We start from the raw sequence: 264,474 nt of genomic DNA, 5'->3' as shown, positions 1-264,474 counted from the left end.
CATTACATAGTGTTAAAGAAAAAAAAAAATCAACTGAGTAAATTTCAAGATCTAATTGTTTTATTCAACAGTTCACAAGTTATCAATTTCCCATCTAGCAGATAGAAAGGAGTTCCAAGGAGTTGTACAAAATTCCTATAGACTTTTATATGCAGAAGAAGACAGGGCAAGGAAGTTACTGTAGCAAACAGTGGATTATTTCAGGCAAGGTCACCTTCCTTTGGGGGGAAGAAAGCAGTCTATCAGGTAAATTACTTCACCAGTGCTGACCAGGTAATTCCAGGTTAAGATTATTCCTAGGAGAGGCTGAAACTGCAATTAGGTTAGATATTAAGTCTTGGTTTGTTGATGGGGCGGGCTTAGCACCAGTGACTCCATTTTGGACCTGTTGTCTTTTTTAAAATAATTACTCCCTTTTCATCAGACTCTCAGCTTAATTGAGAGATGTGATCAAAATTTAAGGCATCAGCACTACTCCCAGCTACCACTCTGAAGTTTTTGCAGTTTTTGCTGATACTCTGTGTGGTGTTCACAGGTCATGACTTCACATTCACTTTTTTTTTTTTTTTTTTTTTTTTAAGTCAGGGGTTCTCTTCATTTCTTTTCTGATGTTCCAGTCTTAGGGAGATCATTTGCTTGGTGGTTAGCAGCTGCAAACATACATTTAAAACTTCTGAGAAAATACAGCTTACCAGAGGATCTACTATGATTATTATAAGCAGGATAATTCACAATGTCTAGAGGATACTTCAAGGTCATGGTCCCAAGACTCAAATCAATCAAAACTCAAATGAGTCAGGGATTCCTGGCTGGCTCAGTCAGTGAAGCATGAGACTCTCGATCTCAGGGTTGTAAGTTTGAGCCCCACATTGGGTGTAGAGATTACTTAAAAATAAAAATAATCTTTAAAGAAAAATCAAATAGGTCAAAGAAAGACCTTGTTGGAAGAGTCACCTTTTTAAGCCATGTGGCTTGCTCAGTGATCTTATACAACTGAAGCTCAACTTCCCCAGAAGTGTTAATCCAGCAGTAGAAAGTAGTGCTGATCACATCACAGACACCCTCTGCTTGGCTAAAAGACAATCAAGGCTTATCCTATCATCCAGAACAACTTTGGGCAGAGAGTCTGAGGATTTTTATCGGGCAGCTATTACTTTAGTAGCAGATTCTGCGCTATCTTCAAAAGTTAAGGAGGGGGTCCTGATCATTGCCTCATATACATTTGTTCTTAACAAAAGATATAGGGCCCTGGCAAAGGAGATAAATCCTGAATCATGAGGGTTTCCTGCTAGGTCTTTTCTAACCTGACAGTGTCAATTCAGGGGACTTGACAAAAGAACTGTCTTTGTGTGTGAATAGTTAGGAGCACAGTTAGGTTACCTAGGAGGCATTGCCCACTTATGCACCAGCCATCTAGTCATTTACAGGCCCAAGGAGAATGATAACCACCACAGGCAAAGATAAATCCTGTCAGGGCACAAATCACTCCCACTAAGGTGACATTGTTAATGGAAAGATCAGAGTTTCTGAAGACAAATCTAGCAGTCTGGGGGTTACCTCCCTTAGCAATGGTCTGGGAGATACAGATGATGGTATTATCTTTCCAGGCCAATGCCAGAGTAAAGGGAGGAAAGAGAAGAAGAGACGGTTTATGTTTAGTTAGGGTATAAAGTCTTGCCCCAGCACCCTGTGTAGAAGCGGGCTACATTGATGTCACTTACTTCTCTTCCTAGTCAATGTGATTCAGAGTTCTCCAGTGTCTGCACAGGACTAGATGTTGGGTGGAGCTTTTTTTAGCTGTGAGATGTGTACCCAAGGTTCAAGTCCCTGAAGTTGGCTGCTATCTGGCTAGTGAAGACACCTGATACAGTCCTGTCCCAGGAGATTCAAAGGCCGTCATTGTTTGTAGTAATTCCAAATTGGAAGGATAGGGGAAAATTGCAAACAGTTTGGAGAAATGTAGCTAGATATTTGAGGAAACTAAAAGTTAGGATCCAGTCCATTTTACATGCAGAAAACAAAACCTCAAAGACAATTAACAGAACTAAAATCTGATATCCACAAGTATATATTATAGTTTCTACTGAAACACAATTAGTCCCTCTAAAACCACCCTCATTTCTACCAGAGATAGCCAAATTAGGACAAATTTGTTTACAAAATAAACTTGTCCTGGTTATTTAAGTAAGTGCAACAAGAATAGTGATTGGCCGTATAGACTTATTTGTTTATTTGTTTTTAAGTAGTCTCTATACCCAACATGGGGCTTGAACTCACAACCCTAAGATCAAGAATCACATGCTCTACCAACTAAGCCAGCCAGGCACTCCCATGTAGATTCTTTTAAATATGCTTTGCTGGAACTTTGTATAGGAATCTCAAAATTGGTCTTTTAAAAGCCTCTTGAGGCTAGGAAGCCAAGCCACAGACTTGTTATCAGATTTTGCCTGCAATACCTATAGTTTGAGTGAATTCCTCTCTTGCCAAGATCTCCTAAATATCCTGGGGTTCTTGTATCTGTCAGGAAGTGACCTTCCTTTTCTTTTCTTTTTTTTTTTTTAATTAATTTGTTTATTTTGAGAGAGAGATAACATGAGTGGGGGAGGGGCAGAGAGAGAGGGAGAGAGAAAGAGAGAATCCCAAGCAGACTTTGCACTGTTAGCTCAGATCTCCTTGCAGGGCTCAAGCTCATGAACTGTGAGATCATTACCTGAGCTGAAATCAAGAGTTGGACACTTAATTGACTGAGCCACCCAGGTGCCCCAGGAAGTGACCTTTCTTACTCACCTGGTAAAGCTGTCAGGAACCCTCTAAGCAAGATACCAGGATGTTTTACCAAGAGGCTTTATTGACTCCATAAAGTCAACCTTAGTTTATTTAAATCGTTTGGTCATATCTGATTTTATGTACATCATTTTCAAATATGACATTCCATCCAAAGCCTTAGTAATATAACCAATGTTTCCAACTGTGTCCCATTACAAGAAGAACAGATTCTTATTGATTTATGCAAATAACTATATTGACATGAAAAATAGGAATACTCATTAAGACCTTAGTTTCCAAATTCTGGAGGGATCAGGTGTGGAGAAAAAGTAAATGTTTCATTTTTGTTCACAAAGGTATACTTTATCAAATTGCTGTAGGTCACAGACAGGTTAAGAGAAAGAGAAAAACGTTTCCTGAAATCTGGAAAAACAAAACATTAAAGGACCAGTGGTGTGTCAAACAAAAAGTCATAACAAATTACAATCATCCTCATCAGTTCATTCAATCCCATGTTATTAACTCTTGTTCTCCGTTGGCAGTTTTATGAATCAAGTTTTCCCTTAGAGTTCTATAACTTCTTATTCAGCTCAGTGGTATGATCTTAAAATTATAAGAAGTGTGTAATTTGTCAGAGTCCTTTCTATGAATCTATCTGAAGATGAAACACATCTGCAAAAACATCACACTAAAACAAGTAGCTTCTGTAAATGACAAAGATTTAAAAATGGTCACAGTTAAAGATCTGATTAGAGTTCATTATAACACAATTGACAGAGGCATTTGGTTATTTCTGTGTCATAAAACATTACAAGATACTACTAAAATTATGGCTAAAAACATTATACCAGGACATATCAGATTTCTAGAGTTTCATACAATTTCTGGGACACTTATATATCTACACAAATATAATCTAAAGGTTAGCATTACTTAATTGACAGTGCTTTTTATGTAATTTAACATATCAACTAGGCCAGTTTGTTTAGCACCTCTCTCTCTTTTTGCTTTTGGAGAGAGAAACTGCATTCATGAGCAGGAGAGATGTAAGGGCAAAGGGCAAGAGAGAGAGAATCTTAAGTAGGCTACACACTCAGCATAGAGCACAGAGCCCAACACAGGGCTCAATCTCATGACCATGAGATCATCACCTGAGCCGAAATCAAGAGTCTGGCACTTAATCGACTGAGCCACCCAGGCACCCAAACACCTCTCTTTTATAAAGAGGGAGAACACATCTTTTGAGATGTTCCAGGACCCTCTTTAAAATCCCATTTAGTTTGAAGTCAAAAAGACTTCATTTAGAATTTGAATTTGGGAACTTTGTCCAAAATATCAAAAGGTTTTGGACATATGACTAATTAGGATTGCAAATCATTATGGAACAATATTTAATCATCTATTTGACCAAAGTGACAATAAAAGGTTTCAAAGGCAAATAAAGAAGGTTACATAGTTGTGAGCAAAACACATCGGACCTGATAAAGTATAGGAAATTATTTGACAAAACACAAAATCTTTGTTTTCTAGGCAAATTACTTAAAAGGTAAAGAAAAACCTTTCACAATCTCTTATTAGGAACAGCTCAGTAGTCAGAAAAACAAAAAACAAAAAAAACAAAACAGAAAAAACCCCCAATCCTTTTAGCAGATTAAAGAAAATCAAGTTTTAGGGGGATCTGGCTGGCTCAGTTGGAGCAGCATGCAATTCTTGATCTGAGGGCTGTGAGTTCAAGCCCCACATTGGGCATAGAGATTACTTAAAAATAAAATCTAGAAAGAAAGAAGAAAGAAAGAGGGAGGTAGGAAGGGAGGGAGGGAGGAAGAAAGAAAGAGGGAGGGAGGGAGGGAGGAAGAAAGAAAATCAAGTGTTAGTTTTGTATAAGTACACTATTAATATTAAAGCTTATATTTTAAGCCCTTATAATAAAAATTCCAGTTTTATCCAACTTGGCTACACAAGGTAAAATTCTCTCTCTTCCCAATTTTCTATACCATTTTGTATTTTATTCTTCTCTTTCCTGTTCTGAAATAATCAGTTTTACTTTAGGACAAATTTACATTTTTCCCCTTGGCAAAACACGTCTCCGTTTCTCATCCCTTCATTTACTGAAAACACACATCCTTGCACATATAGAGATGTTTACCCTAATATTTCCAGTAGCCTTAATTGCATATCCTAGAATTTTTAACCCCAAAAACTTTATTTTCTAGTGGAAATTAAGAAGAAAACAACTGTGAGCTAGCTTTTACATTAGCTGTCTGTGGATTGGCAGACTTGTACATTCTTTTTATAATTTTAAAAATGCATACTTTCTCATAGTACCTTTTCCAGTATTCATATATTAGACATGTTTCCTAATACACATTATTTTTAGTTTTCTCTGTGGAAGAAAACCAAAATAGAAAACCTATGTTCAGTAATTAAGGTTTCAGTATTTTATCTTATTTGGAAATTATGTAGATATTTAATAGCTCTCTGTCATTTAATTTAACTTAGAAAACTTTAAAGTTTTAGGTTACAAAAAGATTTGGGAACTTTTTAAAAGTACACCTATCATAAAGACCAAGTTGTTTTTCTTGCTGTCAAATTTCGTAAAAGGGATAACATGAACTTATTTGACTTATAAATTCCAGGTAGGATAAACATTGTATGTCTGCATTACATTCAATGTTAGTGATTCTAAAGACATTTCTATTTTAATTAAACCAACAAATTAAAAACAAAATTTTTTAACTTTATTTATTCACTTTGAGAGAAAGAGAGAGCAATCAGGGGAGGGGCAAATACAGAAGAAGAGAGAGAATCCCAAGCAGGCTCTGCCCTGCCAGCACAGAGCCTGATGCAGGGTTCGAACCCACGAACCTCAAGATCATGACCTGAGCCAAAACCAAGAGTCGGACACTGAACCAGCTAAACCACCCAGGCACCCCCCAACAAATTTAAATTAGCCTTAATGCCAAATATTTCCAATATCACATGAACCTGAAAAGCATTTGGGTGACTTTCTATTATATTTTTGAGAATTTTATGAATATTCAATTATTTAAGTGCTTAGTTTTCTTTAAGCCAATTAAATAGAACTCTTTTACAAATTAATTTTAACAATACAATCCCTAGTAGAAAATCCCACATACTTACAACACTTATATAGAGATACATGTAAACACACACATAAAAACAGAGACCTTATAGTTTTCATTTTGAAGTTCTAGCCATAAGACATGTATGATCATGCAAAACTCATTAGCTTAAAAAAAGAACAGTTAGGGGGCGCCTGGGTGGCTCAGTCAGTTGGGCGTCCGACTTCAGCTCAGGTCATGATCTCACAGCTGGTGGATTCGAGCCCCACATGGGGCTCTGTGCTGACAGCTCAGAGCCTGGAGCCTGCTTAGGATTCTGTATCTCCCTCTCTTTCTCTGCCCTTTCCCCACTCACTCTCTGTCTCTCCATCTCTTAAAGATCAATAAACATTAAAGAAATTAAAAAAAAAAAAAAAGAACAGTGAGAATAAATTAACCTGCTCTGATGGCTAAAACTTTTTCTATTAGATGAAGAATCTTCAGATTCTTCATTTATATAACCTTCCCCTGTTGTTTTTCTTCTAATAAGAATTCTCTCTCTGAAGTTGGCATTTCAAAGAGATGACCTAGATAACAGTTACTGGAGAAGACCAGGCAGAACATTCACATCTCAAAGGCACAGGGAAAGAAAGCCAGTTCCTTGAGGAAGGATTTTTGTTTCCTAAGGCCAGAATTTTTACCATACTCGCAAGCCTTTTGAGATAAGTGGCGGCGGTTTTGGCATTGGTAAAGAAGATAGGTAGACTTTAAATTATGTCTGCAGGTGAACTGTTGGTTTTGCAAAGATTTGTAAGTTGAGGATAGTTGCTTTCTGTTCCTCCAGGAATTGGGTTTCGATTTATTTTTTTTTTTTTCAACGTTTATTTATTTTTGGGACAGAGAGAGACAGAGCATGAACGGGGGAGGGGCAGAGAGAGAGGGAGACACAGAATCGGAAACAGGCTCCAGGCTCTGAGCCATCAGCCCAGAGCCTGACGCGGGGCTCGAACTCCCGGACCGCGAGATCGTGACCTGGCTGAAGTCGGACGCTTAACCGACTGCGCCACCCAGGCGCCCCTGGGTTTCGATTTAAATCACATCACAGGTTGATCCACCCATCTGATTACATTATCCTCAATTTGCTTCTTTGTATCAGAGAGACAATTTCCAACTAAGATGGAAATCAAAAGACGTCTGTGCTCTGTATTTAGAGCTATTTGTCTTTGAAATGTTTTAGCAAATTCTTCCAAAAAGGCTTCAGGTTTTCTCTCTCTCTGGGTACATGATTTCAATTTAGCTTATGGGAGAAAACCTTAAAAAAAATTCCTATCTGGCTCTGATATTTTTGATATTTAACTATTTTAAATATTTTTTCCTTTGCCAATTGACACAATATCAAGGTTTCACAGCAGGGACTGCTGGAGAGACACTGCAGGAAAAAGTTGTTTTCCCTCCTAGTCCCTCTGTGCCTTGCAGCAGGCTCCTGGAGTATATATAGGTGGTAACTCTGGCAACCAGCAATATGGGAGTTTTCTCCAGAACTAGATCACTGCAGGGTCAGGTGTCAGCAATACCCCACCCCACTCATGTGGTTCTGTAGTGGAATGCTTCCAGCGAGATACCTCTTCCTTTACAGCTTATGTTAGCAGGGTGTATTTCCAGGAAGTTGCGCTAACATAGCACTACAGAGACTTCTCTGCCTTCCAGTGAGCTGCCTGTCCCTCCCACTCCAACGAGGTCTGGCTCTAAACCTAGAAAGACTGGGAGATGCTTCCACAGTTACTCTATTTCAGCCGTAGGGTAGGGGCTGCTCCATTGTAGCTGCTATTCCTGTATTACTTAGAGCTCCCTTTACTTCTTACTATCCATTCCCTCATTATTCTGATTCTCTGTTATGGTTAATATTTCTTTATGTTAAACTTCCTCTGTTCAAATTACTATTTGGCATCTACCTCCTGATTGAATCTTGACGGATACAGTTTCTCTATTGTACAATGGATCCTCCTCAACTGTAGTTTAGCTAACTATACTTTAGGTAATTAAAGACTCTGTTTAATCAGGACTCTTCTTGTTGCAGTTAAGAGAAATCTAATTCAAATTAGCTTAAACAAAAAAGAATTCATTGGTTCAAATCACCAAGTCTTAAAAGGGGCAGAAATGAGGGGTTCAAGGAATTAAATGCTACTATATATCTGTCTCTGTCCTTTCTTTCTCCCTTTCTCCATTCCATATCTTGCTTCTGTTTTGTTTTTGTTTTTTTTTTTCCTTTTTCTTCTGCATATTCTCTCATTGTTTCAGGCCAGCTACAACTATGCATCCAGAATTATGGCTGCATTTGTGTGTAGGCTTTATAATTCTGTTTGAATCCTACCCCAACTCTCAAAAAATGATTATCTTCTTTCATCTCCAGTTAGATAAGTCTTTAGAAGGACACTTGACCTAGTCTGGGCCATGCGCCCATCACAGACCAATCACTGTGGCCAGAGAGATGAATATATTTGACCATCCTGAATCAGATGCTCAGCTCTATGGTTAGGGAAGGAGGTATAGTGATTAGCAATGCAAAAGATTCACTTGTTTGGAGTGGTGAAAATTTTGATTTTCAAAAAAAAAGATGTGGGGATGCTTTTTGAGCAGAAAAAACTAAATACTATTTTAATATATAGGCTCAAGCTTCATGAACTAAAAAAGATAAAATATTTGTGGCCAAAACCAAAATGTCATTCATAGCACTTTGGTAGTTAAATAGTGATACTCCTCCTCCTTCAAACAACTGACCAAGCTAATAATTGTTAGCACATTTCTCTTGTCTAACAGGACTTAAGTGTTACAAATACTGTCAGTTGCCTATCAACAGCCAGTTCATCCCATATTACTTACCAACAGAACCGTGATTTGGTTCACCCTTATCATGGCCATGTGCTCAGTGAAGGAGCCCTTCTCTAGCTCCAAAGAGTAAGTCACCATTAGGAAAATTCATTGTGGAAATTCCACTTTTCTTGCCATTGATTGTTCAGGAATGAATGTATGAGGTAATACTAGCAAACAAGACTTGAAAGAAACTTTTCTGTGACAGCGTCTGGGAGAGACTTTTCTGTGATTATGAGGGAAAACTGCCACTTTTGATCTCTCAACATTGCTGTATGAGGGAAAGATGTCTGGAAATGAGGCAGCCATCTTGGAACCATGATAAGAAAAACACGAGGGCAAAACCGAACACATTGGAGATGGGAACAAGAAAACATGGAAAGAGCCATGTTTTTCATGGGAAAAGTCTGTGATGGCACTACTGGACTCTTAAATTAACGAACCACTCTATCTCCAGAATACCTACATGGAAAAATTAAATCCTTACTGTTCAAGCCACTTTTAGTTGGGTTTTCTATTATATACAGCCAAAAACCATTAGAATTAAAATCCAGGACATCATTTATCATCAACTTTACATCAGGAAATATCATATTTACTTGCAAAATCATATCCCTTTGTCTTATGAAGAAATAAGAATGAGAATATTAGGGGTAATCAGCTAGAGTATCTCTGCTTTCAGAATCACCCACTATCATTGGGTTAACTGCCACACACAATTTGATATCTACACAGATCCAATCAATATAAGGCAGATGTGCTTCTCTTTAAAAATGGACATAGGCTTCAAAAGACAAAGAAAAAAATGCACCTTTCAAAGCAATGTCATTTGCCAGAGAGACAGTCATAGATGTTGGAAAACCATTATGCCTTCACAGTCCACATGGGCATTCTCTCATTTGGAATGCCATCTAGTGAACTCGTCCAAACATACTCAACAGGTAAATCTATCTGTGAGGAATGCATTCAACTGGCATGCAGCTATTTGGTTTCTCTCAAAAGGAATAAATATATATGTATGTAAATAATATATAAATAAATATATAGATATATAAATATTTATTATATTTAATGTATAAATATATAAATATTTAATATATAATATATAAATATATAAATTATATATATATATATATATATACATACACACACCCCGCACTGATATCTTCCTTTTATAGTTTTCTCTATTCTACACGTTTTAGCCCTTAAATGTATTCTGATTCTTTAGTTTTTACCTTTTAAACATGTCTCTTCCTGTTATAAAGATTACAATTTCCTAGGAAGTAGCATAGTAGGGAAAGTAGGTGCTTTGGTCTCAGAATCGTAACTTAAAATCTCACTTCTTTCAATTATAGTCTTTGTAATTTTGGGCAAGTTACTTAACTTCTTTTACTTTTTTAAGATTTTATTTTTAGTTTTAGTTTTTAAAGGTAATTTATTTTGAGAGAGAGAGAGAGCACACACACACACACACACACACACACACACGTGAGTGGGGGAGGGGTAGAGAGAGAGGAAGAGAGAGAATCCCAAGCAGGCTCTGCACTGTCAGCACAGAGCCTGTTGCAGAGCTCAAACTCATGAACCGTGAGATCATAACCTGAGCCAAAATCAAGAGTCAGACACTTAACTGACTGAGCCACCCAGGCACCCCAAGATTTTATTTAAAATTTTTTTTAATGTTTATTTATTTTTGACAGAGACAGAGACAGAATGTTAGTGGGTTAGGGGCAGAGTGAGAGGGAGACACAGAATCTGAAGCAGGCTCCAGGCCTGCTGTCAGCACAGAGCCCGACACGGGGCTCGAACTCATGAGCTGTGAGATCATGACCGGAGCCGAAGTCGGACGCTCAACCGACTGAGCCACCCAGGTGCTCCCCAAGATTTTTTTTTAAATAATCTCTGCACCCAGTGTGGGACTCAGACTCAGGATCAAGAGTCACACATTCTACCAAATGAGCCAGCCAGGTACCCCAAGTTACTTAACTTCTGAGCCTCAGTTCCTTCTCTGTAAATGTGAATAATAACATGTCCTTTCACAATAGCATTACTTACTTTTATGCATTTTTGTCTATATTTTTAAATTACAGTGATATTAAGTCAGATGGGGATTTTGTGTGAAAGAGAATACTATTTCTTGATTCTCAATGCCAAGTTCTCAGTGGAAAGCAGCTGACTCTTCATTGCTTCTTCATGATCTCACATAAGAGTAAAGATGATTCCAGATTCATCAATATTGACAACAGCTGATGAGGCACCTCTTTCCACTAGAAACACATAGAAATGCTGGAGAGAAATATTACTAAGTTGTCTTTTAATGGAAGAAATGAATAAAGAAAAAAGTGTGAGAAAATGAACTACTGGGACCTCATCAAGATAAAAAGCTTCTGCACAGCGAAGGAAACAATCAGAAAAACTAAAAGGCAGCTGACAGAATGGGAGAAGATATTTGCAAATGACATATCAGATAAAGGGTTACTATCCAAAATCTATAAAGAACTTATCAAACTCAACACCCAAAAAACAAATAATCCAGTGAAGAAATGGGCAAAAGACATGATGTCTCCAAAGAAGACATCCAGATGGCCAACCGACACATGAAAAAATGCTCAACATCACTCATCATCAGGGAAATACAAATCAAAACCTTACACCTGTCAGAATGGCTAACATTAACAGCTCAGGCAACAACAGATGTTGGCGAGGATGCAGAGAAAGAGGATCTCTTGCACTGCTGGTGGGAATGCAAACTGGTGCAGACACTCTGGAAAACAGTATGGAGGTTCCTCAAAAAATTAAAAATAGAACTACCCTATGACCTACTAGGTATTTATCTAAGGGATACAGCTGTGCTGTTCTGAAGGGACACATGCACCCCATGTTTATAGTAGCAATATCAACAATAGCCAAAGTATGGAAAGAGCCCAAAACTCTATCGATGGATGAATGGATAAAGAAGATGTGGTATATATATATGTACAATGGAGTATCACTCAGCAATCAAAAAGAATGAAATTTTGCCATTTGCAACTACGTGGATGGAACTAGAGGGTATTATACTAAGCAAAATTAGTCAGAGAAAGACAAATATCATATGACTTCACTCATATGAGGACTTTTAAGATGCAGAACGGATGAACATAAGGGAAGGGAAGCAAAAATAATATAAAAACAGGGAGGGGGACAAAACATAAGAGACTCATAAATATGGAGAACAGAGGGTTACTGGAGAGATTATGGGAGGGGGGATGGGCTAAATGGGTAAGGGGCATTAAGGAATCTTAGCGTGCACTACACGCTAATTTGGATGTAAATTAAAAAAATAAAATTTAAAAAAAAAGTGTGAGAAGAAAACAATTAAGTCTGGAAATGAAGCAAAAACTTAAAGCTAGAGTAGTAAGATCCAAAAGTTGCCAGTTGCTCAGGGTAAGACCAAACCGGGATATTGGCCCTAGGGTATAAGTGCTGAGTGACCTTGGGACCCTATAAGATTTCCAAATAGGAATCTACCTAGAAACATCATGATGGAATATTAGAACATTAAAGACAAGGGGAAACATCTTTAAAAACAAGGAGGATGGAAAGACAGGTTGCTGACACTGAATCAGCAATTGGATAGACAACACAATAGAGGTCAGAGGCAAAAGCAATGAATGTTGTAAAAGCACTAAGAGAAAGTAACTACCATTTTCACATATACCTAATAACCAAGCCAAAATATAAGTAGCAAAAACGAACAGGATCACAAGAAAATTTTACAAATCTGAAATCATAGTGGCAAATTTAAATACATCTATCCAAAACTAATAAGTCAAATAGTCAAAAAAATCAGTAAGCCTCTAGAAGACTTGAACCACAAAATTATCAGCTTCATACAAAAACAGTACTCTATCATCAAAATTATAATATGCCCATTGTTTTCAAACACATATAAACTCTTTCAAAAACAAATCATATATTAGGCCATAAAAGAAGAGAAATCCCCCAAAATGGATATATTTTCCATGAAAAAAAGTAATAAAATTCAAAGTGAATTGTTAAAAAGATGGTAAATTATGAATGAACAAAAGCCTCATGTATTATAGTAAATAAAAGGTACATTTTAAAATAACTTACTTTTCGGGGCGCCTGGGTGGCGCAGTCGGTTAAGCGTCCGACTTCAGCCAGGTCACGATCTCGCGGTCCGTGAGTTCGAGCCCCGCGTCGGGCTCTGGGCTGATGGCTCAGAGCCTGGAGCCTGTTTCCGATTCTGTGTCTCCCTCTCTCTCTGCCCCTCCCCCGTTCATGCTCTGTCTCTCTCTGTCCCAGAAGTGAATAAACGTTGAAAAAAAAAAAAAAAGTTTAAAAAAAAAAATAATAACTTACTTTTCAACAAAAAAATTAAGATAGAAATAAAAAAATATGTAGAACTAAATGACAATGAAACTATTACTTATTAAAATCTGGGTACACCTGGGAGAGTATAGCCTTAAATATATGTGTATAAGATAACAGAAATATTAAAATCTATGACTCCATGTTCAGTTCAATAAGTTGGAAAAAGAGAAGCAGAGTAAATTCAAAGGTATCAAGAAGAAATTTTTTAAAAAGTAGAATTCATAAAATAAAAAATGAAAAAATTGTATTTTGAAAGACTAATAAAATAAAGAAATGTTTAGTGATAACACTAAAAATATCCAAGTGTACAATAATGTTATTAAGAGTGAATAGAGCTTATAATTGCAGAGAAAGAAGAAAATTTTAAAGCCACAAGAAATTAGTCAAGTCATATAAAATTGCCAATATTCAAACTTTTGACCTTATAAAACCACAATTTCAAGTTGTTATAAACAACCTTAAGGCCAAATATTTGAAATCATAAATTGGATAATTTTCTAGACAAATGTAAATGACTGAAGTCAACTAAAAAAGGAAATTTAAAAATTTTAGCATACTTATAATCATTAAAGAAATTGAACTATAGTGAAAAAAAAATCTATCCCCCAAACAGAATGAGGCCCAGACACTTTATAACCTAATGTTAGCAAACCTTTAAGAAACAACACTTAATACTTACCTATTCTCTTCAGGGGAATAGAAATATAAATGGGGGGGGGAACTATTGGTTCCACTTCAGGGTATTCACCCTAAAAAAAAATTCTCACACAGGTATATATATAAATATAAGGGTAGGAAAAGGGGCGCCTGGATAGCTCAGTCAGTTAAACATCCGATTTTGGCTCAGGTCATGATCTCACAGTTTGTGGGTTTAAGCCCCACATAGGACTTTGTGCTGACAGCTCAGAACCTGGAGCCTGCATCAGATTCTGTGTCTCCCTCTCTCTCTGCCCCTCCCCTGCTCATTCTCTGTCTCAAAAATAAATAAACGTTAAAAAGAAAAAAATTTTTTGAAGGATAGGAAGATACATCCTGGGATGATCATGGCCATAAAGTTTATAATACCCCAAATCATAAAAGACTAAATCTCTTTGAACTGAAGACTGGATAAATAAATTGTGGGATATTCATACCATAGTCAAAATAGATAAATCAAACTACATGTATCAGCATAAATAAATCTTAAAATATTAAGGTTCAGTGAAAAAAACAAGTTGCAAAAGAAAATGTACTGTGTGATATCATTTACAGAAATCTTTTAGTCTAATAAAGGTAGTGTCTATATAAACAACTGCATAGTCTTCGTGCATACAAAGGTAGTAAAAATACTAGAATGTACATGGCAGTGATGCTTAGGATAGCTGTTACATCTGAGGATGAAGCAAAATAGATAGAAGGATTTTGGGGAGGGAATTTCAATGATATCTGCACCTTTTAATATGTAAGGGTTAAAATAAATAGTTGTACTGGGTTGAATGGTGGCCTCCATAAGAATATGTTCCATCAAAAGCCTGTGAATATCACCCTATTTGGTAAAAGAGTCTTTGCAGATGTAATTAAGTTAAGGATCTACAGATGAGATCATCCTGAATCAGGGTGGGTCCTAAATCAATGACAACTATCCTTCCAAAGAGGAGAGAAGGGGAAAAAATACACAGAGGAATGCCAAGCATTGCTGGCAGCCACCAGAAGCTATGAGAGAGGGATGGAGACGATTCTTCCTCAAAACCTCCAGAAGGAATCAATCATGGTGACATCTTGATTTTGGACTTCTGGCAATTAGAACTTTGACAGAATAAATTTTTGTTGTTTTAAGCCATCAAGTTTGTGGTAATGTGTTATGGCAGCCCTAGGAAATTAATGTACTAGTGCAAAAAGTCAAAATATGTCACTTGAAGGTTTATGGGTATTATTCTCTGTATTTTTCTATATAGTACAAATAACTCATCATTTAAAAGTGTATATTTGCTATATATATATAGGAAGGGGAGGTCCACTGAGCCTATGATAAAATGCTCTTTCATGTCTCTCAGCTGCTTCTGACTCCAGATATACTTGCAGACTTGATAGTGAAGAATAAAGTCAGTCCTCTGCTTCATTTCTCCTTTGCCTGATTCCGGCCATTTGACCAAAAAAGTTTTTATAGTCCTTGATTTTGGTGTTCTCCATAGAATAATTTAAAAATTCTTGCATCAAGCCCAGAACCAACATTTTTGAGAATGATTACACAAAGTCTTTTATTATTTCTCTATTATGTATGCAAATCAATGAAGTGCTAATGTGTTTTGTGTCAGTTAATGGATAAAGAGTTGGATGGTGAGCTTTTGGAAGCATATATTAATTTTTCATATTAATTATTATAAAAACAATCAGCCTTTATCAGCCTTTAGTACTGTTAAGTTGCATTTTCCTAGAACACAAATTTGACCTGCAACATGAACTACTAAACAGAGGTGGCACTTTACTAACATGGGTGGAACCTAAGGAAAGGCAAGAAGAACATCAAAGCCTTTTGCACTGTAGAATGGACAGCTTTATGTATAGTCAGAAAGCCTCTTTCTCTCTCTAGCTCATCAATCGACTTCCTCCACTAGCTAACTCATCATGCTTCTGATCCAAGATGGCACCGGATACCTGTTGAGGTACAATTTTAGAAAACATTTAGAGTTGTCTGTATTCTCAGGTGGAAACAACTGAACCAGGAGCAGTTTCATTACTATGAAAGTAATTCTTTTAATGCTGCCCCCTCCAACTTAGTTATGCAAACAACTAAGGGCAGAAACAGGACTAATACTAGCAGTGATATAATCAGATTTCAAGTTCATTATTTTTGAGGTTTGATGGGTGGATCCTTTTGTACCAAGAAAGCCCCTAAGAGTCTTGGGGGAAGTCCCCACAGAGGGGATGTTGGGAAAGAACATGTGAGAATTTAAGTAGCTCTTTGGAAAAATGAAAGATTTAAGACCATATTTTTCCTTAAGCTGGAAAAGTGTGTCTTACAAGTAACACATATGCTATTTCAGCTCAAAAATCTACCACTGAGTAGAACTTCCTTCTGTGTCTCATATTTAAATTCTCAAGGGAGTAGATATAATTACCTTGCCCAGGTCAGGTGTCTGTTTCTGGCCTATACAGCTAGGACCTCAGAAGGATGAAGGCCAGTCAAAAGGGGTAAGAAGGGAGGTATTGAGACAAAGGTCAATATAGACATAAGAAAAGACACAAGCAATGTTTCTTAGAAGAGCACAGACTTTGGGTCAGAAAGATACGAGCTTAAATGCAGGAGAGGTCACTTATAAGCTAAATCACCTGAGGATTTCAACTCCCTCATCTATAATTTGGGCATAATAAATATGTAAATAATAAATATCACAACTAATAAAATAGTTGTTAATATTAAATAAGGTAAAGTTACAAAATGGCTTGTGCAGTTTTTGGTGTATACTATTCTCAGGAAAAGGTCAATGTTATTCATAACTCTACTAACAAGAGTTACGTGTTCTTCCAAGGTGCCTTGTTTACTCCAGGGTATTATTCTCCAAGGTTTGTAAATGGCTTTGAGATTCTTTGGGAAAATGTACTATATTGGGGAGAAATTTTATTTGAAATTTTATTATTTGTTTTGTGTTTCTGGTTCAATGACTAGGTCATAGAGATAAGACCAAGGAAGACTATAGTATTTTTTTCTGGCTCTTTGTCCTGTGATAGTGAGAGCATTAGTCAAAACTCTTATGGTGGCAAATGAAAAAAAAAATCCACTGGCTTAAACCATAAAAGGAAATTTACTGACTCATGTAAATGAAACAGTCTAAGGCATGGTGGCTTCAAGATTATTTGGATCCATGTACACAAAAAATGAAGCCAGGAATCTCTTGGTTCTGCTTTCCTCAGTAGGTCTGCATTGTCTGACAGGCTCTCCTGAAGTGGCAGCCAAGATTCCAAAAACAACTTCAGGCTTGCATTCTATCTTAAGAGTTCTAGCACAAAACTGGAATAAGACTCTCATTGGTCCAAGCTGGATCACATGTCCATCTCAATGAATTATGAGGGCAAGAGATATAGTATTCTGACTGGCCAGGTTTGGGTCATACACTCATCACTTAGAGCCTGGGGATGGGAGTGGGGATCAGCTCTACCTGAAGCACATGGAGGGTTGGTAGGGACCCTCAAAGTATTGTACATTTTTACTAAAAGAAAGAGGATGGGGATGGTATGTGGGAGAAGAAAACAAACAGTCCTTTACAGAAGGATCTGCAGGTGTAGAGGAAAATTAGGACAAAATGACTACCCTCTGGTTTTCTGCTGCTACAAAATAATTATAGGGGCACCTGACTGGCTTAGTCAGTTGAGCATCCGAATCTTGTTTTTGGCTCAGGTCATGATCTCACGGTTCATGAGTTCAAGTTCCGCATCGGGATCTGAGCTGACAGTGCAAGGCCTGCTTGGGGTTCTCTCTCTTTCTCTCTCTGTGCCCCTCCCCTGCTTGCTCTCTCTGGCTTTCTCAAAATAAATAAATTAATTTTTAAAAAATTTTAAAAAACAAACAAAATCCCTAAGTAATTATAGATCTATGTCACCATGTCGACTGAAATATATTTTCTAACCTATTTGAGAGAAATTCTGTAAGTATGACCAATAATGTATTCCTGGATGAGAAAAATGAGGCCAACTTTATGAAGATTGACTTATCGGAAGTTGCAGGTAAATTACTTTACATAAGAGTCGTTCACTCTTATCTAGATGACTTGTGTGTGACCACTATCCTAACCAGCTCATCCTATAACAAAGGAAATTGCCATCTGTCACTTTGCTTCTATGAAATATTTCTGGAGGTGGCTTGCCAACTTCAGCCAGAATTATAGAACTAATGAGTTTTTAGCTACCATATGCACAGAGTGTAATAATAGCAGGTTCTAGGCAAATGTTGTCTACTTGCTTCTGGGAGTGCTTTCCCTCCATGATAGGAGCAGATGCCCAAGGCTCTATTAAGAATTCTGTTTTCTTCATAAATCTGTACAGTGACATGGAGTCCTCATATTCTAGTGAAGTGACTTTTATATGGAAAACATACCCTTGTTACTCTGTTTCTCTTGGGGTTTTAACCTCTGTTGTATAGAGACTGACCCTCATTGTATCCGAATCAAATACCAGATGACTTCTAGAAAATTTGGCCAGTTTTAAATCTCTAATAGGTCTTCTGCTCTGTTGATATCTTACAGATTTATGTGAAAGCGAACAAGATATTAATATTCTAGGATTTCTTGCCACTTATATGAAAATGACTGTTTGTACCTAGCCCAGTGCCTTGTGCATAATTACTATAACAGATTAGGTTAGATTCTGTGGTTGCAACAAATGACCCCAAATTTCAATGGCCTATAATAACAAAAGCTTATTTCTTATTCTCACTGTATGTTCCAACATGCTCTATAGATTACCAGACAATTTATTTCCTTGGGGCTCCAGGATGTGGGACCCCACCAAGGGAAATCCATAAGTACTCACAGGAGACTACTGGGGAAGGGGAAGTGTGAATGAGTGGGTGAGTGTCTTGTAAGTTTATAAATTAGGATGCTTTATTTTTAAAAACTACCAGAAAACCCAGCTTTTTCCACTGACAGTGCCTAGAAACAGCGATACCCTGTATGTACATAAGCAGTTTTATACATGCATAGATACATAGGGATTTTTGTCATTGTTTTATAAAAATGAGACCATATTACATATACTTTTCTTTTGCTCTCAACATCTTTAATAAATTTACTTTCAGAAAAATCATTTCATTCTTTGTCTTTGGACAAACCTTTTTTAAAGTACCTTTATAAGCTTTCGTTAGATATTAATGTCTAAAACGTGTTCAGAGGGCTTTTTCTACAGTCTGACAGTGGTGTCCTCTCAATTATCCAAGCCCTCATGATCAAGTTTGGGGTTGTACTTCTCCCTCCTGCTGTCTGCTTTTCATACCTTTCTCCGTTTATTAGCACGTCCACCAGAGGGGGGCAAGAAAATGGAAAAGAGGTGAAGCATTGCTCAAAAATAGATCAGTGGAACAAGAGGGCCCAGAAACAAAATCTTAACACAGACATTTTTACTTGTGTTGGGCATGGTTGGAAGACACTTTGGTGGCTAATGTTTATTAAGTCATCAGTGGATTTGAAAGGAGGAATGGAATTCACTGCCTATTCTTGATTTTTAAAACTTGGTGTGCCATTTCTAGGTAATTGTGGCAAAGAGTGGTCCTTTAGTAAATGTTAGAAGAATTCAATCAACAAACATTTATTAAGCACCTACAATGCACTGGGAATCATGCCAGGCAGGCTCTGAATGAATGAACAACTCAGATGTTTGCCTTTTGTCCTACCGAGTGGATCTGCTCTTCTGTAACATTCCTGTGAAAGTTAGGAGGGAGACATGGGAAAAATGGAGAAAACAAATGCATCCATTCTGGATTAGTTTCCTAGGGCTGCCATAACAAGCTACCCAAAGCTGGGTGTCTTAAAATAATAAATGTTTGTCTCCATAGTTCTGGAGTTTAGATGTTAAAAATCCGGGTGTCGGGGCAAGACCACATTCCCTCGGAACTCTAAAGGAGAATCCTGTCTTGCCTCTTCCTGGCTTCTGATGGTTTGTGATAGTCTTTGGCATTCCTTGGCTTGTAACTGCCTAACCCCACTATCCACCTCTGTAGTCGCTTGGTGTTATCTCTGTGTGTCTCTGTCTTGACATGGCCTTCTTAAAAGGACACTACTCATATTGGATTAAGGGCCCACTCTACTTCAGTATGAAGGAACTAATTATATCTGCCATTACCCTATTTCTAAACAAGTTCACATCCTGGAATACCGAGGGTTAAGACTTCAACATATCTTTTTGGCGGGGGTGGGGCGGGGCACAATTCAACCCATAACAGATTCTTATTATCAAATGGTTCAATAAAACATTTGAACTATGGATTTAATTATTTTAGAAGGTTGTTGTTCCCTGTTTGAAAAAAAAAAAAGGCAGCATAGAATGCAACTCTGAGGCCAGAGTTGGTTTTAATTCGATTTTTACTTCTTACTAACATGTGACCTTGGACAAATGAATTAATTCCTTGTGACTTAGTTTATTTGTCTGAAAAATGGAAATAGTAATAGTATTTATGGGACTATTGTAAGGATTAGATGAATTAATGCAAGGCAAGTCCTTATGATAACTTGATACATATTAGCTTTTTGTATTAAAAATAAGCAACCATACATTGACTATTCTTATTTTTTTGAAGGTTTTATCTTTTCTTTTCTTTTCTTTTCTTTTCTTTTCTTTTCTTTTCTTTTCTTATATTTATTTGAGAGAGAATGCATCAGAGTTGGGGGAGGGACAGAGAGAGAGGGAGAGAGAGACTCTTAAGCAGACTCCACTCCCAATGCAGAGCCCGAGTGGGGTTTGATCCCAAGGCCATGGGACCATGACCCGAGCTGAAATCTAGAGTCAGACACTCAATCAACTGAGTCACCCAGGCGCCCCTGAAGATTTTATTTTTAAGTAATCTCTACACCCAGCATGGGGCTCAAATTTATAACCCCAGGATCAACAGTCCCATGCTCTACTGACTGAGCCAGTCAGGTACACCGAACTGACTATTCTTATCATTAATTCCCACTAGAAAGGTGTGGTGTTGGGTATGTTGTAAAAAGGCCTAGGAGAATAAAGCATTCCACTGTATGAATGCACCTATCAGAGCTTCCTTCTAAGAGAAACTGGACCTGGAGTGAGGGGCAGGGACCCAATGTACTCCTCACTCCCAATGCTGCCAAGTGATCATTCCTGACTGCTTGCAGACCATAAAGCCGATAGACTTCTGACAGTCCTGGAGAAGCATTTCTCCTTTCTTTTGGACAGTCAGCCTCTGAAGAACAATTGATTGAAATGTTTCCACAGAAAATACATCACTGTTAGGAAAGCCTACATACATATAATTTAAATTTTCTTCGTTTCCTTTGGGATTCCTTTGTTTCCTTTAAGATGACCTGAGGGCAATACCTCACTGTGGTACCTGTCTTGGACATTCTTAAAAGCAAATTGCAACATTTGCTGGGCCTGGAATGACCTCCCTCCAGCCCCAGAAAAGTCAGAATGTAGATCTGATCTCCTTCAAGAGATGCCTGAGGTGAATAAAAGATTCTCATCACGACTGACAAGACTTGTAGGAGAGCACACTGTTCTGTATTCATGCAGGAAACTAAACCACACTGTGCCACCCCTGGTCCCTAGGACACTGAGTGCTAGAGTCTTCAGGTGGGTGGGGTGGAGGGGATCCTGGGAAGAATTGAAAGAGGATATGATTGTAGCAGGAGCCAGGCATCAATTATTGAACTCATTGTCTTGCTTCACTTAAACATCATAAAATTTTTTAGATGGAAGGTCCTTGAGAGGTCGCTAACTCAGCAGTTGAGCCAAAAATGTAGAAAGTAATATATTATAAGTGAGCACAGTTTGTGAATGACTGACTTGGTGGATTACTATATTCTTGTGGATTCAAAGTTCTTCTCCTACATTCGTTCTTTTTTTTTTTTAATGTTTATTTATTTTTGAAAGAGAGAGCACAATCAGGAGAGGAGCAGAGAGAGGGAGACAGAGAATCTGAAGCAGGCAACTGAGCCACCCAGGCACCCTTCCCATGATAGTTCTTTAAGTATGGTTCCAGGACCACCAGCAGCAGCTGCATTTGATCATTTGCATTTAACAGAAATGCAAATTTTCAAGTCCAATCCCAGACCTACCGAATCAGGGGCAATGTGTGATCACAAAGTGCTGGAGTTTATTCTGATGCCCACTCCAGTGTGAGAACCATTGTTAAAGCAGCATTAATTTCATTCACCTGGCACCCAGATGTGCTCTATCAAGGGAGAGCGAAAGGGATGAAGAAATATGCTACACCTACTGTCTAGGGAATGGGGCATAGAGAGATATGCATGTGCACATGTAATGCCCATGTTAAATATATTCATGACACTTGCTAAAAGGAAGATTTTACTCCAGGAGACTACCACAATGGGGTTTATAACAGGGAATAAAAATCTGGCTCAACTCTGAATACAAGGACAAGTGGAGATTTATAGCCAAAGAGCAGAGTGGGGATCAGCATATGGAAAATTACTAAGATAAAACATCAAAGCTAATGGGATTCTTGCTAGACTGACTGAACAAGATTCTTGCTGAAGGCAGGCCAGAGCGATAAGATATGGAAGGAGGGAAATGAAGAATTTGATCAGATATCAAGGTGGGGGGGGGGGGGGGGAGGATTTTCCATTAAATTGACCCAACAGGATTCTTGCTAAAACTGGACTAATGGCTCAAGGACAGAGCCCAAGGTCAGGGCCTTGAGAGTTTAGAGGAGCCAGAATAGAATTAGGTCAAGGAGAAAGTCTTTGTCACTCATTAGGATAAAAAGTGACCACTACAGGGAAGCAAAATTTACCACCCCAAAAATATATCTCTTTGGCATATGGCTTATTTTAGGCTGATTATTTTTAAGAAAAACAAGGCTCAAGAAGAACCTTTAACCTTCCCGTAGCTGCCTAAAAGGTTTAGAGGGAGGCTCTGCTCCCAGAAGGAAGCTATCACCATACATGCGACAGTATAATATGAACTAGGTGTGGTAGAGAGGAATTTAACAAAATTTTTTCATACAAATTCCTGTGTCCTCTTGTGTCCATATAGTCCAGCGAACGTTTACCAATTATTTACTTTTTCCTCTTCCTGTGAATTGCATTTCTTCCTTTTGAAGTTCCAGACCCCTACCCCCTTCTCCTTAGTTCGAGATGACTTACATACCTTGTTTTGCCTGTCTTTGGGATCTCTCATGTTTATGTGGATTCTTGGGAAGTATGTAATTAAATTTGCTTTACTCCTGCTAGTCTGTCTTATGTCATTTTAATTATTCAACAGCCAAAAGAACTAAGAGGGAAGGAAGAAATTTTTCCCTCCCCAACACCTCTCTTGACCCCATTTTACAGATAAGGAGCCTGAGGCGCAAAAGGATTAAAGGACTTACCCATACCACATGGACACTACAGTGCTGACATGAGGCCCTGGTTTGCTCACAGACCACCAGCTTAGAATGTTCTAAAACCACAACCACAGAGTCTGGAAGAGGATGATGGCTGCTAGAGGCAGGATGCAAACCCTTTCTCAAGAGGGATATGGTCCAGTCCAGAGCTTAGACTTGGAATTCAACCATTAGCAAAATCTTTTGGAGTAAAAAAATTTTTTTAAGTGAAAATTTTTCATTTCGCTGAGTACAATTTTAGAAAGTAGCATCTGCTATGACCATAATTTCATAAAAGAAGTGTCATTTTTACACCAAAATAAAATATTAGGTATAATCTTTTTTCAAGTTTATTGATTTATTTTTGAGAGAGAGAGAGAATGAACCTGAGTGGGGCAGAGGCAGGGAGAGAAGGAGAGAGAGAATCTAAAGCGGGCTCCATGCCGTCAGCACAGAGCCCGATGTGGGGCTCAATTTCATGAACGATGAGATCATGACCTGAGCTGAAATCATGAGTCAGATGTTTAACCAACTGAGCCACCCAGGCACACCTGTGTATCTTAAAATAAAAGATAGATCTTTTAAAACACTAAATAAATTTGGCTATTTTTTCTGGAAAAAATGGTTTTTTACTATGTGTTTTTCTCTTATTCCCCCCAAAAGCAGGAAAACTCTGTGAACAAATGCTCATAGGAGGCTCAAATGCTCTGCCTTAGAAACTAACAGGGGCCTTGACTACCTGCCTCACCATGCAAGGTGCCATCACCAAGTGGGCATTTGATAAATGTTTTTTGATGATAAAAGTGATGAGGACAGAATGGATTTATAATATTTATTACAGTTGGGAAACTACATGCTAGAAGAACAGAGGACTTAAATTGCTTTTCCAAGGTCACATAACCAGTTATAAAAAGAGCTGGTGCTGGAATTGAAATCGTCTATCTCCTGGTTCCAAATCCTTCACCTTTAGACCACACTGATGTTGATAAAGGAAGTCTAATAGGATGTCTCTTATGTGCTTGAGGCAACATATTAACTTACCCAGGCAAGAACGATATGATAAAATCAAACGTCAGGACTTATTACAAGATATAAAGATAATATCAACCCAAGAGATCTCAGGAAATTTGGGGATTCTAGGTTCAAGTGGCAAAAAGGCAGCATAAGGAAAGGAGGACTGGAGTTTGCGGGAGGGAACCAGAAATGTTTTGCATGATAAAATGCAACCTCTGGCGTGGCCAGGCTGCACTTATGCAGATACCAATCAATTTCTGGAGTTCCAAACTGGCAAGTCTTGTTAGACAGGCTTTAAAACAAGAGGAAAGGGGGAAGGAGCATCCATTTAACTCATATATCACCAGATATATTTGTGATGTGGAATATTGGACTAAGAGTGGTCAGTGGATAACAGTATTGAAAATTTAAACTTCGGTGTGCACATCAGCAAAATATCTTTATTTGTTATACATCTGTGTTAAAATATGGGGTAACCACACTGTGGCATCTTAAATGAGTTTAACTATGTGAAAAAAGGAAGAGGAAGTGAATTTGCCATGACAAACAGTTTGAAATAATCTGTGGTGAACACCAAAAGGCTTCTTACAACCAAAATCTGTTACAGAAAATGAGCCAGGTAAGAAATAAAACAATACTTTAAATTTCTTTTGCACAAAAGGTTCTGTGACAGTATGTGCCGTGTTGCAGGCGCTGACAATTGTGTAAGATTTGAGTTCTCTGGATTGTTGAACATCTGTCTTCAGAGCACTTTTTGGTTTCTAAGAATGTAACATGGGGCAGGAAGTAGAGAAATCAACCAGAAGTAAGGTTTTCATGAGCCCAAAGGAGGTCACCGCAAAGATCTTATGAGATAGACTTGTCTTTAGAAGTGCCTTTGGGACTGTCTGGTCATAACTGCTCTCCCGGGTATGCGCAGTTGTATATATCTGCTGGGTGAAGTTACTCAACAGCCTCTGGGATGCATTCAGGTTCAAATGCAGCTTCCTTTCTCCTGCTGGTAAGTCAGAAAAACTATTTCCTGTTAGCAGGTCCTAGCTTCCCTCTTTACATCTCACAGCATTGTCAGTGAATTAACCTTGCCCTCGCTTAATTAGCCAGCAAGTTCTTCCTTGTAAAGCATCCTAGGTTTAGTCACTAGATGGTTCTGATATAAGGATGTTGCAATACAATGGAAGAAATTTGAAAGTCCAAACTATCCCTGAGCTTTAACACTGCCCTTTCAGTTTCGTTTGTTTTGTTTTGCTTTGCTCTTTTTGCATAGGGAGACTGTCTTTGCTGATGTGGTGCTCAGACCATTAGACAGGCTCATTATGGAGATTTTTCTGATTATTTCTGGGATTGAAATATCTGCCTGTCCCACATACTTTCCTAGGTGTGGTCTCTGGGAGAACTGGTGTTAAAGCTGGAAAAACAGCAGTCACAATGAGGTCTGGGAGGTGGCGAGAGGGATGGAGTGGAGCAGCCCAGCCAGGACTGTTCCACACAAAGGGAACAATATTGACCATGAAGGTATGGGTGGCGTTATAACCGAATTCCTTCTTCAGGGGAGCACTATAAATATACCACACTCAAGCACAGCTTTATTCATCTAAGAATAATCAATTGGTTCACAGATCATGGCAGTGGAAAGATATTCAAATTCAGAAGAGCCATAATAGAACTATTTAATACAAAGAAAATGAAAAGAAATGCAAATTAGGGCACAATATCATATTTTGACTTACTTAAGTAGCTAGTAGAAGGCACGAAACAGGCATCATCATACATCACCAATGGGTACAAGCTCCTAAACCTTTTGAGAATGTGGATCACAGTGTATTAGTTTGCTAGGGCTGCTATAGCAAAGTACCACAGACCAGGTATCTTAAACCAACAGAAATTTATTTTTTCATAATTGTGGAGGCTAGAAGTCTAAGATCAAGGTGTATGTAGGTAAGGTTGGTTTCTTCTGAGGCCTCTCGCCTTGGCTTATAGATGCTCATCTTGTCTGTCTTCACATGGTCTTCCCTTTGTATATATCTGTGTCCAAATGTTCTCTTCTTGTCAGGGCATCAGGCATATTGGATTAGGGCCCACTCTAACGACCTCATTTTAACTTAGCTCTTTGAAGAGCCTGCCTCCAAATACAGTCACATTCTGAGGTCCTGGGGGTTAGGACTTCAACAAATGGACTTAAAAAGGGACACTTGGGGCGCCTGGGTGGCGCAGTCGGTTAAGCGTCCGACTTCAGCCAGGTCACGATCTCGCGGTCCGTGAGTTCGAGCCCCGCGTCAGGCTCTGGGCTGATGGCTCAGAGCCTGGAGCCTGTTTCCGATTCTGTGTCTCCCTCTCTCTCTGCCCCTCCCCCGTTCATGCTCTGTCTCTCTCTGTCCCAAAAATAAATAAACGTTGAAAAAAAATTTAAAAAAAAAAAAAAGGGACACTTGACTGACTTTTTAGGAAGCTATACTAAAGAAGTAAGTATAATTCCTCAAATTATAGGATATATATTACTTTCTTATAACCTGCATTTCTTACTCATTACATATTTTTAATACTTCTCTACGTATTGAAACACCTATAACATCAATTTTATTTTATTTTTTTTATAATTTTTTTTTAACATTTATTTATTTTTGAGACAGAGAGAGACAGAGCATGAACGGGGGAGGGTCAGAGAGAGAGAGGGAGACACAGAATCCGAAGCAGGCTCCAGGCTCTGAGCTGTCAGCACAGAGCCTGACACAGGGCTTGAACTCAGGAACCCCGAGATCATGACCTGAGCCGAAGTCGGACGCCCAACCGACTGAGCCACCCAGGCGCCCCTATAACATCAATTTTAAATCATTATCTAGTATTCTGTCATACAAACACATTGTAATTTAGTTAACAATTCTTCTATTTTTAATTTAATTTTTTGAATAAGAAATGCATGCATACAGTTGCAAATCAAAACAGTATAGAAAGGGTAAACACTAAGAAGTCTCACTCCCATCCTATCCCTCTTTCCTCATAAATAACTCCTTTTATTGGTTTCTTGTGTCTCCTTCCAGTGTTTTCTTATGCAAATAAAAAAGCAAATGCAAATATACATTCGTATTTCCCCTGCTTTCTTACACAACAGAGAACACACTGTTTACACTTCTCTGCACCTTTTTTTTTTTTTTTTTTTTTTTACTTAATGTATTTCTAGACCGTGTCCATTATCAGTACTGCAAGAGCATCCTCATTCTCTCCTACAGCCACAAAACATACAATTGTGTGAATGAACCATAGTTTATTTAACCAGTGTCCTCTGCGGAAGGTTATTTCTCATCTTTTTCTATTACATGCAGAGGGACAAAGAATAAACTTATACATATGTCATTTCCTACAATTACAGGTGTATTGCTAAGATAAATCCCTAGGAGCGGGATTGCTGAGTCAAAATGCCTTTGTAGTTTTGATAGACACCGCCTTGTTGCCCTGCATAGGGGCTGCGCCATTTTGTGAGCAGCGACTAATTTTTCACAGCCTCCCTAGTAGGATGAGCTACAAACTTTTGGATGTTGATCAATATCAAATGCCTCATTTTTGAACATTTAAGTTGCTTCCACTTTCACTACACTTAACAACACTATGATTAATATCCTTATAGCTTTACCTTGGCTCATGTTTTAATTATTCCCTTAAAATAAATTTCTCAAAGTTGATTATGTTGTTCCAGGAGTATCTGCATTTTTAGAGCTTTTTAACTGTACTTACTTGGGGGAATTCTTGAAGTCTCCTGGGCTTTCAAGCATGGAGAGGAGCACTCTCCCCTCCTGCAATGTAATTAATGCGCTAAGCTTATATAGCTAATAAACAAAACTTAGAAAATCAGTTTTCTTTAAGCATTTAAACATGATTTCAAATTTAATTAATCAAAATCTCTTGAATGGTTTAAAATTTAATTACAAATTTAATATAAAGAATTGTTTAGAATATTTCAAATGCTTTAAACAGCAGTGATAAAACTTACATTTACAATTTTAAAACAGCAATACCCTGAATTCAGTTTGTTTTTATTTTATTATTATTATTTTTGTTTGTTTAAACTTTTTTTTAATGTTTATTTATTTTTGAGACAGAGAGAGAACATAGGAGCAGGGAAGGGGCAGAGAGGGGCAGGGGAGGGAGACAGAGAATCTGAAGCAGGCTCTGCACCGTATGCTGTGGGGCCTGAACCCATGAACCATGAGATCATGGCTTCAGTCAAAGTCCAACACTCAACCGTCTGAGCTACCCAGGTGCCCCTTTATTATTATTTTTTAAAAGATTTTATTTTTAAGTAATCTCTACACCCAGTGTGGAGCTCAAACTCAACAACCCCGAGATCAAGAGTCATATGATCTACTGACTGAGCCAGCCAGGTGTCCTCAATTCATTTAAAAAAATTATTTGTATACTTGTTTTTACACCTTCCTAAGGTTGCAACAGTACCAATTTCTATACTTTCCTGGGATTATACTTTTCTGGTAATTTCATGAGAGACAAAATTTTTAAAAAGACAGACAGAAAGAAAATAGACTGCTTCAGACCAGGTTAGAGAGCCTGAATTGTCAATTTCATTGACTTGTAGTTTTATCTTCTAAGGTAATTCAAACCTAAATCATCTGTCATCTGAATACTCCTCCTCCCTCTGCCCTTTTTTTTTTTTTAATAGGCTTTCTTTTTTAGAGCAGTTTTAAATTCACAGCAAAATTGGGTGGTAAGTACAGAGAATTCCTATATTCTCCCTGCCCTCACTCACGCACAGCCTCCCCCACTATCAACATCCCCCACCAGACAGGTGCATTTGTTGCAACTGAACCCACACTGACACATCGTTATGACCTAAAGTCCATAGTTTACCTTAACTCACCAAAAGTTCACTTTTGGAGTTGTACATTCTGTGGGTTTGGACAAATGAATGGCATGTATCCATCATTATAGTATCATACAGAGTAGTTTCACTGCTCTAAAAATCCTCTATGTTCTGATTGTTCATCCTCCCGTCCCACCTAAGCCCTGACAAACACTGATCTTTTTTTTTTTTTTTAATTTTTTTTTTCAACGTTTATTTATTTTGGGACAGAGAGAGACAGAGCATGAACGGGGGAGGGGCAGAGAGAGAGGGAGACACAGAATCGGAAACAGGCTCCAGGCTCTGAGCCATCAGCCCAGAGCCTGACGCGGGGCTCGAACTCACGGACCGCGAGATCGTGACCTGGCTGAAGTCGGACGCTTAACCGACTGCGCCACCCAGGCGCCCCTGATCTTTTCTTACTATCTCCACAGTTTTGTCTTTCCCAGAGTGACATATGGTTGAAATCATACAATATGTAGCATTTTCAGACTTGCTTCCTTTAATAATTTGCACTTAAAGTTCCTCAGTGTCTTTTATGGTCTGAGCTCACTTCTTTTTGGTGCTGAATAATATTCCATTGTTTGGATGGACCACAGCTTATTGTCTGTTCAGCTACTAAAAGACATCTTGGTTGCTTCCAAGTTTTGGCAACTCTAACTAAAGCTACTGTGATATCAGTGTGCAGATTTTTGTGCAGACAGACATTTTCAGTTCATTTGGATAAATACCAAGGGGCATGTAAGAGTATGTTTAATTTTGTAAAAAACCTATAACTGTCTTTCAAAGTGGCTGTATCATTTTGCATTTCCACCAGCAATGGATGAGGGTTCCTATTCTCCACATCCTCACCAATATTCAATGTTGTCAGTGTTTTGGATTCGGGCCATTCTCATGGGTGTGTAGTAATATCTCATTGTTGTTTTAATTTGCAATTCCCTAATGAAATATGATGTTGAACATTTTTTCATATGATTATTTGCCATCTGTATGTCTTCTTTGGTAAGATAAGCCCCTTTTTAATAGTTAGATTTTACTCATATCAAGGGAACTTTTCATGTCCACACTTTCATATAGATTTTAGTTTCTTGTAAGATGATCTCTTTTCCTGAAATAATGTGTTCTTTTTTGTTTGCTTGGTCAGCATTATATAAACCAATAACATGTCCCTGTTAAGTATTAAGTCCTGGTCTTCTAGCACTATAGGGAAACTTACTAGGCCTTGGAAGTAATAAGCCCTTTATAGGTTCATCTCCATGGGGACAAGGATAGAGATTATACTGCCTCCCTCTGTCTTCAGAGCATGTAGCTAATCCATCATCTTTCCACCCTCTCGTGGACCCCCTTCTCCTACTTCTTCCTATCTTTGGTAGAGTTTCTACTTTTTTCATTTTATTTGGCTATCTCACAGCTCCATGACTTTCCTTTTTCCTTCTTAATCAAATAGAGAAAATATGTACCATATTTTATCAAATATAAGATGGTATCATCAGCTGTGTCATTATTTTATATTCCTCTAAGAAAGAAAAATCTTATTAAACTATACACAATGCCTTAACAATAGTCTGGGATGGCTTAGGAACTAGTTAAACTACCCTCTCAACACTCTGAAATTCTTTTATTTCTTACAAGGGATTTGGCAATATTTCCTGCCTTCAGTTTTATTTCTTGGTGTGTGATAAGAATCTTTTTGTATGTATCTTAGTAACAAAATATAACCAGCTCCATCTATTTGTGGGCATTTTTCTTTCTCAGTTTCCATAAAGTACTTGGTTGTTTCATTGAACAAAAATATGAAAAATATGTTGCCATTCCTCTGAAGATGAAGTCCTCACTAATATCAAATGCACATTCCATTGCTCTGTTTCACTGCCTTTCTATGTACACGATACCTCACTTCAACAAAAGCCAAAATTACAGAAGAAACTTTTTTTAGACATTTCAAATGACAGTTAAATTCAACCTGTAAAATACCAACAATGTACGTTACTTAGTGAAAGTGAAAACATCATGAACAGCTGTGACCAAGTATGAGCACGCAGCTCTTCACCAACAGCAATTTATAAAGCCATTCACAGTAGAAGCAGTTTTAGAGATGTTAAAAATGTAAAAAAAATAAAGGGGGGGGAGGGGCATCCGGGTAGCTCAGCTGATTGAACATCTGACTCTTGCTTTTGGCTCAGGTCACCATCCCAGAGTTATGGGATTGAGCCCCACGTCAGGCTCTGTGCTTGAGCATGAAGCCTGCTTAAGATTCTTTCTCTCTTAGGGTGCCTGGGTGGCTTAGTAGGTTAAACATCTGACTTCGGCTTGGGTCATGATCTCACAGTTCATGGGTTCAAACCCCGTGTTGGCCTCTGTGCTGACAGCTCAGAGCCTGGATCCTGCTTAAGATTCTGTGTCTCCCTCTCCCTCTCTCTCTCTCTCTGCCTCTTCCCTGCTTCTGCTTTCTCTCTCTCTCTCAAAAATGAATAAATATTTTTTAAAAAAAAGGATTTTCTCTCTCCCTCTGCCCCTCTCCCCTGCACACTCTCTGTCTAAAAAAAAAAAAAGTTATCTTAGAATCAATAACTATGTATCTATAACTCATTAATTGTCATTTTCCATTAGAAAACATAACACCCATAAATGTCAACATTCCCCTATTTATTAAAAATACACTTTAGGGGCGGCTCAGTGGGTTAAGCATCTGACTCTTAATTTTGCCTCAGGTCATGATCTCATGGTTCGTGAGTTGGAGCCCCACATCGGGCTCTGTGCTGACAGCTCAGAGCCTGGAGCCTGCTTTGGATTCTGTCTCCCTCTCTCTCTGCCCTTCCCCCACTTGGGTTCTCTCTCTCTCTCTCTCTCTCTCTCAAAAATAAATTATCAGTAAAAAAAACTTTTTTTAAAATACACTTTAGAAAATTAAGCATAGGGGCTCCTGGGTGGCTCAGTTGGTTGAGCATCTGACTCTTAATTTTGCCTTGGGTCATGATCCCAGGGTTGTAGGATCAGGCCCCACATCAGGCTCCATGCTGAACTCAGCGTGGAACCTGCCTTGGGTTCTCTCCCCACCTCTGCCCCTCTCCCCTGCTCATGCTCACTTGCTCTCTCTCTCTCTCTCTCTCCCAAAAATTAAGCATATTCTACTGCATTTGCCTTATTTAGGTTACAACTTTCATTTTATATAATATATGTAGACTTTTCCTTTTTTGTGTATCATTAAAGATTCATGGGTTTTCACAGATGAAACTCATTTAGTTGCCTGTATCTTGTTTTCTTTAGGTTGGCTTCATCATCCTTTTGACATTGCCCTGATATTTTATAAACATCCTTGCTTTCTGAAAACATTAAGATATATTAAGCCTATCTTGATTTTTCTCTCTATTGTAGGATGTGAAATTAGATACTTTTAATGGCTGCTAGAATTAAAGACCAAAATCTGGGCATAACCTAGGGGTAACAAATTAGATTCCATGCCTCGTGTATCCAGGACATTGACTATGCCAGGCCCCTTTGATAGCAGAGCTGGAAAAAATTATTTCTCTTTGATAATCTTGAGTTGACATTTATTTCTCCACTTTAACAGTAACATTCCAATCTAACTTTAAGTCCTCTAAGTTCTGACCCAATAAAGAATTTTTTTAAGTTTATGTATTTATTTTTGTTTGAGAGAGAGAGAGAGTACGCTTGTGTATGAGTTCGGGAAGAGCAGAGAGAGAGGGACAGAGAGAATCCCAAGCAGGCTCAGCATGGAGTCTGATGTGGGCCTTGATCTCACAACTGTGAGATCATGACATGAGCCAATATCAAGAGTTGGTTGTTTAATCGACTGAGCTACCCAGGCACCCTGCCCGCCCATATAGAAATTTTGAATTTGTTTTCTATACAACATACTAAAGTATTTAACCCCTCACTTAACCATAGTTTTATCATCCCCTCTCTTATTGTTGTTTTTTTCTAAGATTTTTTTTAAAAGAGATCTCTCCACCCAACATGGGACTCGAATCCACAACCTCTGACCAAAAGTCACATGCTTCACTGACTGAGCCAGCCAAGCACCCCTCATATCCTTTCTTATAATCCTTATATATTTCATCATTCACCAATCTGTAGTACCTCATTTGACACTGCTAAATTTCCTTCAAGAAATTTCTACACTCATGCTCATACCGGCATTACTCACAATAGCCAAAAGGTGGAAGTAACCCAAATGTCTGTTGACTGATGATTGGCTAAACAAAATGTGGTACATACATAACATAATAGATTATTCTAATTTGAAAGGTAGGAAATTCTGAAAACATCTGTGCTGCAACATAGATGAAATAAGCTAGTTGCACAAAAGACAAATGCTGTATTATTCAACTTATATGAGTTACCTAGAGTAGTCAAATTCATAGAGACAGAAAGTAGAACGGTGGTTGCCAGGGCTGGGCATGGGGGAATGCGGAGTTGTTTAATGGGTATAGAGTTTCAGTTTTGGAAGATGGAAAGCGTCTGGAGATTGGTTACACAGCAATGTGAATGTACTTAACCCTACTTAACTCTGGTTAAGATAGCAAATCTTATGTAGAGTGTATTTTACCACAGGTAAAAACAAAATTTTATTCCTACTTTCATCAGTAGGGTATAGGAGTATTTGTTTCTCCTAAAATTACTTCTATAATGAAAACAGCAACTAGTTTTATTTTTCAAAGTTTAATGAAGTTGATTGGAAGAATTAACCATCCTTAACAATATATGAATATTGTTAAGCACTTTTTGTAAATTTTGCGATGGAGAGTGAAAACACCCTCTAAGAATGGGTTCTTAACTTGAGGGCCCATGGATTTTCAGATCTATCACCAGGTTGCAGAACCCCTGAGCTTGTGTGCCAAATCACATGGGTGTTCATATGTGTTTCCCACCCCCTGAGAGAGAATCTATCGTTTACATCAAATTCACAAAAATCTATGTGACTCTAAAAGGAGCTTAATCCTATTGTTCTACAGAAATAGAAATCTTCAAAAGTGCCAGAATTGAGATTTGAAAATAATTTAAAATGCTACCAAAATAGACCAGATGTAGCAATCTAACAGGTAAATACAAAATTCTGCTTTTATGTTCAAAAAATTAATTTCTCAAGTGGAACCCCAGCTTAATCGCACTTCACGTGAAAACATCTGGGGAAGTAAGAGCAATCCTCTCTATCTCAGCCGCACATCAGAATTATCCACAGCTCTATCCAAACATATAGATGCCTGGGCTACTGCGCTGAAGACTTTAATTCAGTAGGTCTGTGATAGGCCTTAGCATCTGTATTTTTCTGAAGTTCAACAGTTGTTGCTAATGAACCCTTGTCCTGGGTTAAGCACTGTGGTTTTAGACAGCTTAAAATTGAATCCCCACTCCCATGTCACTAGCTGGGGGACTCTGCTAGCATTAGATGATTCATCTATAAAATGGGAGTAAAACTGTCCCCGATTTCATCATGTTATGATGAAGGTAAAATGAGTTAATGTCTTAATGGGGTTTCCACATTTAGCAAATAAATCTAGAAGACACACAGTTAAATTTAAATTTTATTTTATGTTTTCATTGAAATTTTAGATAATTTTTTCATATAATCATGTAATATTTAGGACATACACTAAAAAAATAGTTCATTGTTTATTTGACCTCAAATTTAACTGAGTATTTTATATTTTGTCTGGCAATCCTATGTCTTAGGCATGGTGGGAACCCAAAAAATGTTAACGAAACCCAGTAACAGTCCCAAACTGTAGCTTCTACATGAGCCCTGAGTGTGAGGCAAGTTGTTTAAATGCTTGAATAGTTGGCTAACTAGCTGGCTATAAGTAGTTTTAGGCTAAATTAATGGTGAAGTCCAGCCAAGGGAACTGAGTTTCATCTCCCTTTCCTGTGGTTTGAGTAAGCTGGAGTAAAATTCGGGAAGACTTGAGCAGAAAAGATGAGTTCAGGGTGATGGAAAAACTCCCTTTAAGAACGACTTAGATTTCTTCAGAGTTGTACCAAGGTAAAGATGAGAACCAAAGTAGAAGATTGACCTCGAAGCGGCTGTTAGGCAACTGTGAGGAAAATTCTCAAGAGCTAGATCAGTCTATACATCCAGTAAGCTAAAACCTAAAGAGCAGTTGAGTTTCTCACCAACTGTAGCTGGGTGACTCCTGTCAAAAGTGTCACAAAGGTCAGGGCGCCTGGGTGGCTCAGTTGGTAAAGCTTCCGACTTCAGCTCAGGTCATGACCTCACTCTCTGGAAGTTTGAACCCCATTGGGCTCTGTGCTGACAGCTCAGAGCCTGGAGCCTGCTTTGGATCTGTGTCCCCCTCTCTCTCTGCCCCTCCCCCACTCATGCTCTGTCTCTCTCTGTCTCAGAAATAAATAAACATAAAAAAAAATTTTTAATAAAAAAATAAAAATAAATAAAATGAATCACAAACTTACTCTATAAATGTGCAGGCTTTTGTGATGAAATTAGGATGAGGAACACAGATAATATAAGACGGGTCTTAGTCAAGTGCCTTATGTGACTTAGAAGCAATTTTCAAATTTCAAATAAAAAACAATATAAACTGAAACTGATTGATCCTACTGTATTTCTGATACTAATCAGTACCCGATATGAATCTCCCAAATAGTTTCGATTTTGTCCAATTTAGCTCGACTGAATTTTAAAATTTCTAAGATCAAGCCTACCTTTATGGATCCCAATACATCATACCAGGATTGTAAAATGTGGGCTATGTAAGTCATCCTAACGGAATGCAGAGAAAAGAATCATGGCTTCCACGTAGTCATGTGATAAAGGTATGTTCAAATCATTATTGTTGCACAGACCAAAATTTAAAACTCCTTTATGTGATAGTATCACTCAGTTGAAATTTAACTACCCAGCATGCATGATGGCAAAAGAAACAGCTGAAGGATGCATTGAAGCATTTTAAGTAATATAATGTTACTGTGCAATGCTGAGAAATAGCAACTCTGATGGGAGGGGAAGTGAAAACTTCACTATTTCTATTTCTATTGTGTTTTCCAAAGAAGGGGTATGCTTATTTGCCTATTTCAATGGGGTTTTATTTTCTAATAGCACTGGTCCTCTCAATGAGGAGAAAAGCTCTTGCCACATTGGCCCTCTTTCCAGTCTTTCACATTTATATTAGTGGCTCCCATGCTTTTAGGAAAAGGGAGTCCATGAGCCACTATTGTAAGCTGTGTCAAAGGTGTTCCATCTACTCGGCAGTTACTAATTATTCACTGTGCAATAGTGTTCTTCCCCCTTAGACTTTTTCTATTTAGAATATCAACAAGGGGTGCCTGGGTTGCTCTGTTGGTTAAATGTCCGACTCTTGATTTCGGCTCAGGTCATGATCCCACGCTTCGTGAGATCGAGCCCTGCATTGGGCTCTGCGCTGACAGCAAGGAGCCTGCTTAGGATTCTCTCTCTCCCTCTCTCTCTTTGCCCTTTCCCCACATGTTCTCTCTCTCTCTCTCTCTCTCTCTCTCTCTCTCAAAATAAATAAATGAACTTAAAAAAAAAAGAAAATGTTTTAGGAAGATAAAATATCAACAGAATTGCAGGTTACTTGTTCACTGTAGTCTGTACATGAAGACACAAAAATATGAAACCTCAAATTCCATGATTTCTACTGTGTAGAACATTTTCGAGAGATTAGGCTCTAAAATTTACAGGTTCTGTTTTGAATTTGCAAGATAATCCTTCCTCATGACTGAAAAATACTTCCCCAACAAAGAGGACCACTAGATCTGCTGTTTTAGCTATGCCCCACTCCCAAAACAAACATATAGGAAAACCCACTGGCTGAGTGATCCTTTGAATTTCCAAGGGACTCTGGGCTTTAGATATCAAGGCTCAGAAAGACTCAATATTCCTGGGGCTTTTAGATTTCAGAGTGACCCTGGCATGATTTTGTGGGCTAGCCTAGAAAACTAACCTAAAAGACACACATACACATTGCTAATAAAATACTACTTCTAAGATAAACAAATAATAGTTACAGATGCCCTTTTAGAAAATAATCTTTTCATTATTTTGGAAAAAGAATTTAGGGACATGGCCCTTTCATTAGAAATTTACTGGGTGAACAGGACTTGAGGTTTATTTTTTAGTAACTTGTGTTACGTATTACCAAAAATGTTGATTCTGGCGATATCAGAGCCATGCTTTATTCATTTTAATCTATTAAAACAAAGCACTGAAATATGGAAATGTACTATAAATTTGTGTTAACATTGATCAGTAGGTAAATAGAGAGGAAAGACTTTAAGTTAAAATCAGTAAAGAACAGGGGTGCCTGGGTGGCTCAGTCAGTTAAGTGTCCAACTCTGGCTCAGGTCATGATCTCACAGTTTGTGAGTTCAAGCCCCGTGTCAGGCTCTGTGCTGACAGCTTGGAGCCTGCTTCCAATTCTGTGTCTCCTTCTCTCTCTGCCCCTCCCCCACTTGTGCTCTGTCTCTATCAAAAATAAGTTAATGTAAAAAAATTTTTAAAAAATCCGTAAAGAACTGAAATAAGCAAACATTTGCTTTTTTTGGATTGAAGAATAAATTTACTATGGTCAGATTTTTCTGATCATGCACGGTTTTGAAGGCCATTTGTAATCACTTGTCATTTCTATCCCTCAGTCAATCAGACCTACTTCTGATGCATCTTTGGATACTGGTCTAACTTCCCATTTTCATCACCGCCAACCCAACCACCAACTCTATCCAGCCCAGCTGCTCTCACAACCTGCTCATTCAATAGTTATAATGGCCCTTTTATACATCCTATCCAAACCCACTCCACTCCTCTACTTTGGCACATTCATTCTAGGATTTTTCCACTGTAGTTTTAAATGTGCACACTTTTATATTGAAAATTATTCTTCTCATCCATAAGATGCAAATATTTTGCATATTTTTTGCAGTTGAGATATTGGGGCTCTATGGATCCATTGTTGTCTTAACTGGTGCCTGTGAGTAGAAAAGTTTCATGCTTTAATTAATTGAACTAACACATTTGTAGCACATTAATTGAGCCTGTGCATTTATATCACACGTTAGATATGCACATCAAATACATTCATAATGTATTTCCAGTTGGCTAGCCTACATCCTTTGCCTTTCTCTCTGTCTCTCTTTTTTTCTTTTTGTTCCTGTTTATCCCTGGTAACTATAGAACATAGATGAATACTTTCTTTAGGTAAACTTTTGGACATGAGCTGTGATTTAAGAGGGGAAAGACCATCTCCCCTATATAAGTTGCGTATGTAAACATTTATTGACCATCTGCTCTGGGCCAGGTGGCATGCTAAGTATTAAGGATACCTAGCCCTAACAGGCACATAATGTCTATTCTATCTACAAGAAACTTTGCGCAGTGGGTCCATATCTTAGCATTCTTAGGAGTCATGCGAGGGTTATTAGTTGAAATGCGGATTCTGGATTTCTCACCTACCCCTATTTTTAAACTTTGGGGTGGGGCCCAGGAATCTGTATTTTATTTTATTTTTTTTATTTTTTTTATTTTTTTTTTAGGAATCTATATTTTAGTAAGTGATTCTGATGTGCACAGTCCATTGCTAACACTTAAAAAAATTTTTTTTAATGTCTGTTTATTTTTGAGAGAGAGCTAAAGAGCATGAATGGGGGAGGGGCAGAGGGAGAGGGAGACACAGAATCGGAAACAGGCTCCAGGCTCCAAGCTGTCAGCACAGAGCCTGATGAGGGCCCAAACCCATGAACTGTGAGATTATGACCTGTGCCGAAGTCGGACGTTCAACCGACTGAGCCACCCAGGCACCCCTGCATTGAAAACACTTTTAAAACACAACACTAAATTCTATTGAATGTTTAAGAAAAATGCGATTTCAAGGAAGATGTTATTTAACCAGTTTCCTTTTCCACAATTTTTTTTCATCATTTTTTAAAAATAAGAAATCTCATATTCTGAGATTACCAGTTAAGAATAAGAAGATTTAGGGGCTGTGCTGACAGCTCAGAGCCTGGAGCCTGCTTCAGATTCTGTGTCTCCCTCTCTCTCTGCTCCTCCCTTACTCATGCTCTGTCCCTCAAAAATAAACATTAAAAAAATATATATTTAAAGTATAAATACTTTACTAGAAGCCTAGAAATTTATCCTGTATTTTTCCCCCCAGCATTAACCCATAAAATTAAATACCTTGTAACACTGTTACAACAATGTTATCACTCTGTAAAAGTTTAGCTTTCAAAGTTTACTACTCTGAGTCTGCTTTTTCTTTGTAGACACTTTTCCTGCAAGTAGGGTCTCCTGCTTCAAGGAGAGGAACATTTAGTGTTTCTAGTCCAACTAAAGGCCTAAATTATGATTTGCTTGAGATGTGGCTGCTAGCCATATGTGCTCTACTTGGAAAGAGATTGTTTTTAGGGGCCTACTTATTTATTTTTTTAATGCTTCAGGAGTTTATTTCAGTTTGTCTCACCAAAACCAGAAAATCTGGAGAAAGTAGAATTCGGTAATTCAAAATTTCCTTAATGATTTAAGAAAGTAGAGAAGCAATGACATTTACATATATTATGCAATTTAGGGTGGAAAATGTTGATATGACTACGTCCTGACATTAAAAAAATACTTTTGACAGTGTTTTCTAATTACCAACAGTGATGGCTGTGTAGAATTTGGTAGTTTTCTTTTAAAATTTGGTATTTTGAGTTTGATCAGGCAAAGGCCCCACTCCCAGCCGGACCCCCACTCACCCCCCCCCCCCCCCCATCTTAAACCTTCTTTTCCAAATCACTGTCAAGTCTCTCCTACAGCCAGGCTGACATCAGCCTCCAGACTACTTTCGTACCTTTTTTGCATTTCAACTGCAAGTTATTTAGGCTTTTAGAGCTGCTTAAAGGGATGCCCTTGCTCACCCTACTGAGAGGAAATCCATTGTCCTAACTTCTCTACCAACTGTATCCATGCAGCTAAGGATGTATATATACCTACATATAAATTGACAGTTACTTGGCTGCCATGTATATGATTATATATGATATTGGTGTATATATGTCAATTTTTGACAGCATTAAAAAAAATCTGTGTGATTTTTTAAATTTACATCCAAGTTAGTTAGCAAATAATGCAACAATGATTTCAAGAGTATATTCCTTAATGCCCTTTACCCATTTAGCCCACCCCCCCCCACAACCCCTCCAGTAACCCTCTGTTTGTTCTCCATATTTAAGAGTCTCTTAGGTTTTTGTCCCCCTCCCTGTTTTTAAATTATTTTTGCTTCCCTTCCCTTATGTTCATCTGTTTTGACTCTTTAAAATTTTTTTTTTTCAACGTTTATTTATTTTTGGGACAGAGAGAGACAGAGCATGAACGGGGGAGGGGCAGAGAGAGAGGGAGACACAGAATTGGAAACAGGCTCCAGGCTCCGAGCCATCAGCCCAGAGCCTGACGCGGGGCTCGAACTCCCGGACCGCGAGATCGTGACCTGGCTGAAGTCGGACGCTTAACCGACTGCGCCACCCAGGCGCCCCTCATCTGTTTTGACTCTTAAAGTCCTCATATGAGTGAAGTCATATGATATTTGTCTTTGTGTGATATTTTTTAATAAGCAGGAGACAATTACCCACATTACATTTAAATAAAATAAAACAGGGGCGCCTGGGTGGCTCAGTCGGTTAAATGACTGACTTTGGCTCAGGTCATGATATCGCATTTTGAGAGTTCCAGCCCCGTATCAGGTTCTGCGCTGACAGCTCAGATCCTGGAGCCTTCTTTGGGTTCTGTGTCTCCCTCTCTCTGCCCCTCCCCCACCTCCACTTGTGCTCTGTCTCTCTCTCTCTCTCTGTCTCTCTCTCTCAAAATTAAAAAAATGTAAATAAAATAAACAATCCCACCATGTCTCTCTTAAAATAGCTACAATGCCTTTGATCTAATTGGAATCTTAACAGAAAATCTTATAACAGCAATCATTTTGTTTATTTAAAAAAATTTTTTTATGTTTTTATTTTATTTTGAGAGACAGAGACAGAGTGTGAGCGGGGGAGGGGCAGAAAGAGAGGGAGACAGAATCCAAAGCAGGCTCCCGGCTTCTGGCTTCTGGCTCTGAGCTATCAGCACAGAGCCTGATGCAGGGCTCCAACTCAAGAACCTCGAGATCATGACCTGAGCCAAAGTCTGATGGTTAACTGACTGAGTCACCTAGGCATCCCCCTCCCTGCCCCCACCACTTCTAATTTTTATTCACATTTTACTGAACTTTTCTTTCATCTACAAAAATTACTCCATAATAAAGACTGTGAAACTCAAATAAGTTATCAACTTTGCTTCATGTGTGAAAAAAAAAATTACAGGATTTCATAAGATTTCTTTACATACTCCTCTTCTTCAGTTAACTTACTTCTGCAAGTATGGATGATTACAGCACAGGTCCCCATGAAAGATTGCAGCACTAGGCTGCCATATATAGCTGTGCAGGTTGTACAGTCCACAACCTGCACAATCGTATGGGACAGCTCTGATTGCAGAGGCTTATCTTCCTACATTTCCTGGGCTTTGTGTTTGCAGTCTAATAAGAATAGAAGCCAAAGAGGGGCGCCTGGGTGGCTCAGTCGGTTAAGCGTCCGACTTTGGCTCAGGTCACGATCTCTCGGTCCGTGAGTTCGAGCCCCGCATCGGGCTCTGGGCTGATGGCTCAGAGCCTGGAGCCTGCTTCCGATTTTATGTCTCCCCCTCTCTCTGCCCCTCCCCCGTTCATGCACTGTCTCTCACTGTCTCAAAAATAAATAAACTTAAAAAAAAAAAAAAAGCTGCTGAGGATTCAACTCAGTTTAAAAAAAAAAAAAAAAAGAATAGAAACCAAAGAAATATATTTCATCAATAGAAAGCTCCAGTTATGCCCTCCATGCAGTGGCATATAAGCCATTTGCTTTCAACACAAGAGGTTAAAAAAAAGATCCAAATATGTCAAGACCAGGACAATTGCATTATTAAAGCAATAAATAAATAATAAAAGCAAATAGAAAGCTCAAAGTCTTTGAGCTCGGAGTCATGGAGATGTATCTTGTGTCATTTAAGATACAAGGTTTATGAAGTCATGATGGTAGTGATTCCACTCCTCCTAAAATAGGCCTTTCATTCTCCCTTAGGATTTATATATATTTTTAAAGAGTATTTTTTAAGTTTATTTATTTATTTTGAGAGAGACAGAGACAGAGACAGAGAGCATGCATGTGTGCACATGGGAAGGGCAGAGAGAGAGGGAGAGAGAGAATCCTAAGCAGGTTCTGTGCTGTCAGTGTGGAGCCCTACACAAGGCTTGAACTCAAAAACGATGAAATCACGAACTGAGCCAAAATTAAGAGTCAGTCTCTTGGGGTGCCTAGGTGGCTCAATCCAGTTAAGCATCTGACTATTGATTTGGACTGGGGTCATGATCTCGGGTTTGTGGGTTCATGCCCCACCTCAGGCTCTGCACTGACAGCATGGAGCCTGCTTGGGATTTTCTCTCTCTGTCTCTCCTCTCTCTCCCTCTCTTTCCCTCAAAATAAAAAAATGCACTAAAAAAAAAGAGTTGGTCACTTAACCAACTGAGGCACCCAGGCGCCCCTCCGATTGATATTTCTAAGCATGGCTGCTAACTTCAGGCACTTGATTTATCTTAGCACATTGATGAGGTCACAAATTCCCTTCTTTGATCAAATGCTTGTTGTCAGTACTGTACAAATTTATACCTGAGCAGAATGTTTTGAAATGTAAACGTAAATAAGATTTCTTATAGCAATCCAAAACAACCCAAACTGGCTTTATTAGTAACCAAGGAAAATTAGCAGGCTTTTATACCGTAATCATTACACGGATTCTGTAACTAAAAACTATCAAGTGCATGTGTTTAAGTATTATTGATGCAATAGGTGACTGATTCCAAATCTGAGAATAATAATATGGAAACATAATCAAGTAACAACATCCTCCATTACAATCTTCTCTTTTGTGAACAGGTTCAAGACCTGCCTTATGAATGGCTAGAAAAACAGTCGGCATCATGTTGGAATTTGAAACGTGTACAGATGGTCCTCTAACATTGTCTTAAACTATTTCTGCCCTTTGGGCCATGGCACCCTAAAGTCCATTATTACAAGATTGGTTTCTTTTGTTATCAAGAGCTCTTCAAAGTCCAAATGCCCTTTGGAGACTTGCCATTTGTGGTATGAACATAACAATAATATGAATTAAATATTTGTACATCCACTTTGAACAAAAATTCTGAAGATGTATTCTAGGGTAAATAGGATCCTGTGATTAAATTAGATTGGGAAAATGTGGAATCAAAGTCAGTCCCCTTGCACTTTTCAAAGCTCTGAAGATGCTAACGCATTGGGAATCTTCAGAGAACATTCTAATGGGCAGCATTCCTACAATGTATTTTACCAAAGAAGGAGAAATTTGTGAGATTGATGTTTTACTGGACATCCTTAGAGAGGGGTGTTGACCTTGCCGGGTAAACCCCTTCTAACATCCAAGCAGAAAGAATGTTAATATGGGTACATGATAAATGGAGTTCTTAAGGATACAGTGGGAGGAGTAAGGGAATTAACAGCTCAATTTCCTTTTGCTTCGTCCTGTGGCCCTCTCTTGGCTGCTGTGGGATACCTGACAGTGACCTTCACCTAAGAAGACCAAGTGAATTCAGGGTACAGCTCAGGCGAAAGGACACTTCACATGGGCATCTGCAGCCAGCTTTGATTTTGACTTGACGGTAGATTGTTACCTTTACACGTAAAGGTGAATCTGGAAGGCCTTCAAGATTACTTCTCACTGGGGGACTCACAGGGTTCCTGAGGCTCAAGGGCAGATCCAGGTTCCATGAGGCTTGAAAGTTACTCAGTTTGTAGTAACTTGTTAAAGGAAACTTGTTCATAGAAAGAATACAAAATTAGGGACAAAAGTGACTATTTAAAATGAGGAAAGAAATTAAAACAAATTGGATTTTTTAAACTGACAAACTCCATGAATATCACAATATCTAGGGAAAACAACACAAATTTGATTTCCTGCCTGACACACTTCTATTTTTAATATATAATTTGTAAATTTTTAAAATTTTATTTATTTACTTATTTATTTATTTTTGCTGCAAGCTTGTTGTTTGCCTCTTCATAGGAAGGTTTCAAAGATTTTATGTAGACTAGAAAGATAATAGAGGCTTTCCTCTAGCAAGCTTGAAATGTGTTACTGAAAATTTAGAAAAGTTTCTCTCTTTTTTTTGACACTTTAAAATTTATTTTTGAGAGAGAGAGAGAGCGCGCGCGTGCACACGCGAGTAGGGGAGGGGCAGAAGGAGAGAGACAGAATGTGAAGCAGGCTCCAGGCTCTGAGCTGTCAGTGCAGAGCCCAATGCGGTGCTCTAACCCATGAACTGAGAGATCATGACCCGAGCCGAAGTCAGACGCTTAACCGACTGAGCCACCCAGGTGCCCCTAAAAAGTTTCTTTCAGCAGCATATCTTATCAGAAATGTCATGTAAAATTTTAAGACTATTGTCAAATTTGGGGAACTTTTACCTAGTTTCTTTCATATATGAGAGCATCTCAAGTCTTCTTGTCAGTAGTCACTGACTAATTGACTACTCTTCGGTTGAAGACACTCACTGGCAATTTGTCCCCAATGTCCTTTTGTAGTGGCTTATTAACGAGCTTTATGTTGAGCCCTGTACCTTCACATCATGGTGCCAGGTGAATTAGCACAGTGGGCAGCAGGAGTATTCCTGGAAACAATTCCTATGCTGGCAATGACTCAACTATACACAGAACCTACTTAATGTGTGAGTCTCCTTGATATATCCCATTAAATTCAAATGGAATGTGTCCTCAATTTAGCTCTGACTTAGCTCGTTCCCCAAATGCCCGTGGCCATTCCAACAACACTCACCTGTCACAAGGGTGGGAAAGTCGGAGTGGGAAGAACATAGATATTAATTAATTGCCATTAAAATATCTTAAGGTGAAAAATCTACCAAAATATATGACATTGTGAACACATGTTTCCCAGGGCCTTGGAGGGGGTCCATATAAGTGAAGGAACTGAAGTATCAGCTTCATCAGCATCAGGGGCAATTTCCTTGTGAAGTTCATACCCTTTCAAGATCAAGTGCCTCTGAATTGGATCTTCAATACGGCACTAACTTGAACAGTCTACTATGCATATATCCTATAGAAACCAAGAGTATGGCAATGTTCCAGGAAACAAAACAGTTCACAACTTGCCTTACAGCTTGAGGTGGCCATGTGAGACAAGCTCTGGTCAAGGAGGCATTAGTGAAATGTCACTAAATGGAGGTTTCTGAAAAATCTCTTCCAGGTTTTAGTGAGCACATGCCTTTTGCCCTTTGTTTGGAATTCAGCTGCAATGCCAGCGGTGGAGCAGCCATATTGTGACCACAAAATGACATGAGGGCAAAAAACCATATGCGAAGATAGAGATGCAGGGGCTCCTGGGTGGCTCACTTGGTTAAGCATCTGACTTTTGGTCTCGGCTCAGGTCATGATCTCATGGTTTGTAAGTTCAAGCCCCAAGTCCAGCTCCACAGCTGGCAATGTGGAGCCTGCTTGGGATACTCTCACAGTCTCTCTCTGCCTCTCCCCTGCTTGTGCTGTCTTTGTCTCTCTCAAAATAAATAAATAAACTAAAAAAAAAAAAAAAGAGAGAGAGAGAGAGAGATACAGAAAGATAGAAGGGAAGGCTTCTGACCTGATGTCACTGTCAACCCTCACACTCCTTGTTACCTGAAAAAAACTTGTTATGTTTTTCTGTTTTTTGCTGCTGAAAACAATTGTAAATTGAAACACTTCCCATGGTAGTGATTTTGAATTAAGGATCCAGGAGACAGAATTTCTTTTGCAACTCTCTGTGGGACTCTGAACATTTAAAAAATTTGTCAGCCTATGCAATGAATAATGCACATTGTTTTCACAAGTCTTTCCCATATTTCTCATTGACATTTTAAAATCAAGAAATATTTGAAGTCTTAAAATTATGGTACTGTCAATGTTTGAGTTGATTTTTAAATTTTATTTAAATTCCCTTACTATTTTCTGGTTGCATGGAAATTTCACTTAGGACGTGGTATATTGATTTAAAATGGTTTTCATGATCCCTGGTTGACTTATGTATTTCATATATCTTTATTTTGTCCTTTTGGAAAATGGAAATAATTACTTGTTCTTATGAAACTCAAATGATATAAATGAGTTGTAATTTCTCTGTATGCCTTTGGTAGTTATTCAACATTACTCCTATGAGATATTTTGCTTGGTTCCTAATGTGCATATGAGGATCCTGTAAAATAAGATTTTAAGTATGTCCAGGATTATTGCTTAAGCTAATGGACTTTGGATTTTCCAGGGTAGCACTTGAGAACTGATCTTATTTTTGCTGAGAGCCTATCAGATATTCTTCACCCAGATCAGACTTGAGGGATAAACGAATTTCATTTGACCTTTGTACCAGGCTTAAGTGCTCCTTATAATTCAGTGATATCTGCTTTTATATTTCATGTCATGTTCATGGGTTCCTGTTTCTCGTCCCTCCCATGACTTTGCAATTCAGTACAGAGTTTATAATCTGTCACACAGTTGCCCCTCAACGTGAAGTTTCCTTTTGTTGTAGATATGCTACTCTATTCTTTTATTCATAAATGATTAAATCTCTACTTATAGTAAATTACTTATTCATCCATTCATTTATTCAACAAATATTTAAAGAGTGCCATGATATAACAGATATAGTTCTAGGTGTCGGGAATACAGTTCAAATAAAGCTGACAAGGATATTGCTCTTATGAAGTTGACATTCTAGCAAAAGCAGACAATAAACCATGCTGTTTTACGGCAAGGAATGGACCTAGGGAATGGTGGAAACAGGTTTCCTAAAAATCATAATCAGAAAAACCCAGAATCCAGCAGCCCGGAAAATATCTCCCTTGACTGAAATGGTCTTGTGCCCCCTTCTCCTTAAAACTCTCTCTTGCCCTTCAACTTATGGCACTGGCACAAACCATAAGTGCTCACTAATGGCTTAGAGTCATGAATAAATTTAGGAAGGACTTGTGAAACACTGTAGATTTAAAAAAAATTTTTTTAATGTTTATTTCTGAGACAGAGCATGAGTGGGGGAGGGGCAGAGAGAGAGGGAGACAACAGAATCTGAAGCAGGCTCCAGGCTCTGAGCTGTCAGCATAGAGCCTGACATGGGGCTCCAACCCACGAACCATGAGATATGACCTGAGCCAAAGTCAGATGCTTAACTGACTGAGCCACCTAGGCGCCCCAAAGCTGGAAGGGAATTTAGAGGTAATATGGAAGCCATATTATCTGGGATCCACCTGGATTATCAGTTTAAACAATTCGCCCTTGGACCCTGATGGAATGGAATATCAGGTGTACATAGCCAGGCCAGGATGTCTTTCTTTGGTGGTGCCAAATTGAGAAGGTTTCTACAGATGGATGCCAAAATATGAAGGAGACGCCTTGACATGGGTGGGTTGATGGAACAAAATACTAAAGATGAACTTTCATTTATTATTGTTATTTTATTATTTCATTTATTTATTTATTTATTTATTTATTTATTTATTTTGCTATTTTGCTATTTTGCTATTTCTATTAGAAAAGTTTACTTGGACCAAAACGAGAAAAAGAAATATCTGGATTTAATGACCTTACTCTCTTATCATTTGTCTTTCAACAATTATATAATACAGAAATATAGAAGTAACTATGAGTGGTGATTACAAAGTAATCTGATTATTTAAACCCATATAACCTACACATTATGACAAGGTGTTCTGTGCCCATTACTTTGTAGTTTCCGTTCAGAGTGACTTTTAGTGCTGGGTTTCTCCTAGCCAATGATAAATCAGAGATAAATAAAGTCAGTTTCTTAATGGGGTCAGGATAATTCTTTGTGGTACAAGACCGTCCTGCACAATGTAGGATAGTCAGCATCTCTGGCTTGTAGACACTAAATGACAGGGGCATCTCTCTCCCGTCATTATGACAATCAAAAATTTTCCCAAACACCCCTGCCAGGGAAGGGGGCTGCATTGTCCTCCTGATTGAAAACCACTGGTAATGGGGAAAAAAATAAGTAAACACATCACTTCCACATGACACGATATGTGCTTGGCTAAATGTTTGTGTTCATTGCTATGGGAGCACAGAGTGGGGGCACCTAACCAAGTCTGGTGGTTCTCACAGGCATTTAAATCAGGGTTCTTCCTATCAAAATAATCCAGTAATACCATTCCTATTCAAAATATTTTAGAAATTCTTTTCTGGATTACTTTTAGAGCCTGAGTCATGTTCTTTTGAATTTGTTCAACATAGGAAACTTTCTTCCTTTGGAAACATCCCAAAGTTGCTTGTAGCCAAGTCTTGTGAATAAGACAAGCGAACAAGCTGGACAATATTATTTTTAGTTAAAAACAGTTTCACGGAACACAAAATTATGAGCTGACACTTAGTGGTTATTGAATAATGAAGAGCACTTAGCCCAGGTTTTAATAAGAGGTACCCCTGACTTCACTATTTTTCATATTCTTATTATTACAAGATTTTAGCACTCTGTTAAGCATTGGGGATACATAAATGAAAGACAATTCCTGCCTTTAAGGAGTTCACTATCTAGTGAGGGAGGTAGACAAGCAAACCAACAAGTGCAATTGCAAAATGTGTAAGTGCAGGCTAGAAGAGATATATTTGTGCTGCTCTGGGAGGGTAAAGGAGGGGCACTAGCTCAGTCTACCAGTGAAGAACGCAGAAAGTTTGCCGAGGGAATTTGATGCTCTAGCTGAGTTTTGAATGTACAGTGCTAATTAGCTTGGAGGAGGAATGGAAGGTATTCTATGAAGAAGCAGCAACATATCCAAAGATACAAAGTTTTCAATTAGCAATAATCGTGCCTCAGATAAACCTCATTGGCTACGATACTGCCACTGTGCAAAGCTCCAAAGACGCAAAGTGTGGTGCACTCTGTGAGCTTCACGTTCTTTGATGTCTGGAGCAGAGGGGTTGGGATGACCCTGTGAGATGGGCAACATCCTTCATCATACCATTTTTTTGTACCTTATCAAAGAATTTGGACTTCGGTTGAAGATGAAGGATGGCCATGAAGGACCTGAAGGGTAGAAATCTGATGATATTTGCATTAAAAAAATTTTTTTTTAAATATTTACTGTTGAGAAAGAGACAGCATGAGCAGGGGAGGGGCAGAGAGAGGGGGAGACACAGAATCTGAAGCAGGCTCCAGGCTCCGAGCTATCAGCATGGAGCCCAGTGAGGGGCTCGAACTCACAAACCATGAGGTCATGACCTGAGCTGAAGTTGGCCACTTAATCAACTGAGCCACCCAGGTGCCCTAATACTTGCATTTTAAATCATGCTAGTAATATAATGGAAAATGAACTGGAGGAGGGTGAAACTGGAGATAGAGTGTTATTAAGATTTGAGGAAAGAGGAATGATGAGGTCTTAAATAAAGAGATAGGAGTGGGGATTAAAAGGAGAGGAAGGATTCAAGACATTAAAAAAATTATAAAGTAACAGTAACTAAAACAATATGGTTCTGGATCAGGAAAAAAGATTCATTCTGACCAGTTGATCAGAATAGAGAGTACAGAAACCAACACGTGCATGGGAATTATTTATGCAGTAAATCTGTCATTTTAATTTAGTAAGAACAGGATGGAATATTTCATAAAAGGTGTTGGTGAGAGGGGTATATTAAGTTTCTAATTAATAAGTTACCAAAAACCTGGTCCCTCAAACAATAAGAATTCATTATCTTACAGTTCTATAGGTCAGAAGTCCGACATAGGTGTCAGTGAGCTAAAATCGGTGTCAGCAGGACTGCTTTCCTTTCTGGAAGGCTATAGCTAAGAATTTATTTCCTTGCCTTTTCCAGTCCTAAGTGCCACCCTTATTCCTTGATTCTTGGCCTCCTCTTCCATCTCCAAAGCCAGCAGCATTGTACTTCTGTAAGCATTCTTCTATAGTCATGTTTCCCTCTGACCATAGCCATGAAAAATTCTGCTTTTAAGTATTCCTGTTATTAGATTGGGCCCATCCAGATAATTCAGGGTAATCTCCTCATTCCAAATTCCATAACCTTAATCACATCTGTAAAATCTCTTTTGCCATGTAAGGTAACATTTAAAGGTGCTGGGGTTTAGGGTGTCACCCTCTTTTATGGACCATTATTCTGCCTATCACAGGTGAAGAAGATGCCAATTTAGATCCCTACCTTACGCCATAAACAAAGAATAAATTATTTATGGATTGAAGATCTAAACATAAAAACAAACAAAACTACCAAAACTATATAGAAGACTATATAGGAGGATATCTTTAAGCAGAAGACCTTCCTGGATAGGATAAGAAACCCAGTGGTCATAAATAAATTTATGAAACAGACTTGATCCAATAAATATTCAAAAACATTTGTATGATAAAAATCACAAAACCTACAAAGTTAAGAGACAAGCATCAGACTGGAAAAAATACTTGCAACATATATAACAGACAAAGATAATATTCATATAGTATGTAAAGATTACTTCCAAACCAATAAGGATAAAGCCCAACCTTACAGAAAAATGAGCAAAGGATAAAACAGATGATTTAAAGAAGAAATAAAAGTAATCAATAAACAAAGAAGGAAGGGAAAGCAAAACTCCTGTAGTTATTAGAAAATATTATTTAGGAATTTCTATATATGCACTAAATCTTTAAAGAAAGCGAGAAATAATAAAATACATTCAGGATAGTGCTTCCTGGACAGAGGGGTGAGGTAGAGAGGAACATGCTGGGAACTTTAATATTATTGATGTTCTATTTCGCAAATTGAGTGGTAAATTCATAGACACTCATTTTTATTTTTAATGTCATAACTTATATATGCTTTAAACTCATTTTTTATGTATATGTATCCAATGGTTCGTGATTTTAAAAATGGAAAATCAGGTTGTTTGTTTTGTTTACTTTTATTTTGAAACAATTTCAAACTTACAGAAAAGTTGTAAGAATTGTGCAAAGAATTCCCATATATCTTTTGCTCAGAGAATCTATTCAAGTTTGGCAATGTCTCAATGATATTCTTTATAGCAAAAGGATCGACTCCAGGTTTATGTGTTTGTGATATTAGGATTTATAATAAAAAATGTATATCTAGTCTTCACCCCATTTTTTTTTTTTTTTTTTGGCCCAGAGATCCTAAAACCCTTGGAATTTCCTAAGTCATAAGAGTGACAAAGGTGTATTGGTATTCATTACAAACCGCTTTCAACCGCAGGTGACTTGGAAAGCCCCTAAGGATGGGGGCTGGTTGCCAAGGGGAACCAACCAGGCAATTAGGAGGTTGGAAATTTCAGTCCCACCCTTCTGACCTCTTGCTGGGAGAGGGGCAGGAGGTTGAATCAATTGCCAATGGCCAATGATTTCATTAATCATGCCCAGATAATGAAACCTCCATAAAAACCTCAAGGATGGAGTTCAGTTGGTGAATGCATGGAGTTGAGGGGATAGTAGTACACCTAGAGAGCATGGAAGCTTCTCACCTCTTACCACATACCTTGCATATGCATCTCTTCCATGTGGCTGTTATCCTTTTATAATAAACTAGTAAACACAAGTAAATGTTCCTATGAGTTCTGTGAACTGCTCTAGGAAAGTAATTGTTCCTAGGGGGGGTTATCGGAACCGCTGATTTATAGCCAGTTGGTCAGAAGTACAGGTAACAACCCCGACTTGTGATTGGCATTTGAATTGGGTAGACGAGATGGATGGGGTGCCTGGGTGGCTCAGTCGGTTAAGTGTCTGACTCTTGATTTCAGCTCAGGTCATGATCTCACGGTTCATGAATTCCAGCCCCACGTTGGGCTCTGTGCTGACAGTGTAGAGCCTTCTTGGGATTGTCTCTCTCCCTCTTTCTCTGTCCCTCCCTATTTCTTTCTCTCTATTTCTCTCAAAATAAATAAAAATAAACTTAAAAAGAGTGAAATTTCCCCATAGCCCTATCCCCAGATATATCCATTAGTAACATTAATCTTTGATAGTCTGAGGATTTTTTTCTCTAGATTTTAGGTGTATGAGGGAGAAGACAATGGTTGGATTGATCCAGAATGGGTTCTGTGAATAATCTTTCAAAAAAATTATGAAGTTGCTTGTCTTGGCAAGAGTGGAGTTGAAGGGATGGATTGTGGGATCTGGCTGGACAACGTAGGAAGTGAAGCCAGAGGCAGCTGACTGATCAGGAAGAAATGGAAAGAGGTGAGGACCTAGAACCTTGAAGTTAACCATGTTGCTAACATGGTGGAGGATCAGCTCTGGAGACATATGAAGACTTTAGAGCACTTGGGTTCAAGCGTTGGCTCAGCTTTTGACTTTGGATTTCTCAGCTGCTCATTAATTTTTCAGAGCCTTTATATTTACACCTCATTGCTTAAGCACACAGAATGATTCATACTAGTTGAAGTCAAGAAACAAATCAACATTGCCTTCACTTGTGAGTCTGACAATTTAGGGGTCTTGGTGACGTTACAGTTTTACACCACCAACTTTGATGTTTTATTTCCAGTTCATAAAAGAAACACCATATTTTGTTTCAGCTACTATTTTCCTTAATGAGACAGTAATTTTTCTGGCTTCTGTTGAAAGATCAGAACAAATGGCAGACCTTTACTGTTTTTGTTCGCAATCCAAACAAAAACTCTCTTGTGCTCCAGGTTTCTTACAGAATGAATCTATTCCTTGATCTAAATATAATTTCTCAGTCATCATTATCAGAGTTAATCATCCCTGAACTTTTCAACGTTTTCATTAGGCCTATAGTTTTATATATGTCATGAGAGGCATCTTCTCTAGCTTTGGACTTTGGGTTAAAGTCAAAAATACTTCTTCTTACCATTGTTTTTATGCCCACATAGTCTTTCTAATATGTCAAGTGACTCATTTGCAAAATTTACATGACGGAAAACTGGGTTTCAAGTCTTTGTCTAAAAAGCAGTCACTCATCTTCAAGCCAGTGTAGAACAGCCTTGTGTACTACTGAAGCAACAAGTTAAAACATGTTGCAATCTTCTCAGCCCACACAGTTCCTCCTCTGTTTCCAGGAATCATAAGAGAAAACAATTGGTCTCCTTAGTTTGCAGCACTACTATGTTGCTAATCTGTGATTTCAATTATCCATGCTCAAGACGAAAGGTATTAATATGGATACAACGGCTAATAATGCGCTGGGGCTTTCTTTCTCATCAGCTCAGCATTTTAATTTCTACGACAAACACCACTTACTAACACACTGGGACCTGGAAGGTGGATGCGTTTTCCTGCCTTCTCAGATGACTGTTCTTTAATGGCTCCTTAAAAAATTCCTCGTTTGTGAATAATGAAGTTGATGTATAAAGCAAACACTGTGTGCTTGATTGTCAAACCAAAAACTACTTCATCGTCTCCTCCTCCTCCTTTTTTTTCTTGTAAAAGGAATAGAAGGGGCTAGCTGCTTAAATGTCAGACTCACGGCCGCAGAGCCTGGCCATGTTTCAAAGCCTCTGAAAGACGTCTAGAGGACGAGTTGGGGGCAGTGGAGGAAACCACACCTTCTCTAACCTTTTCTCCCTCTTAGCTAGGATTCCAACTCATGTCTGTCTGATTCTCTTAACTGCTAGATTATGAAAAATTAGGTCTTTGAAATGAGAGCGAGGAAGAAAAAAAATGCCATCATGTATATTCATTTGGTTTGGGAATAAAAGGGTGCCCTATAATTTAGAATAAGAGACAGGGATGACTCATTACAACTCTGAAGGTTATTAAGGAAATGAATAAATCGGTCACACCACTACAACTCTGCTTGTCATCACAGCAGCATTGCCAATTTCCCTATACAGTTGGTAATTGCTATTCCATATCTTCTTACATGGAATATAAGACCCATTCTGGTGTAACGATAAATATTAGAATAGTCTCAAATCCATCTTTAGACGAAGCTATAAAAAGCTGTAACTAGAGCAGGTGCAAACTACCTCAGAACCTTGGAAGGAGTCATTCAATATTACAGCACTGAAAATCCATGGAATTATCCAATGTAATAAAAAGTATATATAAAATTTGATAATCATCAGTGTAAAAAGTCCCTAATACTTGAAAATTAAGACTGTTTTGATAATGTTTAGTTAAACCCATACCCCAAACCAGGCAAGTGATACAAAGCTGAAACCCACTTGATATTTCTTCAGCTTAATAAGTCTATACATGTTTAACAAAAAGAATAAAAGCAATGTGCAATACAACAGCTTTGTTTGACTCCATTTGGACAAGTAAGATCTTTGGTTTCTTGGTAGTTTTCCTTATAAAGCTGACTGATTCTCAATCCATTTCAGCTAATGGTTTACTTAAAATTTTTTTTTTCAACGTTTATTTATTTTTGGGACAGAGAGAGACAGAGCATGAACGGGGGAGGGGCAGAGAGAGAGGGAGACACAGAATCGGAAACAGGCTCCAGGCTCTGAGCCATCAGCCCAGGGCCTGACGCGGGGCTCGAACTCACGGACCGCGAGATCGTGACCTGGCTGAAGTTGGACGCCCAACCGACTGCACCACCCAGGCGCCCCGCTAATGGTTTACTTAAATATGTTCTGGTTACTATGATTGTCAGCCTTGGAGTTCACTGTTTTTTGTCTAGAGCTTCTGTTACCGCTGTTGTCACAAAGTTTGCCTGTACCCAAGCCTTCTCTTATGTTTCTTCTTTAAAGAAGAAGAAAGATGGTCACGAAGTAAAAAAAGGGTGAGAAGCTAAAGAGCACACGCCCCTTCAGCTCCTGTCTGTAATCGAAAGCTCCATCCCATTTCATCCAGAAATTAAGAAGCATAGTCTTTGGAAATGGAAATAAATAAAAGTCAGTGTGCAGAACAGTTGAGAGCAAGGACCTTGGCCTCAAGGAAGACCTGGGTCCCTATTCTGGTTTCTTTTCTTTTTCTTTTTTAAACACATTTTAAAAAATGTTTATTTATTTATTTTGAGAGACAGAGAGAGAGAGAGAAAGTGCTAGCAGGGGAGGGGCAGAGACAGAGGGAGCAAGAGAGAATCCCAAGCAGGCTCCACGCCGAGCATAGAGTCCGATGCAGTACTCGATCTTACGACCTTGAGATCATGACCCCAGCCAAATCAAGAGTCAGTCGGGGACACTTACCTGACGGAGCTGCCCCTCTGGTTTCTTCCCTTATCCCTGCATGACTTTTGACAAGTTCTGCAATCCCTCCAAGCCTCTGTTTTCTCATTTGTAAAATAAGGATTACAATAGTACCTATCACGTAGAGTTTATTGATAGGATCCAATTAGATAATGCATGTAAACACTACATGGTGCCTGGCATATGGTAAGCATTAAAACATGCTAGCTAATAAAACATTGGTGCTATTAATATAAAAATATTTTTGGTTTAAAAATGCCCTATACCCTTGGGAGGAGATGCTCCCGTATCCTTTTGGGGATATCTTTATTCAGAAATGACGTGGAGCCCAAAAAGTGCTGTACTTACATCACTTTATTAGTTGAGAAGAGACAGGTTTTGGACACAACTTTCTCCAGTATCTTTGATACTTCTTTTTCTTTGATGACCAGTTCTGTTTCAAATTTGAGGTCTCTCTCTAGTGACTCTCCCTCTACCCTCAAGACCACCTAGGGTCTGCCTGCCAAGGGATCCCACAATAGTGTTTGAGGTAAACCCAGGGCTTTTTGTCCCCTTCACACCAACAAAAATCTCCTTTTTCTATGGTACATTTCTTCTATGTATATGGGAACCCGGGTATAATTTTTGGGGCCCAGGCATATTAAGGCTCGAACCCACAAACTGTGAGATCATGACCTGAGCTGAAATCAAGAGTCAGACACTTACCCTACTGAGACACCCAGGCACCCCATATTTATTCTAATTGTTTATATGTTTATTCAGTGTTCCCAACCCATTATGTTATTTATTGAGTGCCTACCACCATATTCCATTGAGCCTAAAATGCATTGACTCTTGGTGGACGTGGGGGAGTTGGATGAAGGGGGGCACAAGTGCAAACTTTGAGTTATAAGATAAATAAGTACTGAAGATGTACTAAGAGCATGGTGACCTAGTAACACTGCTGTATCGTATGTACGAGAGTTGCTAACAGGGCAGATCCTAAAGTTCTCATCACACGGAAAAACTTTTTTTTTCCTTTCCTTTCCTTTCCTCTCTTTCCTTTCCTTCTTTATTTCTTTCTTTTTCTTTGTAGGTATATGGAGTGATGTAAGTTAACTAAACTTACTGTGGTAATCCTTTCACAATATATGTAATTCACTATGCAGTACATCTTAAACTTATACAGTGCTACATGTCAATTATATCACAATAAAATTAAAAGGGAAAAAAGTAAAATATGTTGACTATAACATACACTTTTATTTTCTATTATACAAACAAAGAAAAAGAAACACAGCTAATTTCGCTATATCGTGCCATTAATTGTAAGAGGCATCCCAGTTTCAGATATGTTAAATGTAACAACAGATATTCATTTAGATGCTGGGAAACCAGATGTAAACAAATAAAAGTCAGCCCTCTGGGACCTTGCATTCTAGAGTGAAAAATACAGAATATTCACAAAGAAAGAATATCTATATGTAATATAATTTCAGGTGGTGAAGAAGAACTCTGAAGAAAAATACAGCTGGTCAGAGGGAGAACTGTACTATAGATAGAGTGGTTGAGGGAGGCTTTACTGAGGAGGGAGCATTTGTGCATAGACCTGAATGAAGTGAGGAAATAGGCCATGTTAAGTTTTGGTGGAGGAGCTTTCCGGGCAGAGGAAACAAAGGGCAAAGTCCTGAAGTGAGGGACGCCTGGCTGTCTCGGTTGGCAAAGCATGCACTCTTGATCAGACCCCACACTGAAGGGTAGAATTTATTTAAACAAAACAAAAACAAAAACAAAAAAAAACCTCCTGAGTTGGGAGTGTGCTTGCTCTGTTTAAGGAAGAACTTTGAGAAGGCCAATGTCATGTGCAGCAGAGTAAGCAAGGCACAGGGGGGCAAGAGGAGGGCTGGAGATCTAGACAGGGCCAGGTCATTTGTAGACTAAATTTGGAAGCATGAAGATAGCTACTGAAGGGTTTTAAGCAAGGGTTTAAGCATGATTGGGGCACCTAGGTGGCTCAGTCGGTTGAGCATCCGACTTTAGCTCAGGTCATGATGTCACCGCTCATGAGTTCAAGCCCCACATTGGACTCTGTGCTGACAGCTCGGAGCCTGGAGCCTGCTTCGGATTCTGTGTCTTTCTTTGTCTCTGCCCCTCCCCAACTCCTGTTGTGTCTCTGTCTCTCTCTCTCTCAAAAGTAAATAAACATTAAAAATTTTTAAATAGAATGATATGATCAACTTTATAATTGTTGAGATCTCTCTGGCTGCTGTGTGGGAAATGAAAGGTAGGAATCCAGGAGTGGAAGGAAGGATGATTACCCGTGAGAGATGATGATAGCCTAGGTTAGGGCAGTAGCTTTGGAGGAGAGGAGGAATGTTAAAATTTAGAAGATACTTTCCATGTGCAGCAGATCAGGACTGAATTATATGGAAAGTGAAGAGAGTGTGGAATTAAAAATTATTCCCAGAGTTTTGGTGTGAGCCACTACTAAGTTGTGGGAACATTTATAGAATGTGAAGATTTGGGGGGCAAAAATCAAGAGTTTAGTTTTGGATATGCTAATTATTAGGCCAAAAGAAGTTGATGAGAGTTAGTTGGATATTTGAGGTTGAAGTTCAAAGAAAGGTCATGGCTGGGGACATATATTTTCAACTAATCTGCATGAAGATGGTATTTAAACACACCCAATATGATCCTCAACACTGGATTTGATATGCTTTAAAAAGTTTCTCTTGGGGTGCTTGGTGGCTCAGTTGGTTAAGTGCCTGACTCTTGATTTCGGCTCAGGTCAAGATCTCACAGTTGTGAGATCCAGCCCGGCCATGGGCTCTGCCCTGGGTGTGGATCTTGTTTAAGATTTTCTCGTTCTGCCCCCCTCTCACTTTCACTCTCTCTCTCTCTCTCTCTCTCTCTCTCTCAAAAACAAAAAAACAAACAAACAAAATGGTTCTCTGGTGACTCAAATGTATAGCCAGGCTCAAGAACCAAGACCAAAGGAAAGGAGGTAGCTGACAGTAGGAAGAGAAGGGATGAGACAAGAAGAGAAGGGAATCAAGGAACTAAGCGTTGGTGGACTCCAACATTTAGTGGATCAGAAGAGGAGGCAGAGAGTTCAGCTACAGGATTGACAGATCAAAAGAAGCCCTTGAGGCAGGAAGGAAACTAGGATGGTGTCCTAGAGGTCAAATAAAGACAGAGGTTCAAGGAGGAGGGAGTAATCAGCTGAGTCAAATACTGCTAGAAGTACTAGTAAGATAAGGACTGAGAGTTAACTGTTAATTAGTCATGATGATTGTATTACAAACAGAAAGGAGATAATGAATGCTCTTCCAGTCTTTCTTCATTGTATATATACATATTAGACAGAATTGGGAATCATGAGATGTTTGATAAATCAAAAACAATTGAAGACGGTAAAGATCACATTACTGAAAATTATATTCTAAATATACTCCTTTTTTCTTTAAGATGGCGAATCTAAATAAATAAATAGCCACAAAAAGTATGAGTATTTGAGAAAAAGCAAAAAACTATTACTCACATTCTATTGGACTAACACAGCCACCATTAATTGGTCGTTCACTTTCATTCAGTGAATTCCTACTCGGCAGCAGACTCTGCTGGGGACATAGAAATAAACACAACAAAAATCTTTGCCCTCAAGTAATTCAGGGGCTAGTAGAAGAGGTGAATACTTTACAAAAACATTACAAAACTAGGGGAGGCTGGATGGCTCAGTCGGTTGAGCATTCGACTTCGGCTCAGGTCATGATATTGAGGTTCATGAGTTTGAGCCCCACATCGGGCTCTGTGCTGACAGCTCAGAGTCTGGAGCCTGTTTCAGATTCTGTGTCTTCCTCTCTCTCTGCCCCTCCCCTGCTCTCGCTGTCTCTCTCTCTCTCTCTCAAAACTAAACAAACATTTAAAAAAAGAATTTAAAAAAGCAATAAGTGATATGATAAGGGTTATATTCGGTATACTGAGGGAGCAGAGAAGCTAGAGAACTTAACACTCGGTATTAAATGATAATTATGAAGAGTACCGTGGCAAACTGGAAAATTGCTCACGTTTTAATTTTAGTGAGAAAAACAAGATGGAAAATTGGGCATAGCCCATGATTCCAACCACGTAAAAATGTGATTCCTAAAGGTTTCCCAGTCAAGGTAAGTTTTGAATTGAGTCTTAGATGATGGGCCAGGCAAATGAGGTCAGGAAAAGTTGGGGGGGAGGGTGGCGGGAAGACAGTTCTGAGCTGGGAAAAGGCGAGAGAAGGGAAACACAGTATAACTTGTTTGGCCACTGTAATAACTTTGGTGTGGCTGGAGTGTGGGCTTCTCATGAGGGAGTAACCAGGAATAAAACTGGAAAGACAGGCAGATGATGACAAGATAAAAAAGATAAAAAGAATCACATTGACTATATTAGCGAGTTTGAGCTTTATCCAATCACTTAGGAGTAGCCACAGAAGAATTTTAAAGTGGAAAAGCAGACTCAGAGTTGGTATTACAAATAGAACCACGGCAGCTGGACTGAAAAGGGCTGAAACTCATGATGGGAAGACTAGTTTGAAAGCTTTTGCAATCATTTAGGTGGGAAATGATAAAGGCAATGGCAGAAGGTTGGATGGATGGATAGATGGATGGATGGGATGAATTCAAAGGGCTATTGAGGAGACAGTGTGGACTTAGGGAATGGTAAAAGGATGGGGATATGGGGCGGGAGGAGTAGGGCAAACAAGGTTGACTCTCAGATCTTTCGTTTGGATAAGTGAATCCCTGTCCCTGTTCTTACTCCTGGCTGCCTTTCTTCCCAAGATAACAAACATAGGACAAAGAAATTGAGGGACTCATGGAACTCCAATCCTAGAGCTTAAGAGAGATGTGTGAGCTGGAGATACAGACTGAAGAGTTATCATTACATATGTGATTCTTGGAGTTACACGAGTGGATGACACTAGGCAGGGAAGTTGTACATGTATCATTTGTGTGCTTTCCTTTCTAGTTATTTTCTTCTAACATATCTTCAGTTATAATAATTGGGTATATACAATTTTCACTTTCCTTTTTTCACCTGACATTATACCAAAAGCTTTTGTCATGTTTCACGGGAGTTTTCAAAGCAGTCATAACTGTGGCTGAATAAAAATATAGCAAGAGGGTATGCTATATAGTTGACTTTAGCTCTGTGATAGACATTTTTATTCATAGTTTCCCCTCCCGTCCCCCCCCCCCCCCACATTTTGGATTTTTTTTCTTAGGAAAGATTCTCAGAAATGAGAATATATTTGTGTGTTATATAGTTAATGTGTGTTGTATATGTATATCCAAATTACTTTCCAAAATGGTTGTACCAGTTTATCCTTGATTCCAACAATGTATAAAAATAAAAGTTTAGGGAAGCCTGGATGGCTCAGTCAGTGGAGCATGTGATCTCGGAGTTGTAGGTTCAAGACCCACGTTGGGTGTAGAGATCACTTAAAAATAAAATCTCCCCTCTCCCCAAATAATGCAAGTTTAACTAGGTACTTGCCATAATTTGGTATTATACATTTGTGGCATGCATATATTGTTATTATATAGGTTTTACATTTTATTGAAGTAAAATATATGTGCACCAAAATATACAAATCCAAGTGCACAGTTTGATGAGTTTTCAAAGTGAACACACTATGTAACCTGACCCTAAATCAAGAAACAGAACATTACCAGTATCTCAGAAATCTCCCTCACACACCCCCAAGGTAAACCACTGTCTTGAATTTTAACACCATAGAAGGGTTTACCAGTTTTTGAACTTTACATGAATGGAATCATGTAGTATGTAATTTTTCTTGTCTATCTTCTTTTGTTCAGCATTATGTTTATACAGTTCATCCATGTTCCTGTCGGTAGTTGTTCGTTAATTCTCATTTCTGTGGTAGAGCATTCCATTGTGTGAGTGTTCTATAATATATTTACTCTGGTGGACATTTGGGTAGTTTCTGGTCTGGGGCTACTATCAGCAGTGCTGCTTTATGAAATTCTTGTAGATGTCTTTTGATGCATCTATGTATGCATTTCTGTTGGGAGTATACCTAGGAATAGAACTGATGGATAATGTTTAGCTTTGGTAGTTATACTGCCCTCAGTTTTCTAAGGGTATCACTTTTCACTCCCACCAGTGTATGGGAGTTCCCAACGCTCCACGTACTAGCTGACATTTTGTCTTTTTCACTCTAGCCTTTCTGGTGAGTGGTATTTCATTTGGCTTTAATTTGCATTTCTTCATTAACTAAACATGTTTAGCATCTTTTCATATGTTTTTTGGCTGTTTGGATGTTCTCTTTTGTGAAGTAATTGTTCAAGTTTTTTGGTCCACTTTTCTACTATATTATTTGTCTTTTCCTTATTGATTTGTAGGACACTTTTGTTGTTGTTGTTTTACATATTCTGAATCTAAGTCCTTTATAGATATATGTATTGTGAGTATATTTTCCTACTCTATGTTTGCTTTCATTATCTTAAATTGAGTCTTTTGGTGATCAAGAGTCTTTGGGTGATTATATTAATATAGTTTAATCTGTCAAATTTGTTCATTATGGTCAGCACATGTTATGTCCTATTTAAGAAACCTTTGCCTACCTGTAGGTCATAAAGAGATTTCCCTATGTTCTTTTTTTAAAGATTTATTTTTTATTCTCATATTTAGATCTACAATCCATCTGGAATATATTTCTCATGTGGGTATCTATTTGACAGCCTAATTTATTGAAAAGATTGTCTTTTCCCCCAATGCACTGGGTATTAGTACTTAAAGTTGTTTGTTGTTGTTGTTGTTTCCAGTTTAACATATGGAAAGTGGTACCTCATCGTTTAATTTGAATTTCTTTTTTTTTAAATTTTTTATTTATTTAAAAAAATTTTTTTAATGTTTTATTTATTTTTGAGACAGAGAGAGACAAAGCATAAACAGGGGAGGGGCAGAGAGAGAGGGAGACACAGAATCCAAAGCAGGCTCCAGGCTCTGAGCTGTCAGCACAGAGCCGGACGCAGGGCTTGAACTCACAAACTGTGAGATCGTGACCTGAGCTGAAGTCGGAGGCTTAACCGAACGAGCCACCCAAGCACCCCATAATTGCAATTTCTTGATTATTTGGGCCATTTGCCATTTCTCTATTGTATTAATTAAGACAGGACAGGCTATAAATAACAAATAAAGCACCCAATTTCAGAGGGTTAAAAAAAATCGGATTTTTTTTTCTGCATGCAAAGTCCAGTGCCAGTGTACCTACCACCTTATAAGGCAGCTGGGCTCCTTGTAGCGACTGGGAGACCCAGGTTACTCGCATCTTGTGGCTTCACATTATTGTGTGGCATTTGTAATCCCTGTTAAAGGAGGGGAGTGTGCCGGTGGCACACAGACTCTCAGATCCCTGGCCTGGATGGGACACGCCTGATTTTTGCTCCAGTTCTATTGTCTATACCTGGTAACATGGCCGCCTCTCACTGCAAGTAACCTGGGAATGGTTTTCCCTTGTGCTCAGGGTGTAGAGGAAAACCAGATACCAGAGAGGTGGTGTTTCGACTACATTCCCATAATTAACTAATCCTATTTTCCACTTTGTGAATTGCTTGTGTCTATTGCAAGCACAAGGGGTATCTAATGTTTGTATTAAATCAAAATAACCTTTAAAATTTCTTGCCTTGAATTCTATTTTAACTTACTAATGCTATCTCTAATATAGTGCAAGCTTGCTTACTACATTTGTACCCATCCTGTCTTTTCTAGTCTTTTTGTGTTATTTCATTTAGATGTATTTTTTATAAGCAGCAAAGTATTGGATTTTAATTTTTAACACAATCTGAGAATCTTTTTCTATTAACAGAGAAACTAAATTTAATAACTAAACTTACAGGGCTTAGTCTCACTATTGCCATGTTTCTGTGCCTCTGTTTTCATGTATGCATGCTATTTCTTTTCCGTTTTGTCATTTGCTCTGTGGACCTGGTTTTGTTTGCTTTTATTTTCTTCTGTGATTATAGAAGGTCGGCATTCCTCTGGTTCTGCTGGTGGGTTCCTTAGAGGTTTACACAAATTCTTTTAAAATCTACATTTGTTTAATTGTATCCACGAAAAGTCAAACAATAGTCTTTGGAAGCTCTATGGAGAAGGAGGTACCAAACATTTTTTCCCCCATCTCCTGGTAATACTTCCTTTCGTTGCTCTTTATTAATCTAATCTGGGTTAGTAAATCCAATCATTTGAAAATATACAGGTTTTTTTTACCATAAAGTAATTGTTATTCCTGCAAAACATTTGGATAATATCCAATAGTACAAAGGCCAGCAACAAGATCTGCCATCATTTTACACATTGAGAAAAACCCTGTTAATATTTTAGTATATTTCCTTTCAATTTTTTTTACCATACACATTTTATATGATTGAGACTATATTGTATGTATAATTTTTATATTCTGTGCTAGTCACTGTAATGCTCTTATAAGCAAATCAGTTGTTTTTGGTTATTGTAAAATCTTCACAATCGTTTTAATGACCTTACTATATTCTATAAAGTAGATGAGCCTTAAGTTATTACCCTACCCTTATTATTGTCCATTTAGGATATTTTCAATTTTTTATTGTTATAAATAATGTTGAAAGATTATCTTTGTGAGAAAGAGAAAAAAATCACATTGTTTTTCTAATTTAGGATTATTTTCTTAGAATACATTCCCAAGATGAAATCAGTGGGTCAAAGGAATAATTTTTTTAAAAAGATTTTTTTTAATGTTTATTTATTTTTGAGAGAGAGAGACAGCGCAAGTGGGGTGGCAGAGAGAGAGGGAGACCCTGACGCAGGGCTAGAACCCACAAACTGAGATCATGACCTGAGCTGAAGTCGGACGCTTAACCAACTGAGCCATCCAGGAACCCCAAAAAGAATCTTGATGCATATAGCTAAATTGCTTCCCAGAAGAAATCCCTTCATTATAAAGAAAATCTCAATGTAATTACATTTTACATAGTTCAATTAGGCTTAGCACCACCAATTCTTCTCTCATTATTAGTGTTTATATTAACTATGTCTGCAGCTAAAGTCTGTTTTAGATATCTCTGCCAATTATTTCCAACCCTTATCTTCCAAATCATGAGTTCTTTTTATGATGCAGTGATTCATGATTTTATGATTCATCAAATTGTGTCAATTTATGGGAGAATGTTCCTGTATGCTTTTTTGTTGATTACCAATAAAAATAATGCTTTGACTTAATTAGAAGGTTTCTCTTCTGCATGTTGAGTAATAGATGACTTAGTTTCAGTGGAGAAAATTACTTTTGTTACCAGTGTCCCTTTTCTCTCCCAACCCATCTCAACCCATAGAGCAAAGAGAATGCTAAATTAAAGATGCAGTTCTAGGAGGGATTGGAAAGTGTGTTGTGGCCTCTAAATAAAGCAAAAAGGGGCGCCTGGGTGGCGCAGTCGGTTAAGCGTCCGACTTCAGCCAGGTCACGATCGTGAGTTCGAGCCCCGCGTCGGGCTCTGGGCTGATGGCTCAGAGCCTGGAGCCTGTTTCCGATTCTGTGTCTCCCTCTCTCTCTGCCCCTCCCCCGTTCATGCTCTGCCTCTCTCTGTCCCAAAAATAAATAAACGTTGAAAAAAAAAATTTAAAAAAAATAATAATAAATAAAAATAAATAAATAAAGCAAAAAAAAAAAAGGGGGGGGGAGGGGGATAAAAGCAAAGATTGAACTAAAAGTTTAAGACTGTATGAAACTGAAAATATCTTCAGTTTGTTTATGGAATAGATCTGGGTTCTGATGGTTAAATTTTGAATCTTGAAAAGGAAAGAATAATTAGATCACTTTTTGATACACTTCAAGGCCCAGCTAGAATTGCTCCTTTTTTAGGGAGCCTCAAATGTGATCTCTCCTGCCTCTAAATTCTCCCACTTACCTATACTTTACCCTTGGTATGAATCATTTTTACTTGGGATGGTAGTCATTTGCCTGACTATTCTTTGCTGTCGCCACCAAGCTCCATGTCTGATTCACCTCTATACTCCCACAGCACCTGACAAATTGCTTTACCCAGGGTAGGTGCTCGATAAGTATTTCCTGAAACAAATGTTTATCAGTCCATAACTATTTTTACCAGTGAATATACAGGTCATCAAGTGTTCCCAAACAACTTTCTTTACAAAGTGCCCAAGATGAACAACAGTGAAGTAGCAGATATTTCCTTGAGGATTTTCTCATAGTGGCTCTTTTAGGAATTTCATTGTATGTTTGTTGATTTTAACATATTGTTTTCTTATCTTCTTCTCATGAGAAACCACCATTCATTTTCCTTTATATTAACGTTTTCCTTAAAAAAAAAAAAAAATAAATAAATAAAAAACCTTCTGGGGTACCTGGGTGGCTCAGTCAGTTGAGCACCTGACTCTTTTTTAAAAAAAAATTTTTTTTTAATGTTTTATTTATTCTTGAGAGAAAGAGAGACAGAGCATGAATGAGGGAGGGGCACAGCGAGAGAGGGAGACACAGAATCCAAAGCAGACTGCAGGCTCTGAACTGTCAGCACAGAGCCCAACATGGGGCTTGAACTCACGAGCCGTGAGATCATGACCCGAGCCGAAGTCAGACGCTTAACCAACTGAGCCACCCAGGTGCCCCATTGAGTACCTGACTCTTGATTTTGCTCAGGTCACCATCCCAGGGTCGTGGGATGGAGCCCTATATCAGTTTCTGTGCTGAACTTGGAGCCTGCTTGGGATTCTCTCTCTCTCCTTCTCCCCCTCTCCCACTCACACACTCTGTCTCTCTCAAGATAAATAAACTTGAAAAACAAAACAAAAAAACCCTCCTTTTCATTTTCTCATTAAACAACAATTTATTTGCCCTTAAATGTGTGTTTATATGCGTTGTGTATATTCACTTACAATTACAAGTGCCAGGGTTTTGGGGTTTTTTCATTTTTTCCTAATTTTTTATTGTTTATTTATTTTTAATGTTTATTTATTTTTGATTATTTGTTATTTATTTTTTATTTTTCATTATTTATTTTTGTGTGTTTGTGAGCAGGGGAGGGGCAGAGAGAGTGAGACAGAGAAACCCGAGCAGGCTTCATGCTGTCAGCATAGAGCCTGATGTGGGGTTTGAACTCATGAACTGTGAGCTCATGACCTGAGCTGAAATCTAGTCAGACACTTAATGGGGTGCCTGGGTAGCTCTGTCAGTTAAGTGTCTGACTTTGGCTCAGGTCGTGATCTCATGGTTTTTATGTTCCAGCTCCACGTTGGGCTCCGTGCTGACAGCTCAGAGCCAGGATTCTGCTTCGGATTCTGTGTCTCCCTCTCTCAACCCCTCCCCAGCTGGCACTCTCTCTCTCTCTCTCAAAAATAAATATACATTTTAAAAAATGTAAAAAAAAAAAAAAAGAGTCAGATGCTTAATCGACTGAGCCACCTAGGTGTCCCTCTAACTTTTTATTATAAGTGTACTGTTTGATGACTTTTCACAAACTGTTTAACACATGCTTCTAAACAGCACCTGGCTTAAGGAACAGAATATTACTTGCATCTCAGAAAGCCTCTATTTGCTTTATGGTGGCATTTTTTACTTCTTTTTGGAGGGGAAAGAAATTCTCATCAATATTTGACATTTCTATAGGGGTACTTGACTGGCTTACTCAGAAGAGCATGTGACTCTTGATCTTGGAGTGGTGAGTTTGAGCCCCACGTTAGGGGTAGAGATTACTTAAATAAATTAAAAAAAAAAACCTTGACATTTCTATAAGTGTTTCAAAGTTTCTAAATATGTATGAGGTTATAGACATCTCTACTTATTTTTGTCATGTATCTAATTAAGAAAGATTTAGCACTTTATATTCCTTGGAAAAGCATTAAGTGATTTTGTAAATCTGGTTTTTAAAAAATCTTCATTAGTATATTTTTTGAGAGAGAGAGAGAGAGCAGGGGAGAGGCAGAGAAAGGGGGAGAGAGAGAATCCCAAGCAGGCTCCACACTGTCAGGGCAGAAGCCCGATGTGGGGCTCAAACTCACGAACAGTGAGATCATGACCTGAGCCAAAATCAAAAGTCAGATGATTAACTGACTGAGCCACCCAGGCACCTGATTTTGTAAATCTTAAACCTGTGTATTTGGAAAGATGCTGTCAAAAAGTCAAGAGTGTTTGATGTTAATTTTTATAAAAACCACCGTCACTTTCTGTGCCTACAAAAAATTTCATATTGCAGAAACAAAGTTCAGTGTAAGGTGGTGAAAATCTTATGTGATAAATTTATATTTCAATTTAATCAGTAAAACAGAATGAGTGAAGTAGAACACTAGATTACTTGGTTTTATATGTTTTCTTAATCACTTTTCTAAGTAGACTTAGTTAAGAGATACACTGTTGATTTTAAATCTGTTGTTTGAGTACTGTTTGCTTGTTGTACTTTGTTTTTGTAAACATGTTGTAATACTCATGTCCTTGGCGACAGCCTCTAGCGCACTCTGGGGAGGTAATATTGTTCTGAAGTTGATTATGGTTTTTTAACCTCAGGCAACATGAATCAGTTTTGAAAATCCAGTAATTCCAGTTTTGTTACATATAGATCAATCCCTCTCCCCCCATAAGTTGATAAACCTGAAGGAAGCCGTTTCCAATGCTGGAGAGAGCAGAGGAAGTGTGACCTAGCATATAATGCACAAAACCCTGGAACAATCTCTACAGGGATGTGGAAACCAAAATATTCAAGCAGGCTTTGTGAATTGTGCAGGGCAGTTAGGACACAGCAAAATGAGAATTCTTCATAATCCAATGTGATGGAGTCATCTGTCTAAGCATCTACCAAAAAGACTATGGAGGTGGCATATTGCAATGGTAGGACAGGCATCTTTAGAGCTCCTGTCTGTGTGCCTACGTTTGGACAAAGAAGGAAATCAAATCTGGGGATGAGTCCAAGCAGAGGAGACAGGGTGGGCATCTAAGTTCAGTCTGATGAGAAGGCAAAGCTTTCTTCATTTCTTAAACATTTGTAAGATAATATTTCGTACATATAAGAGTAGATCAATGTGTAGCTTAAATAAAAAGAATAAGACAAACATACCTCTGTACCTCCACCCAACTTAACACGTAGCACATTTATTGATGCTTATCTATCAAGCCCCTGTCTGTTCTCCATGAGTACATCACCCCTTTTCCTTGGCAGAAGTAACCACTCTGATTTTGGCTTTTCATTCCCTTTTCTTTTCTCTTCCTAGTTTTGCCATATATACATTCCTAAACAATATATCATTTAGTTGGAATGTTTATACATGGAGTCAAACTGACTTCATCATTCTTTAATTTGTTCTTTTAAATCAGCATTATACTTGTGAGCATTTTATTTTTTTATTTTTTTTTAATGTTTATTTGTTTTTGAGAGAGAGAGACAGACAGAACACAAGCATGGGAGGGGCAGAGAGAGAGGGAGACACAGAATCCAAAACAGTCTGCAGGCTCTGAGCTGTTAGCACAGAGCCCAACGTGGGGCTTGAACCCACAAACTGTGCGATCATGACCTGAGCCAAAGTCGGATGCCTTAACCGACTGAGCCACCCAGGCGCCTTGCTTGTGAGCATTTTAATTGTTGAATAATCTCCTATTGTGTGAAGATACATATTTCTATTTATTTATCCATTCTGTTGATGGACATCTGGGTGGTTTCCAGTTTTGGGCTGCCATGGACATTCTTGTTCTTATGTCCTATTGCACACAAGCAAGAATTCCTCTAGGATATATTCTTTGGAATGGAATTTTCAGGTCATGGAATTCAACTTTACTAGGAAGTACTCATTACTCTCTGCTTAGTTCAAAAGGGCCAGATTTAATAAATAAAAATACAGCATGCTCAGTTTGATTTGAATTTCACATGAACAACCAATACTTTTTTAATGTTAGTATGGTCCATGAAAAAATTATATTTCATCTGGCAACCCTAACAAGGTCAGTAAACTTTACCGAATCACAAACATTGGCCAATGAAACATGGTGGAATATTTGGTCCTTTTTCCCTCTGCCAGAGCAGCCAACCCAGTTGTTAGCTCAGGGGGCTCAAATGCTTGCTAACCAACTATATGGGTAACTAATTGGCTCAATCAATGTGCATACGGCATCAACTCAATGCCAGGCAGGTGCTAGATGCTGGGACTATAACTGTAAACATGAAAGACAAGGTCCTTGTCCTCTCTAGGCTTTTAGCCAAGGTGGGGAAACAGAGAACAGTAAAGAAATGATGTATGCACTATGGGAGCAGCGGTATGCTGGTGAGGAAGCCCTGATTTGTAGCCTTTGATGCCTTTGGGGTTGTAAATACTCTTACCATGGCTGACTTCAAGCTACCAGTGTGACATCACTGAACTCTGAGTTGGGGAGAGATGTACCCAATCTGTTCTCTGGGCAATATGAACGGGCTCCGACACCACACTGTATGGGGAATACTCAGGGCACTTTTTCCATTCTGTAGGCTCTTTTCTGGTTGGTTTGGGGAAAAGGAACTTGGGCATTAAGTATTTCCTCAACTTCGGAAGGAATCAAATAATAAATATAAAATGCATTTATTATATCTATAGTCTTGTCTGCTTTGTAACTATTTTTACTATGGCATATACAGAGTCTAATAAATGTAGTTCTAAATTATGATTAGTATATAGATGGGAGCTAAGATATCCCCTTTGGTATATGACCTATCAGGAGACCCTCCTGCATTGCTCTCTCACTTGTATCCTGGCTAATCCTCATCATTCATTTATCCCATAAATGTTGACAGAGTGTCTGTGCCAGGCACTGTACTAAAGCTTTGAGTCTGGCTTCATGGAGCACTCAATTCACAGAAAGAACACTTTCCCCAGCTCATCCTGATTCTTTCTAGGCAGGTTTACTGCCTTCTCACTTATTCAGTTCACTCCTGTGTTCTCATGCTGGCTTTCCCTCTGGGCATATTTTCCCAAGGAAGCTTGCCAAAACTCCCCTTTCAATGATCCTTTCTTGCTTTTCCAGAGATTTCTCCATCCCCAGAGTGGCAGGTGTTCCTTTCTGTCCAAATCTGGACTCTCCTGACTTTTCTGTACCTTTTCCTATTGTGTAAATTGTCACTCTAGCCATCCTATCTATCTCTATCAAATAATTTTTGAATGCCTCTGTACTAGCTGATGTGCAAGATGCAGGGGAGCCTCTACTCACCCTCTACGTTTTCATTATCATAATCATTTTATAAAACCATCTATTTGTATAATTTTTATGCTTTACTTAAAAAAATAAAATGATTTATTGTACCAAATTTGGAAATCATAAAGGAGAAAGAATAATTATCTAATGTCACAATCTGAGGCTAGCAATTAGGAACTATTTGGAGTGCACCCTTGCAGTCATTTGTTATGCATACTTACAAACTGGAATCATACCCACCTTTTCACTTACTACAGTGTGAAAATGTTATCATCTTTTTCAGTATTCTTTCAAAATCTGATTTTAAATGATGACATGATATTCCATTTTCAGGCTATGCCACGGTTTATTTAGTTAACTCTACTGCTGGCAGCAGCCTCTTTACAAGTTAGCGTTGATGATCTTTAATGTAAACTACAGGAATGCAGGAATCAATCATTTTATTGTCCTTCCTAGGCAGCACTTGTAACAACATATCTACATTGAATTATGTATATGCTGTGATCCTCTATTTACCATTTAAAATAAAAGGAGCAGGTCAGCATAAAATGTAACCTAGGTTGGTATAAAGATAACTGGAAGCTGTGGAGAAGGTTGGAAGATAACCCACCATCAAATCTCTTTGGTTGGGTTGTGTTTACTACAGGAGAGGAGCTAAGCTCTGTAAGAAGTCTTGGCATTGGTAGGAGATTTAGAGACCACCTAGTGGTGCTAACCTTTTTCACAGGTGAGGAAATTAAATCAAGAGGGATTGTTATCTGCTGAGACTAATACCCAAGTATCTTGACTTCCTCTGTCCTATTCTCTTTTCATCATACTCAGCTGACTAAGCTTACTTTTTTTTTTTTTTTTTTTGAGAGAGAGAGAGAGAGAGAGAGAGAGCAAGCATGAGCTGGGGGGGAGAGGGAGGGGAAGAGGAAGAGAGAGAATCTTAAGCAGCCTCCACACCTAGTGCAGAGCCCCATGTGGGGCTCAATCTCACGATCCTGTCATCATGACTTAAGCCAAAATCAAGAGTCAGGCACTTACCCGACTGAGTCACCCTAGTGCCCCAAGCTTACTCTTAAAATACAGAAAGAGCATATATTTACCTACATGTCCTTACAGGAACTCTGTTTCCCCCTTAGAGTGCATGTACTTTGGTATAAAAGTCTAATAATGGTAAGGTCCTAGATACATATCCAAGAAAAAGGAAAACATATGTCCACACAGACTTCTACACAAACCAATGATCATAGTAGCATTATTTGTAATGGTCTCAATGTGGAAACAATCCCAATGTTCATTAACAGGTTAATGGATAAACAGGGTTCTATTCATACCATGGGCTACTCTGGCCCATTAATTATTAAGTGCAACAATGTAGAGCAAACTCAATTATGTTGAGAAAAAGAAGCTGGATGAGTACAAACTATATGATTCCATTTATCCAAAATTGTGGAAAATGCAAACTAAGTGACAGCAGATCTGTGGTGACTTGGGGATGCAGTTGGGAGTACAAAAGGAGTATCAAAGGTAGAGGAAACTTTGGAGACTGATGGATATATTCATTATCTTGATTATAGAAATGGTTTCACGGTTGTATACACATCAAAACCTATACTGTATACTTTAAATATGTGCAGTTTATTGTACATCAGCTATACTTCAAAAAGTTGTTTAATTTGTGAGATCCACCTCTTAAGTCTGAAATGCAGAACATGACTAAGAACTCACTGAAGAATCTGAAATATAAGAAAACTAAAATTACTTCTGGTGATAACTGACAACCAAGGCTCTATTCTAGTATGATAGTTTATCTGAACATAACATTACTATGAGAAATGCAAAGTCATAAAAATAAAAAATAGAAATGACATTTTTGTCCCCCTGGTAATCATACCATTTCCTCATGCCTGTACAGTTGCTCTATATCATAATCTTTTTAGTGTTCTAGTCAATTTGGTTTCTTAAAGGGAGCAATAACCTTGTTGTTTTTCCTGAGCTATTACACAGCTACTTTATGTACAAGATGCCCAATCCGTGGTGTGTCTTCTGTGTGTGTGGGTGTGAAGGTATGGAGAAGGCTACACTGTATCTATACGTTTTGGCAAATGCTGTAACTTGCTTTGTGATTTTCTAGCCGTAACTCAGCGGCGGCATGAAAACAAGTTGGAACTTTCTAGAAACCATACTCTCCTACAAGATGAACACTGGATAGTTTCCCTAAATATGTGAATTCATTAATCAAGTTTTTTTCTATCCAGATTATCCACTTACTGTCTTAAAACAAAGACCTGTACACCACACATAGAGTGCACAACACCGGTAAAGATTCTTTTTAGAAAACATTCATAAAGTTTTATTTTCGCCCTCCCCCGCCCCCAACTTATTTTCGTAGCTCTTCTATTCGGTAATCACTACAATTCTGCAGACGGGGAGACGCACGCAGGTTTTTTCGCACACTACAAAGGGGAAAGAAGCAACTCTTAACTTTTCAGTTCCATTTTGAGAAATGATCACATCGAACTCCTGAGAAGGACAGCCCAGCGAGAGCAGAAGCATTTCTCCCCAGGCTGGGTGTGGGTCGGGAGCCAGGCGCGCTTCCGCGGGAGGGAGGGGGAGTCAGGTGGCAACGGAGCGGCAGCCAGTGCCGGCGGGGGAGCGTGCGGGGTGCGCCTCCCTCCGGCCGGCGCGGGGAGGCCGCCCCCGCGCTCTCGAGTCAGCCGGCCCGGGGCTCCCGCGCCGCGCTGAGATCCGCGGGTGCGCCAGGGGCGCCCGGCACCCGCGTCTCCTCCCTCACGCGCTCGCTCCCTCTCCACCCCCCCCCGCCCCCAACCCCTGGCAGGTCCCTCCCCCATGCCTGCTCCCGCGGCCGCCGCCGCCGCCGCCGCTACCGGAGGCACAGGAGCCTCGCGATAGTGTTTGCACAGGCGGCGCGTGACGCCGCCGCCGCCTGTAACTGATGCAGAGGTTACCCCGCCGCCTCAGCCGCCACCCACCGCCCGCCGCCGCCGCCACCCAGGCGACGCCGGGGGCCGACGCACTGCAGAGGTGCCGGCAGGTTCCGCTCGCGGAAGTCTCCTCGGCCGGCGCAGCCCGCGCTCCGCCTGCACTCCGCCGGGCGCCCCCTCGACGCCTCCGCCGCCGCGCTCCTTCCCTCCGCCTCTTCCCCGGCGCGCCCGCCTGCTCCCTCGCTTCTCCCCCTTTTCCTCCTCCCCGTCCCCTCTCCTCCCCTCACCTCTTCCTTTCCTACCTCCCCCCTTCTCGGTTTCCTCCCCCATCCCCTTGACTCTCCCCTCCCTGCCCTCGCTCCCTCGCTCGCCCTCAGCGCGGCCCCCGCCATGACGGAGGCGGGTGCCGGTGCCGTTGCCGCCGCTGCCGTCGCAGGGGGGGAGTCGGGTTCCCAGAAAGTAGCTTGATGAGTGTCCAAAGTAGCAGTGGAAGTTTGGAGGGGCCGCCATCTTGGTCCCAGCTCTCCACGTCTCCAACCCCGGGCTCGGCGGCGGCGGCCAGGTCCCTGCTGAATCACACGCCGCCATCCGGGAGGCCCAGGGAAGGTAAGCGCCGTCGCGCCCGCGCCCGCTCGCGGGCCTCGTCTCTCGCGCCGCGGCCCCCGCGCCCCCCGGGTCTCCTCCGCCGACCCCGGGGTGGGGGATGGTGACGAGGTGGACGCGAGGCCGCCCGGCTCCGGGGAGGTAGTGCTTTGGCTGTGGGTGGTGGTTCGCGGGTGGCGGCGGAGACGGACGAGGGGGTGCGCGCTGGAGGGGACGGGGCGAGGCGCGCAGACTCGCATGGGGTTCCTAAGAGCCCGTGCTGCTAGGGTGGGAAGCCTCCCCCCGGACGCCAGCCCCTTTCTGCTCCATTTGCTAGTACACTCAGTACTCTTAACCTCCTGGCCTCCGGTCTCTGGTGGGTTTTCCCTCCCGTTGAAGCATTCATCCTCGAGCCCCCTCCCCTTCCCTCGCGCACTCCTCCCATAGAGGCGGTCCCCGCTCTGCGAGCTTTGCAGCCCGGGACCTGGAGGATGCCCCTCGCTAGCAGGGTCCCTGCCCTTTGGGGGAGAGTCGCTTAAATTATCAGAGCCGACTTTGATCCCCTGCCTGGCCCCTTAGAGCAATTTAAACGGCAGACTGACTCGTGGGCAGGCTTTTGAAACCACCCTCTCCAGATGGTTGCAACTTTCTCTCCTTCGCCATCACCCACTGCGTGTTGGTGCGTTATCTCTCTTGTGCAAGTAGGCTACTGTTCCCTGACAGGGTCGTGGGTTTTGTGGGAAATATCGGCGTAAAGGTTACTGCAAACACGCACCAAATCGGTTACAATTGTTTTCTAAGTTTTCTGGTTTCTTGCATGCAAGTGTGCTGCCACCAGATGTAGCAGTTACACAGCTAGTAAAGACACAGGAGTGCTTTTGACCAAGATTTCAACTTGCTGTATTTAACTTTAAGTATACGACATAAAATGAAATTTGGAAGAAGAGGCATTTATGGGGGAGGAAGAAATGCGCATGGAATCACGTTTAACGCTCTTTTGTCTGGGAAAACGTTTAGCGGTATTCATCAGCAGTTGGTAAATGGGTTGTTCACTCCCAGTTGTGTCACACAAGGAGACTGTAACCACATTTTCAATAAATGTCTGGAAGTCCAATAGTCTTGTGAATCCTTAAAGGAAACCAGGAGCTTTGGTTTATGTAGGTATTGGTGGGGTTAATTTATTTTGAAAATATCTGTCAATATTTACTACCCAGCCTTGACAATTGTTAATCAAGTGTTTTGTGCCCTGAATCTAGTGGTTCAGGCATAGCATTCTTTGTCATCTTGTTCCTGTGAGCATGTGTGAAAGTGACAATAGGCTCAAAGATTGGCATGAATTTGCTCCAGAAAATTCATGGAAAGGTTTGATTTATGGCATCCATTAAGCATGCTGAGTACATTGAGAGACATTTTCCCCTTTTCCATCTTACCCCCAACACTGAGTTCTGATTATTAGAAGATAAAAGTTTATTTATTGACTAATTCAAATTTAGTGCATCTGGCGATTTTTCTTTTTGCACTTGAAAATTTGTAAATGAATGTTCCAAATTCTATTTTGTAAATAGAGCAGTTGGTGCTTTTAGTATGCTTTTATTTTTATCTGTAGTTTCATTAAGATACTTAATGATAGTGTTATCAGTAATAGTGTAATGAGTGATAGTAAATGATGGTCTTGGGAAAGACCGTCTTTTTAAAAGGCTATACCTTTTCATCATTCATTTCTCAAGTATGTATTGAGCCATTTCACTGAGCCAAGACGTAGTGTTGAATTGTTCATCTGTAACATCAGTTATCAGTATTAGTAATTTAGGGGCTACAAAGTCTAGATTGTGAGTTTCTGAGGTTACTTTAACTCTAGTTAAAAAACTTCTATGTCATTCTGCAATTTTCCTGATGTTTGAAAATCCTGAGGGGTTAGAATAATTTAGCTTGAGCTTCCAAATAACTAGAATTCTTTGTAGCAGTTTGGATTACAGTAGGCTTTTATGTAAACCAAATTAGTGAATCTTTTGTTTATTAATAAAATAACAAGACATGCTTTTGTGAACATTTATATTTCATCAAGTACTTCTGTGGCCACAGTGGTATATTTCTTTTTGACCAACCAGCATGTAAGTTAAAACTGTGTTAGTTTTCTCTAGGGTTCTATGTATTTATTCTGAAGCTATTGTCTTTCGGATATCATTAATGCTAATAGGAATTGCATATATGAAACCTTAGACATAATGATGGAGGCATTTACTTTTGAGTGAGATTCCAGTGTTCATTTTAACAAGTGTTTAACATCTTTTGTGGATATACACGTTAGTATATTGTATAAGTTGATGTAAGTTGAGGGAGTTTTGGACTTAGGGTGACTGTTAGTAAGAACCGTTAATATTAGTAGAACTTAAATATATGCATCTGGGGCACCTGGGTGGCTCAGTCGGTTAAGTGGCTGACTTCGGTTCACATCATGACCTCACGGTTTGTGGGTTCGAGCCCCACGTAAGGCTCTTGCTGTCAGCACAGAGCCTGCTTGGGATCCTCTGTCTCCCTCCCTCTCTGCCCCTCCCCTGTTCTTGCTCTCTCTCTTTCTCTGTCTCTAAAAAGTAAACATTTAAAAAAGAAAAGGATGTATGGATCAAGGTGAAAACAAACTTTGTTTCTGAAGAATTGAAGCAATTTCATGCAACATAATAGAAAAATTTAAACTCAAAAGATACATGGATGTATGTGTACAAAGTTACGTGAGGAACTCCTTCATGGAGTTCAAAAACATGGGCTGTTTTTGAAGATGGGTCAGAACTGTAAAAAATTGATTATTTTGAAGTTTTGATATATTTGAAACCAAAAATTTAATATTATACTGTGATTATTTTCAATGCTCTATATTTTGGCTTTCTTCTTTCCTTTTTCACTCTATTCTCATATTAATATAGTTTTACTTGATTACAAATAAAATACACCTTTAAATATTATAAGAATTAGGGATTTGTTGGAATTTAGTAATTTGTGTGATAGAGGATAGACCACTTCTATTCCTAAGAGTCCCAAGGCTTTTCCTTTATCAGTCTTGAAGTTCCCTGAGAGGTGTCAGCAGTTTTCACTCTGGATTTCATGTTGGATCTTATAAACCTGTGGTCTCTATTCCATTTTTTAAAAGTTTATTGATGTATTTTGAGAGAGAGAGAATGAGCTGGGGAGGGGTGGGGGTAGGAGGACAGGGAATCCGAAGCAGGCTCTGTGCTGACAGCAAAGAGTCCAGTGCGGGGCTCGAACTCATGAACCGTGAGATCATGACCTGAGCCAAAGTCAGAGGCTTAATTGACTGAGCCACCCAGGTGCCCCAATCTTTATCCCATTTTATCTTCTAATAATCCTGTGGTTAAGGAAATGAGAAGAAATTAAGTGCATTTTCAAATAAAGGTTAGTTTTGCTTTACTGAGGCCTAGGAACCTAGTGTCATATTGGCTAGAAGAACAGATGGAGTTTTTCTTGCCTATCAGTACATGGGTACTTTTGAATAAGTTATTGCTAAGAATCAAATGATTATACAGAAGACTTGGATTTTCTTTCTGTTCCATCTTACTAGATATGAATAATTTGCTTTATTTTTATGTAAACAGTGAAAGTAGTTTGGTTAAAAAGATAATACCACAGTGTAATTAAACTGTTGCTCATTTTATTTTCATATTTACAGACTGCATCCCTTAGAAAGAAGAATTAAAGTATTTGACTCTGGATGATTAATACCTGTAGGGAGATGTTAAAAATAAAGGTGTACCAGATGGCCATTTAATTGCTTATAGTCACTAGCTGGAGGACAGGGTTGTATGTTTAAGGGTTTTAGCTTAGGAATAGATATGTAGTTGGTGCCTTCTTTACAGAGGCACATTTATGAATTAGAGGAGAGAGAAAAGAGAGCATCCCAGGATAGTTAGAGGTCTGGGAATCTGCCCTTGGGAAATACTTTCTTTGGTTTCAGGAACCCTTTGCTGTCTTAAAAATTACTGAGAACTCTAAGGAGATTTTATGTGGGATATGCCTATCAATATTTACTGTTTTAGAAACAATTTCAAAAGTACTAACTTATCTAAAAATAGTAAACTGATTACTTGGTAACGTTTTTAAATGAAGAAAAAGTATTGTAAAACAAAAACTTGAGTGAGAGTGGTGGCATTGTTTCATAGTTTTACATCACTTTAATTTCTGGCTTATTAGGAGACAGCTGCATTTTGGTTCTGCTTTCAGTCTGTTATGATTTATTTTGATTGAGGTATTGTGAAGAAAATCCAGCTTCATATAGATAGGTAATTAGAAAAGATGATGTATTTTAATAGTCTTTTTAAAGAAATTGTGTTTATTCTTCTTTGATATTACACCAAAATTTGACAAGTGGCAGGTTTTTTTAAAACGTTACTTCAGTATGGAAGTACACCGTATTTCCGAAATGTCTCCAGAACCCACAAGAAATCTGTGGACTATACATTTATAGCCCAAAGAAGAGACCACTGAAATGGTGGGAAGCATGATAGCTGTCTTGTATTTCAAAAATGTAAATAGCAGAGTAGATTCATTCTGCTATTCTAGAATGTAGACCAGCAGGTGAAAGTTAGGCATAGATTGAATTCAGTATAATTTTTTGGCAAGGATGTTAGTAAGAACTGTATAGCAGCTAGACTTGTCCAACAGTGGAAAAAACTGCTCTTGGAAGTATTTAGCAATAAGAATTTAAAGCAGTCTACAGGGACATTTTTGGGCGAGGCAGAGATAAATTCTGTTGATTCTTATTTTGAGTGCTATTGGATTAAGTGACTTCAGGTCCCATCCAATTTAAAAATATAAACATTCTGTGATTCTTTGAAAATCACTTAATTCTATAGTTACACTGTACTTATATGTGTGTGAATGATTTGAATATTCTCTTCAGTCACTGGTATGAAACTCTTGTTGACTTTATTTTGTGTTTTTATTGTGCTTTTCCTCTGAGTATTTTCTTGTATTTTCTGGAATCAACGCTATTAGTCTTCCTGAAATCTTGCTAAATTCCCTGTGAAATATAATAAGCTTTGAGGGCATTTTAGGGAATCAGATGCTGCTTATGATACAGTTTAGTAGAGTTTGTAATATATTCAGGCACAGAATTTTAGAATACTGTGGGGGCTGATTTTCAATTTTGAAAGAGAAACTCTCACCGGTCTTTATAGTCTTATTTGTAATTGTTTATGTGATTTCAGAAGGAATATGCTTAATCTGTTCTAATGGTTTTAAAGCTAGAGAGTCTGAAAAGAAGATACATGAAAGAAAAGTGTTGAAATTGATTACTCTTGAATTTAAAAATGCCTATTAAATATAACCAGGACATAAAGTAAAATGAAGAATTTTAATTCTCCTCGTATTCAGAGAATTATGCATGTAATACTTACCATTACCTGTAACAATTCATATTTTAATTTTATAAGGAACATAATCTCTTTTATGAGTTGGATTGAAAAGTTAGATTTTAGGGAACTTAAGCATAAATTCCCATAACTTCGTTGAAGTTCAGCTGAAGTGTAGTAAGTGACACACAGCTCGAGACTTCATGAACTTGCTGCAGTTGGATTTAGAGCTGTTTTTATAGAAGAGCCATAGGAATAAATCGTTTAGTTTCATAAAATGCTTCATGCTTGTTAATCATTTCCAAAAATCTAAGAAAAATTTAGAAGAATAGTGTTACGAAGTAAGAGAAGCAGTATGGTACAGATGAGAAAGTACATTGACCGTAATTGAAATCCAAGTGTAGTCCCTGCTTTGCCGTTAACTAGCTGTGTAACCTTGGGCAAGTTGCTTATCTCTCTGCTTCAGTTTCATAAAATGAGAATTGTAGAGCTGAAAGGGACCTTGGAAGCAATTGAGTCCAAACCTCTCATTTTACAGATGAGGAAACTTAGATAATTTACCCAGGCTTTTATTGTGAGAGACCTGGGACCAAAATTCACTCTTCTGACTTTCAACTTAGTGCTTTTTCCATTATACTTTGTGGCTTCTTTTCATCTGTAAAATGAGGGGGTTTGGATTCGAGGCTCTCAGAGGTCTTGACCAGCTCAAAAATATTACTCTTTTGACATTTGTCCTAATATAACTTATTGGAGGAAAGTTTGGTAGCTTTTATTTATTGGTGAAAGAGATGTTTCTTGAAGAAGCAGTGTGACTTTTTCAAGGTTATGTTTGGGTTTGTTAAGGGAAGATATCACCTTCATTATTATGGAAAAAATTTTCAAGTTTATGAGCTTGGTAAGTAGTGTGCTGAGTGATCTTGTTTTTAATGATCTACTTTCTAAAACACTGTTATGAATATATTAAAAACAATGTTAGTTACATAAATAACAGTGTGGTACTCTGAAGTGAAGTAGCTAGGTTCTGGAGTGTTTCCCCCCTGAGTTAGGATTGTCATTATTTAACAGCACGTCCGTTGTGCTGCCTTTTATCACAGTTTTATTTGTGTTGCCTGCTAGATGGAGAGGTCTTGAATTCAGAGATTGTGTTTTGTTCATTTCTGTATTCTTAGTGCATACCAGGATGTCCTCTGTATTGGCACCCAACACAAAGTTTTGTTGAAAGACTGTTAAGTCTTCTTAAAAATTGAGTGATTATGTATCTTAAGGTGCACATATTTTCAGACCCAGGAAGATGCTTATGTTAGTAATTCTTAGGTTATATTTTAGAGAGTGATATTGTGGATAACACCAACAATAATAGCCACAATTTATTGTTTGCATATATTCATTTAATTCTCGTAACTTTGTGAGGTGTACCCAACTTTCATTCTCATTTTACAGATGAGGAAACTGAAGCACAAGAGAAGTGAAGAAACTTGTGTGATGCAGCAGTGAATGCTAGGGCTGAAATTTGAGCAAAGTCTGCATTTTAATGTAGTGTCTACATTTTAGGTAACATATCACGAGGATATGTTACCTAAGATACAGAAATTTGGTTTTGGTTACTTTCTTAGTTATTTTTCCTTCACAGATTTTAATTTACTAATCTTTTAGGCCCATTCAGTTTACCTATAAACTTGTGTTACTTTTTTTTTTTTTTGCATGAGTTTTTTTTTAATGTTTTATTTATTTTTGAAAAAAAAGATAGAGTGTGAGTGGGGGAGGGGCAGAGAGAGAGAGAGAGAGAGAGAGAGAGAGAGAGAGAATCTGAAGCAGGCTCCAGGCTCTGAGCTGTCAGCACAGAGCCCGAAGCGGGGCTCAGACTCACAAACCGCGAGATCATGACCTGAGCTGAAGTTGGACGCTCAACCAACTGAGCCACCCAGTGCCCCTTTGCATGAGTTTTTATACATGTATGAAGATAAGATTAAAAAATGACACATATAATAAATCCCAAACCAAACAACCCAATTTAGAAAGTTATGCCAGCTGTGCAAATCTTACATTTCGTTTTTTCAGATATGTTTAGTTCTTTCATGGGAAATGTTAGAGGTACACTAGTGAAAAACCTTATTTTTATGTTTAATAATCTAAATTGGAATGCCATTTATCTTCCCATTTGGCCTCATAAGCCCACCACAGCCGTAATAAATAAACATTAGGGTTGGAACAAAGAATTTCCTACTGAGTACAGGAGGCTTTATAACCTGGTACATAAGGTTCTGAACAAAGTTGAGGTGCTTTGAGGCTTGAAGCAAGAGGCTTGAAGCTATGGCTTGTCTATAAGAAGCATTTTTTAAAGTGTTTAGTTTTAATTACTTTATTGCTTACAAAAAAAAAATCTCTTGATAATATGTATTATTTAGTAAATCTAACGAGAGACAGAGAATTTGACTAGGTTAATAGGAATTCAAAGCATGATGAGGAAAGACAGAGCTGATCCAGTGGGTAGGTTATGAAGCTTAAATCTTTTTTTTTTTTTTTTTTTTTTAACTTTTAAAGTTTCTTTTTTGGGGGGAGAGGGGAGGGACAGAGAAAGAGGGAGAAAGAGTATCCCATACAGGCTCCATGCCCTCAGCGTAGAGCCTGATACAGGGCTTGAGCTCACAAACTGGGTGATCATGACATGAGCCGAAATCGAGTTGGATGCTTAACCACTGAGCAGCCCAGGCGCCCTGAAACTTAAATCTTCTCCTGTGGCTTCATTATTAGTTCTGAAATGTTGGGACTGCCAAGAAGACAAGTTATACCCATATTTAAGCAAAAATGTGTATATTCTACAAAGATGCATTACAAAGCCAAATATGAGTGACTTCTGGGATAACATTTGTTCTTCTTCACTGGTCACACTCCTAACTTTGTGCCTTCCTTGGAAACTGATTCAGCTGGAGGTAATGACAAACTTTTTCTAGATTTAAATTCTTGAGCTTTATTGTTAATAGTATCGCTAGTTTTGTTAAATGTGATACATTGTGTGATTTTATGATTGACACTTGACACTGTGTATGTGCTTCCCATCTGATGATAAAATATTGTGACATTTGTGAAGGTCATAGGGATTTGTATGAGGCCAGTCAGATTCCTCCTGTCTCTCATAAGATCTGAGGCATGTTCCACTTTTTTTTCTCTTTGGATAAATAGTGTGTTTGCCTCTTTAAAAATACAGTTTTTCCTTTTTTCTGTGCACACGTTTTTAAAAATATGGTAATTATATGATTTAGTCAACTTAGTATGTTACTTGTTTTACTTATGTATCTTACTTATTTTTTAATGTTTATTTTTTGAGAGAGACACACAGAGTTCGAGCAGAGGAGAGGCAGAGAGAGAGGGAGACACAGAATCTGAAGCAGGCTCCAGGCTCTGAGCTCTCAGCACAGAGCCCCATGCAGGGCTTGAATGCACTAACCATGAGATCATGACCTGCACGGAAGTCAGATGCTTAACCGACTGAGCCACCCAGGCGCCCCTCATTTATTTAAAATATTCATATACTTATAATGGTAGGCCCTATTCTAGGTACTTTGTAAATAGTAACTCATTTACTTGTAACAATCATACGAAGTAAGTTCTGTTATATCCCTGTTTTACAGATGAGAAAATTGAGGCCCAGAGAGGTTAAGTAACTTACTGAAGAACGCATAGAGAACATGTAGCAGAGCCAGGACTCAGACTAGGCTCCTGAGTGCATGCTCTTACAGTTACCCTATTTTGTCAACAGTATTCCATTGGATGAATGTACTATAATTTACTAACTTAAGCATTCTTCTTTAGGTAGTGTTTTAGTCATGGTTCTGTTGCTTACCTGTGATAAAAACTTAACATATGCCTTGGTAAATTAAACAAAAGAAATGTATTGGTTTATGTAACTGGGAATTGTATGTGTGGAAGAGGCTGGAATGGCTTTGGAAATAGCTTAGATTCAAGATTTCACATAATGGCATTGAGTCTCTGTTTCCATTTCTGGATTCTTGTAGCCTCTTTTTGGAACTTCGAGACACATACCTTTTAGAGTAGCAACCACAATTGAAAGATAGCTTCCCTTTCCTGATGTCCACATGTCAGTCAGTTTTGGGTTGCTTTTTTTTTTTTTTTTTTTTTTTTTTAATTTTAGAGAGGGAGATTGCGAGAGTGGGGGTGAGGGGCAGAAGGAGAGAGGGAGAGAATCTTAAGCAGGCTCCATGCTCAGTGCAGAGCCTGACATGGGGCTTGATCCCATGACCCTGGGATCATGACCTGAGCTGAAATCAAGAGTTGAATGCTCAACCAACGGAGCCATCCCTACACCCGTGATGCTGATGTTTCTAATTGTCAGTTTCTTAACCAGTCACTGGGACCTGGGAGATGAAGTTCTGCAAGGTAACTAGCTGCTGTGGGTAGGGTGAGTTGGGGAACCCACAGAAAATCATGATTGATAATCCCCTTAAGATCACACAGATTAGTTGAGTGGTAGTTTTCCTGAGAAAGGGATTATGGTGAACAAAAACAACTACGGTAGTTATTTAGGTTATTTTTTTCTTTTTATTTATTTTTAATTTAAATTTTATTGTTTTGGCTATTATGTAGTGGTATAATGAATAAAAGCTTTTTTTTTTTTTTTTTCTTAAAGACAGTTTTCAGTGGAATTGTCAGGGCAAAAAATATGACAATTTTAGGACTTTTGATGAGTGTTGTCAAATATTGTATGAAGGATTGTACTGAGTTCATGTATCTGCAGTGCATGAGATGGGCATGTATTTTTGAAGCAGATGAGGTTCAACTCATCCTATGAAGTACTGGGCTTAAATATTATTAACACAGTGCTTTGCGCTTAATTGAAAGGTTGCAAACCTGACAAGGAACATGTATCTAATCGAGTTTGTCAAATGCTTTATTATATTTTTTCTGGGCATCTCTTACTCTATTTAAAAACTTTTTGTTTTATACTTTTAAACATTTTAATAAACTTTTATGCTATTATACAGTAAAAAACCTAAGGCTAGTAAGTGGCAGTATCCTGCAAGCTCTTGGCTCCTACTCCTCTTTCTGTCTAGTGTCTCCTATTTCTTTGACCTCGTTGACAGCATTGTCCTTAGTTTTTGGATATTGATACCATATGTAAAAAGCATTATGATGTAGTAAGTTAGTGTAACATAAGTAATAGTTATAAGCATGCAATTGTCAGACCTGGGTTCCCGTTTGAATTTTGTCACTTAAACTGTGGTTACTTAACCTCTCAGTGCCTCACCTATAGATTTTCTTGATTGTAGGTTGGGATACTAGTGGTAAGTACTTCACAAGGTTGTGAGAATTAAATGAGAAATTCGTGGCACATTAAGCAGTCATATGTTAAATATTACTATTATATATAGATCTAATGATGCGTTAGAACTTAATTTTTTTCTTTATTCAAATGGCAAGAATGGGGTGTCTGAGTGGCTCAGTCGGTTTAGCGTCCAACTCTTGCTTTTGACTCAGGTCATGATCTCACAGTTGTTGGCTCAAGCCCCACATCCAGCTCTGCTCTGACAGCACGGAGCCTTCTTGGGATTCTCTCTCTCCCTCTCTCTCTCTCTCTGCCCCTTCCCTGCTTGTGCTCTCTCTCCCTCTCCCTCAAGATAAATAAGTAAACTTAAAAATATATATAAATGGCAAGAATAAGAAACAAGTACTATCTGGATAGAGGTCCCTTGTTGCTGGAGCACATTTAATTCACATGGATTGTCTCCCTGGGCTGTTGAAGAATTCTAGTAAAGTTGTGTCTGACAGAGGCAGATTTCGAACGTTGTTCAAAATTGCTACTTTCATTATTTTAGTTCTTGTAATTTTCTGTGGCTTGAGAATTGATCAAATTTATGAGACATGTTTATAACATTTAAGCAAGCATCAAGCAGTATATATTTGGATTAGCAGTGTTTATGATTCATCTTGTTTTTCATATTGCTTTCGATATGCAGAAATATACTTGAAAGCACTGCATTGAAAATTGTAAAAGTGCCTTGTATTGTTTTTTTTCATGTGTTCTTATGTGTATACCAAGGAGATTGCTTTATGTGCAGTAGGTGCTTAACAATGTGCGTTTATTGGTGGGTATGTAGGCAGTGTAGTCCAGGGGTTAGGATTGTGGGATACTATAGATAGACCTGGATTTATATCCATTCTCTGTCACTTCTGAGCTGTGTGACCTTGGTTAAGTTACTTGCTGCTGCTGCTGTTAGTGTTTGTGTATGTATGTTCATGCAGTGGTCAATTTTTTCTTTTGAGGTGAAAGGCAAGGATAAAAAAACCAGCTCATATTAGAGAGTCATTGAAAACTAATGTTTAGGTTACATTCCCTCATCTCTACGTGTTCTTGTATTGTAGGTTTCATAATTATACTTTAATTATATTAAATGTATAATATAATTAAATAAATATATTTAATGTATACTAACATAACTTAGTTGATACATACACCAAAACTTAATCATAATTGTTATTTCACTGTATAATATTTGACATTTATTATGCATACAATAATATTTCTTCCTTTGAATTGCTTCTTTAGTGTATATTTGAAGGATTTGGTTTATTGCGTAGAAGGAGACAAATATTAAGCGTCATATATTTTATTGTGTATTATTATTTCTTCCCAGTGGGATAACTAGGATTTTAAAGTCTGTTATTGCTTCTCAGCTATGAATCAATTGTCATAGCTTTAGAGTTTTATAGAAACCTTATTGGTGTAGTTTGTTTATTTACTCAGCAAGTATTTTTGGACCTAGAGCCTAGTACTGGGAAAACAAAGATACATAATAGAGTCCCTGCCTCTTAGGAGCTTGGTCACAATCTGATGGGGAAGACTATAATTCATAACATGTAATTCGTGCTTTTACAAAATATACTTTTAAAAAAACACGCTGTGGATCAAGTAAAACAGTCTCTGTGTTACTAGGTTTCAACTTACGATATAAAAAGAAGAACTGTGATGTAGTTGCCGCATATACTATATCAAGGTATTTGTCATTTGGTTGCTAGAAAAAAAACTTAAGCAAATAAGATTTCCTATTAGAAGGATATACAGCTGGGTATATCTTAGAACGCAGACCTCAGGGGGACTGAAATAGAAACTGGACATTCAGGAATCAAGGCAGCACTATTCTCCTGTGGATCATAGAGCAACCCTTTGCAGCTGTGAAGGAAAGTTCTCTAAGAAAGAAAAGTAGCAAGTGAGGGAATTGTATTTCTATCATAGAGGTATGAACAAAGTGCTCCCTAGAGAAGGGAATTACAGTTATGTCTTGATTGCTAGTGAGAGTGAACTTAATATTTTTCAAAATTTTCTTAATCTTTATTTATTTTTGAGAGAGAGAGAGAGAGAGAGAGAGAGACAGAGACAGCATGAGTGGGAGAGGGGCAGAGAGAGAGGAGGCAAGGGAGACATAGAATCTGAAGCAGGTTCCAGGCTCTGAGCTGTCAGCACAGAGCCCATTGTGGGGCTCCAACTCATGAACTTCAAGATCATGACCTGAGCTGAAGTCAGACGCTTAACCGACTGAGCCACCCAGGCGCCCCTTGAACTTAGTATTTGTATCAAGAGCCCATTGCTGATCTTTCTTGATATCTTTTATCTTAGGCATTAGAATATATGGTAGTGATGTCAGTCCTTGTTATATTTGATGGGACCATTTTCTCCATGTTTTTCTTTCTATATATTTGTAAATTTTCCATTATATAAAGTTGTATACTTTTATTAAATTCAACACAAGTATTTTCTTGTGATATTGCCCTTTAAAGTTCAAGTACTCTAATTTTGCTGTGATGCAGCTGATTTTTTAAATTTTGTATATTGCTTTATCTTATTGAAGCATAAGACATATAGAAAATGCCCACAAATATATTTTAGCTTAGTGAATTATTATAAACCATGATCTGTGTAACTACTGCTACTCAGTCAACAGAACATTCAGGGGCGCCTGGGTGGCTCAGACATCAGACTTTAGCTCAGGTCATGATCTCGTCGTTCATGAGTTCTAGTCCTGCATCGGGCTCTGTGCTGACAGCTCAGAGCCTGGAGACTGCTTCGGATTTTGTGTTTCTTCCTCTCCCTCTGCCCCTCCCCCACTAGTGTTCTGTCTCTCTCTCTCTCTCTGTCAAAAATAAATAAAAACATTAAAAAAAAAAAAGAAACAGAACATTCAGAAGCCCTCTTCCTTCTCCCATCAGTCACTACCTTCTCTCTTCTTCCCACAGAAATCACTATTCTGACTTGGTTATGCCTGTTTTGAGCTTTATATAGATAGATTCACACAGTATATACATTGTTTTTTGATATCCATGTTAATTCCTGTAACTGTAGTTCATTTTCATTGCTCTGTAATGTTACTTTGTGTGCCTGTATCACAGTTTATATAATCTGTTGATGGATGTTTAGATTGTTTCCACTTCTTGACTATTACTAATAATGCTGTATGAACATGTTTATACCTGTCTCTGCGTGTACTATTAATATCTATTGAGTATATACCTAACAGTAAATTACTGGCTTATAGGATATTTATTTGCCTTTAGTAGATCCTACTGGTTTCCCAAAGTGGCTGTAACAATTTATACTCCCATGAGCAATTTATGAGAATTCCTATTGTTCCACGTCTTATTAGTATTATTTATTTTTGCTAATCTGATGGGTGTGAGGTAGTTTTATGGTTCTAATTTTCATTTCCTTGATGAGCTAACCATTTTTGCATAAGTTTATTGGCTTTTGGGTGTCTAACATATGTTAAGTGTTCAAATCTTTTGGTCAGTTTTCCTTTGTGGTGTTTGTCTTACAAAAAACAATAATGTATTTAAAGGAATTCTTTTTATATTTTGGATAAGTATTCTTTTCTTTTATTATTACTTCCCCTTTTCTGTGGCCTGCTCTTTCCCTCCGTTATGGTATTTAAGAAGTATCTCAAGTTCATAAAAATGTTTTCCTGTATTTTCTTGCTTTTAATATAGGCATTTACAGCTGTAAATTTCCCTTTAAGCACTCAGTTAGCTATCAGTTCATCATTAAGTTTTGTTATTTTTTTTAATGTTTTTTTTTTTTTTTTTTTTTTTTTTTTTTGAGAGAGAGTGAGAGCAGGGGAGGGGCAGAGAGACAGGGAGACACAGAATCTGAAGCAGGCTCCAGGCTCCAAGCTGTCAGCACACAGCCCGACACAGGGCTTGAACTCATGAATCAAGAGACCATGACCTGAGCTGAAGTCAGAAGTTTAACCGAGTGAGCCATCCAGGCACCCTTGTTATGTTTTTGCTTTTACTCATCTCAAGTGTTGTCTAATTTTCCTTTTGATTTCTTATTTTGACCTGTTGCTGATTTAGGAGTATGTTAATTTTCACATATTTGTGGATTTCCCAAATTTCTTTCTGTAATTAATTTATTTGTGGTTGGAGAATATACTTTGATTTTAGCCCTGTTCAGTTTGTTGATACTTGTTTTATGGCCTTGCATGTGGTCTGTCCTGGAGAATGTTGATGTGTGCATTAGGAGAATATGTGTTCTGTTGTTGGAGCATCCTCTACATGCCTGTTAGGTCTTGTTGGTTTATAGTATTTAAGCTTTCTCTTTCTTCTTAATTTCTGTCTAGTTCTACTATTGAAAATGGAGTATTAAAGTCTTCTAACTATTGTAGGATTGTCTGTTTCTTCCTTTGATTCTGCCAGTTTTGCTTCATGTATTTTGAAGCTCTGCTATATGGTACAGACATATTTATAATTTTTATCTCCTGATGGTTTGACCCTTTAATTGTTATAAAATGTTCCTCTTCACCTCTAGAAATGTTTTAAACGCTGTCTGATAGTAATATAACTACTCCAGTTTTTTAATCGTTGCTATTTGCATCGTGTCTTTCCATCCACTTACTTTCAGCCTATTTGTGTCTGTGAATCTAAAGTGTGACAGCATTTAGTCGGATCTTGTCCTTTTTTAATCCAGTCTTAGAGTCTTTGCCTCTTTTTTTTTTTTTTTTTTTACATTTATTTATTTATTTTTGAGAGACAGAGGGAGACAAAGCACAAGTGGGAGAGGGGCAGAGAGAGAAGGAGACCCAGAATCCGAAGCAGGCTCCATGCTCTGAGCTGTCAGCACAGAGCCCGACGCAGGGCTCATACCCACAAACCGCGAGATCATGACCTGAGCCAAAGTCGGATGCTCAACTGACTGAGCCACCCAGGCGCCCCCAGTCTTTGCCTCTTGATAATGATATTGGTACGATTGGATTTACATCTGCCATTTTGCTTTTTGTTTTCTGTAGGTCTCTTTTTGTCTTTCTGTGCCTTCTTTACTGCATTCTTTTGCATTATTTTCTAGTGTAACATTTTAATTCCTTTAATGATTTTTAAATTTTTTTTGAGTTATTTTCTTAGTGATTGCTTGAGGGTATACATTACACAACTTGTCAAAATCTACTTCAGATTTATAATTCTGGTGATATATAGGAGCTTTATTTCTATTTAGTTCTACTCCATCCTTTTCTTTAAATCACATTGCTATGTTACAAACTAAAAAACGCCTTATTATAATTATTTCATATAACTTCTGTCTTTTAAAGAAACTGATAAGAAAGGAAAACATGTACATATAATAGTTTTTTACTAACTTTCTTATTTATCATTTCAGTTCTCTTCATTTCTTTCTGTAGATTTGGTTTACTATCTAATGTCATTTCCTTACTCCAATAAAGTTTGTCTCCACCTGCCTCCTTTATGCTATTATTAGCAGATGTCCCATTTCTAAATGTTTTAGGCCTAATGACAGAATTATATGCATGTTGTATGTGGTTACTTTTTTAAGTTGGTTAAGAGAATTAAGGGGAAATATGCAATTATGCTGCCTTTGCTGACACTCAGGTTCTCTCATGTAGACTCAGATTATGTTATGGTGTAGCCAGAAGAACTGATTCTTTTGCCAGCTCCAATCAGCTCTTCAGCCCCTCTAGTGGATTTTTCATTTTAGTTACTGTACATTTCAACTCTAGAATTTTAATTTAATTATTTTGTATTCATTGGCATTCTCTTCTATTTGAAGAGATACTGTCATAATAACCTTTCTTTAATTCTTTAAACACGATTTTCATGGTTTCTTTTAGTTCTTTGAACATATTTATAATAGCTGCTTTGAACTCTGCGGAATCCAACATCTGGACCCTCTCAAAGGCATGTGCATAGTCTTCTTGACCACCAGAGATGACTGTGGTTTTGACCCTGTTCTTTTTGTCTTTCCCTGATTTTCCATTAAGCATTTGGCTGGTCTGCTTCTACTGCCATCACACTCAGCTGTCAGCCTCCATTAATTGCTAGCTGATTGCTCTGTTGCTTTCATCAACTTCCCGGAGCATAAATTGCTCCACAGTCTGATTGCATTAAGTCAGGTTTCTACAGAAGCTTAAGGGTTGCCAGTCTTTGAGACTTGTGCTTGCTTTGGGAGGTAACTGCATTTCTCACAGTTTGCATCATTCTCACGGTTAAACTTCTAGATGGTCTAGTAGCTTTGCTTGTTGCTACTTCTGTCATGGAACTACAATCCTCTTTTTAGTTGTTTACCTCCAGAATCTTCATAGTTTTGGAAAATTCCCTTAGGAATGAACTTCCCTATGATCTGCCAAATAAAGTCTGTTTCCTTAGGTGGAGAACAGAGCTCTCAGTTCTTACAGCCTGTTTTTTCCTCCTGGGAAGAATCTCTGCCTTGCTTCAGTGGAGTTAGGGATAGAGAAAAGAGATAACTTCTCTTAAACTGACACCCAGCTGTAGGAGTAGGGCCCTGGATGAGGATGGTAATCAGTATTCTCAGCTTGCTCCTCCTGGCAAAGAAGTTTTGCTTATGAGTGAGCAATTGTGACAGTATTTTTGGAGTAGAGCTTCTGCTGTATTAGTGGGAATTGGTTGGGAAGAGGGACCCATTAATTTTCTCATCCATGCCTGCCTGACATAGTTTCTGCAACATGGAGCTGGGGGTGGGGGTGGGGTGGGTGGTGGGAGATGCCAGCATCCTTCTCCTCCAGGGTGAAATTATACTCCTGGACCGGGGTAGCGGAGCTCATGCAGAACCCATCTGGTATAGTTGTGACGTGTGAATGGGAGTGACTTGTGGCTCAGATGAGGTGCTGTTCTCATCTTAGTTTGGTATATTTTCTTGAATTTGTGTTTCTCCATTTGCTGTATGCCCTTAGGACAATCTCCAGAAACATTAAATGGTTGGTTGGTTGGTGTAAAAACAAAAAAACAAAACAGGTTAAAAAAAAAGTTTCACCAGTTAAATGGTTGTTTCACTGGAGGGATGGGAGGGATAGTCTACTGAGCTTCTTATGCCACTATTCCTAAAGTTGTCCCACTCTGCAATATTGTCTTTCAGAAACTTCGTTGTTATGCTTTTCTTTCTGTTTCTTTTTTATTGTTTTGTTAATGTTTGTTTATTTTTGAAGGAGAGAGAGGGAGAAACAGAGCGGGAGCTGGGGAGGGGTGGGAGCTGGGGAGGGGTGGGCAGAGAGAGAGGGAGACACAACCTGAAGCAGGCTCTGGGCTCTGAGCTGTCAGCACAGAACGCGATGCAGGCTTGAACTCAAGATGAGCTGTGAGGTCCTGACCTGAGCCGAAGTCGAATGCTTAACTGACTGAACCATGAACCACCCTGGCACCCCTGTTATGCTTTTCATATGCTTTTCTTTCTGAAGTTGGCTTTTTCTGTGTGGTGTGATGTAGTAGTAAGTGTCATTTCCATATGGCTGTCCTGATATCCGTTTACTGAAACGGACTCTTCTTTCCCACTGTTTTGCAGTGCCCCCTTTTTTTTTATGAATCAAGTGTTTGTACCCAGGAACATGTCTGTTTCTCAGCCGTGCATTCTGTATCATTTGTCTATTCTTGTGCCAATGAAGTTTAGGGGTGATGGTGGGGTTTGTAGCTGACGGCCAAGAAAGAATTCTTGAAGACGTCTTTGGTGCAAAAAGGAGATTTTACTAAAGCATGGGGACAAGACCTGTGGGCAGAAAGAGCTGCACTTTAAGTGTGGGGGTGACCATTTTATGGAGTTGGAGGAGAGAGAGTTCCTGAAGGGATTATCATATGCTGAAGAGTCACGAAGTATTGGAGGCCTAGCTGCTGTCAAGCTAAGGTTGTTTTTCCCTCTGGCAAAGCATTAACATGAAGACCATAGGGAGTCCTGGACTTTCTCAGCTGTTGATGAGGTTGCCTTTTTCTGGTAAACGGGTGGAGACTCTTTACCAGTTTAACCATTTGTTTTTTGTCCTTTCTTGTTTTTGGGTAGCCTGGAGTGTCCAAAGAATATCACACATATCCCACCTGGGGTGTGTGTGTGTGTGCTAGTTCGTATTTTGCCCTCAGCCTGCCTTATGCTCCCTCATCAATACCGTTTTAATTACCAGCTTGATATCCAGTAAATATAATTACCTTGATATCCATTAAAACAAACTATCCCGCCTTTTGATAAGTGGAATTCTAAAGATGTTCTCCCAAGATTTCTTTTCTCCAGTTATTCAATTCAATACTAATCTACAGTAGTGCTCTGAAGGGTTTTGCAGGTGTAATTAACGTTATTGGCAACAAACCTTAAAATAGTGAGATTACCTTGGATTATTTTGGTGGGACCAGTTTAACCACTCAGGCTCCTTAAATACAAAAGAGGCTGAAGGGAAGAAGGCAGAAGAGAGATGGGGCATCAAGAGAGATCAGAGGAATTTGGCTCAGAAACATGAAAAGGACTTGGCCTGCTGTTGCTGCCTTGAAAAGAGGGCCATGAGGCACAGAATATTCTTGTATATAGAATAGCTTGTATTCTAGAAGCTCTCGCTTGACCGACAGGAAGGAAATGGAGACCTTTGTCCTATAATTGCTTGGAACTGAATTTTGCCAGCATCTTAAATGAACCTGGAAATAGATTCTCTCTCCTAGAGTGTCTAGACAGAGACATAGCTTATCTGATACCTTGATTTCATCCTTGTGAGAGTCTAAGCAGAGAACCCCCTGAGCCATGCTGTGCTGAGAGTCTTGACCCACAGAAACTGGAGATAATACATGTGTTTTTTCAAGCTGCTAAGTTTATGGTAACTTGTTAGAACAGTAATAGAAAATTAATACACATTCTATTGATTTTCTGTTGATTTTCTTCAAGATTGCCTTGGCTGTTTCTGAATACATTCTACAAACCAAACCAAAACCAATCTATGAGGGTTTGAGATTGTGCTGGATCTGTTGATTTTATCTTTACAATAATGTTTTATCTTTACAATAATGTTCCAGTCCATGTAGATAGTATAAATTCATCATTTCAGTATTTTTATACTTTTCTGTGTAATGATCTTGCATAATTTTATTACACTTCGTGGTGTTTTATTTTTATCTTCTGATATTGTAAATAGTATCTTTTTTTTAAATTTTTTAAATTTTTTTTATTAGGCTCCATGCCCAGTGTGGAGCCCAGTGCAGGGCTTTAGATCAAGACCTGAGCTGAGATCAAGAGTTGGACGTTTGGGGCACCTGGGTGGCTTAGTGGGTTAAGCATCAGACTCTTGATTTCAGCTCAGGTCATGATCTCATGGTTGTGAGAGCTCAGTGTTGTGCTCTGCGCTGGGCATGGAGCCTGCTTGCTATTCTCTCTCTCTCCCTCTCTCTCCCTCCCTCTCCCTCCCTCTCTCTCCCTCTCTCTCCCTCTCTCTCCCTCTCACTCCCTCTCACTCCTCTCCCTCAAGAGAAAGAGAGAAAGAGAAAGAGGAAAAGAGAAAGAGCAGGAGAAGAGAGAGAAAGAGAAAAGAAAAGAGAAAGAGAAAAGAGGAGAAGCAAAGAGAAGACAGAGAAAGAGAAAGAAGAAAGAGAGAGAAAAGAAGGAGAGAAAGAGAGAGAAAGAGAGAAAAAGAAGAAGAAAAACAGAGAGAGACCGCCCACAGTCCAATCTATCCTACTCTCCCTCTCTCTCCCCCTCTTCCCTCTCTCTCCCCGCCCCTGCCCCATCCCTGCTCTTGCATGCTCTGCTAGCACCGCGCATCTCTCTCTCTCTCGGTCCTCTCTCTCTAAAAAAAAAAAAAAAAAAAAAAAAAAAAAAAAAAAGAGTTTAACTTACGGAGCCACCCAGGTGCCCCAAATAGCATCTTTTAAACTTTTATTTTCTGTTTATTGCTGATATGTAGAAGTTCATTTAATTTTTGCCTATTGTCTTGGTAACCAGCAACCTTGCTTTAATTCTGATAATTTATCTCAACTAGATTGATTTTCTATAAGCATATGGCTTATGAGTGATAAAGTAATATCATCTTTACCAGTCCTAATACTTTTTGGGTTTTTTTTTTTTTTTAACCTTGTTGCAGTGACTATAACTGCCAGTACAGTGTTGAATAGATTGGTTATAGTGGGAATTCTTGGGTTGCTCGTAATTTTAGAAGTAGAGAGAGAATGAGTACTTGACAATTTTTCCTTTCTCTGATCAAGGGAGTTCCTTTCTATTACTGGTTTGTTTTTGTTTAAAGCATGAATAGATACTGAGTTTTGTCAAAAGCTTTTTCTGCATCTATTTAGGTAATCATTTTAACTTTTCAGCAGTTTTTTTTTAAAGTGGGGAGTTATTTTAATTCCCTTAATTATTAAACCAACCTTGTATTCCTGGACTAAATCCAATTTAACTGTGAGTTGTTATTATTTTTTATGTGAATCATTTAAACCAATTTTTCGTTTAGTATTTTTGCACCTATGTACACGAATGAGATAGGTCTGAAACTTTCCTTTCTTATAATTTTCTTGTTGGATTTTGTACCAAGGTAACACCCATCTTCATAAAAATTAATTGGGAAGTGCTTTTTCTTTTACCACTATTTTAAGAATTTGTGTAAGAAGGGTATTAAAGCTTCTTTAAATATTTGGTAGAAAGTCACTGAGGAAGCTTTCTAGGCCTGGAGTTTTCTCTGGAGAAGTTGTAAATAATGACTTCAGTTTCTATAATGTCATAGTACTCTTTAGAGTTTCAGTTTTCATATCAGTTTTGGTAAATTGTATTTTCTAGTATTGCCTACATTTTATTTAAAATTTCAAATGTGTATGCATAAAATTGTAAATAGTATTCCCTTGTGATCTTTCTGTGTTTAATATCTATAATGATGTCTTCTTTTCATTCCAGATAGTTACTGTGTCCTGTCTCTTTTTTTCTTGATCCCTCTTACTAGGTTATTCATCTTCTCGTGGAGCCAACTTTTAGCATTCATCCTTTCTCTTTAATGTTTGTTTTCTGTTTGATTGATTTCTATTCTGATTTTTGTTTCTTTTTTTGACTTTCTTTGGGCTTAATTTGCTGTTCTTTTTCTAGATTTCTGTGACAAATGCTTAGTTCTTGGATTTTTACCCCTCCTCCCCACCTCCCAGGTGTTTGAGGTTTTACCTAAGCATGGGTTTGGCTTTTGTTCTCTGATTTTTTTTTTTTTTTTTTTTTTGCCTTCTCTCCAAAATTGAGATGAAATTCACATAACGTACAATTAACCATTTTATTTATTTTTTATTTTTAAGTTTTTAAAAAAGTTTATTTTTGAGAGAGAGAGACAGATCGCAAGCAGGGGAGGGTCAGAGAGAGAGGGAGACACAGAATCTGATGCAGTCTCTAGGCTCTGAGCTGTCAGCACAGAGCCTGATGCTGGGCTGGAACTCATTAGCATTGAGATCATGACCTGAGCCGAAATCAGATGCTTAACCACAGAGCCAGTCGGCTGCCCCCAAAATTAACCATTTTAATTTACTCCCCCAGGTTTTGATATATGTTATGTATGTATGTGTATGTATTTCATTCAGCTGAAAACATTCTACAGTTTCCATCATTTCTCTTGATCCTTGGATTATTCAGAAATACAGTTGATCCTTGAACTATGTAGGGGTTTGGGGAACCAACCCCTGATACAGTTGAAAATCTGCCTATAACTTTTGACTCCCCAGAAACTTAATTACTGATAGCTTACTGTTGGCTGGAAGCCTTACCAATAACGTAAATAGTTGATTAGCACATATTTTGTAGAAGTATTATATACTTTAAGTGGCTTTTTCTGGTTTCTGACCTAGCTCTACTGTAGTCAGAACTAAATTTGTAAGATTTCAGTTCTTTAAAATTTGAGACTTGCTTTATGACCTATGGTCTTGGTAAATATTCCTTGTATAGGAGCTCCCAAAATTTTGGAGGCTATAGTTGTTAGATGCGGTAAAATATGTGTATCAGTTAAGTCAAATTTGTTTCTTTTTAAAATTATCATTACTTGTTTTGATTGCTTGCTCTTATTAAGGACAGGTTTATTTTATTTTTAAAAACATTTTTTTAAAGCTTTATTTACTTTGAGAGAGAGTGAGCATTTATTTATTTTGAGAGAGAGGCTCTGTGCTTGTGCCCAGCCTGACTCTGGGCTTGATCATGACCTGAGCTGAAATGAAGAGTCAGATTCTTAACCAACTGAGCCACCCAGGCACCCCCAGAACAGGTTTAAAGTGAGTGTAAAGGTTTAAAATGTCCCAAAATGATTGTAGATTTGTCTCTCTGTATAGTTTGTCATTTTTTGTATTATGTATTTATATATTTTTTTGTTACAGATGTTTACAAATTAAGGATTTTTTTTTTTATGTCCCTGGTGAATCATATCTTTTATCATCATGAAATATTTCTCTTTATCTCGTTTTTTTTTTTTTAATGTTTATTTATTTTTGAGACAGAAAGAGACAGAGCATGCACGGGGGATGGTCAGAGAGAGAGGGAGACACAGAATCCGAAGCAGGCTCCAGGCTCTGAGCTGTCAGCACAAAGCCCGACGCGGGGCTCGAACTCACGGACCGTGAGATCATGACCTGAGCCGAAGTCGGACGCTTAACCGACTGAGCCACCCAGGCGCCCCTCTCTTTATCTCTTGTAATGTGTTTTGCCTAGTGTATTTTATGTAGTGTATTTTATCCAGTGTTAAGACAGATAACACTAGCTTTCAGTTACTGAATGTTTGAATGGTAAATCTTTTTCCATGCTTTTACTTTCAACTTATTTATATTTTAGCTGTCTCTTGTAAGTAGCATACATTCTTTAAAAAATAACTAGTTTGATTTGACCATGTTTGTTTTAATTGTAATGTTGGGTAAGTTTACATTTAATATACTTACTGATATATTTGGGTTTAAATTGATATATTTAATTCTGTTTATTCCTTGTTTGTTTGAACTTTTTTTTGGATTATTATTTTTAATTTCAGACAGTTCCCCACAGGTGGCTTAATGGTTATATCCTAATTTTTTTTATTTTTTTCTTAAAAAAATTTTTTTTTACATTTATTTATTTTTGAGAGACAGAGTGAGACAAAGTGAGAGTGGGGGAGGGGCAGAGAGAGAGGGAGACACAGAATCCGAAACAGGCTCCAGGATCTGAGCTGTCAGCACAGAGCCCGACGTGGGGCTTGAACCCACAGACTGTGAGATCATGACCTGAGCCAAAGTCAGATGCTCAACTGACTGAGCCACCCAGGCGCCCCATCCTAATTTTTTTTTTTAGTGGCTATCCCAGAAATTAAAATATACCTCCTTGGGGCACCTGGGTGGCTCAGTCAGTTAAGTGTCCAACTTTGGTTCAGGTCGTGAACTCACCGTTTGTGGGTTCAAGCCCCCCTCATTGGGGCTCTGTACTGGCAGTATGGAGCCTGCTTGGGATTCTCTCTCCCTCTCTCTCTGCTCCCCGCCCCCCCCTCCCCCCCCCCGCCCCCCCTCCCCCCCCCCCGCCCCTTGGCTTGTACTCTCTCAAAAATTAAAATAAACTTAACATATATACATACCTCCTTGAGTTAGTAAAGTGCAGTGTAAGTATTTTTTCCTTTTCCTGGTCAATGCAACAACTTTGGAAAAATGAATTGTACGTTTCCCTCTTCTGAATTATATACTATTATTACTGCATAGTTTGGTTCTACATGTATTTTAGCCATCCATAAGATATTAGTGTTTTATATAGTGATGTTGCATTTACTTTTTTTTTTTTTAGGCTGAGTTGATTTTCTGTTTGCCTGAAGAATGCTCTTTAGTGTTTACTCTATTTGGGACTATCTGGTGTGGAATTCTCTGTTACTGCTTATCCCATAAGTCTTTTCCCCATCTTTATTCTTGAAAAGTTTTTGTTTTGACAGGACATCAAATCTAGATAGGTAGTTCTTTTCATTCATTCAGCTCATTGTGTGTTATCCAGTCAGACCTGATTTCCATTGTTTTGTTCTAAAGTCAGCTATCAGTCTTATTGTTGCTCCTTTGATGGTAATCTAGTTTGCAGCTTCTGGTTGCTTTCCAGGTTTTGGGGGGACCGGGCGGTATTTTTGGCTTTAGGCAGTTTTACCATGATGTGTCTAGGTATGCTTTTCTTTTCATCTACTTGGTGTGTGTAGGACTTCTTAGATCTGTGACTTGTGGCTGTACTATCCAGTGCGCCACTACCTATATGTGGTTATTTATTTATTTTTTTTTTTTAAACTTTTTTTTTTTTTTAACGTTTATTTATTTTTGAGACAGAGAGAGACACAGCATGAGCAGGGAAGGGGCAGAGAGAGAGAGGGAGACACAGAATCTGAAACAGGCTCCAGGCTCTGAGCTGTCAGCACAGAGCCCGACACGGGGCTGGAACTCACGGACTGCGAGATCATGACCTGAGCCGAAGTTGGCCGCTTAACCGACTGAGCCACCCAGGCGCCCCTATATGTGGCTATTTAAATGATAAATGATCATTTAAGAAGTTAGAAATTAAGTTCCTCTCTTTTCAAGTACTCAGTAGCTATATGTAGTTATTGGCTGCCTTACTGGCAGATGGAAAACCTTTTCTGATGAGGTTTGGGGGTGTTGGTGGGGTGGGAGTGTAGAGATGACCTGTCTTTGGTGCAAAAAGGTAATTTACTAAAGCATGGGGACAGGAGCCTGGGCAAAAAGAGCTGCACTGGGTTTGTGAAGAGTGACTGCTTATATACTGTGGATTTGGGGGAGATAAAGTCAAGAGGAAATTTCTTTTTTTTTTTTTTCAATATATGAAATTTATTGTCAAATTGGTTTCTATACAACACCCAGTGCTCATCCCAAAAGGTGCCCTCCTCAATACCCATCACCCACCCTCCCCTCCCTCCCACCCCCCAAGAGGAAATTTCTTGAAAGGATTTCCATATGCTAAAGAGGATTTAACAGATTACTGGAGGCCTAGCTAATAAGGTTGTTTTTCCCTCTAGCAAAGCATTATAATTAAGATAGTAGAGAGTTCTTGGAGATGAGGCCATTGATAGATATGTGTAAACTGATGGAACTTCTATCAGTTTAACCAATTGTTTTCTGTCCTTTCCCTTGTTCTTGGGCAGCCAGGAGTACCCGAGGAATATCACACATATCCCATTTTTAGTGGGGGAGGGGAGTGGTTTGTGGGGTGTCAGCTTGCCTTATGCTCCCTCATCACATCACTGCAGAATATTTTGTTGGACAGCATGGTTGAGGGCTTTTATAAGTTTTGGGAAATTTTTAGCCCATACCATTTCAAATAGTTCTTCTGCCCTGTCATCTTCTCTCCTTCTGGAACTGTAGTTATACATGTATTAGATTTTCTTACTGTGTGCCTTATATTTCTTATGCCTTTTTCTGTATTTCATCTTTTTATTCCTAATGTACATTTTAAAAGGTATATTTTTCTGGGGTGCCTGAGTGGCTTAGTTGAGCGTCCGACTTCGGCTCAGGTCATGATCTCACGGTTTGTGGGTTCGAGCCCTGTGTCGGGCTGTGTGCTGACAGCTTGGAGCCTGAAGCCTGTTTCAGATTCTGTGTTTCCCTCTCTCTCTGCTCCTCCCCCACTTTCACTCTGTGTCTCTCTCTCTCAAGAATAAATAAGCATTAAAAAAAAAATAAAAGGTATATTTTTTTGAGATACCTTCTAGCTCATTAATTCTCTAAGCTATGTTTAATATGTGTCAAACTCATCTGCTGAGTTCTTAACTTAGGTCCTTTTACTGTTCTAGAAATCAGTTTGGTTCTCATTTTAGTTTCAGGTTCTCTGTCAAAGTTCTCAGTCTTACTTTTCAGTGTAATTATTTGGAAGTCTGTGTCTGGTAACTTTATTATCTAGATCCCTTTGAGTCTTGTTCCATGTTTTATTTGCTTTTCAGTCATGTGTTATTTTCTTGGGTTTCTTTTTTGTTGTTTTATTTTTTAATTGCATTCGGGACATTTTTAATGAAAAACCATAGAGATAATTTGGGGCCTAGAATAATGGCAGTCTTCTATGACAGAGGATTTACATTAATTTTGGCAGAAATACAGGGGCACTGTAAAATCTCAGATTCTCTTGATCTACTTTTAAGGATTGAGATTAGAAGCTCGGCTTTAATCCTATTCACTCTTGCTCCAAGATTGGGATCCCAGTGCAGTGTTTGGGGGAGGCTCTGGATTTCATCTTTTTTTTTTTTTTTTTTTTTGCCTGGCTGGCCCAGTGATATTGCCAAAGTTTTGCTTAGCATCTCAGCTTCTAAGTCACTAATTCTAGAATCAGCAGATGCTTCTACAGGTAGGGGAAGCTTGGTATATCAGACTCCACTCTCTGGAGTTTCTTTTCTTGAACTTTGGCCCCATGATTCTTCATTACCTGATATCTCTTAGTGGACTTAAAAAAAAAAAAAAAAAAAAAAAGAATTAGTCCAACTTTTCAAGTTTCCTGAGCCAGAAGATTGGTCTGATTTACCTAATCACCATTACTAGAAGTAGAAACTTCTTGTTTGCTCTTATTTATTTTTTTTAAGTGTATTTATTTTAAGAGAGAGTGTTTGCCATGTGAGTGGGTGAGGGGCAGAGAGAAGGAGAGAAGAGAATCCCAAGCAGGCTCCCTTGGGAGCCTGCTTCCCTTACTTTTCACATTCAGTCTACTACCAAGTCCTGTTTTTTTTTTTTCATCTCCTGGGTACCTTTCTGATCTGTGACACTAGTTCAGTCTAGTGCCTCTTACCTGGATCACTATAGTGGACTCCTAACTGGTGTCCGTGAATCCACCCTGGAATCTCTAATTAGGAAGAAACATAGAAACTGTAATACTTTCCAAGTGACAGTATTTAATATTCTACCTGACTAAAGTAATTTTTTTATTATGTTGATTTTCTTATTGAGTTATGTGAAACTGTAGTTCTTTGGCTTTCTAAATAAGGTGTCTTCATGTTACTGACTGTCTGTTATATGCCAGGAGGAGTATTGCATTTGTCTTCATGCCAGTAGGTTACATGGTTGTTTTCATTTTATGAATGAGGAAACTGAGGCTGAGAATTACTAAAGCAGTAGAGCTGAAATACTGATTTGGTTGTCTTTTAGACCAGGTTTCTTAAGTTTGAAATTTTGGGGATGCCTGAGAATATCCATTTATTCATTCAAGAAATATTTATGCCCTATGTGGTAGGGCATTCTTTTAGGCACCTTGATATTTTAGTAAACAAACTCCCCCAAGTTCCTATTTTTTGGAACTTATCTTCTAGTAAGAGGAGATATGCCAGCTCGTTGATAAAGCTGCAGACTCAGAATGACTGTTTGCCAGGGAGTTTCAGAACTACGGTGTTTCCCTGTCTTGGCAGGGGAAGGGAGATTTGTGAAATTTAACTTTACTTGGGGTTCTCCATAACTTCAAATGGCGGGGTAGTCTCTAGTTTTTACTTAGGGCTATGAACATGGTGTCAGCCTGTTTTAGAGTAGTCAAGTAGGCTGAAGGGGCTTCACATACTATGTCAGGTGTCCCCAAGGCCACTTCTATTTCAGAGATTAGTTAGAAAGGCTAGTGGGCTCAGCATATAGTTGTACTCATCTTTGATGTGCATTATAATAACATAGTGAAGATACATAGCTGGATCTTAAGGGAAAATACATAGGCAGGAGTAGAGGAATCCATATGGAGGCTTCCTTAAGTTCTCTCCCTCACTAGAGGGGGCACGCAGAGTACACACTCTTCCCCCATGAGAGTGCAGCAACAAGTGTGCAGTGTGCCTATCTGGGGAAGTTCACTAGAGACTCCACTTTCAAGGTTTTTATTGGGGATACCTTCTTCCTACCATATACCAACCACATTGTTTCCATGACCAGTTCAGGCACTGGTCAGGCACATAATTCCTATCAATTATGGAAAGGTGGGAATTTCTTTGCAGCAGGCCTTTCTAAAGATCGCATCCTTATGCTTGGTTAACTCATTTCTACAGTTACCTTTTGACTCTGGATGGAGATTGCTGAGGTGGATCTGGGAGAGATAAATGAATACTTACATAGTAGTTTTCCTACTACGCCTTGGGAGTCATTGTTTCAAGGAAATAATTCTAATCCAAACAAAGCATTTTAGGTAGAAGGATGTTTGTTGCAGCACTGTTTTCAATAGCAAGAAATTAGAAAACGCTTGAATCACCAGTGGTAGAGAAATAATTAAATATATTACTGTACATCCATTTAATGGAATGTTAGGTAGTCATGAAATAATGTTCATGAAAACATGTCATAATGTGGAAAATTGCTTTTGTAAGAACAGCAGATACAAAATAGTAATTAGTGTAGAATCTTGACAGTGATGGCTACCAGATTCTGCTTTTAGTTCTGAAATTTGTGAAGAGAAGATAAATTCCTTCATAGGAATGCACGAAAATATAAAAAATTGTTAATTTTTTGTTATGGAAACATCTTTTAATTTATTGAAGTAGGATGAATATTGCAATGAACCTTAACATACCCATCACACAGTTTGACAATCATCAGTTTTAATACAAAAGTTTAAGTTGCTTGTAGGAAATTTAAATAAATTTCATTAAAACATGTATACTGCATAGGGTAGTAACATTAATATGCAGTAAAATTAAATACGTAAATTTATAATTTATCTGAAGCTTTTTTATGGCAAAGAACTGCCACTGCCATTTTCATTATTAATGTTATTAATTGGGTTTATTTGGGGGAAAGATTTTTCAAAAACAAAATAGTTTTTTGGTGGTCGGGGGTGGGGGTTGGGATAACTCTGTGATTTTCTAGATATATGACTATAGATAAGGAAAATCAAACCCAAACTGAGAATTGAATGGGTGGAGGCTATAGAAGTGTCTCATTTAGCAGCACTTCAAAAATGATAATTTTATTATATCATTACTTTTAGGGTCTTTTGCAAATGGTTGATATTATGAACGTGGAAACATTTTTGAATGCCAGGGGCTACTATGAAGTATAATGTTAGTTGTTGGATAAAAAGTATATAGAAAAAAGACTGGGAGAAAATAAACATGAATGGTGTTGACTTTGGTTATCTTTGGGTAGTAGGATTATGGGTGGAATTTTAGGCTCCAATTTATTTACATTTTTGTGTTTTTCTTTATTGTTGGTAATTTGGGGTTCGTGACCAGTGGTAAAAAAGGAAAGGAGTGAAATTGCTTCTTGTCCTTATTTTATAAAGATAATGTCCTTTTTTTTCATAAGGCAGATAGCTTGATATTGGGAAATGTTAAGTCAGAAAATTGGTATAATAGAAAGAAAACTTGGTATAAGTCAGAGGTTTTAAATGTATAGATTTGCTGGAACATTATGGTGTAAAATTTGAGGGCCAAAGCTTCAGATAAATTATAAACTTATATATTTATTTAATTTCATTGCATATTAATGCTACCTTGTAAGCCTTATACTTAATAAGGCTTTGCATGTATCACTCTGTTTTGGCAGCTTTGAGATAATACACAAGTAAAAGATGTATGAGAATGATGTGACCCATAGTTTCTTTGAATCACTGAAAACTGAAAAATGGCAGTCATAATCATTTGTAAAGATACGAGGGGATTGATTATACTTTAGGCCATTCAGGTCATCGAGTACATAGATTGAACCGTATGAACCCATTTTGTAGATTAAAAATGTTTTGATACTGCTGCATATGGTTCAGTCTGTCAAAAATTATAATTTCTCATCCTTCGTTAAAACTGATTTTCTTAGTTTACATATTTATCTGGAATTGCAGGTTGGTGTTTCTATTAAGGTTGCAGGTAATAGGAAATATTACTAAAATTTAAAAATTTTGTTTGTTGGGTGGTTTGGTCTTTGGAAATGTGTCTTTCTAGAGACACGTTATGATCTTAATGGGTTTATACACACATTTATGTATCTGGCACCTAAACTGTTGGCATACTCTGGAGTTGTATAGCAATTTAGAGTTGGGAATGATGGCTAAGTGTGTTTTTATTTTCATTGAGCAGGATAATTTATGTTAAACATGTCTGTGTGGGCATTGAGAGCAGGTAGGGTTCCTAGGCAGAGTGGTTTGTTTTGTTGGGAATCTTTTGGGTTTATTAATTTAAAGACTTTAGTATTTTTTTTTTCTTTATTTGAAAACTTAGGCTAGAGAAATTGAAAGTGAGTAAATTAGAATACTCCACTGTTTGTTAATATTCTTCTGTTGCTTTCTCTTCTCACATGACTTAACTTGGTGTGTGGTTTTGGGCAAGTTGCTTACTTTTCTAGGACTCAGTTATAGTTAAGTAAAAATTGTGGAGGCTATATATTCCAGGAACCTGCTACAAGGCTTACAAGTATCATCTCATTTAATTTGCATAAGAATTCTATGAAGTAGGCTGTGTTATTACCAGGATTTTAGGACAGAGCTGGGATTTGAACTCAGTCTGATTAAACCCATGTTCTTAACCCTAAAGCTGTATTGCTACAATACATTTCCACAGAAATCCATTTTAGGAGTCTTGTTGAGGATATAGAGATGATGTTGGTAAAATAATACTTATGTTGAAATCACTGTGTAAACATTAAGATATTTTATCCTTATTTATTATAATACATTGTTTTAAGAAGTTTTTTTTAATGGGTAGGTAGTGCTCAACCTGGACTTCTTATGTAGAGTGAATGCAACTTCCTTCCTTGTCAGAGATTTATTTCCCTGATGCACATGGACCATATGAAGTAACTTTCAGTAGCCCTTCTTTCACTCTGCCTTGTTGGGATAGAACAGACCAAAAAGGAGTAGTGTGGGGCAGTAAATCATCACTGTCCTTTTGAAGGTATATCAAAATGGTTACCTCTGAGGAGTGGGATTTTGGGAGACGGGGAGTATTGGGCCTTTCAGTTTTAGTTTTCTGTATCATTTCATCCAGCATGTATTACATTAATAATGGGAAAAGGCATGAAACTAAAAAAGATTCTTAAGTAATTAGTACTTAGGTTGGGGATAGGATACCAGTTTACTTTGTGGTAGTAAGAAGAAAGTGAACTAGGTCAAGTCTCAGCCAAATGCCTATTTTGGAGATTTCTCAGAAAACATTCCTTTTTACATGAGCAAGCACATGCGTTCTGTCTCTTTCTCTCCCCCCTCTTCCTTTCCCTTTCTATCTCTCTCTCTCTCACACACACACACACCACACACCACACATACCATACTCTTACTGCTCTTTTGGGATAGGGGTGCTTAGCTGAGTAGGTTTAAGTTCTAACAGAAGGTAATATGACTTATCTCTCAGCGTCTCAATGTTATCTTTAAAATGAGAACTATATGTTAAAATAGAGAAATAGCCTAATATAAAAATACATTTATGTGTCTGTGTATATATACACACATTTATATGTATATGCGTGTGTGTACATGAGAGAGATTGGTTTTAAAAACAGCAAGTAATTATAAACATGAAGGTAGAAGAATAGGAGTTATATTACTTTGACATTAACAGAAGAAATTTAGGCACTGAAGTACATGTCGTTTTACATACCAGAAATTCTAACCTCAGGGAGAAAGCTAGAAGGGAGCGTGTGTGTGTGTGTGTGTGTGTGTGTGTGTGTAAAATAGGTCAATCTTCAGTAAGCAGTTGTATTGTAGCATACACATATGCTCACACTTTATTGAATACTTACTAAGTGACAGATTTAGTTTAAAACTCTGCATATACACTTGTTTTACTCTAACAACTAACAGTTACATTTATTATCCATTTTACATATAAAAAAAGTTAAAACATGGTTAAAGAACTTGGCCATATTTATACAACCTGTCTGTGTGTTCATTTTTGTTGGGGAAAAAAAAGCTGTCAGACATTATTTTTTAAAAATCTTTATTGATTTATTTTGAGAGAGTGCGCGTGCGTGCACATGCAAGTGGGGGAGGAGCAGAGAGAGAAGGAGAGAGAGAATCCAAAGCAGCCTCTGCGCTATCAGAGTAGAGAGGCTCGAAGTCACAAAACATGAGATCATGACCTGAGCCGAAATCGAGAGTCAGATGCTTAACCGACTGAGCTACCCAGCCTCCCTGTTTTTTTAATTTGTAAGAGTAAAATTGAAATTAAATTATTACTCGTTTTCTAAGGTCGTGATAGGATAGAGAAGCAAAAACTAGAACTCTCTGCTTTACCCCTGATGTAATCTATATTTCCTTTTCTGAATAATTTGGTCTCAGTATGTCTGAATTCTTTGCTGTAAAGGTTACAACAAAACTGTTTAAAATGACTAAGTATCTTAAAGATAAGCTGAGGTATTAATCTGACTTGGAGTGTGATTCTAGATCAGACTTGTCTTCTCTTTAACCACAGGCTTGTATAATTAAATGTGTGCTCTAGATTGAGGAACTTGACTTTCTATGCTTACTCTTTAAGTCATTCTACATGAAATATTTGGTGTGAGTATATTTATGTATATGTGTACAGTACATATGTATTTGTGTAGGTAGATGGATAAATGTATATGGCTCAGAAATAGTTTCATGAAACAGAATAAAATACAAAAACAGACCCATGGTTATGTGAGAATATGATAGATGACCAGAAAAATATTTCAAATCACTGGGAGAGGTTGCATTTCTGAGAAGTTGTGTAACATTTTCTTCTGGAAAAAATTCTAGTGATAGACAATTAAACTCTAAATGGATTAAAATTTCAAATGCTAATATTTAAAATCATTAGAAAAAATGTGGGAGATGTTTTTTATTAGATTCATGGGGGGAAAAGGTTATGAGTGAAATTGGGCAACTTTTATGATAGCTATTTAACATGTTGATTTAACTACCAAAAAATTAGGATATTTAGTTTTATTTATTTGTTTATTTGATTTTTTTAAATGTTTATTTGTTTTTGAGAGGGAGAGAGAGACAGAGCTTGAGAGGGAGAGAGAGAGAGACAGAGCCTGAGTGTGGGGGACAGGAGGGAGCAGAGAGAGAGGGGGACACGGAATCTGAAGCAGTCTCTAGGCTCTGAGCTGTCAGCACAGAGCCCGACATGGGGCTCAAACTCACAAACCACGAGATCATGACCTGAGCCAAAGTCAGTCGCTTAACCAGTGGAGCCATGCAGGTGCCCCAGGATATTTGGTTTTAAATTGGAAATCAAGCCATGGAATAAATGTTGAAATGCGATATACTCAACAAAAATTATAGCTATGTTCACTAAATATGTGATAGAAAATACTGTATATGAAAATAGATACATTCTATCAACCATGTTAAAATGGTATTTAGGGGCACCTGGGTGGTTGGTAAGAGTCTGACTTTTGATTTGGGCTCAGTCACGATCTCAGTGTTCCTGAGTTAAAGCCTTGCATCGGGCTCTGCGTTGACAGTGTGGAGCCTGCTTGGGATGCTGTCTCCCCTTCTTTATTCCTCCCCTGCACATACATGTACGCACGCTTGCACTCTCTCAGAAAGAAAGAAATAAACATTAAAAAAAAAATAAAACGGATGTTTAAAGACAAGAGTTGGAGGTAATTCTGGAGTGTTGAACAGTGTAGATTTCTTAAATTCTTTTTGTGTCCTGAATTTTCAAATGCATTAAAAAACTAATGAAAAGGAATGATTTAAATGGAATATTTTATCTTGTGAAAATAATTTCTAACTTTATCATAGTGTTTCTGTTTTTAATCAGAGTTCTTTGCCTTATCAGGCATAATGTGAAAAGTATTAATAGAACAAAGACCTTAACTGTTCTGTATAAATCAGCTTATCAGATGAAATATAAAAAGTAACAATTAAAATCTGGAATGAATTAAAATATTTTCAGACTTCAGGAAGTTTTAAATTTAAAAATGTGAGGCAATGGCTCAGTAGCAGCTGAATCTATTAGGAAGGTCTAAGTGAACAAACTCATTTCCTTTACTTTTTAGTAACTAGTATTAACCTTTTGAAAACATGCTTTCTAGATACCGTGATTTTGTTTTGACTATCTGCCAAGGAAGATGAAGTCTTAAGGTAATTAAAAATGATACAATGAAAGGTAGATTCCTTGTTATAAAAAAGGTGATAGAATTATAAAGTAATGCTGACTAACCAGAACTAATACTGTGTCCAAATACATCCTTTTTTTTAGACTGGTCACCTTGGGAGACTATAGTTTTATAAAAAGTAAAATTGAGTGAGTGAGTGTGTGTGTGTGTGTGTGTGTGTGTGTGTGTGTGTGTGTGTGTGTGCGTGTGTGTGTGTGTGTGTGAGAGAGAGAGAGAGAGGGAGAGAGAAATGTTTATTAGAAGGGGCCATGACAAACTGTAAAATTGTGGCTTTCATTTATGTTTCCCTAAAATTTTTCTTTATAGAATGGGATGTGATTTCTAATTCAGGTAGTGATATCTTGTTATGTTTTTTATGTGAAATTTTGGGTTTATAATAAATTTTATTGAGTAGTAAGAATGGTAGCATAATTATGAGTCATGTGGTTCTATTTAGAGACAGGTATTCTTTAAGGATGGTATGGTCTTTATAGTGGCTTTTGTTTCTTTTTCAAAAGTATAAACATTTATCATATAATAAAGAGTTTAATGGATTATAGTGAAATTACATATTCTTCAGAAAATCGCACCTCTTGTAATTAGGACCAAATTTTTGGATAAGTGTCAAGTGATAGTTTGAGTCCATAAAAGATTAAAATCTTTGAAATGTACTTGCTATAACAAGTCTGCAAACTGCCTATTTTTGCATGGTTAAAAAAATTGAAAGAATAATACTTTGTGACATGTGAAATTCAAATTTTAGTGTCCATAAATAAAGTTTTATTGGAACACAGCTGTTTTTGCATTTTAATGGCAGAGCTGAGTAGTTGTGACAGAGACCCTGTATGGCATTCTCAGCGCTTCATACAGCTCTTGGTGCACTACAAATTTCAGTGATGCAGTTATAACTTGATGGTGTTTTGAGTGCCATGTGTATTGCCAGCCTGCGATATTTCTTTTATTTTTTTTATACCAGTGCATATCTATCATGTCAAAACAAGAAAAGAAAGAAAAATGGACTATGAGTGGCATACTTTTAAGGCACAGTGGAGTGTGTATTATTTTGTTGAATCAGAGAGCAAAACATTTTTTTTTATTATGCAGTGACACTGTAGCTGTTAGAGAAGAATATATGTTGACATTATTAGACTAAGCATACACCACACTTCTCAACTCTCCATTTTCTCTCTTTATTTCTATATTTCTTTTTTTTCAACCCTCAATTTTCTTAAAGTAACAGTCAATTTAAAATGGAATATCTTATCACAGCATAATTTCTTCATAAAAATAAAAATTGAAAATGAGACTGCCACCAAAATAAGTTTCCAAGTGGTTCATTTGTTAGCCAAGCAAGGAAAGCCATTTACTGATGGTGAGTTAATTAAATTGTGTTTGATTGTAGCAAAGAAATGTGTCCGGGGGGGGGGGGGGGGGGGGGCGGACAAAAACTTATTTTAGACCATAGATTTTTTTGGGCAAGAACACTTGATTTAAGAATTGACATTTGAAGTAACATTAATAGTGTATTAAAAAAACAAGGCAAGTGGGGCGCCTGGGTGGCTCATTTGGTTAAGTGTCCAACTTCAGCTCAGGTCATGAACTCATGGTTTGTGGGTTCAAGCCCCGCATCGGGCTCTGTGCTGACAGCTCAGAACCTGGAGCCTGCTTCAGATTCTGTGTCTTTTTCCCGCTCATGCTCTCTCTCGCTCGCTCTCTCTCTCTCTCTCTCTCTCTCTCTCTCTCAAAAATAAACATTAAAAAAAGACAACAACAACAAGGCAAGTAATTTATAATGGTTTTCCTTGGCTCTTAATGAGTGAACAGATGTTATTGAGACTATTCAGTTGTTGTTTATTCAAGGTGTCAATGCCTGATTTGAAGTGGCAGAACAGTTAACCTCTGTGAATAGTCTGTGGAGAGCAACTACAGACGAGAATATTTTGAAGTTGAGAAAACACTTAAGTACAATCTGAAGTGGAATCTGCTAAGATGTGCTACAACGTGGTAAAAATATGTGTGGAACAGAAAAAGGCTTAGTTGGACAACTTTACAAGGCTTGTACAAATGTGAGAGGTTCAAAGCTATGGTTATTTGTTGTGTTATTTATCAGTAGGTACTTTGCAGAAAATAATTTGAATTCATTCTGTGTTCTTGAATCAGTTTGTCAGTGGTGAACTTCATTTGCTCTCATGGATTTAACTAGCATCAGCTGCCTGAATTTTTGTTAGACATAGAGAAGCTGAATATCTTGACTGGCTTATTAGCAGTGGTAAATTTTTTTGCAATTTTTTGAGTTTAGGACTGAGATTGAAATTTTTCTGAATGAAGCAGATGGCCTTTAACCACTAGTCAAGTACTGATTGGCTTTGAAATTAGCTTTTTCTGGAGATTTGGAAATATTTTTAAATAAATCAGACCTAAAATTATGAGGCAAAATAGTGCTTTCATGTGAAATATAGCTGTAGTAAAGTCATTTCAGTGGGAACTGATGTTTGAAATCACAAGTAACATCAAGCTGCTTTATACATTTCTTATACTGTCAAAGTGAGATCTTCATTCCCATATGAATTTGCATGAATATATTTTTCATCATAAAATACAGCTCCAGCAGCATTTTTCAGACATTGATGCAAGTGCAAAGAAAGTTTCCATATCTCAAAATCCACTTAATTGTGCATTTGAGGAACTTCTACCTAACCTTCAATTGGAAATGATTAATCTGTAGTGTAATAACACATTGAAAGGTAAATATCAAAGGAAGAATCCAAGAGACTTCTGTAGCTGCCTTCAAAGTAATGAATATACTCAATTAAAATCATATGCTTGTGGGTTGATTTCAGTATTTAGCACTACCTATGCGTCAAAACAACAACAACAATAACAATAAAACAGTTCAAAGATAAACACAAAACCTGATCAACATTATCAGTTGAGTATTTGCAATAAATTTTGATGATTGGAAACTCAAATTAAGTAAAATGTTACCACTCCCCAATTCCATTATTTTTCATTAACTGACTTCTATTTTATAACATTAAAAAGTATTACACTGTTATTATTATATCCTGAATTTATCAGTAAAAAGTTTGTAGTAAGTTTTTCTCTCTCATGTAAGTATCTACATGATTTTGCCTATTGGCCCGCAAAGACTGAAATACTTATGATTGGGCCCTTTTCAGAAAAGTTTGAGAACCCAGATTCTAAAGTAGTGCTTCTCAAACATGAGTGCACATAATAATTACCTCAGGGTCTTGTTAAAATGCAGATTCTGATTTGGTAGGTTTGGCATGGGACCTAAGATATTGCATTTCTTATAAGCATCTGAGGTGAGAATAGATGCTACTGGTCATTGACTGCATTTTGGGAAACAAGGCTTTAGTATTCAAGGTTACATTTTTATTTAGATAAGTGCACTAATATTTGTTATGCATCTATTATTTGTTATGAATTATACCAGGGGTTCTTGGATATATTGCTATTAAAATGTCATAAAAACTTGTTAGAAGGTGTTAAGGACTATAATGAGGTTGGGACCCCTAGTAAGGAGTTTTGGTTAGAAACTAGTTGTTTGTTTGTTTGCTTTTCCTTGAGTGTATAGCTTCCTGTAGGCCTCATGGGGAAGTGTTGAGGTCTAGAGGAAGCTATATATCTAAGAAACAAAAACAATCGGAAACAAAATACATTATTAGTTGGTCAGGGTCAAAGCAGGGACTTAGGTTCTCATCTTCCTTGCTAAATTTCAGTGGGCCATCAACCCATTACTAAGCCAAAGAGTAGAAATAGTATAGCACATAAATGTTTTGCAAATATTTTCTTCCTGTCTCTTGCTTGCCTTTTAATTTTTATGTTAAAATTTGAAGTCCTTTTTATTTATTTTTAAAAAATTATTTGTAAGAATTGTGATAAGGTGTACATAATATAATATTTACCATTTTAACCATTTTTTAGGTGTACAGCTCAGTGCCATTAAGTACATTCACATTGTTGTACCATCATCACCAACATCCATCTCCAGAACTTTTCTGTCTTCCCTAGTTGAAACTCTGTATCCATTGATCACTTAACTCCTCCTTCCACCATGGCCCTCTCCCTCTGGCAACCACCATCTACTTTCTGTGTCTGTGAATTTTACTATTTAGGAACCTCATATAAATGGAATTACATAGTATTTGTCCTTTTGTGTTTGGCTTATTTCACTTCATTTTCTGGATCATATGGTAATTCTATGTTTAATTTTTTAAGGAACTGCTATATGGTTTTCCATAGTGGCCGCACCAGTTTATATTCCCACTAGCCATGCACAAGGGTTCAAATTTCTCCATATCCTTTGTAATGCTTGCTATTTTCTCTTTTATCGTAATAAGCATCCTAATGCATGTGAAGTGCTACTTCATTGTGGTTTTGATTTGCCTTTCCCTAATGGTTGATATTGAACCTCTTTTCATGTACTTACTGGCCAGTTGTATTTCTTTGAAGAAATGTTTATTCATATCCTTTGCCCATTTTTAAAATTGGGTTCTTTGTTTTTTGTTGTTGGGCTGTTTGTTTTTTGTTGAGTTGTAGGATTTATTTCTGGATATTAGTCCTTTATGAGGTATATGATTTGCAGATAATTTTCTCCCATTCTGTTGGTTGTTTTTTTGGCTTTTTTGATAGTGTCCTTTGATACACAAAAGTTTTAAAATTTTTTTTTTTTCAACGTTTTTTATTTATTTTTGGGACAGAGAGAGACAGAGCATGAACGGGGGAGGGGCAGAGAGAGAGGGAGACACAGAATCGGAAACAGGCTCCAGGCTCTGGGCCATCAGCCCAGAGCCCGACGCGGGGCTCGAACTCACGGACCGCGAGATTGTGACCTGGCTGATGTCGGACGCTTAACCGACTGCACCACCCAGGCGCCCCGATACACAAAAGTTTTTAATTTTGATGAATTACAACTTACCTATTTTTTCTTTTGTTGCCTGTGCTTTTGGTTTCGTATCTGAGAAATCACTGACAAATCCAAGATCATGGTGCTTTCCCCTGTTTTCTTCTAAGAATCTATAGTTTTAGGTCTGTATATGCAAATGTGAGATCCCTTGGATATCAAGAAGGAATAGGATGAAAAGCAAAAATTGAAGGCTTTAGCTTTTTAAACATAGTTACCTTTTTGAGTTGAAAGAAAGAAGAGTGGGCAGGAAAGATATATTTAGGTACAGAGATGCAAGTAAACATGGTAGGATAGTCCTTATCCATCTAGTCTTATGTCCAGATAAAGATGAAAGGTAAGGAAAGGAATTTTAAAAGATAAGATCTATAGGAATAATTGTTAGCCTTTAAGATAGAGGAATGCCAGAGTATGTGGAAGGGGTCTAGAGTAGTTTGAAAATGTCCACATGTGATTTGGGATTCTTTTTTTTTTTTTTAATTTTTTTTTTTCAACGTTTATTTATTTTTGGGACAGAGAGAGACAGAGCATGAACGGGGGAGGGGCAGAGAGAGAGGGAGACACAGAATCGGAAACAGGCTCCAGGCTCTGAGCCATCAGCCCAGAGCCCGACGCGGGGCTCGAACTCACGGACCGCGAGATCGTGACCTGGCTGAAGTCGGACGCTTAACCGACTGCGCCACCCAGGCGCCCCTGGGATTCTGATAGTATTTTCCTTGTTCCTGTTGAGAACCACTCATTTAATATTAGTTCTAAGGTTTTATCAGTAGAGAATTGACAGACATAAATAAAAGAATTTTACAAGTTTAATTGCACTTTAGTTAGAGTTTGTGGTGCTTTAGTCTACATACTAACAATTGCATGAGGATGTTAATTTTTCCCCCTTAATTCTCCAGTGATTGTTTAGTAATAGATGTTACTTCAATGATCTTTTTAATATATGTATGTTTTTCATGTACTTGATAGAAACTGAAAACTATCCAATGTCCAAAAAATCTTTGCGATGTGACAGTCAAAAGAATTCTTCCCAGTTGAAAATATAGTCAGATATAAGGTATATATAAACAAAATAATTACTAATGTTACTTAGTGTCAAAATTCTGTATAAGCTAAGAATAGAGAGATTTTACTAGGAGGGTGGTGTTTTCAGACTGTGGACCCATGGTCCATTAATGGCTCATGAAATCAATTTAATAGCTCACAACCAGTGTTTTCTCTTTTCTAATAGACAAATAGTAATTGAGTGCACTGCATGTGGTAAGAAGTATTTGTAGAATTTTTTAAAAAGTATATTTATTTATTTTGAGAGAGAGAGAGAGAATATGAATGAATCCCAAGCAGGTGCCACGCTGTCAGTGCAGAGCCTGACGTGGGGCTCAACCTCACGAACTGTGAGAGCATGACCTGAGCTGAGATTGAGTCAGACACTTAACCAACTGAGCCATGTAGGCACCCCCGGAATTTTTCAATATATGTATGTATATGTCTGTGTACTGATGTGTGGAAAATATATTTCTAACTGTGGATTGCAGTCAAAATTGTTGGAAATCCACTGTGGATTGTTTTGTTAAATGAGTGTGGGACAGGACAAAAATTTTAAAGTTTCTCTCATCTGTTTGTAGAATGGATTCATTAAGTTTGTATTGACATCTCAACTAACCATGTCTATGTATTTGTGTTTGTGTGTATACGAAGATATATATGTGTATGTTTTTTTTTTGTTTTTTGTTTTTCCTAATAGTTGCAATGGATGAGCTTCATAGTCTGGATCCAAGAAGGCAAGAATTATTGGAAGCTAGATTTACAGGAGTTGCAAGTGGGAGCACTGGAAGCACTGGCAGTTGCAGTGTTGGAGCAAAAGTGAGTAAGATTGTAATCTTCATTTGACATTCTTTCCTTGTATTAAATGATCTAAAATATATTTTGTAAAGGATCCCTACATATGTGCTTAAAAGCAAATTATTACTTACTGTAATTTTTATAATGTATACGGAAAAAGTATAAATCTGATTTTTAATACAGCATAACATGCTTTGGGGGCATTATGTTATATATATATAATATATATGTGTATACATAATATGTATGTGTATATAATATATATGTGTTAATATGTATACATTAATATATGTTGTTATAGCTTAATAGGTTTCAGGAGTAAAAATGAGTTTAGTAGATTGTAGTTCTTTTCTCCCATTATATAATTTTTATTTTTCCTGTCCTTTATCTCTTCCTTGCCCCTGTCACCCTTGTTCCTGTCTGTATATGTTCTTATTTGTACAGCAGATAATACAAATAAGTGTATCTGGGGACGCCTGGGTGGCTTAGTCAGTTAAGCATCCAACTTCGGCTCAGGTCACGACTTGCAGTCTGTGAGTTTGAGCCCTGCGTCAGGCTCTGTGCTGACAGCTCAGAGCCTGGAGCCTGCTTCAAATTCTGTGTCTCCTTCTCTCTCTCTGTCCCTTCCCCACTTGTGTGTTCTTTCTCTCTCTCTCTCTCTCTCTCAAAAATAAACAAACATTAAAAAAAAATTAAGTGTATCTGTTCGGCCTTCCAGTGATAGACATCAGGTTGTCTTCAGCTCCCCATTACCTCACACGGTAGTAACTTTAATGTACTTGTTCTCTTATGGACCTTTCTGATCATTTATTGAGGTTATGTTCCCAGGAGCAGAACTGCTCTGTCATAGGGTATGTATAGAGTTAAGTTGAATAAATAGTATAAGATTGCTATTCAGAGCAGTTGTATACAACTAATCTGCACTTTCAACAGAATGCATGAGCATTTATATAACCCTACATCTCAGAAACATTTGGCATTATCTGGATTCTTCATTTTTGATAGTGTTGAACAGGTATCTCAATAGTATCTCATTTTTTCACTAATACCACCAGTTATTTTGAACATTTCTTTTATATGCTTGTTGGCTTTTTGGGAGTCTCTTATAAATTGTTCCAATAAGGATTAGTGATTACTTTTTCAAACTGAACTGATTTTCCCATGTTCTTTGTATATTCTACATAGCAATTCCACGTTAGTTGTATACAGTGCAGATAACATTTCCCATTTTGTCATGTCTATCAACTTTGTTCATGGTATCCAGCATTGTATAGGATCATTGTAGAGGATTCTTTAATTTTGTTATAATCAAACTTACCAATTTTTTTTTTGCCTTAGAGCCTATAACTGTAAAGTTTTAAATAGCTGTTGGTATACTACGAAAAATAGTCCTCATCATGAACCATCCGGTCAAATAGGTCCTTTTGCTATTTTTACATTTTAAGTTATTTTGCTATTAATTTATAGCAGGAATAAAAGTATAATGAAAAACAACTTTATTAGAAATTTCAATAAGAATTTAAACATACTAAAAAGCTCTTTGTGTCAAGTAAATCTTGGTGCACAAGCAGCACAGGCATCATAAAGGATGAAGGATATTGTCATGCATCCTTTGAGCATGAAGTGGTCCACGTTCCTGTAGAAGAATATTATATGATGAAATTCTTCAGTTAAATGACTGATGAAAATTCTGTTTCCTTTTTTTCCTTAGAAATGTGTTATCTGATTCATTGATTCTTGAATTTGGGAAAATTCATCTCGGGTAATAACATTCGATGACTGAGATTTTATATGGTCATTGCCATCAGTTTTAGAATCTAGAGGTGTTATCTCTTTGTTTTCTGATTTGTCTTATAATTAATTATAAAATGTCTTCTGTCATTTTCTTCTCTTGACCATCTTGGGTGGAAGATGAAAATTTCTTGATTCTCCACTGGAGTCAGTGCAATCTAAAATCAGTCTGCAGTGATGTCTCCAGTCTTTCATCCGTTCTTGGAAGATGGTGCAGTACTTTGGGCAAGACAAGAAGATAACTGAAAGATGATAATTTATTTCACTATTGCGTCACTCTTTTAGGTCATTAACTCTGTATTGTTTTTCTATTTCTACCGTAAAAAATTACCAGAGTTGCTTAAAACAACAGACATTTATTTTCTTAAAAGTTGTGAAGGTCAGAAGTCTGACTGGTCTCATAGGGTTAGAATCAAGGTGTGTGGAGGACTGGATTCCTTCTCTGGAGGCTCTAGGTGGGGATAATTTTCCCTGCCTTTTCTAGCTTCTAGAGCCTGCCTAAATTTCTTGGCTGGTGGTCTCCTTCCTCCATCTTCAAAGCCAGCAGTCATACATCTCTCACTGTTCTTTGGAAGTCACATCTCCCTCTGATCAGTCTTGAAAGGTTCTTCACTTAAGTATTCATGTGATTAGAATTGGGCTCATGCCCATCTGGATAGTCTGGCGTAATTTCCCCAATTCAAAGTTCTTACCCTTACATGTACAAAGTCCTTTTTGCCATATAAGGTAACATTCACAGGTTGTAGGGATTAGGGTGTGAGCATCATTGGAGGTTCATTATTCTGCCTATCGTATCATCATTCTATTTTTTTAATGATTTTTGGTTGTTTTAGCATAGTTGGGAATAATTGATGAACAATGATGAGTAATGATGAAGTAATTCGAGGATGATGTAATAACAAAATATAGGAAAAATTAGATCCATAAGATCACATAATGTATTTTAAATTTGTGAAAAGGTCCATTGGATGTTTGGTGATTAATGACCAGATAGAATGCATTTTATTCTATTAAAAATAAATTTTATTTTTATGCTTTGGATGAGCTCTAAGAAAGAATAAAAGTCCCAAAGTACCAATTTTTACAAATAGCTAGAATTACTCAAAAAAAGCTCAAACACTGAAATTGGGTCCAGTGGACCATGAGGTATTTTAAGAGTTAAATACATCTTCCCCACCCCTGGGCTACAAAGATAATTCTACAGATTCTTCTGTTAATTTTATAGTTTTACTGTCATATTTGCACTTTAGGCCCTATCTTTTATATAGTATTGATAGGGACCCAGTTTTATTTTTCACCATCTAGTGAACCAGTTTTCTCCACAAGACTTCTTAAATCATCCGTATTTTTCCATTGATTGGTGATGCCACCATTATCGTGTATGTTAAGTTGCCATGTCTTTAGGTGGATCTGTCTGAGGTTTCTCTTACATTCTAGTGGTCTGTGTTCCTGTCCCAGTATCACATTAAAAAAAAATACTGTTGTATTTTTGTATGTTTTTTTTTATATGGTAAAGCAAGTCTCTTCTTTAATCTTCTTTTTGAAGGTTGAGTTAGTTATTTATGGATCTTTATTCCCTCATAAAAAATTTGAGTATCTCTTCACTTGCTTGTTGACATTTGGGAATTTTTATATAATGGTTTATTTGTATTTTTATCCTTAAAAGATTCAAGTAGAATTCTTATTTTGAATACATTGAATTTATAGATTAATTGAGGGAGGAAAGAGAAAGAGTAAAGAGAAAGAGGGAGAGAGAGAATCCTAAGAGGGCTCTGCACTGTCAGCGTGGAGCCCATTGGGGGCCTCAAACTTAGGAATTGTGAGATCATGACCTGAGCTGAAGTTGGATTGATTAACCAACTGAGCCACCCAGGTGACCTTGGAGGTTTTTGAGTTTTATAGCTTGGTCTTGTACGTAGCAGTCTTGTTGTTGTTGTTGTTGTTGTTTTGTTTTTTTGTTTTTTTTTTTTTTTGGTTGTAACAGTTTGTTGATTCTCTAACAAATAATATTCTTTCAAAAATCATTTTATTTCTTACACCTCATATATGTATTTTTTTCTTTTTATTGGTCAGGGCCTTCAGAAATGGAAATCCTCTATATTGTTTTGAGTGGTATTTATACCACATAAGCAGCTGTCAAATCTGAAAGGAAGGAAAAGCTTTATTTGTAATTTTCAAAATATTGTAAGCAACCCAAATGTTCCTCATCTAAGAAATGGATTAAAAAGTGTGATATATATATTTGTACAATGGAATACTATTTAGCAGTTGATGACGACCTGCAACAACATGGATGAATCTCAAATGGATGCATTATGCTGACTTTTAAAAGAAGCCAGATTCAAAAGGCTACATATTATAATGCTTATTCTACTTTCTTTTTTTTTTTTTTTTTTAAGTAAGCTCTATCCCCAATGTGGGGCTCACACTCACAATCCCAAGATGAAGAGTCACATGCTCCAACTACTGAGCTAGCCAGGTGCCCCACCTTTATTTCCTTTTTAACACAAGCGTTATTAATGTGGGATGTTTTAAGCTATTCTTTTGTTGCGGATTTCTAATTTATTGCATTACATTTTGAAAATACAGTTTTTATGACATTAATTCTTGAAGTGCACCCTATTTTATAAACACTTCATATCTAATAACTCTTAATTTTATTTGTTCAGATCTTAGATATTTCCTTGTATTGTCAGCTTGACCTTTTCCCTGAGTGGTGTATTAAAATCATTAGCTGTATAAGGAATATAGTCAGTGGTATTGTAATAGCATTGTATGGTGACAGATGGCAGCTACACTTGTGGTGACCATAGCATAACATATAGAGTTGTCCAGTCCTATGTTGTACACCTGAAACTGATGTAACATTGTGTGTCAACTGCACTTCAATAAAAAAAAAAGATCATTAGCTGTGATTATTGATTTATGTATTTCAGCTTGCAGTTTATCAACATTTGCTTAATATTTTGAGGCTATATTTTTACATGCATACATCTTATTCTGTTCTTTTTATAACTAATTATTTTTTCCTTAATTGTTTTTTTCAAATCTTACTATTTTCGGCCTTCTTTTGGTTCATTTTTGTCTTAGATATATGGGTATATGTTTTTCTATTTTATTTTTACTCATTTTAATTGTATTTCTTTTAGACCACATGTCTTTTTTTTTTTTTTTTTTAAATGTTTGTTTAGTTTTGATAGCAGGGGAGGGGAAGAGAGAGAGGGAGACACAGAATCTGAAACAGGCTCCAGGCTCTGAGCTGTCAGCACACAGTCCAATGCGGGGCTTGAACTTATGATCCGTGAGATCATGACTTGAGCTGAAGTCAGACACTTAACCATCCAGGCACCCCAACTGCATGTCTTTTTTGATAGAATATTAGTGTTTTTACCTGTTAAATGGTGGGTTTAGTCCATTATATTTATTGTAACTATTGTTATTTTCTGACTTGGCTCTGCTGTCTATTGTCCAGTGTCTTCTAATTATACTTTACTTTTATTTCCTTCTATCCCTTGCTTTCCATTGGACAGATGGAGTTTTTCCTGATGTTTCGAGATTACATGTTCTATTTTTAGTATTATGATGATACTGTATACTCATGTGTATATTTATACTAATTATATTGTTTATATTAATTATATTTATACTCAAACTGATATTTGTGTATTCCTGCAGGATTTCCCACCCAGCCCCTATTTTTTAAATAACTTTTCACTTTGAAAAAATATTATGCCTATAGAAAATTGAAAATACCGTACAAAGAATACTTGCATATTCTTTATCCAGATTTAAGAGATGTAATCATTTTTGTGAAATTTTGCTCGTGTGTACACAAGCCCCTACCATCTTTCTCTAATATCACTGTGGTCTCTTCAGTTGAATGTGAACGGACTTTTCTCTCAGGGAGCTGTGCTTCATTTCGGTGGGGAATGGTACTTAGGAACCAAGCTAGGTATGCTTGTTGTTATGTGGTAGTCTTTTGGAAGAATGTCAGCTAATGTAGAAGGAATGTGGAATCAGGAAGTCAACATTCAGTATTCCCTAGCGTAATTATTATTTAAGGCAAGGATTATCAGTGGATGTTAAAATCATTTAGTGAAATGTTTCAGAGACTAGTGTATTTTCAGGGTCTCAAATTTCACCCTATAGATGAGTTATTTATTACAGAAGAGAAAATGGGTATTTAAAATGGAGAGATTTGTTAGTCACCACCATAATCAAGGTCAAATTTTTTATTGGTAGTGACACAGACAGTCTGACGTTAATTAGGTGCACTCTGAGGAGATGCAACAAGAGGAAGCCCTATAGTTTTCATAGTGGAATTTTCTTTCTCCATAGTGGAAAAATTTTATTTGAATTTAGTCATGATAAAATACTCCTGCAACATCCTGCTGGACAACTGGCCTGGACTCTTCAAAGTATTCAGTTCCATGAAGAATGAAGAGATGTGGAGGAACTGTTCTGTCTAGATTGATTGAAGTGAAAGAGACAGCCAGATGCAGTCTGTGAATCTGTGAATCCCAATTGGCTCCTGAATTGGGAGAAGAATAGTTATAAAGAATGTTTTTTGAGACAGCTCAGGAAATTTGAGTATGGGTTCTGTGTTGGATGATGAATTAATGTTGGCTTACTGTTCTTTGTGGGTAGCCTTCCATTTTTAAAATACCCATTTAAATTTAAAAACAAATATAGATGAAGCTACAGAATGTAAAATACTGTTGATCAATGACTGTTAACAATGATTTTATACAAATTGCTGGTGATAATGTGCCTGTGAAATGCAGTATTGTTGGGTAGGCAATTTTAATAATGGTAAACCAGGAGTTGATAATGTGGAAGTAAAAGCACAAGGATCACAATTCTGATAGTGATGGTGCTCTGGGAGAGGAGGAATGGGAGAAAGGTAAGAAAGTTGTTTAAGAGTATGGAGTAATCATAAATTTGTCTATATTGAGGTATGTTTGCTTAAAAGTAGGAAAGTAATAAGTATAGGCAACAGAGATACTGTAAATAGAACTTTTAAATTACTGTGACAGGGTGTAGAAGGTGGAATAAAAAGAAATAATCCAATAAAAGTGAGGGAGAGAGAAAAAAGAAACAACAAATTCTATTTTAAGCTATTACATAATGTGGAAAGCATAAAGCCAAGTATATATTATCACAACAAATGAGACTCCATCTATAGACTGTTGACAAGAAGCATTTCCCAAAAATGACAAAGATTGGAAATAACTGAAAAGAAGATATTTCAGATAATCGTGGAGAACAATTAAATATAAATTTGAGATCAGTTTCTCCCCAACTCGGAGCCTTCCAGAGACTTCCCATCACATTTAAAATAAAATTAAGGGGCGCCTGGGTGGCGCAGTCGGTTAAGCGTCCGACTTCAGCCAGGTCACGATCTCGCGGTCCGTGAGTTCGAGCCCTGCGTCGGGCTCTGAGCTGATGGCTCAGAGCCTGGAGCCTGTTTCCGATTCTGTGTCTCCCTCTCTCTCTCTGCCCCTCCCCCGTTCATGCTCTGTCTCTCTCTGTCCCAAAAATAAATAAACGTTGAAAAAAAAAAATTTAAAATAAAATTAAATGTCTTCATCACACTGTAATAAGACCTTCTGATCTAACTTTAGACTAAATACCTTATTCAACTAACAGCCATTCTACTATGCCCACATTGTTGTATTTGCCACTTGTCTCAAACATACTTCTCCCATCCGTCGTTCAGATGTTTGCTCAGGTGTCACCTCTTCAAAGAGGCTTTCTCTGTCTGCTCTATGTAAGAAGATAGCTATATCACTCTCCCCCTTTCTCCACCTAATTTCTAATTTTCTATTTCCTTACATACTACTAGATATTTGTTTATTGTTTGTTTCTTTTCTTGTACAGTGTTAAACTCCATAAGCCTTGGAGTTAAGTCTTTTTTTTTTTTTCATTGTTATATTTCTAGCATCAGCAATAGTACTAAGCCTATTCTTCAGGAACAAAAGCCTGAATGGTACAAAGATAGATACTCTTTAAGGACTAATAATCCATAAGGAAGATATGACAATTATAAACTTTCGCATGTCATACAGTTCTAAAAATACATGGTGAATCTATTAAAGTGTAATTATAGTGAAGGATTTTAATTCTTTTAAATTTTAAATTCTTTGAAATTTTGACTGTTCAGTTATATATATGTACATATATATGTATAGATGTGTATATGTATATATATATATATATGTATATATATATACGTGCGTGTGTGTGTGTATATACACATATATATATAACAGTAGGCTATACAGGATTTGCAGTTTGCACAATATAATCTATATGCTTGATTTGATAGATAATGAACACACATACAATAGTCCTCTTTATTTGAGGATTTTGTAATTGCAAATTCACCTACTTGCTAAAATTTATTTGTAACCTCAAAATCAAAACTCAGATTGCTTTTGCCAATCATTCAAGGACCTGTGCATGTGCAGTGTTGGAAAATTTGAGCTGCCTGAGGCTGAACAAAACAACACTCCGTGTTTCAGTTCTCATACTTTAAACAAGTGTTCTTTTCACAGTTTACTCAGTGCCATGTTTTCACTTTTTTGTGTTTTTTATTGGTAATTTTGCTGTTTAAAATGGCCCCCAGGGGTAGTATTGCTGAGTTGCTATCTAGTGTTCTAAGCACAAGAAGGCTGTGATATGCCCTAGGGACAAAATACATGTGTTATTATGTAAGCTTTGTTCAAGCATGAGTTATAGTACTGTTAGCTGTGAATTCAGTGTGAATGAATCAACAATATATATTAAATAAGGCATCTTAAAACAGAAACACACTTTTATACAAAACAAGATTATGTATTAATTAACAAAAAATGTGATGAGAAGCTTGCAGGACCCTAACTGTGTATTTCCCCAAGTGGCGATGATTCAGCATTCACTTAATTCAGTGTTCACAGCTAATACAAAAATTGACTGTAGAGAGAGAGAACTTTTATTCCATCATGTTCTACTTCTTTTATCTTAGCCCAAGCCTGCTTCACCTGCTTATTTTACTTGTCCCAGATCCTTATGGCATGAGTTTGTGACTCTGTTGTAGGGTTACAAATAGAAGGTAAAGGTAAACGTTATGGACTGATGTAAAAGTTATTGTGTGGCTGTCATGTCAGGAAAAGGAGCTAAATATAAAGATTTATTTTCTTATATAGTGAGGAGTCACACATGGTTTAAAGAACTTAAAAATTGTGTATATTTAAGGGTAAGGTAACCATTTGAAAAATGTAAAATAAAAAATGCGAATATATCAGGAAGAAGGGGAAGCTGTGGTGCCAGTGAACTAAATTCTTCATCATTCATGGCAGAGTCAATAAAGGACTTATTGAAATAGAGGTACATACAGTAGAATACTCTGCCCCTGTTTGAAAGAAAGAAATTAGCAAAAGAAAAAAGGAATGAAGAATTTATTATATGTTGATTAGGAATTTCCCAGTCTCTATTAAGAGAAAAGAAAGAAGTGCAGGATAGTCTGCATAATGTTATTTTTTGTATGAGAAAGAAGGAACCAAGTTTGTATGTTTGATTTGTTAGTGTAGACAGATAACCTCTAGAAAGATAATAAGAAAGTAAACTAGCCTGTTTGTATTGCTTATTCAAAAATTACATTAAAAATAGTTTTTAAAAAAATGGTTGCCTCAATATTGGGACTAGCATGGGAGGGAGAAATTTATGTTTCAGTAATGAAATTTTTTTCCATGTGCCTGTGTTGTTTTTATATTTTAAAAAATACCTCATGAGTGTTTGCCCCACCAAATCTGCTTTGAAGGCTTTGAAAGTCTGAGTGTGTGCTTGCCATGTGTGTATAACTATGTATCTGAGTATATAAGTGATTATATACTAGGTTTTACCAAGCTTTCTTCCTCCTTCTGTGTTCCTTTCTCCTCAATAATTTGAAACTTTTATAAAATCTTTTTGTATTGAGATATAATTCACATACCATAATATTGGCCCATTTTAAAGTGTACATTTCAGGGGATTTCAGTATATCACAATTATGTGGCTATCACCACTCTCTAATTCGAGAATATTTTTATCACCCAAAAAAGAAACCCCCTACACGTTAGCGGCAGTTCCCCATTCTGCTCTCCTACCCTACACTTTAGCCCCTGGCAACCATTAGTCTTACTGGTCTCTATGGGTTTGCCTCTTCTGAACATTTCATACAAATGGATTCATACAAATACAGCATTTTGTGTCTACTTTCTGTCTCTATGGACTTGCCTATTCTGAATATTTCTATAAAGGGAAATATACAATATGTACCATTTTCTGTGTGTTTTTTTTTCACCTAGCATAATGTTTTCACAGTTCATGCATATTATAGCATATATTAGTACTTAATTCCTTTTTATGACTAAATATTCCATTGCATTGATGTATTAAGTTTTGTTTATCCATTCATCAGTTGTTGGATATTTGACTTGTTTCTATTTTTTGATGTGAATAATCTTTGAATTAACACTGGTACAACTGCTTTGAAAACTCTGGTACAGGTTTTCTTCAGTTTTCTTAGGTGTATATCAAGGAGTGGAATTAAGTCACTGTGATAGTAGCATGGGAAAAGAAAAATAGACTAATGGAACAGAATGGAGTCCAGCAACAGATCCATTTATATATAGTAACTAGATATATGATAAAGGTAGTTCCACAGTGCAGTGGGGAAAGGGATAATTTTTTTTTTTTTTTTTTTTTTTTAATTTTTTTTTTCAACGTTTATTTATTTTTGGGACAGAGAGAGACAGAGCATGAATGGGGGAGGGGCAGAGAGAGAGGGAGACACAGAATCGGAAACAGGCTCCAGGCTCTGAGCCATCAGCCCAGAGCCCGAAGCGGGGCTCGAACTCACGGACCGCGAGATCGTGACCTGGCTGAAGTTGGACGCTTAACCGACTGCGCCACCCAGGCGCCCCATGGGATAGTCTTTTATAATAGATGATGGATCAGTTGAATATACATATGGAGAAAAATGATTCTTGACCCTCAACTCTTACCATCATACAAAAATCAGTAATAGGTGACTTGAAAATCTAAATATGAAAGGTAAAACAATAAATATTTAATAAGAATGACAGATTTCATAAGTGTACCACAAAAGGCACTAACCATAAAGTGAAAAGATTTAATAAATGTAACTATGTTCAAATGACACCAGTAAGATGAGTGAAGAGGCAAGTCATAGAAGATTCATACTGAGAATTATGTGAAGAATTCCTACAAACCAAGAAGAGAAAGACATGTAATCCATGGTCAGAGTTGCCAAAGCCAAATTGTTCTACCCGACCTGTAATGAAAAGTAGTAGAACTATGTACTGTTCTTCCAACCCTATATTCATTCTTCACAGAAGTGATCCTTATCTTACAGCTTTTTATCGCAGGTTTTGTTTTATTTGTATTTCTAAGTAAGGTTATATAATAAATATAGGTTCTTTGTTCTTGGTTCTTTGTCTTTTTCAGTTTTAGGTATTTAATACTTTCCTTTTGTGTGTGTGTGTGTGTGTGTGTGTGTGTGTGTGTGTGTGTGTTCACCTATTTTGAGGGAGGGAGAGCAGGCATGAGTCGGGGGAGGGGCAGAGAGAATCCCACGCAGGCTCTGCCCTGACAGCACAGAACCCAGTGCGGAGCCCCATCTCACAAACGGTGAGATCATGACCTGAGTGGAAATCAAGAGTTGGACGCTTTAACAGACTGAACCACCCAGGCATGCCTATTGACTTCGTATCATAGAAGATGAGGCATTAACTCTTTTAAATGACCCAACCCTCTACCTCTATAAAAATATTCACATTTCCCTGACTCCATCCTAACTTAGATAGACAGTACTGCAATTTTGGGATTGATTGTTATTTCATTATTTACAGTATGACTGTGTAAATTTTATTCACAGCTGTGAAGGCTCCATGATTACATTTCTTCTTTTATACAATTTTCTGTTTTCACCGGAGTTAATAGTTGATTTATATCTTTAGTTTTTTAGTATTTAGTGGAAGCATCCAAATACTCTCCAGCAGAGGTGTGCAGATCTCTCATTATTTTCACATACAAGTTTTTGTTATTATTTTTTTATTTAGACATCCTCCCTGAAATTTTGTAGCTCTTTTGTTGAGATAGTTGCTCTCTCTTCCTGCTGGATGCCTGTCATCCTGGAATCTACCTTCTTGACCATCGTGGGAATTCCATTTGTGTCTGTCCTGTGAGCTCTGCTTTCTGTATGCAATCTCTTCATCTTTCTTGGTTTACTCCTTTGCTTTGGTGGAACAGATTCTCTAGTTATTTCCTGAGGAAAGGTAAATGAGTAGGCAGATTTTTGAAACCTTGCATATTCTCTTCTTCCCTTTGGTTGTTTGCACGTAGAATTCTAGGTTGGAAATCATTTTATTAGAATTTTGAAGGTATTGTTCCATTGCCTTCTAGCTTCCAGTGTTACTGCTGAGCATTCCAATGCCATTCTGATTCCTGATCCTTTGTAAGTAACCTGTTTATTTCCCCCTAAACGCTTTTAGGATCTTGTCTTTAATCCCTGGCATTTAACATATTTTATTACAATATGTTTTGGTGTGGCTCTTCCTTGAGCCAGGTGCTTGGTCAAAAGTATGTCCTTCAATGCAGAAATTCGTGTTTTCCAGTTCTAGAAAAATTTCTTGAATTATTTCTTTGATAACTTCAGCTCCTTGATTTTCTTGTCCTTTTTTCTGGAACTCACATCATTTGAACCGGGACCTCTTGGATAGATTCTCTAGTTTTCTTTTTTCTTTGAATTTTTTTGGTCTTTTTCTGGGAGGATTGCTTCAGCTTTGTCTTTGAATCCATCCATTTTTTTCTTTCATTTTTAGCTATAGTATTTTCTTTTGCCAGGAGGGTTTTGTTTTTTTTTTTTTTTCATTTTTAGTTTGCTATCCTAGGATATTTAATAGTGGTATTATTTTTGTGTGAAGTTTATTTCTTTATTTCTTACCAGTTTCTTTATATTTTTTGTTTGTATCTCTTCACATATCTGGTGATACTGGGCTTTGTTCATGTACATGCTTTAGACACTGAAGCACATTTTATTTTTTAATGTTTATTTATTTTTGAGAGAGAGACAGAGCATGAATAGGGGAGGGGCAGAGAGAGGCAGGAGACATAGAATCAGAAGCAGGCTCCAGGCTCTGAACTGTCAGCACAGAGCCCCACATGCGGCTGGAACTCATGAACTGCAAGATCATGACCTGAGTCAAAGTTGGATGCTTAACTGACTAAGCCACCCAGGCGCCCGGGCAGTGAAACACTTTCGGGCTTTGTATGAGTAGGGAGGGTTTATTGACCGATAGGTTTTGTAGCAGGATGACATGATTGGGTCATTTTTCTGAGAGATTTTTAATTCTTCATATCTATAGGTCTTATATCTTGAGATGCTGTTTTTTTAGAGAGAAAGTCTATAGTCTTCTGTCTGTGGAGTATAAGTTTGGTTGCTAACTTTATAGAATTGAGCATGGAAAGAGGGCTAAGGGTCTCTTCAGTTAGTGTGTAGACTTGCTTTTAATACCTTCTAATTCCTCAGGTGTGCCGGATGTGCCTAAATCCATAGTTCTGGCTCATCATTTCCAGAGATTAAATCTGGCTTGCAGTATTTATGATGACGAGATAGTAGTCAGTCATACCCTTTTTTTGTCCTTATGTATACAATATGTTAGCTTTCTCTGGCTGCTTTCAACATTTTTTTCTTTCTCTTTATATATATATTTTAGGATTTTATTTTTAAGTAATCTCTGCATCTTAATGTGGGGCTCAAACTCACAACCCTGAAATCAAGAGTGGCACACTGCACCAACTGAGCCAGCCAGTGCCCCAAGATTTTTTTCTTTTTAAAAATTTTTAGTGGATTAATTTTTTATTGAGGTGTAATTGACATATCACATTATGTTAGTTTCATGCATACAACATACTTGTATATATATTATATATATATATAATATATATCATATTTGTATGTATCACAAAATGATCATCACGGTAAATCTAGTGAAAATATCACCACACAGTTACAATTCTTTTTTGGTGATGAGAACTTTTTAGAATTAATCTCTTAGCATTTTTCAAATATGGAATACAGTATTATTAACTATAGTCCCCATACTGTTCATCCCAGCACTTATTTGTTTTATAACTGGAAATTTGTATCTTTTGACTTGTTTATCCATTTCACCCACCCCCATCCCCTGCCTCTGGGAACCACTAATCTATTCTCTGTGTCTGTGTGCTTGGGTTTTAGGGGGTTTTGTTTATTTTTTAAAATTCCACATATAAGTGAGATCATAAACTTTGGTCTGCCTTTGACTTATTTCACTTAGCATATGCCCTGAAGGGTCCATCCATGTTGTTGTGAATGGCAAGATTTCTTTCCTTTTTTTTAATGGCTGAGTATATTCCCTTGTATATATATACACCACATTTTCTTTATCCAGTCTTCCATTGATGGACACTTTGGTTGCTTCCATGTCTTGGCTATTGTAAATAATGCTGTACTGAGCATGGGGTGCAGATAATTCTTTTTTTTTTTTTAACTAAAGTTTTTATTCAAATTCCAGTTAGCATACAGTCTAATATTAGTTTTAGGTGTACAATTTGGTGATTTAACACTTCCATACAACACCAAGTGCTCATCACAAGCACACTTTTTTTTTTTTTTTAATTTAAATCCAAGTTAGTTAATATGGTTTCAATAATAATGACTTCAGGAATAGAATTTAGTGATTGATCACTATGTGTCACATCCAGTGCTAATCCCAACAAGTGTCCTCCTTAATGCCCCTTGCCCATTCCTCCACCCAACACCCCTCCAGCAACCCTCAGTTTATTCTGTGTAATTTAAGAGTCTCTTATGGTTTATCTCCCTATTTTACATTTTTTGCTTCCCTTCCCTTATGTTCATCTGTTTTGTATCTTAAATTCCATATATGAGTGAAGTCATATATTTGTCTTTCTTTGACAAATAACACATTAGCATAATACACTTTAATTCCATTCTTGCAAATGGCAAGAATTGGTCACTGAGTAATATTCCATTGTATATATGTCACATTTTCTTTATCCATTCATCATTCGATGGACATTTGGGCTCTTTCCATACTTTGGCTGTTGTCAGAATTACTGCTATAAACGTTGGGGTGCATGTGCCCCTTCAAAACAGCACACCTGTATCCTTTGGTAAATACCTAGTAGTGCAATTGCTGGGTTGTAAAATAACTCTATTTTTAATTTTTTGAGGAACCTCCATACTGTTTTTCCAGAGTGGCTGCATCGGTTTGCAGTCCCACCAGCAGTGCAAAAGGGTTCCTCTTTCTCTGCATCCTTGCCAACATCTGTTGTTGCCAGAGTTGTTAATGTTAGCCATCCTGACAGGTGTGAGGTGGTATCTCATTGTAGTTTTGTTTGGTGTTTCCCTGATGATAAGTGATGTTGAGCATCTTTTCATGTGTCTGTTAGCCATCTGGATGTCTTCTTTGGAAAAGTGTCTATTCATGTCTTTTGCCCATTTCTTCACTGGATTATTTGTTTTCTTTGGGTGTTGAATTTGATAAGTTCTTTATAGATTTGGATACTAACCCTTTATCTTACATGTCATTTACAAATACCTTCTCTCAGTCTGTTGGTTGCTTTTCAGTTTTGCTGATCAGATAACTTTTTGCATTAGTGTTTGATTTTCATTGGATGAATACCCAGAAGTGGAATTGCTGGATCGTATGGTAATTATATATATATATATATATATATATAATATATATATATATATATATTTAAGTTTATTTATTTATTTTGAGAGAGAGAGAGTGAGTGGGCAGATGCGAGAACAGGGGAGGGGCAGAGAGAGAAGAGGAGAGAGAGAATCCCAAGCATGCCCTGTGTTGTCAGTGTAGAGCCCAACATAGGGCTCAATCCCATGAACTGTAAGATCATGATCTGAGCCAAAATCAAGAGCTGGGAGCTTAACTGACTGAGCCATCCAGGTGCCCCTGGTAATTGTATTTTTTAATATTTTTGAGAAACCTCCATACTTGTCTCTTTTTTTTCCTTAAGTTTATTTAAGTAATCTCTGTACCCAGTGTAGCGTTCGAACTCTTAACCCTGAGATCTTGAGCTGCATGCTCCACTGACTGAGTCATCCAGTTACCTTACTCCATACTATTTTCCATAGTGGCTGTACTAGTTTATGTTCCTCTCCTCTTTCATTCTTGATTTTATTTATTTGGGTCCTTTCCTTTTTCTTTTTGATCAAACTGGCCAGTGGTTTATCAATTTTGTTAATTCTTTCAAAGAACCAGCTTCTGGTTTCATTGATCTGTTCTACTGGGGTTTTTTGGTTTCGATAGCATTAATTTCTACTCTGATCTTTATTATTTCCTGTCTTCTGCTGGTTTTGAGTTTTATTTGCTGTTCTTTTTACAGCTCTTTAAGGCATAAGGTTAGGTTGTGTACCTGAGATCTTTCTTCCTTCTTTAGGAAGGCCTGGATTGCTATATATTTCCCTCTTATGACCGCCTTGGCTGCGTCCCAGAGGTTTTGGGTTGTGGTGTTATCATTTTCATTGGCATCCATGAACTTTTTAATTTCCTCTTTAACTTCTTGATTAGCCCATTCATGCTTTTTTTTTTTTTAATGTTTTTTTAAATTTATTTTTGAGACAGAGCATGAGCAGGGGAGGGGCAGAGAGAGGGGGAGACACAGAATCTGAAGCAGGCTCCAGGCTCCGAGCTGTCAGCACAGAGCCCGACGCGGGGCTCGAACTCACGGAGTGTGAGATCATGACCTGAGCGGAAGTTGGACGCTCAATGACTGAGCCACCCAGGCGCCCCGCCCATTCATTCTTTAGTAGGATGTTCTTTAGTCTCCAAGTATTTGTTACCTTTCCAAATTTTTTCTTGTGGTTGATTTTGAATTTCATAGTGTTGTGGTCTGAAAATATGCACAGTATGATCTCGATCTTTCTGTACTTGTTGAGAGATGATTTGTGTCCCAGTATGTGGTCTGTTGTGGAGAACATTCCATGTGCACTGGAGAAGAATGTATATTCTGCTGCTTTAGGATGAAATGTTCTGAATTGTACTAGTTTATGTTCCTACCAACAGTGGCCAAGGGTTCCCTTTTCTCCACATCTTTGCCAACATGTTATTTCTTGTCTTTTTGGTAATAGCCATCCTAATAGGTGTGAGGTGATATCTTACTGTGGTAAGATTTTTTTCTTTAGTTTTGGTTTTCAGGAGTTTGACTATAATGTACATAGTTATGGTTTTCTTTGTATTTCTGTTTGGAGAAATCAGTGAGCTGCTTCAATCTGTACATTTATGTCTTTAACCAAATTTTGGAATTTTCTGGCTGTTCTTCACATATTTTTTCTGCCCCTTTTCTTCTCCTATGACTCCAAGTAAATTTTTGTTAGACTGCTTCAGTGTCCAAGAGCCAACTCTTTATATTTTTCTCTCTCTATAGTTTGAGTAATTTTTTTATCTTTTCAGTACTTTCTCCATTTTGCTATTAAGCCCATTCATGGAATTTTTTATTTTAGAGAGTGAATTTTTCAGTTATGGAATTTCCATTTGGTTCTTTTTTATATTTCTCTGCTTAAAGTTCTAATTTGTTCATTTATAACAAGCATATTTTCCTTTGTCATCTTGAGCATACTTACAGTAGCTGCTTTGAGATTGTTGCTAATTTTAGTATCTGGGTTACTTGTGGTTGGTCTCTATTGATTGTCTTTTCTCTTGAGTATGTACCACATTTTCTTGTTTCTTTATATGTTTAAGAATTTTGTATTATATCCTTCACAGTATAAATGATACATTATAGTGACTGTGGGATTTGGTGTCTTCTTCTGGAGAAAGTTGATTTTTTGGTCATTATTTGTGTTAACAAGCAATTACTTTGGCTGGACTAAACTCCAGGCTGTCTCTCCCCACAGGAGACAGTGGCTGACTATTCTGTTTAGTTGTAGCCTTATTTGGACTGCTTAGAGTCTGTTTCACCCATGTATATATTAGTGACCAGCCATAGACATGGGTAGAAGTTAATATGTAGAATATGGGATTCTGTTTTGTGGTTATTTCTCCTCCAGCGTATGCCCTCTCACTTTCCAGCTGTTGCAGTAGCTCCAACCTCTGGTTTTTCAGGCCGGTAAGACTGCATATTTTGATCCACGTTCCAGCTCTTCTGTGCTGTTCAGACTAGGACCTTTCTTCAGGTGAAAGCTGTAGAAATAGGAAACCCACCCAGTTCTATTCCTTTCTTCCAGATATTATATCCTATCCAGATTCTGCCTACTTTTGGTTCCTCAGATACCTTCAGGTAGTTGTTTTTTATTTTTTTTCCAGAATATATAGTTATCTGCGGGAATGTTGGTATGATGAGATACTCTATTACTTGTTACAGAATCTCCATTATATTTTTTTGTTGTTTGTTGTAAAAGTTAAAAACACCTTATGAATTTATATTTATACTTCCAATTCAAATCGGAACTTACAAGGTTTTTACTTAACATCTCTATTTTCTTTCTTCTGTACTAAAAGTTGTGGTTCTCAAGGACATAAAGCAGATGATAAAATTAGAAGGTCACATAGCTATTCACTCCTTTCCATATCTTACACATAGCAGTCTTAAAATAATAGTTGTATTATCATCGTGACCAAAGAGATTACCAAAAACCGTTACCATTTTTGCTTGTGCTTTCCATACTCTTCCATCTCCTATTTTAAAACAGTATTTTATTATTAACAACTTGACATGCTTTAGCCATTATATTTTATGCTCTCTTCCTTGTACTTCTCATTTAATCTTTATCAACAAGTAAATAATGTTGCTTGCCATTAGTTTTTAGGTTGAAATTCTGTTCATTTTGGTTATCTAATACTTGTTCTCTAGATTCTTTTGGAAGGCTCATGGGAGCAGTATTGATTCCCGACATTTTGATAACAGTTTATCAGTGCCTTCTATGTGTTAAAAATCAATTTAAGGGGCGCCTGGGTGGCGCAGTCGGTTAAGCGTCTGACTTCAGCCAGGTCACGATCTCGCGGTCCGTGAGTTCGAGCCCCGCGTCGGGCTCTGGGCTGATGGCTCAGAGCCTGGAGCCTGTTTCCGATTCTGTGTCTCCCTCTCTCTCTGCCCCTCCCCCATTCATGCTCTGTCTCTCTCTGTCCCAAAAATAAATAAACGTTGAAAAAAAAATCAATTTAAAAATTTAAGTTTATTTATTTTGAGAGAGAGAGAGAGAAAGAGCATGAGCAGGGGAGGGGCAGAGAGAGAGAGAAAATCCCAAGCAGGCTCCACCCTGCCAGCACAGAGCCCAATGACGGGCTCAAACTCATGAACTGTGAGATCATGACCTGAGCCAAAATCAGGAATCAGATGTTAATTCACTGAGCCACCCACGCATCCCCAAAATCCATTTTACTGAATATAAAACTCTTCATTTATATTTTCTTGAATATCTTAAGTATGTTACTCCATTTTCTTTTAGCATATAGTGTTTCCTTAGAAAAATTTGTTATTGGCTTTCTGGGTTGGTATTCTTAGGTGTACAGTGTGCTTTTCTGTTGGTAGTTTCCTTTTTTTTTTTTTTTAATTTTCAAGGAGATTTTCTTGAATTATACTTTTTACTATTTGTTTTCTTCTGGTATTATTCTTTAAAGACTTATTTTACCTGAATGTTGAATTTTTATTGCTTCATTAGTTGTTGCCTTCTCAGTCCTTTTTATCCCTTCATTTGAATTTCAGAAATGTTTCTCCTTTTTACCTTCTAGTTCTCTTGAAGCATTACATGTATGTATTTTCTCTTACATTCATTCAGGCTTAATCTTCATTTCTGAAACTTTTTTTTCTTATTTCTGATATTTTCCTGAGTTCTGTTAATCTTAAATCTCAGATTTTTGAAACCAGCTTTATGTTCTTTCATGTCTTGAGTCATTTTTGTAATGTTTTTTAGCTCATTTTGAAATAGTAGGTATAGTTTTCATACTCTTTTGTGGATATGTATTCCTGGTATGGTTTTATTATCAGGATGTTATCCCATGTTTCCTTTTTCTTTTTATTCTTTTTCTTATGATAACTTATTGACCTACATCATTTTCGGTTGTTTACGTTTTTGTGGTTTAGAATGGCTTTTCTTACAGAGCTCTCTCTGCTATTGTTTTTGGGCACTCTTCAAAAGTGTGGCATCTGCTTTCTGAAATTTCTAGACTTTGCTCCCTTCCTCACTTTTATCTGAATATTCTCTTTCCTTTATCTTCATTGTACCTTTTGTGCTCAATTTTGATTCTGCACCCAGTAGTTTATCCTCATTGTGATACCCTTATGAGGGATGTGTTAAGAGTTCGTAGCTAGAGGCTAGATTGCTCCAACTTCTTCACACTTCACCATGGTCCTCCCATACTTAATCTCTGTTGGAAAGGACAGAAACCCTTCCAATGACAGCCATTGTACTTAAATTGCTGTTTTCAGAGTCTCTTTTCTCAGATCTGTCATTGTTTCCTTTTGCTTCCTCTCCTATGATGCATTTCCTGTGGTTATTGGTGATTTGTCCCTGCCTTCTCTTTTGGGGGAATTCATGGAGATTCCTTGTCAGCCAGTTTTGTTGTAAATGTTGTCTGTGGGTTTTGGGTTTATATTTTTATCTGAGGATTTGGGGATATTCAAAAACTTGGTACAGCCTCCATTGTTTCTGAATCTAATTTATCACTTCTTAATGGCTGTTTATGGTGTTTAATAATCTTGCTCTAATTATACCTTCTTCCAAATAATGCTTGAATCTTAATCACTTTCACTGCTGGTTTGTGTTGAAAACAGCCTTTACATTGTCCAGCATAGTACTAGACATGTATGCAAGGACTCAAGAGTCATCAGTTTAGAAGTTAGCCTAAGAGTAATTGTAGGCCAACTTCCAACCTTTTAACAGTAGGATTAGCTCCTACTCTTAACAAATTGGAGAAAAACAGGGATATCAACTGGCCTGCCTGTACACATAGGTTATTCATGCATCATCTTTGATAAATATGCCATAGTCTGTCATCCTCTGATCTGAACACTCCTGGAAGACACTGATCTAAAGCTGATGGTCCAAAAAAGTCTACAAAATAATGAGCATCATAGAAACATATTGGAAACATAGCAAATGTCATCCTGTCACTGTTTAAAAATATTATAATGGAGGGGCGCCAGTGTGGCTCAGTTGGTTGAGCATCTGACTTCAGCTCAGGTCATGATCTTGCAGTTTGTGAATTCGAGCCCTGAGTTGGGCTCTGTGCTGACAACTCAAAGCCTGGAGCCTGTTTTGGATTCTGTGTCTCCCTCTGTGCCCCTTCCCTGCTCGCTCGCTCTCTCTGTCTCTCTCAAAAATAAACATTTAAAAAATTTTAAAAATACATTATAAAGGAGGGGTGCCTGCGTGGCTCAGTTGGTTAAACGTCCAGCTTTGGCTCAGGTCACGATCAGGTCATGGTTTGTGGGATCAAGGCTTGCATTGGTCTATGTGCTAACAGCATGGAGTCTGCTTGGGATTCTCTTTCCCTCTCTCCCTGCCCCTCCCCTACTCTCTCAAAATAAATAAACTTAAAAAAGTATTACTAAAGGAAATGTAGAAACTCTTGGTTGAAGCAATTAAAATGGTAAAGATGGGAAGAAGTTTTCTTAAAAGACTAAACCGAAACAAACAAAACCCCAGGGATTGCCTGGTTTGTTTTATATAAAAAAAGGCAAAGGGGTGTGGATGGTATATAATGGAATTTGATGAGACTGTGAAGGGAATTAAGGAGCACAAATAATACTTTTTTTTTTTTAAGGAAGCATCATTTTTTATATGTTGGGTACTAATTTTAGGGATCTTGTTATCCTAGTAATAGCCCAGTTCCTTTGTTTTTGAATTTGGTATTCTAAAAAGTCAGCTAAAACAAGTCAGTTCCTGAAATACAGATCTTTATTGACTTGATAAAACTTTCCAAGATATTTATAGTGTTAAGAAGTTGATACTTCTCATTTTTACTTCATTTAACTTCCTTGCTTAAAGGAATCCTACTTTATTTTCACTTATGAAGATAGTTTACCTTTTGTAGTATGTTTCATTTAAAATTATTCCTAATTTTTACCTTTTTAAAAATCTTTAACAGGCCTCAACAAATAATGAAAGTTCTAATCACAGTTTTGGAAGCTTGGGATCTTTAAGTGACAAAGAATCTGAGGTAAGTAACTTCATTTTAAATATGGTGCTGTTAAAGTAAAAGCTGGAATCACCTTTTTTCTTTTAATAGTTCCCCACCCCCCCATCTTTGTGCTAATAAGCATTAATGCTAAAGTTTCTGATGGGAGCATTTTTGTTCTGCCTTATGAAGCACAGTATTCAGACTGAAGACTATTTGGCATTAGTAAGAAAATATAGTTTCTTTGGTTATGTAGCTGAACTTATACATTAGTGTTATAAGTGTTCTTAATGGAAGACAGTTACTGGCCATTTATAATTCTAGTAGATGAAAGTGGTTTTTGAACTATGTACTACAGTTTTCCACTGTTTTTTGTTATACTCCCCTCTTAGTTTGGTTCTGAGTAAGGGTTTGTGTACTGAGATGTAGATACACATATTTTTTCTCTTTTGGAAATTTCTTGCGGAATTTCATGCTGTTGTTTTTCACTTTTCATATTTAAAACTACCTGGAAAATCCTCTCCCCTCCCATCCACTTACTGACCCCACTAAGAAAATACGTGGGATTTTATAAGTAGGCATTTGGATCCATGGTATAGTTAACAATGGGCATGATGTACTTAATAGCATCTTTTTTGACATATGTAGATAGGAAGTTCTTTGGGTTTTAGCATTCACTTGCTGATGCAACAACATCACTTTTTGTGGATACAACCTCTGTTCAGATTATAGCATTGTGTTACTTTTGAACGCATGCGTGTGTGTGTGTATGTGTGTATGTGTGTTTGTGTGTTTGTGTTTTCCTTTCAATGTTAACTTATTTCTCTTTGATCCATTTTAGTCTTTTTCCTACTTGGGCTAGTGTAGATATATCTCTTTGATAATATCAGTAGGTCATTAGCATTTAGTAACTCTTAGCCATTTGGTTTTGGTGTTCATGGAAAGAGAATGTCAAAGGTGGCATCTTTTAAAGTCCTGTGTTATTGAAAACATCTAGGACTCTCTAGGTAGACAGTTTTGTGCAGTTCTATGCAGGCACCCTGACACTCCAGAGGAGTGTGGCATAGGGTTTTCACTCATCAGGCTTTCCCTTCCACAGAGACAACTGGCAGGCAGCTGAAAGGACTGTGCAAGTGACGGGACTTTATCTGCAGTAGGTTCCCTTGAGGTAAGCGTTAGTAGCCCCTGTAGCACCAGATTATCGCAGTTTAGTTCTCAAATTAGCACATTTACATTAAGTCCTTACAAAGTGTAGGTTTAGATTTAGTCAGAGTGCAGCTTTTCAGAAGCTACATCAAGAATGTTTTCACTTTATATCTCCTGGACTTTGGAACATTTCTTGATATTTCCAGATTTTGGTCTATTTAGTAATTTCACATGTCTTTTCTTTCATAGGCTGTTACGTTATGAAGGGTAATAAAATAGTTTTAGATATTTCCCTTTTCTCTTCACCAAATCTGATATTTTTGAGAGATTTTTTTAATGGCAAAACTTAGTAATTAGATCACCTAAAGTAGTTATATGTTTCCATGTCCTTTATAGGTACCCATGCTCCCAATATAAGCCATAGATAGAGTATTTCAATTCTTTAAAAGAATGAGTCTATAAGAAAGTACCACTTCCCTTTAAAGAATTCTAAGAGTCGCTTTTGGCTGTATTTGTAGTTAAAATTTTTTCTTTTAAGACCATAGTGTAATTTATAGTGAAGTACAATTTGGCTAACCATTGCATATACTTAGCTTAATTTGTATAGAAATTTGACATTTCAGGAAGGAATAGAAAGTCTTAAAATTTTGGAGCTTTTGCTGTTCTGTGTTCTGTATCTGGAATTTTTAAAAATTAATCATTAAGTCAAGTGGCACAGTATTGGACAGGTCTACAGCTTACACTTTTTCCTTAAGATTTGAAGAAGGAATTTTTTTTGTCTTATCATTTAGGAAGCCACTTATCTGGAAAATGGTTTCCAGGTTTTATTTCTATATTAAGATACTTTAATTAATGCATTTCCTTGGGATGAAATTTTACACGCTTCAAAATACAGGTATTTGTAGGTCTTTAAATGAAGTTGTTGGGAGTAAACAATTGTAGGGTGGAGTACTGCTTTTTTTTTCCTGATACACCTCGTAGTAAAGTTTATGTAGTATTTCATTGTCTTCTGGTGTCATTTTATTTTTTTGGTAATCCATCCCTTGATCCATTACGTTTTCTTAAATAATAGTTTTTGTTTTTATGAACAATCAGTACTAGAAGTTTATTTGAAAAAAAAAATAGCAGTTCTCTGCCACCCACCTCTACCCTACCGCATCCTCAATTCTTCCTGTTACTTATTTCCACATTTTATTTATGCATATTAATATATATCCTGAGCTTTTGTTTCTTCAATTGGGCTCTTTCCTCCTACCCAGTACTCTTTTCAGACACCCAGAACCCTTCTGTTTTCCATCCTTGTACTGTTAAAACTGAAAGCATCTGATATTCACTGTTAGGCTGATTTGAATCTACTTCAACTGAAATTTTTCATTTCAGCTCAGATGTGAATTACTTCATACATAGATTTGCTTTTTGTTACTAAATGTAGAATTTAGAACAGAGATTTTTCCCTTTGTTAATGAAATTGCCTAGTAGATAGGAAGTAGATTGGTCTTGTTTTTGCTTCATTTTTTTTTTTTTACATCATTCTAGGTCTGTTTGATAGGCTCCAAAAATTTGCTGTGTTTTCAGTAAGCATTTATTACATATCTGTTATCTTCTAGCCTCTGTGTCCAAGCACAGAGAATATAAAAGATGGATACGATACAATCCCTGTGTTCACATGAGATCATTGTCTAGTAGAACAGACTACTTCATAAACAGTGTTAGATTATGCTATGATAGAAGTACAAGGTGGTATGGGAGCAAAGAGCAAGAACCCTCCAATTCCATCTGCCTGCAGGGGAGAAGAGGGGAGAAAAGAGAAGTTTTCCTTTAAAGAAGAGATGGTGATTGAGTTGTTAGAAAGGCTATGAATTCATCCCAGAACACAAGGGCAAAGTATGAGAAGGCAGGCAGAGAGACTATGATACGCTTTTTGCTTTTGCCTGGAAGCATGGCAAATAGTTTTGTTCAAGACGTGGTGTAGTGGTTCTCAACCCCAACTGCACTTTAGATCACCCAAGAAGCTTAAAAAACATAATCTGCCTGCGTGATTCACCTGGTTTGCAGACTTCTGGTGTAGGTAGGATATGCAACGATGGTGAAAGATTGGTAGGAATCAGGGTTTGAAAGCCCTTGTTCTTTGTACTAAGGAATTTGGACTTTGGTCTAGATAATGGCGAGCCATTTAAGCAGGAGAAACAAAACGCAAAGTAGATATGAGGAAGGCTCCCCCAGGTGGCAGTACAGAGAATAGAGTTGGGAGAGAGGAGAAACCTAAGTTGGGAAGATCATTTAGTTAAGGAATACTGCCACCTTTACGAAACTGCTCACCTCCACAGTTTAATAGTAGGAGGGAAAAAAGTGGGCAGCGTGCTAATTAAAGTGTTCTCAAGTTTACCTTTTGGGTTCTGCCTTCTCCTTCAGATTTTCTAACTTTGGTTATTGATATTATCACCATCCAGGCTTATGCTTCTCAAATTTTAGTGTGCACGTGAATTACCAACGGTTCCTTATGCCTTTAGGTCTGGAGTGGGGGTTTGCATTTCTAACAAGCTCTCACATTCTACTAGATTATAAAAGTAGAATCAGTAGGGTTTGATGACTGAATGAGGGTAAAGAAGGAAAGGGAAGAACCTAGGGTTGTTTAAAGTTATCTGGCTCTAGGTGAATGTTAGTGCCTTTGATGAAGATAGATAACACAGAAGGAAGATACATAGATTTGGCCTAGAAGGTAATGAATTAAATTCTGGACAACAGTGAGTTTGAATATCTGTGAACTGACCAAATGAAGATGGTACTTCAGTTAGGTGGTAGGAGCTATCTGGAGCTCAGGAAAAGAGGTCAGGTTAGAGATGAAGACTTAGAGGAATTTTTGGTGTGGGTGTTAAATCCTTGAGTGTTAAAGGATTCCTGGGTGGGGATGGGGAAGGGGGTGTCTCTGAGACTCTTTCAGAGGGTTCTGAAGGTCAGAACAATTTGTATAGTAATGCTAAGACATTATTTGCCTTTTTTACAATAATGCTAAGACATGTTTGGCTTTTTAACTTTCATTTTCTCATGAATTTACAGTGTGAAAATTTCTAGTGTGTAATGACACATGATGACATCATCACTCTGATGGCTTGTATATTCTGGTGTCTCAAAACTTTTTTAGTTTTAACTTCTAGAATAGTAAATATTGATAATTATAGCCCACATAAATAAAAGCTCTTGGGGTCCTCAACACTTTCAATAGTTTGTGGAGGAGTCCTGAGACCCAAAAGTTTAAAAACTGCTTCTGTAGCTGAACTCATCTTGATAGTGTTTGTAATGCTAGGAAATGTTAGCAGGTGAGATAGGTATGCTAGAGAAAGAATAGTAGTCTGGTAAGGAAGTAGACAGACAGTGGGAAGAAAAAGAGGAGAAAGTGGAGAAGAATAATAAGGAGAATTAAATGTCACAGAAGTCAGTTAGGATAATGACTGTAAAAAGTGACTAAGAATTGTCACTTAGGCTTAGTTTTAGTAGACTAATGGTAACAAGATGCCAGATTATAGTCTGTTAAGGAGGAGACATTGGATAGTGAGGAAATAGTGACAGCAAATATTGACTACTCTTGGCAGAATCTTGATGATAAAGGAAGGGAGACGGTATCTAGAGTCTTAACAGGCTTGACATATTATGTGCTAGGGAAGGGCTCATAGCAGAGCTGTGACAGTGGGACAAGAAAAGTGCTGTAAAGAGAGAAAATAGAATCAAACTTAAACTTTTTTTTTGAGGTGGTATGAAATGCCAAGATCCAGACCCTGGGTTGATTGGGTTCATTGTAGATAGAATTGACTGGGTACATCCTTTCCCCTGATGGGCAAACTTCCAACCAAAAGACCTTTCTCATACTTCACAGTGAAATAGAGGTTATCAGCTGAAGGAGAGAATCATGAATGGGTTGTGGGTGTGAGAATGATAAAAATGTTATGGGACGGACCAGAAAAGGAGTTTGTAGGGAATGGAGGGAGATGGCCGTTCATCTTATTTTAAATGTTTTAGAATGCCTCAAGGAGTTAGAAACAGTATATACGTGCGTTGTCTCCTGGATGAGAGTCCAGATTATTTTATGAGATAAGAGAATGGAGCCCATATTCTTTGGTTATCAGTGTTTTCTAAGTTTTAAAATCTGCCTTTATTTACCTGTTTGCAGTTCTTCTTGAAGGACCCTTCTCTAACTAAGCACAAAGACCTTTGCTACTTTCTATAAATTCTTTGCAGTTGCTGTCCCCACCCAGCCTTACCCCAGATCCTAAGATAAATTATGTATTGTATAGTTCATTTGGAATTTATAATGAATACTAATAACATAATTCTTCTCCCTCCCTCTCCTCTTGGATGTCCTAGAATATATTTTATATTTCTCTGTCTTACTTTATTTCTTACTAAGGTTGAAATATTTGTGACTGAATATAAATATAATTGAATTATGTCGTCTTTAATAATATTGGAGAAGCACGCTGTAAGTCTGTTTATACCTGTGTGCTTACATTCAACATGTTACATAATAATGTTGGTAAAGCAAACACACATGTCAAATTGCTTTATTTTTGCCTCAATTTAATCTTTAATATTCATCTTTTATAGTACTTCTGTATAACCTGAATCAAAGTTAATCATTTTAAAATAAATTATTTCTCTTTTCTAGAACCGAATGTTTCTCTCCCCCCCCCCTCTTGAGGAAGGTTAATCCTATAACCCTCTGTCCGCTGGCATTGAATTACTGTTTATTTTTGATCCAACTGAATTTGATTTCTGAGTTATTTAGTATTAAGGATTTTAAGTTATAGATATACGGAAGCCAGGACAGCTGTTGCATCTAGACATTTAAACTTACATGCATTTTTAGAATTGTAATGATTGTAATGAAAGATAAATATGAGGGGCGCCTGGGTGGCGCAGTCGGTTAAGCGTCCGACTTCAGCCAGGTCACGATCTTGCGGTCCGGGAGTTCGAGCCCCGCGTCAGGCTCTGGGCTGATGGCTCAGAGCCTGGAGCCTGTTTCCGATTCTGTGTCTCCCTCTCTCTCTGCCCCTCCCCTGTTCATGCTCTGTCTCTCTCTGTCCCAAAAATAAATAAACGTTGAAAAAAAAATTAAAAAAAAAAAAAAAAAGAAAGATAAATATGATATGGTGCCTTGATTGTCTTAATTTACCTCTAATGTTGATTAATGAAGGTCATTTTATGAAAGTTCTGATTAGCTTTGTCATTTGAATTAAGTTTGTAGAAGTCTTGAAACTTACATGAGATTTTTTTTTTCTCATTCAAGTTGAAGTGATAGCATTAAAGATACTTTAAAACATTAATGGCTTGTTTTGTTCTTTTTTAAAAAGAATTTTCAAAGGACCACATTATGCGTGGTTTCTTATTTTCATATTTTGGAGGAAATAGAAGTTGACACTAGGGAATTAGACCTAAAGCTAACTTGAACCTGGCTTTAGCAGGGTATTATTTCCATTTCTAGAGCTAGGGATATTGTGTATTGAGTTCTTTCATAGGTTATTTTTAATGTAAAATCTCCTTTGTTGAAGACGGTATTTAAAAATTCCATGTGTAACTTATACATATGTATGAATTATTTAAATGGGTTATCTTCTTATATTAGTTAACTGGCTAGATTAGGAGAGTGGTAAGAGTATTTCCTGTTTTTACTTTTTTTTATTCATACCCATCTCTACTTTTCATATTTCTTTTTTGCCCTCTTAATAGTGTTTGGCTTAAATGTTTCTGCAGTGAATGCTTAGGTATCCTAGGTTGATTGGAAATTATGATTCTCTTTGAAAATATAGATAAGACTGGCCTTAAATTTTGTTTTATTATTTTAATATAATTTACTGACAAATTAGTGTCCATACAACACCCAGTGCTCATCCCAACAAGTGCCCTCCTCAGTGCCCATCACCCACTTTCCCCTCTCCCCTACCCCCCATCAACCCTCAGTTTGTTCTCAGTATCCAAGAGTCTCTTATGGTTTGCCTCCCTCCCTCTCTGTAACTTTTTTTTCCCCTTTCCCTCCCCCATGGTCTTCTGTTAAGTTTCTCAAAATCCACCTATGAGTGAAAACATGGTATCTGTCTTTCTCTGACTTATTTCACTTAGCATAATACCTTCCATTTCCATCTATGTTGCTGCAAATACTGGCCTTAAATTTTGGGTTTTAGGTTGAGTTAAAAAAAAAAAATCATTAAAGTTTTACTTGTCTATATATATTTTTTATAACCCAGAGAATTTTTTAATGTCTTAGTCTGAACACCTAGTAAGAAAGAAGAAAACTTGAAAAATGAATTTAGTTGTGTGTAGTTAAGTATCACTGAAAGTTATATTTTCATGCCTATTCCTCCCTTTGGTGAATTACCTTGTTTTTCACTTTATTCTGTTTAAATCTGTTAGCTCCTCAAGATTGTTAGACACCTAGTTTAGTACCTTCATCAAATTTAAGAAATATTCTTTGTATCCTGCTGCCTACATTATTTTCTAAAATGTTTTAGTCTGATAAATAATTTTTGTGGTGTTCTACTTGATTGGGTTCCTCTGTCTTTTCTTGTCTTTGTGCTAGTAATATTTTGTCATTACTTCTTACTATGTTAGGAGGGCCAAACCAAAACCACTGTATATAACAGTGTTGCTATATACAGTATGTAATATGTATAATAACAATGTCATCTTGAAGGGGAGAGTACTCTGTGTGCATGCAAACTGGTGTATTTTATAACACTAATAAAGACATTTTCTCAGTAGAAGAGTAAGTTTGTTTTTTTTCTTTCCCTTATAAGACTAATAATCATACTTCTAAATTACAAGATTTAAAGTTCCTGTGAAATTCCTGGAATTTCTTTGTAAAATTTCCTTTTATTTAAAAAGAAAACTATATTTAATTATACTACTATCCATTAAAGGACATGCTTTTATAGGAGCTATATTCAGCTAAAAATTAGTGTTTGGCCCTAAAATATGTTATATGACAGGGTTCACAGCAAAGGAAGTGGATCTATCCAGTTGAATATATATGTCCTTAGTCTCCTGGAAGGAAAAGTTGAAATCAAATGTGGGTTTGATACTGTCACTGTGCCTCTTTTTCCATAAAGTTAGAGGACTGTATGTGTCGAAATCATCTGAGAAGCTTTTTCAGAGGAAAAGTATTCAGGCTCCCTGCTTGGAAATTCTTATATACTCTGTCTAGATAATCTTTCAGTTTCTTATAAATCATGAAATCTCAAAATAATGATTCTGTAACCCTTTTATTTTGGAAGCAAATAAACAGCTAGCTGTTAAATGTTTCCCTTTGTACAAGTGCATTTAGCATCAGTGATTGGTGGTTCTTTGGACAAGAAAGTTCTAAGCTGATTGATGCAAATAAGATTGGAAGAGAAAAATGCCAAGTCATTCTAAGACTGAAGACATACTTTAAAGTGGAACCTGGCCTAGTGCTTGACCATAGCATATGCTCAGTGAATATTTTTTGAATGAATAAATTTAACACCACTCTAGTTGTACCGTACTATACAGGTAGCTTTTGCGTCAACAACTACAGGTGGTTCTTACATATTCATCTCTTAACTTTATTGACATTTGGGGGTGGAGAATTCCTGGGATAGGGGTAGGGTTGTCTTGTGCAATGCAGGTTGTTCATCAGCATCTCTGCCTAACATACTAGATCTCCGTAGCCCCTCTCTCCTCCTCCACAACTGCCCTCCCTTGTGGCAACCAAAAATATCTCCAGGTATTGCCAGAAATCCTCTCGTTGAGTACCACCCTATTAATGAAGGAGAGAGAATAGTTTTAGCATGTTACCTGTGGAGCTAGATTACAACTCTGTAAGTTTCGCATCTCCTAAGTAAGAAAACAGAAGTCCAGAGAGGTTAATTAATTTGCCCACAGATAGTAAGTTAACGGTCAAAATTCTAGTACCTAAGTATCTGTTTTATTTCAAAGTGATACTCTCAACTACTGTGTGTACCCTCTCTCTGTATAACTAAGATAATGTATAACTCATTAGTTAGATAAATGATCCTAGCTAGTCTTTTGAAGAAAAAAAAAGGTATTCTTTTTTGGCAATATTTAGATTTAAAATGATTTATAATAACATCAGATTTGCCATTCCAAGGTATGCCTGGACTAAAAGCATTTCACAAATGTTTTTATCTGATAAATACTGCTTTTAGTCTGGATTTTAAGGGCAGTCAGCACAAGCTGACATTACTGAGAAATTCGGTTTCAGTGTGTTATACTATAGTAGAGTTTTAAAAATATTAGATGTATTTTTATGTCAGCAGCACACAGTATTATGATTAATTCTCATTTTCTAAAATAAGTGAGTAACCATGACAACCCATTGGACTTATATCCTAATGAGTTTTCTGCTATAGCTATATGTCACAATTTTGGTCTTTAATTTTTAATAGAAGAATATATTAAGAATAATTTCTTAATTTTAGACAATTTCCAGTATGGAATATGCAGGTCTTATTATTATATACATAGATTACTGCTAATCCTGGATACATCAGCATCACTTTCAGAGCTCTTTAAAAGTGAGGATTCCTTTGGTCTCTCTCCAGAGATGGTTAAATTTGGAATGGGGACTTGAGCATGAGCTTACATAAAAGCATTAAGTGGTTATGATATATAGTAACATTGAAAATCAGGGCTAATGGTTGAATGATAGAATGATTTCTTTCTACAACAAACTCACTTTTTTGGGTTATAAATGTAGTATTGCTATAGAGAACAACAATGGAATACCACCTTTTTTTTTTTTTTTTTTTTTTTAACATATCAGGTAGACAGATATTTAACGATTGGTGGGCATTCTCACAGTGTTATTGAAAGTGTAGATTGGCATTGCCTCTGAAAATGCACTTTGGCAATATGTTTAAAATTATTAGTGTGCATATTCTGTGTCACAAAACTTACACGTAAAAGTGTCTATCCCAAAGAAATTGTTTAAGGATCTGGGGATTCACGTTCAAGGAAATGTCTGTAGGGCTCTTACACAGGAGTATGTTACTCCATCATGAGTGTCACACCGGGAGAAAAGTTGTGAAATCACTGCTCTAAATTTTACTATTGTAAGCACTCTCAAAATGCCAACATTTCCAGAATAACTTATCTTGAAAATTTGCTTTTTCCTCCCACGGCGTTTGCTCTATATGGCTGTTTTATTCTGATTGTATGATTTGAAAACTTACAAGATCATATGAATAGGGGAGAAAGTCCAACTTTATTTTAATTTTTAGTCTATATTATTCAACAAATAAAGCCTTTAAAAGGAAAGCCAGAGAAGGGAAAATGCCAAGAAATAGTTATGCTATGTAAATTGTAAGAAAATGGGAGATAAAATTGCATTTCATCAATATTGAAGACTTGGTATGCTCCTTTAAACATATGTGAATGCAAATTAAAATGGGTCCAGATGATAGGAGCTTAAAAAGTCAGACTGTGAGAATGGCGAGCTAAGGTAGTTTTTAAAAAATTGACAGTAATATTGCTTTAGTATTATAGTTCTTTTAGGTGCTAATGCGGTTGTAGGTACTGTATATTTGTGAGCAGAGTAAAAATCTTCAGGCTTTTAAAAATGTTATGAGCTGGCACAGATTAAGTTACCTATAGAGAGCACACATTTTGGGGCGCCTGGGTGACTCAATCGATTAAACGCCTGACTTCAGCTCAGATCATGATGTCATGGTTTCTGAGTTAAGCCTCACATCGTGCTCTGTGCTGACAGCTCAGAGCCTGGAGGCTACTTCAGATTCAGTGTCTCCCTCTGTCTCTGCCCCTCCCCCGCTTGCACTCTGTCTCTGTCTGTCTTTCTCTCTCTCTCTCTCTCTCAAAAATAAGTAAACATTAAAAAAAAAAAAAGCACACATTTTAGTTGGGCAGTTACCCAAGTTTATCTTCTTGGCTCTCTACCATCTTTGATAGTACATATTATTAAATAATAAAGGCAGTACAGCAGAAAATAGGCTACACTCAAAATTGCTGACATGTTGATTGGAATAACTTCAGACAGCAAGGAAGTGCTTTTATTTCATGATAGGATCCCCAAAATGATGTATATATAAACTTTTTATACTAAATATTGAAATCAGTAGTATAACGTCGATCTTCTTTTAGGTGTCAAAGATTCAAGCAAATATTTCCAGATAATAATATTAAAGTTTTGACTCTTGGGCAGAGTCAGACTGTGAATTTCAGGTCCTGCCAGCTCAAAATCATCCTTGTGTTAGGATGTACATATTTCATGGTAGTTTTATCTAAATGTAAATTTGATGCAAAGCAGCAAGGAAATTTTTACAATAGAATTTTAGTTTTCTTATAGTGCATTATTCTAACCAAATCTTTATAGCAAAAAGTTGGAAGGAACAGTATCTTGTACATTTGATATTCCTGAATAGAACATCTATTTTACATTGACTATTTTTATAAAGCTCCAGATTTTCCTTTCTAGTTCAGTGCTGTTTTGATATATGCCATTAAAGTAACAGACTTCTCCAGCATTTTTCTGTCTTACATCTAGTTTAACAAATTTTGCCTAGAAATGTGGAATAAAATTGAACATTGGTATTACCAGCTTCAGGCAAAAAGATTTGTCATGCCATTTGTTCAAAGTACAGTGACCTTAAATTTGATACCTAAGTAACTCTGTGAATCATTTGAATAGCCAGTGAGTTGTATTTTTGAAACCTATCTTAAGCTAAATGAATTGATTGGAAAACATTCATTCTGACAAGTCTAAGGATTGAATATTCTGTTATAGATATTATTTAATAATAGAGTAACTTTTCTTTCTGATTTAAAGTATTTTCTCATTTAACAGGAAAATATTAAATATATCTGTGTCGGTTAACTGTAGTAATTTTATTAGAGATGATGATACCTGATTTTTTGTTGTTGTCTAGTCAGGGCTGATGAGTTCTGCTTAAGGTGGAGGCGAAGAATAAATTTTAATATCCACTCTTCTTTTGTTGATGTTAGAATGGTATCTTTTCACATAATGTTAAAATTTCCTGTAATGCATTTGTGCCAATAATTTTAAATATCTCTAGTTGGAGGCTGATAGAGGTGGTTATCTGTTTTCATGACACAATCCATACTGATTTATCTGCCTCCTTCTGTGACAGTGTTAAGATTCTAGTTTTCTTATATTTTGTCTTAATTGCATTGAAGAAACACACATGTATTTTTATCTTAAAAATACGTCAAGGAGCCAGATAAAACAAGATCCCGTAGTAGATATGAAAACCTTTTTTTAATAATCACTGGCTTAAATTCCAAGTAAAATGGAAGCATTAGTTCAATTATGTCACCTCTTAAATCCTTTAGATTTGTCTTTGTTTTTTGAACATACTTTCAACTGCTAGGAAGTACTGTGTTAAATTCTCACTAATATCTTAGAACATTTAAATGCCAGAGTAATCATTCAGGTTTTGGTATGATTACAAATTAGCACTTATGAAGCTAAACTGATTTTTTAAATAGTACCAGTCTCTCCTTTCATCATTTTCTCCTAACCACTGTTCTGTTGTATGTGATAATTCTTTGACTTTTTATAATTGCTGTAATCTTTCCATCTTTGCTTTAAAGCAAAATGACATTATTTTGCCTTCTATATTTATTTTGCCTTTGTTATTGTGGTCAAGTGTAATGCAACAGTTGAGAAAAAAACAGAAGAAAAGAATGAAATAACAGCATCCACGAGAGCAATAGCAAGCTTGGAATTATTTTATATAAAATGCTTGATATGAGCAAATTTTATGCCTCGTGCAAATACAAAGCTGGCGTGGTTGATGTCCCTTGGATTTTCTTGGAAATCACTGGTCAAGATTGATGGTTTTTCAAATCTTTTTTAAGCCATAGAACTCTTTCTTCAAAGTAAGTCAAATATAGAATTTCGAGTGTTAAAATAAGAAATGCAGTGTTTGCAAGCACAGAAGTGGAGGTGGGGTAGGATGTGTCTCTGATAAGCTAGAGCCTTAGCTCAGCCACCTGCTTCTTTCTTCCCTTCTCTCTCCTCTTTAACTAAACTTTTTTTTTTTTTTTTAATTTTTTTTTTCAACGTTTTTTATTTATTTTTGGGACAGAGAGAGACAGAGCATGAACGGGGGAGGGGCAGAGAGAGAGGGAGACACAGAGTCGGAAACAGGCTCCAGGCTCTGAGCCATCAGCCCAGAGCCCGACGCGGGGCTCGAACTCACGGACCGCGAGATCGTGACCTGGCTGAAGTCGGACGCTTAACCGACTGCGCCACCCAGGCGCCCCATAACTAAACTTTTGAGGCACAACCTCCTTTCTCTTAAGGTATCTCTGGAGTACTGTCTGAAAAATTGCAGATAGCATTCTGAATTTTTCTTCACTGATGAGCCATTTTAGACCCATTAAATATTTGCCAAGTTTCCACATATCCTAAATTCCCACGTTTCTAAATTCCCAGATAAATCCATATAGAAATGAGTGACTCAGGAGAATTGGCAGCAGTAGCCTTCACTGAGAATTTTTGTTTTGTTTAAGTGTTATTGAGATTATTTAAATTTAAAACCACATAACTAATGCACATTGTCCTGAAGGTTAGTGATACAACACTTAGGGCCTAACTGCCAGCTCTGTGGCTTGTAATTGAGAACAGAGTTGAGTGGGACCTTAGAGAGGAAACCACTTATTTTGCAAGCAAGCCCTACAAGTTACCTGTAAGCTATAAGGGCAGAATCTGCTAATCATTTAACAGGTGGCACATGATTGAACTTTAGAAATATGAAAGTACACGGATATTTGTAATAATAGGATAGCTACTCAGATAAGAAAATTTATTGGGTACTTACTGACATTTATAGAGTATGTATCTGTTCCAGATGCTGTATCAAGTGTGTTTCTGGTATGTTTCTCATTTAATCCCCACAATCCTATACCTGTATTATCACATTTAAAATTGATGGGAATAGGGTGCCTGGCTGCCTCAGTCAGTAGAGCATGTGACTCTTGATCCCAGCATCCTGAGTTTAAGCCTCACATTGGGCATAGAGATTATGTAAAAAAAATTTGATGAGAAAATCTGAGTCAGGTTAATAAGTAACATGCTAAGAGTTATGGTAAATAATGGATCCAGAGTTTGATTCTTAGTCCCAGTCTTTTTCTTCAGAGAGCCATGGTACTTGCTCTTTAGAAAATTACAGTTCATTTGGGCTGACAGAACAAACCTAAAATAATCTGGGGTGAGAGTGAGGAATGAGGTGGTCATACTACAGCATCGGTGAAAAAAGATAAAGGTTCATAGGAAGGGACAAAATGGTGTGTTTGTAATGGAAACATTTACTATATAGGCAAATTTAGTTATATCTAGGTTTTCCTTTCTCATTTTTTATTTTGCTTAACTTTTCAATTTTTTATTACCTATTTCCAACTTCTTACCCCACATTAGTCATGTTAGTCTTAAAATTAATTTTACTTCCTTAGTTCTTTAGTCATCCTTTTTCCCCCCTTCTTCCTCAAATTTTTTTCTGGTGTAAACAAGGTAAACCCGTTCCTTTTGTGTGTGTGTGTTTTAACTGTAATAATTATTCATTTGGGTTTTTTTTTTAAGTTTATTTATGTAAATTTTTATGTTTATTTTTTATTTTTGAGAGAGAGACAGACCATCAATGGGAGAGGGCAGAGAGAGAGGGAGACACAGAATCATAAGCAGGCTCCAGGCTCTGAGCTGTCAGCATAGGGCCGAATTCAAATCAGGGCTCCATCTCACAAACCATGGCATCAAGACTCAGATACTCCATGGACTGAGCCACCCAGGTGTCCCATCATTCATTGTTAACAGTTTTTAACAAAATGACATTTCCCTCAAAGGACTGTCCCACTTTTCCATTCCATCAAACTTAAAATTTAGGTAGGGAAATGTTACCTCAGAGAAAAGAAGTTTTTACTAAGTAATCTGTAGGTCTTTAAAAAAAAAAAAAAAGACCTTCAATATCTTCAAGTATATATCCAGTGAAGCGTTTAATAAATGATATTCCAAATAAGTTTGAGAATTTCTATATACACTGTAACTTTCCATCCCAGTCCCTTTTTGGAGATAACTAGTGAATGTTAGCATTTTAATGGTTCCTAGAAGCTTTGTGGTAAATAAATCTAACTTTGTTTACCCCAGTTGAACCACCCCACGGTCTTCTGCTTTTAAAATGTGGCCTCTCATCTAACTGGTCCAGTGTTACCTGCAATGTATTTTAGAAAATAATGTGGAACCATTTAGATAGACGGTGTTTCCAGTATAACTTTTAGAATTGTATTATTCTGTGTGGATTCTTTGTTGTTTATCAAAAGTTAGCTAGTCAAGACTTAAAATGGAATTCAGATGGGATACTGTCATGCTTAAAAATTAGTATAACATTGGGGTGCCTGGGTGGCTCAGTTGGTTGAGCATCCGACTTCGCGTTGGGTCATGATCTCACAGTTCATGAGTTTGAGCCCCACATTGGGCTCTGTGTTGACAACTCAGAGCCTGGAGCCTGCTTTGGATTCTGTGTTTCCCCCCACTCATGCCGTGTGTGTGTGTGTTTGTGTGTGTGTGTGTGTGTGTGTGTGTCTCAAAAATTAATAAACATTAAAAAAAATAGTGTAACGTTAAACTTGTGAAAAACCATATATTCTTGATTTTAAATTATATTTTTTACATAGATTAAGTTGGGAAGGATATGAATAAATATTTGCGAATCAGTTCTTTTTTTGTTTAAGATAGATTTTAGGGTTGTTTATAAAAATGTTAACCTAGAATTTTTAATTTAGTGTTATTTTGAAGAAAATAGAAGATTGGTTATTGTTTGTCTGAGTTTGATAACTAAACTCTGAACTACTTACCCTAAATTGTTGGTACATCAGTCTGCCTTCTGAATAGATTGCAAGTTAGAGTGGATTTCTTTAAGATATCTGGTTTGTGTTGTGAAAACATATAGGCAGTTTATTGATAGACATAATGAATTTTATTTACAAACTTGATAAAATTTTGAAGTTTTTTTGTATAGTTGATTCATTCAGTTCTGGATATAGGGCAGGTAACATGTCACATAGAGAAAAAAAGACCATTCCGGCCTTGAAAGTACAGAGTTGAATTTGATTTCCATCCTGGTTACCTTGAATAAGTTATTTAATATTCATGTATTTATCAAGTGATAACTGTATGCAGGAATGGGAGAATGGGAAGGTGAGGTGGGAAGATGGTGTCACTCCTGTTTTAAAGAATTCAGATTCTAAACATTCACTTCATCCTCTCAGAATCTGTTATCTTGTTGATAAAAATGAGGGTAAGAAAACTTAAAATCTCCGTGATAATACTGAAGAGGAATCATAGATGCTCAACACGAGTTAGGTTATGTGTTGTCATTCATACTGTTTAATCATAGACTATTCATACAACAAAATATGGAATATGTTCCTTCCTTGTTTGGGGACTACATTGCCTTTAGAGATTTATTTTAAGTTGCCTCGATGTTTCATTCATTCAAACATTCTTTGTTCTGGCACCAGACGTACTTGCCAAGCTTCTAGAATTTGAGGGCCTTGTGCCATTGACTTGTGCTTTTGCTCTTAGTTTTAATCTTTAAGCACAACAACAGTCTGTCAACACTCCATGAAAATTACTTGTCGTTTTAGCCTGATGAAAATACTAATTTGGGAATAAGCCATCATCCAGGGTGGGGTGTCTGCAGACTTTTTCTGTAAAGGGCCAGATATTTTAGGCTCTGTAGACCATAGTGTCTCTGTAGGAACTAACTCTGCTGTTGTAGTCTGAAAGCAACCATAGATAGTACATAAATGAATGAGTGTGGCTGTGTTCCAATAAAACTTTATTTATGGACACTCAAATTTGAATTTCTTAAAATTTTCATATCATAGTATTTTAATTATTAAATTTTTGGTTATTTAAAAAAGTAAAAGTTAGGCTTAGGTTGGGCCTTACAAAAACAGGTGGCTGGCCAGATTTGGCCAGTGGGTTGTAGTTTGCTGTCCCCTAATTTAGGGCACAATCTACAAATTTGCTCTAATTGTTGTTACATAATAATTGTTAAACATTTAGGTGAATGGTCCTTTTTAGTAGGGATTGTATATATATCAGAGTTTAAGTTTGCTCTTTTTCATCCGAGTTTACTTTTATAGACTAAATATGTGTGAATAATAGAAAGCTAATAGGAAAAACGTAAGTTTTTATTCTTTATTTTTGTTGTTTTTTACCCAATCCAGTTAAGAATGTGAAGAACTTTCATTTTTCTTTAAAGATGTTAAAGAACAGCCTTTAAAAAGGCTAATTACTCTCAGATTTTCACCCACCTCAAATCAGATTCTGTAAATGTGAATTTCACGTAATGTGTGTAAGTCTTCTGTACTTTGAATTTTAAAAGCTTACACAGTAGAAAATTTTATCTTTTAATAAATTGTGTAAAAGTAACTATTCATTTATATCACATGAACACTATTGAACAAAACCGTTTTTATTTTGAAAATGAAAATAATTTGTATAGCGACTAATAATTTTGTATGTAAAAAGTATATTTTTAAATTCTGTTAACTTGCTTTCTGTAGACACCAGAGAAGAAACAATCGGAATCATCTAGAGGAAGAAAGAGAAAATCAGAAAACCAGAATGAAAGTAGTCAGGGTAAGTGAAACAAAATCTCCTTTCAGAGCCAAATGATCATTTACAATTAATTATTCTGATTTTTTAATCAGTAGTTTAACTGTACAAATAATACTGTGTTTTTGTAATTTCTATAGCTATTATGTAACTTACGCATTACTAATAGTTTAGAAATGTACTTCTATAAGAAATAATAATATGAAATTGGAAACTTTTTTGTAGCACAGATAGTTAGTGTATGGTTATTACTATTTTTAGGCTTTTTGACATTTCCCTTATTTTTTTTATTTGAGAATTAAAAAGGCAAGTATCATGTCCAAACCTTATCTTATCCCTTTCATTTTTCTTTCTTTATCTGAATTATGGTATTGAAGTGGCTTCTTGTCTTCGAATAAGAACATTAGATGTCACTTTAAAGTGCAAGTACCCAAAGCTTGCTTTGGTTATTAAAGACTTTATATAAAGACTTTTATTAAAGCACCAACTTTTTCTTTCCAAACTTGTTTGTTCTTCATTCTTTGTTGCATACCTACCCTTTGTGATATAGGCTAAGAAGATGGTTTTCATTAGACTACACAACTCTTGTAATGGACAACAAAATAGTATTGTCCTTTAATTTGGCTACTCAAAATTAAATACAATAAATTGGTTCTTCAATCACATGTAATGACTTTATACATATATTACATGTTTTAGAGCCACTTACTTTAGCTGTAAAGACTTAAGGCCACGAACATGTGGTATCCTAGTATTTACATGTGGCACTGGCATCAAGAAATGTACTTGAAGCAACTGTCTGTGTGGAAGGAAGGAGTTAAACCACTCTAGCATCTTTCTGTAGACGTGTGGTACTTTGTATCTAGTTCCACCAGCTTGTGATTAGTGGACTTGGGAGTTTGATTTAGTGTAAAGATACATTAGTTATGATAGTTTCAACTCTAGTTTTAAAAACTCACTTAAAAGCAGGTCCCAAATTAGGGTGGGACTTCTGGGGTGGTTGATCCAACCCAGATCCTGTGTTTTTAAGAATCCATGTTTATTTCTTTGTGGTCTGCTATCCACAGAATTGTCTGGTTTCCTTACGGTTTTAGAATGGTTGCCAATTTTGATTGGATTTACTTGCTTCAGCTTTCACACTTGTATTTGCTTTAGAGAGAGTTGGCTTTCTATGTTTTTCCCCTTTCTTTGAACGTTAGCTTCTTCAAGTCCAGAGCAAACTTCTCTTATAATCTGGTCAGCCAGAATTGGATCATGAGTCCATTCCAAACCCAGTTATGTCCATAGACATACTATTGCCCTTACAAAAATCAGGTCCATCTCTGAAATTGAAAGTGGGTAAAATTCCTTTTAGAAATGAAGGCTTTGTGGAGAGGGGACGATACCTGAACAAAATTAGATTTCTGATCAGTAGCGGGGGGGAATTAGGTTGGAGGCCAGACAGGAGTCAGCGTCTTCTGAAATTACATGTGCTATGTAGGGGAGGGAATGTTAACAGAGCAAAATTTGTGTTCAGTTAGGGAAAAAGGATTAGGGAAATAGCTTCTGGATAGATAACCAAAAATGTCTCTGTCTTCATCAAAGGATAGCACCTTCAGAATCTGCAGGAAAGTTGTTATAGGCAGAAGGAAAATTCCTTGGGTTATACAGGCATACCTTAGAGATACTTCAGGTTTGGTTCTAGACCATCACAATAAAGCAAATATCACAGTAAACAAGTTAAATGAATTTTTTGCATTCTCAGGGTATATAAAAGTATATTTATACTATACCATAGTCTATTAAGCATGCAATAGCATTATGTCTAAAAAGCATCATGCATTTCTTAATTTAAAAACATTGCTAAAAAATGCTGTCATCTGAGCTTTCAGTGAGTTGTAATCACTGATAACAGTGATTATTTACCATAACAAATATAATAATAATGAAAAAGCTTGAAATATTGCAAGAATTACCAAAGTGTGACACAGAGACATAAAGTGAACAAATGCTATCTATTGGAACAACAGTGCCTATAGACTTGCTCAGTGCAAGGTTGCCACAGACCGTTCAATTTGTGTTTAAACACACACACACACACACACACACACACACACACACACACACACACACAAGCACAGTATCAGTGAAGTGCAATGAAACAAGGTATGCCTGTAAAACCTTTTACATTCCTTTCCGACCTCTAAATAAATCTGTATAAAACTATTGTTCAAACTTTCTAGGTAGCGTTTATAGTTGTGAGTACTTAGTTTTTCTTGTTAAACAAAAGAATTTAAGGTTGTTAGGTCACGTGGGTGGCTCAGTCAGTTGAGCATTTGACTTCAGCTCAGGTCATGATCTCACGGTTTGTTGAGTTTGAGCCCCACAATGGACTCTCTGCTGTCAGCTTAGAGCCCGCTTTGGATCCTTTGTCCCCTTCTCTCTCTGCTCCTCTCCAATGCTCGATCTCTCTCTCTCAAAAATAAATACACATTAAAAAATAAAAAAGAATTTAAGGTTGCTGAACTTTAAAATCTGATTGATTGATTGATTGATTGATTGATTTATGAGGGAGAGAGGGAAAAAAGAGAGAGAGGGAGAGAGGGAAAAAGAGAGAGAGTGAGAGAGAGAGAGAGAGAGAGAGAGAGAGAGAGCTATCAAGCCAGGGAGAGGGAAGAAGGAAAGAGAGAATCTTAAGTAGATTCTATGCTTAGTGTGGAGCCTGATGCGGGGCTTGATCTCACGACCCTGGGATCATGACCTGAGCCAAAATCATGAGTTGAATGCTCAACTGACTGAGCCACCCAGGCACCCCTTAAAATGTAACCTTTGTTCATCTCAGTAGTGCCTGGCACATAGTAACCACTTCAAATTATTTGTTATATAAATAAAATAAATGAATAAATTAATATAAGTCAGTGTTAAATTGATAAATGTGTGTGTTTATATTATCCGAAGCTTTTGACTTCATGGTGTCATCAGGTTTTATTTGTATTGAAGAAATCCTGTATTCTGTATAGTTCCAATGAAGGGTGGGTGCCTCTTATCCAAAAAAGTATCTTTAAACACAGTATTTCTTAGCACCTTCTTAATTCAATATTTTTTTTATTTCAAGTTTTTATTTAAATTCTAATTAGTTAACATATATATTAAAATTGATTTCAGGTGTCGAATTTAGTGATTCGTCACTTACATATAACAGCCCAGTACTCTTCACAAGTGCCCTCCTTAATCCCCATCACCCATTTAGCCTATCCCCTGCCCTTAATTCAGGATTTATAAAATTGATTCTTTTTAGAGCAAAACTTTTAATCAAAGAACTGTGATATGTAATGATTTGGACCACTTTATCAATATGGTCATAAGAGCAATATTTAAAATCTAGTTTATTAAAAAACATCCTCTGGGGGCACCTGGCTGGCTCAGTTGATTAAGGGTCCAACTCTTGATTTCAGTTCTTGATCTCATGGTTGGTGAGATCAAGCCCCACATCAGGCTCTGCACTGACAGCATGGAACCAGCTTTGGAGTTTCAGCCCCCCTCTCTTTCTCTCCGCCACGCCCCTGCATGTGTGCACGCTCTTTCTCTCTCTCTCAAAATAAACTTAAAGAAAAACACACAGGAGTGCCTGGGGTGGCTCAGTTATTTAAGCATCTGACTCTTGGTTTTGGCTTAGTCATGATCTCATGTGTTGTGAGATTGAGCTCCGCATCTGGCATTGCGCTGACGATGCAGAGCCTGCTTGAGATTTTCTCTCTCCCTGTCTTTCTGCCCCTTCCCTGCTTGTGTGCAAACACACTCTTTCTCTCTCTCTCTCTCTCTGAAAATAAATAAACTTAAAAAAAAAAAAAAAAAAAAAGAACATCCTGTTGATTTGATTTGGGGATACTTTTTTTTTTTTTTCAAGTTTATTTTGTTTATTGAGAGAGACAGAGGGTGTGTGAGCAGGCAGAGAGAGAATCTCAAGCAGGCTCCACACTGCCAGTGGGAAGTCTGATGCGGGCTTGAACCAGTGAACTGTGAGATCGTGACCGTAGCCGAAATCAAGAGCTGGATGTTTAACCGACTGAGCCACCCACCCACCCCGGGAATACTCTTTTTAGAAAATCCAAACTTTTACAAAATAACGTTCATATTAAAGCTTGTTATTGTCAGTTTGTTATGGTTTTGTGTTAACCAAAGCTTTTATATTATTTACAGGTATGAATTGGTTTGTTAGTTATACAGTTGCGACTTTTTTTTTTAATTCATTGATTTGCTTTTATGAAATTAGCAGTCATTAAGCAATATGAATAATGTAGTTTTAAAAACAAAATCCTTTAATGTCATTTATATATGTGGTTCTCCAGTAATTGGGACTTTAAAAATTGACATGTTTCTCTTGAAATGTCATTTGACTTTTGGATTTCTGAAGTTGGCATCTTACCCTCTGAGGATTCTTCAACGTTTATTTATTTTTGGGACAGAGAGAGACAGAGCATGAACGGGGGAGGGGCAGAGAGAGAGGGAGACACAGAATCGGAAACAGGCTCCAGGCTCTGAGCCATCAGCCCAGAGCCTGACGCGGGGCTCGAACTCACGGACCGAGAGATCGTGACCTGGCTGAAGTCGGACGCTTAACCGACTGCGCCACCCAGGCGCCCCTGAGGATTCTTAATATAATTCTTTCAATGTCTATCACTACCCAACTAAAATATCATGTTCTTTTTATTAAGCAGATGATTTTTATGTGTATTAGCAAAATCAAGTTTGACACATTCTTTTTCTGATATAGTATGATAAGTAGTCATGACCAGATCTGTAACAGTTTTTTACTTTTATATTCTAGGAAAAAGTATTGGGGGGCGTGGCCACAAAATTAGCGACTATTTTGAAGTAAGTTTATTGATAAATACCTCCAGTTCTTAATATTATTTTGGTATGGGCTGAAATAATTTCTTTGAAGTACAAGGTCAACTTTTGATTACGTGATTAGAGCAGAGTGTCAATACTATGTAATGTCCTGTCTTCCTAGGAACATTAAAATTTACTTTTATATTCGTATATTATTGTTGTAATTTTCAAAGTACTTCCTCACATACTTGCTTATAACAGCCCAGGAGATAGGCACAGGAGATATTAGGGTTTCTATATTACAGATGAGGAAACTGAGGACCAGACATGTAAAGTAGCCTATTTAAAGTCAAATTCTAAATGGAAGTGCAAAGAGAGAACTTGAATAACCTCTAGTTTAGAATTGTTTCTGCTGTCAGTGCAGCCTTTATGGCACCATAGCAACATTTGAGCCCTGTAGATGGAAGTTAAATAATAGAAATGTGAATCTAAGAGCCCCTGAAAATAATAAATGTGATAAATTTAGATTCTTACCCAATTTAGAATATTACCTTATTCTTCTACACAGAAATACTTTTGGCTACCAGTTTTACATTACAGTTCATTGATATGATTGTTAAAACAACAAACATGATCTACTCAGTTGAAAAATACTTATATTTACTTGAGTGTGAGAGCAGAATTTGCCAGTTAGGGGAAGGGCTGCATTAAAAGCTTTTTTTTTTTCTTTTTTTTTTTTTTAAACCATCCATTGTGTTTCTTAATTGGATTTACAGAATCTAAGGTAAAACTATTGCTGACCACGGTCTTGTATTGCTAACCTAGTGCTCTTTAGTTAAGGTCAGTCCCTCAGTGTTAATAAGAATCTTTGCCAAAGGTTGGATCAATTCAAATAAAGAAATTTCGAGTCTGTTGAATATTCCTCATGTGCCACTAGTTCTGCTAGTCACTGTAGAGTAAAAAATAAATCAGACCAAGTCCCTAGGTTGCAGGAAGACATACTAGGAGGTCCCCATCTCTGCTCTTCTCCTAATACCCTGAGAGGAATCCAGTAGCAGTTTTCTCTTCCCATTCTTGGTAGAGAAGTGAGAAAGGTAGCTGTGGAATAGATTTGGAGGCTTCTCTTCATAGGCACCCAAGTCATGCACTGTAATTCATCTCATGCATGAAAGAAAGGATTGATTTTTATTAGATTTTGTGCTGTTAAACAGAAGAGACTTTGTGTAACTTTTTATATTAAGTGCTACAAACATTTGGATTTTTAACAGATCTAGAGAATGTTGATTCTGTTTTAAGATGGCTTATTACATTCACTAACTTCTACTTGTAAATATGTTAATTTGGGGGTGTTAGGGATTATACCCATTCAACAAACATTTATAAGGAACTATTAAAATTTGAAGGAAAAATAATATATGTTCATTGTTGGGGAGGGGGGGAATTTTTGAGTCTGCTGCAGTAACAAATTAAAACCAGAATGTTAAAAAAAAAATAAGGGTCTTTGCTAAACATAGTCTTTTCATATTCTTGTGATCAGTATTCTCTCTTTAGTCTTTTAGGACTTGGCTGTAACTAACCTTAGTTTTGCTTTTTCTTGACCCATTTAAATCATTACTGAATTTAATTTAAAAGACAATATATTTAAATTAATTATTAATATCATGTCTAAAGTAACATCTGTCTAAACCTATTTTCATAAAGTGTTTTCTTTTTTTTCTTAGTACCAAGGTGGGAATGGCTCAAGTCCAGTAAGAGGCATACCTCCTGCGATCCGTTCTCCTCAAAATTCGCATTCACATTCCACTCCTTCCTCATCTGTAAGTTTTGACATGTGTAGGGAGTCTTAAATCTACTAACATATGTATGTATGTATACTGAATATCTTTTCATTGAGAACTTCTATATATATTTATTTGTATTTATCTTCTAAGAAAATTATTTTGTGAGGTAGGTTAAATTCTTTTTAATGATTTGATGCTGTTAGAATGTTATTTCTCAAAGTGAGATCCTTAAGTTAAAGATTTCCTGAATTGATTATATCCAAGAAGTAATGTTTCTATAAAAGAATGCTGTCAAACTTAGGGGACTACAATGAATACTCTTGTATCGGTCCATATTCAGTTACTGATTTCTAATTTTTAATTCTCTTAGAAATTAAATTTCTTAACCACTAAAGTGATAGCATGATTCCTTTCTAGACAAAGGTAGGCAGCCTTTAGCCTTGGACCATTTTATTTCAGCATAGGAGAAGAATCTTGGATCTAAAAATTATCTTACAACTTCTTGGTTTGTTTCTAGTGTATTTAAGTCCTAGTCCTTTTTATATGCATTGTTTTGCATATTGGATTTCATTTTTCCTTATCTTTCATTATATGAAAGTTTAATGTCTAACCAGAAAAGCAGTGTTGGCTCTCAGTAATTTAAAAATGAATTGAAGGTTTTTTAAAATCAAAGTATCTCTTATTTATTCAAATACCTTGTTTTTATTTCCAGTGTTCCCTTCTGGTCCTTGCTGGTAGACATATAATTAGTTGTATCTTACTTATTTTGTACCTTGGACACATTATATTGTAATATGCAAAATAAACTATAAGACTCAATAATTTTGAGTCATAGTGATAGCAGTGATACAATGATATAATCTGTTTTCAATGATGTGTTTTAAAACTAGGCACTAGATAAACCATGAAACTCAACAGTAAATTGATATTATACTATATATGGGCATGCATTATTGTCCCTATTAATAAGAATTCTATATTAAGATCTTCTCAGTTTTACTTTTTGAGCCATCGTCATCTGTTTTTAGTATTTTTGTTTTGAAATAATGTATTTGGCCTTGTTTAACAGATTGAAAGCATTAAAATGTTTTTGATGGTTCTAGGATATAAGCTTCTTGAGGGCAGGGAATATATGGTTGTCTCTTTCATTGCACCTTTATGTAAGGGAGGGTACTCTAAAAATGAATGCTAACTGAATAAACAGTGATAAAAAGTTTTAAAAAGTCAATTATGTTTTAATTCAGTTATTATCCTGATAAAAACATAGGAGGTGTTAAGTAGTTGTTGCTGAGGAGAAGCCTATTTTCTTCTTGCTAATGTAAAAATTTTAATATTTTTTTTTAAGGTTCGACCGAATAGCCCTTCTCCTACTGCATTAGCTTTTGGGGACCACCCTATTTTACAACCAAAGCAGTTATCCTTTAAAATTACTCAGGTAAATAGTAATTGAAATTTCTTTGTGTGATTTGTAAGAAACTAGTGACTTATAAGAAACTTAGTATAATGTAGAAACTAGTGGACATAGTCATTAAGTAAAATTATACATCAAGAAAGCTAATTACTAGACAAAAAAGTAGTTTGTAGGGGGTGAGAAATTGGAACACCCAGTTTACTATCAGCTTGTCCTTTGTTACATGCTGGTTAAATATGTAGATGTTTTGGAGCACCTGGGTGGCTCAGTCGGTTAAGTGTCTGACTCTTGATTTTAGTTCAGGTACATGATCTCATGGTTTGTGAGTTCGCGGTGCTGGCAGTGCGGAGCCTGCTTGGGATTCTTTCTCTCTCTCTCCCCCTCTCTCTCTGCCTCTCCCCTGCGTGCGCGCTTTCTCTCTCTCTCGCTCTCTCTCTCTCTTTCTCTCTCTCAAGATAAATAAATAAACATTAAAAACTTTTTAAAAATATCTAGATGTTTAAGCATATTAAATAGAACAACCATAACATGTCAATTTTGTTTACTGATTTTTTTTTTTTTGAACATACCATCCAAATAAATATAATCATCGTCTTCCTGAAGCTATTACATTTGTCATACGTGGACATAAAAGGTGTTCATTTTGGGTGTATGTATTTATATACATACATATATATGTGTGTATACAAATTTATATGTATGCATAAATTTATATAATTTATAAAAATTATACATATATGATAAGTTAATAAATAAATATATAATTAATAAATATATAATAAATTCATACATAAATTTATATATGTGCTATATACTTAAAATATTTGAAAATTGAATATTAGATATCTTTTATGCTTATTTGGTTTTATGAATTTTGATTACTAAGTTTTTCATTTTAACTTTTTACGTATGACAGTTTGGGGATGATACTGTCTCAGACCACGGGGATTTGAAGAGTAGATGTTTTTGCTTAGCCATCTTTATTACCCAATTTATTGCCATTAGACTTTTCTGTTAGGCCATGTGCAAATTGTTGTACATGCATCAAAACTTCAGGCTATTCATTGCTTTCAGTCAGTGAATAGTTCATGAAAGTTTTTGCCATGTTCAAAAGTCAGCTAGAGTTGATAGCCCAAAGCAGTGGTTATATTGAATTTTAATGAAGAACATAACAATATTCTAAAACTTTTAGTAATCAGTCTTTTAAATATTTGTAACCTTGTAGAAGTTATACTTCTGAAGATATTAAAACTTAAAACTGTACTAAGACTTTTGGGATAACTTTTATGAACACAAACTCAAATATTTTCTTTGCTTTTTAGAATCAGAGTAAAATCTAGTTTATATTTGCATGCAGTGATATATATAATGAAGATAATCAAATAGTTTTCTTTCATTTAGACTGATCTCACAATGCTGAAATTAGCAGCATTAGAAAGTAATAAAAACCAGGACCTGGAAAAGAAGGAGGGTCGTATAGATGACTTGCTCAGGGTAAGTAATAAGTCATAGAGGGAAAATTGAGTGAATTATTTGACAATAGTAAAAGTTGAGGAAATACTTAGCAATGTAAAAAAAATTCTATAGCTGAGAAGAATAAACTTTTTCTGGTAGTTTTAAGTACATGAAAATAACTGTTTTAAAGTGCAGATTATTAGTTCTTTAAATGTGAATTGAGAAACAGTTGGAGAAATAGAGGGAAGTTTATAAAATTTATTTTTATTTGATCAACTATCATAAGACAGATAGCCATTTTGTGTTAGTTTTAAGGGTGTAATTGATTTTGTCTTAAACCCTCTGATATTTGGTATTATATAAGATGAAGTAACTGCTGCAATCCTGTGAAATTTTTAATGGAAACCTTGCAAAAAGACACATCAGAAAGTATTATAATGTGAGTAAGGTATGAAGCAGTGGTTCTCACTCCATGATGCTCATTAGAATTACCAAATGGGAAAAGTGGGAGGCACTTTATAAAGGTGGCCATGCCTAAACTCCAACCTGAGGGGTTCTGATTAAGTTGATGTGAGGTCAGGGGTTCGGCATTGGTAGTTTTAAAAACTCCTCCAGATAATTATAATTTAAGCCAGCATTAAGAACTGGTGGTATAGAAACTCAGTGAAATCAACACCTGTGGTCTTACCATAATGATCTATACGTTTGAAACTCCCAGCTTGCCTTTTCCTGATCCTATCCCAGTCACTTCTCACATCCCTTTACCATTACCTACTGTTCTAAGTTTTGTATTTATTATGCCTGTGTTTCTTTATGGTTTTATCACATGTATCTATACATTCTTAACAACATATTTCAGGGTTTTTTTGAACTTTGCATAAAATTACGCTGAGGACACCTGGGTGGCTCAGTTGGTTGAGCGTCCGACTTCAGCTCAGGTCATTGTCTCATGGCTCAAGGGTTCGAGTTCCGCGTTGGGCTGTGTGCTGACAGCTCAGAGTCTGGAGCCTGCTTCGGATTCTGTGTCTCCCTCCCTCTCTCTGCCATTCTCCCATTTGCTCCGTCTCTCTCACAAATATAAATAAAAACATTTTTAAAAAATTACGCTGTATGTACCCTTTTGCCCTGCTTGTTTTCACTAAACATTAAATGTGGAATTGTCGTGTACTTTGTTTCATGTTATATAGTAAGGTTTTATATGAATATACCGTAATACATCTTTTTGCTGTTGGTAGACATTTTGTTTCTACTTTTTTGCTAATACGAATGGTCCTGCTAACAACATTCTAATACATGTCTTCTAGCGCAAATGTGGAAAAATTTGTCTTACGTTATATGCTTAAGAGAGATGTGGCCAGAGTACATGGCATGCACATCTTCAATTTTGCTTTATAATGATGCCAAATTTTTCCCAAAGTGGTTGGATTAGTTTACACTCCTACCAGCAGTGGGCAAGAAATAATCTTGGTGCTTATTATCTTTGTCAAGGCTTATTATAATCAGATAATAAGAAATTTTTTTGGCCAATTTGATAGAGGGAAACAAGGTGTCTTTTATTGTGCATTCTCTTATCATCTTTTAAAATATTTATTAACTGTGTTTCTTCTGTGAAATAACTGATGTTTTTTGCTCATTTTTTCTTAGTGGGTTGCTATCTTTTTTTTATTGATGTCAGTTTCTTGTTGTTCATATATATTGATTTTCTCCCAGTGTGCAAATTGCCTCTTTATTTCTTCATGCTGTCTTTTGATGATTAGATGCATTTAAAAATTTTATATGATGAAATACATCTTTTTGTTTGTAGTTTGTTATGTTTGTACCAAGTTATTATCAAAGGTATACCAAAAGAACTAATTTTTTTTTTAATTTCTGATATCATAAAGATATCCCTCTATATTTTCTTTTAAAACCTTTGTAGTCTGGGTTTTCAAGACAAGTTGTTAATCTCACTGGAATTTGTTTTTCGGTATGGTGTAAATAAGGTTTCATTTTATTTTCTTTCTATGTAGATAATCAGTTGCCCAGCTCATTTAATTGAAACTCCACTCTTTCCTGCCAGTTCCATCTTGTAATCTATGTTCCATATACAAGTGGGTCTATTTCTGTATTCTCTGCTGTGTTCCATGTTCTATTTGTGTATTCCTACACTGGTATAGCATCTTTTTTATCATTTAGCAATTGTCTTTGTTAGTACCAGAGAACATAAACAGCAATAGTTTAAATGAGATACAATGTTAGTTTTTGAGAGGAGAACAGAACTGGTTCTGTCATCACAGAACTGGTGATGTCTTCATAGTGTCTTACGGGATCTTGACTCCTTCAGTTTTTTATTCCTTTATCCTTAGTGTATGGCTTTTATCTTGAAGGTCATATCAAGGTGTAAAATATTTATTAGAGTCTCATAGTTACGATAGGTTAGCTAGGTACATATCAATCCAGAATAAAACGTAAGCTTTCATTGCTAATAAAGAAAGAGAAAATAGATTTGGGTGATCATAATTGCTGTAGCTTTATATTAAATCTTGATTTGTGATTGAAGAAATATCCTTTCTTTTTTGCTATTTTTGGCCTTTTGTAGTTTTAGAGAAATGTTAGAATCAAATTTTGAACACACACACACACACACACACACACACACACACCACAGTTTGTTTGAATTGTGCCTAATGAAGAGGGTTTCTTGGTACTGACTTCCATTTGTGTTCCTCTGAGAATCTCTTTATTTTACCCTTTTCCTTGAAAAATAATTTTATTAGGTATATAATTTCAGATTGGTAGCTCTTTTCTCCTAGCATCTTCGATATATTATGTCTTTTGGCTTCTACCATGATTGGCCTAGAACTGTGGTTCTCAAAGTATGATTCCCAGACCAGAAGCATCAGCATCCTGTGGAATTTATTAGAAATAATTTTCAGGGGTCCCTGGGTGGCTCAGTCGGTTGAGTGTCTGGCTTCGGCTCAGGTCATGATCTCACAGCTCGTGAGTTCGAGCCCCACGTCGGGCTCTGTGCTGACAGCTCGGAGCCTGGAGCCTGCTTCAAATTCTGTGCCTCCCTTTCTCTCTGCCCCAAGCCACTCTCATTCTGTCTCTGTCTCTCTCAAAAATAAATAAACATTAAAAAAATTTTTTTAAAGAAAGAAAGAAATAATTTTCAGACCCTACTCCAGACTGACTTATATAGAAACTTGAGGAGTGTGTCCCACCCAGCAGTCTGTATTATAACAAGCCCTCCAGGTTATTCTGTCATTGTCCTAGACAAATCTGACTCATCTCCTGAGTTTATATAAGGGCCTTTGCATGAGCATATGGCTGCCTAGAAAGTCAGCAAAATGGGTATCTTATTGCCAAGAAAGATGGTGGAAATAGTTAGCTCTTGGGTAGGCATCGGTAGTGTCAGCCCCAAGTATAATGGAGAAAACAGTTTTATCAGTTACAAAAGATGGAAGAGAACTTATATTCATTTTTAAGTGTTAGTCATTTTATATACATATATTTTAGTTATTTTTAACTAAGTGAGATAGATAGTATTGCCCCTATTTTAGAAATACAAAAGAAATAAACTAAGGTTCAGGTAACTGACTGAACTTAGCCAAGGTTATATACCTTAGGATGTGGATTTGAACCATGGAATATGGATACAAATTCCATGTACTTTCCACTGCACAGTTAAGCAACATTTAACAGTATTATGCCACAATAAGTAGATGTTGAAAAAAAAATTTTTAGTATCATACTCAAATCCTTAATTAACCCATTCTTTTTATATACTTTATTCAGAATGTTAAAAATATTCATCAGTGTCTCATATACACAAATTCTAGACCTTTTCCATTTTCTCCTTATTTTGTAGGCTAATTGTGATCTCAGACGGCAAATAGATGAACAACAAAAATTACTTGAAAAATACAAAGAACGATTAAATAAGTGCATATCAATGAGCAAAAAACTGCTTATTGAAAAGGTAGGTGATTTGTTTCCTTTTCATTCCGCTTGACCCCTTTTTTGCCTTGTACAGTTTTAAATTTTAAATAAATAAAATTGATATTTTCCTTCTCCTTCCAGAGTACGCAAGAAAAACTGTCAAGCCGAGAGAAGAGTATGCAAGACAGATTACGCCTTGGGCACTTCACAACAGTTAGACATGGTGCTTCATTTACTGAACAATGGACAGATGGTTTTGCGTTTCAGAATCTCGTGAAGTTAGTCATTCTTACATTTTAAATAATGTAGTGTTCCTTTGAGTTTTTATTACTTGCAAAGATTGTACATTTGGAATTGTGTTCTACATCTACTCCTTACTATTTGAAATCACAGAATTTAGTACATTTGAAAGGAACGTAAAACACAAGTATTACAATTTCAGCTTTAGCAAATTTCTTGATTAGTTAGCATTCATCCATACAGCATGATGTATTATTCTAAACATGACTTTTCAAAATATAAACTGACCTTCCAGCTTTATAGATGATTTGGGAGGGAACTGTAATTGTCTTTGGAAGATTTACATCTATATGTATATATATCTTGGGATTTGCCTACTTAGTTTTTTCCCCCCATTCTCCAATCCTTACTTTAGTCTTAGTATTCAGCCCTTGTCTGCTCTCTGTTCCTGTGGAAAAGACAAGAACTTTTTCTGTTCTGTTTTAGATACAATAATTCTAAATCAGTTGAACTGAACATGTGGCTTTAGTGTTTCTGAGGTAAACTTTAAAACAGAGAAGTTACTCAGTTTAGATGATTGACTCTGTTAAGAAGCCAAGACCTATGCTGCCCCCCCCCCTTTTTTTTTGCAGGAAAAATTTTAAAACCTGAAAAGCAGGAGTAGTGGCAGCATCTACATCAGATTTCCTAGAACTCGTTCAGTTATGTGCAAAACGGAGGCAAAGCTGTATCTCCCGTATTATATAAACATCGCTGTTTTAAACACTGGTTCCTAGGACTTAGCACAGAATGGCCTTCTCTATCTCAGTTGATTTCTTCAGCTTTTGTTCAGCACCAGCTGTGCTGGGTGAAAGGTGTACCATAATGAAGGATGTTGTTCTTGTGATGCTAGAGATTTTGGCTTTTAATTCTGTGGATAATACAGAGCTATTAAAGGTTTGTCTGCAGTGTGTGTGGTCAGAATTGAGTTTTAGATAACTCATGATAATATGGGAATGTTGGAAAGAAGATAAATTGTTGACAGCTGAGATGGGGAGAGGTCTCCAAATGAAAGATGATTAGGTTTGAGCTAAAATATTGACAGTGAAACTAGGGATATGTTTGAGGTAGAAACCATGATTTTTGAGTATTTTAAAAGCAAGAACCTCAGCTGCTAAACCCAGACCTACAGTTGTCCTGGTAATGAATAAAATAAGTTACAGTGTATAACCTTAAATATAAATCTAAAACACAAGCTCTGTTAGTAGTTAAAATATCTTCACTGAGCTATCAAAAAAGAGCAAAATTGGGGCTTCCGGGTTGGTGAACACGTGGAAGTCTGGGGAGAGTGGTGCAAATGGAGAGGGTGTTGGAAGCTCTGTGCCCTTCCCTTGTGCCTTGCCCTATGCGCCTCTTCAGTCTGGCTGTTCTTGCTTTGTGCCTTTTTATGATAAGTAATCTAGTTTTTAAAAAATTACTTGCATTTCTTGAATTGAGGGCCTACTGTGTATTGTTATACATACCTTATATCAAGTTACTTATCAGTGTGTATCAAGTAGTTTATCAGTGATAGAACCCAAAGTAGTTGACAGATAAGAGAAATAAATATTAGTAATGTTAAATTAATCTCTAAAATGTGTAGTCATTCCTGAATAATCAGATATTTGCTATATATTCATTCCAGTAATTCTTTACTTTCCGTTAGGATTTTGATCAGTAGGGTTATTGCTGTTTATTTTCATTTATAACATCTTGATTGTGTTCTAAAGTAGCTTTAAAAGTTAACTTTTTAAATAAAGTTATTCCTACTTCCAAATGGAAACTGGATTAAAGTCCTGTTCTAGCTTTGCTATTCTTGAATTTTCTCCACCCTTTTACTCTTCTCTGTGGGTGGTTAGTGATTCTTTCATTCTGGTCATATTCTACTACCATCTGGCTAGAACCATAGGAAAAGGCAGTGTGCATGAAGTCAGTTTTGCATCAGCAGAGTAGAAGTTCTGTAGTTCTGGTTTGAGTGGGGGTGGGGAGCCAAGGAATTGAAACATTTGTCTTGTTTTAAATCTTAGTCTTATAACCATGTAGAGTTTTTAAAACTTTTTCTTAGTGTGTTGAGGTGACCTAAAAGGGAACCGGTTACTTTGAGAACAAGTTTGCCTGGGCGGCTCTGTCAGTTAAGCATCCAACTTTGGCTCAGCTCTTGATCTCACGATTCATGGGTTCAAGCCCTGCGTTTTGGGCTCTGTGCTGACAGCTCAGAGCCTGGAGCCTGCTTCGGTTTCTGTGTTTCCCTCTTTCTCTGCCCCTCCCCCATCTCAAAAATAAACGTTAAAAAAAAAAAAAGCTTCACTGTTAACCTACTCTTGCTCTGGTCAGATTGCTGAAATCTCTAACATGTGTTTTTATAGTAGACATGATATTTAGTAGTTTTTTACAATTAGTAAGCTTTAGATTCTTGAATGGGAAACAGTAATATTTATTTACTTTTATTAATTGCTCATTCTTTAAAGCCATGCTAATTTTTGTTTCCTTCAGGTAGTGAAAATTTCCTCTTTCTTCATAAATGTCTTAAACTGTGTGTGTCGGGGCGGGGGGGGGGTGTCGCAGAGAGAAAGAGCAGTCGTGGGTGTGCATGTGGGGAGAGGGAGAGAGAGACTCTCAAGCAGGCGCCATGCTCAGCGCAGAGCCCGACGCAGGGCTTCATCCCACAACCCTGGGATCGTGACCTGAGCAGAAATCAAGCGTCAGATAGTCAGATGCTTAATTGACTGAGCCACCCAGGCTCTCCTCTTCTTAAATTTCTCATGTTCAGATCAATTTTTGTTTCAAGATAGCACTTGCACATTCCCCAAATCTTCTTAACAGAGATAAATTTAGAAAATAACACTTTATTGAATTAATATTTGTGGGAATGCAAACTGGTGCAGCCACTCTGGAAAACAGTATGGAGGTTCCTCAAGAAATTAAAAATAGAACCACCCTACGACCCAGCAATTGCACAACTAGGTGTTTATCCAGGGGATGCAGGTGTGCTGTTTCGAAGGGACACGTGCACCCCAGTGTTTATAGCAGTGCTATTGACAATAGCCCAAGTATGGAAAGAGCCCAAATGTCCATCATCGGATGATGGCAATCAAAAAGAATGAAATCTTGCCATTTGCAACTAGGTGGATGGAACTAGAGGGTATTGTGCGACATTAGTCAGAAAAGACAAGTATATGGCTTCATTCATATGAGGACTTTAAGATACAAAACAGATGAATATAAGGGAAGGGAAGCAAAAATAATATAAAAACAGGGAGGGGGACAAAACATAAGAGACTCTTAAATACAGAGAACAAACAGGGTTGCTGGAGGGGTTGGGGGGGGGTATGGGCTCAATGGATAAGGGGCATTAAGGAATCTACTCCTGATATCATTGTTGCACCGTGTGCTAACTAACTTAGATGTAAATTATAAAAAAATAAATTATAGAAAATAAATAATATTAACACATTTAAAAATTCATATTTGTCTTTTGTAAGTTTTTCTACAAACAGTAAGTGATCAGATGCATGTTTAAAATATACTCCGTGCTTACCTCTGTTCTTTTTTTAATAGCCCATTTATGTCATTCAGCAAATATTTACTGAATACCTAGTATGTGCTGATTATTGTGGTCGCACCAGAGATACAATAGGGTAGAAAATAGATGCAGTCTCTGTTCTCATGGAGTAATGTAGTCTAACTAGAGACATTCTAATCAAATGTCTGTAGGATTGATGCTTATTAGAAAGAAGGAAGCGGAGATCTACAAGCTACCATGAGATTATATATGGCAACACAGCTTTCCCTAGTTCAAGGGATTTAGGGAATTTAGAAATGAATGCTTCAAATTAGACCTAGAAAGTGAGTACAAGTTAGTTCAGAAAGGTGGAACCATAATTTATGTTTATGTTATATGATTTGTTAAATGATTTTTTCATGTTTATTAATGTATTTTCATCTTTTAACTGTGAAGAGTAAACAAAAAGTAAATACGGTTTTTTACATTTATTTTTATACAGGCAACAAGAATGGGTGAATCAGCAAAGGGAAGATATTGAAAGGCAAAGGAAACTTCTAGCCAAGCGCAAACCTCCCACAGCTAATAATTCTCAGGCACCCTCTACCAATTCTGAACCAAAACAAAGGAAAAACAAAGCAGTCAATGGAGCAGAGAATGATCCCTTTGTTAGACCAAATTTACCACAACTGTAAGCCTCCATTTTAACTTTTCTTTTTTTTTTAATTGTTGCCAATGAGCATGAATGTTTGTGATAGATGTTATTTGTAGTTAAACTAATACTTAAATACTAAAAGTAGTTATGGCCAGGAATGAAGGCAGTATTGAAATTTATGACTAAATTAATAATCTCCAGATATCTGAATTCTGCCTTTGTAAGTGGAGATTTATTAATCCTCTTTTAAAGTAGAGATTTAGGTAGCTAAGAGGAAACTGGAATCCACTCTTTCTTCATGTCTGAATGATAGAGTCAGTTATCAGTTTTGATTATTTCAATTCAGTGTTTCCATTAATGTTCCTTTTTCTGAGAAAATGTTAAGTAATATAACTGACATATTTTTTTAACCTGTGAAAGCAATACGTTGGTAAGTTGTAGGTATTGTTTATTCCCTTCCTGCTTTTACTTATTTTCTGAATTTTCTGCATTAATGATGAATTTATAGTTCAAGGGACAAAGACATTTTTAAATCATTAAATGCTTATGATAGAAAATTGGGAAAATATGAAAGAACATAATAAAACAATATAGACTATGATCCCATCCCACAGAGAAGACCATTTTTAAAATGTTGACTTAAAGATACATCCAAATTTCTATAATTTTTCTGTTCTGCAGGAACTTAAGTTTATGAGTAGAAAATACACACCCACCCATCCCCATTTGATATTTTTATGTGGATGTATTCTTTCTCTCCTTTGTTGGAAGGTCGTGTTTCACTTATGCTTTGATTCCCATCCCTGGCTACATGAGGGACCTTTTCTATCTGATACTCCTTTATCTTACATCGTTGACTTTGTTCTTTACTGATTGCTTCCTTTTAGAAAACAAAATGAAACAAAAAACTCTGCTGCCATTATATATCTCTACCCTAGTCTCCATATTCTGTCATCTTTATTAACCAGGTTTCCCAAAAGACTTACTTGGGCCAGTCTCTTCTGTCTCAACTTCTCTTTTGTCCTTTCTTAAGTGAAATTGCCTTTTAAACATTATCTTTTTGATGCTCAGTGTCCTAGACATTTGAGTCTTTAACTTGGCAACGTTGAATATTGTTGACTTCTTATTTTTTCCCAGTTCTCTTTCTTGCCTATTTCTTTTGAAATACCTTGTTATCCTAATTTTCATTTTAACTCTTCTGGCTCATCTTCTCAGTCTCTTCTGTGGACATTATTTACTCTACCAGTTTGTAAAATGTAGGTGTTTTAAGGATCTGTCTTGGCCATCTTACTTCCTCCCCTACATATTCTTGAGAACTAGCTACTCTTAGAATTTCAGTTACCACATACATGCTACTGACATCCAAGATTTGATCTCCAGCACACTTTTCTCTTGAGTATTAAATATTTGTATCTCAGTTTTGAATGTCATATCCTTGCATAGTTGATATTGGTACTTCAGTGCTTCACAGGAACCTCTAATGCAGCCTTTTCAAAACCATATTTACTAAAAACACAAAACATTTATTGTTATTCCCATTCTAGTCTGTCTCTTTCTGTCTACACACACACATCCACATACACACCCCTTGCCTTTTCCTGTGTTCTGTTAGTAAATTGTATTACCATTCTCTAAGTTTCATATGCCAAATTTTGATTATCATCCTTAATATTATAGATCAAGATTCCATTTATTTTTCTTTATTATTTTTCATCAAAAATAGGTGATAATTTTTCAAATTCCATCTCAAAATCTACCTCCATCTTCAAGCCTTTCCTGATTGGGGGGCAGCAGAGGGCTTTTGTAAATTGGAATTGAAACGTTCAGCTATTGATATTTTTTTTAATTTAGCAAATGGTTAACTTTTTGTAAATCAGTAAATTTGTTGCTTGATAAAAGGTAGTGGGTAGAAAAGTGGTTATATAGAATACAGTATGTGTTAGCTTTAACCCCACTCCTGTAAGACACTAGTCCTTCCAGATCTCAATTATATCCACCTATGCAAGTCCCCACTGACACCATTCTAACTCAGGTTAGTCATCTCTTACTTGGGTTATTTTTTACCCCTACCTCTCCTTTCAACATTGGTCCAGCAATCCAATTCATTTTCATTTTGCAATCAGAATCATTTTTGCAAAATACGATCCTTTCGTTCTCTTCCTTATCACCCTAACATAGCTTTCTGTTACTTGAATGATAAAATCCAAAAGTCCCAAGATGACTATTTAAAAAAATTTTTTAAGTTTATTTATTTATTTTGAGAAAGAGCATAAACAGGGGAGGGGCAGACAGAGAGAATCCCAGGCAGGCCCCACACTGTCAGCACGGAGCCTGATGTGGGGCTCCATCCCACAAACTGTGAGATCATGACCTGAGCCAAAATCGAGAGTTGGATGCTTAACCACCCGAGCCACCGGGCTAAGATGGATGCGTCACCACCCTAAGAGGACTTCTTCAGAGCACTTTTCCATTGGATATTCTCTCCTGCTTTGTTGAAGATTAGTTGGCCATAATTTTGTGGGTCCATTTCTGGGTTCTCTATTCTGTTTCATTGATCTGAATGTCTGTTTTTGTGCCACAGAGCACCTTGATCTGGCATCTTCTGACCACTCTAGCCTCATCTTTTGTCGTTAACTGTTGCCTACCCTTCACTGCCGACTTTGAAACTCCAAACCATTCTTTTAATTTTTGTTCATCGTTTAAATCCCATGCTAGGTATTTCCTCCTAAAAGCTTGTCCTTGATCCCTGAAGAATAGGAGTTAATGATCACTGTAAGGTAAAGTGATAGTGCCCTCTGTCTCTTCAGTCACAGCATCACCATTCACTCAGTTAATGACACTAGAAATATTGTAGATGTTTCCCTTTGCCTCATTCTCTGTGTCTGTTTCTATAGCGTCTTGTATTTGTCCATCATTGCCACTATCTTAGTATTGAACCTCATCTTTTTTTTTTTTTTTAACCTAGATTACTGTTAAAATTGATTCTCTTCATGTCAGTTTCACCTTTAACCTCCTTCACTGGCCTTTAAGATAAAATACCCTCATGAAGGACTCTTTGTAGGCCTTCTTATTTTTCTCATTTTTCTCTTTCACTTCACTCCCAATATCTGCCTTCTGCATCTTACATTAAACTCTCTTAGTTCTCTAAATGGGTTGAGCTTTCTTGTTTCTGTGCCTTCGTACATCTTGTTCTTTCCTTTTCTTCACCTGTCTCATTTCCTATCCATCCTTTAAGGCTTGGCTCACATACCACTTTCAATAGGAAGCCACCTCTGATGTTTTTTCTTCCCATTGTCTCTCCCTTCAGATTAGGTGCCCATAGCCTTTTATATGTGCCTGTGTATATACTGTAGCATTTATCTCACGTTTTTAGCTCTGTATTCCCAATATGTAGCACAGTTTCCTGGCATATGGAAAGTGGTCAGTAAATGCTAAATTCCAGTACATAAGCATTGGGTTGAATTTCATTTTCTCCTCAGTAGATCATTTTTCTGGTTTGTTACAGGTGTTTTGCTTACTACTTGTCTTCCAAGGTGCTGATAGCCCTAACTATAGTTTAATAATCATAGACTTATCTCATTTCCACCACACTTTATTGTATATGTTGACTGAGAACTAACCCTGAAGTTATACTGCTCTGTGTTCTTGGAATGGCAAATGAAGTGATACTACATAGTAGTTTTATTGCATGTTTATACAAATGCAGCTTTAAATGGGGAAAAGAAGCCGTAGAAGGACGTTGATTCATACATTATTATACTTTGATTTTAGTGGCTATACTCTGCAACTGCCTTTTTTTGTTTGTTTGTTTGTTTTTTGAGAGAGAGAGAGGTAGAGAGAGGGAGAGAGAGAGAGAGAGAGAGAGAGAGAATCCCAAGCAGGCTCTGCACTGTCAGTGTGGAGCCTGACTTGTGACTCAGTCTGACAACCGTGAGATAATGACCTGAGCCAAAATCAAGAGTCAGACGCTCAACCGACTCAGTCACCCAGGTGCCCAAGTCTTTGCAACTGTCTTCTAAAAATTCCTTTTAAATCACTGTTTAGTGGTAACTAGAACATCTAGTGTGTTTGTAAAACATCTGGTATAATTAGCATAGAGACTTTGAATCTTTAATTATTTTTCTTTTTTAAATTTTTTTAATGTTTATTTATTTTGGAGAGAGACTGAGTGTGAGCGGGGGAGGGCCAGAGAGAGACAGAGAACCTGAAGTAGGCTCCAGGCTCTGTGCTGACAGTACGGGGCTCAAACTCACAAACTATGAGATCATGACCTGAGCCGAAGTCAGATGCTCAATTGACTGAACCACCCAGGTGCCCCTAATTATTTTTCTGTCAAGAAGTTAATCTAGAAAAAGAAGTTACCTACTATGTAGTGGTTAGGACTTTAACTTCTGTAGATGGTCAGATGTGGTTATTTTTTGTAAGCTACATTTTTTGAGCCTACATTTCTTCACTTTTAAAAGTACCTACATCATAGTGTTGAGAAGATGATATGAGGTAATACATGTAAATGTAAAGTACTTGCATGGTTCCTGGCTCTTTACGGATTTTTATCTACCAGCAAGATTCAGTCAGGTGTTTTAGGTAGTAGTTTCTAATTTTAGTCACAAAGACTTCTATTATTCAGAGTAGTTTGCATAAGATAGTATTATCTATGGATGTGTAAATGACCCTTGGGTTAATTAATGACCTTTGTAATTAATTTTAATTAAGATTTGGCCTCATGTTAAATATATTTTCAATATCCTGATTTTATTTATGCATTTCATGTTTCACAGAGGATGATTGCAAAGTAAACAGTAATATTTTACCTTATATTTTATATTAATGAAGTTTTAGAGGTTACTGTGTTTTCTCATGAAAGCTTTAATTTTAGCTCGATTATATTTTATGTAGCATAAAGTTATTTAATGGATTACTTGTCTTCTGTAAATAACATAATAGACTTTTCTTAATAAGATTTATTTTTAGAACAGTTTTAGTGTACAGCAAAATTGAGCAGACAGTAGAAGAGTTCTCATCTATTCCTTGTCCCCACATATAACCTTCCCCACTATCAGTACCCTCCACTAGAGTGGGACATTTGTTACAGTTGATGAACCTGCATTGACACATCATTGTCACCCAGAGTTTACAGTGTACATTAAAGTTCACCTTTGGTTTACATTTTATTGGCTTTGATAAATATTTAATTGATTTTTTTTTAAATCATGCCTGAAAAATCTTTCATTGGAGCATTTTAATCTATTTTCATTTCATCTGTTATTTATTAGGGCTTAAATCTGGTCTTTATTTGTACTGTTGATTTATCCTGCCTCATCCCTGACCCATTTTTTTTTTCTTTTTATTGGATTGCTCAGTTTTTGTTTACTAGGCAAGTCACCTGACCATAGAAAAACCATCTTGAATGGAGCAGAAGCTATATTTGAAGATTAGATAACTGAGAATATTTTAAAACAGATTAACAAAATCAATCTATAGATTTATAGAGGCCAAAGAATTCCAAGTAGGATGAATAAAAAGAAATACTCACCTAGGAACATCATAATGAAATTTCAGAAAAAGCAAGGCAAAGAGGAAAAATTCTTAAAAGTAGCCAAAGGATGGAAAAAAGATATTGGGACTATAAGTTAAGACAAAAATATTCCAGGTAAATGCTGTATGAGACTCAGTAAAATTTTAAGGCAAAAAAAGTACGAAGAAATAGTGGTTATTTCAGAACTATAAATAAAGTTCAAATCACCAGGAACATACAGTAATTCTAAATTTGCATGCATGTAATAATATGACCTCAAGATAAATAAAAAATTGTACTTTCAGGAGATATAAACAGATCCACAAATCATAATAGATTTCAGCATACAACATTTCATAGTAATTGAACATACAGATAAAATTTTAATGTTTATTTATTTTTGAGAGAGAGACAGAATGCGAGTTGGGGAGGGGCAGAGAGAGAAGGGGACACAAAATCTGAAGCAGGCTGCAAGCTCTGAGCTGTCAGCACAGAGCCCTATGTAGGGCTCGAACTCCCAAACCGTGAGATCATGACCTGAGCTGAAGTTGGATGCTTAACCGACTAAGCCACCCAGGTGCCCCGAACATATAGATAAAAAAACAAAAAACAGTGTAGGTATAGAAAATTTCAGTGAGATTGACAAATTTGACACTTGCAGAATATCTCCTAACATCTGCAGAATATGTCATCTTCTTTTTTAAGCACGGACTTTTATAGGAATTTACCATGTTAGGTCATAAAGTTAAGTTTCAACAAATTTCAAAAGATTGAAAGAGTTTGTATAAGACTGGGCATTGTTTCTTCCTTAAATGTTTGGTAGAACTCCTGGGTGAAACTTAAAGGATTAGAATCATAGAATATGACCTCTGATCACAGTGGAATGAAACTAGAAATCAGTAACAAAAAAGGTATTGAAAAAATTTTCAATGGAAATGAGAAAAATGTTTTTGGATGAGTGATAGTGAAAGTGCTGTGTGGCCAAATTTGTGAGATAAATCTGACACCGTATCTGGGGGACATTAATAGCTTCATGTACATATATATGAAAAGCAGAAAAACTCAAACTTTATAAATTAAGCATCCATTTCAGTAAGTTAGAAGATGAGCAATAGACTTAACCAAAGAAAAGGGGAAAAGATAAGAGCAGAAATTAACAATACAGAAAATATATACAATACAGAGAATCAACCAATCCAAAAAAAATGTGTTTTTTCCCCCTAAAAGCTAAACTAATAAAATTGAGAAAGAGAGAAGACAACAATTATCAGGAATGAAAAAAGGAATATTACTACGGAGTTTACAGATATTTAAAGGAAAACAAAATACATATTATAAATGGCTTAAGGGGTCCCTGCATGGCTCAGTTGGTTAAACATCTGACCCTTGATTTCAGCTCAGGTCATGATCTCATGGTTCCTGAGATGGAGACTCTGGCTCTGCCCTGACAGTGCAGAGCCTGCTTGGGATTCTCTCTCTCCCTCTTTCCCTGCTCCTTCCTCAGTCATGCTTGCTCTCTCTCAAAGTAAATAAATAAACATTAAAAAAATAAATAAATGGCTTAAATTTGAAATTTTTTGTGAAATGGGTTAATTTCTAGAAAAATCTAACTTAACAAAGTTGACATTGGAAGAAACAAAAGTCTAAATAGTTCTATAACTATTAAAGAAATTGAATCTGTAATTTAAAAGGTACAGATGACTTCATTTATGAATTGTAAACTCCGGGTACAGATGACTTCATTTATGAATTGTAACATCCATTTAAGGAAGAAATAGTGCCACTCTTTTTAAAACTTTTTTTAAAGAATAGTTAACTGTCAGAAATACTTCCAGATTATTTTATGAGACCAGCATAATCTAGATGTCAAAATTTAATAAGGATGACACAAACAAGGAAAGTTATAGCCTAATCTCATTTATAAAGCCAAATGTAAAAATCTTAAATAAAATATTAGCAACCCAACATATAATAATGTAAAAATGATAATTTATCTTCACCAAGTTTGGTTTATTTTAGGTATACAAGGTTGGTTTAACATTAAAAAAAGAATCAGTGTGATTTTTCCATGTATTAATTCGTCAAGACCAAGTTGGATTTATTTTAGGTATGTAAGGTTGGTTTAACATTAAAAAAAAAATCAGTGTAATTTTCCATATAAGGGGAAAGATCATATGATAGTCTTAACAGATGCCAAAACAAAAAACATCAGACAGAATTCAGCATTAATCTTTGATTAAAACTCTTAGGAATCAGTAGAAAAACTTCCTTAATCTACATACACTATACATTCATTTTTTTTTTTTTTTTTTTTTTGGCATGCATATCTACATGCTGTGCTCTTGAGCTACAATGGCTTTATATACCATTTCTTTTTCCTGGCTTCCTTCTGCTCCTCCTCTTTAATCAAGCCCAGATGTTACCTCTTCTGTGTCTTTTCCTAGTTTCCTTTAGATAAAAAATTTTTGTCTTTGTTCTGTGTACTCATAGCTGTATTATCCAGGATAATCACTTTATGTTAAGGTCAGCTAATTAGCAACCTTATCCCATTTAATCTTTTGCCCTGTTAGGTAACATGTCCACAACTTCCAAAGATTAGGATGTATTAACTTTGGAAGCAGTTATTCTGCCTATCAGTCTTTACTCTGACCCAAGATTCGTATCTTACATGTAAAATATATTCATCCTATTCCAACATCCCCAAAAGAATCAACCCCACTACAGCATCAACTCAGCATTCAAAAATCTCATCTAAATTTCATCATCTCAAATGTTCTGAATCTCATTATCGAAATCAGGTATGGGTGAGAATCTGTATAATCCACTCCAAAACACAATTCCTCTTAATCTGTGAACCTCAAGAAGCGGTCATCGCTTCTCAAAATAACTCCCTATTTTAAGGTCATTCACTATCTTAATTCTCCTTTGCTGTATAATTTAACATATTCACATGTCCCAAGGATTAGAACATAGACATCGTTGGAGGGCCATTATTCTGCATAACACATTAGCACTTGGTATAAGTTATTCTCAATTCAACTGTTAATTGCATTGAGAACATTTGGGCTCTTCAGAGGCAGACTAGTTTCATCCTTCCCACACACCTCCATTCTTTTTCACAATGATGCTTTTTTAAAAATATTGTGGTGAAATTCGCATAACAGTTAACCATTTAGTGTACAGTTCAGTGGCATTAAGTGTGTTTACAGTGTATGCAACCCTTTTAGTTTCAAAACTTTATTAACTTGGAACACCTCATACCCATTAAATAATCATTAATTCCCATTAATTCCTCTTTGTTCCTCCCCTCATTTTCTGGTAACAGCTTTCTCTATGTGTTTGCCTTTTCTGGAGAGTTCACTGGCTTTCACTTAGCATAATATATTCAGGGTGTGTCCATGTTGTAGCATGTATCAGTACTTCATTCTTTTTTATGTCTGACTGTATCCCATTGTATGTATATGCATGTACATGTGCACTTTGTTTATCCATTCACCTATTATGAACATTTAGATTGTTTCCGCCTTTTGGCTATTTATGAGTAATGTTGACATAAACATTTATGTACAAGTGTCTGTGTAGACATATGTTTTCATTTCTTTTGAGTATATACCTAGGAGTGGAATTGCAGCATTATATGTTAATTCTATGTTTAAATTCTTGAAGAATTGCTAAACTTTTTCACATCTGCAATATTTTACATTGCCACCAGCAATAAACAAGAGTTCCTATTTCTTTGCGTCTTTGGCAACACTTTTTATTTTCCTTTTTTTTTTCCCCCTCTTTTGGAGAGAGAGAGCAAGGGAGGAGCAGAGAGAGAGGGAGAGAGAAAATCCCAAACAGGCTCCATGCTGTCATTGAGGAGACTGATGCAGGGCTCGAGCCCACAAACCAAGATCATGACCTGGGCCTAAATCAAGAATCAGAGGCTTATCCAACTGAGTCACCCAGGTGCCCCTATTTTCCATTTTTAAATTACAGTCATCCTAGTGTCCATAAAAGGTCATCTTACTGTGGTTTCGATTTATATTCCTGAGTGGCTAATTATGTTCAATGTCTTTTAATGGGCTTGCTGGTCTTTATATAGATATCTAGGTCTTTTGCTCAGTTTTTAATCAAGCTGTTTGTCTTCTTGTTGTTGAGTTATAAGAGTTCTTTATATATTCTGAATACAACACTCTTATCAGATATATGATATGTAGATATCTTCTCCCATTCTGTAAGTTGTCTTGCTTTCTTGATAATGTCCTTCTATTTTATTTTAATTTTTATGGCTTAAGTTTATTGTTTTGTTTTTCGCTCATGCTTTTGGTATCAAATCCATGGTCATAAAGATTTACCCCTGTGCTGTCTTCTGATAGTTTTCTAATAGTCCTTATATGTAAATTATGGATTCCTTTTTGGTTAATTTTTTATATAGAGTGAGGCAGGAGTCCAACTTCATTCTTTTGCATGTGGTTATCTAGTTGTCCCAGCACCATTTGTTGAAGAGACCATTCTTTCCCCCATTGAAAGGTCTCGGTACCCTTGTCAGAAATCAACTGGCGATGGATATTTGGGTTTATTTCTGCACTCCGTTCTATTCCTTTGGTCAATGTCTGTCTTTATGGTAGCACCACACTATTTTAATGACCATAACTTAGTAGTAGAAAGTTTTGAAATAGGTAGTGGGAGTCCTATAACCTGGTTTTTTTTCAATATTGTTTTTTCTATTTGAGCCTCCTTTGCAATTTTGTATGAATTTCAGAATTAGCTTTTCTATTTCAGCAGAATGAGCCATTTGTATTTTGATCAGGATTATACTGAATATATGGATCACTTTGGAGAGGATTGTCTCTTAACAATGTTAAGTCTGCTAATCCATGAACATAGAAGTCATTTCATTTAATTCGTTTTCATTAATTTCCTTAGCACTGTTTACTAGTTTTTAGTGTACAAGTCACTTCCTGGGTTAAATTTGTTTTTAGGTATTTTATTATTTTGGATTCTATTATAAATGGAAATGTATTCTTAATATCCTTTTTAGATTGTTTGTTGCTGATGTGTAGAAACACAACTTATTTTTGTGGGTTGATCTTGTATCGTGCAACTTTGCTGAATTTATTAGCTCTCGTGGTTTTTTCTTGTTCGTTCTTCAAGATTTTCTACATCTAGAGTTATGTCATCTGCAAATAAAGATAGTTTTACTTCTTTTCTAATTCTCATTCATTATGTTACATTTTTGTTTTTTTTCTTTAACTCCTCTGGTAGAACTTTCTAGTACAATATTGAATAGCAATGGTGAAAGCATCATTGTCTTCTTCCTCACCTTAAGGGGGAAGCTTTCAGTCTTTCACCACTGAGTATGATGTTAGTTGTGGGTTTTTAATAAATTCCCTGTATCATGTTGAGGAACTTCTGTTCCTAGTTTTTTTGGGGGCTTTTCAAAGGCAGACTAGTCTTGGGGTTCCTGGGTGGCTCAGTTGGTTAAGTGTCCAACTCTTGATTTGGTTCGGGTCATGATCTCATGGTTCATGGGATCGAGCCTCGCATGGACACTGATCCTGCTTGGGATTCTGTGTCTCCCTCTCTCTCTGCTCTTCCTCCGTGCTCACATGTGTGCACACGTTCTCTCTGTCTCCCTCTCATAAATAAACTTAAAAAAAAAAAAAGACAAACTAGTCTCATGTCTCACCTTCCTCCATTTAAAAAATCTAATCCTCGGGGCACCTGGGTGGCTCAGTCCGACTTCGGCTCAGGTCATGATCTCATGGTCCATGAGTTCCAGCCCCGCGTCGGGCTCTGTGCTGATGGCTCAGAGCCTGGCGCCTGTTTCAGATTCTGTGTCTCCCTCTCTCTCTGACCCTCCCCCATTCATGCTCTGTCCCTCTCTGTCTCAAAAATAAATAAACGTTAAAAAAAAATTAAAAAAATCTAATCCTCAATGCAGGGCTCATAGCCTGTTACTAAATTATGCAAATAAATGGGCTTGCCTTTTTTTTTTTCAATGCCTGTAACAGTCTTCTTTACCATAGCTTGCATTCTTTAACTTTGAGACTTAAGGTTAATTTCCTTCTTAAACAGGATGTCTTTGAAGAATTGATTATCAAGTATTCCCTTTTTTCCTGTTATTTGTTCTAGTTCTATTATAGTCATCTCGCATTTCTATCAAACTATTGTAAAACAGCTCTTTGAATTAGAAATAAAATTCTCATCCATTTAGGGGCACCTGGGTGGCTCAGTCAGTTGAGCATCCGACTTCCGCTCAGGTCATGGTCTCCTGGTTCATGAGTTCAAGCCCTGTGTCGAGCTTGCTGCTTTCGTCACAGAGCCCACTTCGGATCCTCTGTCCCCTGCCTCTCTGCCCCTCCCCCACTCATGCTGTCACAAAAATAAAAATTAAAAAAACATTAAGAAAATGCTCATCCATTTAGACTCATTATGAAAGATTATCAAGAGTTAAGTCTTATTTTAAATTTCTTGGCTTTTAAAATAAAGTTTTATATAAACCTACTCTAGGAGCTTTTAGCATGCCCCTAAATAAACACATATACTTATATTTGAACATAATAAAATATTAATCATTCAGGCAATAATATGAGGTATGACTCATACAGGGAGGAGTTGGACTTTATCTTCTCATTATCTGTGAATAAAAGATTTGCTAAATAACCTAACCAACAGACTTGCTTAAGAGTGTGAATTTTTTGGGGCGCCTGGGTGGCGCAGTCGGTTAAGCGTCCAACTTCAGCCAGGTCACGATCTCGCGGTCCGTGAGTTCGAGCCCCGCATCAGGCTCTGGGGTGATGGCTCAGAGCCTGGAGCCTGCTTCCGATTCTGTGTCTCCCTCTCTCTCTGCCCCTCCCCCATTCATGCTCTGTCTCTCTCTGTCCCAAAAATAAATAAACATTGAAAAAAAAATTAAAAAAAAAAATTATAAAAAAAAAAAAGTATGAATTTTTTTAGGATCTTTAAAAACACATCATAAAAATAATTATGTAGCCATTAAAATTAACATTATCCTAGCTTACCTCTTCTCATTCTATGTATTAAAATCACATTTTATCTAAAAACATTTTTCCTTACTGGAAGTAGACAACAGAGATATCTAAAAAGTTCTAATACGTCAAGTACCTCCTGATAGAGAAATGTAAGAAATGTCTCTTTTGCATTTTATTTAGTGAGACAAGACCCTGGAATAGGAATTATCAAATGGAGATCTGTGAACCCCCCGATTTATGTATATGTGATATTTTCTGGAGAGAGTGTTTATGAACTTCCTTAGATTATTTTTAAATATCCACGATCATAAAGTGGTAAGAATCACTGTCTAGAAAGTCAGTAGCCTAGTATTTAGTGCTTTCTATAGAATTTGCTTATTAATGTATCAAAACCAAGCAGAGAAAAATTGGTAAATTTATGTATTTTGCTGTTTATTTGAAGCTTAGTTAGTAGTTATAGTAGTAGTCATTAAAATGCAGGAAGTAAATAGCTAAATTCTCCTGCTGATGAAAGTTACCATTAAGCTTTAGTGAGAATTGTATGTGTTTAACACATACAATAAAGACCTATGAAATGTGAGACCTATGAAATAATGCTCTAAGGTCCAAGTTTTTAAATCAGTGAAGAATTATTACTAAGTAAATGTGGGGAGGGAGTATTTGTATGCATTTGCTTTAGCTATGGGGATGTGGATGATTTGAACCACAACACAAAACATACTAACAACTGGAACTGAGTGCTTTTAAAAGCAAGTATGCATTACATTATGCTATAAGATTAACCAGACAGTATTCAACAAACTAAATCATCGTGGAGCTAATTGATATTAATTCGTTATTGACTCACAAGAATAGTAGCTATTGAAAACTACACCAACTAAAGACAACAAAATATCCTTACCTCCAAATTACAGAAATTCTCAGCCATTTGTACATGTAAAGGCTTTGCAAGTTTGCATAAGAGCCAAACTTCTTAGTAGAAAACAGTTTCAAAAATTATGGGAAATTCAAATTGTACCAAATTTTCACTGGTGGTATATATGCCTATCCAAAAACCATTCACCAAAAATTCTTACAGCTTTTCTTTATTGGATTAGTAGAGATTTTTATCAATGTTTCCAAATCCTTTTCCTTTAACATCACCTTTCCCTCTTCTCCCTCTTTCAATCCATCTGTATTCACACTGCAACACTTATTTCTCTAAATCTGCTTTAAGCATCTGCTGCAACTATCCACTGTTGTTATATTTGGTATAACAAACTCCAGCAGTTGTGTTAACCTAGGACTGATTTAATTTTAAATGTTTATTTTTTCACTCTTAAGATATTTCTAGTGGAATACTAACTGAATTTCTTGGAGGGTTTTGTTTGTTTCCTTTGAATGCCCTTTCTTTAGAATTAGTAAATTTAACTAACATCTAGCTAAAGGAGAGTAGCATTTATATTAAATGTTGCTGAGGGGCCTGAATGAAAAACATAAATAAATCATACCTAGGTTAGGAGCTTCACCAAGTACCCCCAGAACACATAAGTAAACGAACGGGCCCTGAGTATGATGGATAAAAGCAATTCTTTCAGTTTTGGGGTATGAAATGGAAGTTGTTTTATTGTAGAGTGGTTTTTCTTCTTTTACTTTATCAGAAAACAATCATTTTTCCTTAGGAAATGTTATAATATGTATGTCTTACTATAGACCTACATAATAAGCTAGTTATTTTTCAGTGTTCTATAGGAATGTTTGAAATTAACAATAAAATAACCATAAAGTACTTTTCAGGATTTAAATTCTTATGTCTATTTATATTTTATTAAGAATTTGATGCTTTGACTATAGTTTTAGCATTCTTTTTTCTCACTAACACATGGAAGCAGAAAGTAGAAAAATGTCTTAGTTTTTTCTTTTTTTTTTTTTTTAAACCAGTACTCAACTGGATGGACTGTGCAGTAATTTTCTAATGCTCTTAGAATAAAATGAAATTCATTCCTTGGTCTGGAAGTCCATTGTAAGCTGGCCCCTGCTTACCTCTCCTACTTCTCACAGCCTCTTTGACTGTTTTGATGCTTACTTTTTTTTTTTTTTTCTCTTCTTACAGTATGCCACCCTGTGTCCATGTTAGCATCCTTGCACTTGCACTTGTCCTATATCTAGGACATATTCCCCCAGGTTCTCTTGTAGTTTTCTTTTTGACTTTTAGGTCAAGACCGCCTCCCTAATACTCACTGCAAATAGTGTAATATAGTCAGTCATTATCAACCACCCTTTTTGTTTTCTTCATAGTATTTACTGCTATTTGGGATTATTTTATTTCTTTTTTAAGTTGTTTTCTGCCTCCTTATCCCCACTATAGTGTAAGTTCGAACTAAAATGAAAGGAGAAAATGTCTTTTCCATTGTATCCTTAGGATTGAAATTCTAGAACATCACCTGATAGATAGCACTCATTAAATAGTTGCAGAATTTATCAATTAGGTGTTCCATCTATAAGTGTTAGAAATATTCTGAAGAATATTTTAAAGGACTTCTGGCTTATATTCTGGACTGAAAGTTGTCAACATTTTAGCATTTTGAGAAACATTAATCTTCTTTTGCTGGTTATTAATAAGAAGTAATAAGTATTCATCTTAATATCTAGAATTACAATTTCATTTTTGACAGGTTGACTTTGGCAGAATATCATGAACAGGAAGAAATTTTCAAACTTAGACTAGGACATCTCAAAAAGGTATGTGAAGCATATGCTGGAATTTTAGTTTGTTACCAGAGGTCATGGAGAGTTGTTACTGTAAGTCTCTCATTGGAGAAGTCAGCTTAGAGAGAAAATACCCAAAGCTCAGACAAAAAAAAGAGAGGCATTAAAGTTGTCCTTTTAAGTTGAATATGTTAAAGATAACATGCCTTTTACCTTGTGGCAGCTTACAAACATTGAGATGCTGATAATACCATGTCCCTGTAGTGGAGAAGTGACTCCTGGCCAGACTTTCAGGGTCTTAAGATTACTGTGTTTAAGTACTATTTTTGTAAAAATGCTTCATTTTTAAGATGAAATGTAAATTTCCATATTGTTTGTGTCCATTTATAATAAACTGAAATAATTATAAATTAATAACAAACTTGGTTCTTTGGCTTAACTTTTAAGCTATCAAATGCTTGAGTGTTTCAACTAAAATATGTACATTGGCAAATTTAGAAGAGCCTTAATCATTAATAATAGTATAAAGTGATATAATTTATTAAAATGTTGCTACGTGTTATTATAGTAAAATTTTTTAAATGTATAGCTTTGTACTGATTTGTAAACTACGAAATTGTAATCAGTTCATTGTTTTTACAGTTTTTTAGTTCAAACTATTTCAAATAAATAATAGATTTTCCCACTCAAAATGAACTTAATGACAGATGTAAAATTCTTTTTCTTTGACCAAATTTTTTAATTCTGCTTTTTGCTTGTCACATCATTTACATATTTTTTTTAATAGGCTGAATAATTGCTAAAAGTGAGTTAGTGAACTAATCGAAGATAGCTTCTGTGAAGTTGTCTTCCTGTGAGGTAGGACAGAGAAACCCATTCTGGTAGCAGCTGCCATCATACTATGTACTGTTTTGTTTTTGGAATGCCATCAACCTGCTTTCAGACCCCTGCCATTTAATTACAGAGAATAGAAAAAGATACATAAATGTGTCCACATATATGTGTAATTTGCATTAGCATTTTTAACTATGCTGTGTCTGTCTATGCCCCTACTCAGAAAAGTTTCAACCCCAAATACTTTAACAGTAAATTGTGAAATGATTTATTCTGGTCTTTTTTTTTTTTCCTTCTTAAAGTGTATTTTCTTCTGTTGTAATTATTGACTATTTTTCCTGCTCTTTGGGTTACAGTAGACAACTTCAGTCTATTCTCTGTAACAGATGGAGTTGTAATGAGACTGTTGGGGGATTTTGTAATACAGAATTAGTATAAGTATTGTGTGCCCACCTAAGCAGTTGTCATAATGAATTCATAGAGACCTATGCTTGATGTCCCCTATAAAGATTTATCAATTATTTTCAAACCAGCCTTTCATGATAATGGAACACTTTAACTGGAGGGTTATTATTTTTACATATAGTAAAATAGTTCATTTTAAATTACTCTTTCTAATAATGAGATTGTACATGTGTATCTTATTTTATGAAAACCTGTTACATAAAATCTGAAATTACAAAGCAGTTATATTAGGAATCGGCTATTTGTATTACAAAAAATACTTTGCTTTTTGAAAAGCTTCAGAGAAGGGTTGGTTTTGGTCTTGGTTGGTTGTGTTTGGTTGACTTTAAAGCTTTCCTGGTACTTTGAAAATATTTGGTTTCTCTGAAACACTTCTGTAAGTATTCTTAAGGGAGGTATACTTACACATCTAGACACTATCTAAATAGTTGCAAACTGTTGTAAAATACTACCCTTTCTCTTCTAACCTCCATATTAGCCTCTTTCCCTGTGTTTGACTTCTCCATGTTTTGTATTACTCATTCTTTCTAATAACTGTCCCCTCCGTAATCATTTTCCTGCTTTATTTTTTCAGCTTTTATCATATTTACTGAGCAGCTCTAGATTTCTAACTTTATCTTCTTAGCCATTTTACAACAGTACTTTTCTTTGACCAACATCATGGAATATTTTGGGAGAGTGGATATATGCTTTCATGTCTTGAATTCTCGCATTTTCTTCTAAGAGGCTATTTTGGGTGAGAAGAATGTATGAATGCATTTATAAAGAAAGTTGTTGGTAGTACATACAGAGAACAGAATTGAGTAAGTAGTGTCATCTTAGAGCACAAGTCAACAAGAGTTGCCTGCTTACCACTTGGATATAAATTTTGAGTTGCACAATTAAATAATAAGCATTAAGTCACATGTTTTAAAAATAAGTTATTTGGCATTCCAAAGCACAACTGGAAAATAGGCCATTAAAACGGGTCATTCTGTTTTCTAAAAAAGTAGATTGGACACTTTTAATACACAGAGAACAAGCTTCAGTTAAGAGAAAAGATGTTATGACCTCTGTTTTAGCAGTTCCCTTCGCTCCTGGGTTTATTAAGCTGACATGAACTGTACCCAAGTTGTAACTACCATATGGTTTCTACCATAGGCTGGATCTGATCTGTGTATATTTGAGATCCTTGTAACCTGCACAGGAATTAACCTGTAGTATGCCAGCTTACGGTTTAGATTTAGAGCCCAACATACTCTTGCTTTCATTCTGTCTTTAAGCCGAAGCAGGCTCTTAAAGTTCAGTTAAATTACTAGATTAAATTTGTGGGCACCAAAAGAGAAACTTATTTTATTGAGGAGGCCCATGTTATTTGGACATACGGGACTAGAAGACCTACTTACTTTTTTTTGAAATGAATAATTTATGATGTGCATTGTATTTTGTAAAGATCATCATAATAATTGAATAGGTAAACTGAAATATGAAAAAGTATATTTACCATTGAATAAATCATAAAGTTCAGTTCACATTCTGTGCTGTTCTGCGGGGTTAGAAATATAATAAATCCAAAGCTGTGAAAGTGATAGAGTAAGGAATGAAAGGTAAGCAGAAGTCTCCAAAAGTAAGTCCATGGCTAACAAATAGATATTTCTGGGGCTTAGGGGCATATTAGTTTTTTCTTCTGAGATTAGGAAAATTGCTGTGCAGCACCTTTTTTTAAATATATATCAAGAATTCTTCGATATTTTCAGTTTTTCTCACTTTATGAAATCATTGCTCACTCATTCACTAAGTGACTTATTTCCACACTCTGCCTGATACAGGCATGATTCGTATCCCCATTTCAGAAGAACTACATGATAACTACACTTGATGGATTTTGAAGTTTTAACCATTCTAGAGTGAATATTAATGTTAACTTTTTGAATGCCAGGATCTTCTATGTTTTGTAGAAATTAATAAAAGCTAGTAACTGGCAAAGCCAAACATGAATCTTTTTCCACTCCCATTTCAATGGCAATACCTATACACTTATTCCTACAATTTTTTTTGTTGCAGTTAGGATAGCAAGTTGATTCTTTGTATTCAGAAGAATTAATTCACTTGTAGCTCTCTTTGCATCTGTCTTAGAATAGTGCTGATGTTGGCTTTTTGTTTTTTCAGATACATGCTTCATTTTCATTGCAGATAAAGGAGAGCAGTATAGTTTTTCACCCACAGATACTCTTTCCCTCACGTATTACTTTCCTTGGGTAATGTTAGTGATGATTATATCAGCTACAGTATTTCTTATTAGCTGATACATTTGCTTTTCACTCTAAATTTATTTTTAAAGGTCATCTGAAAAGCACATTTTTAATAAAAAGTATAAATACTCTAACATAATCTTACCTTTTATGTAGCTTAAGGATTTAACAGAAAAGAACTATATAATAAAATACATGGAGACTATGCAAATTATACCCAAAACAGTTTTTAAAAAATGACCTTTCACTGGTAGTAATTATGTGCAAATTTACCCAGTTATCACTTACTAAAGCTAGTAGTTGCAATAGGAATAATTTACTATCTTTAAGAAGTTGGTTCTTTGAAGCAAGACTACTAACTGTCCCATTTTATGTACCTGTACCACATGTGGAATATGGATTTAAGGAAACTAACAGACTGTATGTCAGTTAGCTTTTATGGTTAATCCTGTTTTGATACCAGTCTTTGATAAATCCTAGTTATGGGAAAGCAGTTTATCTTTTTGATTTGAGGAGTTCTGCAAGATTGTTGTTTGTATTCAGATAATTCTGGAATTGAAGAAAACTACATGGATATGCTTTTCTAGGATTGTTACTAAATTAACACAAATATATATATTTTTTTAATTTTTTTTAGTTTATTTTTTTAGAGAGAAAGTGAGTAGGGGAAGGGTGGAGAGGGAGGGAGAGAGAATCCTAAGCAGGCTCTGCCCTGTCAGCACAGAGCCCAATGCAGGGCTCGAACTCACGAACTGTGAAATCATGACCTGAGCGAAAATCAAGAACCAGATGCTTAATCGACTGAGCCACCCAGGTGCCCCTAACACAAATATATTTTTTAAAAATCCCTGAAAAACCATCATCCTTGTAATAGATTCTCTCTGTAGTCATACTGTTATTTAAATGATCCTAGTTACCCATCATGGCATCCCAAAATGATGAGGAAATAAGAATTTTGAAGGTTATTAGAACTAATAACTATGTCTTGCCCCTGCTGTTACTTAAGTTTGTGATGTGAACAGCATGCATATGTTGCTCTTTATTTTTTAGTCTTTAAGTTTTGTCCTCTTCTATATTTAAAATACTTGATTAACTAAAGAAAATAATACATATAGGAAATTTGACATCTCAGTATGGAATATTAAATAATGTTAGTAGGGATTGGCCTTAATGTATGTGTTTTGGGTTGTGTGTGTGAGAGGGAGAGTAAGAGTGAGAGTGAGAGTGAGAGTGAGAGAGAGAGAGAGAGAGAGAGAGAGAGAGAGAGATTTATAAGCCCTGAATATAAGTGCTGGAAGTTTATTTTGAAAAATATAACCAATTTGTAATTTGAAACAGGCTTAGTCAAGAATCCTCAGCACCAACACAAATGTATCTTTGCAGACCGAAGGAATCAGCTAAACAATTTGCAGTCATCTCAATCTCTACTAAAACAAAAATCACATCCAACATGCCACCTGACACCATTTCTTTCTCTCTCTCTCTTTTGCTCCTTGCGATGTGGCATTCATCTCTCCTTGTGCCTCCGTTCTGAAGAGATAACAGTATAGCAACAACTCTGCCATTGAAATCCTGTTCTCTGACCGATATTGGCACCTGCAAAGAGAAACAACCAGTAACAGGCAGCAGCAGCATCAGTATTAATCTTCCATGATGAAATCTTTACAGGTCAAGAACAAGCACACAGCTCTTTTCTCACTCCTTCACAGTGGACCATGCATCTAGTTGAAATGGAAGACAATGGATTGTCTACAAGCCTTTTGAACAGTGGAGAATACAGGGCATTGGTTTTAGGTGAATTGACCCCCAAATATTCTTGAAGTTTGATATCTCCTTTGGTCTTTCTAGAATACCATTGTCATCTGATTTATCAAATCCTTAGTATAACCACAAAGAATAAATTTGCATACGTGACATTTCTTGTCACTTTAGGTTTGAATAAAAATATGAAAAAAACTGTATAATTCTAGAGGACTTAATTTCTAAATCTGTGTGTTCCCCTTTATATTCATGGCCATGACTAGAAGAAATCTCTTGGGAATTCTTCTCTCAATTAAAGCCAACCACATTGTACATTATATTTCTCTAGAACATAAGAGGCTACTTGTATATACAGGCAGTAGTTTTAAGTGGAAGTCTGATGAAAATGCACTATAGTAGAAAAAGTCATGATTAAGCCCATGAAGAATGTCATGAGGTTCTTGACTTCTTGGCATGTGTGGGCAAGAAAAGTGCCAAGAGGAGTGTTAGATTTCTAAACTTGACATTTTGTCCTTACTACTGCTTCCCTTTTAAGAACAAGTGGTAGTCTATAACAGATGACTGTGACCGTGCCGAGAGATCATGGAACTGGCTGTCAATAGGAGAACTCCCAGTGTTCGTATTTTATCTCTTGCGCTTACTATGAAACCATAAACATTCCTTGCCCTGTGTTTCCACATTTGCAGTCATTTATCTTAACTTGGTAGTAGATGTTCAGTTACCAAAATGAAACTTTAGAGGTGAAATGTGTTTTGCTTCTGTAATGTTTAATATTAATCCAGTTGTTTTATAAGCAATGGAATCTTTTTAATTTTGGAAAGAATTTTAGAAGTCATGTTAGCAATTGGTCAGAGCAGAGTTTAATTCAGATTTGTAAATTCAGTCTAAAGATCACTGTTTCACAAAAAAAGAAAAACAATTGCTTGACCACTGGCCCTTCCCAATGAGAACTATAGCTCCATGCCATTTACAATAGACCCTTGAACAATGCAGGGGTTATGGGCACCGATCCCCCTTTACCCCCATGTGCACAAAAATCTGCATATAACTTTTGCTTCCCCAAAACCTACTATACTAATAGCCTACTGTTAACCAGAAGCTTTACCAATAACATAAGCAGTCAACTAACACAAATTTTCTGTTATATATAATACTGTATTCTTACAATAAAATGAGCTAGAGGTATGAATCCACCCATATCCTGAAAAAGGTTAAAAGGAAGCCTGCAGTGGGGAGAAGGGCTGCGATGTGTTGTAGTAGGGCATGGTGCCTGTACATGCTGTGGCATGCTGTCAGCACTTTGGTTTGTGTTGAACATCAAGGAATTTCACTCCTAGCCTAATACAGCAGCTGTAATTGCTTTCTTAAGAAATGTACTAAATATTTAAATTTTGCCGATCAGTTGAATTGTTATATTTATTTGCTTCTGGGAAGGGTTTTATTTTGTTTTGTTTAAATAGAATGGAGGAACTAATGGAATCAAACCCTGCCTGTTTCAACAGTTATTCTCAGGGGTTTTAATGTATGTATTTATGCATTTGAAGAGAGAATAAAAAAACCACCCCAATCGCCATACCCCACACCGTCCCCCTAAAAAAGAAGGAAATGAAGTGCAGAGAAAGGAAAACATTAAGGTTCTAAAATAATTATGTAAGGCAGTGAAATACACCTGAGGGAGATAGAGTATTCTCCCATCAGTAATAGCCAGCTCCGTGATTGGGAATAGGAGTGAAGGGATTTATGTAGTTAGGAAAGAAACCTTCCACTCCCCAAGGAATTTCGTAATTTTTGTCCCTTCTCCTCCTACCCCAGTCCTCCATCTATACAATATACTCAAGCAAAAATAGGATTATGGGCAATAGTTTCAAAACCAATCTCTATAAATTCAGATTTGCTTTATCTGCATGGTTTTTTGGTTTGTTGGTTGGTTCATATTTCCAATGGTTCTTATCTCTCACATCCATAGGTAGGATATTTGAAAGCATGTAATAGACATAATCTGGGAACACACAATAGGGATAAAGTTGAAGTAAACTGGTAATGATTTTCTTCTTAATTCTTTTTTCTGCACTGCCCTTTCTTTCCATTAGCTTTTAATAGTGCCTTTTGTTAATTTCTCCTTTCCCTTTCTTGGTGATAAACTTTTAGAATGACATAGTTTATGACATTAAAAATTTGAGGACCTGCAGATACTAACTTTTGAGGGATTAATATTTGTTCATATTACTGAAATGAATTTGGAGTTAAACTTTTTGAAACCTCATTCTGAACTTGTTTTCCTAGACCAAGCAACGTTTATAGTGCTGTTGAATAGACTGTTGGAAGTGATATGCTTTTTTCTCTCCTACAATCTTCATAATACACTATGCAGAATTTCTTTTTTACCAACCCTCTTGGAATATAGGCAAGTTGAGAATGATACATTAAAATCCTTTCTATCTTATCTTCCTTTATAGAAAAGCAGCACTTCGGAAAGAGGTTTTTTGTGTGTATAACATGTAACATGTTCAAGATTTGTTAAAGAATTATAAACTCAGGTGTTTAATTTTTTCAGGAAATGTATCAGTTTTACCTGTGATAATGCATTTTATAACTCTTAAAGCTTTATAGCTTTAATGCCTACATACCCCACCTTTCAGTAATTGCTCTTTTAAAAATTGCCATTATGGGAAATGCTCAGAATTTCACCTAGCAGTTTTCACCTGGCATTTTGCAGAGATTGTCTAGTACCGTGACTGACTTTTGGCTTAGAGTGTTGAGCCAAGAGGACATTAAGTTGCAAGAAAAGACTTTGATTACAAATAGAAAGCATTTCTGTGTCAAACTTCTGCTGAGAGACAAACGTTTTTGGTTGAGTTGCTGTGAAATTTACCTTCCACGTAAAAATTTAAAAGCTATAAATTTTGGAAGGTGTGTTTCACAGGTTACTTAAACAGTAAGGCAATATTGAGATCTGTTGTTGTATACTTGTGTGACTTGGTTTTTAATTCAGAATATTAAGAGCTTATTTTAAGATACTGTTAAAATAGCTGTAGAAATACTGTTAAATTGTCCATTGCTACAGCTTTCTGTTTCAACAGAAAAGAGCCATGTCCTTTTAAAACTGTATATGATCACCAAATCTACCTCTCTCTCTAAAACAGTCTCTTCTTACCCATGTCCCTTCTATACCATAATTGCCTACAGAGACCAGTTCCTTTCCAGAGATGCTATTTCTTTGTATCTTCTAGATAACTGCTCAGCTAGTAGATGAGTCCGGAATTTTTACTTGGTATTCTTATTAAGCATGAGCTATCTGGTTGGATTATCTCTCTTATATTTTAGTAAGCTTGCCTAGTTTTGCCATGGTTTGAGGATTCTGTTCTGTAATGAACTCAGGTTAGTTGTGAGCCTGGGTCATACTTGCTTCTCCTGAACCCTCTGAAAATGATTAGTTCTGAGGATGGCCCAGAGATTAATGTTGATCTCAAGCAAGGAGAGTGTAGTCTGTAGGATAGATCTGCACTAAATATAAATTATTTATATTTGGAAATGATCTGCATTAAATAGAAGTTAGTTGATGAGACTACTGTATTCTAGACTGTTGTACCCTGGGGCCATACCAAAATTGGGTCTTGCCTCTTTATATAAGGAAAGGGTACTAGGTAGTATTGCCCTAACATTTGCCCAAAAGTATGTGTATTAATCTGCTTGGGCTGTAATGACGAAATACCATAGACTGGGTGTCTTAAAATTTTTCTCACAGTTCTAGAAGCTGGAAATCCAAGATTAGGGTCCAGCAGGTTCAGTTTCTTGTGAGGATCTATCTCTTCCTGGTTTTAGATGGCTGTCTTCTCAAGTCCTCACCTGTCTTATTCTCTGCTCTCACAAAGAGGGGACAGGATGGGGAGGATAGATGTCTCTCCCTTCCTCCTTATAAAGCCACTAATCCCATCATGTGGGACTCACCTTCATGACCTAATCTAATTCTAATTACTTCCCAAAGCCTCCGTCTCCAGATACCATCACATTGGGGTTTAGGGCCTAAACATAGGAATTTTGGGGGGGGACACAAACCTTTAGTCCATAACAGTATATATCCTTTGTTCAGTGGGGTTTAAGAGAAATTATTTATAAGAGTTGCAGAATTATCTTCCCCCCCAGAAGTATGTCACTTTGGCTTAAGGTCCAAGATACTGTGGAATAAATAGTAAATTAGAATATGGGAGCTGTAAATATATTTCACTGACTATAGAGGATTTATATTTATCTGTATGTAAGACTTGGTTATAATTCCTTCCCTTGACATTTCCTCTTAAATACATAGGATCTAGCTTTTTTTTTTTTTTTTTTTTTTTTTTTAGTGCTTCTGGCATCATTTTATTTTTTCCTGTAAACTTTGTAATTCAAACCAAATGCAGCTTGCCTGTGCTTTTTGTATTGTAAGATTTTATGGGACATATTTGTCTTGTTTTATAGAGGATAAAAAAGTTTACTTAACTGACACGCATAGACATTTTACCTTCTTTAATAAGTATTTTGTGATCTTGGTTACTGCCATTGGATAAACCTCTGAAGATTAACAAAAAATATTAAGCACATGTAACTATGTGTCAGCAATCTAGTTGGATCTCATAATTGTATATTTATTGATTCAGTAGGATTTAGTTTCTGTAAATTCACTTTTGAAATAGTATCCCCTTACCACAATTTCAAAGAAAAGTTAAAACAATTTTTCAGCTGGTATCCTAATAGGCATTTCATGGTTTTATCAGATATTTGAAAATCCACCAGCCTGCCAAGTGTTTAGTAGTTTCCTGCATGTGTAAGAATCAAATTAATGGCAAGTTTTAAGACAGCAAATGTTAGTAATATGAAAGGAAAAGGTTGCCACTTTCTATGTTCTGTGCTAGAAATGAATTTGAATTTTTTCATACTCCCAAACATTTTCTACAGCCAGTTCCTTACTGTACTTCATATGACTAAATTAAGACAACTGTGATTTGAATATCGTTCCAGAAGTTTTTCATCTATTTCATGTCCTTATAATGAGTCTTCAATTATTTAATTCCCTAGACTATTACCTTTCTTTTTTTCATTGAAATAAGGAATATTTGTGACTGAAGCTGTATTAAGTGCATTAGTTTCAGTTAAATTAAGACAGTCTGTTTAGTGTGTCCTATTTTCTAAAGATCTCCAAAATTCCAGGAAGGCTGATCTTCATTTAAATTTATTTTTAAATGTTCTATTTGTCATCTAATTTTTACCTTATATTAAATATCTGTGTAACAAGTAGTGGTTGAGTTTTATTTTAAAACAATAAAAAAATAACCTCAAGGGTCAAGTGGAATACAAACAACATACTTAGATTTAGTTTTTTTAATCTGTGAACATTTGTTTTTCTTTATCTTAATTAGAATCTTCTTTTCAGTTTAAGCCTTAGATAAAGGTGTTATAGACTTTATATCTCTATTATTTGCTTTGGAATGAAATGATACTTATATTTTCATAGTAAACTTGAAAATTGCTTTTTAGATAAAGGATTTTTAAAATCAGAAGATAAATCATTAAAAGAAAATGAGCTAATACAGAAATATTTAAGTGTAATACTAAAAAACAACCTCTATTCCATGTGGTATAGATTTATAATGATAGCGGATACACATTTAGGCCAAAGCAATTTGTATTTGTTTATTTCCTCAACAAACACTAATTCAAAAATACTATAAAATTGGGCATTTCTAGAATTTTCCACCGAAATTTGATATATTCTTATCTGTCCCTTATGTAGTATTCAAATTTATATTGACAAAGAGATATGTAAGATGGGTGATTGATTATTTGGGATCTTATTTTTTTTTAATGTTCTCAAAATTGTATATTTTGAGACATGAAAAATATTTTCAAAAATTTTATATCAAATGTGAAAGAAAATTTCATTAGGATTTGCCTCTATCTGCTCTAATAACTGAGGATCTGCCACAGCTATCCGTGTAGTTTTTATTTTAAAGTCTCTTTACGATTACAGAGAGATTTACTTGAGTGGTCAGATTGTATGTGTGTGCATGTTTGTGTATATTAAACACTATAAGGCCTAGAAATAATCAGTGGTTCTGTCTTCTTCCTTTTTTTAACTATTGTAAAATACCTTCATTTCATTTGTTTTGTATTGCTAAATTATTCCCTTTTAAATTAAAATCAGGATGTATCAGAAATAAAGCTCTCATTTTGTGTTATAAGTCAGTTTCAGACTACCTTGCAGTCATTTTCAGTTTAGATGTTATAAAAATAGATTTCTTGTAGTACAGAATAAAACTCAGCATCTCATTAGGTATAGATTTTTATGTGGAGGATGGTTTCTTGAAATAGGCTTTTGCCTTATCTCTTTCCATCTTTCAGGCATTGAAAGTGCACTTTGGTCTTTTAACTCAGTGGTACTTTATAATATACTATTCTTCCCGTCATTGTAAAAAATTGATGCATGGGTAAAAATATCTTTTTTATATTGCAAATAAATTGAGCTTGTTATAGTCCCCTCTCTTCATTTTCAGGAAGAGGCAGAAATCCAGGCAGAACTTGAACGTTTGGAAAGAGTCAGAAATCTTCACATTCGAGAGCTCAAAAGAATAAATAATGAAGATAATTCACAGTAAGTCATTATTCATATTTTACAGTTTTACATGATAAAAGTTTTTTCCTTCCCTGTGAAGAGCATAAACACAATATTTCCTTATTGGGTAGCTTCTCATCACACTTAGAAAACGATCCAGAGTCCTTCCCATGGCTCAGAAGGCCTTGTATGATCTTTTCTCTGGCCACCTCACCACTCCCATCTCTCTCATCCTCCCCTTATTTATATGTTGTAGATAAGCTGGCTCCCTCAAACATGTCTAGCACATTCCCACCTCAAGGCTTTTATGCTTACCATTTTCTCTGCCTGAAATGTTGTTCTTCTGAATATCTAAGTGGCTTACTCCTTATTGCACTCCAAATGACCATTAGAGAGGCTGTCCCTGGGCCACCCTCTAAAATAGCAGTCTTTGACTCACTCCATTCCCTCTCTCAGTATCATTACCTTGCTTTATTTTTTCATAGCATCTGTCACTACCTGGAATTACAGATTTATTTTTCAGTTCTTGTCTATCTCCTCCAATTAGAACATAAGCTACATGAGAGCCGAGGCTTAGTTTTGTTCTTGCTGTATCCCCAGAGCCTAGACCAGTGCCTGGCACATGATAGGCACAAAATAAATGTTTGTTGACTGAATACCAAAGTTAGTATTACAGTAGTGAAGGAGAAATTATTTCAACCAACGGGACTTCAGTAAGCCGTGTTTTCATCATTATGCAAAAACTGTAGAAGAAACAGAAAAGAAGTTTCAAGGTATAGCCTCTGTCCTTAATCCCTGCTTATCAGAATGAGTGCCATAGATACTAAATGCTAAAGAAATTCAAAAGAAGAGGAGATGACTGGTGGGAACTTTATGAAGAAGATAGAAATTAAGCAAGGCGCTACTTGGATTTAATTGATGTACAGGAAAGGAAGGGTGGTCTTTTTATCCTTTATCTGTGAGATTTGTCATGTCATTTAAAGCTTCATGACTTAATTTGAATCTCAGAATTGGAAATGGCCAATTTCTCTTGTGAACTATAAATAATCTTGCTTAAAAGAAGGCCTATCCATGATCATTGTATTTGTATAATTCATAAATACACAGATCATTCTTCTGTATAAGGTGAACGAAATGATATAGTTATGGAATAACCTAAAATGTACCAGATGAAAATTCTAATAAAGCAGGTAGGACAAAACTAATTTACAGTTGGTTGTTCTGAAAATTATGTTCAAACTTATTTATGGATATGACTTAGTCCACTTGATGAAAATCAAGTGAATTGTTACAGCTTTACCAAGCAGAGGGGTGCCTGGCTGGCTTGGTGGGTAGAGTGTGTGACTCTCAATCTCGGGTCGTGAGTTTGAGCCCACACTGGGGGTAGAGTTTACTTAAACAGAAAAAAAAAAAAAAAAACAAGCAAAATCTCTTTTATTAACAAGTTCTTCAAGAAAAAAAAAATTGTCAAAGTTATATTCAGTTGATTTTGAACAAAATATAATGTATTTGCACCTGGAGTTAATAAAGCTATCATTGTTCAAAACAGATGAACATAAGGGAAGGGAAACAAAAATAATATAAAAACAGGGAGAGGGACAAAACAGAAGAGACTCATAAATATGGAGAACAAACTGAGGGTTACTGGAGGGATTGTGGGAGGGGGGATGGACTAACTGGGTAAGGGGCATTAAGGAATCTTCTCCTGAAATCGTTGCACTATATATGCTAACTAATTTGGATGTAAATTTAAAAAAATAAAAAATTAAATTAAAAAATTTAAATTAAAAAAATAGAGCTGTCATTGTTCTTGTTTTTGTTTTGTTTTGTTTTCTTGATGTCAAGGGCACACATTTTGGAATCACATTTTTCTGCTAAGTGCAGTCATGTATTAACTGTTGGTTGACCTGAGCAAGTTAGTTAACCTTTCTGTGTGGTGGTGTCCTCATCTGTAAAATAAGAGATGGTAGCAAGTCCTGCTTTAGAAGGGTTGGCTGAGAAATAAATGAGTTAATACATGTGAATGCTTAATATATAGCAGAAGCAATAAGTGTTAAGTAGTAATAAGAGTAGTATTATCTGTGAGTGATTTTTAAGTTTTGTTTTAAAGCTTCCTTTTTTTAATTGGGAATTGAAATTTTATTTATACAAGTCCAAAGGGTAAAATTTAATCACGTATGAAGGTCAACTTATAAATACAATTATTTTTAATCATATGTCAATACTGTAAAATCTGGATTAACCATCCTCTCAATATAAAAGTATATTTCTACAAGGGAAATAATTTCTTCTGAGTAGTTACAGGATTTCATAAAGATCTTGGAAATAAGATAGTTGAGAAGTCTTTATCAGAGTGCTATAATTTTGGTTGTTGAACTTGAATATTCAGCTGTAAACGTTCAGCTTAGTGAACACCGAAGAGTTAAGATGGAAAGTAGTCATGCAAGTAGAGAAAGAAAAGCAGTATAGAATGGAATTAGAAATTAGTAGTGGAGTAACTGAGAACAATAACTCAGTGTAGTAGAAGAGAGAGTGGAACTTTATTGTGGAAGAAATCTTTTTTGTGTGTGTTTTTGCATGCCTAAGTGTCTTTTTCTCCCACCTTTAAGGTTCAAAGATCACCCAACGTTAAATGAAAGATATTTATTACTTCATCTGCTTGGTAGAGGTGGCTTTAGTGAAGTGTATAAGGTAATGTAAATTTTTTTCTTTTCTTCACACTAATAGAGCAAAGATACAGGAGTACATGGTTAAAGAGGTATTTGTCTTGGGGTGCCTGCATGGCTCAGTTGGTTAAGCATCCAACTCCTGATTTAGGCTAGGTCATGATCTCATGATATGTGAGTTCAAGCCCCATGTCAGGCTCCATGCTGGTAGCATGGAGCATGTGTGGGATTCTCTTGCTCTCTCTCTCTGCCTCTCCCCTGCTCATGTTCTCTCTCTCTCTCTCAAAATAAATAAACTTAAAAAAAGAGAGAGGTACTTGTCTTTTATTGATTGATTTTTATGTTTCAGCTCTCATTACAAAATAGTCTGGTGGCTTATGTTGTCTTGTCTCAAGAATCTGGACACTATCCTTGTGTCATGCTAATATCTGACACCTAGTTATCAGTAGCCAATCTGATAACAGTCATTAGAATCAAGAGTGGCAGGTAGCCATCTAATATAGTACGTTTATGGAAAGATTGTACCCTTTAAACATGTGTCACAAGTATTACATGTCCTAAATTTACCCAAATTTCTACCTATTTTAAGGCCAGTGTTTCTTAAATGCATCTCTGTAAATGTAGAAAAAGGTTTAGTCACCATGTTTAGTGTTTTGTATCTTAACCTTTTTTCACTTTACATTGTATCTTTCTGCCCAACCTTTAAAATTCTGTAGTTCCTAAGGTCTTTTATCATTCTGTATACTCCTTTTCAAATACAGGTTTCCCCAGCTATCTAAAATAGAGCATTACTGTGAAACCTTTCATAAGCTGAAAGTGGCGTAAAGGGAAGCGTATCTCCTGCTTTCTGAAGTTTTGTCAGGCTTCTTCACTTTTTACAAAAGACCTATATTAGAGGGGGTGCCTGGGTGGCTCAGTTGGTTAAGAGTCCAACTTTGGCTCAGGTCATGATCTCACAGTTTGATCCCCTCATCAGGCTCTGTGCTGACAGCTCAGAACCTGGAGCCTGCTTCGGAGTCTGTGTCTTTCTCGCTGTCTGTGTGCTCGGTCTGTCTCAAAAATAAACAAACATTAAAAAAAAAAAAAAAAAAGACCTATATTAGTGCCTGTGCTCCCTAACTGAAAGAAATCCAGAGAGGATTTTTCACTCTTACAAAAAAAGCCATTACTGGGGGCACCTGAATGGCTCAGTCAGTTGAGCGTCCATCTTTGGCTCAGGTCATGATCTCATGGTTCACAAGTTCAAGCCCCACGTCGGGCTCTGTGTTGCCAGCTCAGAGCCTGGAGCCTGCTTTGGATTCTGTGTCTCCCTCTCTTTCTGCCCCCTCCTCTGCTTATGCTTTCTCTCTCTCTCTCTCTCTCTCTCTCTCTCTCTCTCTCTCAGTAAATGAAATGAATGAATGAATGAATGCCATTACTGTATCAGTGTACATATAGCCATTCTACACCTTCCTTCTGAGCTCCATACCTGTTGGTGTACATAACTTAGTCTGTTTGCCTCACTTGGATGCTTCATATGGACTGAAAACTTAGGTCTGAAATAGAAGTTACCTTCCTCTTCTCCAAAACCTTTTTCTTCTAACACTGCTCCCCACTTCAGTACATAGCGTTACCATTCATCTGCCCAGATGAAAAACACAGGAGCCATTCTTCATTCCACCTCTCCCTTAACTCCCTTCCCTCCACATAAAACCAGTCCCTGCTGCCTACTGCTACTAATGTCATTAAGCTCTCAAATCCAGCAATGACCCTTGTCCTCTCTTAGCCCAAGGTCTCCTTGTCTCTTACTTGCATTGCTGCCTGAGCCTCGTACTTAATCACCTTCTTTGGGGCACTGAGTTTCTCCAATTTTTGATGTATATACTGTAGCTAGAGTGGCCTTTTTATAAAACGCAATCTGACCATCTCACTCTCCTGCTTATAAGCCCCAGGGGCTTCCCATCTGCTCATAGCTAGGATGAAGTCATATTGAAGGTTGTACTCACCTTAAATTTCGATTCTTACAGAAGGCTTCCCAGTTGATCTGCCTTGTATAGTTCTTTGTTGACACTTTGTGCTTTGTTATGTATTGGTATAGTCAGTCGTTAAGAGCTTGGGTTCTGAAGCCAGACAGGCTGGATTTGAATCCTGACTAGTTCTGATTCCTATTTACTAACTGTATATACTTGGCCTTATGACACCAACTCTGCTTCAGTCTTCATCTGTGAATAATAACAGTACCTACATCATAGAATTGTTGTAATGATTAAATGAGCTATCACAGGGAAATCACATAGAATATTAGTGTTTAGCAAATGTAAGCTCATCAGATTATTATTAGAAATCCTCTCTGTTCATTGAGACAAGGACCGTGCCTTCTTGGTTTACTGAGGACAAACCTAGATTCTAGTTCTTACTCTGGGAAATAATATGGGATTTGGATTCAAAAAACTTCAGTTCTGATCTTAGTTCAACTATGAGTCATTTTGTTTTTGTTTTGCTAAGTTGGATGAGCATTAAGACTCGTGGGCCCAACTTTCCTCACCCATCAGGAGTGATCTGTGAGCTCTCTCTCAATTCCTGGTTCTCTGATTCTAACAATAGTTCATCCTCAAGCACTTAATGGTTCAAGTAGGCTTACCCAGGCCACAAAGTAGAAAAGAAGATCATAGTAGCTCACTCTGGATCTAAAAATCACCAAAGTACAGTTAGTACTAGCTCAGCCTTAGAGTTGCCCAATTTTTGAGCCTGCTAACACCTTTCATGACAACCTTCTGCCACTGCCCTACAGTATTTGCACTGTTTTTAATGCCACAGGTGGGGGCTAAAAGGGGTTTTTCTTTTTGAAGAAAAGACTTATATAGCAAATAGAAAATGCAGATTGGGCCTAATAACTTGAATCTTCAATACTGATCTAAATACTAAACACCACTCTTTCCAACCCATTCAAAAAGCGTTTTCATGTGGCCAGGTCCACTGGGAAAGAAGCAGACTGTAAATCAAAAAATACAGACTTTTTTATCTATACGAAGGTGGAAAATACTGAATCAGTTGCTCAGTAATTACCACATTAGCCTATGGGAAGGGTATACTATACTCCTCTAATCTTGAGAGAAAGATGTATCATATATAAGTCAAATATATATTGATAACTTTTATTAGTGTACTTCAAATTTTATTCTCTTCTATTATCCTTTATGCTTTTTTGCATTCTTTCACATGAGCTTCTTTTACTTTTATCCTTTTCTATTTCTTTAAACTTTTAATATTGTAATTAGTTCATGTTTAACATTTTATATGCTCTACCCTATTTAATCCTCTCAACAACCCAAACTTTACAAATGAGACTAAGGCTAAGAAGCTATTAGCACAAAGTTCTATAGTTGATGAGTTCTTTTTTTTTTAATGCTTATTTTTGAGAGAAAGAATGTGGGCAGGAGAGGGGCAGAGAGAGAAGAGAGAGACAGAATCCGAAACAGGTTTCAGGCTCTGAGCTGTCAGCACAGAACCTGATGTGGGGCTCGAACTCATGGACTGTGAGATCATGACCTGAGCTAAAGTCAGACACTTAACCCACTGAGCCACCAGGTGCCCCGTATAGTTGATGAGTTCTGCCTCCAAAGTGGATATTCTTAACTACTGCATCCTATATTATTTCTGATCTCAGGCTTATGTGACAAGCAGTTTGTGTTTCCTGTTTATTTTTAGGTTAAGTTGATGGGGGTGTGGGGAGTAGGGACTGGGGACCTTCATTCTTATAAATATGTACCTTTTAAGTGTTTATTTATGTATTTTACATTGATTTATTTTTGATAGAGACAGAGCACAAGTGGGGGAGGGGCAGAGAGAGAAAGAGACACAGAATTCGAAGCAGGCTCCAAGCTGTCAGCACAGAGCCCGATGTGGGGCTCAAATTCACAAACCGCGAGATCATGATCCGAGCCGAAGTTGGGTGCCCAACCAACTGAGCCACCCAGGCGCCCTTAAGTGTTTTTTTTTTTTTTTTAAGGGATACCTTCAGGGGCACCCAGGTGGCTCAGTCGGTTAAGTGCTTGACTTCAGCTCAGGTCATGATCTCCTGGTTTGTGAGTTCAAGCCCCACATCAGGCTCTGTGCTGACAGCTTGGAGCCTGGAGCCTGCCTCTGATTCTGTGACTCCCTCTGTCTCTGCACCTCCCACGCTCACTGTCTGTCTCTCTCAAAAATGAATATTTTTTAAAAAGTTTTTAATAGGGGCGCCTGGGTGGCGCAGTCGGTTAAGCGTCCGACTTCAGCCAGGTCACGATCTCGCGGTCCGTGAGTTCGAGCCCCGCGTCAGGCTCTGGGCTGATGGCTTGGAGCCTGTTTCCGATTCTGTGTCTCCCTCTCTCTGCCCCTCCCCTGTTCATCCTCTGTCTCTCTCTGTCCCAAAAATAAATAAACGTTGAAAAAAAAAATTTTTTTTTAAAATAAAAAAAAAAGTTTTTAATAAAGGCACACCTTTATGTATAAATCACAACAGAACCTAAATTAGTAGATCTCTCTTTGGTGACATTCAAGTGTGTTTTTTTTTAATTTATAAATTACCCAAGACCTTAAAAGAATACTAATCATTCTTAATTTTTTTATGTAAGAATTAGGCTGATGATTTGAACAAACCAGTATAAGAACCTTTTTTTTAAGACAACCAGTTAAAATTGAAGACAAGTTGGGTATTAGAAGAGATTTTAAGAAATTATTGATGTAGTTAGGTGTGATAAAATGATATGTGGTATGGTTATGGTTATGTTTGAACAGTTTCATAATCAAAGTTTATAATTTTTTAAACAGTTGGAAATTGTTAGGAACCTGTTTATTTTTAAAGAAGTGGGGAGTTGCTAGAAAAAGGTAGAGGAAAAAGGTTTGCTTTGTCCGGCCCATAAAAAACACACTATAGCCATCTGTTCTGTTGGCTGCTTACTGCTACTGCCAGTAGAGAGGAGCCAGATTCATGTGTAAAGAAAGAAAACAATAACTTTGTTTTATCTTGATTCAATATATTGGTACTTACGAACTTGAATATGAAAATTCACATTAAAGTTTTCTCTGATGTAGTATGATGGAATTTGTATCTTGTTTCCAGTAATAAATGTCATAGAACTATATATAATCATAGTTCAAAAACTGTAGTGTACGTTCTAATTCCATATTACTGCAAAAATCATCACCAAAAAATTTGTAAAAATCTCTTCAGCTATTCAGTTGATCTTTGGTCCTAACTTTACTATGCCTTGAATTCTAGGCTTTTGACCTTTATGAACAAAGATATGCTGCTGTGAAGATCCATCAGCTTAATAAAAGCTGGAGGGATGAGAAGAAGGAAAACTACCACAAGTAAATATTAATACTTTCTGGTTTGTATCAAGTGAAAGTACATTTAATAGTCATGGAGAATGAATATACTCTCTTTTCTCATAGACATGCCTGCAGAGAATATAGAATACATAAAGAACTGGATCACCCTAGGATAGTTAAACTCTATGATTATTTCTCCTTGGATACAGATACGTAAGTGAATATAAGGATTTAGTTTTTAAGAGAAACTGTTTGCTTTTTTGCTTTCCCTATTCTTTTATGATATACACTTCATTTCTCCACTGTGATAATTATTGGGTGATATTTTAAGTCTAATTTTTTTTCTCTTCATTGTAGGTTTTGTACAGTGTTAGAATACTGTGAAGGCAATGACTTGGATTTCTATCTGAAGCAACATAAATTAATGTCAGAGAAGGAAGCTAGGTCTATTGTAATGCAAATTGTAAATGCACTAAGATATCTCAATGAAATCAAACCCCCTATTATACATTATGATCTTAAGCCAGGTAATTAATAAAATTTGTCAAAATAATTTTATTTTTTTAAACTTTAAAGACTGTGGTTTTTATTTATCAAGTTATCTGCAAATATGCTTTGTGGTTTAGCTTTTTACAAAAAACTCCATGGAATACTAGAAGAATTTAAAATGTTTATTGTGTTACCACACTTTATAATTTGTTTACATTTTTAACTATGTATTTTTAAATATCTGTTTGTTGCCCACAAGTCAGCATCTATGTGTCATTGAAAAAAAAAAAAAAAACCTTATATTTTGTTCTTAGGAAACATTCTTCTGGTAGATGGCACAGCATGTGGAGAAATCAAAATCACTGATTTTGGTCTATCTAAGATTATGGATGATGATAGCTATGGTGTAGATGGAATGGATCTAACTTCTCAAGGGGCAGGCACTTACTGGTAAATGTATAATTTATCTTGAATTGAAATTGTGTAGACTACTTTTTGTGAGAGTTTAGTTTTTATGTTCATGTATTTTGGAGATTACTGTGGTGAGGGGGTACTAATCCGAAGTTTGAGTCAAGAGGGAGATTCCTGTCATCAGCCTTCTTTTCTCATCTGCTCTTAACTATAAATATGAGGTAAGTGAAGGGAGAATGACTTGGCATCAGTGAGTGACTTCAGTATCTACCAGCCAGAAACGCCTCACATAGAAAATTACGGATTTTCTTTCTGTATATTCAAGTGATGTTTATCATGAGTAAAAATACTTACGTGAATATAACAACATAACTATTACAAGCAATAGTCATAAGCATGAAGCCCTCATTGTAGAAGTTTTTTGGTTTTTGTTGAAGATGAAGATTGCATTGATCTTACAATGGGAAAGAAGTTTAGCATATTCTTGGTCTTTGGACTTGACTCTCAGAAATCCCTTTTAATAACTTCGTATGTATAAACTCTGGATAGAACTATAGATTCATAGATCTAAGTCTAAATGAGTGTCATTCCCTTCAGAGTACCAAGGTGTTGACAAAAATCACTTCTCAGTGAATTTTCAAACTTCTGGTCAAATGCACCATAGTGGAGAACATAAGACTATAAGATTTCAAAACAAACTTAGTTTAGCAAAAGGAGTAAAATTTTAATTGGAGAGAGAACTGTACACAACTTCATTGAACAGGATGGAGACTAGTTTCTAGAACAGTCTTCACACAGCCTGGGCACATAATAACCAGTTCCACAGGATGCTGCCGGTCTATGTGAACTTGACTTTCCCTATATTCTTCTAAAACCATTTTACTCTCAAATTCTGCTTGTACCATTTTCTAGGACTATGAGTAAGATAGTAGGTCATGGATTTTTCTTCCATATTTAAAGAAAATTATCAAATTAGTAACCCCCTAAAAGTTAGTATCCTCAATCAGCAGTCTTTAGAGTTGCAGCATCGAGTCTCCTTTATAGAACCCTAGATTCTATGGACGACAGCTTGACGTAGTAGATTTAGACAGTTCTAAATAATAGATCGTCCTTCCTCTGCAGAGTTTCCTGCTATGTTGTTTCCCTCGCACTCTGGCTTTGCTAGTGGAGGTCTGGGCAAGGAGATTTACCTCTGACAGGAGGGCTGGAGTATTTCCATGTAGTAACCTGGAATGTATTTCCCATAGAAACGTTTTTAAAAATGGTTTTAAGGGGTGCCTGGGTGGCGCAGTCGGTTAAGCGTCCGACTTCAGCCAGGTCACGATCTCGCGGTCCGTGAGTTCGAGCCCCGCGTCAGGCTCTGGGCTGATGGCTCAGAGCCTGGAGCCTGTTTCCGATTCTGTGTCTCCCTCTCTCTCTGCCCCTCCCCCGTTCATGCTCTGTCTCTCTCTGTCCCAAAAATAAATAAACGTTGAAAAAAAAAAAATTAAAAAAAAAATGGTTTTAAGTTTCTTAGCTGTGTGTTTGGTAAACTGGGATGTTCTCTACAGTCTTTTACAATACATATATATAGTACTTTCACAAATTACATCTCATCCCCAGAAATGTATAAACTATTTTTCAGTTACCAGTTAGAAGAAAATCAGTTTTGTCCCCCCTTTCCTCTCAGGCCTCAAATGCAATTTTTCACTAAGTCCTGGTGGTCATTTCTCTCCAGCTTTGGGTCTCTCTCCCTACAATTTCTCTCTTTGGTTCTACCCTTTTGCCTCAAGAGACAGTGCAGCATAGTGTTTACAAGCCATTCTTGTTTCATAAATATACACAAAATATATATTTTTATCATAAAACAAGTCTGGCTTTTTACTTGATTTGGGGGGTAGAAAAGGATTTACATTCCAAATAAATTATTGGTCATTTTTGTTGGTTCTTTTTCAAAAAGTTTTTTTTTTTTTTAAAGAAATCTATCCGTTTCTGCTGAAATGTAAATGATTTTATCATAGTATAAAACTAAAGGAAAAAAAAAAACTCCTTTCCAGGATTTTTTAAGTTTATCTAAATTTTAAGGTGGGAGATGCTTGCATCCCTGGTGGATTTTTTTACTTACAATCTAAGGTGTGACAAATTTATTTTTACTTTTCCTTTATATAAAATTATGAACTTAAAAATAGAAAATAGTATTTTTGAATTCTTAACATATTTCAGATGCTGCTGTGTTCAAAAACTACACATTGAATAATAAGAGCTCCTTGAGCTCTGCTCACAGTTTAGTGGGATTTTAGTTTAATGCCATAATAGAGGTACCATAACATCTGCTGGTTACGTAGGGAGGCAGCAAAGCTCAGCCTGGAGGAAACAGAGAAGGCTTATGAAGGTCCAGTGTCTCTTAAAAGAGAGAAGGTACTCACCAAATGGAGTGGTCAGGGAAGGCATTAGAGATTCATATTAAGCATAGGAAGGTGGTGGGTAGTGGGGGTGGATGCAGCAGAGGGCATTGTTGGGGAACCAAGTGAATTGTTTTTGCCTAGCCAGTTTGAGGAGGTGTGGGAATGAAGGAGAAGAGGGAGTGCAGATTTTGGAAATTTAAGTTGCTTCTAGATTAGGATGGGTCTGTGTGTACCAACAAGAGCTAGGAGGTCTTAATCTGGTGGTTCATGATGTTGCAGTTTTTTAAACAGAAGAACCAAGTGGTCAGATAGGTGCTTTAGGAAGAGAATTGTCTACGGTTTGAACTCAGGTTGAAAGGGCATGGGAGAGCATTTATTATTGCTTGCTCAAATTAGAACATTGTAATTTCTAATGATTATATATATATTGTCTACAGAAATGAAAGATTTGTTAGTATATATAATACGTATACATAATATGTGTATATTGCAGACTTCATCACAAAGTTGTAGGTTTTGACTCTAGAGTCAGATAACACAAGGATGTAAATGCTTCAAAAGTTTTGGTCATTTTCATTGATAAAAGTCCTAAGGTTTTATGTATAGATGACAGGAGTGTTCTGGGTATTCTAAATGTACACTGAGAAGGCTTTAAGTTACAGATTCTTAACAGTATCCTTTCCTGTTTTCTACCCTCCCCACCCCACCCCCCAAAAAAACTATAGGTATTTACCTCCTGAGTGTTTTGTGGTTGGAAAAGAACCACCAAAGATTTCCAACAAGGTTGATGTATGGTCAGTTGGAGTCATCTTCTTTCAGTGTCTTTATGGTAGAAAGGTAAGTTAAAGTATGCAGGATTCTGCTGTGTGGAGATAAGTTGAATTTCCTTTTTAAATGCAAAGTTTAACTAACTTCAAGTCAGTGTAGACCCTTCTAAGGAAAGCCAGCAGCTTACTTAAGTTGCTTTGGGCATCCCTACCCACCGCCCCTTTTTTTTTTTTAAAGTAAAAGAAGCTATCTGTTAATAGTGCTAACATTTTCTGCTATTTAGGGATATTGGAAAGTGGAAAACACTTTTCATTCTCCATTCTCTCTATTTGCTCACATTGTCTCCCCTCCTCCTACTCAGTTTAGCTTTCTCAGGGAAACTTCATCAAACTTAGCCTTAATTCTTTCCAAACCTCTCTTTATATTGAAGTCAGAACCGTGAGCGGCCACAGACACTTTCCCATCCCTGAGTTGTCATTGAAGGGAATGTATTGTGATCAGGTATTTTATTCTTTGGAATTTTCACAGACGTTTTCACTGCTTCTTACTCCTCTAATCGTATTTCAATTTTTTGACCAGTCATAATTTTGATTTCTTTTTATATTTTTATCTTGATTATATTGTAACAGCATTATTTTCTGTGCTTATTCACAATGTTTCAGCTATGTGGAGGATTGATTAGATGGGTTTACTCAGCCTGCTCTCAGAACCTTGTTTTAAGAAAATGCATCCCAAGTTCCAAGTAACTGAGGACAGGATTTTTTAGAATACAAATCATTTGTATCTTGGGGATTCACTGATAATTACTCTTAGAAATTTCTCACAAAATATTTAAACATTTTATTCTTTTTTTTTTTTTTAAGCCATTTGGTCACAATCAATCTCAACAAGACATTCTTCAAGAAAATACAATATTAAAAGCCACAGAAGTCCAGTTCCCTGTAAAACCAGTTGTAAGCAGTGAAGCAAAGGTATTAAATTTATGTAAATAGGTTTTGTGAAGTAATTCTTTTCATAAATTGTGCTTAAAACAAAGTACAATTGACTTTTGAACCACACAGGTCTACTTAATGTGGATTTTCTTCAGTAAACAGTACAATACTATAAATGTATTTTATGATTTTAACATTTTCTTTTCTCTAATTTTTTATTGACAGAATACAGCATTTAATATGTATAACCTACAGCATATATATTACTCAACTGTTTGTTGTTGGTAAGGCCTCCAGTCAACACTAGACTATTTGTAGTTACATTTTTGGGCATTTCAGTTATATTTGGATTTTCAGTTGTGCCCCTAACCCCCACATTGTTCAAGGGTCAACTGTACTTACAAGTAAAGTAAAAGGGATCACTACCACAGTGAAATCTGTCCCGTTGGGACTGGTTATTTGCTCTGGAAAATTGTTTCTTCGGTCTTTGGTTTTGATAGTTTTCAAGACTCAAATACAGTCCCTGATTCTTTGATCACACCAGCTTGCTTTGTGGAGAGCAAGGGAAAATCACAAACTTGTGTTAATACTGAAGTATTTTAAGTGTATAAGAAGTAATAAAAGTAGTAATAACTACCATTTATTTAGTGCTTGTGTGCCAAGCATTGTGTTGATACTTTATCTATTAACAACCTTATGAGGTGTAGATCAGTTTCTTGTTATTCCCATTGTATAAAGTAGGAGGCCAGCTAAGCCATCGTAGAAGTATTTTGCCCAGAAGCAAACTAGCTAGTAAGTAGGAGAGCTGTGGACCAAAGTATTCACTTACGCTAGACTCCAGAATTCACTGTTGACCGTATGCCACCCTACAGGAGCTGTGGAAAAAGCCTGACCTCTTCATCACCTGTGCTTCCATGTAGCGGTCTGTGAATCTGTAATAGTGGCTTCCTGTAGTTCTAATCCATATGTCTGTGTGGTAACACAGAATAGCCATTTCTAATTAATAGAATGTTTACAGTACTTACATCTTCCCACCTTCATCCTGTTGGCCTTTCACATTTGTATTTTCACTCCTGCTTTGTTATCCTTCTCACAAAGCTCATTTCTCTGTGAGCCCTGTTGGCATCTTTTCCTTTTTAAAACCTATGAAATTGCTGAGAAAAAAACCACATGAAGTTCCCATTTTTTCTGGTGTGAGTAGTCTAGGCCATAAGGATAATTCATAAACAGGCATTATATAGTTTCTTAGAATATAGATAAAATACTGCTAGATGTTACCATTCATTGAGGTCATAGTGACCTTCATAACTGAAGATGTACTTACTAGGGTTTTTTTGTACTCTGTGCTTTTTGGAACCGTCTTGTATTTCATTTTGTCTGTTACATCTTAACTGGTGCTTTAGCAAGTTATTTGGATGACTCTTAGAAGATAATTCATTATGCTTCAGAATAAGAACATCACGTATTTTTCATAAGGTAAATATGTCTCCTTTAAAAGGAACCTGACAATGTTGGCATCTAAATTCTGCCTTCATGAGAACAGAAACTAAATGAATCAACCGGCAGAAATGACCAGGCATGAATGTAGTGTGCCAAAAAGAAGTCCCATTTGACGATCCCTGAGTCTAGCCTTAGGCTCTTCCTAGGCTCCCCCACCTCAGATCTGGGATGGGGAAGATCACATTGTTTTTTGTGGGGTTTTGCATGTGTTCTTTTCAGATCTCATCCTTACAGAGTACACCTTTACCAAGTACCTCCACTGACCTGGTGTGGGCATCTGAAGTACATTTTCTCCTTGTAGACTTCCTAACCTTGCTGTCAGCAGCTTTTCATCTTCTAAAACTCTGCCTTGAACATATCAGTCACTCTTGATATTTTTTTCTCCATGTTGGGTTTCAGTGACCACTCAGAAAATGATTAAGACCTAAGGATTCGGGAAAAATTTTAGTAAATATTAGCTAATACCCAAGGTATAATGATGAGAAAAGCTAGGTTTTGTTTTTAAAGAAAAAAAATTACTTATAATGAATTTCAAACTGAGAAGGTGCAGAATACTTTTTAAGGTGATTAAGTTTTGATTTTAAAGTTATGTCTCTTACTTGTAGTTTCCCTACAGATGCTTTAATTCATGAATGTATCTGGAAGTTGGGAATTTCAAGACAAGCTGCTAAAGTTATTTCTAGTGTCAGGATTAAAAGGAAACAATCAGTTATCCCTTGAGAATGTTTTATCTGTTGCAAAAATTGGATGAATCTCTCAAATATAGTACTGAGTGAAAGAAGCCAGGCAAAAGAGAACATAAGCTATAATTCCACTTAAATAAAGTTCAGAACAACCAAAACTCAACTACAGTATTAGAAGTCAGGAAAGAGATTATTGTGGACAGAGCCAGTGCCTGGAAAGGGGCACGAAGAGACTAGAGGTTCTGGTAAAGTTCTTTTTCTTGTTCTGGTTGCCAGTTACGTAGATTTGCTTTGTGCTATACACTCAGGATTTGTGTACTGTCTTGTAAATGTTAGATTTCTTTAAAAAATAAAAGGCCATTTTGAAGGACAATATATAAAACCAGTTTGAGAAGGAAAAACAGATACGGATTATATTCCATTAGTTTTTTCAAAAGTGTACTGATACATGATATTAACCTAAGAAACAAACCCCAATAGAAGTATCACGTCAGCATTCCCTTCATCTAAAGAAAGATGTTTAAAAAGGAAAGAAATATGACAAAAAGCGGCATCATACCCTGTGGCCAGAATAAACTGATAGTAAAATGGAAGGAGGGTGAGAGGAGTCTTTCAGCAGAAGAAAAATTCTAGGAGTTTACAATTGTATAAGGAAAAATGCAGCAGCTTTCCATATTCAACATAGTATTTGGAAGTTCTTGCCAGAGCAAGTAGGCAAGAAACAAATAAAAGGCATCCAGTTTGGAAAGGAAGAAGTAAAAAGGTCACTATATATATATAGAAAACCCTAAATAGACTGCACCCGAAACTAATAAAACTAATAAAAAAAATTCAGTAAAGTTGCAGGATATAAAGATGAGTACGCAAAAATCTATTGGATTTCTGTATACTAGTAACAGAAATTAAGAGAACTGTCCCATTTACAGTTGCATCAAAAAGAAAATTAGGAATAAATTTAGCCAAGGAATTGAAGGATGTGTATGCTGAAAACTTATAAAACATTGATGAAAGGAATTGAAAACAATACAGATAAATGGAAAGATACTCTGTGCTCATGAATTAGAATATTAAAAAGTCCTTACTACCCAAAGCAATCTGAAAACTGAATGTACTCCCTATGAAAATTCCAATGGCATTTTTCACACAATCCACACAATAGACTCCACAATCCTAAAATTTGTACGGAACCACAGAAGAACCCTGGATAGCCAAAGAACAAAGCTGAAGGCATCAAACTGCTTGATTTTGAACTATATTTCAAAGCTGTAGCAATCAAAACAGTATGATATTGGCATAAAAAAGGGAAAAATCAGTGGAACAGAATAGAGAGCCCAGAAGTAAACCCATGCATAGATGATTAATTTATGACAAAAGAGCCAAGACTATACAGTAGAGAAAGGACAGTTTCTTCAATAAATAATATTGTGAGAAGTGGACCACTGTCTTACACCATACACGAGAATAAACTAAAAGTGGATGAGAGTCTCGAATGGAAGAAAACACAGCCAGTAAGCTCCTTGACATCAGCCTTGGTGAGGATTTGTGGATCTGACACCAAAAGCAAAGGCAGCAAAAGCAAAAATTGACAAGTGGGAGTACATCAAATGAAAAACCTTCTACATAGCAAAGGATTTGACAAAATGAAAAGGCAGCCTACCAAATGGGAGAAAATATTTGCAAATCATAGCTGATATGGGGTGACTATCCACAATATGTACAGAGCTTGTACAACTCAATAGCAGAAAATAATCTGATTGCCCTGAGCAGAGTATCTGAATAGACACTTTTCCAAAGAAGACATATAGCTAACAGATACACAGAAAGGTGCTCATCATCACTAATCAGGGAAGTGCAGATCAAAACCACAGTGAGCTATCCCGTCATACCTGTTATAACGGCTGTTAGAAAGGCAAGAAACAAGTATTGGCAAGGATGTGGAGAACAGGGAACCCTTGTGCACAGTTTGGTGGGAATGTAAATTGGTATGGCCACTGTGGAAAATAGTATGGAGTTTTATCAAAAAATTAAAAATACAATTTCCATGTGATCACGTAATTCTACTTCTGGTATTTATCCACAGAAAAGGAAAACACAAATTGGAAAATACACCTGCACCTCTGTGTTCACTGCAGCATTATTTACAGTAGCCAAGACATGAAAACAACATAGTGGCTGAACATGTGTGTGTGTGTGTGTGTGTGTATATGTATATATGTGTGTACACACACATTTACAGGATATTACTCAGCCATGAGAAGGAAGGAAGATCTCACCAGTTGCAACAACATGGATGGACCTTAAATGCATTATGCTAAATAAGTGAGATAAGTCAGAGAAAGACAAATACCATCTAATCACACTTGTATATGGAATCTTACAAAAAAAAAAAAAAAAAATCCAAGCTCATGGATACAAAGAACAGACTGGTGGGAAGCAGGGAGTAGGGGGTGAGCAGAATAAGCGATGAGGGTAGGGTCAAAGCTTCCAGTTACAGAATAAGTCATGGGGATTCGCTCATATGAGGAATTTAAGATACAAAACAGAAGATACAAGGCACCTGAGTGGCTCAGTTAAGTGACTGACTTCCGCTCAGGTCATGATCTCACGGTTCATGAGTTTGAGCCCCGATTCGGGCTCTGTGCTGACAGCTCAGAGCCTGGAGCCCTCTTTAGATTCTGTGTCTCCCTCTCTCTCTTCCCCTCCCCATTCATGCTCTCTCAAAAATAAAATGTTAAAAAATTTTTTAAAGATACAAAACAGATGAACATAAGGGAAGGGAAGCAAAAATAAGGGAGAGGGGACAGCATAAGAGACTCTTAAATATAGAGAACAAAGGGTTGGTTGTGGGAGGGTGGATGGGCTAAATGGGTAAGGGGCATTAAGGAATCTACTTCTGAAATCATTGTTGCACTATATGTTAACTCATTTGGATGTAAATTAAAAAATTAAGTCATGGGGATGTAATGTACAGTATAGTGACTATAATTAATAACACTATATATTTGAAAGTTGCTATGAGAATAGATTTTAAATTTATCAAATGAAAGAAAAATGGGCTCCTGGGCGGCCCAGTCAGTTAAGCATCCATCTCTTGATTTCAGCTCAGGTCATGATCTCAGCGTTTATGAAGTGAAGCTCTGCATCAGGCTCCGTGCTGACAGTGTGGAGCCTGCTTGGTATTCTCTCTCTCCCTTTCTCTCTGCCACCCCCCCACCCCCAACTCATGCTGGCTTGCTCACTCTCACTCTCTGAAAGTAAATAAACTTAAAGAACAGTTGTAACGGGGCGCCTGGGTGGCGCAGTCGGTTAAGCGTCCGACTTCAGCCAGGTCACGATCTCACAGTCCATGGGTTCGAGCCCCGCGTCGGGCTCTGGGCTGATGGCTCAGAGCCTGGAGCCTGTTTCCGATTCTGTGTCTCCCTCTCTCTCTGCCCCTCCCCCGTTCATGCTCTGTCTCTCTCTGTCCCAAAAATAAATACAAAAAAAAAAAAAAAAAAAAAGAACAGTTGTAACTTTGGTGACGGATGTTAACTAGTTACATTGTGCTGGTCATTTTGCAATATACAAATATCGAATTATTAGGTTGCACACTTAAAACTAATATGTTATAGATCAGTCAGTTATACTTCAGTTTTTAAAAATAATTGTCATCCAGCAATTCCACTTTTAGGTATGTGCCCCTCCCCCCAAAGGCAAGGATCAAATAGATATTTATAGACCATTGCTCACAGCAGCATTATTCACAGTAGTCAAAAGGAAGAAACAATGCAAATGTCAGTCAACAGATAAATGGATAAATACAATGTGGTAATTGCATGGAATGGAGTATTCAGCCTTAAAAAGAAATGAAATTCTGATGCATGCTACAACATGGAGAACTCTTAAGCGTTATGGTAAGGGAAATAAGCCTTACACAAAAGGACAAATCTTACTCTACTTGTAGAATAGTGGTTACCAAGTGCTGGGGCTTCGAAGGAGGAGTGGGGAGTTCTTGTTTAATGGATACAGAATTTTGACTTCTGCTTTGGATGTTGGATAAGTTTTGGATGATGAAAATGTTCTGGACATGGTCAATCTTGATGTTTCACAACATGAATGTACTTAAAATGCCACTGAATTAACTGCATATCCAAAAGGGATTAAAATGCTAATTTTTGTTCCAGCTGTAAATTTTTTTTAAAAATGAGATGCATCTTTCCAACAGGAAGTTTAAACGGTAGCAATTATCATTTAGACTAAAGTGAACCACTAAGGATGAATTGAGTTGAATTTGAAGAATTTTATTGCTACAGAATTTTAAAGATTTGAATACTAATGAAATGAAATATATTAAATGTGTTCATCCTTCTGTAGGATGATTAGAAGGGGCAAAAATTGGGGCACCTGGGTGGCTCAGTCAGTTGAGTGTCCATGATCTCAAAATTCTTTAGCTCGAGCCCCACATCAGGCTTACTACTGTCAGCACGGAGCCCATTTCAGATCTTCTGTCCCCCTCTCTCTGCCCCTCCCCCCAAAATACATATTTTTAAAAACAAAAATTTTAACTTCTGAATTTTTTTTTTTAAGGCCTTTATAAGACGCTGTTTGGCCTACCGAAAAGAAGATCGGTTTGATGTGCACCAACTGGCAAATGACCCATACCTTCTCCCGCACATGAGAAGATCAAATTCTTCAGGAAACTTACACATGGCTGGCCTCACAGCATCCCCCACACCCCCTTCTTCAAGCATAATTACTTACTGATTTTCCTCCAAAATTGGCATGGTATCTTTGAATTGCTTCCAGATACACACTTGAGTTTGAGAGCATTTGATTGTTTTTGTTTCCTTTTTCACACAGACATGGTTGTTTGTGAACTGAAGTTCTTCATAGCGTCATTTGTATGAGAGTGGATCATGGACAATGAATAAAGTGTACACTTTGTAACCTTAAGCAGTGAAAGATGACTGCCTGTTGCACAGAAACAGGAATACCATACTAAGGAGAAAAATCGTTGTTTGGGGGAACACTGTAAATAACGTTTATAATACTTAAATACATTTGGTTGTTACTAGAGAGTTCTAATATGAAGGGTAGTTTTTCATTATTTAAAAACACACGGAAAAAATATTTCTAACACAAGAACTATAGTGCCTGGATACATTCTTCAGCATTCAGCAGTTAACCTGCTGAAACCAAAGTAAGAACTGAATGGCAGTGACAGTTGTGTTTTATAGTAGTAGAATGTGAGAGTTAGCATCTTTGGACAAAGTTAGACTTTGTCACTTGCCTGTTCTGGCTTTTACCAAGTTGTACCTCGGAGTCACATGTCCGTTCCCCACCCCACACACACTAGTCATGTTAACGGGAGAGCTGTTATTTCTAGATACTTTACACCTTTGACAAAATGAGCTGCTTGTTTTGAAATCAGTTGAATTCGCTAAATTGCATTATCTCTGGTGTTTTCAACATGTTAGAATTAAGATTATTTTCCCTTTATTACCAGGCCTTGTTCATAAACAAGTGATAGTATGTGACCAAATGTGGACCAGACCAGTTCTATGCAGGATAATGATAAAGTTCCCTTCTAGCTCTATTGTAAATTGTTGTACAGATGTTGTATTTCAATTACCAAGTTTCAGCAGCTTATTCTTGTACAAATGTTTAAAAATACGGCTTTTCTAATTGGATATTGTATTTTTTTTAAGTCTTCTTGAAGGCGCTTTAATTGCTGCTAAATGACGTTGCTTCTTTGCTAAAAAATTTAATGACCTCTTTAAAGGTGCAAGTTGACTGTACATCATAGAGAGATATTAAAGGTTGGCATTCATTAACAATCAAGGCATGTAAAAATGATCCTTCTTGGACATATTAGGGTTCACTAAATCAGTTTCTTGGGTTCTAGGGCTGTGGAGCACATAGATACTAGATTTATAAATTGTTCATGTTTATCCTACATTTCTAGAAGGTTCTTATCAGCAAGGTGGGATGATGGTCCCATAAACAAGTTTCTTGTGGTTTGTACAGATTTGTTAAAATGTGAACATTTTCTAACTGCCTTGTATGGTAGAAACCATTATTTTTCAGGATGTTGTATTTTACTCCTGTAAGAATTATTTGTCACATTCATAATGCTGATACTTACATGTAAGTTGTCCATGTTGCGGAAAAAGGAGGTGATACCACAGATTCTCCTTAATATTGTACAGTTAAACTGTGGCTCTTATTTCTCATGTTGCAAGCCATTTTGTTTTTTCATTGTACATATAGACACATTGTCTCTTTAAGATGCTGCTGAAATTGTAGAGAATGTAGCCAAAACAGTAATAAACAGTGACAATTAAAATTTAAGGACTATGAAAATTACATTTGAAGGGAGCTTTCAAGACTTAGGATATTAACTGACTTGGCTCCTTAAGAATCAGCTCAGTAAATTCTTTAAGTATACTTCAAGTATCAAGTGCTTCAAGCTGTTTAAGCAAGTCTAATAATCATTATCAAGGCTAATCCTGGGTAAGTAACATTTAGCACCATGAGGAGTGGCCTAAGGGCTACTATACCTGTTCTTCCATAGATTAAGACAGAAATCTTATTTTTAAAAAATACTGATATGGTAACGGAATGTTAGCATTCATTGAGTGCTTTAGATGCTGCCTGCAGATTTTTCAGTTTTGTTCAGTTTTCATCTTTCCAAATCATAAAGTATTGTCTTCACATAGTAATTGTCACTTAAAGTCCTGAATTAAAAGAAAATGCCTGGTTTTCTAAGTTTTAGTGAGATGCTAACACTAGGTCGAATAAGTGGTATGGACTAGATCACTGCGTTATCATACTATTTTCAAGTGAGTGGAAATGCCTCGTAGTGTGGAAATGCAGGAAAACAAGCCATGAAATGACACTGCTTCCCTGACCTGAGTTTAGGTAGTCATTTGGAGTCAAAGATGAATCAACTTATATGCCATCTCTTCCTAAAGTATTTCCCAACAAATGCTACAGCTTTTGGGTCATATGCCAGTAACCCAGCAGGTATAGGATGGCTAAAGGAGCCAAACTGAATCATTTACTGTTACCTTCATATGGGATATTGGTAACTATCACTAAATAATTTCAGTCTATGGCTCTAATATCTTTTGAAGCATACGTTGTTGCCTGATCTACAGAATTCTGTCCTTAGAATTAAAGCATGTCTTTTTTCCCTAAGACAAAGCCAAGGTCTCCCATCAGGAGTCAGCAATGATACAAGGTAAAATGTATAGTTTCTGCATATAATTTAAAAACCTTTCTTTGATGTGAATTAGCTTTATTTAGTATATGCATGTGGAGAGGAAGTGTAGAAACCACCCTAATCTAAATTGGGAGTTGCGTAGATTTTTGGTTTTTGTCTTTCAAAAATAAAGTCAGGTTTGTTTCCTTACTGACCACCATCCCCTTCTAAAAACAAAAACCAAAAAAAAACTCAGTTTAAATGTACATCAAATGTGACTGTATATTCTACAAATACCTCATTACATGAAGCCAAAATGGTGGAGAGTTTCAGCGAAACATTTAAAGAGTATATTGTTTGTTTTGCTGTTCATTACTTATTAAATACAATGTTAACATCAGATGTTATTAGCTATGTTTTAGTGCTAATGTGGACAGCAGTTCTTTTAAGAATTTAGTTACTACATTGCTGTTTGAAATGTGAAAAAAACCTCATACTTTGATATTGGCAGGTCTTTCTGCAGTCTCACTTTAAATTTTAATATGTTATCTGAACATTTTCTTCCCTAATACAACCGAATCTAAGTGTTCTGAAGGCTTAATCTAACCCAAAAATTGCTTTAGCAGCTAATTTTCAAGATTCAGCTGAGAAGGGGCGCCTGGGTGGCTCTGTTGGTTGAGCATCTGGCTCTTGATTTCGGCCCAGGTCATGATCTTGCAGTTTGTGAGATCGAGCCTCGCATCAGGCTCCGTGCTGCTTGGGGTTTGTTCTCGCTCTCTCAAAAATAAATAAAAGATACAACTGGGAAAATGGTGGTATATGAAGACGCTGTACTCACCCCCCTCCCGCAGGCATACCAAGTCTACAGCTACATATGGATCATCTCCCTCTGAAAACTAAATGAATTAAAAGTCAAGACAGTTCAGTCACAACTGGAGGGTACATGCAGCCCCACAGGAGACACCTGTAGAGCGCCTTGTTCTGGTGACCATGGGAGTTGTGCTTTGCCCTCCACAGCAAAGGATATAAATGATCACATTGCGAAGGGAGAGGCAGAGACATGGTCTCAAAACAAAACAAAAAAACTCCAGTGTGGCAACACAATAGGGAGAGATCTCACACTAGAGAGATGCTTCTCTAGGAAGAACAAGAGGTTGGTACCCCACACTGGGCACTCTAGACCCCAAGGTCTGCATCAGACAAGCCACCAGAACATTTGGCTTGGAACGGGGTAGACCTGTAGGAGGTCCCAAAGTGCTATAGGAAAACAGAATCACTGCTTGGAGGGCCTGCATGCAAGCTGACTCACCCTGAGACCCGGTAGAAAAACAGCAGTTTGAAAAGCACTTAGCAACCTGCACGTAGAAAAGAGTATCACAGGTGCAGAGGTCTTGCCTGAGGAATGAGGGGTTCAAGCCCATTGGGTCCCCCTCCCTGTCCTGGGAATCTACACCAGGAAGGTATTCCCCCATAATGTCTGGTTTTGAAAATCAGCCAGGTTTAACTCCGGGAGAGCTGTAGGAAATGGAGTCTCTGCTCTTAAAGGCCAATGCACTCAAAGTGTAAGACCCAGCACAGAAGCAGCAGATTGAAAAGCACCTAGGTTCTATGTAAGTGAGATGAATACTGACACATTTTAAAGCCGGTGCCAGAGGAACACAAGGAACACAGATCTGTAGAAATTTTCTCTGGGAAGGGCAGTGCTGATGGGCACAATTGTTCCTGCCTTCGTTCAGCCTGGCTGGCCCAGTCCTGGCAGGTGCAAGTTCAGGACTCTTCATCTACATTGCTAGCACCACTTACCCAATCCTGGCATTTCCCTGCATATCTGACCCACCTAACCCATCTCTCAGTAAGCATACCTCCAAGGTAGCTGCCGCCTGCCCTACCACAGTCTGGTGGGAAGTCTTGGTCAGGACTGGCTCTCCATTTATTTGTTTTATTTATTGACAGTGTATGTGAACAGCAGGTGGAGAGAGAACTCAGGAATAGTGATCACGACCTGAGCTGGAGCCAAGAATCAGACGCTTAACCAAATGAGCCACCCAAGCGTCCCAAGACTGGCTTCCCTTTAAAGCACCTCTGGCCCTGTGGATGGGGGCAGCCCTGCCTAGCAACACATCCCAAAATCACTGCAGGGCCTTACAGCCACCCACACTGGGAGTCTGCCCACCCATCAGCACACCCACAAAAGTCAAGACAGTTCAGTCACAACTGGAGAGTACATGCAGCCCACAGGAGACACCTGTAGAGCGCCTTGTTCTGGTGACCATGGGGGATTGTGCTTCTGGACCCCACAGGACACCTACATACTGATACCTCTAAAACCAGGAGATGTAGCAGGCCTACATATTACATAGAAACAGCCAGACAAAAAGAAACACATGGATATGGTCCAAATGAAAGAACAAAACTGCAAAGAGCTAAATAAAACAGATAAGCAATCTACCTGATAAAAGTAATGGTCATAAAGATGTTCACAGAACTTGGGAGAAGATAAACTCATCTTCAACAAAGGGGTAGAAAATAAATAATACGTGCACACACACACACAGACACATGCATATACATGCATACATACCAGAGCTGAAGAGTACAGTAACATGAAAAACACTAGAAGCAATCAACAGCAGAATAGAGGATACAGAAAAAATCATCTAAACTGAACAGTAAAAAAAAATCTTTATGATGCTATGTTAAGGGACCTCTGTGACAACAACAAACATACCAACATTCACATTATAGGAGCCCCAGAAGGGAAAAGGGAGGACAGAAAACTTAATTTATTAATAGTAATTGAGAAAGAAACACATCCAGGTCCAGGAATCACAGAGAACGTCAAACAATATGAACTCAAAGAGGTTCACACCAAGACATAATAATAAAAATGTTAAAGGTTAAAGACTATCCGAAAAGCAACAAAATTAATTATGTACAAGGAAATATCCATAAGTCTATCAGTGGAGTTTTCAGCAGAAACATTACAAGCCAGAAGAGTAGCATGATATATTCAAAGTCCTGAAAGGGAAGGGCGCCTGGCTTGTTCAGGTGGTAAAGCATGTAACTCAATTTGGGGATGTGAGTTCAAGCCCCACATTGGACATAGAGCTTAAAGTGCTGAAAGAGAAAGTCTACAACCAAAAATACTCTACCAGGCAAAGTTATTCAGAATTGAGGCAATATAAAGAGTCAAAAGAGCTTAACACCACCAAAATGGCCTTCAAAGAAATATCAAAGGGTCTTTAAACGGAGAGAAAATAGTATAAGACGAAAATTACATAAGAAAAAATGTCCCTAGTACAAGCAAACCTATAGTAAAGGTAGATCACTTATAAACCTAGGATAAAGCTTAAAAGACAAAAGTAGTAAAATCCACTATATCTAAAACAGTTAAAAGACAAAGGATGTAAAATGTGTCAAATACATAAATCATGGGGGGGGGGGGACGAGGAGTAAAAACAAAACAAAACAAAAATGCACTTTTAAAATTTGTCCAATCTCGGGGCGCCTGGGTGGCGCAGTCGGTTAAGTGTCCGACTTCAGCCAGGTCACGATCTCGCGGTCCGGGAGTTCGAGCCCCGCGTCGGGCTCTGGGCTGATGGCTCAGAGCCTGGAGCCTGTTTCCAATTCTATGTCTCCCTCTCTCTCTGCCCCTCCCCCGTTCATGCTCTGTCTCTCTCTGCCCCAAAAATAAATAAACGTTAAAAAAAAAAAATTAAAATTTGTCCAATCTTAAACATCCATCAATTTTAAATAGACTGCTATATAGATAAAGTGCTATATATAAACGTCATGGTACCACAAGCTAAAAACCTTATATTATAAATAAGTAAATAAAAGGGAATCCAAGCATAAAGTCATCAAATAACAAGACTGGGAAAGGAGGAGAAAAAACAAAACTACAAAAACAACCAGAAAACAATTAGCAAAAATGGAAATAAGTACTTATCAATAATGACTTTTTTAAATTTTAATTTTATTAATTTACATCCAAATTAGTTAGCATATAGTGCAACACTGATTTCAGGAGTAGATTCCTTAATGCCCCTTATCCATTTAGTCCATCCCCCCTCCCAGAACCTCTCCAGTAACCCTCTGTTCTCCATATTTAAGAGTCTCTTAGTTTTGTCCCCCTCCCTGTTTTTATATTACTTTTGCTTCCCTTCCCTTATGTTCATCTGTTCTGTGTCTTAAAGTCCTCACCGACATAGTTGCAAATGGCAAGATTTCATTCTTTTTGATTGCCAAGTAATACTCCATTACTCCAAGTAATACCACATCTTTATCCATTCATCCATCAATGGACATTTGGGCTCTTTCCATACTTTGGCTATTGTTGATAGTGCTGCTGTAAACATAGGGGTGCACGTGTCCCTTTGAAACAGCACACCTATATCCTGTGGATAAATACCCAGTAGTTCAATTGCTGGGTCACAGGGTAGTTCTATTTTTAACTTTTTGAGGAATCTCCATACTGTTTTCCACAGTGGCTGCACCAGCTTGCATTCCCACCAGCAATGCAAAAGAGATCCTCTTTCTCTTCATCCTCGCCAACATCAGTTGTTGCCTGAGTTGTTAATGTTAGCCATTTGGTTTTGATTTGTATTTCCCTGATGAAGACTGATGTTGAGCATTTTTCATGTGTCAGTTGGCCATCTGGATGTCTTCTTTGGAGACGTGTCTATTCATGTCTTTTGCCCATTTCTTCACTGGATTATTTGTTTTTTGGGTGTTGAGTTTGATAAGTTCTTTATAGGTTTTGGATACTAACCCTTTATCTTACATGTCATTTGCAAATATCTTCTCCCATTCTGTCAGTTGCCTTTTAATTTTGCTGATTGTTTCCTTCACTGTGCAGAAGCTTTTTTATTTTGATGAGGTCCCAGTAGTTCATTTTTGCTTTTGTTTCCCTTGCCTCTGGAGACATTTTGAGTAAGAAGTTGCTGCAGCCAAGATCAAAGAGGTTTTTGCCTGCTTTCTCCTCAAGGATTTTGATGGCTTCCTGTCTTACATTTAGGTCTTTCATCCATTTTGAGTTTATTTTTGTGTATGGTGTAAGAAGGTGGTCCAGGTTCATTCTTCTGCAAGTCACTGTCCAGTTTTCCCAGCACCACTTGCTGAAGAGACTGTCTTTATTCCATTGGATATTCTTTCCTGCTTTGTCAAAGATTAGTTGGCCATATGTTTGTGCGTCCATTTCTGGGTTCTCTATTCTGTTCCGTTGATCTGAGTGTCTGTTCTTGTGCCAGTAACCATACTGTCTTTATCATTACAGCTTTGTAGTATAGCTTGAAGTCTGGGATTGTGATGTGTCAATAATTACTTTAAATGTAAATGGACCAAATGCCCCAATCAAAAGACATTAGGAGACTGCATGGATAAAACAACAAGACCCATCAGAATGCCTGGGTGAATCAGTCAGAGTTCAGCTCAGGTCATGATCTCACAGGCTTGTGAGTTCAAGCCCTGCATTGGGCTCTGTGCTGACAGTGTGGGGTGTGCTTGGGATTCTCTCTCACCCTCTCTGTCTTCCCTCCCCTGCTCTCTGTAAAAATATATATACACTAGGGGCACCTGGGTGGCCCAGCTGGTTAAGTGTCTAAGTTGGCTCAAGTCATGATCTTGTGGTTCATGGGTTCCAGCCCCACGTTGGGCTCTGTGCTGACAGCTCAGAGCCTGGAGCCTCTTTGGATTCTGTGTCTCCCTCTCTCCCTCTTCCCCTCCCCCCACTCGTGCTCTGTGTCTCTCAAAAATAAATGTTAAAAAAATTTTTTTTTAAATAAACTAAACACAAAAAGAAAACAAGAGCCATCTATATGGCTTCAGACCTAATGACAGAAACCAAAAGTAAAGGGATGGAGAAAGACATTCCATGCAAATGAAAATAAACAAACAAAAGCCAGGAGAGCAATACTTACATCACATGAAGTAGACTTTAAAATAAAGCCTGTAAGACGACAAGGAAGGATATTACATAATGATAAAGGGGTCACTTCAACAAGATGACATAAACAACTATATGTATCTATGCACTCAACATTGAAGCACCTAAATCTATAAGACAAATATTAAGAGACATAAAGGGAGAAATTGACAGTAACACAATAATAGTAGGGGACTTGAACAGCCCCCTCACATGAATGGATAGATCATCCAGACAGAAAAATCAATAAGAGTAGCTTTGAATGACAGATTAGACCAGATGGACTTTGCAGATATATACAGAACATTGAATTCAAAATAGCAGAATACATTCTTTTCAAGTGCATATGAAACATTCTCCAGGAGAGATCATGTTAGGCCACAAAATAAGACTCAGTAAATGTAAGAAGACTGAAATCATGTCAAGCATCTTTTCCAACCACAATATTATGAAAATAGAAGTCAATTAAAGGAAAAACTGGAAAGGGGCGCTTGGGTGACTTGGTTGAGTGTCTGACTCTTGGTTTTTCTGCTGACAGACGGAGCCTGTTTGGGATTCTTTCTCTCTCTACCCCTCCTCTACTGAAGAGCATGCACTCTCTAAAAATAAAAGAAAATTGGAAAAAAGTCCTTTGGAGGCTAAAAATGCTACTAAACAACTAATGGGTCAATGAAGATATCAAAGATTAAATTTTAAAAAAGTGGAGACAGGGGTGCCTGGGTGGCTCAGTCAGTTAAGTGTCCGACTTCAGCTCAGGTCATGATCACAGTTGGTGAGTTCAAGCCTGCATCAGGCTCTGTGCTGATGGCTCAGAGCCTGGAGCCTGCTTGCAATTCTGTGTCTCATTCTCTCTCTGCCCCTCCCTGACTCATGCTCTGTCTCTGTCTCTCAAATAAATGTAAAAAAAAAAAAATTAAAAATTGTGGAGACAAAATAAGTATTCCAAAATATTTGGGACACAATAAATGCAGTTCTAAGAGGGAAGTTTATAGTGATAGAGACCTACCTCAAGAAACAAGAAAATTCTCTATCTAACCTTACCCCCAAAAGAACAGAAAATAAAACAAGCCCAAAGTTAGTGGAAGGAAGGAAATAATAAAGATCAATGTGGAAATAAATGAAATGGAGATGAAAAGGTCAATAAAAAAGATGAAACTAAGAGCTGGTTCCTGAAAAGAGAAATAAGACTTAATAAACATTTAGATTTATCAAGAAAAAGGACTAAATCTGAAATGAAAGTTATAACCAACTCCACAGAAATAGAAAGGGTTATAAGAGACTACTACAAACAATTATATGCCAACAAATTGAACAACCTAGAAGAAATGGATCAATTCCTAGAAACATATAATCTTCCAAGGCTGAATCAGGAAAAAAAAGAAAATGAGAACAGGCCAATTACTAGGATATTGAATGAGCAATCAAAAATCTCCCAATAAGCAGAAGTCCAGGACCATACAGCTTCAGAGATGAATTCTACCAAATATTTGAAAAAGGATTAATACCTATACTTCTCAAACTATTCCAAAAATTATAAGAGGAAGAAAGCTTCCATATAGATTCTACGAGCCCAGCATTACCATGATACCAAAAGCAATGAAAGGACAAAAAAGAAAATTATAGACCAATATTCTTGATAAACATAACTGCAACATTCTCAAAGTATTAACAACTTGGACTCAACAATAAATTAAAAGGATCATTCACCATGATCAAGTGGGATTTCTTCCAGGGATGCAAGGATGGTTTGACATATGGCAATCAGTCAGTATGACACACCACATTAACAAAATTAAGGCTAAAAATCATACAATTATCTCAATAGATGCAGAAAAAGCATTTGACGAAATTCAGCATCCATTCATGATAAAACATCTCAGCAAGGTGGGTATAGATGGGACATACTTAATATAATAGAGGCCATATATAAAAACCCACAGCTAACATCATACACAATAGTGAAAAGTTGAAAGATCAGGAAGAATATAAGGATGCCCACTCTCACCATGTTCACTCAACATAGTATTGGAAGTCCTAGTCACAACAATCAGACAAGAAAAATAAAAGGCCTCCAAATTGGTAAGAAGAAGTTAAACTATCACTATTTGCAGATAACATGATAATATATATATATATATATATATATATATATATATATAACTCTAAACACTCCACCAAAAACTACTAGAATAAATAAATTCAGTAAAGTTGCAGGATACAAAATTAACACAGAGAAATTGTGTTTCTATATACTAATAACTAGCAAAAAGAGAAATTATGAAAACAATCTCATTTACAATTGCATCAAAAATAATAAAATACATAGGAATAAATTTCACCAAGGAGGGGAAAGACATGTACCCTGAGATCTAATAGACACTGATGAAAGAAATAGAAGATGACCCAAATGGAAAAACAGCCTATACTCATGGATTAGAGGAATTAATATTGTTAATATTAACCTACAGATTCAATGCAATCCCTATCAAATTACCAATAGCATTTTTCACAGGACTAAAACAAATAATCCTAAAATTTGTACAGAACCACAAAAGATCCCAAACAACCAAGAAAAAAAGAAAAAAGCTAAAGATGTTACATCCCCAGATTTCAAACTATACTACAAAGCAATACTAATCAAAACAGAGTGGAACTGGCCTCCAAACAGCACATAGATAAATGGCCCAGAGTAGAGACCCCAGAAACAAACCCACACTTATATGTTAATTAATCTGCAACAAAAAAGGCAAGAATATACAATGCAGAAAATGCATTATTTTCAACAAATGGTATCAGGAAAACTCGATGGCTACATGGAAAAGAATGAGAGACTACCACTTTTTCATACCATAAACAAAAAGAATCTCCAAATGGATTAAAGACCTGGGTTTACAGTATAAAATGGCAATGTAGGAAGACCCTGAACTCATCTCCTCCATGGATACACCAAATCTATATGTATTTATAAGTAGTTTCTCCTGAATAAAAACTGAGAGCTGAATGAACAGCAGATAGAGAGACATCATAGAGAATGGCAAGAAAGATGGAGACTCAGTAACAAAGGAAACCCCCACCCCCAATGCTGCAAAATGCAGTGAGGCGGGATAGTACCGAGGGACTAGGTAGATTCACCTTACGACGCCAAAAAAAAAAAAAAAAAAAAAAAGCAAGCAATGGTTTAAAAGAGCAACTAGTATATAAAAAATCCAGCCATAGAAAGGCACCTGGGTGGCTCAGTCAGTTAAGCATCCAGCTTTGGCTTAGGTCATGATCTAGCAATTTGTGAGTATGAGCCCTGCATCAGGCTCTGTGGTCACAGCTCGGAGCCTGGAGCCTGGTTCTCATTCTGTGTCTCCCTCTCTCTCTGCCCCTCCCCTCCTCGTTCTCGTTCTCGTTCTCTCTTTCTCTCTCTCTCTCTCTCTCTCTCTCTCTCTCTCTCGCTTTCTCTCAAAAACAAATAAACAATAAAAGAATGTTTTGGTTTTTTTTTTTTTTTTAATTTTTTTTTTCAACATTTATTATTTATTTTTGGGAGAAAGAGACAGAGCATGAACGGGGGAGGGGCAGAGAGAGGGAGACACAGAATCGGAAACAGGCTCCAGGCTCCGAGCCATCAGCCCAGAGCCTGACGCGGGGCTCGAACTCACGGACCGCGAGATCGTGACCTGGCTGAAGTCAGACGCTTAACCGACTGCGCCACCCAGGCGCCCCATGTTTTTTTTTTTTTTTTTTTTAATTTTTTTTTTTTCAACATTTATTATTTATTTTTGGGACAGAGAGAGAGACAGAGCATGAACAGGGGAGGGGCAGAGAGAGGGAGACACAGAATCGGAAACAGGCTCCAGGCTCCGAGCCATCAGCCCAGAGCCTGACGAGTTTTGGGTTTTTTTTTAATGAGAATATGTTAAGGGATCTCTTGGACAATATCAAAAGAACAAATATTCGCATTATACGGGTCCTCAAAGAAGAAGAAGAAGAGAAAAAGAGACAGAAAAGTTACTTGAAGAAATAATAACTAAAAAGTTCCCTAAGCTGGGGAAGGAAATAGACATCCAGATCTAGGAATCACAGAGAGTTCCAAATAAGAATTTAAGGAGGTCCACACTACAACACATATTAAAATTTGAAGGTTAAAGATAATGAGAAAAATTCAAAAGTAATAAGAGAAGCACAAAACATCATGTACAAGGGTAACTCCATAATGCTATCAGTTGATTTTTCAGCAGAAGGTGCAGGCCAGAAGGAAGTAGCATGATATATTCAAAGAGCTGAAATGAAAAAATTCACAATGAACACACTACCATATCGGGGAAAGTTATCATTCAGAATTGATGGAGAGATAGAGCTTACCAGACAAACAAAAGTTAGAGCTCATCAACACTAAAGCCAGCCTTACAAGAAATGCTAAAGGGACTTCTTTAAGTGGAAAAGAAAAAAGCTATAATTAAAAGAAAATTATGAATTAAAAGATATAAAATATGACAACATATATATAAAATGTGGAGTAGAGAGCAAAAAAGAGGTTCTTTCGGAATGTGTTAGAACTTAATTGACCATCAACTTAAAATAGACTGCTATATACTTAGGATGTTATAGATGAACCTCCTGGTAATCACAAACCAAAAACCTATAATAGATACACAAAAAAGTGAAGAGAAAGCCAAGCCAACCACTACAGAAAGTTATCGATCTTAAGGAAAGATCAAGAGAAGAAAGGGACAGAATAGAACTATAAAAACAACTAGAAGACAATTAACAAAAAGGCAGTAAGTTCATATCAATAATTAATTGAAATGTACATGATCTAAATACTCCAATCAAAAGACACAGCGTGGCAGAATGGATTAAAGAGAGGACCCGGGGAGCCTGGGTGGCTCAGTCAGTTAACGTCTGACTTCAGGTCAGGTCATGATCTCATGGTTTGTGAGTTCAAGCCGCACGTTAGGCTCTGTGCTAATAGCTGAGAGCCTGGAGCCTGCTTCAAATTCTGTGTCTCCCTCTCTCTCTGTTCCTCCCCTGCTTGCTCTCGCTCTCTCTCTCTCTCTCTCTCTCTCAAAATAAATAAACTTAAAAAAAAGAGAGAGAAAAATATCCTATTAATTTGGGGATACTGGGTACAGAATGAAAGTGAAAAGATGAAAAAACATATTCCCAGCAAATGAAAGCAGAAAAAAAGCCAGGATAGGGTACTTCTATCAGACAAACAAAGACTATAATAAGAGACAAAGAAGGGCATTACATAATGATAAAGGGGTCAATCCAACAAGACGATGTAACAATTGTATGTATCTAAACACCCTGAACATTGGAGCATCTAAATACATAAAGCAAATATTAAGAGACATAAAGGGAACACTTAACAGCAATATAATAACAGTAGGGGACTTTAACACCCCAGTTACATCAATGGCTAGATTGTCCAGGCAGAAAACCAACATGGAAAGTGTCTTTGAATGATACATTAGACTGTTTGGACATCACAGAATCAAACAATATTCCAACAAAAAACAACAGAATATGCATTCTTTTCAAAGGCACATGGGGAACATTCTCCAGGATAGATCACGTGTTAGGCTCAATAAATTGCAAAACGAGTCTCAATAAATGTCAAAAGAGAAATCATATGCATCTTTTCTGACCACAGCATTATGAAATTAGAAATCAATCACTAGAAAAAAAATGGTAAAAGAACAAATGTGTGAAGGCTAAATAATGTGCTACTAAACAACCAATGGACAATGAAGAAATCAAAGAGGAAATTTTAAAAAATACATGGAGACAAATTAAAATGAAAACACAATGGTCCAAAATCTTTAGGACACAGAGAAGGCACTTCTAAGTGGGAAACTTACAGCAATACATGTATACTTCAAGAAACAAGAAAATCTCAAACAATCTAACTTACACCTAAAGGAATAGAAAAGGAAGAACAAAGCCCAAGGTCAGTAGAAGAAACGAAATTAAAAATGAAATTAAAAAAGAAGAAACGAAAAAAAAAAGAAACGAAAAAAAATTAAAAATTAAAAAAAAGAAACGAATAAAAAAGGTAAAAGCAAAAGTAAATGATAGACTAAAACAAAACAATAGAAGAGATCATTAAAACTAAGCATTGATTCTTTGGGAAAAAAAAACAACAAAACTGATAGATCTTTAGCCAGGCTCCTCAAGAAAAAATAAAAGGACACAAATAAATAAAATCAGAAATGAAAGAGAAGTAACAAGAAATAGAACGGATTATAAGAGAATACTACCAAAAATTATAGGCCAACAAATCGGACAACCTCAAAAAAATGGATAAACTTCTAGAAACATACAAACTTCCAAAACTGAATCAGAAAGAAATGAAAGTCTGAATAGGCCAATTACTAGTAATGAAATTGAATCAGTAATCAAAAAACTCCCAGCAAAAGTCCAGGACCAAATGGATTTACAGGTGAATTCTACCAACCATTTAAAAAGAGTTAATACTAAACTCTTCTCAAATGATTCCAAAAACTAGAAGAGGAAGGAAAGCTTCCAAATACATTCTATAAGGCCAGCCTTATTACCCTGATACCAAATCCAGACAAAGACACTAAAAAAAAGAGAAAACTACAGGCCAATATCCCTAATGAATGTAAATGTAAAAATCCTTTTAAAAAAATATTAGCAAACTGCATTCAACAGTACATTAATAGGAGACTCCTGGCTGGCTCAGTTGGAAGAGCATATGACTCTTGAGCTTGGGATTGTGAGTTTGAGCCCTATGTTGGATGCAGAGATTACATAAAAATAAAATCTTAAACAACAGCAATACATTAATAGGATCATTCATCAAAATAGAGTGGGATTTATTCTGGGGATGCAAGGATGGCTTAATATTCACAAATCAATGTGATACACATCAACAAAATGAAAAATAAAAATCATATCATCTTGGGCGTGCCTAGGTGGCTCAGTCAATTCAGCATCAGGCTCTTGATTTCGGCCCAGGTCATGATCTCACAGTTTGTGGGATTGAGCCCTGTCCTGTGTCAGGCTCTGCACTGACAGCATGGAGCCTGCTTGAGATTCTCTCTCTCCCTCTTTCTCTGCCCCTACCCCACTTTCATGCATGCTCTCTCTCTCAAAATAAATAAACCAACATTAAAATCATATTATTTCAATAGATGCGGGAAAAGCATTTGACAAAATTCAACATCCATTTATGATACAAAACTTTCAACAAAGTGGATTTAGAGGAAACATACCTCAACATAATAAAGGCCATATATGGAAACCCCACAGCTACTGGGCACCTTGATGGCTCAGTTGGTTAAGCATCTGACTCTTCGTTTCAGCTCATGTCATATTTCATGGTTCATAGTTCAAGCCCCACGTTGGGATCTGTGCTGGCAGTGTCCTGCTAAGGGATTCTCTCTCTCTCTCCATCTCTTTCTCTGCCCCTCCCCCACTTGCTCTCTAAATAAATAAATAAACTAACATCATACTCGGTGGTGAAAAACTAAGTTTTTCCTCTAAGATCAAGAACAAGGATGTTTACTCTTGCCACTATCATTCAACATAGTACTGGAAGTCCTAGCCACAGCAATCAGACAAGAAAAAAGAAATAAAAGGCATCCAAATTGGTAAAGAAGGAAAACTTCCACTGTTTGCAGAAGACATGATAAATGTATCTAGAAAACCCTAAAGGCTTTATGTAAATTACATCTAATAGTTTTTGGTACGAAGGTTAACATGCAGAAATTGCTTCTTTATTCATTTTGGTTATTTTCCTATACATTAATAACAAACTAGCAGAAAGAGAAATTAAGAAAACAATTCTATTTATAATTGCACCAAAAAGAATAAAATATGTAAGAATTAACCAAGTAGGTGAAAAACTTTTACTCTGAAAACTATAAAACACTAATGAAAGAAATTGAAGATGACACAAATAGAAAAATATTTCATGCTCAGGGAAGAATTAGTATTGTTAACATGTCCATACTACACAAAGCAATCTATTCAATGGAATTCCTATCAAAATACTAACAGCATTTTTCTTTTTTTTTTTTAAGTCTATTTATTTTGAGAGAGAGAGAGAGAATGTGAGCAAGGGAGAGGCAGAGAGAGGGGAGAGAGAATGCCAAGAAGGCTCCAGACTGTCAGTGCAGAGCCCAATGTGGGGCTCAAATGCATGAACTGTGAGATCATGACCTGAGCCGAAACCAAGAGTTGGACACTTAACTGCCTGAGCTACCCAGGCACCCCCACAACAGCATTTTTCATATTATTCAAACAATTAATACTAAAATTTATATGGAATCACAAAAGACCTTGAATTGCCAAAGCAATCTGGAGAAAAAATAGCAAAGCTGGATATATCAAAATTCCAGATTTCAAGATATAATACAAAGCTGTAGTAATCAAAATGTATGGTACTGGCCCAAAAACAGACACATAGATCAAAGTAGAATAGAGAGCCCAGAAATAAACCCACACACAGATGGTCAATTCATTTATGATAAAGAGCCAAGAATATACAATGGGGAAAGGACAATCTCTTCTGTAAGTGTTGCTGGGAAAAATGGACAGCCACATACAAAAGAATTAAAACTAAACCACTATGTTATACCATGCACAAAAATAAACTACAAATAGATGAAACTCTTAAATGTAAGACCTGATACCATAAAAATCTTGGGAAAAAAACATAGGCAGTATGTTCCTTGACATTGGTCTTAGTGAGCATTTATGGATCTGATACCAAAAGCAAAAGAAACAAAAGCAAATATAGATAAATGAGAGTATATCAAATTAAGAAATTCTGGACAGGAAAGGAAACCATCAACAAAATTAAAAGGCATTCTCATAGCAACACTTTTCTAGATAGGTCTCCAAAACCAAGGAAAATAAATGCAATAATAAACTACCAGGACTACAGCAAAATAAAAACTTATGCACAGAAAAAAAAATCAAAAGTCAATCTACTGAATGGGAGAAGATATTTGTAAATGATATGTCTGATAATATCCAAATCCAAGATATATAAAGAACTTATACAACTCTACCCCAAAAAGACAACCCAACTGAAAAACAGGCAGAGGACCTGAAGAGACATTTTCCTGAAAATGACATACAGATGGTCAACAGATACATGAAAAGGTGTTCAACATCACTAATCTTCAAAACCACAATGAGATATCACCTTACATCTGTCAGGATGGCTAAAATCCAAGACAAGAAATAACAAACACATTGGTGACAATGTGGGGGGAAAAAGGAACACTGGTGCACCCTTGGTGGGAATACAAACCGGTGCAACCACTGTGGAAAACAGTATGGAAATTCCTTAAAAAATGAAGAATACAAAGACCTTATGATCCAGTAATTTCACTATGGGATATTTACCCAAAGAAAATTAAAACACTAATTCAAAAAGATACACGTACCTTTGGGGCACCTGGATGGCTCTGTTGGCTGAGTGTCCAGCTCTTGATTTTGGCTCAGGTCATGATCCCAGGGTCATGGGATTGAGCCCCATGTCAGGCTCCACACTAAGCAAGGAGCCTACTTAAGATTGTTTCTCTCTCTCTCTCTCTCTGCCCCCCCCACCACCACTCTACCCTGCTCATGCTGTCTCTAAAACAACAACAACAACAACAACAACAAACAGTGCACCCCTATTCACTTCAGCATTGTTTACAATAGCCAAGTTACGGAAGCAATCTAAGTGTCCACTGATACATGAATGGATAAAGATGTGGTATGTGTGTATATATATACATATACATCTTTTTTTTTTTTTTTTTAATTTTTTTTTCAACGTTTATTTATTTTTGGGACAGAGAGAGACAGAGCATGAACGGGGGAGGGGCAGAGAGAGAGGGAGACACAGAATCAGAAACAGGCTCCAGGCTCTGAGCCATCTTTATCCATTCATGTGTGTGTGTGTGTGTGTGTGTGTAAAATACATACACACACACACACACACACACACACACACACACACACACACTGGAAGATTACCCATAAAAGGAATGATATCTTGCCATTTATGACAATACCCAGAGGGTATTATGCTGAACAAAATAAATCAGACTAAGACAAATACCATACGGTTTCACTTACATGTGAAATCTAAAAAACAAATGAACAAAAAAAGCAGGAACAGAACCATAAATACAGACAACAAACTGGTGGTTGCAAGAGACAAAGAGTTGGGGGATGGACAAAATAGGTAAAGTGGCTTAAGAGATACAAACTTCCATGGGGCGCCTGGGTGGCGCAGTCGGTTAAGCGTCCGACTTCAGCCAGGTCACGATCTCGCGGTCCGTGAGTTCGAGCCCCGCGTCGGGCTCTGGGCTGATGGCTCAGAGCCTGGAGCCTGTTTCCGATTCTGTGTCTCCCTCTCTCTCTGCCCCTCCCCCGTTCATGCTCTGTCTCTCTCTGTCCCAAAAATAAATAAACGTTGAAAAAAAAATTTAAAAGAGATACAAACTTCCAGTTATAGAATGAGTGAGTCGGGGCACCTGGGTGTCTCAGTCAGTTAAGCATCCAACTCTTGACTTTGGTTCAGGTCATGATCTCATGGTTCATGGGTTCAAGTCCCACAGCAGGCTCTTTGCTGACAAGACAGAGCCTGCTTGGGATTACTGTCTCCCTCTCTCTTTGCCCCTTCCCCACTTGCTCTCCATCTCTCTTTCAAAAGAAATAAAAGTAAACTTAAAAAAAAATGAATAAGTCATTGTGATGTAATGAATACCATAGAAAAAACAGTAATATTGCAATGACTTTCTATGGTGACAGATGATAACTACATATATAATGGTGAACATTTCATGTAAATGTCAAATCGATATGTGGTACACCTGAAACTCATATAATAGTATATGTCTATTATACCTCAGTTTAAAAAAAATAATCCAGAAAATAAGAAGTGTTGGCAAGGTTGTAGACAAATTGATACACTTGTACACTCTTAATGGGCATGTAAAATGGTGTCTTCACTATTAAAAAAAATAGAGTGATTTAAAAAAAAATAATAGAATTACCATATTATCCAGGAATTCCACTTCTGGGTATCTATACAATAGAACTGATAACAGTGACTTATCAAGACATTTCTACACTGATGTTCATAGGAGCATTATTCACAATAGGCAAAGAGTGGAAGCAACCCATTGCCCATAGATGAATGGATATATGAAATGCGATGTGTGCACAATAGAATATTATTCAGTCTTAAAAGTAGTAAATTCTGCAATATGCTACAACACAGTGACCTGGGGGTGCAATGGTAGTGTGTCTGATTCCAGTATGCTACAACGTGGATGATCCTTGAGGACATTACGTTCAGTGAAATAAGCCAGTCACAAAAATGCAAATAATGTATGATTTCACTTATATGAGGTACATAGACTAATCAAATTCGTAGAAAGTAGGATGGTGGTTGCCAGGTACTGGGGCAGGGGAAATGGGTAGTTTTTGTTTAATGGATAGTTTCAGTTTTGTAAGATGACAAGTTCCAGAGATAGATTATAGTGATGGATACATAACAATGTGAATATATTTAATGCCATGAAACTGTACAGTTAAAAATGGTTAAGATGGATTGAATAAAAATACTGTTTAGAAAAGTAAAAAAGGGCTTTAGAGGCTAGTTTTTAAATCAAATTAGTGGAATTCTAGTTCCTATATTTCAGGAACTCTACAATAGCTTTAGAATTTAAATAATTGGTCTACTTGAATTAGATTTTCTGGAATGTACACATCTTCATTTACCCTACCCTGCTTTCACTTATCTCCCCTGCCCCTTTTTCTGAGGATTTTTCCACCTGAGAATTCTTTAAGTTTTGAATAGGAAAGACTTGAGTAAATGTGTATAAACCAACTTCAAAAATTTGCACAGAGCCAGAGAAGAACTTAGAGGAGTTGTTTTTATTTAGGATGAAATGCATGGTTTTCACCTGGAACTCCTCATTTAAAATACTGGCAACATGGATTATCTACATACCCATGACTGTTTTGAGAAAGGCAATACAATATACTGGTTAAGAACTCAGATTTTGGAACCATATTTTTTTGGTTCAATTGTCAACTGTCATTTACTACCTGTGTTTCAGATTCCTCATCTGGAAATGAGAATAGTACCCACCATATTGTGGTTGTAAGGTATAAATGAGTTCATATAGAAAAAGTACTTAGACCCATGCCCAGAACATTGTAATACCACGTAGAATAAGCTATTATGATTCTTTTTTAAAACTCACAGATTATTCTATTGCTTTTATCCTATACATAAAATGCAGCCTGCTTTGCTTCCTGTGATAATTTAAATTCTTTTAAGAAATAGTTTACAATGCTCCACTCAGGTTTCAAATAATGATTAGATTACCTGAAAATGGAAGGTAAGCAAGTATAGGAATTTGAAAAAAAAAAAAAAAAAAAAAGCAACTCTGGAAACTGCAATCTCCAAAAGGAGCACACCCTAACCACTTATGCTATTTCATCAGAGGCCATTCTACCATACTTTCCAGTTTTCCTTGCTAGGAGCAACCAACTGAAGTAGAACAGGCAGTATTATCCCAGTTTTACAGAGGAAGAAACAAATTTGTAGGAAAGAAATTACTAGGTAAGGCCACATACATAGTAACGTCAGAACTACAGCACAGCTTTACCATGTGAATATCTTGCCTACTTATTATAAAACTTGTTTAGTGTGTTAAATCTTTGTGACTCTTCAAAGGTGACACCAAACAGAACAGATCATTGTTATCATAAAAGAGCAAATCTAAACAATTCTTCACCTGTTAGATCAGAATGACATCTGAGCTGTACCTTGATGGCTGCCATTTGAGAAGGGCTTCTGTTCCAGGCTCATTCTAGGTAAAGTGGAGAAAGGGTCGCAAACCTTTTCTTGTCCTCACATTTATTCTTTGTCACATTTTTATTTAAGTCAAAGATCAGATCTGGTTCGCCTAACTTGTAGACATCGGTTCACCTTCCTCATCCTTGGCCCACTTTTATGAACACAAAAGATATATCCTGTCTTTTCTCCCTGCAGTGGTACCAGGTGGTCTCTAATTTTAAAAATTTATAAAATTGACTATATTAGGACAATAACTTTCTCAAAAGTAGGCCATGAAACTTTAGGGAAACTTCACTAGTTGCCTATACATGACCCCTAAACTTTGTGTCTAAAAGTCTTTAAGTCTGATGACACTACTCATGTGTGATGCTGCTCCATCACCAAGATCACAAATGAGTAATCCTGACTTCATCAAGTGACTCTTCCTTTGGTTTAAAAAGTCTGTATGTAATTGAATTTAAATTTTTCTTTGAATATATGATCCATTTTCATCTGAAGGATTTAGACATTAGGCTATTCCCATAACCATACACCTAACTGAGCTAAAGAGTAGATCAACATGATCAACGTTCCATTTTTCTTAATGGAGCATGTGGTGTGTTGGAGTAAATACCATTCACATGATAAAAGAGATATTGAGGCTTTATTTCTAGAATATGACAGACAATATACTAAAATTAGATACTAAAATTTACGTACTAAAATGACCTGATCCAAAAAACGAGTATGGCCAGAGTGTTCTGAATATTAGTCATTGTTGGTGTTCTAAATTATGTCATTCATATTGGATCCTGGTACATCTTTTTTTTGTCTGCTAATGACCAAATACCTTCCTTTTAAGAAAGTATTCAGAAGATAATTTTAAAATGTGAAAAGTATTGGTTTTGAGGTCAGACTTGACTCTGCATCCCACCTTTCTTTTTCTTTTTTTAATTAAAAAAAAATTTTAATGTTTATTTTTGAAAGAGACAGAGCACGAATGGGGGAGGGGCAGAGAGTGAGGGAGACACAGAATCTGAAGCAGGCTCCAGGCCCTAAGCTGTCCGCACAGAGCCCGACGCAGGGCTCAAACCCATGAACTGCGAGATCATGACCCAAGCTGATGTCAGATGCTTAACCAACTGAGCCACCCACGGGTCCCTGCATCCCACCTTTCTTAATAATTGTGTGACTTTAGATAAGCCAATAACCTCTCTAGGCTTACCTTCTTTATCTCTAAACTGTTTATACTAAAAGCACCTGCTGTGTAGGCACCTGGCACCAGAAGTGGGTTCACAAGTTTCTCCAGAAGATATGGCATGGGTTCTGCCAAGTCAGAACAAATACTGGCCACAGTACAGGAGAGGGTCAAGAGGCCCCTATCTCAGAGTGACTGTGGTAAACCCTGAAGAAGGGATGAGAACAGTTGGGATGAGGAGCTCAGGAGATTCCAGGAAGCAGCCATTTATCAACCAACGTGGACATACCTGTGCATAACTACCTAGCATGAACCCTGTCTCTCACCAATGACATACAGCAGTTTCCATAAATGACTTCTTCTCTGTTCTAATACCTGCAGCTATTTTGGAAGTTTGCATATCCAGTGACTTGTACATCTAAGGCACATGACTACTGTGGGTTGCAAATTTACTGGTGTCTGTTTCCAGAGTGCTGTCTTTTTTCCTTCACTTTAAAGATGCTGTTTGGATCCCAAGATTTTTTATGTTCAAGCCACTGTGAATATTAACACCATGGTGGTTGCTGAATTAATGTAACAAAATTTATTAATGTTTGTGTTTGACAATTTTAACTTCATCACTAAGAATGTTTTAAAATTTTATGCCTGTGAGCTTCCTTCCCAGAAATATAGAATATGTATTCTCTATATATGTATATATACACACACATACAAAGTTGTTAGTAAAAAGCTTTATAAGAAATTGAGCTTGCCTAATGGTAACCACAAAGCAAAAATGTATAGCAGATACACAAAATATAAAGGAATCATAACACTACAGAAAATCAAATCACAAAGGAAAAGAGCAAGAAGAAAGAAACTGAACAAAACAGCCCGAAAACAATGAACAAAATGGCAATAAGTACATACATTTAAATAATTACTTTAAATGGAAATGGACTAAATTATCCAATCAAAAGACATAGAGTACCTGAATGGATAAATAACAAGACTTACCTAAATGCTACCTACAAGAGACTCATGTCATTTATGACACACACAGCCTAAAAGTGAAAATGAAAAAGATATTCCATGCAAGTGGAAACCAGAAATAAAATGCGTAGCTCTACTTATTTATTTTGAGAGAGAGAGCACACGCATGTGAGAGTGAGTGCACCAGTGGGGGGGGGGTGGCGGGGGGAGAGGAGGGAGGTCGAGAGAGAGGAGAGGGGGGAGAGAGAATCTCAAGCAGGGATTCTCTGTCAGAGCAAAGCCTGATGCAGGGCTTGAACTCACAAACTGTCAGATCATGACCTGAGCTGAAATTAAGAGTCACTTAATCAAATGAGCCACACAGGCACCCCAAAATGGGTAGCTCTACTTAGACAAAAGTAGAAATTAAAACAAAGACTGTAATAAGAGATCACTCCAACAAGAGGACAGAACATTTTAAATACCTATGCACCCAACATAAAAGCAACTAAACATATAAAGCAAATATTAACAAATCTAAAGGGAAAAACAGGAATACAATAATCATAGGAGACTTTAATGCCATACTTTCATCAATGGATAGATCATCCAGGCAAAAATCAATAAGGAAACATCAGCCTTAAATGACACATTAGGCCAGAAGAAATTAACTGATATATACAAAACATTCCATCCAAAAGAAACAGAATATACATTCTTCTCAAGTGCACATGCAACATTCTCCAGAATAGATCATTTATTAGGCCGCATGACAAGCATTAATATATTTAAGAAGACTGAAGTCATAAGCATCTTTACCAACTAAAATAGCACAAAACTAGAATTACAAGAAAAAAAACTGGAAAATTCATAACTATGTGAAAATTAAACACCATGTTACTTGAACAACCTATGGGTCAAAGAGAAATAAAAAATACCTCAAGACTAATGAAAATGTACATACAGCATACCAAGACTTATGGGATGCAGCAAAAGCAGTTCCAAGAGGAAAGTTCATAGTAATAAATGAAGTAAACAACCTAACTTTACACCACAGGAACTAGAAAAAGAAAAAAAAAAGTTAGTAGAAGGAAGGAAATAACAAAAATCAGAGTGGGAATAAACGAAATAGAGACTAAAAGGACAATAGAAAATAATGAAACTAAGAGCTGGTTATTTTTAAATTTTTAATGTTTATTTATTTATTTTGAGAGAGAGAGAGTGAGCACAAGCATAAGCTGGGGAAGGGCAGAGAAAGAGGGAGAGATAGAATCCCAAGCAGTCTCTGCACTGTCAGCGCAGAACCCAACGCAGGGCTCAAATTCACAAACCATGAGTTAATGACCTGAGCCAAAATCAAGAGTCAGTTGCTTAACAACTGAGCCACCCAGGTACCCCTTTGAAAAGACAAAACTGAAAAACCTTTAACTGAAATCATTAAGAAAAAAAAAAGAAGATTCAAATAAAATGAGATATGAGACAAAACCACTGGTAACAGATATACTAAGAATAATAAGAACCTACCAGAAACAATTACATGCCAACAAATTTGACAACCAGAAGAAATGGATAAATCCTAGAAACTTACAACCTATCAAAACTACTGAATCATGAAGAAATAGAATATCTGAACAGACCAATTACTAGTAAGGGGTAATCAAAGTCTCCCAACAAACAAAATTCCAGGAATGGATGGCTTCACTGGTAAATTCTACCTGACATTAAGCAACAATTCTGAACTCATTTTACAAGGCTAACAATACCCTAATACTAAAACCAAAGAAGGACAACACAAGAAAAGTACAGACCAGTATCCCTGATAAAGATAGATGCAGAAATTCTCAACAAAATATTAGCAAACCTAATTCAGTCATTAAAGGATCATACACCATGATCAAGTGGGATTTATTCCAGGGATGTAAGATGTAAGGATGGTTCAACATCTAAAAATCAATGTGATACACCACATTAAAAAAATTTAGGATAAAAATCATAAAATCACTTATAGAAAAAATATTTGACAAAATTCAACATCCATGTATGATTAAAAAAAAAAATCAACAAAGTGGGCATAGAGAGAATGTACCTCAACATAATAAAGGCCATATATGAAAAGCCTACAGTGAACAATCAACAGTGAAAACCTGAAAGCTTTTCCTCACCACTTTATCCAAGATAGTATTAGAGCAATTAGGCAAGAAAAATAAAAGACATATATATCAGTAGGAAGTAAAACTGTCACTATTTGCAGATGACATATTATATTTAAAAACCAGGGACGCCTGGGTGGCTCAGTCAGTTAAGCGTCCGACTTCAGCTCAGGTCATGATCTCGCGGTCTGTGAGTTTGAGCCCTGTGTCAGGCTCTGTGTTGACAGCTCAGAGCCTGGAGCCTGCTTCGGATTCTGTGTCTCCCTCTCTCTCTGCCCCTCCCCCACTCATGCTCTGTCTCTCTGTCAAAAATAAATAAACATTAAAAAAAAAAAACCTTAAAGACTTCACCAATAAATTGTCAGAACTAGTCAACCAGCAAAGTAGCACGATTCAAAATTAATATACAAAAAAACCTGTTGCATTTCTATTCAGTAATAATGAACTGCCAGAAAGAGAAATTAAGAAAACAATTCCATTTACAATAACATCAAAAAGAATACCTTAGAATAAACTTAACCAAGGAGGTGAAAATCCTGTACTCAGAAAACTATGATGTTCATTTGTGAATGAAACTGAAGATGACACAAATAAATGGAAAGATATACCATGCTCATGGATTGGAAGAATATTGTTAAAATGTCCATATAACCCAAAGCAATCTATAGATTCAATGCAATCCCTATCAAAATACCAACAATATTTTTCACTGAAAAAAAAATCCTAAAATGTGTATGGAACCATAAAATATTGTGAATAGCTAAAGTAACCTTGAGAAAAAGTAAAGGCTAGAGACATCAAGTTCCCTGATTTCAAACTCCATTTCAAATCTATAGTAATCAAAACAGTATGGTACTGGTATAAAATCAGACACACAGATCAATGGAACACAATAGAGAGCCCAGAAATAAACCCACACACAGATGGTCAATTCATTTATGACAAAGAGCCAAGAATATACAATGGGGAAAAGACAGTCTCTTCTATAAGTGTTTTTTTTTTAATTTTTTAATGTTTATTTATTTTTGAGACAGAGACAGAGCATGAACAGGGGAGGGGCAGAGAGAGAGGGAGACACAGAATCCGAAGCAGGCTCCAGGTTCTGAGCTGTCAGCACAGAACCTGATGTGGGGCTCGAACCCATGGACCGTGAGATCACGACATGAGCTGAAGACGCTCAACTGACTGAGCCACCCAGGCGCCCCTCTTCTATAAGTGTTGCTATGAAAAATGGACAGACACATACAAAAGAATGAACCTGGACCACTGTGTTACAGCATGTACAAAAATTAACTCAAAATGGACGAAAGTCTTAGATGTAAGACCATAAAAATCTTAGAAAAAAGCATAGGCATATGCTCTTTGACATTGGTCTTGGTGGGCATTCATGGATCTGATACCAAAAGCAAAAGAAGGAAAAGCAAACATAGACAAGTGGGACTAAATCAAATGAAGAAGTTCTGGACAGCAAAGGAAATCATCAACAAAATTAAAAGGCATTTCACAGCAACACTTTTCTAGATAGGTCTCCTAAGGCAAGGGAAATAAAATGAAAAATAAACTACTGGGACTACATCAAAACAGAAAGCTTCTGTACAGTGAAGGAAACAATCAACAAAACAAAAAGATAACCTACTGAATGGGAGAAGATATTTGTAAATGATATATCCAATAAGGGGTTAGTATCCAAAAAATATAAAGAATCTACACAGCTGGGTAGCTAGGTTGGTTAAGCATCTGACTCTTGATTTTGGCTCAGTTCATGATCTCCCGCTTCGTGAGTTCGCACCCCGCATTGGGCTCTCGGATCATGCTTGGGATTCTCTCTCTCTCTCTCTCTCTCTCTCTCTCTCTCTCTCTCTCTCCTTCCGTCCCTCCCTTCCTCCCTGTCTCTCTCTCTTTCCAAATACACAATGGCTCAATTCACGATCTCCTGGTTCATGAGTCTGAGCCCTGCATAGGGCTCTGCAGATCCTGCTTGGGATTCTCTCTCTCTCCCCCTCTCACTGCCCCTCTCCTGCTCTCTTGCTCTCTCTCTCACCAAATAAACAAACTAACTAAAAAAAAATTAAGAATTTACAGAACTCAACACCAAAAATGCAAATAATCCAATTAAAAATGGACAGAAGACATGAACAGACATTTCTCCAAAGAAGACATACAGATACATGATACATGAAATGATACTCAACATCACTCATCATCAGGGAAATGCAAATCAAAACCACAGTAAGATATCACCTCACACCTGTTAGAACAGCTATTATCAAAGAGACAAGAAATGACAAGTACTGGTGTGGATGTGGAGAAAAAGGAACGCTTGTACACTTTTGATGAGAATGTGTATTGGGGGGCATCTGGGTAGTTCAGTCAGTTAAGTGTCTGACTCTGATTTCAGCTCAGGTCATGATCTCAGTTTGTGAGTTTGAGCCCTGCATTGGGCTCTGTGCAGACAGTGTGGAGCCTGCTTGGGATCTCTCTCCCTCTCTCTCTGCCCCTTCCCCACTCTCTCTCTCCTTCTCTCTCAAAAATAAGTAAATAAACTTTTAAAACAAATGTAAATTGGAGGGGCACCTGGGTGGCTCAGTTGGTCGAGCATCCAACTTCAGCTCGGGTCACGATCTCACAGCTCATGGGTTTGAGCCCCACGTTGGGCCCCACGTCGGGCTCTGTGCTGACAGCTCAGAACCTGGAGCCTGCTTTGGATTCTGTGTCTTCCTCTCTCCCTGCCCCTCCCCTGCTCATACTCTGTCTCTCTCTGTCTCAAAAATAAACATTAAAAAATTTAAAAAAAAAGAATGTAAATTGGAGTGGCCATTATGGAAAACAGTATGGGGATTCCTCAAAAAATTAAAAATTCAACTACCATATGATCCAGAAATTTCACTTCTGGGTATTTTTCTAAACAAAAGAAAAACAGCAACTCTAAAAAGATGTATGTACCTCCATATTCACTGCAACATTATTTACAATATCCAAGACATGGATGCAACGTAAGTGTGCATCATTGGATGAATGGATAAAGAAAGTATACACACACACACACACACACACACACACACACCCATACACACCCAAACACAGACATGTACACAACACACAGTGGTATGTTATTCAGCCATAAAAAAGAGAAAATGTTGCCATTTGCAACAACATGGATGGATAGACCTAAATGCTAAAATAAGTAAGATAAAGACAAATACTATGCAATCTCACTTATATGTGAAATCTGAAACAAAACAAAAACAGAAACAAAGAAACAAACAAAACCCCACGGTTATAGACCCAGAGAAGAGATTGGTGGCTGCCAGAGACAAGGAGTTGGAGGGTGGACAAAATGGGTGTGAAGGGGCTTCAAAAGTACAAACTCCTGGCTACAAAAAAATAAGTTGAAAAAAAATAAAAGAGTTGATATGTATAATATTTTCCAATACTCAGTGAGACAAGCATCACAAGGTAGGATTTAGTAGCAAACCCACTGGCAACCTTGGTGATAATAATTTTATAGAGGGTGGCAAAGATAAGTGGAGAAGAGAGTCGGGAAGTGGAGCACAGGCCAGTATTTATTTGTATATATTTGTGTATATTTGAAAGCTAAAATGAAGAATAATTAAAATGGAAGGAAATGGAAGACTGAAGAAAGTTGGTTTTTGTCTTTAAACTGGTGCACCACATTAATAGAAGATAAAAATCGGGATCATCTCAATAGATGCAGAAAAAGCATTTGACAAAATCCAACATTCTTTTATGATAAAAGTTCCCAACAAACTAGGTACAGAAGGAATGTACCTCAGCATAATAAAGGTCATAAGTGACAAGTCCACAACCAACATCATATTCAAGGTGAAAGCTTTTCCTCTAGGAACAAGACTCAGATGGCCCCTCTTGCCACTTTTATTCCATATGGTACTGGAAGTCCTAGCCAGAACAATTAGCAAGAACAATAAATAAGAGGAGTGCAAAGTAAAAAGGAAGAAGTAAAATAAATTTTTATTTGCAGACGATATGGTCGAAAAGCAAATACTGTATGATCTTACTTATATGTAGAGTCTAAAAACAAAAAAGTTGATCTCATGTAAACAGAGAGCGTAGCATAGTTACCAGGGACTGGGGTGGGGGTGGGGGGGAGATGGGGAGATGTTTGTCAAAGGGCGCAAGGCTTCAGCTATAAGATGCATAAGTACTGAGGATCTAACGTACAGTATAGTAACTACAGTTAATAACTGTATTTTAAACTTGAAATGTGCTAATAGATCTTTTATTATTATTGTTATTATTATTATTATTACTATTATTTGACAGGGAGGTGAGAGGCAGAGGGAGAGAGAGAGAATCTTCCACAGGACTCCATCTCACGACTGTGAGATCATGACCTGAGCTGAAACCAAGAGTCACCCAGGCGCCCCTGCTAAGAGAACAGATCTTAAGCGCTCTTACTACAAAAAATAAAATTAACCCTATGAGGTAATGAACGTTAAGTAACATGACAGTGGTAACCACATCACAAAGTATACGTATATCCAATCGCCAGAGGTACACTTGAAATATGTACAATTTTATTCGTCAGAAATACTTTCATAAAGCCAGAGAAAAAAATTTACCATTTTCTTATAGTTTTGTACTCAAGAGACTTTAAAATCCCCAACACACTATTCACCAACCTTTCAAGTGACAAAAATAATAGCAGGGCAAAGTCTTCAATTAATTTACAGTGGAATATCTAAGAAAAATTACATTGGACTTCCACAGAGTTTGACATAACCTTTTTCAGATTTATAAAGTTATTTGGTGAGATACTTAATTATCTTTAAAAAAGTTTTTTTTTTAATGTTTATTTTTTGAGAGACAGTGAGAGAGAGAGAGAGAGGCAGGCAAGCCAGGGAGGGACAGAGAGAGAGGTAGAGAAAAATCCCAAGCAGGTTCCACAGTGTCAGCACAGAGCCTGATGAGGGGCTCGAACTCATGAACCATGAGATCATGACCTGAGCCGAAACCAAGAGTCAGACGCTTAACCAACTGAGCCACCCAGGTGCCCCTACATACTTAATGATCTTACCAGAAAAGCAGTTGTATTATACTGGGGTATTTGAAAGGTTTTGCTCTACCACTGTGGATCCAAGACCCACTTGAGTAAAAATACAGGCAGTGCGCTCCACTTCTGAATGGAATCTGTAAAATGCGGAGGGAAAGCCCTATTTCTTTATCCTGTGAATATCAAATTCCAGTTTAAAACAACATTCTTCTGGGGTGCCTGGCTCAGTCATTAGAGCACGGGACTCTTTTTTTTTTGAGAGAGAGAGAGAGAGTGCACGTGCACAAGCGCATGAGCCTGGGAAAGGGGCAGAGAGAGAGGGAGACAGAGAATCCCAAGCAGGCTCTGCAAAGTCTGCATGGAGCCTGAGGCGGGGCTCGGTCTCATGAATAGTAAGATCATGGCCTGAGCCAAAACCAAGAGTTGGACACTCAACCAACTGAGCCACCCAGGTGCCCTAGAGCATGGGACTCTTGATCTTGGGGTTGTGAGTTCAAGTCCCACGTTGGGTGTAGAGATTACTTACCTACCTACCTACCTACCTACCTACCTACATACATACATATACACATGTTGAAAACAAAACAAACATTGTTCTTCCTTTCGGGCCAGGGCCTGGCAGGATGGCTCCCTCAAGGAAGGGTGGGGAGAAGAAGAACGGCTGTTCTGCCATCACTGAGGCAGTGACCAGAGAACACTGACAATCGCATGCATGGAGTGGGTTTCAAGAAGCATGCCCCTCGGGCACTCAAAGAGATCCGGAAATTTACCATGAAGGACAGAGGGACTCCAGATGTGGACATTGACTCCAGGCTCAACAGAACTGCCTGGGCCAAAGGAATAAGGAATGTTCCGTACCGTTTCCGTGTGTGGTTGTCCGGAAAACGTAATGAGGATGAAGATTCACCAAACAAGCGCTAAGCGCTGGTTACTGATGCACCTGTCACCACTTTCACAAATCTACAGACAGTTCATGTGGATGAGAACTAATCGCTGATTGTCAAATAAAGGTATAAAACTTCAAAAAAAAAAAAAAAACCCCAAAACACCAAGCCCTCAACCCAAAAATATATTGTTTATGAAAAGCTGAACATTTTTTTCTCTAATATCGCTCGGGATCAAGACGAGGCTACTCACTCTCACCGCTTTTATTCAACACAGCACTGGAAGACCTAGCTAGAGCCACCTGGCAAGCGAAAGAAAGAAAAGCCATCCAGTGACATCCAGTAAAACCATCACGAAGGTTCCTGTTCCAGATGGTGACACAGGAGCATCCTGAACTCACCTCCTCCCACAGACACACCAAACCTACAGCTACATATGGAACAACCGCCTCTGAAGAATACTCAAAACTGGCTGGGCAACTGTCAGGCAAACAGAAACACTCCTCACCTCAAAGCTGGTAGGAGAGGCTGAGACACAGTCTCACCATAAACCCCATCCCTGGCACGACGGCATGCGATCAGGAAGGGATTCAAACCCCAGGGCTTCTCCCTGAGGAGCGAAGCGTTTTTCACCTGACAATGGAGATCCCAGTTTTTCAAACGTGCACCTGAAAGACGAGCCCCCAAAGCATCTAGCTTTGGAACGCCAATGGGGCTTGCATCCTTGAGACCCACATGAGACCCGCCCATGGGACCTATGGTGATCTGAGAGACAGCTCTTAAAGGGTTTGCCTCCTCAGACTCGCTCGCCCCGGGGCCCAGGGCAGAAGCAGCTGAGGGAGAGGGGCCCTGACTTTATGTGAAAGAGGTTTATTTGTTTATCTTCAAGTATCTGCCTGAGGTGCAGGCAAGTAATTTAATCCCTGATCTAGGGGTCTCTGGGGAACTCTCCAGGATGGAGGCTGGGGGGCACCACCACTGCACTCTCTTTCCTTGTTCCCGCTAGTAGGCACCATTTTCACGCTCTCTCCCACTCATTCCAGCTCACCGCTATCCCATGTAAACGAGCTTGCACCCTCCCCGAGCCCTGATTTTTGCAGTTGCTCCCCAGGGGATACCTCTGGACCACCTGACTCTGGTGGCCAGCAGGACTTATGTTCAAGGGTCCCACGGGACTGTAACCAATGGAGAAAGAGCTCTTCAATGGCTGTCACCCTGAGGACACACAGCAAGAGGCAACAGTCCCAGGATCCCAGTCTTTTTTTTTTTTTTTTTATTGCATTTCTTTATTTTTGAGAGGCAGAGACAGAGTGCAAGTGAGGGAGGAGCAGAGAGAGAGGGAGACATAGAATCCGAAGCAGGCTCCAGGCTCTGAGCTGTCAGCACAGACCCTGACGTGGGGCTTGAACTCACGGGCTGCAAGATTATGACCTGAGCTGAAGTCAGATGCTCAACTGAGTGAGCCACCCTAGTCCCCCCCACCCCGCCCACACACACAGTCTTTCTGTGAAATAGGCCATTAGTTCATCATCAGGGCTACAGGCTGTGGGATAGGCTTCCAGTTAGTATACATCTAAGGACTGATGTATATGGAAGGGTGGGAGGGTGAGTGTCAGGGTGCTCTCCCTCTGTCATACTCCCAAGTGCCTGTGTCTCCTGGAGGGGAGTTCACACTCATCTGGTGACCTGGTTTTTGTGGCTGCTGCCCAGGGGAGAACACTTGATCACCTGGCTTTGGTGGCCAGCAGGTCTGTGCTCCTGGGCCCCACAGGACTATATTTGGAGAGAAGGTTCTTGGCAGGCTACCACCCTCAGGGCACTGCACAGACAGCGAACTGAAACACGCTCCAAGTCCTTCTGTGAAAGAGGCCTGTTTGCTTTTCCAGGAGCTTCCGTCTGAGCACAGGCTTCAGGTCTGCCATATGTGGAGAAGCCTTCGGAAGGGCTCTCAGGGAATGGGGGCCGGTGGGTGGAATCCTGTGCTCGCCCTCCGCCTTATTCCAGCTTGTGGGTAGCTCCCAAAAAGGAGCTTATACCCTTCTCTGGCACCCCAATTGTTGCAGCTGCTTCTAGGGGATACCTGTAAATCACCAGGCCCTGGGGGCCAGTGGGGCTTGTACTCATGGGTCCTACAGGGTGATAACCAACAGGGAAAGGGCTCTTAAGTGGCTGCCACCACCAGGGCACAACAAGAGGCAACAGACCCAGGAACCCAATCTTTCTGTTAAAGAGGCTGATTGGTCTATGACCAGAGTGGCAGTCTGAGGGGCAGGCTTCTAATTAAACACACATTGAAGGGCTGACTGTAATCCTCTTCACGGACGTCCCAGAAAAGAAGTACACGCTTGTCTGGTGCCCTGATTTCAGTGCCTGATGCCTCTGGATCATCTGGTACTGGTGGCCAGAGGGACTCATGCCTGTAGTCCTACAGGACTATAAATATTTGTATATTTTAATGGCAGCTGCTTCAGGGCCTGGCTTCCAATCAGCCTGAATCTAAGTGCTAAATGAGATCCTCCCCTCTGTGTGCACGGATGTCCTGGCACACCATTACCTACTAGGAGCCATGAAAAATGAAATAGATTATTTGGAAAATTACAAAGGTTTGAGAGACAGTGAAGAGTTCGGGCAGAGTTGAATGAGGCTCATCTCCTACTCGAGACCACGCCTCCAAAACTGGAGAGGTGGCTATCTTATCCAGTGCACAGAAACCAACATAGCATGTCAAGGAAAATGAAGAAAACGAGGACTACATTCCAAATGACAGAACAAGATAAATCCTCAGAAAAAAAATTCTTAATTAAATGGAGAGAAGTGATACACCTGATGAAGAGTTCAAAATAATAAAGAAGCTCACTGAACCTGGGAGAATAGAGGAGCACAGCAAGAACTTCAATAAAGAGGGAGAAAACAGAAGGTACCAAACAGAAGTTTTATCTAAAGCAATTAGGGAAGAAAAATAAAAGGCATCTATAGCAGAAATTGAAGAAGTAAAACTGTCACTATTCGCAGATGACATGATATTATATGTAAGAACTCCAAAGATTTCACCGAAAAATTGTCAGAATCAACAATTCAGTAAAAGTTGCAGGATTCAAAATCAATATACAAAAAAAAAAACTGTTGCATTTCTATTCAGTGATAATGAAATATCAGGAAGAGAAATTCAGAAAAAAATCTCATTTATAATTACATCAAAAGAATAAAATACCTAGAAATAAATTTAATCACAAAAGTGAAAGACACAAATAACTGAAACATATTCTGTGGTTACAGACTGGAAGAACAAATATCGTTGGAATGTCCCTTCTACCCAAAGCAATGTACAGATTCAATGCAATCCCCATCAAGTTTCGAACCGCATTTTTCACAAAAATAGACCACACAATCCTAAAATTTGTATGGAACTGCAGAAGACCCTGAATTGCCAAAGCAATCTTGAGAAAAAAAGTAAAGCTGGTGGCATTACACTTTCTGATTTCAAACTACATTACCAACTATAGAAATCAAAACACTATGGTATTGGCATAAAATTAGACACATAGGTCAATAGAACAGAATAGAGAGCCCAGAGATAGATTCATGTAGAGACTGCCAATTCATTTATGACAAAGAGCCAAGAACATACAATGGGGGAAGGATAGTCTCTTCAAGAAATGGTGCTGGGGAAACTGGACAGCAACATGCAAAAGAGCGAAACTGGACCACTATATTACAGCATACACAAAAATAAACTCAAAATGGATAAAGTCTTGAACATAAGACCTAACACCAGAAAACTCCTAAGCAGAAAACAAAGGTAATCATCTCCTTGATAGAGGTCTAGAAGAGGACTTTGTGGATCTGACACCAAAAGCAAAGGCAATAAAAGCAAATAAAAGTGGGAGTACATCAAATGAAAAAGTTTCTGCACAGCAAAGGAAACAATCAGCAAAATTAAAAGGCATCCTACCAACTGGGAGAAAATGTTTGCAAATCATATATCTGATGAGAAGTTAACATCCAAAGTATATCAAGAACTCATTCGGTATGGAAACCAATTTGACAATAAATTTCATATATTAAAAAAAAAAAAAAAGAACTCATTCAACTCAGTAACAAGAAAACAAACGATCTAACTTTAAAGTGGGAAGACGATCCGAATAGATATCTTTCCAAGGAAGACATTCAGATGGTGAACAGATCCACAAAGAGGTACTCAACATCACTAACCATCAGGGAAATGCAAATCAAAACTACAATGAACTATCACCTCCTACCTGTTAGAATGGCTACTAACAAAAAAGGGGGCACCTGGATGACTCATTTGGTTAAGTGTCTGACTCTTGATTTCAGCTCAGGTCACGATCCTGACCTTGATCATGGGATCAAGCCCCACGTCAGGCTCCACGCTGAACACAGAGCCTGCTTAAGATTCTCTCTCTGTCCCTCTGTTTCTCTGCCCCTCCCCTGTTCATGCACACATTTGCTCTCTCTCTCAAAAAAAAAAAAAAAAAAAAAAAAAAGACAAGAACAGTAAGTGTTGGTGATGATATGGAACAAAGGGAACTCTCCTGCATTGCTGGTGGGAATGTAAACTGGGAGAGTCACTATGGAAAACAGTATGGAGGTTTCTCAAAAAATTAAAAATACAACTACGAGGGGTACCTGGGTGGCTCAGTCAGTTAAGCATCTGACTTAGGCTCAGGTCATGATCTCACCATTCATGAGTGTGAGCCTCACATCGGCTCTGTGCAGACAGCTCAGAGCCTGGAGGCTTCGGATTCTGTGTCTCCCTCTTTCTCAACTTCTCCTCTGCTCACACTCTGTCTCTCTCTCTCTCTCTCTCTCTCTCTAAATAAATAAATAATCAAAAAAATTTTTTAAATGCAACTGTATGATCCAAGAATTCCAGTTCTGGGTACTTATCCAAAGAAAATGAAAACATTAACTTGACAAGATACCTGCACCTCCATGTGCACTACAGCATTATTTACAACAGCCAAGGCATGGAAGCAACCAGACTGTCCATCAATAAATGAGAGGATAAAGAAAATGTACGTACACAAGGGAGTGGTACTCAACCATAAAAAAAGAAGGAAATCTTGCCAGTTGCAGCCACATGGATAGACCTTGAAGACATTATGCTAAGTGAGTAAGTCACACAAAGAAAGACCCATAAGATCTCACTTATAGGTGGAATCTAAAAAAACAAAATCATGGGGCGCCTGGGTGGCTCAGTCCGTTAAGTGTCCAACTCTTGATTTTGGCCCAGGTCATGATCTCACAGTTCATGGGATCGAGCCCTGAGTCGGGCTCCGCTCTGACAGGGTGGAGCCTGCTTGGGGTCCTCTCTCTCTCTGCCCCTCCCCTGCTCTGCTTTCCCTCTCTCTCTCAAAATAAATAAACATTAAAAATTTTTTATTTAAACAAGCCAAAACCTCAAAAACGAAAAGAAAGAAAGAAACCTCAGGCTCGTGGATACTGAGAAGAGAGTGGTGACTGCCAGAGGCAGAGAGTAGGTGAAATGGGACCAAAGGTACAGTTGTAAAATAAACCATTCATGAGGATGTATGTGCAGGATGGCGACTATAGTTCATCCTGTATTGTATACAAAGTTAAAATATTGAAAGTTGCTAACAGTAGATCTTAAAAGTTCTCATCACAAGGGAAAAATCTGTAACTACCTATGGTGACAGATTTTAAACAGACAGACATCTTGGTGATCATTGTGTAACACATACAAATATGAAAGCATTATTAAGTACACCTGAAACTAATGTTGTTATCAATTTTATCTCAATAAAAAATTACTTCACCCCAATCTCTTCATCTGCAAATAAAGGCAAAAGTGTCTAATACATGTTGTTTTCTTCAAGGAAAAAAGTTGAGAAAATTAGACAAGAAGTCAACATATCTAGTGGTTTAACTAGGAATATATTTAAGTAAATCAAAGAAAGATTTTCAAAATGGGAAATAGTATCATTTAAAAGCTATAGATTGCTAGATGACAATTCCAGCCATTACAGTGCTTTTTTCCCCCTTCCTTCCTTCCTTCCTTCCTCTTCTCTTTTTTCTCTCTCTCTTTACAATGCTTTCTTTTTCCTTCCTTCCTTCCTTCCTTCCTTCCTTCCTTCCTTCCTTCCTTCCTTCCTTCCTCTTCTCTCTCTCTCTCTCCTTCCTCTCTTTCTCTCTCCTTCCTTCCTTCCATCCTTCCTTTCTACAATGCTTTCTGAACATTTAGAAAATAATGCAGTCAGGGATGCTGTGAAATGGGTACTGATCTAGCCTAGCCTAAAAATCCCTCATAGGCCCTTTCACTCATCCAATAAGAATTTATAGAGCATATATCCTATGCAAGACACTCTTTGAGGCTCTGAGGATACAGAAAGCAGCAGAAAAGTATCCTTGTGGAACATAAAAAGTCTAATAGTAGAGACAGGTGTCAGTTAAGAGAATAACACAAATAAATGTGAAGTTACATTGTGGTAAGACAATAGCCTGATGAATGCTACTAAAAAATCAAAAAATAGAAAGAGGTCCATAGAAAAAATCAAAGATGTATGCTACTCTAGCGTAATAATTTCACTCTAAAAACTCTTCATTTTGGAGATGAAATAATAGGACACAGTCATACCCCCCAAAAATTTCAGAAGCAGAAAAGTATACCTTAGGCTGCAGACTGAGATCATCTGCAATAAAAGATGGCAATACTCCAGGTATTTAGGGCATTCTAATCTGAAGAAGCTAATAGGTTATATTATTGTTGATACTACAATTGTATTCTTTTAATACTTTTGCCAATATTTTATCAAATGCAGTTCCCTCCAGCTACATTCTGTTCTCCTAAGATAAAGTAAAGAGCTGCTAATCTCTGACATGCTGAGATGTTACAAGTATTTTATTTTTTCCTCATTATTGAGAACTTTTATTAATTCCCACAACTTGTTTTAAGTAAAAGAACAAAGATCTGGGCACCTGGGCGGTTCAGTTGGTTAAGTGTCCGATCATGATCTCAGGTTTGTGGGATCGAGCCCTGTGCCAGGCTCTGCTCTGGCAGTGCTGAGACTGCTTGGGATTCTCTCTCCCTCTCTCTCCCTCTCCCGCACGCATGTGTATCCTCTATCTCAAAATAAATAAGTAAACATTAAAACAAAAAAGAATAAAGCTCTGAATAGCATCTTTTGCAAGTGAAAATCCTGTCAAGTAAAGACTCTCTTTAGATTCAATTTCTGCCAAGTCATCAAAGTCCTAGAGGAGAAAACAGGCAACAACCTCTTTGATCTTGGTCGCAGCAACTCCTTACTTGACATGTCTCAGGAGGCAAGCAAAACAAAAGCAAAAATGAACTACTGGAACCTCATCAAGATAGAAAGCTTCTGCACAGCGAAGGAAACAATCAGCAAAACTGAAAGGCAACTCATGGAATGGGAGAAGATATTTGCAAATGATGTATCAGATAAAGGGTTAGTATCCAAAATCTACAAGGAACTGAGCAAATTCAATGCTCACAAAACAAATAATCCAGTGAAGAAATGGGCAAAAGACGTGAATAGACACTTCTCCAAAGAAGACGTCCAGATGGCTAATAGACACATGAAAAGATGCTCAACATCACTCATCATTAGGGAAATACAAACCAAAACCACCCTGAGATACCACTTCACACATGTCAGAATGGCTAAAATTAACAACTCAGGCAACAACAGATGTTGGTGAGGATCTGGAGAAGGGGGAACCCTTTGCAAACCCTTTGCTGGTGGGAATGCAAACTGGTGCAGCCACTCTGATAAACAGTATGGAGGTTCCTCGTAAGTTAAAAATAGAACTACCCGGGGCGCCTGGGTGGTGCAGTCGGTTAAGTGTCTGGCTTCAGCCAGGTCACGATCTCGCGGTCCGGGAGTTCGAGCCCTGCGTGGGGCTCTGGGCTGATGGCTCGGAGCCTGGAGCCTATTTCCGATTCTGTGTCTCCCTCTCTCTCTGCCCCTCACCCGTTCATGCTCTGTCTCTCTCTGTCCCAAAAATAAAATAAAAACGTTGAAAAAAAATTAAAAAAAAAATAGAACTACCCTATGACCCAGCAATTGCACTACTAGGTATTTATCCAAAAAGATAAATGCTGATTTGAAGGGGCACCCCCATGTTTATAGCAGCACTCTCAACAATAGCCAAAGTATGGAAAGAGCCCAAATGCCCATCGATGGATGAATGGATAAAGAAGATGTGGTCTATATATACAATGGAGTATTACTCGGCAATCAAAAAGAATGAAACCTTGCCATTTGCAACTACGTGGATGGAACTGGAGGGTATTATGCTAACTAAAATAAGTAAGTCAGAGGGGCGCCTGGGTGGCGCAGTCGGTTAAGCATCCGACTTCAGCCAGGTCATGATCTCGCGGTCCGTGAGTTCGAGCCCCGCGTCGGGCTCTGGGCTGATGGCTCAGAGCCTGGAGCCTGTTTCCGATTCTGTGTCTCCCTCTCTCTCTGCCCCTCCCCCGTTCATGCTCTGTCTCTCTCTGTCCCAAAAATAAATAAACGTTGAAAAAAAAAATTTTAAAATAAGTAAGTCAGAGAAAGACAAATATATGATTTCACCCATATGTGGAATTTAAGAAACAAAACAGATGAACATAGGGGAAGGGAAGGAAAAATAAGAAAAAAAACAGAGAGGGAGGAAAACCATAAGAGACTGTTAAATACAGAGAACAAACTGAAGTTTGCTGGAGGGGAGGTGGGTGGGGGGATGGCCTAAAGGGACGAGGGGCATTAAGGAGGGCACTTGTTGGGATGAGCACTGGGTGTTTTACGTAAGTGATGAATCACTAAATTCCATTCCTGAAATCATGATTACACAGTATGTTAACTTGGATTAAAAAAAAACAACAACAACAAATAAAGAATAAAAAACATAAGGCCTTCTGCCTTTGCATGAACATGCTATAAAAATCTCTTGATAAAATTATCTATTTCCAAATAAAATCTTGGCCTTGGGGAAAGAAAAGGATTCAATTCCTGCCCGTACCTTACTGTTTCCTCTTGAGCAAGACAACTAAACCCCTAATCCTAAAACAAACAAACAAAAAAACATTTTTAGTCTCCCCCCTCCCCTACCTTTGACAGGACCTAATGAGCCTCGAGCTTCTGCTAGAGACAGCAGCAGGTGTGAACAGTCCTTGCCTTTCGTCACCCCGGGTCGCATGCCCCGCACACTTCTGCTAGGCACCGCGGTCAGCCCACGGATACAGCCCCCGCCCCACTGCGGGAGAGCTCCTCCCCTGCCTGGTTCTGTGTACTTCCTCTAGGAAGGCATATGCCCCTCCAGCTCCTCTGATCCCTAGATCTCTGTTGAGTCCCTGGCCCAGAGATGGACATGGTGGTGTACAGGCAGGGAGCCGTGCGTGTACCAGACGGACTCATCCTCACCAGGGCCCCGCTGCTAGACTCCGGGTTAGATGAGGACAGATCCTGGTGGTCACTCATTCAGCAGACATTAAGTGCCTGCTGAGTCAGGGGTGTTCTAGATGCTGCAGAGCCAGTTAAACCAGACCCAGTCCCTGCCACCAAAGCAGGGAGGCAGATGTGTGTCAGCCTCCCCTTAAGTGTCCCATTGTAGCACCTTCTCACCTGAGTCCTCTCTTCCTTCACTTCTCTGCCAGTCTGTGGGGACAGAAAGACGCCAGGGGCCGAAGAGAGCTGTAGCCTGGACCCAGAAATTCCCCCAGGAGCCTGCCTTTAAACGGCCCCTGTTTGACTAGGCTGATTTAAGTTGGGTTCTTATCACAACTAAGAGTCTTGACAGCTACACTGTCTTATTGTTGAAAAAAAAAGGGAAAATAACTGGCATGTTAAATTCTGATTTAAAAAAATGAAGGTACTGTTAGCTCGGTTTGCATTAAGAACATCCCATACGAGGGGCACCTGGGAGGCTCAGCTGGTTAAGTGTCCGACTTGGAATCAGGTCATGATCTCACAGCTTGTGAATTCCAGCCCCACATCTGGCTCTGTGCTGATGGTGCGGAGCCTGCTTGGGATTTTCTCTCTCTCTCTCTCTCTCTCTCTCTCTCTCTCTCTCAAAAATAAGTAAACTTAAAACAGAAAATGCCATATGAGCGCTCACAGGACCCCACACTTACCTCCCCCAGCCCTCCAGCTGCCTGTGTCATCTATGCATGTCCACCAGGCTGTGAGCTGTCCCCCACCCTCCAGTGGCCCAGGTTGTGGCCTCGCTCAAAGAACAAGTGAACGGTTCCTATTTCCACCTGGACACCAGGCCCAGCTCTGCCACCCCTAGCTGGGAGCCCGAGGGAGAGTCCCTCAACCTCTCTGGATTCACCATCTTCATCTACAAAATGAGGAATTGAGGGCAAAGAACTCCAAAGTCTGCGAAGCTGCTTTGCCCGATCCACAGGCATTGGTATGCATTTTTTTAAAGCGACCCAGGCAGAAAGGATTGCCTTGGCTGGAGAGGAGGAAGGGGGCTCACCCTGCGGGCTTCTGGCTCTTCCCAGACCTCTACGACACCAGAAGTTGAAGGTGCTCGCCAGCCACACCTAGAGTAGGGTCCTGGGGGCACGAAATGGGGTGGACTGGAAGGCAGGAGACCTGGGGCATCACAGCACCTCTCTGGACTTCAGTTTCTTTGGAAGGAAGATGAGATCTTAAAGTTTCCCTGGCGTATCCCGTGCTGGGGTGACTGGCCGCCTTCCCCAGCGGTGCCACGCCTCTCGCTCCTGCTCAGAGGCTGTCAGCAGCTACACCTTGATCTGGTTTTGAAGGCTGTGCTCCATATGATATTTCAGTTTCAAAAGGCTGTCTGCTTGCTAAAAAGAAGATTTTCCAAACCGCCGATCTTTATAAAGGGCAAGCTCTTTACTCTCCTGCCCAAACCAAAATAAAACAAAAAACCCTCTCTCAACTCTCCACTTCGGTGCAGTCTCAGCTCCTTGGCACGGCATCCAAGGCCTTTCAAGATCTGGCCCTGAACCCCTCCGGCGGCAGATGCTGCCCCTGCATACGGCACCCTTCACGGCACCCTTCACGATCCGGCCGCCCAGAGCAACCCGGGGTTCCAGAACGCGCCGCGTGCTACATACCTCACGCCAGCGCGGCTGCGGGTCCCTCCGCCTGCAGTGCCGCTCCGGGAGCCCCAGTCGGCCGTCAAAGCCTTCCTGGATCTCCCCAGATGGAAGTTTCCTGCTGCCGTGCTCTCCCAACCCTCCTAACTCATCACACCGGACACTAAATCGCTAACTCACAAGCGGTGTGGTGGAATGCCTTTGGCTGCTGAGACACCTGGGTCCAAACCCACCACTTAGCTGCACTGGGGCCTGCCTGCGAAGCGGGAATATTCGCCTCTGCGGAGCCGTGGGGAGGATTACACTGGGGTGGGAGCACGCAGCCCGGGTTGAGGCCCCCAGGCCGGTCTGCCCACGGAGGCTCAGCTGTGACGGCCACAGCCAGGGCCTAAGGTCAACCTGGGGTTGCGGAGCCAAGGGGACGGTGGAATGGTGGAAAGCAAGACTCCTCCTCACCCTCCTCCCGCACTAGGTGCTCAGACTCCGGAGGTTTCTTGAAGTGTTGGAGGGGTTCACAGGCTTGTGAAGGGCTTTTCCTTTTTATCTTAACAACCCTCAGGTTGACATATTTACTTGAAAATTGTGTTGAAGACTCCTTTTGGAGAATGCACCCAGGCTTTTCTGTATCCCCACCCAGCTAAGCGTCTGCGGTGGAAGGGAAGCAGGGGACTAAGTCCCAGAGTCCCTTTCCAACGAGCAAAAAGCGCCCCCACCCCTGGGGCCGCTCCCGCAATGCCCCAGCCCCGCCCAGGGGCCCTGCGAGGCCGGCCCGGAGACCCCGCGGCCTCCGACGCGGAGCGGCTTTCCCAGGCTCGTGGCGCCACCTGGTGGCCGCGGCGCGCACTGCGGGCCGGGCTCCCTCTGCACGTGGGCGGTGGAGAAACCAGGAATCTCTGGGCGAGAGTCAACGTTAGGCGCCGCGGCCTCCCGGCTTCTGGGGACACAACAGGCCTGGGACAGGACGGACCTACCCGGAGTCAGTTCCTATCCCAGAGCTTTCCGGCTGTACTGTACGTTGAGGAGGTTAAGTGGAGATATCGGTACTACTTGCTGGATGCCCAGGAGAATAAGAACACTCGCTCAATATGGCGCCTGGCACCTGCTGTCAACTCAATACTTCCCTTTAAATGCATTCCTTTTTCTTACTAAAGTTTATTTGTAAAGGAAACTGCTTTAACCTCATCCAAAGCAACTCAGGTTTTCAAAACATGCTAAATATATAGGTATTAACATTAGAAAATAAAACTTTCCTCCACGTGTCACACTTAGCAACACCAGTCCATGGGAGCAAGTCCAGAATCTGTGCTTGCCCAAGGCCCCCTCGTTTCTCTCTTCTGCCTCTTTCCACGTTCCAAGCACAGTCAACCCTCACTCACCCCCTCCTGGAACACAGCAACACCAGGGTGTCAGAGATCCCTGTGGGTTTTTTCCCCTCAGGTTATACTATGTGCCTAGAAGAGATTTGAATTTGGAAAAATGAGCTGTCATGCCCTTGCCATTCCAGGAAAACAAAACCAAAAACTTGGCAGAGACCAAGGTGGGTAAATGCCTCGTTTATTAAATGCACCCTGAGCCCCTGTTTCAGCTCTCTAACAAGAGCATCCTCTCATTATTTATGCCCCAAAGCACACAGGGGTTCAGCTGCTGGTTTCAAATGAAACAATGTTAGAAGGGTGTGTGCTTCTTGTATCTGACAGCTCACATCATTTCCAGAGATCTAAATGCCAAAGCAAGGCAGACTCTTGCCATGTCTATGGGCCTCTCTGCTCAGCACAGCTGTCTGAAGACTTAGGAACATTGCTGACGAAACTGATTTACGAACACAACATTGTAGGGCAGTCACAGTGCAAGTCTATTAAGGCTAATGTGGCTGATAATTCTAACCTAGGGGCCAGTGTTAAAGATTTCTTCGTAGAGAGCTCCCCGTATATATGACCAGCCATATAGTCCTTTTAAATGCTGCCGGAGATCACCAGTCCCCACCCTCCAGGCTAGGCAGCCCTGGCCCCGTAAGTCCCATTTCTCCCCTACATGGAAACGATCCTGTTGTTTTTGTTAATTAAAAGGGCATTCAAATGTGTTTTTAAAAGATTGTGGCAATACTCAAGTGTGTAAGAGAAGAAAGAAGTTCCCATCACTCTACCACCAGCCACCCTAAGTTCAAGGGCTCCTCAAACATGCTTCCCCCATAACCTCAGGCAGACTTATTGGCTCCAGTCTTAAGCCAGACCAGCTTGGTCAGAGCTGGGCAAATGTCAGCCACTTTCCTTGAACCAGGACTCGAGGCCATTTAGAGTGGAGGGCAAGGCGGCCATTCAGGAATTCAGGACCTCTTATAA

General features: G+C 37.4%; 1 protein-coding gene and 2 pseudogenes across 2 annotated transcripts; 2 read left to right on the top strand and 1 right to left on the bottom strand.

Annotated features, from left to right (window-relative positions):
• Positions 1-48,730: 48,730 nt before the first annotated feature.
• Positions 48,731-48,936, bottom strand: LOC115522478 (annotated as a pseudogene).
• A 24,684-nt stretch (positions 48,937-73,620) lies between these two features.
• TLK1 (tousled like kinase 1) lies at positions 73,621-221,277 on the top strand. Of its 2 annotated transcripts, none has more exons than XM_030323582.1 (21): positions 73,621-73,880; positions 115,117-115,235; positions 137,165-137,236; positions 154,913-154,988; positions 159,772-159,818; positions 161,498-161,593; positions 162,903-162,992; positions 164,370-164,462; positions 168,274-168,384; positions 168,486-168,622; positions 172,607-172,795; positions 187,909-187,975; positions 199,764-199,861; positions 202,432-202,513; positions 207,728-207,819; positions 207,904-207,993; positions 208,138-208,307; positions 208,584-208,719; positions 211,790-211,901; positions 212,696-212,803; positions 219,514-221,272. In XM_030323582.1, the coding sequence occupies exons 1-21, from the start codon at positions 73,742-73,744 to the stop codon at positions 219,688-219,690; spliced, it is 2,301 nt and encodes a 766-aa protein (XP_030179442.1). In that variant the 5' UTR covers positions 73,621-73,741; the 3' UTR covers positions 219,691-221,272. The 2 variants fall into 2 exon arrangements, with proteins under 2 accessions (XP_030179442.1, XP_030179444.1); XM_030323584.1 differs by lacking the exon at positions 73,621-73,880 and adding an exon at positions 108,412-108,434 and having other exon boundaries at positions 219,514-221,277.
• A 29,520-nt stretch (positions 221,278-250,797) lies between these two features.
• On the top strand, positions 250,798-251,185 carry LOC115522196 (annotated as a pseudogene).
• Positions 251,186-264,474: the final 13,289 nt, after the last annotated feature.

Source organism: Lynx canadensis, chromosome C1 (assembly GCF_007474595.2).
Source record: "Lynx canadensis isolate LIC74 chromosome C1, mLynCan4.pri.v2, whole genome shotgun sequence".
NCBI classification, from domain to species: Eukaryota; Metazoa; Chordata; class Mammalia; order Carnivora; family Felidae; genus Lynx; species Lynx canadensis.
Note: the sequence above shows the minus strand (reverse complement) of the source record. Positions and strands in the feature narration are given on the sequence as shown.

Excerpts from the sequence above, each read along its gene's own strand:
- TLK1 (XM_030323582.1), top strand. The coding sequence starts at position 73,742 with ATGAGTGTCCAAAGTAGCAGTGGAAGTTTGGAGGGGCCGCCATCTTGG. Across the intron at positions 172,796-187,908 it reads AGACCAAATTTACCACAACT|GTTGACTTTGGCAGAATATC; the intron begins GTAAGCCTCCAT and ends CATTTTTGACAG. Across the intron at positions 212,804-219,513 it reads TTGTAAGCAGTGAAGCAAAG|GCCTTTATAAGACGCTGTTT; the intron begins GTATTAAATTTA and ends TTTTTTTTTAAG.